Genomic DNA, 288,358 nt, shown 5'->3' on the forward strand with positions numbered 1-288,358 from the left:
GAGATAATGCAATTTAGTAAACGACAACATAATTAGCATGCCGAATATTACTTGGAATGTGACTTGAAACGAAATCCGTAATACAAAAGAAGGTTTTACAATTTCGGTCTAAGATAAAAACAGAGCCTAGGGTGTAAAATTTCGACAGCCTATATCGCGGATACTATAAGAGGTATTGCAATTTGGCAAACGGCAACATAATTAGCATGCCGAATATTAATTGGAATGTGACTTGGGACGAAATCCCTAATTCAAAAGACCATTTTACATATCCGATCTAAGTTAAAAACAGAGCCTAAAGTGTAATATTTCGATAGTCCATATCACGTAAACTATAAGAGATAATGCAATATCGTAAATGACAATGTAATTAGCATGCCGAATAATACTTGGAATGTGAATTAAAGCAAAATCCGTAATTCACAAAGCCAATCTAAAATTTTGGCCTAATTTAAAAACAGAACATGGAGTGTAAAATTTCGACAGCTTATATCTCGGTGACTATAAGAGATAATGCAATTTAGTAAACGACAACGTAATTAGCATGCCGAATATTACTTGGAATGCGACTTGGAACGAATTCCGTAATTCAATAGACCATTTTACAATTTCGGTCTAAGATAAAAACAGAGCCTAGAGTGTAAAATTTCGTTAGCCCATATCTCGGAAACTATAAGAGGTATTGCAATTTGGCAAACGGCAACGTAACTAGCATGCCGAATATTACTTGGAATGTTACGTGGAACGGAATCCGCAATTCAAAAGACCATTTTACAATTTCGGTCTAAGTTAAAACCAGAGCCTAAAGTGTAAAATTTCCACAGCATATATATCGGAAAACTATAAGAGGTATCGCAATTTGGCAAACGGCAACTTAATTAGCATGCCGAATATTATATGGAATGTGACTTGGAACGAAATCCCTAATTCAAAAGACCATTTTACATATCCGATCTAAGTTAAAAACAGAGCCTAAAGTGTAATATTTCGATAGTCCATATCACGTAAACTATAAGAGATAATGCAATTTCGTAAATGACAATGTAATTAGCATGCCGAATATTACTTGGAATGTGAATTAAAGCAAAATCCGTAATTCACAAGACCAGTCTACAATTTTGGTCTAATTTAAAAACAGAGCATAGAGTGTAAAATTTCGACAGCTTATATCTCGGAGACTATAAGAGATAATGCAATTTAGTAAACGACAACGTAATTAGCATGCCGAATACTACTTGGAATGTGAATTGAAACAAAATCCTTAATTCACAAGACCGGACAACACTTTTGACCTAAATTAAAAGCAGAGCCTAAAGTGTAAAATTTCGACAGCCTATATCGCGGAAACTATAAGAGGTATTGCAATTTGGCAAACGGCAACTTAATTAGCATGCCAAATATTACTTGGAATGTGACTTTTAACGAAATCCGTAATTCAAAAAACCATTTTCAATTTCGGTCTAAGTTAAAGCCAGAGCCTAAAGTGTTAAATTTTCGACAAAATATATCTCGGAAACTATAAGATGTATTGCAATTTGGCAAACGGGAACGTAATTATCTTGCCGATTGTTACTTGGAAAGTGATTTGGAACGAAATCAGTAATTCACTTGACAATTTTACAATTTCGGTCTAAGTTAAAAACTGAGCCTAAATTGTATTACTTCCATAGCCCATATATCAGAAATTATAAAAGATAATGAAATTTCGTAAATGACATTGTAACTAGCATGCCGAATACTACTTGGAATGTGAATTGAAACAAAATCCTTAATTCACAAGACCGGTCTACAATTTTGGCCTAAGAAAAAACAGAGCCTAGGGTGTAAAATTTCGTTAGCCCATATCTCTGAAACTATAAGATATAATGCAATTTAGTAAACGACAACATAATTAGCACGCCGAATATTACTTGGAATGTGACATGGGACGAAATCCGTAATTCACAAGACCAGTCCACAATTTTGGCCTAAGTTAAAAACAGATCCTAAAGTGTAATATTTCGACAGACTATATCTCGGAGACTATAAGAAATAATGCAATTTAGTACACGACAACATAATTAACATGCCGAATATTACTTGGAATGTGACTTGGAACGAAATCCGTAATACAAAAGAAAATTTTACAATTTCGGTCTAAGTTAAAGCCAGAGCCTAAAGTGTAAAATTTCGACAGCCTATATAACGGAAAACTATAAGAGGTATCGCAATTTGGCAAACGGCAACTTAATTAGCATGCCGAATATTATTTGGAATGTGACTTGGAACGAAGTCCCTAATTCAAAAGACCATTTTACATATCCGATCTAAGTTAAAAACAGAGCCTAAAGTGTAATATTTCGATAGTCCATATCACGTAAACTATAAGAGATAATGCAATTTCGTAAATGACAATGTAACTAGCATGCCGAATATTACTTGGAATGTGAATTGAAGCAAAATCCGTAATTCACAAGACCAGTCTACAATTTTGGTCTAATTTAAAAACAGAGCATAGAGTGTAAAATTTCGACAGCTTATATCTCGGAGACTATAAGAGATAATGCAATTTAGTAAACGACAGCGTAATTAGCATGCCGAATATTACTTGGAATGTCACTTGGAACGAAATCCGTAATTCACAAGACCAGTCCACAATTTTGGCCTAAGTTAGAAACAGATCCTATGGTGTAACATTTCGACAGCCTATATCTCGGAGACTATAAGAGATAATGCAATTTAGTAGACGACAACGTAAGTAGGATGCCGAATATTACATGGATTGTGACTTGGAACAAAATTCGTAATTCAAAAGAAAATTTTACAATTTCGGTCTTAGATAAAAACAGAGCCTAGAGTGTAAAATTTTGTTAGCCCATATCTCGGAAACTATAAGATGTATTGCAATTTGGCAAACTGCAACGTAATTAGCATGCTCAATATTACTTGGAATGCCACTTGGAACCAAATCCGTAATTCAAAAGGAAATTTTACAATTTCGGTCTATGATAAAACAGAGCCTAGAGTGTAAAATTTCGACAGCTTATATCTCGGAGACTATAAGAGATAATGCAATTTAGTAACCGACAACGTAATTAGCATGCCGAATATTGCTTGGAATGCGTCTTGGAACGAAATCCGTATTTCACAAGACCAGTCCACAATTTTGGCCTAAGTTAAATACAGATCCTAGAGTGTAAAATTTCGACAGCCTATATCTCGGAGACTATAAGAGATAATACAATTTAGTAAACGACAACGTAATTAGCATGCCCAATATTACTTGGTATGTGACTTGGAACGAAATCCGTAATTCAAAAGCCCATTTTACAATTTCGGTCTAAGATAAAAACAGAACCTAGAGTGTAAATTTTCGACAGCTTATATCTCGGAGACTCTAAGAGATAATGCAATTTAGTAAACGCCAACGTAATTAGCATGCCGAATATTACTTGGAATGCGTCTTGGAACTAAATCCCTGATTCAAAAGACCATTTTACATTTCCGGTCTAAGTTAAAAACAAAGCTTAATGTGAAAAATTTCGATATCCCATATCTTGAAAACTATAAGAGATAATGCAATTTCGTAAATGAAAATATAATTAGCATGCCGAATATTACTTGGAATGTGACGTGGAACGAAATCCGTAATTCACTAGACCAGTCTACACTTTTTAGCTAAATTGAAAACAGAGCCTAAAGTGTAAAAGGTTGACAGCCTATATCGCGAAAACTATAATAGGTATTGTAATTTAGCAAACGGCAACTTAATTAGCACGCCGAATATTACTTGGAATGTGACTTTTAACGAAATCCGTAATTCAAAAAACCATTTTCAATTTCGGTCTAAGTTAAAGCCAGAGCTTAAAGTGTTAAATTTTCGACAACCTATTTCTCGGAAACTATAAGATATATTGTAATTTGTAAACGGGAACGTAATTAGCTTGCCGATTATTACTTGGAAAGTGATTTGGAACGAAATCAGTAACTCACTTGACAATTTTACAATTTCGGTCTAAGTTAAAAACTGAGCCTAAAATGTATTACTTCCATAGCCCATATATAAGAAATTATAAAAGATAATGAAATTTCGTAAATGACATTGTAACTAGCATGCCGAATACTACTTGGAATGTGAATTGAAACAAAATCCTTAATTCACAAGACCGGTCTACAATTTTGGCTTAAGATAAGACAGAGCCTAGTGTGTAAAATTTCGTTAGCCCATATCTCTGAAACTATAAGATATAATGCAATTTAGTAAACGACAGCGTAATTAGCATGCCGAATATTACTTGGAATGTCACTTGGAACGAAATCCATAATTCACAAGACCAGTACACAATTTTGCCCTAAGTTAAAAACAGACCCTAGAGTGTAAAATTTCGACAGCCTATATCTCGGAGACTATAAGAGATAATGCAATTTAGTAAACGACAACATAATTAGCATGCCGAATATTACTTGGAATGTGACTTGAAACGAAATCCGTAATACAAAAGAAGGTTTTACAATTTCGGTCTAAGATAAAAACAGAGCCTAGGGTGTAAAATTTCGACAGCCTATATCGCGGATACTATAAGAGGTATTGCAATTTGGCAAACGGCAACATAATTAGCATGCCGAATATTAATTGGAATGTGACTTGGGACGAAATCCCTAATTCAAAAGACCATTTTACATATCCGATCTAAGTTAAAAACAGAGCCTAAAGTGTAATATTTCGATAGTCCATATCACGTAAACTATAAGAGATAATGCAATATCGTAAATGACAATGTAATTAGCATGCCGAATAATACTTGGAATGTGAATTAAAGCAAAATCCGTAATTCACAAAGCCAATCTAAAATTTTGGCCTAATTTAAAAACAGAACATGGAGTGTAAAATTTCGACAGCTTATATCTCGGTGACTATAAGAGATAATGCAATTTAGTAAACGACAACGTAATTAGCATGCCGAATATTACTTGGAATGCGACTTGGAACGAATTCCGTAATTCAATAGACCATTTTACAATTTCGGTCTAAGATAAAAACAGAGCCTAGAGTGTAAAATTTCGTTAGCCCATATCTCGGAAACTATAAGAGGTATTGCAATTTGGCAAACGGCAACGTAACTAGCATGCCGAATATTACTTGGAATGTTACGTGGAACGGAATCCGCAATTCAAAAGACCATTTTACAATTTCGGTCTAAGTTAAAACCAGAGCCTAAAGTGTAAAATTTCCACAGCATATATATCGGAAAACTATAAGAGGTATCGCAATTTGGCAAACGGCAACTTAATTAGCATGCCGAATATTATATGGAATGTGACTTGGAACGAAATCCCTAATTCAAAAGACCATTTTACATATCCGATCTAAGTTAAAAACAGAGCCTAAAGTGTAATATTTCGATAGTCCATATCACGTAAACTATAAGAGATAATGCAATTTCGTAAATGACAATGTAATTAGCATGCCGAATATTACTTGGAATGTGAATTAAAGCAAAATCCGTAATTCACAAGACCAGTCTACAATTTTGGTCTAATTTAAAAACAGAGCATAGAGTGTAAAATTTCGACAGCTTATATCTCGGAGACTATAAGAGATAATGCAATTTAGTAAACGACAACGTAATTAGCATGCCGAATACTACTTGGAATGTGAATTGAAACAAAATCCTTAATTCACAAGACCGGACAACACTTTTGACCTAAATTAAAAGCAGAGCCTAAAGTGTAAAATTTCGACAGCCTATATCGCGGAAACTATAAGAGGTATTGCAATTTGGCAAACGGCAACTTAATTAGCATGCCAAATATTACTTGGAATGTGACTTTTAACGAAATCCGTAATTCAAAAAACCATTTTCAATTTCGGTCTAAGTTAAAGCCAGAGCCTAAAGTGTTAAATTTTCGACAAAATATATCTCGGAAACTATAAGATGTATTGCAATTTGGCAAACGGGAACGTAATTATCTTGCCGATTGTTACTTGGAAAGTGATTTGGAACGAAATCAGTAATTCACTTGACAATTTTACAATTTCGGTCTAAGTTAAAAACTGAGCCTAAATTGTATTACTTCCATAGCCCATATATCAGAAATTATAAAAGATAATGAAATTTCGTAAATGACATTGTAACTAGCATGCCGAATACTACTTGGAATGTGAATTGAAACAAAATCCTTAATTCACAAGACCGGTCTACAATTTTGGCCTAAGAAAAAACAGAGCCTAGGGTGTAAAATTTCGTTAGCCCATATCTCTGAAACTATAAGATATAATGCAATTTAGTAAACGACAACATAATTAGCACGCCGAATATTACTTGGAATGTGACATGGGACGAAATCCGTAATTCACAAGACCAGTCCACAATTTTGGCCTAAGTTAAAAACAGATCCTAAAGTGTAATATTTCGACAGACTATATCTCGGAGACTATAAGAAATAATGCAATTTAGTACACGACAACATAATTAACATGCCGAATATTACTTGGAATGTGACTTGGAACGAAATCCGTAATACAAAAGAAAATTTTACAATTTCGGTCTAAGTTAAAGCCAGAGCCTAAAGTGTAAAATTTCGACAGCCTATATAACGGAAAACTATAAGAGGTATCGCAATTTGGCAAACGGCAACTTAATTAGCATGCCGAATATTATTTGGAATGTGACTTGGAACGAAGTCCCTAATTCAAAAGACCATTTTACATATCCGATCTAAGTTAAAAACAGAGCCTAAAGTGTAATATTTCGATAGTCCATATCACGTAAACTATAAGAGATAATGCAATTTCGTAAATGACAATGTAACTAGCATGCCGAATATTACTTGGAATGTGAATTGAAGCAAAATCCGTAATTCACAAGACCAGTCTACAATTTTGGTCTAATTTAAAAACAGAGCATAGAGTGTAAAATTTCGACAGCTTATATCTCGGAGACTATAAGAGATAATGCAATTTAGTAAACGACAGCGTAATTAGCATGCCGAATATTACTTGGAATGTCACTTGGAACGAAATCCGTAATTCACAAGACCAGTCCACAATTTTGGCCTAAGTTAGAAACAGATCCTATGGTGTAAAATTTCGACAGCCTATATCTCGGAGACTATAAGAGATAATGCAATTTAGTAGACGACAACGTAAGTAGGATGCCGAATATTACATGGATTGTGACTTGGAACAAAATTCGTAATTCAAAAGAAAATTTTACAATTTCGGTCTTAGATAAAAACAGAGCCTAGAGTGTAAAATTTTGTTAGCCCATATCTCGGAAACTATAAGATGTATTGCAATTTGGCAAACTGCAACGTAATTAGCATGCTCAATATTACTTGGAATGCCACTTGGAACCAAATCCGTAATTCAAAAGGAAATTTTACAATTTCGGTCTATGATAAAACAGAGCCTAGAGTGTAAAATTTCGACAGCTTATATCTCCGAGACTATAAGAGATAATGCAATTTAGTAACCGACAACGTAATTAGCATGCCGAATATTGCTTGGAATGCGTCTTGGAACGAAATCCGTATTTCACAAGACCAGTCCACAATTTTGGCCTAAGTTAAATACAGATCCTAGAGTGTAAAATTTCGACAGCCTATATCTCGGAGACTATAAGAGATAATACAATTTAGTAAACGACAACGTAATTAGCATGCCCAATATTACTTGGTATGTGACTTGGAACGAAATCCGTAATTCAAAAGCCCATTTTACAATTTCGGTCTAAGATAAAAACAGAACCTAGAGTGTAAATTTTCGACAGCTTATATCTCGGAGACTCTAAGAGATAATGCAATTTAGTAAACGCCAACGTAATTAGCATGCCGAATATTACTTGGAATGCGTCTTGGAACTAAATCCCTGATTCAAAAGACCATTTTACATTTCCGGTCTAAGTTAAAAACAAAGCTTAATGTGAAAAATTTCGATATCCCATATCTTGAAAACTATAAGAGATAATGCAATTTCGTAAATGAAAATATAATTAGCATGCCGAATATTACTTGGAATGTGACGTGGAACGAAATCCGTAATTCACTAGACCAGTCTACACTTTTTAGCTAAATTGAAAACAGAGCCTAAAGTGTAAAAGGTTGACAGCCTATATCGCGAAAACTATAATAGGTATTGTAATTTAGCAAACGGCAACTTAATTAGCACGCCGAATATTACTTGGAATGTGACTTTTAACGAAATCCGTAATTCAAAAAACCATTTTCAATTTCGGTCTAAGTTAAAGCCAGAGCTTAAAGTGTTAAATTTTCGACAACCTATTTCTCGGAAACTATAAGATATATTGTAATTTGTAAACGGGAACGTAATTAGCTTGCCGATTATTACTTGGAAAGTGATTTGGAACGAAATCAGTAACTCACTTGACAATTTTACAGTTTCGGTCTAAGTTAAAAACTGAGCCTAAAATGTATTACTTCCATAGCCCATATATAAGAAATTATAAAAGATAATGAAATTTCGTAAATGACATTGTAACTAGCATGCCGAATACTACTTGGAATGTGAATTGAAACAAAATCCTTAATTCACAAGACCGGTCTACAATTTTGGCTTAAGATAAGACAGAGCCTAGTGTGTAAAATTTCGTTAGCCCATATCTCTGAAACTATAAGATATAATGCAATTTAGTAAACGACAGCGTAATTAGCATGCCGAATATTGCTTGGAATGTCACTTGGAACGAAATCCATAATTCACAAGACCAGTACACAATTTTGCCCTAAGTTAAAAACAGACCCTAGAGTGTAAAATTTCGACAGCCTATATCTCGGAGACTATAAGAGATAATGCAATTTAGTAAACGACAACATAATTAGCATGCCGAATATTACTTGGAATGTGACTTGGAACGAAATCCGTAATACAAAAGAAGGTTTTACAATTTCGGTCTAAGATAAAAACAGAGCCTAGGGTGTAAAATTTCGACAGCCTATATCGCGGATACTATAAGAGGTATTGCAATTTGGCAAACGGCAACATAATTAGCATGCCGAATATTAATTGGAATGTGACTTGGGACGAAATCCCTAATTCAAAAGACCATTTTACATATCCGATCTAAGTTAAAAACAGAGCCTAAAGTGTAATATTTCGATAGTCCATATCACGTAAACTATAAGAGATAATGCAATATCGTAAATGACAATGTAATTAGCATGCCGAATAATACTTGGAATGTGAATTAAAGCAAAATCCGTAATTCACAAAGCCAATCTAAAATTTTGGCCTAATTTAAAAACAGAACATGGAGTGTAAAATTTCGACAGCTTATATCTCGGTGACTATAAGAGATAATGCAATTTAGTAAACGACAACGTAATTAGCATGCCGAATATTACTTGGAATGCGACTTGGAACGAATTCCGTTATTCAATAGACCATTTTACAATTTCGGTCTAAGATAAAAACAGAGCCTAGAGTGTAAAATTTCGTTAGCCCATATCTCGGAAACTATAAGAGGTATTGCAATTTGGCAAACGGCAACGTAACTAGCATGCCGAATATTACTTGGAATGTTACGTGGAACGGAATCCGCAATTCAAAAGACCATTTTACAATTTCGGTCTAAGTTAAAACCAGAGCCTAAAGTGTAAAATTTCCACAGCATATATATCGGAAAACTATAAGAGGTATCGCAATTTGGCAAACGGCAACTTAATTAGCATGCCGAATATTATATGGAATGTGACTTGGAACGAAATCCCTAATTCAAAAGACCATTTTACATATCCGATCTAAGTTAAAAACAGAGCCTAAAGTGTAATATTTCGATAGTCCATATCACGTAAACTATAAGAGATAATGCAATTTCGTAAATGACAATGTAATTAGCATGCCGAATATTACTTGGAATGTGAATTAAAGCAAAATCCGTAATTCACAAGACCAGTCTACAATTTTGGTCTAATTTAAAAACAGAGCATAGAGTGTAAAATTTCGACAGCTTATATCTCGGAGACTATAAGAGATAATGCAATTTAGTAAACGACAACGTAATTAGCATGCCGAATACTACTTGGAATGTGAATTGAAACAAAATCCTTAATTCACAAGACCGGACAACAATTTTGGCCTAAGATAAAAACAGAGCCTAGTGTGTAAAATTTCGTTAGCTGAAACTAATCTCTGAAACTATAAGAGAGAATGCAATTTAGTAAACGACAACGTAATTAGCACGCCGATTATTACTTGGAATGTGACGTGGGACGAAATCCGTAATTCACAAGACCAGTCCACAATTTTGGCCTAAGTTAAAAACAGATCCTAGAGTGTAAAATTTCGACAGCCTATATCTCGGAGACTATAAGAGATAATGCAATTTAGTAAACGACAACGTAATTAGCATGCCGAATATTACTTGGAATGTGACTTGGAACGAAATCCATAATTCAAAAGAAGACTTTACAATTTCGGTCTAAGATAAAAACAGGGCCTAGAGTGTAAAATTTCGTTAGCCCATATCTCGGAAACTATAAGAGATAATGCAATTTCGTAAATGACAATGTAATTAGCATGCCGAATATTACTTGGAATGTGAATTAAAGCAAAATTCGTAATTCACAAGACCAGTCTACAATTTTGGTCTAATTTAAAAACAGAGCATAGAGTGTAAAATATCGACAGCTTATATCTCGGAGACTATAAGAGATAATGCAATTTAGTAAACGACAACGTAATTAGCATGCTGAATATTACTTGGAATGCGACTTGGAACCAAATCCGTAATTCAAAAGGCCATTTCACAATTTCGGTCTAAGATAAAACAGAGCCTAGAGTGTAAAATTTCGACAGCTTATATCTCGGAGACTATAAGAGATAATGCAATTTAGTAAACGACAACGTAATTAGCATGCCGAATATTACCTGGAATGTGACTTGGAACGAAATCCGTAAATCAAAAGGTCATTTTACAATTTCGATCTAAGATAAAAACAGAGCCTAGAGTGTAAAATTTTGACAGCTTATATCTCAGAGACTCTGAGAGATAATGCAATTTAGTAAACGACAACGTAATTAGCATGCCGAATATTACTTGGTATGTGACATAAATCGAAATCCGTAATTCACAGACCTGTCTACTCTTTTGACCTAAATTAAAAGCAGAGCCTAAAGTGTAAAATTTCGACAGCCTATATCGCGGAAACTATAAGAGGTATTGCAATTTGGCAAACCGCAACTTAATTAGCATGCCGAATATTACTTGGAATGTGACTTGGAACGAAATCCGTAAATCAAAAGGTCATTTTACAATTTCGATTTAAGATAAAAGCAGAGCCTACAGTGTAAAATTTTGACAGCTTATATCTCAGAGACTCTGAGAGATAATGCAATTTAGTAAACGACAACGTAATTAGCATGCCGAATATTACTTGGAATGCGACTTGGAACGAATTCCGTAATTCAAAAGACCATATTACAATTTTGGTCTAATTTAAAAACAGAGCCTAGAGTGTAAAATTTCGACAGCTTATATCTCGGAGACTATAAGAGATAATGCAATTTAGTAAACGACAATGTAATTAGCATGCCGAATATTACTTGGAATGTGACTTGGAACTAAATCCCTGATTCAAAAGACCATTTTACATTTTCGGTCTAAGTTAAAGCCAGAGCCTAAAGTGTTAAATTTTCGACAACCTATATCTCGGAAACTATAAGATGTATTGCATTTTGGCAAACGGGAACGTAATTAGCTTGCCGATTGTTACTTGGAAAGTGATTTGGAACGAAATCAGTAATTCACTTGACAATTTTACAATTTCGGTCTAAGTTAAAAACTGAGCCTAAATTGTATTACTTCCATAGCCCATATATCAGAAATTATAAAAGATAATGAAATTTCGTAAATGACATTGTAACTAGCATGCCGAATACTACTTGGAATGTGAATTGAAACAAAATCCTTAATTCACAAGACCAGTCTACAATTTTGGCCTAAGAAAAAACAGAACCTAGTGTGTAAAATTTCGTTAGCCCATATCTCTGAAACTATAAGAGATAATGCAATTTAGTAAACGACAACGTAATTAGCACGCCGAATATTACTTGGAATGTGACGTGGGACGAAATCCGTAATTCAAAAGCCTATTTTACAACTTCGGTCTAAGATAAAAACTGAGCCTAGAGTGTAAAATTTCGACAGCTTATATCTCGGAGACTCTAAAAGATAATGCAATTTAGTAAGCGACAACGTAATTAGCATGCCGAATATTTCTTGGAATGTGACTTGGAACGAAATCCGTAATTAAAAAGAAGATTTTACAATTTTGGTCTAAGATAAAAACAGAGCCCAGAGTGTAAAATTTCGTTGGCCCATATCTCGGAAACTATAAGAGGTACTGCAAATTGGCAAACGGCAACGTAATTAGCATGCCGAATATTATTTGGAATATGACTTGGAACGAAATCCCTAATTCAAAAGACCTTTTAACAATTTCGGTTTAAGTTAAAAACAGAGCTTAAAGTGTAAAATTTCGGTTGACCATATATCGCAAAATTTAAGGGATAATGCAATTTAGCAAATGACAATGTAAATAGCATGCCGAATATTACTTGGAATGTGACTTGGAACGAAATCCGTAACTCAAAAGAAGATTTTACAATTTTGGTCTAAGATGAAAACAGAGCCTAGAGTGTAAAATTTCGTTAGCCCATATCTCGGAAGCTATAAGAGGTACTGCAATTTGGCAAACGCCAACGTAATTAGCATACCGAATATTACTTGGAATGTGACTTGGAACGAAATCCGTAATCCAAAAAGCCATTTTACAATTGCGGTCTAAGATAAATACAGAGCCTAGAGTGTAAAATTTCATTAGCCCATATCTCGGAAACTATAAGAGGTATTGCAATTTGGCAAACGGCAACGTAATTAGCATGCTGAATATTACTTGGAATGCGACTTGAAACCAAATCCGTAATTCAAAAGGCCATTTCACAATTTCGGTCTAAGATAAAACAGAGCCTAGAGTGTAAAATTTCGACAGCTTATATCTCGGAGACTATAAGAGATAATGCAATTTAGTAAACGACAACGTAATTAGCATGCCGAATATTACTTGGAATGTGACTTGGAACGAAATCCGTAAATCAAAAGGTCATTTTACAATTTCGATCTAAGATAAAAACAGAGCCTACAGTGTAAAATTTTGACAGCTTATATCTCAGAGACTCTGAGAGATAATGCAATTTAGTAAACGACAACGTAATTAGCATGCCGAATATTACTTGGTATGTGACATGAATCGAAATCCGTAATTCACAGACCAGTCTACACTTTTGACCTAAATTAAAAGCAGAGCCTAAAGTGTAAAATTTCGACAGCCTATATCGCGGAAACTATAAGAGGTATTGCAATTTGGCAAACGGTAACTTAATTAGCATGCCGAATATTACTTGGAATGTGACTTGGAACGAAATCCCTAATTCAAAAGACCATTTTACATTTTCGGTCTAAGTCAAAAACAGAGCTTAAAGTGAAAAACTTCGATATCCCATACATTGAAAACTATAAGAGATAATGCAATTTAGTAAACGAAAACGTAATTAGCATGCCGAATATTACTTGGAATGTGACTTGGAACTAAATCCCTAATTCAGAAGACCATTTTACCTTTTCGGTCTAAGTTAAAAACAGAGCTTAAAGTGAAATATTTAGATATCCCATATCTTGAAAACAATAAGAGATAATGCAATTTAGTATACGACTACGTTATTGGCATGCCGAATATTACTTGGAGTGCGACTTGGAACGAAATCCGTAAATCAAAAGAAGATTTTACAATTTTGGTCTAAGATAAAAACAGAGCCTAGAGTGTAAAATTTCGTTAGCCCATTCTCGGAAGCTATAAGGGGTACTGCAATTTGATAAATGGCAACGTAATTAGCATGCCGAATACTACTTGGAATGTGACTTGGAACGAAATCCCTAATTCAAAAGACCTTTTAACAATTTCGGTTTAAGTTAAAAACAGAGCTTAACGTGAAAAATTTCGATAGCCCATATCTTGGAAACTATAAGAGGTACTGCAATTTGGCAAACGGCAACGTAATTAGCATGCCGAATATTATTTGGAATGTGAATTGGAACGAATTCCCTAATTCAAAAGACCTTTTAACAATTTCGGTTTAAGTTAAAAACAGAGCTTAAAGTGTAAAATTTCGGTTGACCATATATCGGAAAATTTAAGGGATAATGCAGTTTAGCAAACGACAATGTAAATAGCATGCCGAATATTACTTGGAATGTCACTTGGAACGAAATCCGTAATTCAAAAGAAGATTTTACAATTTTGGTCTAAGATAAAAACAGAGCCTAGAGTGTAAAATTTCGACAGCTTATATCTCAGAGACTCTGAGAGATAATGCAATTTAGTAAACGACAACGTAATTAGCATGCCGAATATTACTTGGAATGTGACTTGGAACGAAATCCGTAATTCAAAAGGTCATTTTACAATTTCGGTCTAAGATAAAAACAGAGCCTAGAGTGTAAAACTTCGACAGCTTATATCTCAGAGACTCTGAGAGATAATGCAATTTAGTAAACGACAACGTAATTAGCATGCCGAATATTACTTGGTATGCAACTTGGAACGAATTCCGAAATTCAAAAGACCATATTACAATTTTGGTCTAATTTAAAAACAGAGCCTAGAGTGTAAAATTTCGACAGTTTATATCTCGGAGACTATAAGAGATAATGCAATTTAGTAAACGACAACGTAATTAGCATGCCGAATATTACTTGGTATGTGACGTGAAACGAAATCCGTAATTCACAGACCAGTCTACACTTTTGACCTAAATTAAAAACAGAGCCTAGAGTGTAAAATTTCTACAGCTTATATCTCAGAGACTCTGAGAGATAATGCAATTTAGTAAACGACAACGTAATTAGCATGCCGAATATTACTTGGAATGCGACTTGGAACGAATTCCGTAATTCAAAAGGCCATTTTACAATTTCGGTCTAAGATAAAACAGAGCCTAGAGTGTAAAATTTCGACAGCTTATATCTCGGAGACTATAAGAGATAATGCAATTTAGTAAACGACAACGTAATTAGCATGCCGAATATTACTTGGTATGTGACGTGAAACGAAATCCGTAATTCACAGACCAGTCTACACTTTTGACCTAAATTAAAAACAGAGCCTAGGGTGTAAAATTTCTACAGCTTATATCTCAGAGACTCTGAGAGATAATGCAAGTTAGTAAACGACAACGTAATTAGCATGCCGAATATTATTTGGAATGCGACTTGGAACGAATTCCGTAATTCAAAAGGCCATATTACAATTTTGGTCTAATTTAGAAACAGAGCCTAGAGTGTAAAATTTCATTAGCTCATATCTCGGAAACTATAAGAGGTATTGCAATTTGGCAAACGGCAACGTAATTAGCATGCTGAATATTTCTTGGAATGCGACTTGGAACCAAATCCGTAATTCAAAAGCCCATTTTACAATTTCGGTCTAAGATAAAACAGAGCCTAGAGTGTAAAATTTCGACAGCTTATATCTCGGAGACTATAAGAGATAATGCAATTTAGTAAACGACAACGTAATTAGCATGCCGAATATTACTTGGTATGTGACGTGAAACGAAATCCGTAATTCACAGACCAGTCTACACTTTTGACCTAAATTAAAAACAGAGCCTAGAGTGTAAAATTTCTACAGCTTATATCTCAGAGACTCTGAGAGATAATGCAATTTAGTAAACGACAGCGTAATTAGCATGCCAAATATTACTTGGAATGCGACTTGGAACGAATTCCGTAATTCAAAAGACCATATTACAATTTTGGTCTAATTTAAAAACAGAGCCTAGGGTGTAAAATTTCGACAGCCTATATCGCGGATACTATAAGAGGTAATGCAATTGGGCAAACGGCAACTTAATTAGCATGCCCAATATTACTTGGAATGTGACTTTTAACGAAATCCGTAATTCAATAAACCATTTTCAATTTCGGTCTAATTTAAAGCCAGAGCTTAAAGTGTTAAATTTTCGACAGCCCATATCTTGGAAACTATAAGAGGTACTGCAATTTGGCAAACGGCAACGTAATTAGCATGCCGAATATTATTTGGAATGTGACTTGGAACGAAATCCGTAATTCAAAAGAAGATTTTACAATTTCGGTCTTAGATAAAAACAGAGCCTAGAGTGTAAAATTTCGACAGCTTATATCTCGGAGACTATAAGAGATAATGCAATTTAGTAAACGACAACGTAATTAGCATGCCGAATATTACTTGGAATGTGACTTAAAACGAAATTCGTAATTCAAAAGAAGATTTTACAATTTTCGTCTAAGATAAAAACAGAGCCTAGAGTGTAAAATTTCGTTAGCCCATATCTCGGGAGCTATAAGGGGTACTGCAATTTGGCAAACGGCAACGTAATTAGCATGCTGAATATTACTTGGAATGCGACTTGGAACCAAATCCGTAATTCAAAAGGCCATTTTACAATTCCAGTCTAAGATAAAACAGAGCCTAGAGTGTAAAATTTCGACAGCTTATATCTCGGAGACTATAAGAGATAATGCAATTTAGTAAACGACAACGTAATTAGCATGCCGAATATTACTTGGAATGTGACTTGGAACGAAATTCGTAATTCAAAAGAAGATTTTACAATTTTGGTCTAAGATAAAAACAGAGCCTAGAGTGTAAAATTTCGTTAGCCCATATCTCGGGAGCTATAAGGGGTACTGCAATTTGGCAAACGGCAACGTAATTAGCATGCCGAATATTACTTGGAATGTGACTTGGAACTAAATCCCTAATTCAAAAGACTATTTTACCTTTTCGGTCTAAGTTAAAAACAGAGCTTAAAGTGAAATATTTTGATATCCCATATCTTGAAAACTATAAGAGATAATGCAATTTATTGAACGACAACGTAATTAGCATGCCGAATATTACTTGGTATGTGACGTGAAACGAAATCCGTAATTCACAGACCAGTCTACACGTTTGACCTAAATTAAAAACAGAGCCTAGAATGTAAAATTTCGACAGCTTATATCTCAGAGACTCTGAGAGATAATGCAATTTAGTAAACGACAACGTAATTAGCATGCCGAATACTACATGTAATGTGACTTGGAACGAAATCCGTAATTCAAAAGGTCATTTTACAATTTCGATCTAAGATAAAACAGAGCCTAGAGTGTAAAATTTCGTTAGCCCATATCTCGGAAGCTATAAGGGGTACTGCAATTTGACAAACGGCAACGTAATTAGCATGCAGAATATTACTTGGAATGTGACTTGGAGCGAAATCCCTAATTCAAAAGACCTTTTAACAATTTCGGTTTAAGTTAAAAACAGAGCTTAACGTGAAAAATTTCGATAGCCCATATCTTGGAAACTATAAGAGGTACTGCAATTTGGCAAACGGCAACGAAATTAGCATGCCGAATATTATTTGGAATGTGACTTGGAACGAAATCCCTAATTCAAAAGACCTTTTAACAATTTCGGTTTAAGTTAAAAACAGAGCTTAAAGTGTAAAATTTCGGTTGACCATATATCGGAAAATTTAAGGGATAATGCAGTTTAGCAAACGACAATGTAAATAGCATGCCGAATATTACTTGGAATGTGACTTGGAACGAAATCCGTAATTCAAAAGAAGATTTTACAATTTTGGTCTAAGATAAAAACAGAGCCTAGAATGTAAAATTTCATTAGCCCATATCTCGGAAACTATAAGAGGTATTGCAATTTGGCAAACGGCAACGTAATTAGCATGCTGAATATTATTTGGAATGCGACTTGGAACCAAATCCGTAATTCAAAAGGCCATTTTACAATTTCGGTCTAAGATAAAACAGAGCCTAGAGTGTAAAATTTCGACAGCTTATATCTCGGAGACTATAAGAGATAATGCAATTTAGTAAACGACAACGTAATTAGCATACCGAATATTACTTGGAATGTGACTTGGAACGAATTCTGTAATTCAAAAGACCATATTACAATTTTGGTCTAATTTAAAAACAGAGCCTAGAGTGTAAAATTTCGACAGCTTATATCTCGGAGACTATAAAAGATAATGCAATTTAGTAAACGACAACGTAATTAGCATGCCGGATATTACTTTGAATGTGACTTGGAACTAAATCCCTGATTCAAAAGACCATTTTACATTTTCGGTCTAAGTTAAAAACAGAGCTTAATGTGAAAAATTTCGATATCTCATATCTTGAAAACTATAAGAGATAATGCAATTTAGTAAACGACAACGTAATTAGCATGCCGAATATTACTTGGTATGTGACGTGAAACGAAATCCGTAATTCACAGACCAGTCTACACTTTTGACCTAAATTAAAAACAGAGCCTAGAGTGTAAAATTTCGACAGCTTATATCTCAGAGACTCTGAGAGATAATGCAATTTAGTAAACGACAACGTAATTAGCATGCCGAATATTACTTGGAATGCGACTTGGAACGAATTCCGTAATTCAAAAGACCATATTACAATTTTGGTCTAATTTAAAAACAGAGCCTAGAGTGTAAAATTTCGACAGCCTATATCGCGGATACTATAAGAGGTATTGCAATTTGACAAACGGCAACTTAATTAGCATGCCGAATATTACTTGGAATGTGACTTGGAACGAAATCCCTAATTCAAAAGACCATTTTACACTTTCGGTCTAAGTTAAAAACAGAGCTTAAGGTGAAAAACTTCGATATCCCATACATTGAAAACTATAAGAGATAATGCAATTTAGTAAACGAAAACGTAATTATCATGCCGAATATTACTTGGAATACGACTTGGATCGAATTCCGTAATTCAAGAGACCATTTTACAATTTCGGTCTAAGATAAAAACAGAGCCTAGAGTGTAAAATTTCGTTAGCCCATATCTCGGAAGCTATAAGGGGTACTGCAATTTGGCAAACGGCAAGTTAATTAGCATGCCGAATATTACTTGGAATGTGACTTGGAACTAAATCTCTAATTCAAAAGACCATTTAACAATTTCGGTCTAAGTTAAAAACAGAGCTTAAAGTGTAAAATTTCGGTTGACCATATATCGGAAACTTTAAGGGATAATGCAATTTAGCAAACGACAATGTAAATAACATGCCGAATATTACATGGAATGTGACTTGGAACGGAATCCCTAAATCAAAGGATCATTTTCATTTTTGGTCTAAGTTAAAAACAGAGCATAAAGTGAAAAATTTCAATATCCCATATCTTGAAAACTATAAGAAATAAAGCAATTTAGTAAACGACAACGTTATTAGAATGCCGAATATTACTTGGAATGTGACTTGGAACGGAATCCCTAATTCAAAAGACCATTTTCATTTTTGGTCCAAGTTAAAAACAGAGCTTAAAGTGAAAAATTTCGATAGCTCATATCTTGGATAATATAATAGATAATGCAATTTAGAAAACGACAACGTAATTACCATGCCGAATATTACTTGGATTGTGACGTGGAACGAAATCCGTTGTTCACCGACCAGTCTACACTTTTGACCTAAATTAAAAACAGAGCCTAAAGTGTAAAATTTCGATAGCCCATATCGCGGAAACTATAAGAGTTATTGCAATTTGGCAAACGGCAACTTAATTAGCATGCCTAATATTACTTGGAATGTGACTTTTAACGAAATCCGTAATTCAAAAAAGCATTTTCAATTTCGATCTAAGTTAAAGCCAGAGCTTAAAGTGTCAAATTTTCGACAGCCTATATCTCGGAGACTATAAGAGATAATGCAATTTAGTAAACGCCTACGTAATTAGCATGCCGAATATTACTTGGAATGTGACTTTTAACGATATCCGTAATTCAAAAAACCATTTTAAATTTCGGTCTAAGTTAAAACCAGAGCCTAAAGTGTAAAATTTCCACAGCCTATATCTCGGAAAACTATAAGAGATATCGCAATTTGGCAAACGGCAACTTAATTCGCATGCCGAATATTAATTGGAATGTGACTTGGAACGAAATCCCTAATTCAAAAGACCACTTTACATATACAGTCTAAGTTAAAAACAGAGCCTAAAGTGTAAAATTTCGATAGTCCATATCACATAAACTATAAGAGGTATTGCAATTTGGCAAACGGCAATGTATTCGCATGCCGAATATTGCCTGGAATGTGACTTGGAACGAAATCCCTAATTCAAAAGACCATTTTACATATCCGATCTAAGTTAAAACCAGAGCCTAAAGTGTAATATTTCGACAGTCTATATCTCACAAAACTATAAGAGGTATCGCAATTTGGCAAACGGCAACATGATTAGCATGCCGAATATTACTTGGAATGTGACTTGGAACGAAATCCGTAATTCACTAGACCTGTCTACACTTTTGACCTAAATTAAAAACAGAGCCTAAAGTGTAAAATTTCGACAGCCTATATCGCGGAAACTATAAGAGGTATTGTAATTTAGCAAACGGCATCTTAATTAGCATGCCGAATATTACTTGGAAAGTGATTTGGAACGAAATCAGTAATTCACTTGACAATTTTACAATTTCGGTCTAAGTTAAAAACTGAGCCTAAATTGTAATATTTCCATAGCCCATATATCAGAAATTATAAAAGATAATGAAATTTCGTAAATGACATTGTAATTAGCATGCCGAATACTATTTGGAATGTGAATTGAAACAAAATCCTTAATTCACAAGACCGGTCTACAATTTTGGCCCAAGATAAAAACAGAGCCTAGTGTGTAAAATTTCGTTAGCCTGTATCTCTGAAACTATAAGAGATAATGCAATTTAGTAAACGACAACGTAATTAGCACGCCGATTATTACTTGGAATGTGACGTGGGACGAAATCCGTAATTCACAAGACCAGTTCACAATTTTGGCCTAAGTTAAAAACAGATCCTAGAATGTAAAATTTCGACAGCCTATATCTCGGAGACTATAAGAGATAATGCAATTTAGTAAACGACAACGTAATTAGCATGCCGAATATTACTTGGAATGTGACTTGGAACGAAATCCGTAATTCAAAAGAAGATTTTACAATTTCGGTCTAAGATAGAAACAGAGCCTAGAGTGTAAAATTTCGTTAGCCCATATATCGGAAACTATAAGAGGTATTGCAATTTGGCAAACGGCAATATATTAGCATGCTCAATATCACTTGGAATGCCACTTGGAACCAAATCCGTAATTCAAAAGGAAATTTTACAATTTCGGTCTATGATAAAACAGAGCCTAGAGTGTAAAATTTTGACAGCTTATATCTCGGAGACTATAAGAGATAATGCAATTCAGTAACCGACAACGTAATTAGCATTCCGAATATTACTTGGAATGCGTCTTGGAACGAAATCCGTATTTCACAAGACCAGTCCACAATTTTGGCCTAAGTTAAAAACAGATCCTAGAGTGTAAAATTTCGACAGCCTATATCTCGGAGACTATAAGAGATAATGCAATTTAGTAAACGACAGCGTAAGTAGCATGCCAAATATTACCTGGATTGTGACTTGGAACAAAATCCGTAATTCAAAAGACCATTTTACATATCCGATCTAAGTTAAAACCAGAGCCTAAAGTGTAAAATTTCGACAGTCTATATCTCAGAAAACTATAAGAGGTATCGCAATTTGGCAAACGGCAACATAATTAGCATGCCGAATATTAATTGGAATGTGACTTGGAACGAAATCCGTAATTCAAAAGAAGATTTTACAATTTCGGTCTTAGATAAAAACAGAGCCTAGAGTGTAATATTTCGTTAGCCGATATCTCGGAAACTATAAGAGGTATTGCAATTTGGCAAAAGGCGATGTAATTAGCATGCCGAATATTACCTGGAATGTGACTTGGAACGAAATCCCTAATTCAAAAGACCATTTTACATTTTCGGTCTAAGTTAAAAACAGCGCTTAAAGTGAAAAATTTCGATATCCCATATCCTGAAAACTATAAGAGATAATGCAAATTAGTAAACGACAACGTAATTAGCATGCTGAATATTTCTTGGATTGCGACTTCGAACGAAATCCGTAATTAAAAAGGCCATTTTACAATTTTGGTTTAAGATAAAAACAGAGCCTAGAGTGTAAAATTTCGACAGCCTATATCTCGGAGACTATAAGAGATAATGCAATTTAGTAAACGACAACGTAATTAGCATGCCGAATATTACTTGGAATATCACTTGGAACGAAATCCGTAATTCACAAGACCAGTCCACAATTTTGGCCTAAGTTAAAAACAGATCCTAGAGTGTAAAATTTCGACAGCCTATATCTCGGAGACTATAAGAGATAATGCAATTTAGTAAACGACAACGTAGTTAGCATGCCGAATATTACTTGGAACGAAATCCGTAATTCAAAAGAAGATTTTACAATATCGGTCTAAGGTAAAAACAGAGCCTAGTGTGTAAAATTTCGTTAGCCCATATCTCGGAAGCTATAAGAGGTATTACAATTTGGCAAACGGCAACGTAATTAGCATGCCGAATATTACTTGGAATGTGACTTGGAACTAAATCCCTAATTCAAAAGACCATTTTACATATTCGGTCTAAGTTAAAAACAGAGCTTAAAGTGAAAAATTTCGACATCCCATATCTTGAAAACTATAAGAGATAATGCAATTTAGTAAACGAAAACGTAATTAGCATGCCGAATTTTACTTGGAATACGACTTGGAACAAAATCCGTAATTCAAAAGACCATTTTACAATTTCGGTCTAAGATAAAAACAGAGATAAGAGTGTAAAATTTCGACAGCTTATATCTCGGAGACTATAAGAGATATTGCAATTTGGCAAACGGCAACGTAATTAGCATGCTGAATGTTACTTGGAATGTGACTTAGAACTAAATCTATAATTCAAAAGACCATTTAACAATTTCGGTCTAAGTTAAAAACAGAGTTTAAGTGTAAAATTTCGGTTGACCATATATCGGAAACTTTAAGGGATAATGCAATTTAGCAAACGACAATGTAAATAACATGCCGAATATTACATGGAATGTGTCTTGGAACGGAATCCCTAAATCAAAGGATCATTTTCATTTTTGGTCTAAGTTAAAAACAGAGCATAAAGCGAAAAATTTCAATATCCCATATCTTGAAAACTATAAGAAATAATGCAATTTAGTAAACGACAACGTTATTAGAATGCCGAATATTACTTGGAATGCGACTTGGAACGAAATCCGTAATTCAAAAGGCAATTTTACAATTGCGGTATCAGATATAAACAGAGCCTAGAGTGTAAAATTTCGACAGCTTATATCTCGTAGACTATAAGAGATAATGCAATTTAATAAACAACTACGTAATGAGCATGCCGAATATTACTTGGAATGTGACTTGGAACGAAATCCGTAATTCAAAGAAGATTTTACAATTTCGGTCTAAGATAAAAACAGAGATTAGAGTGTAAAATTTCGACAGCCTATATCTCGGAGACTCTGAGAGATAATGCAATTTAGTAAACGACAACGTAATTAGCATGCCGAATATTACTTGGAATGTGACTTGGAACTAAATCCCTGATTCAAAAGACCATTTTACATTTTCGGTCTAAGTTAAAAATAGAGTTAAAGTGAAAAATTTCGATATCCCATATCTTGAAAACTATAAGATATAATGCAATTTAGTAAATGACAACGTAATTAGCATGCCGAATATTACTTGGAATGTGACGTGGGACGAAATCCGTAATTCACAAGACTAGTCCACAATTTTGGCCTAAGTTAAAAACAGACCCTAGAATGTAAAATTTCGACAGCCTATATCTCGGAGACTATAAGAGATTATGCAATTTAGTAAACGACAACCTAATTAGCATGCCGAATATTACTTGGAATGTGACTTGGAACTAAATCCCTGATTCAAAAGACCATTTTACATTTTCGGTCTAAGTTAAAAATAGAGTTAAAGTGAAAAATTTCGATATCCCATATCTTGAAAACTATAAGATATAATGCAATTTAGTAAATGACAACGTAATTAGCATGCCGAATATTACTTGGTATGTGACGTGGAACGAAATCCATAATTCACAGACCAGTCTACACTTTTGACCTAAATTAAAAACAGAGCCTAAAGTGTAAAATTTCGACAGCCTATATCGCGGAAACTATAAGAGGTATTGCAATTTGGCAAACGGCAACGTAATTAGCATGCTGAATATTACTTGGAATGCGACTTGGAACCAAATCCGTAATTCAAAAGGCCATTTCACAATTTCGGTCTAAGATAAAACAGAGCCTAGAGTGTAAAATTTCGACAGCTTATATCTCGGAGACTATAAGAGATAATGCAATTTAGTAAACGACAACGTAATTAGCATGCCGAATATTACTTGGAATGTGACTTGGAACGAAATCCGTAAATCAAAAGGTCATTTTACAATTTCGATCTAAGATAAAAACAGAGCCTACAGTGTAAAATTTTGACAGCTTATATCTCAGAGACTCTGAGAGATAATGCAATTTAGTAAACGACAACGTAATTAGCATGCCGAATATTACTTGGTATGTGACATGAATCGAAATCCGTAATTCACAGACCAGTCTACACTTTTGACCTAAATTAAAAGCAGAGCCTAAAGTGTAAAATTTCGACAGCCTATATCGCGGAAACTATAAGAGGTATTGCAATTTGGCAAACGGTAACTTAATTAGCATGCCGAATATTACTTGGAATGTGACTTGGAACGAAATCCCTAATTCAAAAGACCATTTTACATTTTCGGTCTAAGTTAAAAACAGAGCTTAAAGTGAAAAACTTCGATATCCCATACATTGAAAACTATAAGAGATAATGCAATTTAGTAAACGAAAACGTAATTAGCATGCCGAATATTACTTGGAATGTGACTTGGAACTAAATCCCTAATTCAAAAGACCATTTTACCTTTTCGGTCTAAGTTAAAAACAGAGCTTAAAGTGAAATATTTAGATATCCCATATCTTGAAAACAATAAGAGATAATGCAATTTAGTAAACGACTACGTTATTGGCATGCCGAATATTACTTGGACTGCGACTTGGAACGAAATCCGTAAATCAAAAGAAGATTTTACAATTTTGGTCTAAGATAAAAACAGAGCCTAGAGTGTAAAATTTCGTTAGCCCATTCTCGGAAGCTATAAGGGGTACTGCAATTTGATAAATGGCAACGTAATTAGCATGCCGAATACTACTTGGAATGTGACTTGGAACGAAATCCCTAATTCAAAAGACCTTTTAACAATTTCGGTTTAAGTTAAAAACAGAGCTTAACGTGAAAAATTTCGATAGCCCATATCTTGGAAACTATAAGAGGTACTGCAATTTGGCAAACGGCAACGTAATTAGCATGCCGAATATTATTTGGAATGTGAATTGGAACGAATTCCCTAATTCAAAAGACCTTTTAACAATTTCGGTTTAAGTTAAAAACAGAGCTTAAAGTGTAAAATTTCGGTTGACCATATATCGGAAAATTTAAGGGATAATGCAGTTTAGCAAACGACAATGTAAATAGCATGCCGAATATTACTTGGAATGTCACTTGGAACGAAATCCGTAATTCAAAAGAAGATTTTACAATTTTGGTCTAAGATAAAAACAGAGCCTAGAGTGTAAAATTTCGACAGCTTATATCTCAGAGACTCTGAGAGATAATGCAATTTAGTAAACGACAACGTAATTAGCATGCCGAATATTACTTGGAATGTGACTTGGAACGAAATCCGTAATTCAAAAGGTCATTTTACAATTTCGGTCTAAGATAAAAACAGAGCCTAGAGTGTAAAACTTCGACAGCTTATATCTCAGAGACTCTGAGAGATAATGCAATTTAGTAAACGACAACGTAATTAGCATGCCGAATATTACTTGGTATGCGACTTGGAACGAATTCCAAAATTCAAAAGACCATATTACAATTTTGGTCTAATTTAAAAACAGAGCCTAGAGTGTAAAATTTCGACAGTTTATATCTCGGAGACTATAAGAGATAATGCAATTTAGTAAACGACAACGTAATTAGCATGCCGAATATTACTTGGTATGTGACGTGAAACGAAATCCGTAATTCACAGACCAGTCTACACTTTTGACCTAAATTAAAAACAGAGCCTAGAGTGTAAAATTTCTACAGCTTATATCTCAGAGACTCTGAGAGATAATGCAATTTAGTAAACGACAACGTAATTAGCATGCCGAATATTACTTGGAATGCGACTTGGAACGAATTCCGTAATTCAAAAGGCCATTTTACAATTTCGGTCTAAGATAAAACAGAGCCTAGAGTGTAAAATTTCGACAGCTTATATCTCGGAGACTATAAGAGATAATGCAATTTAGTAAACGACAACGTAATTAGCATGCCGAATATTACTTGGTATGTGACGTGAAACGAAATCCGTAATTCACAGACCAGTCTACACTTTTGACCTAAATTAAAAACAGAGCCTAGAGTGTAAAATTTCTACAGCTTATATCTCAGAGACTCTGAGAGATAATGCAAGTTAGTAAACGACAACGTAATTAGCATGCCGAATATTATTTGGAATGCGACTTGGAACGAATTCCGTAATTCAAAAGGCCATATTACAATTTTGGTCTAATTTAGAAACAGAGCCTAGAGTGTAAAATTTCATTAGCTCATATCTCGGAAACTATAAGAGGTATTGCAATTTGGCAAACGGCAACGTAATTAGCATGCTGAATATTTCTTGGAATGCGACTTGGAACCAAATCCGTAATTCAAAAGCCCATTTTACAATTTCGGTCTAAGATAAAACAGAGCCTAGAGTGTAAAATTTCGACAGCTTATATCTCGGAGACTATAAGAGATAATGCAATTTAGTAAACGACAACGTAATTAGCATGCCGAATATTACTTGGTATGTGACGTGAAACGAAATCCGTAATTCACAGACCAGTCTACACTTTTGACCTAAATTAAAAACAGAGCCTAGTGTGTAAAATTTCCACAGCTTATATCTCAGAGACTCTGAGAGATAATGCAATTTAGTAAACGACAGCGTAATTAGCATGCCAAATATTACTTGGAATGCGACTTGGAACGAATTCCGTAATTCAAAAGACCATATTACAATTTTGGTCTAATTTAAAAACAGAGCCTAGGGTGTAAAATTTCGACAGCCTATATCGCGGATACTATAAGAGGTATTGCAATTGGGCAAACGGCAACTTAATTAGCATGCCCAATATTACTTGGAATGTGACTTTTAACGAAATCCGTAATTCAATAAACCATTTTCAATTTCGGTCTAATTTAAAGCCAGAGCTTAAAGTGTTAAATTTTCGACAGCCCATATCTTGGAAACTATAAGAGGTACTGCAATTTGGCAAACGGCAACGTAATTAGCATGCCGAATATTACTTGGAATGTGACTTGGAACGAAATTCGTAATTCAAAAGAAGATTTTACAATTTTCGTCTAAGATAAAAACAGAGCCTAGAGTGTAAAATTTCGTTAGCCCATATCTCGGGAGCTATAAGGGGTACTGCAATTTGGCAAACGGCAACGTAATTAGCATGCTGAATATTACTTGGAATGCGACTTGGAACCAAATCCGTAATTCAAAAGGCCATTTTACAATTCCAGTCTAAGATAAAACAGAGCCTAGAGTGTAAAATTTCGACAGCTTATATCTCGGAGACTATAAGAGATAATGCAATTTAGTAAACGACAACGTAATTAGCATGCCGAATATTACTTGGAATGTGACTTGGAACGAAATTCGTAATTCAAAAGAAGATTTTACAATTTTGGTCTAAGATAAAAACAGAGCCTAGAGTGTAAAATTTCATTAGCCCATATCTCGGGAGCTATAAGGGGTACTGCAATTTGGCAAACGGCAACGTAATTAGCATGCCGAATATTACTTGGAATGTGACTTGGAACTAAATCCCTAATTCAAAAGACTATTTTACCTTTTCGGTCTAAGTTAAAAACAGAGCTTAAAGTGAAATATTTTGATATCCCATATCTTGAAAACTATAAGAGATAATGCAATTTATTGAACGACAACGTAATTAGCATGCCGAATATTACTTGGTATGTGACGTGAAACGAAATCCGTAATTCACAGACCAGTCTACACGTTTGACCTAAATTAAAAACACAGCCTAGAATGTAAAATTTCGACAGCTTATATCTCAGAGACTCTGAGAGATAATGCAATTTAGTAAACGACAACGTAATTAGCATGCCGAATATTACATGGAATGTGACTTGGAACGAAATCCGTAATTCAAAAGGTCATTTTACAATTTCGATCTAAGATAAAACAGAGCCTAGAGTGTAAAATTTCGTTAGCCCATATCTCGGAAGCTATAAGGGGTACTGCAATTTGACAAACGGCAACGTAATTAGCATGCAGAATATTACTTGGAATGTGACTTGGAGCGAAATCCCTAATTCAAAAGACCTTTTAACAATTTCGGTTTAAGTTAAAAACAGAGCTTAACGTGAAAAATTTCGATAGCCCATATCTTGGAAACTATAAGAGGTACTGCAATTTGGCAAACGGCAACGAAATTAGCATGCCGAATATTATTTGGAATGTGACTTGGAACGAAATCCCTAATTCAAAAGACCTTTTAACAATTTCGGTTTAAGTTAAAAACAGAGCTTAAAGTGTAAAATTTCGGTTGACCATATATCGGAAAATTTAAGGGATAATGCAGTTTAGCAAACGACAATGTAAATAGCATGCCGAATATTACTTGGAATGTGACTTGGAACGAAATCCGTAATTCAAAAGAAGATTTTACAATTTTGGTCTAAGATAAAAACAGAGCCTAGAGTGTAAAATTTCATTAGCCCATATCTCGGAAACTATAAGAGGTATTGCAATTTGGCAAACGGCAACGTAATTAGCATGCTGAATATTATTTGGAATGCGACTTGGAACCAAATCCGTAATTCAAAAGGCCATTTTACAATTTCGGTCTAAGATAAAACAGAGCCTAGAGTGTAAAATTTCGACAGCTTATATCTCGGAGACTATAAGAGATAATGCAATTTAGTAAACGACAACGTAATTAGCATACCGAATATTACTTGGAATGTGACTTGGAACGAATTCTGTAATTCAAAAGACCATATTACAATTTCGGTCTAATTTAAAAACAGAGCCTAGAGTGTAAAATTTCGACAGCTTATATCTCGGAGACTATAAAAGATAATGCAATTTAGTAAACGACAACGTAATTAGCATGCCGGATATTACTTTGAATGTGACTTGGAACTAAATCCCTGATTCAAAAGACCATTTTACATTTTCGGTCTAAGTTAAAAACAGAGCTTAATGTGAAAAATTTCGATATCTCATATCTTGAAAACTATAAGAGATAATGCAATTTAGTAAACGACAACGTAATTAGCATGCCGAATATTACTTGGTATGTGACGTGAAACGAAATCCGTAATTCACAGACCAGTCTACACTTTTGACCTAAATTAAAAACAGAGCCTAGAGTGTAAAATTTCGACAGCTTATATCTCAGAGACTCTGAGAGATAATGCAATTTAGTAAACGACAACGTAATTAGCATGCCGAATATTACTTGGAATGCGACTTGGAACGAATACCGTAATTCAAAAGACCATATTACAATTTTGGTCTAATTTAAAAACAGAGCCTAGAGTGTAAAATTTCGACAGCCTATATCGCGGATACTATAAGAGGTATTGCAATTTGGCAAACGGCAACTTAATTAGCATGCCGAATATTACTTGGAATGTGACTTGGAACGAAATCCCTAATTCAAAAGACCATTTTACACTTTCGGTCTAAGTTAAAAACAGAGCTTAAGGTGAAAAACTTCGATATCCCATACATTGAAAACTATAAGAGATAATGCAATTTAGTAAACGAAAACGTAATTATCATGCCGAATATTACTTGGAATGCGACTTGGATCGAATTCCGTAATTCAAGAGACCATTTTACAATTTCGGTCTAAGATAAAAACAGAGCCTAGAGTGTAAAATTTCGTTAGCCCATATCTCGGAAGCTATAAGGGGTACTGCAATTTGGCAAACGGCAAGTTAATTAGCATGCCGAATATTACTTGGAATGTGACTTGGAACTAAATCTCTAATTCAAAAGACCATTTAACAATTTCGGTCTAAGTTAAAAACAGAGCTTAAAGTGTAAAATTTCGGTTGACCATATATCGGAAACTTTAAGGGATAATGCAATTTAGCAAACGACAATGTAAATAACATGCCGAATATTACATGGAATGTGACTTGGAACGGAATCCCTAAATCAAAGGATCATTTTCATTTTTGGTCTAAGTTAAAAACAGAGCATAAAGTGAAAAATTTCAATATCCCATATCTTGAAAACTATAAGAAATAAAGCAATTTAGTAAACGACAACGTTATTAGAATGCCGAATATTACTTGGAATGTGACTTGGAACGGAATCCCTAATTCAAAAGACCATTTTCATTTTTGGTCCAAGTTAAAAACAGAGCTTAAAGTGAAAAATTTCGATAGCTCATATCTTGGATAATATAATAGATAATGCAATTTAGAAAACGACAACGTAATTACCATGCCGAATATTACTTGGATTGTGACGTGGAACGAAATCCGTTGTTCACCGACCAGTCTACACTTTTGACCTAAATTAAAAACAGAGCCTAAAGTGTAAAATTTCGATAGCCCATATCGCGGAAACTATAAGAGTTATTGCAATTTGGCAAACGGCAACTTAATTAGCATGCCTAATATTACTTGGAATGTGACTTTTAACGAAATCCGTAATTCAAAAAAGCATTTTCAATTTCGATCTAAGTTAAAGCCAGAGCTTAAAGTGTCAAATTTTCGACAGCCTATATCTCGGAGACTATAAGAGATAATGCAATTTAGTAAACCCCTACGTAATTAGCATGCCGAATATTACTTGGAATGTGACTTTTAACGATATCCGTAATTCAAAAAACCATTTTAAATTTCGGTCTAAGTTAAAACCAGAGCCTAAAGTGTAAAATTTCCACAGCCTATATCTCGGAAAACTATAAGAGATATCGCAATTTGGCAAACGGCAACTTAATTCGCATGCCGAATATTAATTGGAATGTGACTTGGAACGAAATCCCTAATTCAAAAGACCACTTTACATATACAGTCTAAGTTAAAAACAGAGCCTAAAGTGTAAAATTTCGATAGTCCATATCACGTAAACTATAAGAGGTATTGCAATTTGGCAAACGGCAATGTATTCGCATGCCGAATATTGCCTGGAATGTGACTTGGAACGAAATCCCTAATTCAAAAGACCATTTTACATATCCGATCTAAGTTAAAACCAGAGCCTAAAGTGTAATATTTCGACAGTCTATATCTCAGAAAACTATAAGAGGTATCGCAATTTGGCAAACGGCAACATGATTAGCATGCCGAATATTACTTGGAATGTGACTTGGAACGAAATCCGTAATTCACTAGACCTGTCTACACTTTTGACCTAAATTAAAAACAGAGCCTAAAGTGTAAAATTTCGACAGCCTATATCGCGGAAACTATAAGAGGTATTGTAATTTAGCAAACGGCATCTTAATTAGCATGCCGAATATTACTTGGAAAGTGATTTGGAACGAAATCAGTAATTCACTTGACAATTTTACAATTTCGGTCTAAGTTAAAAACTGAGCCTAAATTGTAATATTTCCATAGCCCATATATCAGAAATTATAAAAGATAATGAAATTTCGTAAATGACATTGTAATTAGCATGCCGAATACTATTTGGAATGTGAATTGAAACAAAATCCTTAATTCACAAGACCGGTCTACAATTTTGGCCCAAGATAAAAACAGAGCCTAGTGTGTAAAATTTCGTTAGCCTGTATCTCTGAAACTATAAGAGATAATGCAATTTAGTAAACGACAACGTAATTAGCACGCCGTTTATTACTTGGAATGTGACGTGGGACGAAATCCGTAATTCACAAGACCAGTTCACAATTTTGGCCTAAGTTAAAAACAGATCCTAGAATGTAAAATTTCGACAGCCTATATCTCGGAGACTATAAGAGATAATGCAATTTAGTAAACGACAACGTAATTAGCATGCCGAATATTACTTGGAATGTGACTTGGAACGAAATCCGTAATTCAAAAGGAGATTTTACAATTTCGGTCTAAGATAGAAACAGAGCCTAGAGTGTAAAATTTCGTTAGCCCATATATCGGAAACTATAAGAGGTATTGCAATTTGGCAAACGGCAATATATTAGCATGCTCAATATCACTTGGAATGCCACTTGGAACCAAATCCGTAATTCAAAAGGAAATTTTACAATTTCGGTCTATGATAAAACAGAGCCTAGAGTGTAAAATTTTGACAGCTTATATCTCGGAGACTATAAGAGATAATGCAATTCAGTAACCGACAACGTAATTAGCATTCCGAATATTACTTGGAATGCGTCTTGGAACGAAATCCGTATTTCACAAGACCAGTCCACAATTTTGGCCTAAGTTAAAAACAGATCCTAGAGTGTAAAATTTCGACAGCCTATATCTCGGAGACTATAAGAGATAATGCAATTTAGTAAACGACAGCGTAAGTAGCATGCCAAATATTACCTGGATTGTGACTTGGAACAAAATCCGTAATTCAAAAGACCATTTTACATATCCGATCTAAGTTAAAACCAGAGCCTAAAGTGTAAAATTTCGACAGTCTATATCTCAGAAAACTATAAGAGGTATCGCAATTTGGCAAACGGCAACATAATTAGCATGCCGAATATTAATTGGAATGTGACTTGGAACGAAATCCGTAATTCAAAAGAAGATTTTACAATTTCGGTCTTAGATAAAAACAGAGCCTAGAGTGTAAAATTTCGTTAGCCGATGTCTCGGAAACTATAAGAGGTATTGCAATTTGGCAAAAGGCGATGTAATTAGCATGCCGAATATTACCTGGAATGTGACTTGGAACGAAATCCCTAATTCAAAAGACCATTTTACATTTTCGGTCTAAGTTAAAAACAGCGCTTAAAGTGAAAAATTTCGATATCCCATATCCTGAAAACTATAAGAGATAATGCAAATTAGTAAACGACAACGTAATTAGCATGCTGAATATTTCTTGGATTGCGACTTCGAACGAAATCCGTAATTAAAAAGGCCATTTTACAATTTTGGTTTAAGATAAAAACAGAGCCTAGAGTGTAAAATTTCGACAGCCTATATCTCGGAGACTATAAGAGATAATGCAATTTAGTAAATAACAACGTAATTGGCATGCCGAATATTACTTGGAATTCGACTTGGAACGAATTCCGTAATTCAAAAGACCATATTACAATTTTGGTCTAATTTAAAAACAGAGCCTGAGTGTAAAATTTCTACAGCTTATATCTCGGAGACTATAAGAGATAATGCAATTTAGTAAACGACAACGTAATTAGCATGCCGAATATTACTTGGAATATCACTTGGAACGAAATCCGTAATTCACAAGACCAGTCCACAATTTTGGCCTAAGTTAAAAACAGATCCTAGAGTGCAAAATTTCGACAGCCTATATCTCGGAGACTATAAGAGATAATGCAATTTAGTAAACGACAACGTAGTTAGCATGCCGAATATTACTTGGAACGAAATCCGTAATTCAAAAGAAGATTTTACAATATCGGTCTAAGGTAAAAACAGAGCCTAGTGTGTAAAATTTCGTTAGCCCATATCTCGGAAGCTATAAGAGGTATTACAATTTGGCAAACGGCAACGTAATTAGCATGCCGAATATTACTTGGAATGTGACTTGGAACTAAATCCCTAATTCAAAAGACCATTTTACATATTCGGTCTAAGTTAAAAACAGAGCTTAAAGTGAAAAATTTCGACATCCCATATCTTGAAAACTATAAGAGATAATGCAATTTAGTAAACGAAAACGTAATTAGCATGCCGAATTTTACTTGGAATACGACTTGGAACAAAATCCGTAATTCAAAAGGCCATTTTACAATTTCGGTCTAAGATAAAAACAGAGATAAGAGTGTAAAATTTCGACAGCTTATATCTCGGAGACTATAAGAGATATTGCAATTTGGTAAACGGCAACGTAATTAGCATGCTGAATGTTACTTGGAATGTGACTTAGAACTAAATCTATAATTCAAAAGACCATTTAACAATTTCGGTCTAAGTTAAAAACAGAGTTTAAGTGTAAAATTTCGGTTGACCATATATCGGAAACTTTAAGGGATAATGCAATTTAGCAAACGACAATGTAAATAACATGCCGAATATTACATGGAATGTGTCTTGGAACGGAATCCCTAAATCAAAGGATCATTTTCATTTTTGGTCTAAGTTAAAAACAGAGCATAAAGCGAAAAATTTCAATATCCCATATCTTGAAAACTATAAGAAATAATGCAATTTAGTAAACGACAACGTTATTAGAATGCCGAATATTACTTGGAATGCGACTTGGAACGAAATCCGTAATTCAAAAGGCAATTTTACAATTGCGGTATCAGATATAAACAGAGCCTAGAGTGTAAAATTTCGACAGCTTATATCTCGTAGACTATAAGAGATAATGCAATTTAATAAACAACTACGTAATGAGCATGCCGAATATTACTTGGAATGTGACTTGGAACGAAATCCGTAATTCAAAGAAGATTTTACAATTTCGGTCTAAGATAAAAACAGACCCTAGAATGTAAAATTTCGACAGCCTATATCTCGGAGACTATAAGAGATTATGCAATTTAGTAAACGACAACCTAATTAGCATGCCGAATATTACTTGGAATGTGACTTGGAACTAAATCCCTGATTCAAAAGACCATTTTACATTTTCGGTCTAAGTTAAAAATAGAGTTAAAGTGAAAAATTTCGATATCCCATATCTTGAAAACTATAAGATATAATGCAATTTAGTAAATGACAACGTAATTAGCATGCCGAATATTACTTGGTATGTGACGTGGAACGAAATCCGTAATTCACAGACCAGTCTACACTTTTGACCTAAATTAAAAACAGAGCCTAAAGTGTAAAATTTCGACAGCCTATATCGCGGAAACTATAAGAGGTATTGCAATTTGGCAAACGGCAACTTAATTAGCATGCCCAATATTACTTGGAATCTGACTTTTAGCGAAATCCGTAATTCAAAAAACCATTTTCAATTTCGGTCTAAGTTAAAGCCAGAGCTTAAAGTGTTAAATTTTCGACAGCCTGTATGGCGGAAACTATAAGAGGTATTGCAATTTGGCAAACGGCAACTTAATTAGCATGCCGAATATTACTTGGAATGTGACTTGGAACGAAATCCCTAATTCAAAAGACCATTTTACCTTTTCGGTCTAAGTTAAAAACAGAGCTTAAAGTGAAATATTTCGACATCCCATATCTTGAAAACTATAAGAGATAATGCAATTTAGTAAACGAAAACGTAATTAGCATGCTGAATATTACTTGGAATGTGACTTAGAATTAAATCCCTAATTCAAAAGACCATTTAACAATTTCGGTCTAAGTTGAAAACAGAGCTTAGAGTGTAAATTTTCGACAGCTTATATCTCGGAGACTATAAGAGATAATGCAATTTGGCAAACGACTACGTAATTAGCATGCCGAATATTACTTGGAATGTGACTTGGAACGAAATCCGTAATTCAAAGAAGATTTTACAATTTCGGTCTAAGATAAAAACAGAGATTAGAGTGTAAAATTTCGACAGCTTATATCTCGGAGACTATAAGAAATAATGCAATTTGGCAAACGGCAACGTAATTAGCATGCTGAATATTACTTGGAATGTGACTTGGAACTAAATCCCTAATTCAAAAGACCATTTAACAATTTCGGTCTAAGTTAAAAACAGAGCTTAAAGTGTAAAATTTCGGTTGACCATCGGAAACCTTAAAGGATAATGCAATTTAGCAAACGACAATGTAAATAACATGCCGAATATTACTTGGAATGTTACGTGGAACGGAATCCTCAATTCAAAAGACCATTTTACAATTTCGGTCTAAGTTAAAACCAGAGCCTAATGTGTAAAATTTCGATAGCCTGTATCTCGGAAAACTATAAGAGGTATCGCAATTTGGCAAACGGCAACTTAATTAGCATGCCGAATATTATTAGAAATGTGACTTGGAACGAAATCCCTAATTCAAAAGACCATTTTACATATTCGATCTAAGATAAAAACAGAGCCTAGAGTGTAAAATTTCGAGAGCCTATATCTCAGAGTCTCTGAGAGATAATGCAATTTAGTAAACGACAATGTAATTAGCATGCCGAATATTACTTGGAATGCGACTTGGAACGAATTCCGTAATTCAAAAGACCATATTACAATTTTGGTCTAATTTAAAAACAAAGCCTAGAGTGTAAAATTTCGACAGCTTATATCTCGGAGACTATAAGAGATAATGCAATTTAGTAAACTACAACGTAACTGGCATGCCGAATATTACTTGGAATGTGACTTGAAACTAAATCCCTGATTTAAAAGACCATTTTACATTTTCGGTCTAAGTTAAAAACAGAGCTTAATGTGAAAAATTTCGATATCCCATATCTTGAAAACTATAAGAGATAATGCAATTTAGTAAATGACAACGTAATTAGCATGCCGAATATTACTTGGTATGTGACGTGGAACGAAATCCGTAATTCACAGACCAGTCTACACTTTTGACCTAAATTAAAAACAGAGCCTAAAGTGTAGATTTTCGACAGCCTATATCGCGGAAACTATAAGAGGTATTGCAATTTGGCAAGCGGCAACTTAATTAGCATGCCCAATATTACTTGGAATGTGACTTTTAACGAAATCCGTAATTCAAAAAACCATTTTCAATTTCGGTCTAAGTTAAAGCCAGAGCTTAAAGTATTAAATTTTCGACAGCCTATATCGCGGAAACTATAAGAGGTATTGCAATTTGGCAAACGGCAACTTAATTAGCATGCCGAATATTACTTGGAATGTGACTTGGAACGAAATTCCTAATTCAAAAGACCACTTTACATTTTCGGTCTAAAATAAAAACAGAGACTAGTGTGCAAAATTTCGTTAGCCCATATCTCGGAATCTATAAGAGGTATTGCAATTTGGCAAACGGCAACGTAATTAGCATGCCGAATATTACTTGGAATGTGACTTGGAACTAAATCCCTAATTCAAAAAACCATTTTACCTTTTCGGTCTAAGTTAAAAACAGAGCTTAAAGTGAAATATTCCGATATCCCATATCTTGAAAACAATAAGAGATAACGCAATTTAGTAAACGACAACGTAATTAGCATGCCGAATATTACTTGGTATGTGACTTGGAACGAAATCGGTAATTCAAAAGCCCATTTTACAATTTCGGTCTAAGATAAAAACAGAACCTAGAGTGTAAAATTTCGACAGCTTATGTGTCGGAGACTCTAAGAGATAATGCAATTTAGTAAACCCAACGTAATTAGCATGCCGAATATTACTTGGATTGTGACTTGGAACAAAATCCGTAATTCAAAAGAAAATTTTACAATTTCGGTCTTAGATAAAAACAGAGCCTAGAGTGTAAAATTTCATTAGCCCATATCTCGGAGACTATAAGAGATAATGCAACTTAGTAAACGCCAACGTAATTAGCATGCCGAATATTACTTGGAATGTGACTTGGAACGAAATCCGTAATTCAAAAGGTCATTTTACAATTTCGGTCTAAGATAAAAACAGAACCTAGAGTGTAAAATTTCGACAGCTTATATGTCGGAGACTCTAAGAGATAATGCAATTTAGTAAACGCCAACGTAATTAGCATGCCGAATATTACTTGGATTGTGACTTGGAACAAAATTCGTAATTCAAAAAACCATTTTCAATTTCGGTCTAAAGTAAAGCTAGAGCTTAAAGTGTTAAATTTTCGACAGCCTATATCGCGGAAACTATAAGAGGTATTGCAATTTGGCAAACGGCAACTTAATTAGCATGCCGAATATTACTTGGAATGTGACTTGGAACGAAATCCCTAATTCAAAAGACCATTTTACATTTTCGGTCTAAGTTAAAAAGAGAGCTTAAATTGAAAAACTTCGATATCCCATACATTGAAAACTATAAGGGATAAAGCAAATTAGTAAACGAAAACGTAATTAGCATGCCGAATATTACTTGGAATGCGACTTGGATCGAATTCCGTAATTCAAAAGACCATTTTACAATTTCGGTCTAAGATAAAAACAGAGCCTAGAGTGTAAAATTTCGTTAGCCCATATCTCGGAATCTATAAGAGGTATTGCAATTTGGCAAACGGCAACGTAATTAGCATGCCGAATATTTCTTGGAATGTGACTTGGAACGAAATCCGTAATTCAAAAGCCTATTTTACAACTTCGGTCTAAGATAAAAACTGAGCCTAGAGTGTAAAATTTCGACAGCTTATATCTCGGAAACTATAAGAGGTACTGCAAATTGGCAAACGGCAACGTAATTAGCATGCCGAATATTATTTGGAATATGACTTGAAACGAAATCCCTAATTCAAAAGACCTTTTAACAATTTCGGTTTAAGTTAAAAACAGAGCTTAAAGTGTATAATTTCGGATGACCATATATCGGAAAATTTAAGGGATAATGCAATTTAGCAAATGACAATGTAAATCGCATGCCGAATATTACTTGGAATGTGACTTGGAACGAAATCCGTAATTCAAAAGAAGATATTACAATTTTGGTCTAAGATAAAAACAGAGCCTAGAGTGTAAAATTTCGTTAGCCCATATCTCGGAAGCTATAAGAGGTACTGCAATTTGGCAAACGCCAACGTAATTAGCATACCGAATATTACTTGGAGTGTGACTTGGAACGAAATCCGTAATTCAAAAGGCCATTTTACAATTGCGGTCTAAGATAAAAACAGAGCCTAGAGTGTAAAATTTCATTAGCCCATATCTCGGAAACTATAAGAGGTATTGCAATTTGGCAAACGGCAACGTAATTAGCATGCTGAATATTACTTGGAATGTGACTTGGAAAGAAATCCGTAAATCAAAAGGTCATTTTAAAATTTTGGTCTAATTTAAAAACAGAGCCTAGAGTGTAAAATTTCGACAGCTTATATCTCGGAGACTATAAGAGATAATGCTATTTAGTAAACGGCAACGTAATTAGCATGCTGAATATTACTTGGAATGCGACTTGGAACCAAATCCGTAATTCAAAAGGCCATTTTACATTTTCGGTCTAAGTTAAAAACAGAGCTTAAAGTGAAAAATGTCGATATCCCATACATTGAAAACTATAAGTGATAATGCAATTTAGTAAACGAAAACGTAATTAGCATGCCGAATATTACTTGGCATGTGACGTGAAACGAAATCCGTAATTCACAGACCAGTCTACACTTTTAACCTAAATTAAAAGCAGAGCCTAAAGTGTTAAATTTTCGACAGCCTATATCGCGAAAACTATAAGAGGTATTGCAATTTGGCAAACGGCAACTTAATTAGCATGCCGAATATTACTTGGAATGTGACTTGGAACGAAATCCCTAATTCAAAAGACCATTTTACATTTTCGGTCTAAGTTAAAAACAGAGCTTAAAGTGAAAAACTTCGATATCCCATACATTGAAAACTATAAGAGATAATGCAATTTAGTAATCGAAAACCTAATTAGCATGCCGAATATTACTTGGAATGCGACTTGGATCGAATTCCGTAATTCAAAAGACCATTTTACAATTTCGGTCTAAGATAAAAACAGAGCCTAGAGTGTAAAATTTCGTTAGCCCATATCTCTGAATCTATAAGAGGTATTGCAATTTAGTAAACGCCAACGTAATTAGCATGCCGAATATTACTTGGATTGTGACTTGGAACAAAATCCGTAATTCAAGAAACCATTTTCAATTTCGGTCTAAAGTAAAGCTAGAGCTTAAAGTGTTAAATTTTCGACAGCCTATATCGCGGAAACTATAAGAGGTATTGCAATTTGGCAAACGGCAACTTAATTAGCATGCCGAATATTACTTGGAATGTGACTTGGAACGAAATCCCTAATTCAAAAGACCATTTTACATTTTCGGTCTAAGTTAAAAACAGAGCTTAAATTGAAAAACTTCGATATCCCATACATTGAAAACTATAAGAGATAAAGCAAATTAGTAAACGAAAACGTAATTAGCATGCCGAATATTACTTGGAATGCGACTTGGATCGAATTCCGTAATTCAAAAGACCATTTTACAATTTCGGTCTAAGATAAAAACAGAGCCTAGAGTGTAAAATTTCGTTAGCCCATATCTCGGAATCTATAAGAGGTATTGCAATTTGGCAAACGGCAACGTAATTAGCATGCCGAATATTTCTTGGAATGTGACTTGGAACGAAATCCGTAATTCAAAAGCCTATTTTACAACTTCGGTCTAAGATAAAAACTGAGCCTAGAGTGTAAAATTTCGACAGCTTATATCTCGGAAACTATAAGAGGTACTGCAAATTGGCAAACGGCAACGTAATTAGCATGCCGAATATTATTTGGAATATGACTTGGAACGAAATCCCTAATTCAAAAGACCTTTTAACAATTTCGGTTTAAGTTAAAAACAGAGCTTAAAGTGTAAAATTTCGGTTGACCATATATCGGAAAATTTAAGGGATAATGCAATTTAGCAAATGACAATGTAAATCGCATGCCGAATATTACTTGGAATGTGACTTGGAACGAAATCCGTAATTCAAAAGAAGATTTTACAATTTTGGTCTAAGATAAAAACAGAGCCTAGAGTGTAAAATTTCGTTAGCCGATATCTCGGAAGCTATAAGAGGTACTGCAATTTGGCAAACGGAAACGTAATTAGCATACCGAATATTACTTGGAGTGTGACTTGGAACGAAATCCGTAATTCAAAAGGCCATTTTACAATTGCGGTCTAAGATAAAAACAGAGCCTAGAGTGTAAAATTTCATTAGCCCATATCTCGGAAACTATAAGAGGTATTGCAATTTGGCAAACGGCAACGTAATTAGCATGCTGAATATTACTTGGAATGTGACTTGGAAAGAAATCCGTAAATCAAAAGGTCATTTTAAAATTTTGGTCTAATTTAAAAACAGAGCCTAGAGTGTAAAATTTCGACAGCTTATATCTCGGAGACTATAAGAGATAATGCTATTTAGTAAACGACAACGTAATTAGCATGCCGAATATTACTTGGAATGTGACTTGGAACTAAATCCCTGATTCAAAAGACCATTTTACATTTTCGGTCTAAGTTAAAAACAGAGCTTAAAGTGAAAAATTTCGATATCCCATACATTGAAAACTATAAGTGATAATGCAATTTAGTAAACGAAAACGTAATTAGCATGCCGAATATTACTTGGCATGTGACGTGAAACGAAATCCGTAATTCACAGACCAGTCTACACTTTTAAACTAAATTAAAAGCAGAGCCTAATGTGTTAAATTTTCGACAGCCTATATCGCGAAAACTATAAGAGGTATTGCAATTTGGCAAACGGCAACTTAATTAGCATGCCGAATATTACTTGGAATGTGACTTGGAACGAAATCCCTAATTCAAAAGACCATTTTACATTTTCGGTCTAAGTTAAAAACAGAGCTTAAAGTGAAAAACTTCGATATCCCATACATTGAAAACTATAAGAGATAATGCAATTTAGTAATCGAAAACCTAATTAGCATGCTGAATATTACTTGGAATGCGACTTGGATCGAATTCCGTAATTCAAAAGACCATTTTACAATTTCGGTCTAAGATAAAAACAGAGCCTAGAGTGTAAAATTTCGTTAGCCCATATCTCGGAATCTATAAGAGGTATTGCAATTTGGCAAACGGCAACGTAATTAGCATGCCGAATATTTCTTGGAATGTGACTTGGAACGAAATCCGTAATTCAAAAGCCTATTTTACAACTTCGGTCTAAGATAAAAACTGAGCCTAGAGTGTAAAATTTCGACAGCTTATATCTCGGAGACTCTAAAAGATAATGCAATTTAGTAAGCGACAACGTAATTAGCATGCCGAATATTTCTTGGAATGTGACTTGGAACGAAATCCGTAATTAAAAAGAAGATTTTACAATTTTGGTCTAAGATAAAAACAGAGCCCAGAGTGTAAAATTTCGTTGGCCCATATCTCGGAAACTATAAGAGGTACTGCAAATTGGCAAACGGCAACGTAATTAGCATGCCGAATATTATTTGGAATATGACTTGGAACGAAATCCCTAATTCAAAAGACCTTTTAACAATTTCGGTTTAAGTTAAAAACAGAGCTTAAAGTGTAAAATTTCGGTTGACCATATATCGCAAAATTTAAGGGATAATGCAATTTAGCAAATGACAATGTAAATAGCATGCCGAATATTACTTGGAATGTGACTTGGAACGAAATCCGTAAATCAAAAGAAGATTTTACAATTTTGGTCTAAGATGAAAACAGAGCCTAGAGTGTAAAATTTCGTTAGCCCATATCTCGGAAGCTATAAGAGGTACTGCAATTTGGCAAACGCCAACATAATTAGCATACCGAATATTACTTGGAATGTGACTTGGAACGAAATCCGTAATCCAAAAAGCCATTTTACAATTGCGGTCTAAGATAAATACAGAGCCTAGAGTGTAAAATTTCATTAGCCCATATCTCGGAAACTATAAGAGGTATTGCAATTTGGCAAACGGCAACGTAATTAGCATGCTGAATATTACTTGGAATGCGACTTGGAACCAAATCCGTAATTCAAAAGGCCATTTCACAATTTCGGTCTAAGATAAAACAGAGCCTAGAGTGTAAAATTTCGACAGCTTATATCTCGGAGACTATAAGAGATAATGCAATTTAGTAAACGACAACGTAATTAGCATGACGAATATTACTAGGAATGTGACTTGGAACGAAATCCGTAAATCAAAAGGTCATTTTACAATTTCGATCTAAGATAAAAACAGAGCCTACAGTGTAAAATTTTGACAGCTTATATCTCAGAGACTCTGAGAGATAATGCAATTTAGTAAACGACAACGTAATTAGCATGCCGAATATTACTTGGTATGTGACATGAATCGAAATCCGTAATTCACAGACCAGTCTACACTTTTGACCTAAATTAAAAGCAGAGCCTAAAGTGTAAAATTTCGACAGCCTATATCGCGGAAACTATAAGAGGTATTGCAATTTGGCAAACGGCAACTTAATTAGCATGCCAAATATTACTTGGAATGTGACTTTTAACGAAATCCGTAATTCAAAAAACCATTTTCAATTTCGGTCTAAGTTAAAGCCAGAGCCTAAAGTGTTAAATTTTCGACAACCTATATCTCGGAAACTATAAGATGTATTGCAATTTGGCAAACGGGAACGTAATTATCTTGCCGATTGTTACTTGGAAAGTGATTTGGAACGAAATCAGTAATTCACTTGACAATTTTACAATTTCGGTCTAAGTTAAAAACTCAGCCTAAATTGTATTACTTCCATAGCCCATATATCAGAAATTATAAAAGATAATGAAATTTCGTAAATGACATTGTAACTAGCATGCCGAATACTACTTGGAATGTGAATTGAAACAAAATCCTTAATTCACAAGACCGGTCTACAATTTTGGCCTAAGAAAAAACAGAGCCTAGTGTGTAAAATTTCGTTAGCCCATATCTCTGAAACTATAAGATATAATGCAATTTAGTAAACGACAACATAATTAGCACGCCGAATATTACTTGGAATGTGACGTGGGACGAAATCCGTAATTCACAAGACCAGTCCACAATTTTGGCCTAAGTTAAAAACAGATCCTAGAGTGTAATATTTCGACAGACTATATCTCGGAGACTATAAGAAATAATGCAATTTAGTACACGACAACATAATTAACATGCCGAATATTACTTGGAATGTGACTTGGAACGAAATCCGTAATACAAAAGAAAATTTTACAATTTCGGTCTAAGTTAAAGCCAGAGCCTAAAGTGTAAAATTTCGACAGCCTATATAACGGAAAACTATAAGAGGTATCGCAATTTGGCAAACGGCAACTTAATTAGCATGCCGAATATTATTTGGAATGTGACTTGGAACGAAGTCCCTAATTCAAAAGACCATTTTACATATCCGATCTAAGTTAAAAACAGAGCCTAAAGTGTAATATTTCGATAGTCCATATCACGTAAACTATAAGAGATAATGCAATTTCGTAAATGACAATGTAACTAGCATGCCGAATATTACTTGGAATGTGAATTGAAGCAAAATCCGTAATTCACAAGACCAGTCTACAATTTTGGTCTAATTTAAAAACAGAGCATAGAGTGTAAAATTTCGACAGCTTATATCTCGGAGACTATAAGAGATAATGCAATTTAGTAAACGACAGCGTAATTAGCATGCCGAATATTACTTGGAATGTCACTTGGAACGAAATCCGTAATTCACAAGACCAGTCCACAATTTTGGCCTAAGTTAGAAACAGATCCTATGGTGTAAAATTTCGACAGCCTATATCTCGGAGACTATAAGAGATAATGCAATTTAGTAAACGACAACGTAAGTAGGATGCCGAATATTACATGGATTGTGACTTGGAACAAAATTCGTAATTCAAAAGAAAATTTTACAATTTCGGTCTTAGATAAAAACAGAGCCTAGAGTGTAAAATTTTGTTAGCCCATATCTCGGAAACTATAAGATGTATTGCAATTTGGCAAACTGCAACGTAATTAGCATGCTCAATATTACTTGGAATGCCACTTGGAACCAAATCCGTAATTCAAAAGGAAATTTTACAATTTCGGTCTATGATAAAACAGAGCCTAGAGTGTAAAATTTCGACAGCTTATATCTCGGAGACTATAAGAGATAATGCAATTTAGTAACCGACAACGTAATTAGCATGCCGAATATTGCTTGGAATGCGTCTTGGAACGAAATCCGTATTTCACAAGACCAGTCCACAATTTTGGCCTAAGTTAAATACAGATCCTAGAGTGCAAAATTTCGACAGCCTATATCTCGGAGACTATAAGAGATAATACAATTTAGTAAACGACAACGTAATTAGCATGCCCAATATTACTTGGTATGTGACTTGGAACGAAATCCGTAATTCAAAAGCCCATTTTACAATTTCGGTCTAAGATAAAAACAGAACCTAGAGTGTAAAATTTCGACAGCTTATATCTCGGAGACTCTAAGAGATAATGCAATTTAGTAAACGCCAACGTAATTAGCATGCCGAATATTACTTGGAATGCGTCTTGGAACTAAATCCCTGATTCAAAAGACCATTTTACATTTCCGGTCTAAGTTAAAAACAGAGCTTAATGTGAAAAATTTCGATATCCCATATCTTGAAAACTATAAGAGATAATGCAATTTCGTAAATGACAATATAATTAGCATGCCGAATATTACTTGGAATGTGACGTGGAACGAAATCCGTAATTCACTAGACCAGTCTACACTTTTTAGCTAAATTGAAAACAGAGCCTAAAGTGTAAAAGGTTGACAGCCTATATCGCGAAAACTATAATAGGTATTGTAATTTAGCAAACGGCAACTTAATTAGCACGCCGAATATTACTTGGAATGTGACTTTTAACGAAATCCGTAATTCAAAAAACCATTTTCAATTTCGGTCTAAGTTAAAGCCAGAGCTTAAAGTGTTAAATTTTCGACAACCTATTTCTCGGAAACTATAAGATATATTGCAATTTGTAAACGGGAACGTAATTAGCTTGCCGATTATTACTTGGAAAGTGATTTGGAACGAAATCAGTAACTCACTTGACAATTTTACAATTTCGGTCTAAGTTAAAAACTGAGCCTAAAATGTATTACTTCCATAGCCCATATATAAGAAATTATAAAAGATAATGAAATTTCGTAAATGACATTGTAACTAGCATGCCGAGTACTACTTGGAATGTGAATTGAAACAAAATCCTTAATTCACAAGACCGGTCTACAATTTTGGCTTAAGATAAGACAGAGCCTAGTGTGTAAAATTTCGTTAGCCCATATCTCTGAAACTATAAGATATAATGCAATTTAGTAAACGACAGCGTAATTAGCATGCCGAATATTACTTGGAATGTCACTTGGAACGAAATCCATAATTCACAAGACCAGTACACAATTTTGCCCTAAGTTAAAAACAGACCCTAGAGTGTAAAATTTCGACAGCCTATATCTCGGAGACTATAAGAGATAATGCAATTTAGTAAACGACAACATAATTAGCATGCCGAATATTACTTGGAATGTGACTTGGAACGAAATCCGTAATACAAAAGAAGGTTTTACAATTTCGGTCTAAGATAAAAACAGAGCCTAGGGTGTAAAATTTCGACAGCCTATATCGCGGATACTATAAGAGGTATTGCAATTTGGCAAACGGCAACATAATTAGCATGCCGAATATTAATTGGAATGTGACTTGGGACGAAATCCCTAATTCAAAAGACCATTTTACATATCCGATCTAAGTTAAAAACAGAGCCTAAAGTGTAATATTTCGATAGTCCATATCACGTAAACTATAAGAGATAATGCAATATCGTAAATGACAATGTAATTAGCATGCCGAATAATACTTGTAATGTGAATTAAAGCAAAATCCGTAATTCACAAAGCCAATCTAAAATTTTGGCCTAATTTAAAAACAGAACATGGAGTGTAAAATTTCGACAGCTTATATCTCGGTGACTATAAGAGATAATGCAATTTAGTAAACGACAACGTAATTAGCATGCCGAATATTACTTGGAATGCGACTTGGAACGAATTCCGTAATTCAATAGACCATTTTACAATTTCGGTCTAAGATAAAAACAGAGCCTAGAGTGTAAAATTTCGTTAGCCCATATCTCGGAAACTATAAGAGGTATTGCAATTTGGCAAACGGCAACGTAACTAGCATGCCGAATATTACTTGGAATGTTACGTGGAACGGAATCCGCAATTAAAAAGACCATTTTACAATTTCGGTCTAAGTTAAAACCAGAGCCTAAAGTGTAAAATTTCCACAGCATATATATCGGAAAACTATAAGAGGTATCGCAATTTGGCAAACGGCAACTTAATTAGCATGCCGAATATTATATGGAATGTGACTTGGAACGAAATCCCTAATTCAAAAGACCATTTTACATATCCGATCTAAGTTAAAAACAGAGCCTAAAGTGTAATATTTCGATAGTCCATATCACGTAAACTATAAGAGATAATGCAATTTCGTAAATGACAATGTAATTAGCATGCCGAATATTACTTGGAATGTGAATTAAAGCAAAATCCGTAATTCACAAGACCAGTCTACAATTTTGGTCTAATTTAAAAACAGAGCATAGAGTGTAAAATTTCGACAGCTTATATCTCGGAGACTATAAGAGATAATGCAATTTAGTAAACGACAACGTAATTAGCATGCCGAATACTACTTGGAATGTGAATTGAAACAAAATCCTTAATTCACAAGACCGGACAACAATTTTGGCCTAAGATAAAAACAGAGCCTAGTGTGTAAAATTTCGTTAGCTGAAACTAATCTCTGAAACTATAAGAGAGAATGCAATTTAGTAAACGACAACGTAATTAGCACGCCGATTATTACTTGGAATGTGACGTGGGACGAAATCCGTAATTCACAAGACCAGTCCACAATTTTGGCCTAAGTTAAAAACAGATCCTATAGTGTAAAATTTCGACAGCCTATATCTCGGAGACTATAAGAGATAATGCAATTTAGTAAACGACAACGTAATTAGCATGCCGAATATTACTTGGAATGTGACTTGGAACGAAATCCATAATTCAAAAGAAGACTTTACAATTTCGGTCTAAGATAAAAACAGGGCCTAGAGTGTAAAATTTCGTTAGCCCATATCTCGGAAACTATAAGAGATAATGCAATTTCGTAAATGACAATGTAATTAGCATGCCGAATATTACTTGGAATGTGAATTAAAGCAAAATTCGTAATTCACAAGACCAGTCTACAATTTTGGTCTAATTTAAAAACAGAGCATAGAGTGTAAAATATCGACAGCTTATATCTCGGAGACTATAAGAGATAATGCAATTTAGTAAACGACAACGTAATTAGCATGCTGAATATTACTTGGAATGCGACTTGGAACCAAATCCGTAATTCAAAAGGCCATTTCACAATTTCGGTCTAAGATAAAACAGAGCCTAGAGTGTAAAATTTCGACAGCTTATATCTCGGAGACTATAAGAGATAATGCAATTTAGTAAACGACAACGTAATTAGCATGCCGAATATTACCTGGAATGTGACTTGGAACGAAATCCGTAAATCAAAAGGTCATTTTACAATTTCGATCTAAGATAAAAACAGAGCCTAGAGTGTAAAATTTTGACAGCTTATATCTCAGAGACTCTGAGAGATAATGCAATTTAGTAAACGACAACGTAATTAGCATGCCGAATATTACTTGGTATGTGACATAAATCGAAATCCGTAATTCACAGACCTGTCTACTCTTTTGACCTAAATTAAAAGCAGAGCCTAAAGTGTAAAATTTCGACAGCCTATATCGCGGAAACTATAAGAGGTATTGCAATTTGGCAAACCGCAACTTAATTAGCATGCCGAATATTACTTGGAATGTGACTTGGAACGAAATCCGTAAATCAAAAGGTCATTTTACAATTTCGATTTAAGATAAAAGCAGAGCCTACAGTGTAAAATTTTGACAGCTTATATCTCAGAGACTCTGAGAGATAATGCAATTTAGTAAACGACAACGTAATTAGCATGCCGAATATTACTTGGAATGCGACTTGGAACGAATTCCGTAATTCAAAAGACCATATTACAATTTTGGTCTAATTTAAAAACAGAGCCTAGAGTGTAAAATTTCGACAGCTTATATCTCGGAGACTATAAGAGATAATGCAATTTAGTAAACGACAATGTAATTAGCATGCCGAATATTACTTGGAATGTGACTTGGAACTAAATCCCTGATTCAAAAGACCATTTTACATTTTCGGTCTAAGTTAAAGCCAGAGCCTAAAGTGTTAAATTTTCGACAACCTATATCTCGGAAACTATAAGATGTATTGCATTTTGGCAAACGGGAACGTAATTAGCTTGCCGATTGTTACTTGGAAAGTGATTTGGAACGAAATCAGTAATTCACTTGACAATTTTACAATTTCGGTCTAAGTTAAAAACTGAGCCTAAATTGTATTACTTCCATAGCCCATATATCAGAAATTATAAAAGATAATGAAATTTCGTAAATGACATTGTAACTAGCATGCCGAATACTACTTGGAATGTGAATTGAAACAAAATCCTTAATTCACAAGACCGGTCTACAATTTTGGCCTAAGAAAAAACAGAGCCTAGTGTGTAAAATTTCGTTAGCCCATATCTCTGAAACTATAAGAGATAATGCAATTTAGTAAACGACAACGTAATTAGCACGCCGAATATTACTTGGAATGTGACGTGGGACGAAATCCGTAATTCAAAAGCCTATTTTACAACTTCGGTCTAAGATAAAAACTGAGCCTAGAGTGTAAAATTTCGACAGCTTATATCTCGGAGACTCTAAAAGATAATGCAATTTAGTAAGCGACAACGTAATTAGCATGCCGAATATTTCTTGGAATGTGACTTGGAACGAAATCCGTAATTAAAAAGAAGATTTTACAATTTTGGTCTAAGATAAAAACAGAGCCCAGAGTGTAAAATTTCGTTGGCCCATATCTCGGATACTATAAGAGGTACTGCAAATTGGCAAACGGCAACGTAATTAGCATGCCGAATATTATTTGGAATATGACTTGGAACGAAATCCCTAATTCAAAAGACCTTTTAACAATTTCGGTTTAAGTTAAAAACAGAGCTTAAAGTGTAAAATTTCGGTTGACCATATACCGCAAAATTTAAGGGATAATGCAATTTAGCAAATGACAATGTAAATAGCATGCCGAATATTACTTGGAATCTGACTTGGAACGAAATCCGTAACTCAAAAGAAGATTTTACAATTTTGGTCTAAGATGAAAACAGAGCCTAGAGTGTAAAATTTCGTTAGCCCATATCTCGGAAGCTATAAGAGGTACTGCAATTTGGCAAACGCCAACGTAATTAGCATACCGAATATTACTTGGAATGTGACTTGGAACGAAATCCGTAATTAAAAAGAAGATTTTACAATTTTGGTCTAAGATAAAAACAGAGCCCAGAGTGTAAAATTTCGTTGGCCCATATCTCGGAAACTATAAGAGGTACTGCAATTTGGCAAACGGAAACGTAATTAGCATACCGAATATTACTTGGAGTGTGACTTGGAACGAAATCCGTAATTCAAAAGGCCATTTTACAATTGCGGTCTAAGATAAAAACAGAGCCTAGAGTGTAAAATTTCGACAGCTTATATCTCGGAGACTATAAGAGATAATGCTATTTAGTAAACGACAACGTAATTAGCATGCCGAATATTACTTGGAATGTGACTTGGAACTAAATCCCTGATTCAAAAGACCATTTTACATTTTCGGTCTAAGTTAAAAACAGAGCTTAAAGTGAAAAATTTCGATATCCCATACATTGAAAACTATAAGTGATAATGCAATTTAGTAAACGAAAACGTAATTAGCATGCCGAATATTACTTGGCATGTGACGTGAAACGAAATCCGTAATTCACAGACCAGTCTACACTTTTAACCTAAATTAAAAGCAGAGCCTAAAGTGTTAAATTTTCGACAGCCTATATCGCGAAAACTATAAGAGGTATTGCAATTTGGCAAACGGCAACTTAATTAGCATGCCGAATATTACTTGGAATGTGACTTGGAACGAAATCCCTAATTCAAAAGACCATTTTACATTTTCGGTCTAAGTTAAAAACAGAGCTTAAAGTGAAAAACTTCGATATCCCATACATTGAAAACTATAAGAGATAATGCAATTTAGTAATCGAAAACCTAATTAGCATGCCGAATATTACTTGGAATGCGACTTGGATCGAATTCCGTAATTCAAAAGACCATTTTACAATTTCGGTCTAAGATAAAAACAGAGCCTAGAGTGTAAAATTTCGTTAGCCCATATCTCGGAATCTATAAGAGGTATTGCAATTTGGCAAACGGCAACGTAATTAGCATGCCGAATATTTCTTGGAATGTGACTTGGAACGAAATCCGTAATTCAAAAGCCTATTTTACAACTTCGGTCTAAGATAAAAACTGAGCCTAGAGTGTAAAATTTCGACAGCTTATATCTCGGAGACTCTAAAAGATAATGCAATTTAGTAAGCGACAACGTAATTAGCATGCCGAATATTTCTTGGAATGTGACTTGGAACGAAATCCGTAATTAAAAAGAAGATTTTATAATTTTGGTCTAAGATAAAAACAGAGCCCAGAGTGTAAAATTTCGTTGGCCCATATCTCGGAAACTATAAGAGATACTGCAAATTGGCAAACGGCAACGTAATTAGCATGCCGAATATTATTTGGAATATGACTTGGAACGAAATCCCTAATTCAAAAGACCTTTTAACAATTTCTGTTTAAGTTAAAAACAGAGCTTAAAGTGTAAAATTTCGGTTGACCATATATCGCAAAATTTAAGGGATAATGCAATTTAGCAAATGACAATGTAAATAGCATGCCGAATATTACTTGGAATGTGACTTGGAACGAAATCCGTAACTCAAAAGAAGATTTTACAATTTTGGTCTAAGATGAAAACAGAGCCTAGAGTGTAAAATTTCGTTAGCCCATATCTCGGAAGCTATAAGAGGTACTGCAATTTGGCAAACGCCAACGTAATTAGCATACCGAATATTACTTGGAATGTGACTTGGAACGAAATCCGTAATCCAAAAAGCCATTTTACAATTGCGGTCTAAGATAAATACAGAGCCTAGAGTGTAAAATTTCATTAGCCCATATCTCGGAAACTATAAGAGGTATTGCAATTTGGCAAACGGCAACGTAATTAGCATGCTGAATATTAATTGGAATGCGACTTGGAACCAAATCCGTAATTCAAAAGGCCATTTCACAATTTCGGTCTAAGATAAAACAGAGCCTAGAGTGTAAAATTTCGACAGCTTATATCTCGGAGACTATAAGAGATAATGCAATTTAGTAAACGACAACGTAATTAGCATGCCGAATATTACTAGGAATGTGACTTGGAACGAAATCCGTAAATCAAAAGGTCATTTTACAATTTCGATCTAAGATAAAAACAGAGCCTACAGTGTAAAATTTTGACAGCTTATATCTCAGAGACTCTGAGAGATAATGCAATTTAGTAAACGACAACGTAATTAGCATGCCGAATATTACTTGGTATGTGACATGAATCGAAATCCGTAATTCACAGACCAGTCTACACTTTTGACTTAAATTAAAAGCAGAGCCTAAAGTGTAAAATTTCGACAGCCTATATCGCGGAAACTATAAGAGGTATTGCAATTTGGCAAACGGCAACTTAATTAGCATGCCAAATATTACTTGGAATGTGACTTTTAACGAAATCCGTAATTCAAAAAAACCATTTTCAATTTCGGTCTAAGTTAAAGCCAGAGCCTAAAGTGTTAAATTTTCGACAACCTATATCTCGGAAACTATAAGATGTATTGCAATTTGGCAAACGGGAACGTAATTATCTTGCCGATTGTTACTTGGAAAGTGATTTGGAACGAAATCAGTAATTCACTTGAAAATTTTACAATTTCGGTCTAAGTTAAAAACTGAGCCTAAATTGTATTACTTCCATAGCCCATATATCAGAAATTATAAAAGATAATGAAATTTCGTAAATGACATTGTAACTAGCATGCCGAATACTACTTGGAATGTGAATTGAAACAAAATCCTTAATTCACAAGACCGGTCTACAATTTTGGCCTAAGAAAAAACAGAGCCTAGTGTGTAAAATTTCGTTAGCCCATATCTCTGAAACTATAAGATATAATGCAATTTAGTAAACGACAACATAATTAGCACGCCGAATATTACTTGGAATGTGACGTGGGACGAAATCCGTAATTCACAAGACCAGTCCACAATTTTGGCCTAAGTTAAAAACAGATCCTAGAGTGTAATATTTCGACAGACTATATCTCGGAGACTATAAGAAATAATGCAATTTAGTACACGACAACATAATTAACATGCCGAATATTACTTGGAATGTGACTTGGAACGAAATCCGTAATACAAAAGAAAATTTTACAATTTCGGTCTAGGTTAAAGCCAGAGCCTAAAGTGTAAAATTTCGACAGCCTATATAACGGAAAACTATAAGAGGTATCGCGATTTGGCAAACGGCAACTTAATTAGCATGCCGAATATTATTTGGAATGTGACTTGGAACGAAGTTCCTAATTCAAAAGACCATTTTACATATCCGATCTAAGTTAAAAACAGAGCCTAAAGTGTAATATTTCGATAGTCCATATCTCTGAAACTATAAGAGATAATGCAATTTAGTAAACGACAACGTAATTAGCACGCCGAATATTACTTGGAATGTGACGTGGGACGAAATCCGTAATTCAAAAGCATATTTTACAACTTCGGTCTAAGATAAAAACTGAGCCTAGAGTGTAAAATTTCGACAGCTTATATCTCGGAGACTCTAAAAGATAATGCAATTTAGTAAGCGACAACGTAATTAGCATGCCGAATATTTCTTGGAATGTGACTTGGAACGAAATCCGTAATTAAAAAGAAGATTTTACAATTTTGGTCTAAGATAAAAACAGAGCCCAGAGTGTAAAATTTCGTTGGCCCATATCTCGGAAACTATAAGAGGTACTGCAAATTGGCAAACGGCAACGTAATTAGCATGCCGAATATTATTTGGAATATGACTTGGAACGAAATCCCTAATTCAAAAGACCTTTTAACAATTTCGGTTTAAGTTAAAAACAGAGCTTAAAGTGTAAAATTTCGGTTGACCATATACCGCAAAATTTAAGGGATAATGCAATTTAGCAAATGACAATGTAAATAGCATGCCGAATATTACTTGGAATCTGACTTGGAACGAAATCCGTAACTCAAAAGAAGATTTTACAATTTTGGTCTAAGATGAAAACAGAGCCTAGAGTGTAAAATTTCGTTAGCCCATATCTCGGAAGCTATAAGAGGTACTGCAATTTGGCAAACGCCAACGTAATTAGCATACCGAATATTACTTGGAATGTGACTTGGAACGAAATCCGTAATTAAAAAGAAGATTTTACAATTTTGGTCTAAGATAAAAACAGAGCCCAGAGTGTAAAATTTCGTTGGCCCATATCTCGGAAACTATAAGAGGTACTGCAATTTGGCAAACGGAAACGTAATTAGCATACCGAATATTACTTGGAGTGTGACTTGGAACGAAATCCGTAATTCAAAAGGCCATTTTACAATTGCGGTCTAAGATAAAAACAGAGCCTAGAGTGTAAAATTTCATTAGCCCATATCTCGGAAACTATAAGAGGTATTGCAATTTGGCAAACGGCAACGTAATTAGCATGCTGAATATTACTTGGAATGTGACTTGGAAAGAAATCCGTAAATCAAAAGGTCATTTTAAAATTTTGGTCTAATTTAAAAACAGAGCCTAGAGTGTAAAATTTCGACAGCTTATATCTCGGAGACTATAAGAGATAATGCTATTTAGTAAACGACAACGTAATTAGCATGCCGAATATTACTTGGAATGTGACTTGGAACTAAATCCCTGATTCAAAAGACCATTTTACATTTTCGGTCTAAGTTAAAAACAGAGCTTAAAGTGAAAAATTTCGATATCCCATACATTGAAAACTATAAGTGATAATGCAATTTAGTAAACGAAAACGTAATTAGCATGCCGAATATTACTTGGCATGTGACGTGAAACGAAATCCGTAATTCACAGACCAGTCTACACTTTTAACCTAAATTAAAAGCAGAGCCTAAAGTGTTAAATTTTCGACAGCCTATATCGCGAAAACTATAAGAGGTATTGCAATTTGGCAAACGGCAACTTAATTAGCATGCCGAATATTACTTGGAATGTGACTTGGAACGAAATCCCTAATTCAAAAGACCATTTTACATTTTCGGTCTAAGTTAAAAACAGAGCTTAAAGTGAAAAACTTCGATATCCCATACATTGAAAACTATAAGAGATAATGCAATTTAGTAATCGAAAACCTAATTAGCATGCCGAATATTACTTGGAATGCGACTTGGATCGAATTCCGTAATTCAAAAGACCATTTTACAATTTCGGTCTAAGATAAAAACAGAGCCTAGAGTGTAAAATTTCGTTAGCCCATATCTCGGAATCTATAAGAGGTATTGCAATTTGGCAAACGGCAACGTAATTAGCATGCCGAATATTTCTTGGAATGTGACATGGAACGAAATCCGTAATTCAAAAGCCTATTTTACAACTTCGGTCTAAGATAAAAACTGAGCCTAGAGTGTAAAATTTCGACAGCTTATATCTCGGAGACTCTAAAAGATAATGCAATTTAGTAAGCGACAACGTAATTAGCATGCCGAATATTTCTTGGAATGTGACTTGGAACGAAATCCGTAATTAAAAAGAAGATTTTATAATTTTGGTCTAAGATAAAAACAGAGCCCAGAGTGTAAAATTTCGTTGGCCCATATCTCGGAAACTATAAGAGGTACTGCAAATTGGCAAACGGCAACGTAATTAGCATGCCGAATATTATTTGGAATATGACTTGGAACGAAATCCCTAATTCAAAAGACCTTTTAACAATTTCTGTTTAAGTTAAAAACAGAGCTTAAAGTGTAAAATTTCGGTTGACCATATATCGCAAAATTTAAGGGATAATGCAATTTAGCAAATGACAATGTAAATAGCATGCCGAATATTACTTGGAATGTGACTTGGAACGAAATCCGTAACTCAAAAGAAGATTTTACAATTTTGGTCTAAGATGAAAACAGAGCCTAGAGTGTAAAATTTCGTTAGCCCATATCTCGGAAGCTATAAGAGGTACTGCAATTTGGCAAACGCCAACGTAATTAGCATACCGAATATTACTTGGAATGTGACTTGGAACGAAATCCGTAATCCAAAAAGCCATTTTACAATTGCGGTCTAAGATAAATACAGAGCCTAGAGTGTAAAATTTCATTAGCCCATATCTCGGAAACTATAAGAGGTATTGCAATTTGGCAAACGGCAACGTAATTAGCATGCTGAATATTACTTGGAATGCGACTTGGAACCAAATCCGTAATTCAAAAGGCCATTTCACAATTTCGGTCTAAGATAAAACAGAGCCTAGAGTGTAAAATTTCGACAGCTTATATCTCGGAGACTATAAGAGATAATGCAATTTAGTAAACGACAACGTAATTAGCATGCCGAATATTACTAGGAATGTGACTTGGAACGAAATCCGTAAATCAAAAGGTCATTTTACAATTTCGATCTAAGATAAAAACAGAGCCTACAGTGTAAAATTTTGACAGCTTATATCTCAGAGGCTCTGAGAGATAATGCAATTTAGTAAACGACAACGTAATTAGCATGCCGAATATTACTTGGTATGTGACATGAATCGAAATCCGTAATTCACAGACCAGTCTACACTTTTGACCTAAATTAAAAGCAGAGCCTAAAGTGTAAAATTTCGACAGCCTATATCGCGGAAACTATAAGAGGTATTGCAATTTGGCAAACGGCAACTTAATTAGCATGCCAAATATTACTTGGAATGTGACTTTTAACGAAATCCGTAATTCAAAAAACCATTTTCAATTTCGGTCTAAGTTAAAGCCAGAGCCTAAAGTGTTAAATTTTCGACAACCTATATCTCGGAAACTATAAGATGTATTGCAATTTGGCAAACGGGAACGTAATTATCTTGCCGATTGTTACTTGGAAAGTGATTTGGAACGAAATCAGTAATTCACTTGACAATTTTACAATTTCGGTCTAAGTTAAAAACTGAGCCTAAATTGTATTACTTCCATAGCCCATATATCAGAAATTATAAAAGATAATGAAATTTCGTAAATGACATTGTAACTAGCATGCCGAATACTACTTGGAATGTGAATTGAAACAAAATCCTTAATTCACAAGACCGGTCTACAATTTTGGCCTAAGAAAAAACAGAGCCTAGTGTGTAAAATTTCGTTAGCCCATATCTCTGAAACTATAAGATATAATGCAATTTAGTAAACGACAACATAATTAGCACGCCGAATATTACTTGGAATGTGACGTGGGACGAAATCCGTAATTCACAAGACCAGTCCACAATTTTGGCCTAAGTTAAAAACAGATCCTAGAGTGTAATATTTCGACATACTATATCTCGGAGACTATAAGAAATAATGCAATTTAGTACACGACAACATAATTAACATGCCGAATATTACTTGGAATGTGACTTGGAACGAAATCCGTAATACAAAAGAAAATTTTACAATTTCGGTCTAAGTTAAAGCCAGAGCCTAAAGTGTAAAATTTCGACAGCCTATATAACGGAAAACTATAAGAGGTATCGCGATTTGGCAAACGGCAACTTAATTAGCATGCCGAATATTATTTGGAATGTGACTTGGGACGAAGTCCCTAATTCAAAAGACCATTTTACATATCCGATCTAAGTTAAAAACAGAGCCTAAAGTGTAATATTTCGATAGTCCATATCACGTAAACTATAAGAGATAATGCAATTTCGTAAATGACAATGTAACTAGCATGCCGAATATTACTTGGAATGTGAATTGAAGCAAAATCCGTAATTCACAAGACCAGTCTACAATTTTGGTCTAATTTAAAAACAGAGCATAGAGTGTAAAATTTCGACAGCTTATATCTCGGAGACTATAAGAGATAATGCAATTTAGTAAACGACAGCGTAATTAGCATGCCGAATATTACTTGGAATGTCACTTGGAACGAAATCCGTAATTCACAAGACCAGTCCACAATTTTGGCCTAAGTTAGAAACAGATCCTATGGTGTAAAATTTCGACAGCCTATATCTCGGAGACTATAAGAGATAATGCAATTTAGTAAACGACAACGTAAGTAGGATGCCGAATATTACATGGATTGTGACTTGGAACAAAATTCGTAATTCAAAAGAAAATTTTACAATTTCGGTCTTAGATAAAAACAGAGCCTAGAGTGTAAAATTTTGTTAGCCCATATCTCGGAAACTATAAGATGTATTGCAATTTGGCAAACTGCAACGTAATTAGCATGCTCAATATTACTTGGAATGCCACTTGGAACCAAATCCGTAATTCAAAAGGAAATTTTACAATTTCGGTCTATGATAAAACAGAGCCTAGAGTGTAAAATTTCGACAGCTTATATCTCGGAGACTATAAGAGATAATGCAATTTAGTAACCGACAACGTAATTAGCATGCCGAATATTGCTTGGAATGCGTCTTGGAACGAAATCCGTATTTCACAAGACCAGTCCACAATTTTGGCCTAAGTTAAATACAGATCCTAGAGTGTAAAATTTCGACAGCCTATATCTCGGAGACTATAAGAGATAATACAATTTAGTAAACGACAACGTAATTAGCATGCCCAATATTACTTGGTATGTGACTTGGAACGAAATCCGTAATTCAAAAGCCCATTTTACAATTTCGGTCTAAGATAAAAACAGAACCTAGAGTGTAAAATTTCGACAGCTTATATCTCGGAGACTCTAAGAGATAATGCAATTTAGTAAACGCCAACGTAATTAGCATGCCGAATATTACTTGGAATGCGTCTTGGAACTAAATCCCTGATTCAAAAGACCATTTTACATTTCCGGTCTAAGTTAAAAACAGAGCTTAATGTGAAAAATTTCGATATCCCATATCTTGAAAACTATAAGAGATAATGCAATTTCGTAAATGACAATATAATTAGCATGCCGAATATTACTTGGAATGTGACGTGGAACGAAATCCGTAATTCACTAGACCAGTCTACACTTTTTAGCTAAATTGAAAACAGAGCCTAAAGTGTAAAAGGTTGACAGCCTATATCGCGAAAACTATAATAGGTATTGTAATTTAGCAAACGGCAACTTAATTAGCACGCCGAATATTACTTGGAATGTGACTTTTAACGAAATCCGTAATTCAAAAAACCATTTTCAATTTCGGTCTAAGTTGAAGCCAGAGCTTAAAGTGTTAAATTTTCGACAACCTATTTCTCGGAAACTATAAGATATATTGCAATTTGTAAACGGGAACGTAATTAGCTTGCCGATTATTACTTGGAAAGTGATTTGGAACGAAATCAGTAACTCACTTGACAATTTTACAATTTCGGTCTAAGTTAAAAACTGAGCCTAAAATGTATTACTTCCATAGCCCATATATAAGAAATTATAAAAGATAATGAAATTTCGTAAATGACATTGTAACTAGCATGCCGAATACTACTTGGAATGTGAATTGAAACAAAATCCTTAATTCACAAGACCGGTCTACAATTTTGGCTTAAGATAAGACAGAGCCTAGTGTGTAAAATTTCGTTAGCCCATATCTCTGAAACTATAAGATATAATGCAATTTAGTAAACGACAGCGTAATTAGCATGCCGAATATTACTTGGAATGTCACTTGGAACGAAATCCATAATTCACAAGACCAGTACACAATTTTGCCCTAAGTTAAAAACAGACCCTAGAGTGTAAAATTTCGACAGCCTATATCTCGGAGACTATAAGAGATAATGCAATTTAGTAAACGACAACATAATTAGCATGCCGAATATTACTTGGAATGTGACTTGGAACGAAATCCGTAATACAAAAGAAGGTTTTACAATTTCAGTCTAAGATAAAAACAGAGCCTAGGGTGTAAAATTTCGACAGCCTATATCGCGGATACTATAAGAGGTATTGCAATTTGGCAAACGGCAGCATAATTAGCATGCCGAATATTAATTGGAATGTGACTTGGGACGAAATCCCTAATTCAAAAGACCATTTTACATATCCGATCTAAGTTAAAAACAGAGCCTAAAGTGTAATATTTCGATAGTCCATATCACGTAAACTATAAGAGATAATGCAATATCGTAAATGACAATGTAATTAGCATGCCGAATAATACTTGGAATGTGAATTATAGCAAAATCCGTAATTCACAAAGCCAATCTAAAATTTTGGCCTAATTTAAAAACAGAACATGGAGTGTAAAATTTCGACAGCTTATATCTCGGTGACTATAAGAGATAATGCAATTTAGTAAACGACAACGTAATTAGCATGCCGAATATTACTTGGAATGCGACTTGGAACGAATTCCGTAATTCAATAGACCATTTTACAATTTCGGTCTAAGATAAAAACAGAGCCTAGAGTGTAAAATTTCGTTAGCCCATATCTCGGAAACTATAAGAGGTATTGCAATTTGGCAAACGGCAACGTAATTAGCATGCTGAATATTACTTGGAATGCGACTTGGAACCAAATCCGTAATTCAAAAGGCCATTTCACAATTTCGGTCTAAGATAAAACAGAGCCTAGAGTGTAAAATTTCGACAGCTTATATCTCGGAGACTATAAGAGATAATGCAATTTAGTAAACGACAACGTAATTAGCATGCCGAATATTACTAGGAATGTGACTTGGAACGAAATCCGTAAATCAAAAGGTCATTTTACAATTTCGATCTAAGATAAAACAGAGCCTAGAGTGTAAAATTTCGACAGCTTATATCTCGGAGACTATAAGAGATAATGCAATTTAGTAAACGACAACGTAATTAGCATGCCGAATATTACTAGGAATGTGACTTGGAACGAAATCCGTAAATCAAAAGGTCATTTTACAATTTCGATCTAAGATAAAAACAGAGCCTACAGTGTAAAATTTTGACAGCTTATATCTCAGAGACTCTGAGAGATAATGCAATTTAGTAAACGACAACGTAATTAGCATGCCGAATATTACTTGGTATGTGACATGAATCGAAATCCGTAATTCACAGACCAGTCTACACTTTTGACCTAAATTAAAAGCAGAGCCTAAAGTGTAAAATTTCGACAGCCTATATCGCGGAAACTATAAGAGGTATTGCAATTTGGCAAACGGCAACTTAATTAGCATGCCAAATATTACTTGGAATGTGACTTTTAACGAAATCCGTAATTCAAAAAACCATTTTCAATTTCGGTCTAAGTTAAAGCCAGAGCCTAAAGTGTTAAATTTTCGACAACCTATATCTCGGAAACTATAAGATGTATTGCAATTTGGCAAACGGGAACGTAATTATCTTGCCGATTGTTACTTGGAAAGTGATTTGGAACGAAATCAGTAATTCACTTGACAATTTTACAATTTCAGTCTAAGTTAAAAACTGAGCCTAAATTGTATTACTTCCATAGCCCATATATCAGAAATTATAAAAGATAATGAAATTTCGTAAATGACATTGTAACTAGCATGCCGAATACTACTTGGAATGTGAATTGAAACAAAATCCTTAATTCACAAGACCGGTCTACAATTTTGGCCTAAGAAAAAACAGAGCCTAGTGTGTAAAATTTCGTTAGCCCATATCTCTGAAACTATAAGATATAATGCAATTTAGTAAACGACAACATAATTAGCACGCCGAATATTACTTGGAATGTGACGTGGGACGAAATCCGTAATTCACAAGACCAGTCCACAATTTTGGCCTAAGTTAAAAACAGATCCTAGAGTGTAATATTTCGACATACTATATCTCGGAGACTATAAGAAATAATGCAATTTAGTACACGACAACATAATTAACATGCCGAATATTACTTGGAATGTGACTTGGAACGAAATCCGTAATACAAAAGAAAATTTTACAATTTCGGTCTAAGTTAAAGCCAGAGCCTAAAGTGTAAAATTTCGACAGCCTATATAACGGAAAACTATAAGAGGTATCGCGATTTGGCAAACGGCAACTTAATTAGCATGCCGAATATTATTTGGAATGTGACTTGGGACGAAGTCCCTAATTCAAAAGACCATTTTACATATCCGATCTAAGTTAAAAACAGAGCCTAAAGTGTAATATTTCGATAGTCCATATCACGTAAACTATAAGAGATAATGCAATTTCGTAAATGACAATGTAACTAGCATGCCGAATATTACTTGGAATGTGAATTGAAGCAAAATCCGTAATTCACAAGACCAGTCTACAATTTTGGTCTAATTTAAAAACAGAGCATAGAGTGTAAAATTTCGACAGCTTATATCTCGGAGACTATAAGAGATAATGCAATTTAGTAAACGACAGCGTAATTAGCATGCCGAATATTACTTGGAATGTCACTTGGAACGAAATCCGTAATTCACAAGACCAGTCCACAATTTTGGCCTAAGTTAGAAACAGATCCTATGGTGTAAAATTTCGACAGCCTATATCTCGGAGACTATAAGAGATAATGCAATTTAGTAAACGACAACGTAAGTAGGATGCCGAATATTACATGGATTGTGACTTGGAACAAAATTCGTAATTCAAAAGAAAATTTTACAATTTCGGTCTTAGATAAAAACAGAGCCTAGAGTGTAAAATTTTGTTAGCCCATATCTCGGAAACTATAAGATGTATTGCAATTTGGCAAACTGCAACGTAATTAGCATGCTCAATATTACTTGGAATGCCACTTGGAACCAAATCCGTAATTCAAAAGGAAATTTTACAATTTCGGTCTATGATAAAACAGAGCCTAGAGTGTAAAATTTCGACAGCTTATATCTCGGAGACTATAAGAGATAATGCAATTTAGTAACCGACAACGTAATTAGCATGCCGAATATTGCTTGGAATGCGTCTTGGAACGAAATCCGTATTTCACAAGACCAGTCCACAATTTTGGCCTAAGTTAAATACAGATCCTAGAGTGTAAAATTTCGACAGCCTATATCTCGGAGACTATAAGAGATAATACAATTTAGTAAACGACAACGTAATTAGCATGCCCAATATTACTTGGTATGTGACTTGGAACGAAATCCGTAATTCAAAAGCCCATTTTACAATTTCGGTCTAAGATAAAAACAGAACCTAGAGTGTAAAATTTCGACAGCTTATATCTCGGAGACTCTAAGAGATAATGCAATTTAGTAAACGCCAACGTAATTAGCATGCCGAATATTACTTGGAATGCGTCTTGGAACTAAATCCCTGATTCAAAAGACCATTTTACATTTCCGGTCTAAGTTAAAAACAGAGCTTAATGTGAAAAATTTCGATATCCCATATCTTGAAAACTATAAGAGATAATGCAATTTCGTAAATGACAATATAATTAGCATGCCGAATATTACTTGGAATGTGACGTGGAACGAAATCCGTAATTCACTAGACCAGTCTACACTTTTTAGCTAAATTGAAAACAGAGCCTAAAGTGTAAAAGGTTGACAGCCTATATCGCGAAAACTATAATAGGTATTGTAATTTAGCAAACGGCAACTTAATTAGCACGCCGAATATTACTTGGAATGTGACTTTTAACGAAATCCGTAATTCAAAAAACCATTTTCAATTTCGGTCTAAGTTGAAGCCAGAGCTTAAAGTGTTAAATTTTCGACAACCTATTTCTCGGAAACTATAAGATATATTGCAATTTGTAAACGGGAACGTAATTAGCTTGCCGATTATTACTTGGAAAGTGATTTGGAACGAAATCAGTAACTCACTTGACAATTTTACAATTTCGGTCTAAGTTAAAAACTGAGCCTAAAATGTATTACTTCCATAGCCCATATATAAGAAATTATAAAAGATAATGAAATTTCGTAAATGACATTGTAACTAGCATGCCGAATACTACTTGGAATGTGAATTGAAACAAAATCCTTAATTCACAAGACCGGTCTACAATTTTGGCTTAAGATAAGACAGAGCCTAGTGTGTAAAATTTCGTTAGCCCATATCTCTGAAACTATAAGATATAATGCAATTTAGTAAACGACAGCGTAATTAGCATGCCGAATATTACTTGGAATGTCACTTGGAACGAAATCCATAATTCACAAGACCAGTACACAATTTTGCCCTAAGTTAAAAACAGACCCTAGAGTGTAAAATTTCGACAGCCTATATCTCGGAGACTATAAGAGATAATGCAATTTAGTAAACGACAACATAATTAGCATGCCGAATATTACTTGGAATGTGACTTGGAACGAAATCCGTAATACAAAAGAAGGTTTTACAATTTCGGTCTAAGATAAAAACAGAGCCTAGGGTGTAAAATTTCGACAGCCTATATCGCGGATACTATAAGAGGTATTGCAATTTGGCAAACGGCAGCATAATTAGCATGCCGAATATTAATTGGAATGTGACTTGGGACGAAATCCCTAATTCAAAAGACCATTTTACATATCCGATCTAAGTTAAAAACAGAGCCTAAAGTGTAATATTTCGATAGTCCATATCACGTAAACTATAAGAGATAATGCAATATCGTAAATGACAATGTAATTAGCATGCCGAATAATACTTGGAATGTGAATTATAGCAAAATCCGTAATTCACAAAGCCAATCTAAAATTTTGGCCTAATTTAAAAACAGAACATGGAGTGTAAAATTTCGACAGCTTATATCTCGGTGACTATAAGAGATAATGCAATTTAGTAAACGACAACGTAATTAGCATGCCGAATATTACTTGGAATGCGACTTGGAACGAATTCCGTAATTCAATAGACCATTTTACAATTTCGGTCTAAGATAAAAACAGAGCCTAGAGTGTAAAATTTCGTTAGCCCATATCTCGGAAACTATAAGAGGTATTGCAATTTGGCAAACGGCAACGTAACTAGCATGCCGAATATTACTTGGAATGTTACGTGGAACGGAATCCGCAATTCAAAAGACCATTTTACAATTTCGGTCTAAGTTAAAACCAGAGCCTAAAGTGTAAAATTTCCACAGCATATATATCGGAAAACTATAAGAGGTATCGCAATTTGGCAAACGGCAACTTAATTAGCATGCCGAATATTATATGGAATGTGACTTGGAACGAAATCCCTAATTCAAAAGACCATTTTACATATCCGATCTAAGTTAAAAACAGAGCCTAAAGTGTAATATTTCGATAGTCCATATCACGTAAACTATAAGAGATAATGCAATTTCGTAAATGACAATGTAATTAGCATGCCGAATATTACTTGGAATGTGAATTAAAGCAAAATCCGTAATTCACAAGACCAGTCTACAATTTTGGTCTAATTTAAAAACAGAGCATAGAGTGTAAAATTTCGACAGCTTATATCTCGGAGACTATAAGAGATAATGCAATTTAGTAAACGACAACGTAATTAGTATGCCGAATACTACTTGGAATGTGAATTGAAACAAAATCCTTAATTCACAAGACCGGACAACAATTTTGGCCTAAGATAAAAACAGAGCCTAGTGTGTAAAATTTCGTTAGCTGAAACTAATCTCTGAAACTATAAGAGAGAATGCAATTTAGTAAACGACAACGTAATTAGCACGCCGATTATTACTTGGAATGTGACGTGGAACGAAATCCGTAATTCACAAGACCAGTCCACAATTTTGGCCTAAGTTAAAAACAGATCCTAGAGTGTAAAATTTCGACAGCCTATATCTCGGAGACTATAAGAGATAATGCAATTTAGTAAACGACAACGTAATTAGCATGCCGAATATTACTTGGAATGTGACTTGGAACGAAATCCATAATTCAAAAGAAGACTTTACAATTTCGGTCTAAGATAAAAACAGGGCCTAGAGTGTAAAATTTCGTTAGCCCATATCTGGGAAACTATAAGAGATAATGCAATTTCGTAAATGACAATGTAATTAGCATGCCGAATATTACTTGGAATGTGAATTAAAGCAAAATTCGTAATTCACAAGACCAGTCTACAATTTTGGTCTAATTTAAAAACAGAGCATAGAGTGTAAAATATCGACAGCTTATATCTCGGAGACTATAAGAGATAATGCAATTTAGTAAACGACAACGTAATTAGCATGCTGAATATTACTTGGAATGCGACTTGGAACCAAATCCGTAATTCAAAAGGCCATTTCACAATTTCGGTCTAAGATAAAACAGAGCCTAGAGTGTAAAATTTCGACAGCTTATATCTCGGAGACTATAAGAGATAATGCAATTTAGTAAACGACAACGTAATTAGCATGCCGAATATTACCTGGAATGTGACTTGGAACGAAATCCGTAAATCAAAAGGTCATTTTACAATTTCGATCTAAGATAAAAACAGAGCCTAGAGTGTAAAATTTTGACAGCTTATATCTCAGAGACTCTGAGAGATAATGCAATTTAGTAAACGACAACGTAATTAGCATGCCGAATATTACTTGGTATGTGACATAAATCGAAATCCGTAATTCACAGACCTGTCTACTCTTTTGACCTAAATTAAAAGCAGAGCCTAAAGTGTAAAATTTCGACAGCCTATATCGCGGAAACTATAAGAGGTATTGCAATTTGGCAAACCGCAACTTAATTAGCATGCCGAATATTACTTGGAATGTGACTTGGAACGAAATCCGTAAATCAAAAGGTCATTTTACAATTTCGATTTAAGATAAAAGCAGAGCCTACAGTGTAAAATTTTGACAGCTTATATCTCAGAGACTCTGAGAGATAATGCAATTTAGTAAACGGCAACGTAATTAGCATGCCGAATATTACTTGGAATGCGACTTGGAACGAATTCCGTAATTCAAAAGACCATATTACAATTTTGGTCTAATTTAAAAACAGAGCCTAGAGTGTAAAATTTCGACAGCTTATATCTCGGAGACTATAAGAGATAATGCAATTTAGTAAACGACAATGTAATTAGCATGCCGAATATTACTTGGAATGTGACTTGGAACTAAATCCCTGATTCAAAAGACCATTTTACATTTTCGGTCTAAGTTAAAGCCAGAGCCTAAAGTGTTAAATTTTCGACAACCTATATCTCGGAAACTATAAGATGTATTGCATTTTGGCAAACGGGAACGTAATTAGCTTGCCGATTGTTACTTGGAAAGTGATTTGGAACGAAATCAGTAATTCACTTGACAATTTTACAATTTCGGTCTAAGTTAAAAACTGAGCCTAAATTGTATTACTTCCATAGCCCATATATCAGAAATTATAAAAGATAATGAAATTTCGTAAATGACATTGTAACTAGCATGCCGAATACTACTTGGAATGTGAATTGAAACAAAATCCTTAATTCACAAGACCGGTCTACAATTTTGGCCTAAGAAAAAACAGAGCCTAGTGTGTAAAATTTCGTTAGCCCATATCTCTGAAACTATAAGAGATAATGCAATTTAGTAAACGACAACGTAATTAGCACGCCGAATATTACTTGGAATGTGACGTGGGACGAAATCCGTAATTCAAAAGCCTATTTTACAACTTCGGTCTAAGATAAAAACTGAGCCTAGAGTGTAAAATTTCGACAGCTTATATCTCGGAGACTCTAAAAGATAATGCAATTTAGTAAGCGACAACGTAATTAGCATGCCGAATATTTCTTGGAATGTGACTTGGAACGAAATCCGTAATTAAAAAGAAGATTTTACAATTTTGGTCTAAGATAAAAACAGAGCCCAGAGTGTAAAATTTCGTTGGCCCATATCTCGGAAACTATAAGAGGTACTGCAAATTGGCAAACGGCAACGTAATTAGCATGCCGAATATTATTTGGAATATGACTTGGAACGAAATCCCTAATTCAAAAGACCTTTTAACAATTTCGGTTTAAGTTAAAAACAGAGCTTAAAGTGTAAAATTTCGGTTGACCATATATCGCAAAATTTAAGGGATAATGCAATTTAGCAAATGACAATGTAAATAGCATGCCGAATATTACTTGGAATCTGACTTGGAACGAAATCCGTAACTCAAAAGAAGATTTTACAATTTTGGTCTAAGATGAAAACAGAGCCTAGAGTGTAAAATTTCGTTAGCCCATATCTCGGAAGCTATAAGAGGTACTGCAATTTGGCAAACGCCAACGTAATTAGCATACCGAATATTACTTGGAATGTGACTTGGAACGAAATCCGTAATCCAAAAAGCCATTTTACAATTGCGGTCTAAGATAAATACAGAGCCTAGAGTGTAAAATTTCATTAGCCCATATCTCGGAAACTATAAGAGGTATTGCAATTTGGCAAACGGCAACGTAATTAGCATGCTGAATATTACTTGGAATGCGACTTGGAACCAAATCCGTAATTCAAAAGGCCATTTCACAATTTCGGTCTAAGATAAAATAGAGCCTAGAGTGTAAAATTTCGACAGCTTATATCTCGGAGACTATAAGAGATAATGCAATTTAGTAAACGACAACGTAATTAGCATGCCGAATATTACTTGGAATGTGACTTGGAACGAAATCCGTAAATCAAAAGGTCATTTTACAATTTCGATCTAAGATAAAAACAGAGCCTACAGTGTAAAATTTTGACAGCTTATATCTCAGAGACTCTGAGAGATAATGCAATTTAGTAAACGACAACGTAATTAGCATGCCGAATATTACTTGGTATGTGACATGAATCGAAATCCGTAATTCACAGACCAGTCTACACTTTTGACCTAAATTAAAAGCAGAGCCTAAAGTGTAAAATTTCGACAGCCTATATCGCGGAAACTATAAGAGGTATTGCAATTTGGCAAACGGCAACTTAATTAGCATGCCAAATATTACTTGGAATGTGACTTTTAACGAAATCCGTAATTCAAAAAACCATTTTCAATTTCGGTCTAAGTTAAAGCCAGAGCCTAAAGTGTTAAATTTTCGACAACCTATATCTCGGAAACTATAAGATGTATTGCAATTTGGCAAACGGGAACGTAATTATCTTGCCGATTGTTACTTGGAAAGTGATTTGGAACGAAATCAGTAATTCACTTGACAATTTTACAATTTCGGTCTAAGTTAAAAACTGAGCCTAAATTGTATTACTTCCATAGCCCATATATCAGAAATTATAAAAGATAATGAAATTTCGTAAATGACATTGTAACTAGCATGCCGAATACTACTTGGAATGTGAATTGAAACAAAATCCTTAATTCACAAGACCGGTCTACAATTTTGGCCTAAGAAAAAACAGAGCCTAGTGTGTAAAATTTCGTTAGCCCATATCTCTGAAACTATAAGATATAATGCAATTTAGTAAACGACAACATAATTAGCACGCCGAATATTACTTGGAATGTGACGTGGGACGAAATCCGTAATTCACAAGACCAGTCCACAATTTTGGCCTAAACTAAGTTAAAAACAGATCCTAGAGTGTAATATTTCGACAGACTATATCTCGGAGACTATAAGAAATAATGCAATTTAGTACACGACAACATAATTAACATGCCGAATATTACTTGGAATGTGACTTGGAACGAAATCCGTAATAAAAAAGAAAATTTTACAATTTCGGTCTAAGTTAAAGCCAGAGCCTAAAGTGTAAAATTTCGACAGCCTATATAACGGAAAACTATAAGAGGTATCGCAATTTGGCAAACGGCAACTTAATTAGCATGCCGAATATTATTTGGAATGTGACTTGGAACGAAGTCCCTAATTCAAAAGACCATTTTACATATCCGATCTAAGTTAAAAACAGAGCCTAAAGTGTAATATTTCGATAGTCCATATCACGTAAACTATAAGAGATAATGCAATTTCGTAAATGACAATGTAACTAGCATGCCGAATATTACTTGGAATGTGAATTGAAGCAAAATCCGTAATTCACAAGACCAGTCTACAATTTTGGTCTAATTTAAAAACAGAGCATAGAGTGTAAAATTTCGACAGCTTATATCTCGGAGTCTATAAGAGATAATGCAATTTAGTAAACGACAGCGTAATTAGCATGCCGAATATTACTTGGAATGTCACTTGGAACGAAATCCGTAATTCACAAGACCAGTCCACAATTTTGGCCTAAGTTAGAAACAGATCCTATGGTGTAAAATTTCGACAGCCTATATCTCGGAGACTATAAGAGATAATGCAATTTAGTAAACGACAACGTAAGTAGCATGCCGAATATTACATGGATTGTGACTTGGAACAAAATTCGTAATTCAAAAGAAAATTTTACAATTTCGGTCTTAGATAAAAACAGAGCCTAGAGTGTAAAATTTTGTTAGCCCATATCTCGGAAACTATAAGATGTATTGCAATTTGGCAAACTGCAACGTAATTAGCATGCTCAATATTACTTGGAATGCCACTTGGAACCAAATCCGTAATTCAAAAGGAAATTTTACAATTTCGGTCTATGATAAAACAGAGCCTAGAGTGTAAAATTTCGACAGCTTATATCTCGGAGACTATAAGAGATAATGCAATTTAGTAACCGACAACGTAATTAGCATGCCGAATATTGCTTGGAATGCGTCTTGGAACGAAATCCGTATTTCACAAGACCAGTCCACAATTTTGGCCTAAGTTAAATACAGATCCTAGAGTGTAAAATTTCGACAGCCTATATCTCGGAGACTATAAGAGATAATACTATTTAGTAAACGACAACGTAATTAGCATGCCCAATATTACTTGGTATGTGACTTGGAACGAAATCCGTAATTCAAAAGCCCATTTTACAATTTCGGTCTAAGATAAAAACAGAACCTAGAGTGTAAAATTTCGACAGCCTATATCTCGGAGACTCTAAGAGATAATGCAATTTAGTAAACGCCAACGTAATTAGCATGCCGAATATTACTTGGAATGCGTCTTGGAACTAAATCCCTGATTCAAAAGACCATTTTACATTTCCGGTCTAAGTTAAAAACAGAGCTTAATGTGAAAAATTTCGATATCCCATATCTTGAAAACTATAAGAGATAATGCAATTTCGTAAATGACAATATAATTAGCATGCCGAATATTACTTGGAATGTGACGTGGAACGAAATCCGTAATTCACTAGACCAGTCTACACTTTTTAGCTAAATTGAAAACAGAGCCTAAAGTGTAAAAGGTTGACAGCCTATATCGCGAAAACTATAATAGGTATTGTAATTTAGCAAACGGCAACTTAATTAGCACGCCGAATATTACTTGGAATGTGACTTTTAACGAAATCCGTAATTCAAAAAACCATTTTCAATTTCGGTCTAAGTTAAAGCCAGAGCTTAAAGTGTTAAATTTTCGACAACCTATTTCTCGGAAACTATAAGATATATTGCAATTTGTAAACGGGAACGTAATTAGCTTGCCGATTATTACTTGGAAAGTGATTTGGAACGAAATCAGTAACTCACTTGACAATTTTACAATTTCGGTCTAAGTTAAAAACTGAGCCTAAAATGTATTACTTCCATAGCCCATATATAAGAAATTATAAAAGATAATGAAATTTCGTAAATGACATTGTAACTAGCATGCCGAATACTACTTGGAATGTGAATTGAAACAAAATCCTTAATTCACAAGACCGGTCTACAATTTTGGCTTAAGATAAGACAGAGCCTAGTGTGTAAAATTTCGTTAGCCCATATCTCTGAAACTATAAGATATAATGCAATTTAGTAAACGACAGCGTAATTAGCATGCCGAATATTACTTGGAATGTCACTTGGAACGAAATCCATAATTCACAAGACCAGTACACAATTTTGCCCTAAGTTAAAAACAGACCCTAGAGTGTAAAATTTCGACAGCCTATATCTCGGAGACTATAAGAGATAATGCAATTTAGTAAACGACAACATAATTAGCATGCCGAATATTACTTGGAATGTGACTTGGAACGAAATCCGTAATACAAAAGAAGGTTTTACAATTTCGGTCTAAGATAAAAACAGAGCCTAGGGTGTAAAATTTCGACAGCCTATATCGCGGATACTATAAGAGGTATTGCAATTTGGCAAACGGCAACATAATTAGCATGCCGAATATTAATTGGAATGTGACTTGGGACGAAATCCCTAATTCAAAAGACCATTTTACATATCCGATCTAAGTTAAAAACAGAGCCTAAAGTGTAATATTTCGATAGTCCATATCACGTAAACTATAAGAGATAATGCAATATCGTAAATGACAGTGTAATTAGCATGCCGAATAATACTTGGAATGTGAATTAAAGCAAAATCCGTAATTCACAAAGCCAATCTAAAATTTTGGCCTAATTTAAAAACAGAACATGGAGTGTAAAATTTCGACAGCTTATATCTCGGTGACTATAAGAGATAATGCAATTTAGTAAACGACAACGTAATTAGCATGCCGAATATTACTTGGAATGCGACTTGGAACGAATTCCGTAATTCAATAGACCATTTTACAATTTCGGTCTAAGATAAAAACAGAGCCTAGAGTGTAAAATTTCGTTAGCCCATATCTCGGAAACTATAAGAGGTATTGCAATGTGGCAAACGGCAACGTAACTAGCATGCCGAATATTACTTGGAATGTTACGTGGAACGGAATCCGCAATTCAAAAGACCATTTTACAATTTCGGTCTAAGTTAAAACCAGAGCCTAAAGTGTAAAATTTCCACAGCATATATATCGGAAAACTATAAGAGGTATCGCAATTTGGCAAACGGCAACTTAATTAGCATGCCGAATATTATATGGAATGTGACTTGGAACGAAATCCCTAATTCAAAAGACCATTTTACATATCCGATCTAAGTTAAAAACAGAGCCTAAAGTGTAATATTTCGATAGTCCATATCACGTAAACTATAAGAGATAATGCAATTTCGTAAATGACAATGTAATTAGCATGACGAATATTACTTGGAATGTGAATTAAAGCAAAATCCGTAATTCACAAGACCAGTCTACAATTTTGGTCTAATTTAAAAACAGAGCATAGAGTGTAAAATTTCGACAGCTTATATCTCGGAGACTATAAGAGATAATGCAATTTAGTAAACGACAACGTAATTAGCATGCCGAATACTACTTGGAATGTGAATTGAAACAAAATCCTTAATTCACAAGACCGGACAACCATTTTGGCCTAAGATAAAAACAGAGCCTAGTGTGTAAAATTTCGTTAGCTGAAACTAATCTCTGAAACTATAAGAGAGAATGCAATTTAGTAAACGACAACGTAATTAGCACGCCGATTATTACTTGGAATGTGACGTGGGACGAAATCCGTAATTCACAAGACCAGTCCACAATTTTGGCCTAAGTTAAAAACAGATCCTAGAGTGTAAAATTTCGACAGCCTATATCTCGGAGACTATAAGAGATAATGCAATTTAGTAAACGACAACGTAATTAGCATGCCGAATATTACTTGGAATGTGACTTGGAACGAAATCCATAATTCAAAAGAAGACTTTACAATTTCGGTCTAAGATAAAAACAGGGCCTAGAGTGTAAAATTTCGTTAGCCCATATCTCGGAAACTATAAGAGATAATGCAATTTCGTAAATGACAATGTAATTAGAATGCCGAATATTACTTGGAATGTGAATTAAAGCAAAATTCGTAATTCACAAGACCAGTCTACAATTTTGGTCTAATTTAAAAACAGAGCATAGAGTGTATAATATCGACAGCTTATATCTCGGAGACTATAAGAGATAATGCAATTTAGTAAACGACAACGTAATTAGCATGCTGAATATTACTTGGAATGCGACTTGGAACCAAATCCGTAATTCAAAAGGCCATTTCACAATTTCGGTCTAAGATAAAACAGAGCCTAGAGTGTAAAATTTCGACAGCTTATATCTCGGAGACTATAAGAGATAATGCAATTTAGTAAACGACAACGTAATTAGCATGCCGAATATTACCTGGAATGTGACTTGGAACGAAATCCGTAAATCAAAAGGTCATTTTACAATTTCGATCTAAGATAAAAACAGAGCCTAGAGTGTAAAATTTTGACAGCTTATATCTCAGAGACTCTGAGAGATAATGCAATTTAGTAAACGACAACGTAATTAGCATGCCGAATATTACTTGGTATGTGACATAAATCGAAATCCGTAATTCACAGACCAGTCTACACTTTTGACCTAAATTAAAAGCAGAGCCTAAAGTGTAAAATTTCGACAGCCTATATCGCGGAAACTATAAGAGGTATTGCAATTTGGCAAACCGCAACTTAATTAGCATGCCGAATATTACTTGGAATGTGACTTGGAACGAAATCCGTAAATCAAAAGGTCATTTTACAATTTCGATTTAAGATAAAAGCAGAGCCTACAGTGTAAAATTTTGACAGCTTATATCTCAGAGACTCTGAGAGATAATGCAATTTAGTAAACGACAACGTAATTAGCATGCCGAATATTACTTGGAATGCGACTTGGAACGAATTCCGTAATTCAAAAGACCATATTACAATTTTGGTCTAATTTAAAAACAGAGCCTAGAGTGTAAAATTTCGACAGCTTATATCTCGGAGACTATAAGAGATAATGCAATTTAGTAAACGACAATGTAATTAGCATGCCGAATATTACTTGGAATGTGACTTGGAACTAAATCCCTGATTCAAAAGACCATTTTACATTTTCGGTCTAAGTTAAAGCCAGAGCCTAAAGTGTTAAATTTTCGACAACCTATATCTCGGAAACTATAAGATGTATTGCATTTTGGCAAACGGGAACGTAATTAGCTTGCCGATTGTTACTTGGAAAGTGATTTGGAACGAAATCAGTAATTCACTTGACAATTTTACAATTTCGGTCTAAGTTAAAAACTGAGCCTAAATTGTATTACTTCCATAGCCCATATATCAGAAATTATAAAAGATAATGAAATTTCGTAAATGACATTGTAACTAGCATGCCGAATACTACTTGGAATGTGAATTGAAACAAAATCCTTAATTCACAAGACCGGTCTACAAGTTTGGCCTAAGAAAAAACAGAGCCTAGTATGTAAAATTTCGTTAGCCCATATCTCTGAAACTATAAGAGATAATGCAATTTAGTAAACGACAACGTAATTAGCACGCCGAATATTACTTGGAATGTGACGTGGGACGAAATCCGTAATTCACAAGACCAGTCCACAATTTTGGCCTAAGTTAAAAACAGATCCTAGAGTGTAAAATTTCGACAGCCTATATCTCGGAGACTATAAGAGATAATACAATTTAGTAAACGACAACATAATTAGCATGCCGAATATTACTTGGAATGTGACTTGGAACGAAATCCGTAATACAAAAGAAGATTTTACAATTTCGGTCTAGGATAAAAACAGAGCCTATAGTGTAAAATTTCGTTAGCCCATATCTCGGAAACTATAAGAGGTATTGCAATTTGGCAAACGGCAACGAAACTAGCATGCCGAATATTACTTGGAATGTTACGTGGAACGGAATCCGCAATTCAAAAGACCATTTTACAATTTCGGTCTAAGTTAAAACCAGAGCTTAAAGTGTAAAATTTCGGTTGACCATATATCGGAAACTTTAAGGGATAATGCAATTTAGCAAACGACAATGTAAATAATATGCCGAATATTACTTGGAATGTGACTTGGAACGGAAACCCTAATTCAAAAGGACATTTTCATTTTTGGTCTAAGTTAAAAACAGAGCTTAAAGTGAAAAATTTCGATAGCCCATATCTTGGAAAATATAAGAGATAATGCAATTGAGAAAACGACAACATAATTACCATGCCGAATAATACTTGGAGTGTGACGTGGAACGAAATCCGTAATTCACAGACCAGTCTACATTATTGACCTAAATTAAAAACAGAGCCTAAAGTGTAAAATTTCGACAGTCCATATCACGTAAACTATAATAGATAATGCAATTTCGTAAATGACAATGTAATTAGCATGCCGAATATTACTTGGAGTGTGACGTGGAACGAAATCCGTAATTCACTAGACCAGTCTACAATTTTGAGCTAAATTAAAAACAGAGCCTAAAGTGTAAAATTTCGTTAGCCCATATCTCTGAAACTATAAGAGATAATGCAATTTAGTAAACGACAACGTAATTAGCACGCCGAATATTACTTGGAATGTGACGTGGGACGAAATCCGTAATTCACAAGACCAGTCCACAATTTTGGCCTAAGTTAAAAACAGATCCTAGAGTGCAAAATTTCGACAGACTATATCTCGGAGACTATAAGAAATAATGCAATTTAGTACACGACAACATAATTAACATGCCGAATATTACTTGGAATGTGACTTGGAACGAAATCCGTAATACAAAAGAAAATTTTACAATTTCGGTCTAAGTTAAAGCCAGAGCCTAAAGTGTAAAATTTCGACAGCCTATATAACGGAAAACTATAAGAGGTATCGCAATTTGGCAAACGGCAACTTAATTAGCATGCCGAATATTATTTGGAATGTGACTTGGAACGAAATCCCTAATTCAAAAGACCATTTTACATATCCGATCTAAGTTAAAAACAGAGCCTAAAGTGTAATATTTCGATAGTCCATATCACGTAAACTATAAGAGATAATGCAATTTCGTAAATGACAATGTAACTAGCACGCCGAGTATTACTTGGAATGTGACTTTTAACGAAATCCGTAATTCAAAAAACCATTTTCAATTTCGGTCTAAGTTAAAGCCAGAGCCTAAAGTGTTAAATTTTCGACAACCTATTTCTCGGAAACTATAAGATATATTGCAATTTGGCAAACGGGAACGTAATTAGCTCGCCGATTATTACTTGGAAAGTGATTTGGAACGAAATCAGTAACTCACTTGACAATTTTACAATTTCGGTCTAAGATAAAACAGAGCCTAGGGTGTAAAATTTCGACAGCTTATATCTCGGAGACTATAAGAGATAATGCAATTTAGTAAACGACAACGTAATTAGCATGCCGAATATTACCTGGAAAGTGACTTGGAACGAAATCCGTAAATCAAAAGGTCATTTTACAATTTCGATCTAAGATAAAAACAGAGCCTAGAGTGTAAAATTTTGACAGCTTATATCTCAGAGACTCTGAGAGATAATGCAATTTAGTAAACGACAACGTAATTAGCATGCCGAATATTACTTGGAATGCGACTTGGAACGAATTCCGTAATTCAAAAGACCATATTACAATTTTGGTCTAATTTAAAAACAGAGCCTAGAGTGTAAAATTTCGACAGCTTATATCTCGGAGACTATAAGAGATAATGCAATTTAGTAAACGACAACGTAATTAGCATGCCGAATATTACTTGGAATGTGACTTGGAACTAAATCCCTGATTCAAAAGACCATTTTACATTTTCGGTCTAAGTTAAAAACAGAGCTTACAGTGAAAAATTTCGATATCCCATATCTTGAAAACTATAAGAGATAATGCAATCAAGTAAACGACAACGTAATTAGCATGCCGAATATTACTTGGTATGTGACATAAATCGAAATCCGTAATTCACAGACAAGTCTACACTTTTGACCTAAATTAAAAGCAGAGCCTAAAGTGTAAAATTTCGACAGCCTATATCGCGGAAACTATAAGAGGTATTGCAATTTGGCAAACGGCAACTTAATTAGCATGCCGAATATTACTTGGAATGTGACTTGGAACGAAATCCGTAAATCAAAAGGTCATTTTACAATTTCGATTTAAGATAAAAGCAGAGCCTACAGTGTAAAATTTTGACAGCTTATATCTCAGAGACTGTGAGAGATAATGCAATTTAGTAAACGACAACGTAATTAGCATGCGGAATATTACTTGGAATGCGACTTGGAACGAATTCCGTAATTCAAAAGACCATATTACAATTTTGGTCTAATTTAAAAACAGAGCCTAGAGTGTAAAATTTCGACAGCTTATATCTCGGAGACTATAAGAGATAATGCAATTTAGTAAACGACAATGTAATTAGCATGCCGAATATTACTTGGAATGTGACTTGGAACTAAATCCCTGATTCAAAAGACCATTTTACATTTTCGGTCTAAGTTAAAAACAGAGCTTAAAGTGAAAAATTTCGATATCCCATATCTTGAAAACTATAAGAGATAATGCAATTTAGTAAACGACAACGTAATTAGCATGCCGAATATTACTTGGTATGTGACATGAATCGAAATCCGTAATTCACAGACCAGTCTACACTTTTGACCTAAATTAAAAGCAGAGCCTAAAGTGTAAAATTTCGACAGCCTATATCGCGGAAACTATAAGAGGTATTGCAATTTGGCAAACGGCAACTTAATTAGCATGCCAAATATTACTTGGAATGTGACTTTTAACGAAATCCGTAATTCAAAAAACCATTTTCAATTTCAGTCTAAGTTAAAGCCAGAGCCTAAAGTGTTAAATTTTCGACAACCTATATCTCGGAAACTATAAGATGTATTGCAATTTGGCAAACGGGAACGTAATTAGCTTGCCGATTGTTACTTGGAAAGTGATTTGGAACGAAATCTGTAATTCACTTGACAATTTTACAATTTCGGTCTAAGTTAAAAACTGAGCCAAAATTGTATTACTTCCATAGCCCATATAACAGAAATTATAAAAGATAATGAAATTTCGTAAATGACATTGTAACTAGCATGCCGAATACTATTTGGAATGTGAATTGAAACAAAATCCTTAATTCACAAGACCGGTCTACAATTTTGGCCTAAGAAAAAACAGAGCGTAGTGTGTAAAATTTCGTTAGCCCATATCTCTGAAACTATAAGAGATAATGCAATTTAGTAAACGACAACGTAATTAGCACGCCGAATATTACTTGGAATGTGACGTGGGACGAAATCCGTAATTCACAAGACCAGTCCACAATTTTGGCCTAAGTTAAAAACAGATCCTAGAGTGTAAAATTTCGACAGCCTATATCTCGGAGACTATAAGAGATAATACAATTTAGTAAACAACAACATAATTAGCATGCCGAATATTACTTGGAATGTGATTTGGAACGAAATCCGTAATACAAAAGAAGATTTTACAATTTCGGTCTAGGATAAAAACAGAGCCTAGAGTGTAAAATTTCGTTAGCCCATATCTCGGAAACTATAAGAGGTATTGCAATTTGGCAAACGGCAACGAAACTAGCATGCCGAATATTACTTGGAATGTTACGTGGAACGGAATCCGCAATTCAAAAGACCATTTTACAATTTCGGTCTAAGTTAAAACCAGAGCTTAAAGTGTAAAATTTCGGTTGACCATATATCGGAAACTTTAAGGGATAATGCAATTTAGCAAACGACAATGTAAATAATATGCCGAATATTACTTGGAATGTGACTTGGAACGGAAACCCTAATTCAAAAGGACATTTTCATTTTTGGTCTAAGTTAAAAACAGAGCTTAAAGTGAAAAATTTCGATAGCCCATATCTTGGAAAATATAAGAGATAATGCTATTTAGAAAACGACAACATAATTACCATGCCGAATAATACTTGGAGTGTGACGTGGAACGAAATCCGTAATTCACAGACCAGTCTACATTATTGACCTAAATTAAAAACAGAGCCTAAAGTGTAAAATTTCGACAGTCCATATCACGTAAACTATAATAGATAATGCAATTTCGTAAATGACAATGTAATTAGCATGCCGAATATTACTTGGAGTGTGACGTGGAACGAAATCCGTAATTCACTAGACCAGTCTACAATTTTGAGCTAAATTAAAAACAGAGCCTAAAGTGTAAAATTTCGTTAGCCCATATCTCTGAAACTATAAGAGATAATGCAATTTAGTAAACGACAACGTAATTAGCACGCCGAATATTACTTGGAATGTGACGTGGGACGAAATCCGTAATTCACAAGACCAGTCCACAATTTTGGCCTAAGTTAAAAACAGATCCTAGAGTGTAAAATTTCGACAGACTATATCTCGGAGACTATAAGAAATAATGCAATTTAGTACACGACAACATAATTAACATGCCAAATATTACTTGGAATGTGACTTGGAACGAAATCCGTAATACAAAAGAAAATTTTACAATTTCGGTCTTAGATAAAAACAGAGCCTAGTGTGTAAAATTTCGTTAGCCCATATCTCGGAAACTATAAGAGGTATTGCAATTTGGCAAACTGCAACGTAATTAGCATGCTCAATATTACTTGGAATGCCATTTGGAACCAAATCCGTAATTCAAAAGGAAATTTTACAATTTCGGTCTATGATAAAACAGAGCCTAAAGTGTAAAATTTCGACAGCCTATATAACGGAAAACTATAAGAGGTATCGCAATTTGGCAAACGGCAACTTAATTAGCATGCCGAATATTATTTGGAATGTGACTTGGAACGAAATCCCTAATTCAAAAGACCATTTTACATATCCGATCTAAGTTAAAAACAGAGCCTAAAGTGTAATATTTCGATAGTCCATATCACGTAAACTATAAGAGATAATGCAATTTCGTAAATGACAATGTAACTAGCATGCCGAATATTACTTGGAATGTGATTTGAAGCAAAATCCGTAATTCACAAGACCAGTCTACAATTTTGGTCTAATTTAAAAACAGAGCATAGAGTGTAAAATTTCGACAGCTTATATCTCGGAGACTATAAGAGATAATGCAATTTAGTAAACGACAGCGTAATTAGCATGCCGAATATTACTTGGAATGTCACTTGGAACGAAATCCGTAATTCACAAGACCAGTCCACAATTTTGGCCTAAGTTAGAAACAGATCCTATGGTGTAAAATTTCGTCAGCCTATATCTCGGAGACTATAAGAGATAATGCAATTTAGTAAACGACAACGTAAGTAGCATGCCGAATATTACATGGATTGTGACTTGGAACAAAATCCGTAATTCAAAAGAAAATTTTACAATTTCGGTCTTAGATAAAAACAGAGCCTAGTGTGTAAAATTTCGTTAGCCCATATCTCGGAAACTATAAGAGGTATTGCAATTTGGCAAACTGCAACGTAATTAGCATGCTCAATATTACTTGGAATGCCATTTGGAACCAAATCCGTAATTCAAAAGGAAATTTTACAATTTCGGTCTATGATAAAACAGAGCCTAGAGTGTAAAATTTCGACAGCTTATATCTCGGAGACTATAAGAGATAATGCAATTTAGTAACCGACAACGTAATTAGCATGCCGAATATTGCTTGGAATGCGTCTTGGAACGAAATCCGTATTTCACAAGACCAGTCCACAATTCTGGCCTAACTTAAATACAGATCCTAGGGTGTAAAATTTCGACAGCCTATATCTCGGAGACTATAAGAGATAATGCAATTTAGTAAACGACAGCGTAATTAGCATGCCGAATATTACTTGGAATGTCACTTGGAACGAAATCCGTAATTCACAAGACCAGTCCACAATTTTGGCCTAAGTTAGAAACAGATCCTATGGTGTAAAATTTCGTCAGCCTATATCTCGGAGACTATAAGAGATAATGCAATTTAGTAAACGACAACGTAAGTAGCATGCCGAATATTACATGGATTGTGACTTGGAACAAAATCCGTAATTCAAAAGAAAATTTTACAATTTCGGTCTTAGATAAAAACAGAGCCTAGTGTGTAAAATTTCGTTAGCCCATATCTCGGAAACTATAAGAGTTATTGCAATTTGGCAAACTGCAACGTAATTAGCATGCTCAATATTACTTGGAATGCCACTTGGAACCAAATCCGTAATTCAAAAGGAAATTTTACAATTTCGGTCTATGATAAAACAGAGCCTAGAGTGTAAAATTTCGACAGCTTATATCTCGGAGACTATAAGAGATAATGCAATTTAGTAAACGACAACGTAAGTAGCATGCCGAATATTACATGGATTGTGACTTGGAACAAAATCCGTAATTCAAAAGAAAATTTTACAATTTCGGTCTTAGATAAAAACAGAGCCTAGTGTGTAAAATTTCGTTAGCCCATATCTCGGAAACTATAAGAGGTATTGCAATTTGGCAAACTGCAACGTAATTAGCATGCTCAATATTACTTGGAATGCCACTTGGAACCAAATCCGTAATTCAAAAGGAAATTTTACAATTTCGGTCTATGATAAAACAGAGCCTAGAGTGTAAAATTTCGACAGCTTATATCTCGGAGACTATAAGAGATAATGCAATTTAGTAACCGACAACGTAATTAGCATGCCGAATATTGCTTGGAATGCGTCTTGGAACGAAATCCGTATTTAACAAGACCAGTCCACAATTCTGGCCTAAGTTAAATACAGATCCTAGAGTGTAAAATTTCGACAGCCTATATCTCGGAGACTATAAGAGATAATGCAATTTAATAAACGACAGCGTAATTAGCATGCCGAATATTACTTGGAATGTCACTTGGAACGAAATCCGTAATTCACAAGACCAGTCCACAATTTTGGCCTAAGTTAGAAACAGATCCTATGGTGTAAAATTTCGTCAGCCTATATCTCGGAGACTATAAGAGATAATGCAATTTAGTAAACGACAACGTAAGTAGCATGCCGAATATTACATGGATTGTGACTTGGAACAAAATCCGTAATTCAAAAGAAAATTTTACAATTTCGGTCTGAGATAAAAACAGAGCCTAGTGTGTAAAATTTCGTTAGTCCATATCTCGGAAACTATAGGAGTTATTGCAATTTGGCAAACTGCAACGTAATTAGCATGCTCAATATTACTTGGAATGCCACTTGGAACCAAATCCGTAATTCAAAAGGAAATTTTACAATTTCGGTCTATGATAAAACAGAGCCTAGAGTGTAAAATTTCGACAGCTTATATCTCGGAGACTATAAGAGATAATGCAATTTAGTAACCGACAACGTAATTAGTATGCCGAATATTGCTTGGAATGCGTCTTGGAACGAAATCCGTATTTCACAAGACCAGTCCACAATTTTGGCTTAAATTAAATACAGATCCTAGAGTGTAAAATTTCGACAGCCTATATCTCGGAGACTATAAGAGATAATACAATTTAGTAAACGACAACGTAATTAGCATGCCGAATATTACTTGGTATGTGACTTGGAACGAAATCCGTAATTCAAAAGCCCATTTTACAATTTCGGTCTAAGATAAAAACAGAACCTAGAGTGTAAAATTTCGACAGCCTATATCTCGGAGACTATAAGAGATAATACAATTTAGTAAACGACAACGTAATTAGCATGCCGAATATTACTTGGAATGCGTCTTGGAACTAAATCCCTGATTCAAAAGACCATTTTACATTTCCGGTCTAAGTTAAAAACAGAGCTTAATGTGAAAAATTTCGATATCCCATATCTTGAAAACTATAAGAGATAATGCAATTTCGTAAATGACAATATAATTAGCATGCCGAATATTACTTGGAATGTGACGTGGAACGAAATCCGTAATTCACTAGACCAGTCTACACTTTTTAGCTAAATTGAAAACAGAGCCTAAAGTGTAAAATGTTGACAGCCTATATCGCGAAAACTATAATAGGTATTGTAATTTAGCAAACGGCAACTTAATTAGCACGCCGAATATTAATTGGAATGTGACTTTTAACGAAATCCGTAATTCAAAAAACCATTTTCAATTTCGGTCTAAGTTAAAGCCAGAGCCTAAAGTGTTAAATTTTCGACAACCTATTTCTCGGAAACTATAAGATATATTGCAATTTGGCAAACGGGAACGTAATTAGCTTGCCGATTATTTCTTGGAAAGTGATTTGGAACGAAATCAGTAACTCACCTGACAATTTTACAATTTCGGTCTAAGTTAAAAACTGAGCCTAAAATGTATTACTTCCATAGCCCATATATAAGAAATTAAAAAAGATAATGAAATTTCGTAAATGACATTGTAACTAGCATGCCGAATACTACTTGGAATGTGAATTGAAACAAAATCCTTAATTCACAAGACCGGTCTACAATTTTGGCTTAAGATAAGATAGAGCCTAGTGTGTAAAATTTCGTTAGCCCATATCTCTGAAACTACAAGAGATAATGCAATTTAGTAAACGACAGCGTAATTAGCATGCCGAATATTACTTGGAATGTCACTTGGAACGAAATCCATAATTCACAAGACCAGTACACAATTTTGCCCTAAGTTAAAAACAGACCCTAGAGTGTAAAATTTCGACAGCCTATATCTCGGAGACTATAAGAGATAATACAATTTAGTAAACGACAACATAATTAGCATGCCGAATATTACTTGGAATGTGACTTGGAACGAAATCCGAAATACAAAAGAAGATTTTACAATTTCGGTCTAAGATAAAAACAGGGCCTAGAGTGTAAAATTTCGTTAGCCCATATCTCGCAAACTATAAGAGATAATGCAATTTCGTAAATGACAATGTAATTAGCATGCCGAATATTACTTGGAATGTGAATTAAAGCAAAATCCGTAATTCACAAGACAAGTCTACAATTTTGGTCTAATTTAAAAACAGAGCATAGAGTGTAAAATTTCGACAGCTTATATCTCGGAGACTATAAGAGATAATGCAATTTAGTAAACGACAACGTAATTAGCATGCCGAATATTACCTGGAATGTGACTTGGAACGAAATCCGTAAATCAAAAGGTCATTTTACAATTTCGATCTAAGATAAAAACAGAGCCTAGAGTGTAAAATTTTGACAGCTTATATCTCAGAGACTCTGAGAGATAATGCAATTTAGTAAACGACAACGTAATTAGCATGCCGAATATTACTTGGAATGCGACTTGGAACGAATTCCGTAATTCAAAAGACCATATTACAATTTTGGTCTAATTTAAAAACTGAGCCTAGAGTGTAAAATTTCGATAGCTTATATCTCGGAGACTATAAGAGATAATGCAATTTAGTAAACGACAACGTAATTAGCATGCCGAATATTACTTGGAATGTGACTTGGAACTAAATCCCTGATTCAAAAGACCATTTTACATTTTCGGTCTAAGTTAAAAACAGAGCTTAAAGTGAAAAATTTCGATATCCCATATCTTGAAAACTATAAGAGATAATGCAATTAAGTAAACGACAACGTAATTAGCATGCCGAATATTACTTGGTATGTGACATAAATCGAAATCCGTAATTCACAGACCAGTCTACACTTTTGACCTAAATTAAAAGCAGAGCCTAAAGTTTAAATTTCGACAGCCTATATCGCGGAAACTATAAGAGGTATTGCAATTTGGCAAACGGCAACTTAATTAGCATGCCAAATATTACTTGAATGTGACTTTTAACGAATTCCGTAATTCAAAAAACCATTTTCAATTTCGGTCTAAGTTAAAGCCAGAGCCTAAAGTGTTAAATTTTCGACAACCTATACCTCGGAAACTATAAGATGTATTGCAATTTGGCAAACGGGAACGCAATTAGCTTGCCGATTATTACTTGGAAAGTGATTTGGAACGAAATCAGTAATTCACTTGACAATTTTACAATTTCGGTTTAAGTTAAAAACTGAGCCTAAATTGTATTACTTCCATAGCCCATATATCAGAAATTATAAAAGATAATGAAATTTCGTAAATGACATTGTAACTAGCATGCCGAATACTACTTGGAATGTGAATTGAAACAAAATCCTTAATTTACAAGACCGGTCTACAATTTTGGCCTAAGATGTTTTATCTTTGTGTAGCCTAGTGTGTAAAATTTCGTTAGCCCATATCTCTGAAACTATAAGAGATAATGCAATTTAGTAAACGACAACGTAATTAGCACGCCGAATATTACTTGGAATGTGACGTGGGACGAAATCCGTAATTCACAAGACCAGTCCACAATTTTGGCCTAAGTTAAAAACAGATCCTAGAGTGTAAAATTTCGACAGCCTATATCTCGAAGACTATAAGAGATAATACAATTTAGTAAACGACAACATAATTAGCATGCCGAATATTACTTGGAATGTGACTTGGAACGAAATCCATAATTCAAAAGAAGATTTTACAATTTCGGTCTAAGTTAAAAACAGAGCTTAAAGTGTAAAATTTCGGTTGACCATATATTGGAAACTTTAAGGGATAATGCAATTTAGCAAACGACAATGTAAATAATATGCCGAATATTACTTGGAATGTGACTTGGAACGAAATCCATAATTCAAAAGAAGATTTTACAATTTCGGTCTAAGTTAAAAACAGAGCTTAAAGTGTAAAATTTCGGTTGACCATATATTGGAAACTTTAAGGGATAATGCAATTTAGCAAACGACAATGTAAATAATATGCCGAATATTACTTGGAATGTGACTTGGAACGAAATCCATAATTCAAAAGAAGATTTTACAATTTCGGTCTAAGATAAAAACAGAGCCTAGAGTGTAAAATTTCGTTAGCCCATATCTCGGAAACTGTAAGAGGTATTGCAATTTGGCAAACGGCAACGTAATTAGCACGCCGAATATTACTTGGAATGTGACGTGGGACGAAATCCGTAATTCACAAGACCAGTCCACAATTTTGACCTAAGTTAAAAACAGATCCTAGAGTGTAAAATTTCGACAGCCTATATCTCGAAGACTATAAGAGATAATACAATTTAGTAAACGACAACATAATTAGCATGCCGAATATTACTTGGAATGTGACTTGGAACGAAATCCTTAATACAAAAGAAGATTTTACAATTTCGGTCTAGGATAAAAACAGAGCCTAGAGTGTAAAATTTCGTTAGCCTATATCTCGGAAACTATAAGAGGTATTGCAATTTGGCAAACGGCGACGAAACTAGCATGCCGAATATTACTTGGAATGTTACGTGGAACGGAATCCGCAATTCAAAAGACCATTTTACAATTTCGGTCTAAGTTAAAACCAGAGCTTAAAGTGTAAAATTTCGGTTGACCATATATCGGAAACTTTATGGGATAATGCAATTTAGCAAACGACAATGTAAATAATATGCCGAATATTACTTGGAATGTGACTTGGAACGGGATCCCTAATTCAAAAGGACATTTTAATTTTTGGTCTAAGTTAAAAACAGAGCTTAATGTGAAAAATTTCGATAGCCCATATCTTGGAAAATATAAGAGATAATGCAATTTAGAAAACGACAACGTAATTACCATGCCGAATAATACTTGGAGTGTGACGTGGAACGAAATCCGTAATTCACAGACCAGTCTACATTTTTGACCTAAATTAAAAACAGAGCCTAAAGTGTAAAATTTCGACAGTCCATATCACGTAAACTATAAGAGATAATGCAATTTCGTAAATGACAACGTAATTAGCACGCCGAATATTACTTGGAATGTGACTTGGAATGAAATCCATAATTCAAAAGAAGATTTTACAATTTCGGTCTAAGTTAAAAACAGAGCTTAAAGTGTAAAATTTCGGTTGACCATATATTGGAAACTTTAAGGGATAATGCAATTTAGCAAACGACAATGTAAATAATATGCCGAATATTACTTGGAATGTGACTTGGAACGAAATCCATAATTCAAAAGAAGATTTTACAATTTCGGTCTAAGTTAAAAACAGAGCTTAAAGTGTAAAATTTCGGTTGACCATATATTGGAAACTTTAAGGGATAATGCAATTTAGCAAACGACAATGTAAATAATATGCCGAATATTACTTGGAATGTGACTTGGAACGAAATCCATAATTCAAAAGAAGATTTTACAATTTCGGTCTAAGATAAAAACAGAGCCTAGAGTGTAAAATTTCGTTAGCCCATATCTCGGAAACTGTAAGAGGTATTGCAATTTGGCAAACGGCAACGTAATTAGCATGCCGAATATTACTTAGAATGTGACTTGGAACGAAATCCCTAATTCAAAAGACCATTTTACATATCCGATCTAAGTTAAAAACAGAGCCTAAAGTGTAATATTTCGATAGTCCATATCACGTAAACTATAAGAGATAATGCAATTTCGTAAATGAAAATGTAATTAGCATGCCGAATAATACTTGGAATGTGAATTAAAGCAAAATCCGTAATTCACAAAGCCAATCTACAATTTTGGTCTAATTTAAAAACAGAACCTAGAGTGTAAAATTTCGACAGCTTATATCTCGGTGACTATTAGAGATAATGCAATTTAGTAAACGACAACGTAATTAGCATGCCGAATATTATTTGGATTGTGACTTGGAACAAAATGCATAATTCAAAAGAAGATTTTATAATTTCGGTCTTAGATAAAAACAGAGCCTAGAGTGTAAAACTTCGTTAGCCCATATCTCGGAATCTATAAGAGGTATTGCAATTTGGCAAATGGCAACGTAATTAGCATGCCGAATATTAGTTGGAATGCGTCTTGGGACGAAATCCGTATTTCACAAGACCAGTCCACAATTTTGGCCTAAGTTAAAAACAGATCCTAGAGTGTAAAATTTCGACAGCCTATATCTCGGAAACTATAAGAGATAATGCAATTTAGTAAACGACAACGTAAGTAGCATGCCGAATATTACTTGGAATGTGACTTGGAACGAAATCTCTAATTCAAAAGACCATTTTACATATCCGATCTAAGTTAAAAACAGAGCCTAAAGTGTAATATTTCGATAGTCCATATCACGTAAACTATAAGAGATAATGCAATTTCGTAAATGACAATGTAATTAGCATGCCGAATAATACTTGGAATGTGAATTAAAGCAAAATCTGTTATTCACAAAGCCAATCTACAATTTTGGCCTAATTTAAAAACAGATCCTAGAGTGTAAAATTTCGACAGCTTATATCTCGGTGACTTTAAGAGATAATGCAATTTAGTAAACAACAACGTAATTAGCATGCCGAATATTACTTGGAATGCGACTTGGAACGAATTCCGTAATTCAATAGACCATTTTACAATTTCGGTCTAAGATAAAAACAGAGCCTAGAGTGTAAAATTTCGTTAGCCCATATCTCGGAAACTATAAGAGGTATTGCAATTTGGCAAACGGCAACGTAACTAGCATGCCGAATATTACTTGGAATGTTACGCGGAACGGAATCCGCAATTCAAAAGACCATTTTACAATTTCGGTATAAGTTAAAACCAGAGCCTAAAGTGTAAAATTTCGACAGCATATATATCGGAAAACTATAAGAGGTATCGCAATTTGGCAAACGGCAACTTAATTAGCATGCCGAATATTATATGGAACGTGACTTATAACGAAATCCCTAATTCAAAAGACCATTTTACATATCCGATCTAAGTTAAAAACAGAGCCTAAAGTGTAATATTTCGATAGTCCATATCACGTAATCTATAAGAGATAATGCAATTTCGTAAATGACAATGAAATTAGCATGCCGAATATTACTTGGAATGTGAATTAAAGCAAAATCCGAAATTCACAAGACCAGTCTACAATTTTGGTCTAATTTAAAAACAGAGCATAGAGTGTAAAATTTCGACAGCTTATATCTCGGAGACTATAAGAGATAATGCAATTTAGTAAACGACAACGTAATTAGCATGCCGAATACTACTTGGAATGTGAATTGAAACAAAATCCTTAATTCACAAGACCGGACTACAATTTTGGCCTAAGATAAAAACAGAGCCTAGTGTGTAAAATTTCGTTAGCCCATATCTCTGAAACTATAAGAGATAATGCAATTTAGTAAACGACAACGTAATTAGCATGCCGAATATTACTTGGAATGTGACTTGGAACGAAATCCATAATTCAAAAGAAGACTTTACAATTTCGGTCTAAGATAAAAACAGGGCCTAGAGTGTAAAATTTCGTTAGCCCATATCTCGGAAACTATAAGAGATAATGCAATTTAGTAAACGACAACGTAATTAGCACGCCGATTATTACTTGGAATGTGACGTGGGACGAAATCCGTAATTCACAAGACCAGTCCACAATTTTGGCCTAAGTTAAAAACAGATCCTAGAGTGTAAAATTTCGACAGCCTATATCTCGGAGACTATAAGAGATAATGCAATTTAGTAAACGACAACGTAATTAGCATGCTGAATATTACTTGGAATGCGACTTGGAACCAAATCCGTAATTCAAAAGGCCATTTCACAATTTCGGTCTAAGATAAAACAGAGCCTACAGTGTAAAATTTCGACAGCTTATATCTTGGAGACTATAAGAGATAATGCAATTTAGTAAACGACAATATAATTAGCATGCCGAATATTACTTGGAATGTGACGTGGAACGAAATCCGTAATTCACTAGACCAGTCTACACTTTTTAGCTAAATTGAAAACAGAGCCTAAAGTATAAAATGTTGACAGCCTATATCGCGAAAACTATAATAGGTATTGTAATTTAGCAAACGGCAACTTAATTAGCACGCCGAATATTAATTGGAATGTGACTTTTAACGAAATCCGTAATTCAAAAAACCATTTTCAATTTCGGTCTAAGTTAAAGCCAGAGCCTAAAGTGTTAAATTTTCGACAACCTATTTCTCGGAAACTATAAGATATATTGCAATTTGGCAAACGGGAACGTAATTAGCTTGCCGATTATTTCTTGGAAAGTGATTTGGAACGAAATCAGTAATTCACTTGACAATTTTACAATTTCGGTCTAAGTTAAAAACTGAGCCTAAATTGTATTACTTCCATAGTCCATATATCAGAAATTATAAAAGATAATGAAATTTCGTAAATGACATTGTAACTAGCATGCCGAATACTACTTGGAATGTGAATTGAAACAAAATCCTTAATTTACAAGACCGGTCTACAATTTTGGCCTAAGATAAAACAGAGCCTAGTGTGTAAAATTTCGTTAGCCCATATCTCTGAAACTATAAGAGATAATGCAATTTAGTAAACGACAACGTAATTAGCACGCCGAATATTACTTGGAATGTGACGTGGGACGAAATCCGTAATTCACAAGACCAGTCCACAATTTTGGCCTAAGTTAAAAACAGATCCTAGAGTGTAAAATTTCGACAGCCTATATCTCGAAGACTATAAGAGATAATACAATTTAGTAAACGACAACGTAATTAGCATGCCGAATATTACTTGGAATGCGTCTTGGAACTAAATCCCTGATTCAAAAGACCATTTTACATTTCCGGTCTAAGTTAAAAACAGAGCTTAATGTGAAAAATTTCGATATCCCATATCTTGAAAACTATAAGAGATAATGCAATTTCGTAAATGACAATATAATTAGCATGCCGAATATTACTTGGAATGTGACGTGGAACGAAATCCGTAATTCACTAGACCAGTCTACACTTTTTAGCTAAATTGAAAACAGAGCCTAAAGTGTAAAATGTTGACAGCCTATATCGCGAAAACTATAATAGGTATTGTAATTTAGCAAACGGCAACTTAATTAGCACGCCGAATATTAATTGGAATGTGACTTTTAACGAAATCCGTAATTCAAAAAACCATTTTCAATTTCGGTCTAAGTTAAAGCCAGAGCCTAAAGTGTTAAATTTTCGACAACCTATTTCTCGGAAACTATAAGATATATTGCAATTTGGCAAACGGGAACGTAATTAGCTTGCCGATTATTTCTTGGAAAGTGATTTGGAACGAAATCAGTAACTCACCTGACAATTTTACAATTTCGGTCTAAGTTAAAAACTGAGCCTAAAATGTATTACTTCCATAGCCCATATATAAGAAATTAAAAAAGATAATGAAATTTCGTAAATGACATTGTAACTAGCATGCCGAATACTACTTGGAATGTGAATTGAAACAAAATCCTTAATTCACAAGACCGGTCTACAATTTTGGCTTAAGATAAGATAGAGCCTAGTGTGTAAAATTTCGTTAGCCCATATCTCTGAAACTACAAGAGATAATGCAATTTAGTAAACGACAGCGTAATTAGCATGCCGAATATTACTTGGAATGTCACTTGGAACGAAATCCATAATTCACAAGACCAGTACACAATTTTGCCCTAAGTTAAAAACAGACCCTAGAGTGTAAAATTTCGACAGCCTATATCTCGGAGACTATAAGAGATAATACAATTTAGTAAACGACAACATAATTAGCATGCCGAATATTACTTGGAATGTGACTTGGAACGAAATCCGTAATACAAAAGAAGATTTTACAATTTCGGTCTAAGATAAAAACAGGGCCTAGAGTGTAAAATTTCGTTAGCCCATATCTCGGAAACTATAAGAGATAATGCAATTTCGTAAATGACAATGTAATTAGCATGCCGAATATTACTTGGAATGTGAATTAAAGCAAAATCCGTAATTCACAAGACCAGTCTACAATTTTGGTCTAATTTAAAAACAGAGCATAGAGTGTAAAATTTCGACAGCTTATATCTCGGAGACTATAAGAGATAATGCAATTTAGTAAACGACAACGTAATTAGCATGCCAAATATTACCTGGAATGTGACTTGGAACGAAATCCGTAAATCAAAAGGTCATTTTACAATTTCGATCTAAGATAAAAACAGAGCCTAGAGTGTAAAATTTTGACAGCTTATATCTCAGAGACTCTGAGAGATAATGCAATTTAGTAAACGACAACGTAATTAGCATGCCGAATATTACTTGGAATGCGACTTGGAACGAATTCCGTAATTCAAAAGACCATATTACAATTTTGGTCTAATTTAAAAACTGAGCCTAGAGTGTAAAATTTCGACAGCTTATATCTCGGAGACTATAAGAGATAATGCAATTTAGTAAACGACAACGTAATTAGCATGCCGAATATTACTTGGAATGTGACTTGGAACTAAATCCCTGATTCAAAAGACCATTTTACATTTTCGGTCTAAGTTAAAAACAGAGCTTAAAGTGAAAAATTTCGATATCCCATATCTTGAAAACTATAAGAGATAATGCAATTAAGTAAACGACAACGTAATTAGCATGCCGAATATTACTTGGTATGTGACATAAATCGAAATCCGTAATTCACAGACCAGTCTACACTTTTGACCTAAATTAAAAGCAGAGCCTAAAGTTTAAATTTCGACAGCCTATATCGCGGAAACTATAAGAGGTATTGCAATTTGGCAAACGGCAACTTAATTAGCATGCCAAATATTACTTGAATGTGACTTTTAACGAATTCCGTAATTCAAAAAACCATTTTCAATTTCGGTCTAAGTTAAAGCCAGAGCCTAAAGTGTTAAATTTTCGACAACCTATACCTCGGAAACTATAAGATGTATTGCAATTTGGCAAACGGGAACGCAATTAGCTTGCCGATTATTACTTGGAAAGTGATTTGGAACGAAATCAGTAATTCACTTGACAATTTTACAATTTCGGTTTAAGTTAAAAACTGAGCCTAAATTGTATTACTTCCATAGCCCATATATCAGAAATTATAAAAGATAATGAAATTTCGTAAATGACATTGTAACTAGCATGCCGAATACTACTTGGAATGTGAATTGAAACAAAATCCTTAATTTACAAGACCGGTCTACAATTTTGGCCTAAGATAAAACAGAGCCTAGTGTGTAAAATTTCGTTAGCCCATATCTCTGAAACTATAAGAGATAATGCAATTTAGTAAACGACAACGTAATTAGCACGCCGAATATTACTTGGAATGTGACGTGGGACGAAATCCGTAATTCACAAGACCAGTCCACAATTTTGGCCTAAGTTAAAAACAGATCCTAGAGTGTAAAATTTCGACAGCCTATATCTCGAAGACTATAAGAGATAATACAATTTAGTAAACGACAACATAATTAGCATGCCGAATATTACTTGGAATGTGACTTGGAACGAAATCCATAATTCAAAAGAAGATTTTACAATTTCGGTCTAAGTTAAAAACAGAGCTTAAAGTGTAAAATTTCGGTTGACCATATATTGGAAACTTTAAGGGATAATGCAATTTAGCAAACGACAATGTAAATAATATGCCGAATATTACTTGGAATGTGACTTGGAACGAAATCCATAATTCAAAAGAAGATTTTACAATTTCGGTCTAAGTTAAAAACAGAGCTTAAAGTGTAAAATTTCGGTTGACCATATATTGGAAACTTTAAGGGATAATGCAATTTAGCAAACGACAATGTAAATAATATGCCGAATATTACTTGGAATGTGACTTGGAACGAAATCCATAATTCAAAAGAAGATTTTACAATTTCGGTCTAAGATAAAAACAGAGCCTAGAGTGTAAAATTTCGTTAGCCCATATCTCGGAAACTGTAAGAGGTATTGCAATTTGGCAAACGGCAACGTAATTAGCACGCCGAATATTACTTGGAATGTGACGTGGGACGAAATCCGTAATTCACAAGACCAGTCCACAATTTTGACCTAAGTTAAAAACAGATCCTAGAGTGTAAAATTTCGACAGCCTATATCTCGAAGACTATAAGAGATAATACAATTTAGTAAACGACAACATAATTAGCATGCCGAATATTACTTGGAATATGACTTGGAACGAAATCCTTAATACAAAAGAAGATTTTACAATTTCGGTCTAGGATAAAAACAGAGCCTAGAGTGTAAAATTTCGTTAGCCTATATCTCGGAAACTATAAGAGGTATTGCAATTTGGCAAACGGCGACGAAACTAGCATGCCGAATATTACTTGGAATGTTACGTGGAACGGAATCCGCAATTCAAAAGACCATTTTACAATTTCGGTCTAAGTTAAAACCAGAGCTTAAAGTGTAAAATTTCGGTTGACCATATATCGGAAACTTTATGGGATAATGCAATTTAGCAAACGACAATGTAAATAATATGCCGAATATTACTTGGAATGTGACTTGGAACGGGATCCCTAATTCAAAAGGACATTTTAATTTTTGGTCTAAGTTAAAAACAGAGCTTAATGTGAAAAATTTCGATAGCCCATATCTTGGAAAATATAAGAGATAATGCAATTTAGAAAACGACAACGTAATTACCATGCCGAATAATACTTGGAGTGTGACGTGGAACGAAATCCGTAATTCACAGACCAGTCTACATTTTTGACCTAAATTAAAAACAGAGCCTAAAGTGTAAAATTTCGACAGTCCATATCACGTAAACTATAAGAGATAATGCAATTTCGTAAATGACAACGTAATTAGCACGCCGAATATTACTTGGAATGTGACTTGGAATGAAATCCATAATTCAAAAGAAGATTTTACAATTTCGGTCTAAGTTAAAAACAGAGCTTAAAGTGTAAAATTTCGGTTGACCATATATTGGAAACTTTAAGGGATAATGCAATTTAGCAAACGACAATGTAAATAATATGCCGAATATTACTTGGAATGTGACTTGGAACGAAATCCATAATTCAAAAGAAGATTTTACAATTTCGGTCTAAGTTAAAAACAGAGCTTAAAGTGTAAAATTTCGGTTGACCATATATTGGAAACTTTAAGGGATAATGCAATTTAGCAAACGACAATGTAAATAATATGCCGAATATTACTTGGAATGTGACTTGGAACGAAATCCATAATTCAAAAGAAGATTTTACAATTTCGGTCTAAGATAAAAACAGAGCCTAGAGTGTAAAATTTCGTTAGCCCATATCTCGGAAACTGTAAGAGGTATTGCAATTTGGCAAACGGCAACGTAATTAGCATGCCGAATATTACTTAGAATGTGACTTGGAACGAAATCCCTAATTCAAAAGACCATTTTACATATCCGATCTAAGTTAAAAACAGAGCCTAAAGTGTAATATTTCGATAGTCCATATCACGTAAACTATAAGAGATAATGCAATTTCGTAAATGAAAATGTAATTAGCATGCCGAATAATACTTGGAATGTGAATTAAAGCAAAATCCGTAATTCACAAAGCCAATCTACAATTTTGGTCTAATTTAAAAACAGAACCTAGAGTGTAAAATTTCGACAGCTTATATCTCGGTGACTATTAGAGATAATGCAATTTAGTAAACGACAACGTAATTAGCATGCCGAATATTATTTGGATTGTGACTTGGAACAAAATGCATAATTCAAAAGAAGATTTTATAATTTCGGTCTTAGATAAAAACAGAGCCTAGAGTGTAAAACTTCGTTAGCCCATATCTCGGAATCTATAAGAGGTATTGCAATTTGGCAAATGGCAACGTAATTAGCATGCCGAATATTAGTTGGAATGCGTCTTGGGACGAAATCCGTATTTCACAAGACCAGTCCACAATTTTGGCCTAAGTTAAAAACAGATCCTAGAGTGTAAAATTTCGACAGCCTATATCTCGGAAACTATAAGAGATAATGCAATTTAGTAAACGACAACGTAAGTAGCATGCCGAATATTACTTGGAATGTGACTTGGAACGAAATCTCTAATTCAAAAGACCATTTTACATATCCGATCTAAGTTAAAAACAGAGCCTAAAGTGTAATATTTCGATAGTCCATATCACGTAAACTATAAGAGATAATGCAATTTCGTAAATGACAATGTAATTAGCATGCCGAATAATACTTGGAATGTGAATTAAAGCAAAATCTGTAATTCACAAAGCCAATCTACAATTTTGGCCTAATTTAAAAACAGATCCTAGAGTGTAAAATTTCGACAGCTTATATCTCGGTGACTTTAAGAGATAATGCAATTTAGTAAACAACAACGTAATTAGCATGCCGAATATTACTTGGAATGCGACTTGGAACGAATTCCGTAATTCAATAGACCATTTTACAATTTCGGTCTAAGATAAAAACAGAGCCTAGAGTGTAAAATTTCGTTAGCCCATATCTCGGAAACTATAAGAGGTATTGCAATTTGGCAAACGGCAACGTAACTAGCATGCCGAATATTACTTGGAATGTTACGCGGAACGGAATCCGCAATTCAAAAGACCATTTTACAATTTCGGTATAAGTTAAAACCAGAGCCTAAAGTGTAAAATTTCGACAGCATATATATCGGAAAACTATAAGAGGTATCGCAATTTGGCAAACGGCAACTTAATTAGCATGCCGAATATTATATGGAACGTGACTTATAACGAAATCCCTAATTCAAAAGACCATTTTACATATCCGATCTAAGTTAAAAACAGAGCCTAAAGTGTAATATTTCGATAGTCCATATCACGTAATCTATAAGAGATAATGCAATTTCGTAAATGACAATGAAATTAGCATGCCGAATATTACTTGGAATGTGAATTAAAGCAAAATCCGAAATTCACAAGACCAGTCTACAATTTTGGTCTAATTTAAAAACAGAGCATAGAGTGTAAAATTTCGACAGCTTATATCTCGGAGACTATAAGAGATAATGCAATTTCGTAAATGACAATGAAATTAGCATGCCGAATATTACTTGGAATGTGAATTAAAGCAAAATCCGAAATTCACAAGACCAGTCTACAATTTTGGTCTAATTTAAAAACAGAGCCTAGTGTGTAAAATTTCGTTAGCCCATATCTCTGAAACTATAAGAGATAATGCAATTTAGTAAACGACAACGTAATTAGCATGCCGAATATTACTTGGAATGTGACTTGGAACGAAATCCATAATTCAAAAGAAGACTTTACAATTTCGGTCTAAGATAAAAACAGGGCCTAGAGTGTAAAATTTCGTTAGCCCATATCTCGGAAACTATAAGAGATAATGCAATTTAGTAAACGACAACGTAATTAGCACGCCGATTATTACTTGGAATGTGACGTGGGACGAAATCCGTAATTCACAAGACCAGTCCACAATTTTGGCCTAAGTTAAAAACAGATCCTAGAGTGTAAAATTTCGACAGCCTATATCTCGGAGACTATAAGAGATAATGCAATTTAGTAAACGACAACGTAATTAGCATGCTGAATATTACTTGGAATGCGACTTGGAACCAAATCCGTAATTCAAAAGGCCATTTCACAATTTCGGTCTAAGATAAAACAGAGCCTAGAGTGTAAAATTTCGACAGCTTATATCTTGGAGACTATAAGAGATAATGCAATTTAGTAAACGACAACGTAATTAGCATGCCGAATATTACCTGGAATGTGACTTGGAACGAAATCCGTAAATCAAAACGTCATTTTAAAATTTCGATCTAAGATAAAAACAGAGCCTAGAGTGTAAAATTTTGACAGCTTATATCTCAGAGACTCTGAGAGATAATGCAATTTAGTAAACGACAACGTAATTAGCATGCCGAATATTACTTGGAATGCGACTTGGAACGAATTCCGTAATTCAAAAGACCATATTACAATTTTGGTCTAATTTAAAAACAGAGCTTAGAGTGTAAAATTTCGACAGCTTATATCTCGGAGACTATAAGAGATAATGCAATTTAGTAAACGACAACGTAATTAGCATGCCGAATATTACTTGGAATGTGACTTGGAACTAAATCCCTGATTCAAAAGACCATTTTACATTTTCGGTCTAAGTTAAAAACAGAGCTTAAAGTGAAAAATTTCGATATCCCATATCTTGAAAACTATAAGAGATAATGCAATTAAGTAAACGACAACGTAATTAGCATGCCGAATATTACTTGGTATGTGACATAAATCGAAATCCGTAATTCACAGACCAGTCTACACTTTTGACCTAAATTAAAGCAGAGCCTAAAGTGTAAAATTTCGACAGCCTATATCGCGGAAACTATAAAAGCTTTGCAATTTGGCAAACGGCAACTTAATTAGCTTGCTAAATATTACTTGGAATGTGACTTTTAACGAATTCCGTAATTCAAAAAACCATTTTCAATTTCGGTCTAAGATAAAGCCAGAGCCTAAAGTGTTAAATTTTCGACAACCTATACCTCGGAAACTATAAGATGTATTGCAATTTGGCAAACGGGAGCGCAATTAGCTTGCCGATTATTACTTGGAAAGTGATTTGGAACGAAATCAGTAATTCACTTGACAATTTTACAATTTCGGTCTAAGTTAAAAACTGAGCCTAAATTGTATTACTTCCATAGCCCATATATCAGAAATTATAAAAGATAATGAAATTTCGTAAATGACATTGTAACTAGCATGCCGAATACTATTTGGAATGTGAATTGAGACAAAATCCTTAATTCACAAGACCGGTCTACAATTTTGGCTTAAGATAAAACAAAGCCCAGTGTGTAAAATTTCGTTAGCCCATATCTCTGAAACTATAAGAGATAATGCAACTTAGTAAACGACAACGTAATTAGCACGCCGAATATTACTTGGAATGTGACGTGGGACGAAATCCGTAATTCACAAGGCCAGTCCACAATTTTGGCCTAAGTTAAAAACAGATCCTAGAGTGTAAAATTTCGACAGCCTATATCTCGAAGACTATAAGACATAATACAATTTAGTAAACGACAACATAATTAGCATGCCGAATATTACTTGGAATGTGACTTGGAACGAAATCCGTAATACAAAAGAAGATTTTACAATTTCGGTCTAGGATAAAAACAGAGCCTACAGTGTAAAATTTCGTTAGCCCATATCTCGGAAACTATAAGAGGTATTGCAATTTGGCAAACGGCAACGAAACTAGCGTGCCGAATATTACTTGGAATGTTACGTGGAACGGAATCCGCAATTCAAAAGACCATTTTACGATTTCGGTCTAAGTTAAAACCAGAGCTTAAAGTGTAAAATTTCGGTTGACCATATATCGGAAACTTTATGGGATAATGCAATTTAGCAAACGACAATGTAAATAATATGCCGAATATTACTTGGAATGTGACTTGGAACGGAATCCCTAATTCAAAAGGACATTTTCATTTTTGGTCTAAGTTAAAAACAGAGCTTAAAGTGAAAAATTTCGATAGCCCATATCTTGGAAAATATAAGAGATAATGCAATTTAGAAAACGACAACGTAATTACCATGCCGAATAATACTTGGAGTGTGACGTGGAACGAAATCCGTAATTCACAGACCAGTCTACATTTTTGACCTAAATTAAAAACAGAGCCTAAAGTGTAAAATTTCGACAGTCCATATCACGTAAACTATAAGAGATAATGCAATTTCGTAAATGACAACGTAATTAGCACGCCGAATATTACTTTTAACGAAATCCATAATTCAAAAGAAGATTTTACAATTTCGGTCTAAGTTAAAAACGGAGCTTAAAGTGTAAAATTTCGGTTGACCATATATTGGAAACTTTAAGGGATAATGCAATTTAGCAAACGACAATGTAAATAATATGCCGAATATTACTTGGAATGTGACTTGGAACGAAATCCATAATTCAAAAGAAGATTTTACAATTTCGGTCTAAGTTAAAAACAGAGCTTAAAGTGTAAAATTTCGGTTGACCATATATTGGAAACTTTAAGGGATAATTCAATTTAGCAAACGACAATGTAAATAATATGCCGAATATTACTTGGAATGTGACTTGGAACGAAATCCATAATTCAAAAGAAGATTTTACAATTCCGGTCTAAGATAAAAACAGAGCCTAGAGTGTAAAATTTCGTTAGCCCATATCTCGGAAACTGTAAGAGGTATTGCAATTTGGCAAACGGCAACGTAATTAGCATGCCGAATATTACTTAGAATGTGACTTGGAACGAAATCCCTAATTCAAAAGACCATTTTACATATCCGATCTAAGTTAAAAACGGAGCCTAAAGTGAAATATTTCGATAGTCCATATCACGTAAGCTATAAGAGATAATGCAATTTCGTAAATGAAAATGTTATTAGCATGCCGAATAATACTTGGAATGTGAATTAAAGCAAAATCCGTAATTCACAAAGCCAATCTACAATTTTGGTCTAATTTAAAAACAGAACCTAGAGTGTAAAATTTCGACAGCTTATATCTCGGTGACTATTAGAGATAATGCAATTTAGTAAACGACAACGTAATTAGCATGCCGAATATTATTTGGATTGTGACTTGGAACAAAATCCGTAATTCAAAAGAAGATTTTATAATTTCGGTCTTAGATAAAAACAGAGCCTAGAGTGTAAAACTTCGTTAGCCCATATCTCGGAATCTATAAGAGGTATTGCAATTTGACAAACGGCAACGTAATTAGAATGCCGAATATTAGTTGGAATGCGTCTTGGGACGAAATCCGTATTTCACAAGACCAGTCCACAATTTTGGCCTAAGTTAAAAACAGATCCTAGAGTGTAAAATTTCGACAGCCTATATCTCGGAGACTATAAGAGATAATGCAATTTAGTAAACGACAGCGTAAGTAGCATGCAAAATATTACTTGGAATGTGACTTGGAACGAAATCCGTAATTCAAAAGAAGATTTTACAATTTCGGTCTAAGATAAAAACAGAGCCTAGAGTGTAAAATTTCGTTAGACCATATCTCGGAAACTATAAGAGGTATTGCAATTTGGCAAACGGCAAAGTAATTAGCATGCCGAATATTACTTGGAATGTGACTTGGAACTAAATCCCTAATTCAAAAGACCATTTTACATTTTCGGTCTAAATTAAAAATAGGGCTTAAAGTGAAAAATTTCGATATCCCATATCTTGAAAACTATAAGAGATAATGCAATTTAGTCAACGACAACGTAATTAGCATGCCGAATATTACTTGGACTGCGACTTGCAACGAAATCCGCAATTCAAAAGGCCATTTTACAATTTCGGTCTAAGATAAAAACAGAGCCTAGAGTGTAAAATTTCGATAGCTTATATCTCGGAGACTGTAAGAGATAATGCAATTTAGTAAATGACAACGTAATTAGCATGCCGAATATTACTTGGAATGTGACTTTTAACGAAATCCGTAATTCAAAAAGCCATTTTCAATTTCGGTCTAAGTTAAAGCCAGAGCTTAAAGTGTTATATTTTCGACAGCCTATATCTCGGAGACTATAAGAGATAATGCAATTTAGTAAACGGCAACGTAATTAGCATGCTGAATATTACTTGGAATGCGACTTGGAACGAAATCCGTAATTCAAAAGGCCATTTTACAATTTCGGTCTAAGATAAAAACAGAGCCTAGAGTGTAAAATTTCGACAGCTTATACCTCGGAAACTATAAGAGATAATGCAATTTAGTAAATGACAACGTAATTAGCATGCCGAATATTACTTGGAATGTGACTTGGAACGAAATCCCTAATTCAAAAGACCATTTGCATATCCGATCTAAGTTAAAAACAGAGCCTAAAGTGTAATATTTCGATAGTCCATATCACGTAAACTATAAGAGATAATGCAATTTCGTAAATGAAATTGTAATTAGCATGCCAAATAATACTTGGAATGTGAATTAAAGCAAAATCCGTAATTCGCAAAACCAATCTACAATTTTGATCTAATTTAAAAACAGAACCTAGAGTGTAAAAATTCGACAGCTTATATCTCGGTGACTATTAGAGATAATGCAATTTAGTAAACGACAACGTAATTAGCATGCCGAATATTACTTGGATTGTGACTTGGAACAAAATCCGTAATTCAAAAGAAGATTTTATAATTTCGGTCTTAGATGAAAACAGAGCCTAGAGTGTAGAACTTCGTTAGCCCATATCTCGGAAACTATAAGAGGTATTGCAATTTGGCAAACGGCAACGTAATTAGCGTGCCGAATATTACTTGGAATGCGTTTTGGAACGAAATCCGTATTTCACAAGACCAGTCCACAATTTTGGCCTAAGTTAAAAACAGATCCTAGAGTATAAAATTTCGACAGCTTATACCTCGGATACTATAAGAGATAATGCAATTTAGTAAATGACAACGTAATTAGCATGCCGAATATTACTTGGAATGCGACTTGGAACGAATTCCGTAATTCAAAAGACCATATTACAATTTTGGTCTAATTTAAAAACAGAGCCTAGAGGGTAAAATTTCTACAGCTTATATCTCGGAGACTATAAGAGATAATGCAATTCAGTAAACGACAACGTAATTAGCATGCCGAATATTACTTGGAATGTCACTTGGAACGAAATCCGTAATTCACAAGACCAGTCCACAATTTTGGCCTAAGTTAGAAACAGATCCTATGGTGTAAAATTTCGACAGCCTATATCTCGGAGACTATAAGAGATAATGCAATTTAGTAAACGACAACGTAAGTAGCATGCCGAATATTACATGGATTGTGACTTGGAACAAAATCCGTAATTCAAAAGAAGATTTTACAATTTCGGTCTTAGATAAAAACAGAGCCTAGAGTGTAAAATTTCGTTAGCCCATATTTCGGAAACTATAAGAGGTATTGCCATTTGGCAAACTGCAACTTAATTAGCATGCTCAATATTACTTGGAATGCCACTTGGAACCAAATCCGTAATTCAAAAGGAAATTTTACAATTTCGGTCTATGATAAAACAGAGCCTAGAGTGTAAAATTTCGACAGCTTATATCTCGGAGACTATAAGAGATAATGCAATTTAGTAACCGACAGCGTAATTAGCATGCCGAATATTACTTGGAATGCGTCTAGGAACGAAATCCGTATTTCACAAGACCAGTCCACAATTTTGGCCTAAGTTAAAAACAAATCCTAGAGTGTAAAATTTCGACAGCCTATATCTCGGAGACTATAAGAGATAATGCAATTTAGTAAACGACAACGTAAGTAGCATGCCGAATATTACATGGGTTGTGACTTGGAACAAAATCCGTAATTCAAAAGAAGATTTTACAATTTCGGTCTTAGATAAAAACAGAGCCTAGAGTGTAAAATTTCGTTAGCCCATATCTCGGAAACTATAAGAGGTATTGCCATTTGGCAAACTGCAACGTAATTAGCATGCTCAATATTACTTGGAATGCCACTTGGAACCAAATCCGTAATTCAAAGGAAATTTTACAATTTCGGTCTATGATAAAACAGAGCCTAGAGTGTAAAATTTCGACAGCTTATATCTCGGAGTCTATAAGAGATAATGCAATTTAGTAACCGACAACGTAATTAGCATGCCGAATATTACTTGGAATATCACTTGGAACGAAATCCGTAATTCACAAGACCAGTCCACAATTTTGGAATAAGTTAGAAACAGATCCTATGGTGTAAAATTTCGACAGCCTATATCTCGGAGACTATAAGAGATAATGCAATTTAGTAATCGACAACGTAAGTAGCATGCCGAATATTACATGGATTGTGACTTGGAACAAAATCCGTAATTCAAAAGAAGATTTTACAATTTCGGTCTTAGATAAAAACAGAGCCTAGAGTGTAAAATTTCGTTAGCCCATATCTCGGAAACTATAAGAGGTATTGCCATTTGGCAAAATGCAACATAATTAGCATGCTCAATATTACTTGGAATGCCACTTGGAACCAAATCCGTAATTCAAAAGGAAATTTTACAATTTCGGTTTATGATAAAACAGAGCCTAGAGTGTAAAATTTTGACAGCTTATATCTCGGAGACTATAAGAGATAATGCAATTCAGTAACCGACAACGTAATTAGCATTCCGAATATTACTTGGAATGCGTCTTGGAACGAAATCCGTATTTCACAAGACCAGTCCACAATTTTGGCCTAAGTTAAAAACAGATCCTAGAGTGTAAAATTTCGACAGCCTATATCTCGGAGACTATAAGAGATAATGCAATTTAGTAAACGACGACGTAAGTAGCATGCCGAATATTACTTTTTATGTGACTTGGAACGAAATCCGTAATTCAAAAGCCCATTTTACAATTTCGGTCTAAGATAAAAACAGAACCTAGAGTGTAAAATTTCGACAGCTTATATCTCGGAGACTCTAAGAGATAATGCAATTTAGTAAACGCCAACGTAATTAGCATGCCGAATATTACTTAGAATGTCACTTGGAACGAAATCCGTAATTCACAAGACCAGTCCACAATTTTGGCCTAAGTTAGAAACAGATCCTAGGGTGTAAAATTTCGACAGCCTATATCTCGGAGACTATAAGAGATAATGCAATTTAGTAAACGACAACGTAAGTAGCATGCCGAATATTACTTTTTATGTGACTTGGAACGAAATCCGTAATTCAAAAGCCCATTTTACAATTTCGGTCTAAGATAAAAACAGAACCTAGAGTGTAAAATTTCGACAGCTTATATCTCGGAGACTCTAAGAGATAATGCAATTTAGTAAACGCCAACGTAATTAGCATGCCGAATATTACTTGAAATGCGTCTTGGAACTAAATCCCTGATTCAAAAGACCTTTTTACATTTTCGGTCTAAGTTAAAAACAGAGCTTAATGTGAAAAATTTCGATATCCCATATCTTGAAAACTATAAGAGATAATGCAATTTCGTAAATGACAATGTAATTAGCATGCCAAATATTACTTGGAGTGTGACGTGGAACGAAATCCGTAATTCACAGACCAGTCTACATTTTTGACTTAAATTAAAAACAGAGCCTAAAGTGTAAAATTTCGACAGTACATATCACGTAAACTATAAGAGATAATGCAATTTCGTAAATGACAATGTAATTAGCATGCCGAATATTACTTGGAGTGTGACTTGGAACGAAATCCGTAAATCAAAAGGTCATTTTACAATTTCGATTTAAGATAAAGACAGAGCCTACAGTGTAAAATTTTGACAGCTTATATCTCAGAGACTCTGAGAGATAATGCAATTTAGTAAACGACAACGTAATTAGCATGCCGAATATTACTTGGAATGCGACTTGGAACGAATTCCGTAATTCAAAAGACCATATTACAATTTTGGTCTAATTTAAAAACAGAGCCTAGAGTGTAAAATTTCGACAGCTTATATCTCGGAGACTCTAAAAGATAACGCAATTTAGTAAGCGACAACGTAATTAGCATGCCGAATATTTCTTGGAATGTGACTTGGAACGAAATCCGTAATTAAAATGAAGATTTTACAATTTTGGTCTAAGATAAAAACAGAGCCCAGAGTGTAAAATTTCGTTGGCCCATATCTCGGAAACTATAAGAGGTCCTGCAATTTGGCAAACGGCAACGTAATTAGCTTGCCGAATATTATTTGGAATGTGACTTGGAACGAAATCCCTAATTCAAAAGACCTTTTAACAATTTCGGTTTAAGTTAAAAACAGAGCTTAAAGTGTAAAATTTCGGTTGACCATATATTGGAAACTTTAAGGGATAATGCAATTTAGCAAACGACAATGTAAATAATATGCCGAATATTACTTGGAATGTGACTTGGAACGAAATCTATAATTCAAAAGAAGACTTTACAATTTCGGTCTAAGATAAAAACGGAGCCTAGTGTGTAAAATTTCGTTAGCCCATATCTCTGAAACTATAAGAGATAATGCAATTTAGTAAACGACAGCGTAATTAGCATGCCGAATATTACTTGGAATGTCACGTGGAACGAAATCCATAATTCACAAAACCAGTACACAATTTTGCTCTAAGTTAAAAACAGATCCTAGAGTGTAAAATTTCGACAGCCTATATCTCGGAGACTATAAGAGATAATACAATTTAGTAAACGACAACATAATTAGCATGCCGAATATTACTTGGAATGTGACTTGGAACGAAATCGGTAATACAAAAGAAGATTTTACAATTTCGGTCTAAGATATAAACAGAGCCTAGAGTGTAAAATTTCGTTAGCCCATATCTCGGAAACTATAAGAGGTATTGCAATTTGGCAAACGGCAACGAAACTAGCATGCCGAATATTACTTTTAATGTTACGTGGAACGGAATCCGCAATTCAAAAGACCATTTTACAATTTCGGTCTAAGTTAAAACCAGAGCTTAAAGTGTAAAATTTCGGTTGACCATATATCGGAAACTTTAAGGGATAATGCAATTTAGCAAACGACAATGTAAATAATATGCCGAATATTACTTGGAATGTGGCTTGGAACGGAATCCCTAATTCAAAAGGACATTTTCATATTTGGTCTAAGTTAAAAACAGAGCTTAAAGTGAAAAATTTCGATAGCCCATATCTTGGAAAATATAAGGGATAATGCTATTTAGAAAACGACAACGTAATTACCATGCCGAATATTACTTGGAGTGTGACGTGGAACGAAATCCGTAATTCACAGACCAGTCTACATTTTTGACCTAAATTAAAAACAGAGCCTAAGGTGTAAAATTTCGACAGTCCATATCACGTAAACTATAAGAGATAATGCAATTTCGTAAATTACAATGTAATTAGCATGCCGAATATTACTTGGAGTGTGACGTGGAACGAAATCCGTAATTCACTAGACCAGTCTACACTTTTGAGCTAAATTGAAAACAGAGCCTAAAGTGTAAAATTTCGACAGCCTATATCTCGGAAACTATAAGATGTATTGCAATTTGGCAAACGGGAACGTAATTAGCTTGCCGATTATTACTTGGAAATTGATTTGGAACGAAATCAGTAATTCACTTGACAATTTTACAATTTCGGTCTAAGTTAAAAACTGAGCCTAAATTGTATTACTTCCATAGCCCATATATCAGTGAGTGTATCTAGAGTGTAAAATTTCGACAGCTTATATCTCGGAGACTCTAAAAGATAATGCAATTTAGTAAGCGACAACGTAATTAGCATGCCGAATATAAAATTTCGACAGTCCATATCACGTAAACTATAAGAGATAATGCAATTTCGTAAATGACAATGTAATTAGCATGCCGAATATTACTTGGAGTGTGACGTGGAACGAAATCCGTAATTCACTAGACCAGTCTACACTTTTGAGCTAAATTGAAAACAGAGCCTAAAGTGTAAAATTTCGACAGCCTATATCTCGGAAACTATAAGATGTATTGCAATTTGGCAAACGGGAACGTAATTAGCTTGCCGATTATTACTTGGAAATTGATTTGGAACGAAATCAGTAATTCACTTGACAATTTTACAATTTCGGTCTAAGTTAAAAACTGAGCCTAAATTGTATTACTTCCATAGCCCATATATCAGTAATTATAAAAGATAATGAAATTTCGTAAATGACATTGTAACTAGCATGCCGAATACTATTTGGAATGTGAATTGAGACAAAATCCTTAATTCACAAGACCGGTCTACAATTTTGGCTTAAGATAAAACAGAGCCCAGTGTGTAAAATTTCGTTAGCCCATATCTCTGAAACTATAAGAGATAATGCAACTTAGTAAACGACAACGTAATTAGCACGCCGAATATTACTTGGAATGTGACGTGGGACGAAATCCGTAATTCACAAGGCCAGTCCACAATTTTGGCCTAAGTTAAAAACAGATCCTAGAGTGTAAAATTTCGACAGCCTATATCTCGAAGACTATAAGACATAATACAATTTAGTAAACGACAACATAATTAGCATGCCGAATATTACTTGGAATGTGACTTGGAACGAAATCCGTAATACAAAAGAAGATTTTACAATTTCGGTCTAGGATAAAAACAGAGCCTACAGTGTAAAATTTCGTTAGCCCATATCTCGGAAACTATAAGAGGTATTGCAATTTGGCAAACGGCAACGAAACTAGCGTGCCGAATATTACTTGGAATGTTACGTGGAACGGAATCCGCAATTCAAAAGACCATTTTACAATTTCGGTCTAAGTTAAAACCAGAGCTTAAAGTGTAAAATTTCGGTTGACCATATATCGGAAACTTTATGGGATAATGCAATTTAGCAAACGACAATGTAAATAATATGCCGAATATTACTTGGAATGTGACTTGGAACGGAATCCCTAATTCAAAAGGACATTTTCATTTTTGGTCTAAGTTAAAAACAGAGCTTAAAGTGAAAAATTTCGATAGCCCATATCTTGGAAAATATAAGAGATAATGCAATTTAGAAAACGACAACGTAATTACCATGCCGAATAATACTTGGAGTGTGACGTTTAACGAAATCCGTAATTCACAGACCAGTCTACATTTTTGACCTAAATTAAAAACAGAGCCTAAAGTGTAAAATTTCGACAGTCCATATCACGTAAACTATAAGAGATAATGCAATTTCGTAAATGACAACGTAATTAGCACGCCGAATATTACTTTTAACGAAATCCATAATTCAAAAGAAGATTTTACAATTTCGGTCTAAGTTAAAAACGGAGCTTAAAGTGTAAAATTTCGGTTGACCATATATTGGAAACTTTAAGGGATAATGCAATTTAGCAAACGACAATGTAAATAATATGCCGAATATTACTTGGAATGTGACTTGGAACGAAATCCATAATTCAAAAGAAGATTTTACAATTTCGGTCTAAGTTAAAAACAGAGCTTAAAGTGTAAAATTTCGGTTGACCATATATTGGAAACTTTAAGGGATAATTCAATTTAGCAAACGACAATGTAAATAATATGCCGAATATTACTTGGAATGTGACTTGGAACGAAATCCATAATTCAAAAGAAGATTTTACAATTCCGGTCTAAGATAAAAACAGAGCCTAGAGTGTAAAATTTCGTTAGCCCATATCTCGGAAACTGTAAGAGGTATTGCAATTTGGCAAACGGCAACGTAATTAGCATGCCGAATATTACTTAGAATGTGACTTGGAACGAAATCCCTAATTCAAAAGACCATTTTACATATCCGATCTAAGTTAAAAACGGAGCCTAAAGTGTAATATTTCGATAGTCCATATCACGTAAACTATAAGAGATAATGCAATTTCGTAAATGAAAATGTTATTAGCATGCCGAATAATACTTGGAATGTGAATTAAAGCAAAATCCGTAATTCACAAAGCCAATCTACAATTTTGGTCTAATTTAAAAACAGAACCTAGAGTGTAAAATTTCGACAGCTTATATCTCGGTGACTATTAGAGATAATGCAATTTAGTAAACGACAACGTAATTAGCATGCCGAATATTATTTGGATTGTGACTTGGAACAAAATCCGTAATTCAAAAGAAGATTTTATAATTTCGGTCTTAGATAAAAACAGAGCCTAGAGTGTAAAACTTCGTTAGCCCATATCTCGGAATCTATAAGAGGTATTGCAATTTGACAAACGGCAACGTAATTAGCATGCCGAATATTAGTAGGAATGCGTCTTGGGACGAAATCCGTATTTCACAAGACCAGTCCACAATTTTGGCCTAAGTTAAAAACAGATCCTAGAGTGTAAAATTTCGACAGCCTATATCTCGGAGACTATAAGAGATAATGCAATTTAGTAAACGACAGCGTAAGTAGCATGCAAAATATTACTTGGAATGTGACTTGGAACGAAATCCGTAATTCAAAAGAAGATTTTACAATTTCGGTCTAAGATAAAAACAGAGCCTAGAGTGTAAAATTTCGTTAGACCATATCTCGGAAACTATAAGAGGTATTGCAATTTGGCAAACGGCAAAGTAATTAGCATGCCGAATATTACTTGGAATGTGACTTGGAACTAAATCCCTAATTCAAAAGACCATTTTACATTTTCGGTCTAAATTAAAAATAGGGCTTAAAGTGAAAAATTTCGATATCCCATATCTTGAAAACTATAAGAGATAATGCAATTTAGTCAACGACAACGTAATTAGCATGCCGAATATTACTTGGACTGCGACTTGCAACGAAATCCGCAATTCAAAAGGCCATTTTACAATTTCGGTCTAAGATAAAAACAGAGCCTAGAGTGTAAAATTTCGATAGCTTATATCTCGGAGACTGTAAGAGATAATGCAATTTAGTAAATGACAACGTAATTAGCATGCCGAATATTACTTGGAATGTGACTTTTAACGAAATCCGTAATTCAAAAAGCCATTTTCAATTTCGGTCTAAGTTAAAGCCAGAGCTTAAAGTGTTATATTTTCGACAGCCTATATCTCGGAGACTATAAGAGATAATGCAATTTAGTAAACGGCAACGTAATTAGCATGCTGAATATTACTTGGAATGCGACTTGGAACGAAATCCGTAATTCAAAAGGCCATTTTACAATTTCGGTCTAAGATAAAAACAGAGCCTAGAGTGTAAAATTTCGACAGCTTATACCTCGGAAACTATAAGAGATAATGCAATTTAGTAAATGACAACGTAATTAGCATGCCGAATATTACTTGGAATGTGACTTGGAACGAAATCCCTAATTCAAAAGACCATTTGCATATCCGATCTAAGTTAAAAACAGAGCCTAAAGTGTAATATTTCGATAGTCCATATCACGTAAACTATAAGAGATAATGCAATTTCGTAAATGAAATTGTAATTAGCATGCCAAATAATACTTGGAATGTGAATTAAAGCAAAATCCGTAATTCGCAAAACCAATCTACAATTTTGATCTAATTTAAAAACAGAACCTAGAGTGTAAAAATTCGACAGCTTATATCTCGGTGACTATTAGAGATAATGCAATTTAGTAAACGACAACGTAATTAGCATGCCGAATATTACTTGGATTGTGACTTGGAACAAAATCCGTAATTCAAAAGAAGATTTTATAATTTCGGTCTTAGATGAAAACAGAGCCTAGAGTGTAGAACTTCGTTAGCCCATATCTCGGAAACTATAAGAGGTATTGCAATTTGGCAAACGGCAACGTAATTAGCGTGCCGAATATTACTTGGAATGCGTTTTGGAACGAAATCCGTATTTCACAAGACCAGTCCACAATTTTGGCCTAAGTTAAAAACAGATCCTAGAGTATAAAATTTCGACAGCTTATACCTCGGATACTATAAGAGATAATGCAATTTAGTAAATGACAACGTAATTAGCATGCCGAATATTACTTGGAATGCGACTTGGAACGAATTCCGTAATTCAAAAGACCATATTACAATTTTGGTCTAATTTAAAAACAGAGCCTAGAGGGTAAAATTTCTACAGCTTATATCTCGGAGACTATAAGAGATAATGCAATTCAGTAAACGACAACGTAATTAGCATGCCGAATATTACTTGGAATGTCACTTGGAACGAAATCCGTAATTCACAAGACCAGTCCACAATTTTGGCCTAAGTTAGAAACAGATCCTATGGTGTAAAATTTCGACAGCCTATATCTCGGAGACTATAAGAGATAATGCAATTTAGTAAACGACAACGTAAGTAGCATGCCGAATATTACATGGATTGTGACTTGGAACAAAATCCGTAATTCAAAAGAAGATTTTACAATTTCGGTCTTAGATAAAAACAGAGCCTAGAGTGTAAAATTTCGTTAGCCCATATTTCGGAAACTATAAGAGGTATTGCCATTTGGCAAACTGCAACTTAATTAGCATGCTCAATATTACTTGGAATGCCACTTGGAACCAAATCCGTAATTCAAAAGGAAATTTTACAATTTCGGTCTATGATAAAACAGAGCCTAGTGTGTAAAATTTCGACAGCTTATATCTCGGAGACTATAAGAGATAATGCAATTTAGTAACCGACAGCGTAATTAGCATGCCGAATATTACTTGGAATGCGTCTAGGAACGAAATCCGTATTTCACAAGACCAGTCCACAATTTTGGCCTAAGTTAAAAACAAATCCTAGAGTGTAAAATTTCGACAGCCTATATCTCGGAGACTATAAGAGATAATGCAATTTAGTAAACGACAACGTAAGTAGCATGCCGAATATTACATGGGTTGTGACTTGGAACAAAATCCGTAATTCAAAAGAAGATTTTACAATTTCGGTCTTAGATAAAAACAGAGCCTAGAGTGTAAAATTTCGTTAGCCCATATCTCGGAAACTATAAGAGGTATTGCCATTTGGCAAACTGCAACGTAATTAGCATGCTCAATATTACTTGGAATGCCACTTGGAACCAAATCCGTAATTCAAAGGAAATTTTACAATTTCGGTCTATGATAAAACAGAGCCTAGAGTGTAAAATTTCGACAGCTTATATCTCGGAGTCTATAAGAGATAATGCAATTTAGTAACCGACAACGTAATTAGCATGCCGAATATTACTTGGAATATCACTTGGAACGAAATCCGTAATTCACAAGACCAGTCCACAATTTTGGAATAAGTTAGGAACAGATCCTATGGTGTAAAATTTCGACAGCCTATATCTCGGAGACTATAAGAGATAATGCAATTTAGTAATCGACAACGTAAGTAGCATGCCGAATATTACATGGATTGTGACTTGGAACAAAATCCGTAATTCAAAAGAAGATTTTACAATTTCGGTCTTAGATAAAAACAGAGCCTAGAGTGTAAAATTTCGTTAGCCCATATCTCGGAAACTATAAGAGGTATTGCCATTTGGCAAAATGCAACATAATTAGCATGCTCAATATTACTTGGAATGCCACTTGGAACCAAATCCGTAATTCAAAAGGAAATTTTACAATTTCGGTTTATGATAAAACAGAGCCTAGAGTGTAAAATTTTGACAGCTTATATCTCGGAGACTATAAGAGATAATGCAATTCAGTAACCGACAACGTAATTAGCATTCCGAATATTACTTGGAATGCGTCTTGGAACGAAATCCGTATTTCACAAGACCAGTCCACAATTTTGGCCTAAGTTAAAAACAGATCCTAGAGTGTAAAATTTCGACAGCCTATATCTCGGAGACTATAAGAGATAATGCAATTTAGTAAACGACGACGTAAGTAGCATGCCGAATATTACTTTTTATGTGACTTGGAACGAAATCCGTAATTCAAAAGCCCATTTTACAATTTCGGTCTAAGATAAAAACAGAACCTAGAGTGTAAAATTTCGACAGCTTATATCTCGGAGACTCTAAGAGATAATGCAATTTAGTAAACGCCAACGTAATTAGCATGCCGAATATTACTTAGAATGTCACTTGGAACGAAATCCGTAATTCACAAGACCAGTCCACAATTTTGGCCTAAGTTAGAAACAGATCCTAGGGTGTAAAATTTCGACAGCCTATATCTCGGAGACTATAAGAGATAATGCAATTTAGTAAACGACAACGTAAGTAGCATGCCGAATATTACTTTTTATGTGACTTGGAACGAAATCCGTAATTCAAAAGCCCATTTTACAATTTCGGTCTAAGATAAAAACAGAACCTAGAGTGTAAAATTTCGACAGCTTATATCTCGGAGACTCTAAGAGATAATGCAATTTAGTAAACGTCAACGTAATTAGCATGCCGAATATTACTTGAAATGCGTCTTGGAACTAAATCCCTGATTCAAAAGACCTTTTTACATTTTCGGTCTAAGTTAAAAACAGAGCTTAATGTGAAAAATTTCGATATCCCATATCTTGAAAACTATAAGAGATAATGCAATTTCGTAAATGACAATGTAATTAGCATGCCAAATATTACTTGGAGTGTGACGTGGAACGAAATCCGTAATTCACAGACCAGTCTACATTTTTGACTTAAATTAAAAACAGAGCCTAAAGTGTAAAATTTCGACAGTACATATCACGTAAACTATAAGAGATAATGCAATTTCGTAAATGACAATGTAATTAGCATGCCGAATATTACTTGGAGTGTGACTTGGAACGAAATCCGTAAATCAAAAGGTCATTTTACAATTTCGATTTAAGATAAAAACAGAGCCTACAGTGTAAAATTTTGACAGCTTATATCTCAGAGACTCTGAGAGATAATGCAATTTAGTAAACGACAACGTAATTAGCATGCCGAATATTACTTGGAATGCGACTTGGAACGAATTCCGTAATTCAAAAGACCATATTACAATTTTGGTCTAATTTAAAAACAGAGCCTAGAGTGTAAAATTTCGACAGCTTATATCTCGGAGACTCTAAAAGATAACGCAATTTAGTAAGCGACAACGTAATTAGCATGCCGAATATTTCTTGGAATGTGACTTGGAACGAAATCCGTAATTAAAATGAAGATTTTACAATTTTGGTCTAAGATAAAAACAGAGCCCAGAGTGTAAAATTTCGTTGGCCCATATCTCGGAAACTATAAGAGGTCCTGCAATTTGGCAAACGGCAACGTAATTAGCTTGCCGAATATTATTTGGAATGTGACTTGGAACGAAATCCCTAATTCAAAAGACCTTTTAACAATTTCGGTTTAAGTTAAAAACAGAGCTTAAAGTGTAAAATTTCGGTTGACCATATATTGGAAACTTTAAGGGATAATGCAATTTAGCAAACGACAATGTAAATAATATGCCGAATATTACTTGGAATGTGACTTGGAACGAAATCTATAATTCAAAAGAAGACTTTACAATTTCGGTCTAAGATAAAAACAGAGCCTAGTGTGTAAAATTTCGTTAGCCCATATCTCTGAAACTATAAGAGATAATGCAATTTAGTAAACGACAGCGTAATTAGCATGCCGAATATTACTTGGAATGTCACGTGGAACGAAATCCATAATTCACAAAACCAGTACACAATTTTGCTCTAAGTTAAAAACAGATCCTAGAGTGTAAAATTTCGACAGCCTATATCTCGGAGACTATAAGAGATAATACAATTTAGTAAACGACAACATAATTAGCATGCCGAATATTACTTGGAATGTGACTTGGAACGAAATCCGTAATACAAAAGAAGATTTTACAATTTCGGTCTAAGATATAAACAGAGCCTAGAGTGTAAAATTTCGTTAGCCCATATCTCGGAAACTATAAGAGGTATTGCAATTTGGCAAACGGCAACGGAACTAGCATGCCGAATATTACTTTTAATGTTACGTGGAACGGAATCCGCAATTCAAAAGACCATTTTACAATTTCGGTCTAAGTTAAAACCAGAGCTTAAAGTGTAAAATTTCGGTTGACCATATATCGGAAACTTTAAGGGATAATGCAATTTAGCAAACGACAATGTAAATAATATGCCGAATATTACTTGGAATGTGACTTGGAACGGAATCCCTAATTCAAAAGGACATTTTCATATTTGGTCTAAGTTAAAAACAGAGCTTAAAGTGAAAAATTTCGATAGCCCATATCTTGGAAAATATAAGGGATAATGCTATTTAGAAAACGACAACGTAATTACCATGCCGAATATTACTTGGAGTGTGACGTGGAACGAAATCCGTAATTCACAGACCAGTCTACATTTTTGACCTAAATTAAAAACAGAGCCTAAGGTGTAAAATTTCGACAGTCCATATCACGTAAACTATAAGAGATAATGCAATTTCGTAAATTACAATGTAATTAGCATGCCGAATATTACTTGGAGTGTGACGTGGAACGAAATCCGTAATTCACTAGACCAGTCTACACTTTTGAGCTAAATTGAAAACAGAGCCTAAAGTGTAAAATTTCGACAGCCTATATCTCGGAAACTATAAGATGTATTGCAATTTGGCAAACGGGAACGTAATTAGCTTGCCGATTATTACTTGGAAATTGATTTGGAACGAAATCAGTAATTCACTTGACAATTTTACAATTTCGGTCTAAGTTAAAAACTGAGCCTAAATTGTATTACTTCCATAGCCCATATATCAGTGAGTGTATCTAGAGTGTAAAATTTCGACAGCTTATATCTCGGAGACTCTAAAAGATAATGCAATTTAGTAAGCGACAACGTAATTAGCATGCCGAATATAAAATTTCGACAGTCCATATCACGTAAACTATAAGAGATAATGCAATTTCGTAAATGACAATGTAATTAGCATGCCGAATATTACTTGGAGTGTGGCGTGGAACGAAATCCGTAATTCACTAGACCAGTCTACACTTTTGAGCTAAATTGAAAACAGAGCCTAAAGTGTAAAATTTCGACAGCCTATATCTCGGAAACTATAAGATGTATTGCAATTTGGCAAACGGGAACGTAATTAGCTTGCCGATTATTACTTGGAAATTGATTTGGAACGAAATCAGTAATTCACTTGACAATTTTACAATTTCGGTCTAAGTTAAAAACTGAGCCTAAATTGTATTACTTCCATAGCCCATATATCAGTAATTATAAAAGATAATGAAATTTCGTAAATGACATTGTAACTAGCATGCCGAATACTACTTGGAATGTGAATTGAAACAAAATCCTTAATTCACAAGACCGGTCTACAATTTTGGCCTAAGATAAAACAGAGCCTAGTGTGTAAAATTTCGTTAGCCCATATCTCTGAAACTACAAGAGATAATGCAATTTAGTAAACGACAACGTAATTAGCACGCCGAATATTACTTGGAATGTGACGTGGGACGAAATCCGTAATTCACAAGACCAGTCCACAATTTTGGCCTAAGTTAAAAACAGATCCTAGAGTGTAAAATTTCGACAGCCTATATCTCGGAGACTATAAGAGATAATGCAATTTAGTAAACGACAACGTAAGTAGCATGCCGAATATTACTTGGAATGCGTCTTGGAACGATATACGTATTTCACAAGACCAGTCCACAATTTTGGCCTAAGTTAAAAACAGATCCTAGAGTGTAAAATTTCGACAGCCTATATCTCGGGGGCTATAAGAGATAATGCAATTTAGTAACCGACAACGTAATTAGCATGCCGAATATTACTTGGAATGCGTCTTGGAACGAAATACGTATTTCACAAGACCAGTCCACAATTTTGGCCTAAGTTAAAAACAGATCCTAGAGTGTAAAATTTCGACAGCCTATATCTCGGGGACTATAAGAGATAATGCAATTTAGTAAACGCCAACGTAATTAGCATGCCGAATATTACTTGGATTGTGACTAGGAACAAAATCCGTAATTCAAAAGAAGATTTTATAATTTCGGTCTTAGATAAAAACAGAGCCTAGAGTGTAAAATTTCGTTAGCCCATATCTCGGAAACTATAAGAGGTATTGCAATTTGGCAAACGGCAACGTAATTAGTATTCTGAATATTACTTGGAATGCGACTTGGAACCAAATCCGTAATTCAAAAGGCCATTTTACAATTTCGGTCTAAGATAAAACAGAGCCTAGAGTGTAAAATTTCCACAGCTTATATCTAGGAGACTATAAGAGATAATGCAATTTAGTAAACGACAAGGTAATTAGCATGCCGAATATTACTTGGAATACGTCTTGGAACGAAATCCGTATTTCACAAGACCAGTCCACAATTTTGGCCTAAATTAAAAACAGATCCTAGAGTGCAAAATTTCGACAGCCTATATCTCGGAGACTATAAGAGATAATGCTATTTAGTAAACGACAACGTAAGTAGCATGCCGAATATTACTTGGAATGTGACTTGGAACGAAATCCGTAATTCAAAAGAAGATTTACAATTTCGGTCTAAGATAAAAACAGAGACAAGAGTGTAAAATTTCGTTAGCCCATATCTCGGAAACTATAAGAGGTATTGCAATTTGGCAAACGGCAACGTAATTAGCATGCCGAATATTACTTGGAATGTGACTTGGAACTAAATCCCTAATTCAAAAACTATTTTACATTTTCGTTCTAAGTTAAAAACAGAGCTTAAAGTGAAAAATTTCGATATCCCATATCTTGAAAACTATAAGAGATAATGCAATTTAGTAAACGACAACGTAATTAGCATGCCGAATATTACTTGGAATGCGACTTGGAACGAATTCCGTAATTCAATAGACCATTTTACAATTTCGGCCTAAGATAAAAACAGAGCCTAGGGTGTAAAATTGCGTTACCCCATATCTCGGAAACTATAAGAGGTATCGCAATTTGGCAAACGACAACTTAATTAGCATGCCGAATACTATTTGGAATGTGACTTGGAACGAAATCCCTAATTCAAAAGACCATTTTACATATCCGATCTAAGTTAAAAACAGAGCCTAAAGTGTAATATTTCAATAGTCCATATCACGTAAACTATAAGGGATAATGCAATTTCGTAAATGACAATGTAATTAGCATGCCGAATATTACTTGGAATGTGAATTGAAGCAAAAAACGTAATTCACAAGACCAGTCTGCAATTTTGGTCTAATTTAAAAACAGAGCCTAGAGTGTAAAATTTCGACAGCCTATATCTCGGAGACTATAAGAGATAATGCAATTTAGTAAACGACAACGTAAGTAGCATGCCGAATATTACATGGATTGTGACTTGGAACAAAATCCGTAATTCAAAAGAAGATTTTACAATTTCGGTCTTAGATAAAAACAGAGCCTAGAGTGTAAAATTTCGTTAGCCCATATTTCGGAAACTATAAGAGGTATTGCCATTTGGCAAACTGCAACTTAATTAGCATGCTCAATATTACTTGGAATGCCACTTGGAACCAAATCCGTATTTCAAAAGGAAATTTTACAATTTCGGTCTAAGATAAAACAGAGCCTAGAGTGTAAAATTTCGACAGCTTATATCTCGGAAACTATAAGAGATAATGCAATTTAGTAAACGACAACGTAATTAGCATGCCGAATATTACTTGGAATGTGACTTTTAACGAAATCCGTAATTCAAAAAACAATTTTCAATTTCGGTCTAAGTTAAAGCCACAGCTAAAAGTGTTGAATTTTCGACAGCCTATATCTCGGAGACTATAAGAGATAATGCAATTTAGTAAACGCCTATGTAATTAGCTTGCCGAATATTACTTGGAATGTGACTTGGAACGAAATCTGTAATTCAAAAGAAGATTTTACAATTTCGGTCTTAGATAAAACAGAGCCTAGAGTGTAAGATCTCGTTAGCCCATATCTCGGAAACTATAAGAGGTATTGCAATTTGACAAACGGCAATGTAATTAGCATGCCGAATATTACATGGAATGTGACTTGGAACGAAATCCCTAATTCAAAAGACCATTTTACATTTTCGGTCTAAGTTAAAAACAGCGCTTAAAGTGAAAAATTTCGACATCCCATAGCCTGAAAACTATAAGAGATAATGCAATTTAGTAAACGAAAACGTAATTAGCATGCCGAATATTACTTGGAATGCGACTTGGAACGAAATCCGCAATTCAAAAGGCCATTTTACAATTTCGGTCTAAGATAAAAACAGAGCCTAGAGTGTAAAATTTCGACAGCTTATACCTCGGAAACTATAAGAGATAATGCAATTTAGTAAATGACAACGTAATTAGCATGCCGAATATTTCTTGGAATGTGACTTGGAACGAAATCCCTAATTCAAAAGACCATTTGCATATCCGATCTAAGTTAAAAACAGAGCCTAAAGTGTAATATTTCGAGAGACCATATCACGTAAACTATAAGAGATAATGCAATTTCATAAATGAAATTGTAATTAGCATGCCGAATATTACTTGGAATGTCACTTGGAACGAAATCCGTAATTCACAAGGCCAGTCCACAATTTTGGCCTAAGTTAGAAACAGATATTAGGGTGTAAAATTTCGACATCCTATATCTCGGAGACTATAAGAGATAATGCAATTTAGTAAACACCAACGTAATTAGCATGCCGAATATTACTTGGATTGTGACTAGGAACAAAATCCGTAATTCAAAAGAAGATTTTATAATTTCGGTCTTAGATAAAAACAGAGCCTAGAGTGTAAAATTTCGTTAGCCCATATCTCGGAAACTATAGGAGGTATTGCAATTTGGCAAACGGCAACGTAATTAGCATGCTGAATATTACTTGGAATGTGACTTGGAACTAAATCCCTAATTCAAAAGACTATTTTACATTTTCGGTCTAAGTTAAAAACAGAGCTTAAAGTGAAAAATTTCGATATCCCATATCTTGAAAACTATAAGAGATAATGCAATTTAGTAAACGCCTACGTAATTAGCATGCCGAATATTACTTGGAATGTGGCTTGGAATGAAATCCCTAATTCAAAAGATCGTTTTACATATCCGATCTAAGCTAAAAACAGAGCCTAAAGTGTAATATTTCGATAGTCCATATCACGTAAACTATAAGAGATAAATCAATTTCGTAAATGACAATGTAATTAGCTTGCCGAATATTACTTGGAATGCGACTTGGAACGAATTCCGTAATTCAATAAACCATTTTACAATTTCGGCCTAAGATAAAAACAGAGCCTAGAGTGTAAAATTGCGTTACCCCATATCTCGGAAACTATAAGAGGTATTGCAATTTGGCAAACGGCAACGTAACTAGCATACCGAATATTACTTGGAATGTTACGTGGAATGGAGTCCGCAATTCAAAAGACCATTTTACAATTTCGGTCTAAGTTAAAAACGGAGATTAAAGTGAAAAACTTCGATATCCTATACCTTGAAAACTATAAGAGATAATGCAATTTAGTAAACGAAAACGTAATTAGCATGCCGAATATTACTTGGAATGCGACTTGGATCGAATTCCGTAATTCAAAAGACCATTTTACAATTTCGGTCTAAGATAAAAACAGAGCCTAGAGTGTAAAATTTCGTTAGCCCATATCTCGGAATCTATAAGAGGTATTGCAATTTGACAAACGGCAATGTAATTAGCATGCTGAATATTACCTGGAATGTGACTTGGAATGAAATCCCTAATTCAAAAGACCATTTTACATTTTCGGTCTAAGTTAAAAACAGCGCTTAAAGTGAAAAACTTCTATATCCCATATCCTGAAAACTATAAGTGATAATGCAATTTAGTAAACGACAACGTAAGTAGCATGCCGAATATTACTTGGAATGTGACTTGGAACGAAATCCGTAATTCAAAAGAAGATTTTACAATTTCGGTCTAAGATAAAAACAGAGCCTAGAGTGTAAAATTTCGTTAGAACGTATCTCGGAAACTATAATAAGTATTGCAATTTGGCAAACGGCAACGTAATTAGCATGCCGAATATTACTTGGAATGTGACTTGGAACTAAATCCCTAATTCAAAAGACCATTTTACATTTTCGGTCTAAATTAAAAACAGAGCTTAAAGTGAAAAATTTCGATATCCCATATCTTGAAAACTATAAAAGATAATGCAATTTAGTAAACGACAACGTAATTGGCATGCCGAATATTACTTGGAATGCGACTTGGAACGAAATCCGCAATTCAAAAGGCCATTTTACAATTTCGGTCTAAGATAAAAACAGAGCCTAGAGTGTAAAATTTCGACAGCTTATATCTCGGAGACTGTAAGAGATAATGCAATTTAGTAAACGACAACGTAATTAGCATGCCGAATATTACTTGGAATGTGACTTATAACGAAATACGTAAATCAAAAAACCATTTTCAATTTCGATCTAAGTTAAAGCCAGAGTTTAAAGTGTTAAATTTTCGACAGCCTATATCTCGGAGACCATAAGAGATAATGCAATTTAGTAAACGCCTACGTAATTAGCATGCCGAATATTACTTGGAATGTGACTTGGAACGAAATCTGTAATTCAAAAGAAGATTTTACAATTTCGGTCTTAGATAAAAACAGAGCCTAGAGTGTAAGATTTCGTTAGCCCATATCTCGGATACTATAAGAGGTATTGCAATTTGGCAAACGGCAATGTAATTAGCATGCCGAATATTACCTGGAATGTGACTTGGATCGAATTCCCTAATTCAAAAGACCATTTTACAATTTCGGTCTAAGATAAAAACAGAGCCTAGAGTGTAAAATTTCGTTAGCCCATATCTCGGAATCTATAAGAGGTATTGCAATTTGGCAAACGGCAATGTAATTGGCATTCTGAATATTACCTGGAATGTGACTTGGAACGAAATCCCTAATTCAAAAGACCATTTTACATTTTCGGTCTAAGTTAAAAACAGAGCCTAAAGTGAAAAATTTCGATATCCCATATCTTGAAAACTATAAGAGATAATGCAATTTAGTAAACGCCTACGTAATTAGCATGCCGAATATTACTTGGAATGTGGCTTGGAACGAAATCCCTAATTCAAAAGACCATTTTACATATCCGATCTAAGCTAAAAACAGAGCCTAAAGTGTAATATTTCGATAGTCCATATCACGTAAACTATAAGAGATAAATCAAGTTCGTAAATGACAATGTAATTAGCTTGCCGAATATTACTTGGAATGCGACTTGGAACGAATTCCGTAATTCAATAAACCATTTTACAATTTCGGCCTAAGATAAAAACAGAGCCTAGAGTGTAAAATTGCGTTACCCCATATCTCGGAAACTATAAGAGGTATTGCAATTTGGCAAACGGCAACGTAACTAGCATGCCGAATATTACTTGGAATGTTACGTGGAATGGAGTGCGCAATTCAAAGGACCATTTTACAATTTCGGTCTAAGTTAAAAACAGAGCTTAAAGTGAAAAACTTCGATATCCCATACCTTGAAAACTATAAGAGATAATGCAATTTAGTAAACAAAAACGTAATTAGCATGCCGAATATTACTTGGAATGCGACTTGGATCGAATTCCCTAATTCAAAAGACCATTTTACAATTTCGGTCTAAGATAAAAACAGAGCTTAGAGTGTAAAATTTCGTTAGCCCATATCTCGGAATCTATAAGAGGTATTGCAATTTGGCAAACGGCAATGTAATTGGCATTCTGAATATTACCTGGAATGTGACTTGGAACGAAATCCCTAATTCAAAAGACTATTTTACATTTTCGGTCTAAGTTAAAAACAGCGCTTAAAGTGAAAAATTTCTATATCCCATATCCTGAAAACTATAAGTGATAATGCAATTTAGTAAACGACAACGTAATTAGCATGCCGAATATTACTTAGAATGCGACTTGGAACGAATTCCGTAATTCAATAAACCATTTTACAATTTCGGCCTAAGATAAAAACAGAGCCTAGAGTGTAAAATTGCGTTACCCCATATCTCGGAAACTATAAGAGGTATTGCAATTTGGCAAACGGCAACGTAACTAGCATGCCGAATATTACTTGGAGTGTTACGTGGAATGGAGTCCGCAATTCAAAAGACCATTTTACAATTTCGGTCTAAGTTAAAAACGGAGATTAAAGTGAAAAACTTCGATATCCCATACCTTGAAAACTATAAGAGATAATGCAATTTAGTAAACGAAAACGTAATTAGCATGCCGAATATTACTTGGAATGCGACTTGGATCGAATTCCGTAATTCAAAAGACCATTTTACAATTTCGGTTTAAGATAAAAACAGAGCCTAGAGTGTAAAATTTCGTTAGCCCATATCTCGGAATCTATAAGAGGTATTGCAATTTGACAAACGGCAATGTAATTAGCATGCTGAATATTACCTGGAATGTGACTTGGAACGAAATCCCTAATTCAAAAGACCATTTTACATTTTCGGTCTAAGTTAAAAACAGCGCTTAAAGTGAAAAACTTCTATATCCCATATCCTGAAAACTATAAGTGATAATGCAATTTAGTAAACGACAACGTAATTAGCATGCCGAATATTACTTGGAATGCGACTTGGAAAGAATTCCGTAATTCGAAAGACCATTTTACAATTTCGGTCTAAGATAAAAACAGAGCCTAGAGTGTAAAATTTCGTTAGCCCATATGTCGGAAACTATAAGAGGTATTGCAATTTGGCAAACGGCAACGTAATTAGCATGCCGAATATTTCTTGGAATGTGACTTGGAAAGAATTCCGTAATTCGAAAGACCATTTTATAGTTTCGGTCTAAGATAAAAACAGAGCCTAGAGTGTAAAATTTCGTTAGCTCATATGTCGGAAACTATAAGAGGTATTGCAATTTGGCAAACGGCAACGTAATTAGCATGCCGAATATTTCTTGGAATGCGTCTTGGAATGAAATCCGTATTTCACAAGACCTGTCCACAATTTTGGCCTAAGTTAAAAACAGATCCTAGAGTGTAAAATTTCGACAGCCTATATTTCGGAGACTATAAGAGATAATGCAATTTAGTAAACGACAACGTAAGTAGCATGCCGAATATTACTTGGAATGTGACTTGGAACGAAATCCGTAATTCAAAAGAAGATTTTACAATTTCGGTCTAAGATAAAAACAGAGCCTAGAGTGTAAAATTTCGTTAGAACGTATCTCGGAAACTATAATAAGTATTGCAATTTGGCAAACGGCAACGTAATTAGCATGCCGAATATTACTTGGAATGTGACTTGGAACTAAATCCCTAATTCAAAAGACCATTTTACATTTTCGGTCTAAATTAAAAACAGAGCTTAAAGTGAAAAATTTCGATATCCCATATCTTGAAAACTATAAAAGATAATGCAATTTAGTAAACGACAACGTAATTGGCATGCCGAATATTACTTGGAATGCGACTTGGAATGAAATCCGCAATTCAAAAGGCCATTTTACAATTTCGGTCTAAGATAAAAACAGAGCCTAGAGTGTAAAATTTCGACAGCTTATATCTCGGAGACTGTAAGAGATAATGCAATTTAGTAAACGACAACGTAATTAGCATGCCGAATATTACTTGGAATGTGACTTATAACGAAATACGTAAATCAAAAAACCATTTTCAATTTCGATCTAAGTTAAAGCCAGAGTTTAAAGTGTTAAATTTTCGACAGCCTATATCTCGGAGACCATAAGAGATAATGCAATTTAGTAAACGCCTACGTAATTAGCATGCCGAATATTACTTGGAATGTGACTTGGAACGAAATCTGTAATTCAAAAGAAGATTTTACAATTTCGGTCTTAGATAAAAACAGAGCCTAGAGTGTAAGATTTCGTTAGCCCATATCTCGGATACTATAAGAGGTATTGCAATTTGGCAAACGGCAATGTAATTAGCATGCCGAATATTACCTGGAATGTGACTTGGAACGAAATCCCTAATTCAAAAGACCATTTTACATTTTCGGTCTAAGTTAAAAACAGCGCTTAAAGTGAAAAATTACGACATCCCATAGCCTGAAAACTATAAGAGATAATGCAATTTAGTAAACGACAACGTAATTAGCATGCTGAATATTACTTGGAATGCGACTTGGAACGAAATCCGTAATTCAAAAGGCCGTTTTACAATTTCGGTCTAAGATAAAAACAGAGCCTAGAATGTAATATTTCGACAGCTTATACCTCGGGAACTATAAGAGATAATGCAATTTAGTAAATGACAACGTAATTAGCATGCCGAATATTACTTGGAATGCGACTTGGAACGAATTCCGTAATTCAAAAGACCATATTACAATTTTGGTCTAATTTAAAAACAGAGCCTAGAGGGTAAAATTTCTACAGCTTATATCTCGGAGACTATAAGAGATAATGCAATTTAGTAAACGACAACGTAATTAGCATGCCGAATATTACTTGGAATGTCACTTGGAACGAAATCCGTAATTCACAAGACCAGTCCACAATTTTGGCCTAAGTTAGAAATAGATATTAGGGTGCAAAATTTCGACAACCTATATCTCGGAGACTATAAGAGATAATGCAATTTAGTAAACGCCAACGTAATTAGCATGCTGAATATTACCTGGAATGTGACTTGGAACGAAATAACTAATTCAAAAGACCATTTTACACATCCGATCTAAGCTAAAAACAGAGCCTAAAGTGTAATATTTCGATAGTCCATATCACGTAAACTATAAGAGATAAATCAATTTCGTAAATGACAATGAAATTAGCATGCCGAATATTACTTGGAATGCGACTTGGAACGAATTCCGTAATTCAATAGACCATTTTACATTTTCGGCCTAAGATAAAAACAAAGCCTAGAATGTAAAATTGCGTTACCACATATCTCGGAAACTATAAGAGGTATTGCAATTTGGCAAACGGCAACGTAACTAGCATGCCGAATATTACTTGGAATGTTACGTGGAATGGAGTCCGCAATTCAAAAGACCATTTTACAATTTCGGTCTAAGTTAAAAACAGAGCTTAAAGTGAAAAACTTCGATATCCCATAACTTGAAAACTATAAGAGATAATGCAATTTAGTAAACGAAAACGTAATTAGCATGCCGAATATTACTTGGAATGCAACTTGTATCGAATTCCGTAATTCAAAAGACCATTTTACAATTTCGGTCTAAGATAAAAACAGAGCCTAGAGTGTAAAATTTCGTTAGCCCATATCTCGGAATCTATAAGAGGTATTGCAATTTGGCAAACGGCAATGTAATTAGCATGCTGAATAATACCTGGAATGTGACTTGGAACGAAATCCCTAATTCAAAAGACCATTTTACTTTTTCGGTCTAAGTTAAAAACAGCGCTTAAAGTGAAAAATTTCTATATCCCATATCCTGAAAACTATAAGTGATAATGCAATTTAGTAAACGACAACGTAATTAGCATGCCGAATATTACTTGGAATGCGACTTGGAAAGAATTCCGTAATTCGAAAGACCATTTTACAATTTCAGTCTAAGATAAAAACAGAGCCTAGAGTGTAAAATTTCGTTAGCCCATATGTCGGAAACTATAAGAGGTATTGCAATTTGGCAAACGGCAACGTAATTAGCATGCCGAATATTTCTTGGAATGTGACTTGGAAAGAATTCCGTAATTCGAAAGACCATTTTACAATTTCGGTCTAAGATAAAAACAGAGCCTAGAGTGTAAAATTTCGTTAGCTCATATGTCGGAAACTATAAGAGGTATTGCAATTTGGCAAACGGCAACGTAATTAGCATGCCGAATATTTCTTGGAATGCGTCTTGGAACGAAATCCGTATTTCACAAGACCAGTCCACAATTTTGGCCTAAGTTAAAAACAGATCCTAGAGTGTAAAATTTCGTTAGAACATATCTCGGAAACTATAAGAGGTATTGCAATTTGGCAAACGGCAACGTAACTAGCATGCCGAATATTACTTGGAATGTTACGTGGAATGGAGTCCGCAATTCAAAAGACCATTTTAGAATTTCGGTCTAAGTTAAAACCAGAGCCTAAAGTGTAAAATTTCGACAGCCTATATCTCGGAAAACTATAAGAGGTATCGCAATTTGGCAAACGGCAACTTAATTAGCATGCCGAATACTATTTGGAATGTGACTTGGAACGAAATCCCTAATTCAAAAGACCATTTTACATATCCGATCTAAGTTAAAAACAGAGCCTAAAGTGTAATATTTCAATAGTCCATATCACGTAAACTATAAGGGATAATGCAATTTCGTAAATGACAATGAAATTAGCATGCCGAATATTACTTGAAATGTGAATTGAAGCAAAAAACGTAATTCACAAGACCAGTCTGCAATTTTGGTCTAATTTAAAAACAGAGCTTAGAGTGTAAAATTTCGACAGCTTATATCTCGGAGACTATAAGAGATAATACAATTTAGTAAACGACAACGTAATTAGCATGCCGAATATTACTTGGAATGTCACTTGGAACGAAATCCGTAATTTACAAGACCAGTCCACAATTTTGGCCTAAGTTAGAAACAGATCCTAGGGTGTAAAATTTCGATAGCCTATATCTCGGAGACTATAAGAGATAATGCAATTTAGTAAACGCCAATGTAATTAGCATGCCGAATATTACTTGGGATGTGACTTGGAACTAAACCCTAATTTAAAAGACCATATTACATTTTGGGTCTAAGTTAAAAACAGAGTTTAAAGTGAAAAATTTCGATATCCCATATCTCGGAAAGTATAAGAGGTATTGCAATTTGGCAAACGGGAACTTAATTAACATGCTGAATATTACTAGGAATGTGACTTGGAACCCAATTGATAATTCAAAAGGCCATTTTACAATTTCGGTCTAAGATAAAACAGAGCCTAGAGTGTAAAATTTCGACAGCTTATATCTCGGAAACTATAAGAGATAATGCAATTTTGTAAACGACAACGTAATTAGCATGCCGAATATTACTTGGAACGAAATCCGTAATTCGAAAGGTCATTTTACAATTTCGATCTAAGATAAAAACAGAGCCTAGAGTGAAAAATTTCGACAGCTTATATCTCAGAGACTCTGAGAGATAATGCAATTTAGTATACGACAACGCAATTAGCATGCCGAATATTACTTGGAATGCCACTTGGAGCGAATTCCGTAATTAAAAAGACCATATTACAATTTTGGTCTAATTTATAACAGAGCCTAGAGTGTAAAATTTCGACAGCTTATATCTCGGAGGCTATAAGAGATAATGCAATTTAGTAAACGACAACTTAATTAGCCTGCCGAATATTACTTGGAATGTGACTTGGAACTAAATCCCTAATTCAAAAGTCCATTTTACATATTCGGTCTAAGTTAAAAAGAGAGCTTAATGTGAAAAATTTCGATATCCCATATCTTGAAAACTATAAGAGATAATGCAATTTAGTAAACGACAACGTAATTAGCATGCCGAATATTACTTGGAATGTGGCTTGGAACGAAACCCCTAATTCAAAAGACCATTTTACATATCCGATCTAAGCTAAAAACAGAGCCTAAAGTGTAATATTTCGATAGTCCATATCACGTAAACTATAAGAGATAAATCAATTTCGTAAATGACAATGTAATTAGCATGCCGAATATTACTTGGAATGCGAGTTGGAACGAATTCCGTAATTCAATAGACCATTTTACAATTTCGGTCTAAGATAAAAACAGAGCCTAGAGTGTAAAATTACGTTACCCCATATCTCGGAACCTATAAGAGGTATTGTAATTTGGCAAACGGCAACGTAACTAGCATGCCGAATATTACTTGGAATGTTACGTGGAATGGAGTCCGCAATTCAAAAGACCATTTTACAATTTCGGTCTAAGATAAAACAGAGCCTAGAGTGTAAAATTTCGACAGCTTATATCTCGGAAAACTATAAGAGGTATCGCAATTTGGCAAACGGCAACTTAATTAGCATGCCGAATACTATTTGGAATGTGACTTGGAACGAAATCCCTAATTCAAAAGATAATTTTACATATCCGATCTAAGTTAAAAACAGAGCCTAAAGTGTAATATTTCAATAGTCCATATCACGTAAACTATAAGAGAGTATGCAATTTCGTAAATGACAATGTAATTAGCATGCCGCATATTACTTGGAATGTGAATTGAAGCAAAATCCGTAATTCACAAGACCATTTTGGTCTAATTTAAAAACAAAGCCTAGAGTGTAAAATTTCGTTAGCCCATATCTCGGAATCTATAAGAGGTATTGCAATTTGGCAAAGGGCGACGTAATTAGCATGTCGAATATTACTTGGAATGTCACTTGGAACGAAATCCGTAATTCACAAGACCGGTCCACAATTTTGGCCTAAGTTAGAAACAGATCCTAGGGTGTAAAAATTTCGACGGCCTATATCTCGGAGACTATAAGAGGTAATGCAATTTAGTAAACGCCAATGTAATTAGCATGCCGAATATTACTTGGAATGTGACTTGGAACTAAATCCCTAATTCAAAAGAACGTTTATACATTTTCGGTCTAGGTTAAAAACAGAGTTTAAAGTGAAAAATTTCGATATCCCATATCTCGGAAAGAATAAGAGGTATTGCAATTTGGCAAACGGCAACGTAATTAGCATGCTGAATATTACTTGGAATGCGACTTGGAACCAAATCGGTAATTCAAAAGGCCATTTTACAATTTCGGTCTAAGATAAAACAGAGCCTAGAATGTAAAATTTCGACAGCTTATATCTCGGAGACTATAAGAGATAATGCAATTTTGTAAACGACAACGTAATTAGCATGCCGAATATTACTTGGAATGTGACTTGGAACGAAATCCGTAATTCAAAAGGTCATTTTACAATTTCGATCTAAGATAAAAACAGAGGCTAGAGTGAAAAATTTCGACAGCTTATATCTCAGATACTCTGAGAGATAATGCAATTTAGTAAACGACAACGTAATTAGCATGCCGAATATTACTTGGAATGCGACTTGGAGCGAATTCCGTAATTCAAAAGACTATATTACAATTTTGGTCTAATTTAAAAACAGAACCTAGAGTATAAAATTTCGACAGCTTATATCTCGGAGACTATAGGAGATAATGCAATTTAGTAAACGACAACGTAATTAGCATGCCAAATATTACTTGGAATGTGACTTGGAACTAAATCCCTGATTCAAAAGACAATTTTACCTTTTCGGTCTAAGTTAAAAACAGATCTTAAAGTGAAAAATTTCGATATCCCATATCTTGAAAACTATAAGAGGTAATGCAATTTAGTAAACGACAACGTAATTAGCATGCCGAATAATACTTGGTATGTGACGTGGAACGACATCCGTAATTCACAGACCAGTTTACACTTTTGACCTAAATTAAAATTAGAGCCTAAAGTGTAAAATTTCGACAGCCTATATCGCGGAAACTATAAGAGGTATTGCAATTTGGCAAACGGCAACTCAATTAGTATTCGTAATTCAAAAAACCATTTTCAATTTCGGTCTAAGTTAAAGCCAGAGCTTAAATAGTTAAATTTTCGACAGCCTATATCGCGAAAACTATAAGAGGTATTGCAATTTAGTAAACGACAACGTAATTAGCATGCCGAATATTACTTGGAATGTGACTTGGACCGAAATCCGTAATTCAAAAGCCCATTTAACAACTTCGGTCTAAGATAAAAACAGGGCCTAGAGTGTAAAATTTCGTTAGCCCATATCTCGGAATCTATAAGAGGTATTGCAATTTGGCAAACGGCAACGTAATTAGCATGCCGAATATTACTTGAAATGTGACTTGGATCGAATTCCGTAATTCAAAAGACCATTTTACAATTTCGGTCTAAGATAAAAACAGAGCTTAATGTGAAAAATTTCGATATCCCATACCTTGAAAACTATAAGAGATAATGCAATTTAGTAAACGAGAACGTAATTAGCATGCCGAATATTACTTGGAATGCGACTTGGGTCGAATTCCCTAATTCAAAAGACCATTTTACAATTACGGTCTAAGATAAAAACAGAGCTTAGGGTGTAAAATTTCGTTAGCAAATATCTCGGAATCTATAAGAGGTATTGCAATTTGGCAGACGACAACGTAATTAGAATGCCGAATATTACTTGGAATGCGACTTGGAACGAAATCCGTAAATCAAAAGGCCATTTTACAATTTCGGTCTAAGATAAAAACACAGCCTAGAGTGTAAAATTGCGACAGCTTATATCACGGAGACTATAAGAGATAATGCAATCTAGTAAACGACAACGTAATTAGCATGCCGAATATTACTTGGAATGTGACTTTTAACGAAATCCGTAATTCAAAAAACCATTTTCAATTTCGGTCTAAGTTAAAGCCAGAGCTTAAAGTGTTAAATTTTCGACAGCCTATATCGCGGGAACTAGAAGAGGTATTGCAATTTGGCAAACGGCAACTTAATTAGCATGCCGAATATTACTTGGAATGTGACTTGGAACGAAATCAATAATTCAAAAGACCATTTTACATTTTCGGTCTAAGTTAAAAACAGAGCTTAAAGTGAAAAATTTCGATATCCCATATCTCGGAAAGTATAAGAGGTATTGCAATTTGGCAAACGGCAACATAATTAGCATACTGAATATTACTAGGAATGTGACTTGGAACCCAATTGGTAATTCAAAAGGCCATTTTACAATTTCGGTCTAAGATATAACAGAGCCTAGAGTGTAAAATTTCGACAGCTTATATCTCGGAAAACTATAAGAGGTATCGCAATTTGGCAAACGGCAACTTAATTAGCATGCCGAATACTATTTGGAATGTGGCTTGGAAAGAAATCCCTAATTCAAAAGATAATTTTACATATCCGATCTAAGTTAAAAACAGAGCCTAAAGTGTAATATTTCGATAGTCCATATCACCTAAACTATAAGAGAGTATGCAATTTCGTAAATGACAATGTAATTAGCATGCCGCATATTACTTGGAATGTGAATTGAAGCAAAATCCGTAATTCACAAGACCATTTTGGTCTAATTTAAAAACAAAGCCTAGAGTGTAAAATTTCGTTAGCCCATATCTCTCAATCTATAAGAGGTATTGCAATTTGGCAAACGGCAACGTAATTAGCATGTCGAATATTACTTGGAATGTCACTTGGAACGAAATTCGTAATTCACAAGACCGGTCCACAATTTTGGCCTAAGTTAGAAACAGATCCTGGGGTGTAAAAATTTCGACGGCCTATATCTCGGGACTATAAGAGGTAATGCAATTTAGTAAACGCCAATGTAATTAGCATGCCGAATATTACTTGGAATGTGACTTGGAACTAAATCCCTAATTCAAAAGACCGTTTATACATTTTCGGTCTAGGTTAAAAACAGAGTTTAAAGTGAAAAATTTCGATATCCCATATCTCGGAAAGTATAAGAGGTATTGCAATTTGGCAAACGGCAATGTAATTAGCATGCTGAATATTACTTGGAATGTGACTTGGAACGAAATCCGTAATTCAAAAGGTCATTTTACAATTTCGATCTAAGATAAAAACAGAGGCTAGAGTGAAAAATTTCGACAGCTTATATCTCAGATACTCTGAGAGATAATGCAATTTAGTAAACGACAACGTAATTAGCATGCCGAATATTACTTGGAATGCGACTTGGAGCGAATTCCGTAATTCAAAAGACTATATTACAATTTTGGTCTAATTTAAAAACAGAACCTAGAGTATAAAATTTCGACAGCTTATATCTCGGCGACTATAGGAGATAATGCAATTTAGTAAACGACAACGTAATTAGCATGCCAAATATTACTTGGAATGTGACTTGGAACTAAATCCCTGATTCAAAAGACAATTTTACATTTTCGGTCTAAGTTAAAAACAGATCTTAAAGTGAAAAATTTCGATATCCCATATCTTGAAAACTATAAGAGATAATGCAATTTAGTAAACGACAACGTAATTAGCATGCCGAATAATACTTGGTATGTGACGTGGAACGAAATCCGTAATTCACAGACCAGTTTACACTTTTGACCTAAATTAAAATCAGAACCTAAAGTGTAAAATTTCGATAGCCTATATCGCGGAAACTATAAGAGGTATTGCAATTTGGCAAACGGCAACTCAATTAGTATTCGTAATTCAAAAAACCATTTTCAATTTCGGTCTAAGTTAAAGCCAGAGCTTAAATTGTTAAATTTTCAACAGCCTATATCGCGAAAACTATAAGAGGTATTGCAATTTAGTAAACGACAACGTAATTAGCATGCCGAATATTACTTGGAATGTGACTTGGACCGAAATCCGTAATTCAAAAGCCCATTTAACAACTTCTGTCTAAGATAAAAACAGGGCCTAGAGTGTAAAATTTCGTTAGCCCATATCTCGGAATCTATAAGAGGTATTGCAATTTGGCAAACGGCAACTTAATTAGTATGCCGAATATTACTTGGAATGTGACTTGGAACGAAATCACTAATTCAAAAGACCATTTTACATTTTCGGTCTAAGTTAAAAACAGAGTTTAAAGTGAAAAATTTCGATATCCCATATCTCGGAAAGTATAAGAGGTATTGCAATTTGGCAAATGGCAACTTAATTAGCATGCTGAATATTACTAGGAATGTGACTTGGAACCCAATTGGTAATTCAAAAGGCCATTTTACAATTTCGGTCTAAGATAAAACAGAGCCTAGAGTGTAAAATTTCGACAGCTTATATCTCGGAAACTATAAGAGATAATGCAATTTTGTAAACGACAACGTAATTAGCATGCCGAATATTACGTGGAACGAAATCCGTAATTCAAAAGGTCATTTTACAATTTCGATCTAAGATAAAAACAGAGCCTAGAGTGAAAAATTTCGACAGCTTATATCTCAGAGACTCTGAGAGATAATGCAATTTAGTATACGACAACGTAATTAGCATGCCGAATATTACTTGGAATGCGACTTGGAGCGAATTCCGTAATTCAAAAGACCATATTACAATTTTGGTCTAATTTATAACAGAGCCTAGAGTGTAAAATTTCGACAGCTTATATCTCGGAGACTATAAGAGATAATGCAATTTAGTAAACGACAACTTAATTAGCCTGCCGAATATTACTCGGAATGTGACTTGGAACTAAATCCCTAATTCAAAAGTCCATTTTACATATTCGGTCTAACTTAAAAACAGAGCTTAAAGTGAAAAATTTCGATATCCCATATCTTGAAAACTATAAGAGATAATGCAATTTAGTAAACGACAACTTAATTAGCCTGCCGAATATTACTTGGAATGTGGCTTGGAACGAAATCCCTAATTCAAAAGGCCATTTTACATATCCGATCTAAGCTAAAAACAGAGCCTAAAGTGTAATATTTCGATAGACCATATCACGTAAACTATAAGAGATAAATCAATTTCGTAAACGAAAACGTAATTAGCATGCCGAATATTACTTGGAATGCGACTTGGATCGAATTCCGTAATTCAAAAGACCATTTTACAATTTCGGTCTAAGATAAAAACAGAGCCTAGAGTGTAAAATTTCGTTAGCCCATATCTCGGAATCTATAAGAGGTATTGCAATTTGGCAAACGGCAATGTATTTAGCATGCTGAATATTACCTGGAATGTGACTTGGAACGAAATCCCTAATTTAAAAGACCATTTTACATTTTCTTTCTAAGTTAAAAACAACGCTTAAAGTGAAAAATTTCTATATCCCATATCCTGAAAACTATAAGTGATAATGTAATTTAGTAAACGACAACGTAATTAGCATGCCGAATATTACTTGGAATGCGACTTGGAAAGAATTCCGTAATTCGAAAGACCATTTTACAATTTCGGTCTAAGATAAAAACAGAGCCTAGAGTGTAAAATTTCGTTAGCCCATATGTCGGAAACTATAAGAGGTATTGCAATTTGGCAAACGGCAACGTAATTAGCATGCTGAATATTTCTTGGAATGTGACTTGGAAAGAACTCCGTAATTCGAAAGACCATTTTACAATTTCGGTCTAAGATAAAAACAGAGCCTAGAGTGTAAAATTTCGTTAGCCCATATGTCGGAAACTATAAGAGGTATTGCAATTTGGCAAACGGCAACGTAATTAGCATGCCGAATATTTCTTGGAATGTGACTTGGAACGAAATCCCTAATTCAAAAGACCATTTTACATTTTCGGTCTAAGTTAAAAACAGAGCTTAAAGTGAAAAACTTCGATATCCCTTATCTTGAAAACTATAAGTGATAATGCAATTTAGTAAACGACACGGTAATTAGCATGCCGAATAGTACTTGGAATGCGACTTGGAACGAATTCCGTAATTCAAAAGACCATTTTACAATTTCGGTCTAAGATAAAAACAGAGCCTAGTGTGTAAAATTTCGTTAGCCCATATGTCGGAAACTATAAGAGGTATTGCAATTTGGTAAACGGCAACGTAATTAGCATGCCGAATATTAATTGGAATGTTACGTGAAACGGAATCGGCAATTCAAGAGACCATTTTACAATTTCGGTTTAAGTTAAAAACAGAGCTTAAAGTGTAAAATTTCGATTGACCATATATCGGAAACTAAGAGATAATGCAATTTAGCAAACGACAACGTAATTAGCATGCCGAATATTACTTGGAATGCGACTTGGAACGAAATCCGTAAATCAAAAGGCCATTTTACAATTTCGGTCTAAGATAAAAACAGAGCCTAGTGTGTAAAATTTCGACAGCTTATATCACGGAGACTATAAGAGATAATGCAATTTAGTAAACGACAACGTAATTAGCATGCCGAATATTACTTGGAATGTGACTTTTAACGAAATCCGTAATTCAAAAAACCATTTTCAATTTCGGTCTAAGTTAAAGCCAGAGCTTAAAGTGTTAAATTTTCGACAGCCTATATCGCGGGAACTATAAGAGGTATTGCAATTTGGCAAACGGCAACTTAATTAGCATGCCGAATATTACTTGGAATGTGACTTGGAACGAAATCAATAATTCAAAAGACCAATTTACATGTTCGGTCTTAGTTAAAAACAGAGCTTAAAGTGAAAAACTTCGATATCCCATACCTTGAAAACTATAAGAGATAATGCAATTTAGTAAACAAAAACGTAATTAGCATGCCGAATATTACTTGGAATGCGACTTGGATCGAATTCCGTAATTCAAAAGACCATTTTACAATTTCGGTCTAAGATAAAAACAGAGCCTAGAGTGTAAAATTTCGTTAGCCCATATCTCAGAAACTATAAGAGGTATTGCAATTTGACAAACGGCAACGTAATTAGCATGCCGAATATTACTTGGAATGTGACTTGGAACGAAATCCCTAATTCAAAAGACCATTTTACATATCCGATCTAAGTTAAAAACAGAGCCTAAAGTGTAATATTTCGATAGTCCATATGACGTAAACTATAAAAGATAATGCAATTTCGTAAATGACATTGTAATTAGCATGCCGAATATTACTTGGAATGTAAATTGAAGCAAAATCCTTAATTCACAAGACCGGTCTACAATTTTGGCCTAAGATAAAAACAGAGCCTATAGTGTAAAATTTCGACAGCTTATATCTCGGAGACTATAAGAGATAATGCAATTTAGTAAACGACAAAGTAATTAGCATGCCGAATATTACTTGGAATGTCACTTAAAACGATATCCGTAATTCACAAGACCAGTCCACAATTTTGGCCTAAGCTAGAAACAGATCCTAGGGTGTAAAATTTCGACAGCCTATATCTCGGAGACTATAAGAGATAATGCAATTTAGTAATCGCCAATGTAATTAGCATGCCGAATATTACTTGGATTGTGACTTGGAACAAAATCCGTAATTCAAAAGAAGATTTTACAATTTCGGTCTAAGATAAAAACAGAGCCTAGAGTGTAAAATTTCGTTAGCCCATATCTCGGAATCTATAAGAGGTATTGCAATTTGGCAAACGGCAACTTAATTAGTATGCCGAATATTACTTGGAATGTGACTCGGAACGAAATCCCTAATTCAAAAGACCATTTTACATTTTCGGTCTAAGTTAAAAACAGAGCTTAAAGTGAAAAACTTCGATATCCCATACCTTGAAAACTATAAGAGATAATGCAATTTAGTAAACGACAACGTAATTAGCATGCCGAATATTACTTGGAATGTGACTTGGAACTAAATCCCTAATTCAAAAGACCATTTAACATTTTCGGTCTAAGTTAAAAACAGAGCTTAAAGTGAAAAATTTCGATATCCCATATCTTGAAAACTATAAGATATAATGCAATTTAGTAAACGACAACGTAATTAGCATGCCGAATTTTACTTGGAATGCGACTTGGAACGAAATCCGTAATTCAAAAGGCCATTTTACAATTTCGGTCTAAGATAAAGACAGAGATTGGTGTGTAAAATTTCGACAGCTTATATCTCGGAGACTATAAGAGATAATGCAATTTGGCAAACGGCAACGTAATTAGCATGCTGAATATTTCTTGGAATGTGACTTGGCACAAAAGGCCATTTTACAATTTCGGTCTAAGATAAAACAGAGCCTAGAGTGTGAAATTTCGACAGCTTATATCTCGGAGACTACAAGAGATAATACAATTTAGTAAACGACAACGTAATTAGCATGCCGAATATTACTTGGAATGTGACTTGGAACGAAATCCGGAATTCAAAAGGTCATTTTACAATTTCGATCTAAGATAAAAACAGAGCCTAGAGTGTAAAATTTCGACATCTTATATCTCAGAAACTCTCAGAGATAATGCAATTTAGTAAACGACAACGTAATTAGCATGCCGAATATTACTTGGAATGCGACTTGTAACGAATTCCGCAATTCAAAAGACCATATTAATATTTTGGTCTAATTTAAAAACAGAGCCTAGAGTGTAAAATTTCGACAGCTTATATCTCGGAGACTATAAGAGATAATGCAATTTAGTAAACGACAGCATAATTAGCATGCCGAATATTACTTGGAATGTGACTTGGAACTAAATCCCTGATTCAAAAGACCATTTTACATTTCCGGTCTAAGTTAAAAGCAGATCTTAAAGTGAAAAATTTCGATATCCCATATCTTGAAAACTATAAGAGATAATGCAATTTAGTAAACGACAACGTAATTAGCATGCCGAATATTACTTGGTATGTGACGTGGAACGAAATCCGTAATTCACAGACCAGTCTACACTTTTGACTTAATTAAAAACAGAGCCTAAAGCGTAAAATTTCGACAGCCTATATCGCGGAAACTATAAGAGGTATTGCAATTTGGCAAACGGCAACTTAATTAGCATGCCGAATATTGCTTGGAATGTGACTTGGAACGAAATCCCTAATTCAAAAGACCATTTTACATTTTCGGTCTAAGTTAAAAACAGATCCTAAAGTGAAAAACTTCGATATCCCATACCTTGCAAACTATAAGAGATAATGCAATTTAGTAAACGAAAACGTAATTAGCATGCCGAATATTACTTGGAGTGTGACGTGGAACGAAATTCCTAATTCACTAGACCAGTCTACACTTTGGACCTAAATTAAAAACAGAGCCTAAAGTGTAAAATTTCGACAGCCTATATCGCGGAAACTATAAGAGGTTTTGTAATTTAGCAAACGGCAACTTAATTAGCATGCCGAATATTACTTGGAATGTGACTTTTAACGAAATCCGTAATTCAAAAAACCATTTTAAATTTAGGTCTAAGTTAAAGACAGAGCCCAAAGTGTTAAATTTTCGACAACCTATATCTCGGAAACTATAAGATGTATTGCAATTTGGCAAACGGGAACGTAATTAGCTTGCCGATTATTACTTGGAAAGTGATTTGGAACGAAATCTGTAATTCACTTGACAATTTTAAAACTTCGTTCTATGTTAAAAACTGAGCCTAAATTGTAATACTTCCATAGCCCATATATCAGAAATTATAAAAGATAATGAAATTTCGTAAATGACATTGTAATTAGCATGCCGAATACTACTTGGAATGTGAATTGAAACAAAATCCTTAACTCACAAGACCGGTCTACAATTTTGGCCTAAGATAAAAACAGAGCCTAGTGTGTAAAATTTCGTTAGCCCATATCTCTGAAAATATAAGATATAATGCAATTTAGTAGACAACGTAATTAGCACGCCGCATATTACTTGGAATGTCACGTGGGACGAAATCCGTAATTCACAAGACCACTCCACAATTTTGGCCTAAGTTAAAAACAGATCCTAGAGTGTAAAATTTCGAGAGCCTATATCTCGGAGACTATAAGAGATAATGCAATATAGTAAACGACAACGTAATTAGCATGCCGAATATTACTTGGAATGTGACTTGGAACGAAATCCGTAATTCAAAAGCCCATTTTACAACTTCGGTCTAAGATAAAAACAGAGCCTAGAGTGTAAAATTTCGTTAGCCCATATCTCTGAAAATATAAGATATAATGCAATTTAGTAGACAACGTAATTAGCACGCCGCATATTACTTGGAATGTCACGTGGGACGAAATCCGTAATTCACAAGACCACTCCACAATTTTGGCCTAAGTTAAAAACAGATCCTAGAGTGTAAAATTTCGAGAGACTATATCTCGGAGACTATAAGAGATAATGCAATTTAGTAAACGACCACGTAATTAGCATGCCGAATATTACTTGGAATGTGAATTGAAGCAAAATCCGTAATTCACAAGGCCAGTCTACAATTTTAGTCTAATTTAAAAACAGAGCCTATAGTGTAAAATTTCGACAGCTTATATCTCGGAGACTATAAGAGATAATGCAATTTAGTAAACGACCACGTAATTAGCATGCCGAATATTACTTGGAATGTGACTTGGAACTAAATCCCTAATTCAAAAGACCGTTTATACATTTTCGGTCTAAGTTAAAAACAGAGTTTAAAGTGAAAAATTTCGATATCCCATATCTCGGAAAGAATAAGAGGTATTGCATTTTGGCAAACGGCAACGTAATTAGCATGCTGAATATTACTTGGAATGCGACTTGGAACCAAATCGGTAATTCGAAAGGCCATTTTACAATTTCGGTCTAAGATAAAACAGAGCCTAGAGTGTAAAATGTCGACAGCTTATATCTCGGAGACTATAAGAGATAATGCAATTTTGTAAACGACAACGTAATTAGCATGCCGAATATTACTTGGAATGTGACTTGGAACGAAATCCGTAATTCAAAAGGTCATTTTACAATTTCGATCTAAGATAAAAACAGAGCCTAGAGTGAAAAATTTCGACAGCTTATATCTCAGAGACTATAAGAGATAATGCACTTTAGTAAACGACAACGTAATTAGCATGCCGAATATTACTTGGAATGTGACGTGGAACAAAATCCGTAATTCACAGACCAGTCTACACTTTTGACTTAATTAAAAACAGAGCCTAAAGCGTAAAATTTCGACACCCTATATCGCGGAAACTATAAGAGGTATTGCAATTTAGCAAACGGCAAATTAATTGGCATGCCGAATATTGCTTGGAATGTAATTGGATCGAAATCCCTAAAGTGTAATATTTCGATAGTCCATATCACGTAAACTGTAAGAGATAATGCAATTTCGTAAATGACAATGTAATTAGCATGCCGAATATTACTTGGAATGCGACTTGGAACTAATTCCTTAATTCAATAGACTATTTCACAATTTCGGTCTAAGATAAAAACAGAGCCTAGAGTGTAATATTTCGTTAGCCCATATCTCGGAAACTATAAGAGGTATTGCAATTTGGCAAACGGCAACGTAACTAGCATGCCGAATATTACTTGGAATGTTACGTGGAACGGAGTCCGCAATTCAAAAGACCATTTTACAATTTCGGTCTAAGTTAAAAACAGATCTTAAAGTGAAAAATTTCGATATCCCATATCTTGAAAACTATAAGAGATAATGCAATTTAGTAAACGACAACGTAATTAGCATGCCGAATATTACTTGGTATGTGACGTAGAACGAAATCCGTAATTCACAGACAAGTCTACACTTTTGACTTAATTAAAAACAGAGCCTAAAGCGTAAAATTTCGACAGCCTATATCGCTCAAACTATAAGAGGTATTGCAATTTGGCAAACGGCAACTTAATTAGCATGCCGAATATTGCTTGGAATGTGACTTGGAACGAAATCCCTGATTCAAAAGACCATTTTACATTTTCGGTCTAAGTTAAAAACAGAGCTTAAAGTGAAAAACTTCGATATCCCATACCTTGCAAACTATAAGAGATAATGCAATTTAGTAAACGAAAACGTAATTAGCATGCCGAATATTACTTGGAGTGTGACGTGGAACGAAATCCGTAATTCACTAGACCAGTCTACACTTTGGACCTAAATTAAAAACAGAGCCTAAAGTGTAAAATTTCGACAGCCTATATCGTGGAAACTATAAGAGGTTTTGTAATTTAGCAAACGGCAACTTAATTAGCATGCCGAATATTACTTGGAAAGTGACTTTTAACGAAATCCGTAATTCAAAAAACCATTTTAAATTTCGGTCTAAGTTAAAGACAGAGCCTAAAGTGTTAAATGTTTGACAACCTATATCTCGGAAACTATAAGATATATTGCAATTTGGCAAACGGGAACGTAATTAGCTTGCCGATTATTACTTGGAAAGTGATTTGGAACGAAATCAGTAATTCACTTGACAATTTTACAATTTCGGTCTATGTTAAAAACTGAGCCTAAATTGTAATACTTCCATAGCCCATATATCAGAAATTATAAAAGATAATTAAATTTCGTAAATGACATTGTAATTAGCATGCCGAATACTACTTGGAATGTGAATTGAAACAAAATCCTTAACTCAAAAAACCGGCCTACAATTTTGGCCTAAGATAAAAACAGAGCCTAGTGTATAAAATTTCGTTAGCCCATATCTCTGAAAATATAAGATATAATGCAATTTAGTAGACAACGTAATTAGCACGCCGCATATTACTTGGAATGTCACGTGGGACGAAATCCGTAATTCACAAGACCACTCCAAAATTTTAGTCTAATTTAAAAACAGAGCCTATAGTGTAAAATTTCGACAGCTTATATCTCGGAGACTATAAGAGATAATGCAATTTAGTAAACGACCACGTAATTAGCATGCCGAATATTACTTGGAATGTGACTTGGAACTAAATCCCTAATTCAAAAGACCGTTTATACATTTTCGGTCTAAGTTAAAAACAGAGTTTAAAGTGAAATATTTCGATATCCCATATCTCGGAAAGTATAAGAGGTATTGCAATTTGGCAAACGGCAACGTAATTAGCATGCTGAATATTACTTGGAATGCGACTTGGAACCAAATCGGTAATTCAAAAGGCCATTTTACAATTTCGGTCTAAGATAAAACAGAGCCTAGAGTGTAAAATGTCGACAGCTCATATCTCGGAGACTATAAGAGATCATGCAATTTTGTAAACGACAACGTAATTAGCATGCCGAATATTACTTGGAATGTGACTTGGAACGAAATCCGTAATTCAAAAGGTCATTTTACAATTTCGATCTAAGATAAAAACAGAGCCTAGAGTGAAAAATTTCGACAGCTTATATCTTAGAGACTATAAGAGGTAATGCAATTTAGTAAACGACAACGTAATTAGCATGCCGAATATTACTTGGAATGTGACTTGGGGCGAATTCCGTAATTCAAAAGACCATATTACAATTTTGGTCTAATTTAAAAACAGAGCCTTGAGTGTAAAATTTCGACAGCTTATATCTCGGAGACTATAAGAGATAATGCAATTTAGTAAACGACAACGTAATTAGCATGCCGAATATTACTTGGAATGTGACTTGGAACTAAATTCCTGATTCAAAAGACAATTTTACATTTTCGGTCCAAGTTAAAAACAGATCTTAAAGTGGAAAATTTCGATATCCCATATCATGAAAACTATAAGAGATAATGCAATTTAGTAAACGGCAACGTAATTAGCATGCCGAATATTACTTGGTATGTGACGTGGAACGAAATCCGTAATTCACAGACCAGTTTACACTTTTGACCTAAATTAAAAACAGAGCCTAAAGTGTAAAATTTCGACAGCCTATATCGCGGAAACTATAAGAGGTATTGCAATTTGGCAAACGGCAATTCATTTAGCATGCCGAATATTACTTGGAATGTGCCTTTTAACGAAATCCGTAATTCAAAAAACCATTTTCAATTTCGGTCTAAGTTAAAGCCAGAGCTTAAATTGTTAAATTTTCGACAGCCTATATCGCGAAAACTATAAGAGGTATTGCAATTTGGCAAACGGCAACGTAATTAGCATGCCGAATATTACTTGGAATATGACTTGGAACTAAATCCCTAATTCAAAAGACCATTTTACATCTTCGGTCTAAGTTAAAAACAGAGCTTAAAGTGAAAAACTTCGATATCCCATACCTTGAAAACTATAAGAGGTATTGCAATTTGGCAAACGGCAATTCATTTAGCATGCCGAATATTACTTGGAATGTGCCTTTTAACGAAATCCGTAATTCAAAACACCATTTAACAATTTCGGTCTAAGATAAAAACAGAGCCTAGAGTGTAAAATTTCGTTAGCCCATATCTCGGAATCTATAAGAGGTATTGCAATTTGGCAAACGGCAACGTAATTAGCATGCCGAATATTACTTGGTATGTGACTTGGAACTAAATCCCTAATTCAAAAGACCATTTTACCTTTTCGGTCTAAGTTAAAAACAGAGCTTAAAGTGAGATATTTCGATATCCCATATCTTGAAAACAATAAGAGATAATGCAATTTAGTAAACGACCACGTAATTAGCATGCCGAATATTGCTTGGAATGTGACTTGGAACGAAATCCCTATTTCAAAAGACCATTTTACAATTTCGGTCTAAGATAAAAACAGAGCCTAGAGTGTAAAATTTCGTTAGCCCATATCTCGGAATCTGTAAGAGTTATTGCAATTTGGCAAACGACAACGTAATTAGCATGCCGAATATTACTTGGAATGCGGCTTGGAACGAAATCCGTAAATCAAAAGGCCATTTTACAATTTCGGTCTAAGATAAAACAGAGCCTAGAGTGTAAAATTTCGACAGCTTATATCACGGAGACTATAAGAGATAATGCAATTTAGTAAACGACCACGTAATTAGCATGCCGAATATTGCTTGGAATGTGACTTGGAACGAAATCCCTATTTCAAAAGACCATTTTACATTTTCGGTCTAAGTTAAAAACAGAGCTTAAAGTGAAAAACTTCGATATCCCATACCTTACAAACTATAAGAGATAATGCAATTTAGTAAACGAAAACGTAATTAGCATGCCGAATATTACTTGGAATGCGACTTGGAACTAATTCCGTAATTCAATAGACTATTTCACAATTTCGGTCTAAGATAAAAACAGAGCTTAGAGTGTAAAATTTCGACAGCCTATATCTCGGAAAACTATAAGAGGTATCGCAATTTGGCAAACTTCAACTTAATTAGCATGCCGAATACTATTTGGAATGTGACTTGGAACGAAATCCCTAATTCAAAAGACCATTTTACATTTTCGGTCTAAGTTAAAAACAGAGCTTAAAGTGAAAAACTTCGATATCCCATACCTTGCAAACTATAAGAGATAATGCAATTTAGTAAACGACAACGTAATTAGCATGCCGAATATTACTTGGTATGTGACGTGGAACGAAATCCGTAATTCACCGACCAGTTTACACTTTTGACCTAAATTAAAAACAGAGCCTAAAGTGTAAAATTTCGACAGCCTATATCGCGGAAACTATAAGAGGTATTGCAATTTGGCAAACGGCAACTCAATTAGCATGCCGAATATTACTTGGAATGTGCCTTTTAACGAAATCCGTAATTCAAAAAACCATTTTCAATTTCGGTCTAAGTTAAAGCCAGAGCTTAAATTGTTAAATTTTCGACAGCCTATATCGCGAAAACTATAAGAGGTATTGCAATTTGGCAAACGGCAACGTAATTAGCATGCCGAATATTACTTGGAATGTGACTTGGAACTAAATCCCTAATTCAAAAGACCGTTTATACATTTTCGGTCTAAGTTAAAAACAGAGTTTAAAGTGAAAAATTTCGATATCCCATATCTCGGAAAGTATAAGAGGTATTGCATTTTGGCAAACGGCAACGTAATTAGCATGCTGAATATTACTTGGAATGCGACTTGGAACCAAATCGGTAATTCGAAAGGCCATTTTACAATTTCGGTCTAAGATAAAACAGAGCCTAGAGTGTAAAATGTCGACAGCTTATATCTCGGAGACTATAAGAGATAATGCAATTTTGTAAACGACAACGTAATTAGCATGCCGAATATTACTTGGAATGTGACTTGGAACGAAATCCGTAATTCAAAAGGTCATTTTACAATTTCGATCTAAGATAAAAACAGAGCCTAGAGTGAAAAATTTCGACAGCTTATATCTCAGAGACTATAAGAGATAATGCACTTTAGTAAACGACAACGTAATTAGCATGCCGAATATTACTTGGAATGTGACGTGGAACGAAATCCGTAATTCACAGACCAGTCTACACTTTTGACTTAATTAAAAACAGAGCCTAAAGCGTAAAATTTCGACACCCTATATCGCGGAAACTATAAGAGGTATTGCAATTTAGCAAACGGCAAATTAATTGGCATGCCGAATATTGCTTGGAATGTAATTGGATCGAAATCCCTAAAGTGCAATATTTCGATAGTCCATATCACGTAAACTGTAAGAGATAATGCAATTTCGTAAATGACAATGTAATTAGCATGAAGAATATTACTTGGAATGCGACTTGGAACTAATTCCGTAATTCAATAGACTATTTCACAATTTCGGTCTAAGATAAAAACAGAGCCTAGAGTGTAAAATTCCGTTAGCCCATATCTCGGAAACTATAAGAGGTATTGCAATTTGGCAAACGGCAACGTAACTAGCATGCCGAATATTACTTGGAATGTTACGTGGAACGGAGTCCGCAATTCAAAAGACCATTTTACAATTTCGGTCTAAGTTAAAAACAGATATTAAAGTGAAAAATTTCGATATCTCATATCTTGAAAACTATAAGAGATAATGCAATTTAGTAAACGACAACGTAATTAGCATGCCGAATATTACTTGGAATATGACTTGGAACGAAATCCGTAATTCAAAAGAAAATTTTACTATTTCGGTCTAAGATAAAAACAGAGCCTAGAGTGTAAAATTTCGTTAGCCCATATCTCGGAAACTATAAGAGGTATTGCAATTTGGCAAACGGCAACGTAACTAGCATGCCGAATATTACTTGGAATGTTACGTGGAACGGAGTCCGCAATTCAAAAGACCATTTTACAATTTCGGTCTAAGTTAAAAACAGATCTTAAAGTGAAAAATTTCGATATCCCATATCTTGAAAACTATAAGAGATAATGCAATTTAGTAAACGACAACGTAATTAGCATGCCGAATATTACTTGGTATGTGACGTAGAACGAAATCCGTAATTCACAGACCAGTCTACACTTTTGACTTAATTAAAAACAGAGCCTAAAGCGTAAAATTTCGACAGCCTATATCGCTCAAACTATAAGAGGTATTGCAATTTGGCAAACGGTAACTTAATTAGCATGCCGAATATTGCTTGGAATGTGACTTGGAACGAAATCCCTAATTCAAAAGACCATTTTACATTTTCGGTCTAAGTTAAAAACAGAGCTTAAAGTGAAAAACTTCGATATCCCATACCTTGCAAACTATAAGAGATAATGCAATTTAGTAAACGAAAACGTAATTAGCATGCCGAATATTACTTGGAGTGTGACGTGGAACGAAATCCGAAATTCACTAGACCAGTCTACACTTTGGACCTAAATTAAAAACAGAGCCTAAAGTGTAAAATTTCGACAGCCTATATCGTGGAAACTATAAGGGGTTTTGTAATTTAGCAAACGGCAACTTAATTAGCATGCCGAATATTACTTGGAAAGTGACTTTTAACGAAATCCGTAATTCAAAAAACCATTTTAAATTTCGGTCTAAGTTAAAGACAGAGCCTAAAGTGTTAAATGTTCGACAACCTATATCTCATAAACTATAAGATGTATTGCAATTTGGCAAACGGGAACGTAATTAGCTTGCCGATTATTACTTGGAAAGTGATTTGGAACGAAATCAGTAATTCACTAGACAATTTTACAATTTCGGTCTATGTTAAAAACTGAGCCTAAATTGTAATACTTCCATAGCCCATATATCAGAAATTATAAAAGATAATTAAATTTCGTAAATGACATTGTAATTAGCATGCCGAATACTACTTGGAATGTGAATTGAAACAAAATCCTTAACTCACAAGACCGGCCTACAATTTTGGCCTAAGATAAAAACAGAGCCTAGTGTGTAAAATTTCGTTAGCCCATATCTCTGAAAATATAAGATATAATGCAATTTAGTAGACAACGTAATTAGCACGCCGCATATTACTTGGAATGTCACGTGGGACGAAATCCGTAATTCACAAGACCACTCCACAATTTTAGTCTAATTTAAAAACAGAGCCTATAGTGTAAAATTTCGACAGCTTATATCTCGGAGACTATAAGAGATAATGCAATTTAGTAAACGACCACGTAATTAGCATGCCGAATATTACTTGGAATGTGACTTGGAACTAAATCCCTAATTCAAAAGACCGTTTATACATTTTCGGTCTAAGTTAAAAACAGAGTTTAAAGTGAAAAATTTCGATATCCCATATCTCGGAAAGTATAAGTGGTATTGCAATTTGGCAAGCGGCAACGTAATTAGCATGCTGAATATTACTTGGAATGCGACTTGGAACCAAATCGGTAATTCAATAGGCCATTTTACAATTTCGGTCTAAGATAAAACAGAGCCTAGAGTGTAAAATGTCGACAGCTTATATCTCGGAGACTATAAGTGATCATGCAATTTTGTAAACGACAACGTAATTAGCATGCCGAATATTACTTGGAATGTGACTTGGAACGAAATCCGTAATTCAAAAGGTCATTTTACAATTTCGATCTAAGATGAAAACAGAGCCTAGAGTGAAAAATTTCGACAGCTTATATCTCAGAGACTATAAGAGGTAATGCAATTTAGTAAACGACAACGTAATTAGCATGCCGAATATTACTTGGAATGTGACTTGGAGCGAATTCCGTAATTCAAAAGACCATATTACAATTTTGGTCTAATTTAAAAACAGAGCCTGGAGTGTAAAATTTCGACAGCTTATATCTCGGAGACTATAAGAGATAATGCAATTTAGTAAACGACAACGTAATTAGCATGCCGAATATTACTTGGAATGTGACTTGGAACTAAATTCCTGATTCAAAAGACAATTTTACATTTTCGGTCCAAGTTAAAAACAGATCTTAAAGTGGAAAATTTCGATATCCCATATCATGAAAACTATAAGAGATAATGCAATTTAGTAAACGGCAACGTAATTAGCATGCCGAATATTACTTGGTATGTGACGTGGAACGAAATCCGTAATTCACAGACCAGTTTACACTTTTGACCTAAATTAAAAACAGAGCCTAAAGTGTAAAATTTCGACAGCCTATATCGCGGAAACTATAAGAGGTATTGCAATTTGGCAAACGGCAATTCATTTAGCATGCCGAATATTACTTGGAATGTGCCTTTTAACGAAATCCGTAATTCAAAAAACCATTTTCAATTTCGGTCTAAGTTAAAGCCAGAGCTTAAATTGTTAAATTTTCGACAGCCTATATCGGGAAAACTATAAGAGGTATTGCAATTTGGCAAACGGCAACGTAATTAGCATGCCGAATATTACTTGGAATGTGACTTGGAACTAAATCCCTAATTCCAAGGACCATTTTACATCTTCGGTCTAAGTTAAAAACAGAGCTTAAAGTGAAAAACTTCGATATCCCATACCTTGAAAACTATAAGAGGTATTGCAATTTGGCAAACGGCAATTCATTTAGCATGCCGAATATTACTTGGAATGTGCCTTTTAACGAAATCCGTAATTCAAAACACCATTTAACAATTTCGGTCTAAGATAAAAACAGAGCCTAGAGTGTAAAATTTCGTTAGCCCATATCTCGGAATCTATAAGAGGTATTGCAATTTGGCAAACGGCAACGTAATTAGCATGCCGAATATTACTTGGTATGTGACTTGGAACTAAATCCCTAATTCAAAAGACCATTTTACCTTTTCGGTCTAAGTTAAAAACAGAGCTTAAAGTGAGATATTTCGATATCCCATATCTTGAAAACAATAAGAGATAATGCAATTTAGTAAACGACAACGTAATTAGCATTCCGAATATTACTTGGAATGAGACTTGGAACGAAATCCGTAAATCAAAAGGCCATTTTACAATTTCGGTCTAAGATAAAAACAGAGCCTAGAGTGTAAAATTTCGACAGCTTATATCACGGAAACTATAAGAAATAATGCAATATAGTAAACGACAACGTAATTAGCATGCCGAATATTACTTGGAATGTGACTTGGAACGAAATCCGTAATTCAAAAGCCCATTTTACAACTTCGGTCTAAGATAAAAACAGAGCCTAGAGTGTAAAATTTCGTTAGCCCATATCTCGGAATCTATAAGAGGTATTGCAATTTGGCAAACGGCAACGTAATTAGCATGCCGAATATTACTTGGAATGCGACTTGGATCGAATTCCCTAATTCAAAAGACCATTTTACAATTTCGGTCTAAGATAAAAACAGAGCCTAGGGTGTAAAATTTCGTTAGCAAATATCTCGGAATCTATAAGAGGTATTGCAATTTGGCAAACGGAAATGTAATTAGCATGCCGAATATTACTTGGAATGTGACTTGGATCGAATTCCGTAATTCAAAAGACCATTTTACAATTTCGGTCTAAGATAAAAACAGAGCCTAGAGTGTAAAATTTCGTTAGCCCATATCTCGGAATCTATAAGAGTTATTGCAATTTGGCAAACGACAACGTAATTAGCATGCAGAATATTACTTGGAATGCGGCTTGGAACGAAATCCGTAAATCAAAAGGCCATTTTACAATTTCGGTCTAAGATAAAACAGAGCCTAGAGTGTAAAATTTCGACAGCTTATATCACGGAGACTATAAGAGACAATGCAATTTAGTAAACGACCACGTAATTAGCATGCCGAATATTGCTTGGAATGTGACTTGGAACGAAATCCCTATTTCAAAAGACCATTTTACATTTTCGGTCTAAGTTAAAAACAGAGCTTAAAGTGAAAAACTTCGATATCCCATACCTTGCAAACTATAAGAGATAATGCAATTTAGTAAACGAAAACGTAATTAGCATGCCGAATATTACTTGGAATATGACTTGGAACGGAATCCGTAATTCAAAAGAAAATTTTACTATTTCGGTCTAAGATAAAAACAGAGCCTAGAGTGTAAAATTTCGTTAACCCATATCTCGGAAACTATAAGAGGTATTGCAATTTGGCAAACCGCAACGTAATTATCATGCCAAATATTACTTGGAATGTGACTTGCAACGAAATCCCTAATTCAAAAGACCATTTTACATATCCGATCTAAGTTAAAAACATAGCCTAAGGTGTAATATTTCGATAGTCCATATCACGTAAACTATAAGAGATAATGCAATTTCGTAAATGACAATTTAATTAGCATGCCGAATATTACTTGGAATGCGACTTGGAAATAATTCCGTAATTCAATAGACTATTTCACAATTTCGGTCTAAGATAAAAACAGAGCTTAGAGTGTAAAATTTCGACAGCCTATATCTCGGAAAACTATAAGAGGTATCACAATTTGGCAAACTTCAACTTAATTAGCATGCCGAATACTATTTGGAATGTGACTTGGAACGAAATCCCTAATTCAAAAGACCATTTTACATATCCGATCTAAGTTAAAAAGAGAGCCTAAAGTGTAATATTTCGATAGTCCATATGACGTAACCTATAAGAGATAATACAATTTCGTAAAGGACAATGTAATTATCATGCCGAATATTACTTGAAATGTGAATTGAAGCAAAATCCGTAATTCACAAGACCAGTCTACAATTTTAGTCTAATTTAAAAACAGAGCCTATAGTGTAAAATTTCGACAGCTTATATCTCGGAGACTATAAGAGATAATGCAATTTAGTAAACGACCACGTAATTAGCATGCCGAATATTACTTGGAATGTGACTTGGAACTAAATCCCTAATTCAAAAGACCGTTTATACATTTTCGGTCTAAGTTAAAAACAGAGTTTAAAGTGAAAAATTTCGATATCCCATATCTCGGAAAGTATAAGAGGTATTGCAATTTGGCAAACGGCAACGTAATTAGCATGCTGAATATTACTTGGAATGCGACTTGTAACCAAATCGGTAATTCAAAAGGCCATTTTGCAATTTCGGTCTAAGATAAAACAGAGCCTAGAGGGTAAAATGTCGACAGCTTATATCTCGGAGACTATAAGAGATAATGAAATTTTGTAAACGACAACGTAATTAGCATGCCGAATATTACTTGGAATGTGACTTGGAACGAAATCCGTAATTCAAAAGGTCATTTTACAATTTCGATCTAAGATAAAAACAGAGTCTAGAGTGAAAAATTTCGACAGCTTATATCTCGGAGACTATAAGAGATAATGCAATTTAGTAAACGACAACGTAATTAGCATGCCGAATATTACTTGGAATGTGACTTGGAGCGAATTCCGTAATTCAAAAGACTATATTACAATTTTGGTCTAATTTAAAAACAGAGCCTGGAGTGTAAAATTTCGACAGCTTATATCTCGGAGACTATAAGAGATAATGCAATTTAGTAAACGACAACGTAATTAGCATGCCGAATATTACTTGGAATGTGACTTGGAACTAAATCCCTGATTCAAAAGACAATTTTACATTTTCGGTCCAAGTTAAAAACACATCTTAAAGTGGAAAATTTCGATATCCCATATCTTGAAAACTATAAGAGATAATGCAATTTAGTAAACGACAACGTAATTAGCATGCCGAATATTACTTGGTATGTGACGTGGAACGAAATCCGTAATTCACCGACCAGTTTACACATTTGACCTAAATTAAAAACAGAGCCTAAAGTGTAAAATTTCGACAGCCTATATCGCGGAAACTATAAGAGGTATTGCAATTTGGCAAACGGCAACTCAATTAGCATGCTGAATATTACTTGGAATGTGCCTTTTAACGAAATCCGTAATTCAAAAAACCATTTTCAATTTCGGTCTAAGTTAAAGCCAGAGCTTAAATTGTTAAATTTTCGACAGCCTATATCGCGAAAACTATAAGAGGTATTGCAATTTGGCAAACGGCAACGTAATTAGCATGCCGAATATTACTTGGAATGTGACTTGGAACTAAATCCCTAATTCAAAAGACCATTTTACATCTTCGGTCTAAGTTAAAAACAGAGCTTAAAGTGAAAAACTTCGATATCCCATACCTTGAAAACTATAAGAGATAATGCAATTTAGTAAACGAAAACGTCATTAGCATGCCGAATATTACTTGGAATGCGACTTGGATCGAATTCCGTAATTCGAAAGACCATTTAACAATTTCGGTCTAAGATAAAAACAGAGCCTAGAGTGTAAAATTTCGTTAGCCCATATCTCGGAATCTATAAGAGGTATTGCAATTTGGCAAACGGCAACGTAATTAGCATGCCGAATATTACTTGGAATGTGACTTGGAACTAAATCCCTAATTCAAAAGACCATTTTACCTTTTCGGTCTAAGTTAAAAACAGAGCTTAAAGTGAGATATTTCGATATCCCATATCTTGAAAATAATAAGAGATAATGCAATTTAGTAAATGACAACGTAATTAGCATGCCGAATATTACTTGGAATGCGACTTGGAACGAAATCCGTAAATCAAAAGGCCATTTTACAATTTCGGTCTAAGATAAAAACAGAGCCTAGAGTGTAAAATTTCGACAGCTTATATCACGGAGACTATAAGAGATAATGCAATTTAGTAAACGACAACGTAATTAGCATGCCGAATATTACTTGGAATGTGACTTGGAACGAAATCCGTAATTCAAAAGCTCATTTTACAACTTAGGTCTAAGATAAAAACAGAGCCTAGAGTGTAAAATTTCGTTAGCAAATATCTCGGAATCTATAAGAGGTATTGCAATTTGGCAAACGGCAACGTAATTAGCATGCCGAATATTACTTGGAATGTGACTTGGATCGAATTCCGTAATTCAAAAGACCATTTTATAATTTCGGTCTAAGATAAAAACAGAGCTTAATGTGAAAAACTTCGATATCCCATACCTTGAAAACTATAAGAGATAATGCAATTTAGTAAACGAAAACGTAATTAGCATGCCGAAAATTACTTGGAATGCGATTTGGATCGAATTCCCTAATTCAAAAGACCATTTTACAATTTCGGTCTATGATAAAAACAGAGCCTAGGGTGTAAAATTTCGTTAGCAAATATCTCGGAATCTATAAGAGGTATTGCAATTTGGCAAACGGAAACGTAATTAGCATGCCGAATATTACTTGGAATGTGACTTGGATCGAATTCCGTAATTCAAAAGACCATTTTACAATTACGGTCTAAGATAAAAACAGAGCCTAGAGTGTAAAATTTCGTTAGCCCATATCTCGGAATCTATAAGAGGTATTGCAATTTGGCAAACGGAAATGCAATTAGCATGCCGAATATTACTTGGAATGCGGCTTGGAACGAAATCCGTAAATCAAAAGGCCATTTTACAATTTCGGTCTAAGATAAAAACAGAGCCTAGAGTGTAAAATTTCGACAGCTTATATCACGGAGACTATAAGAGATAATGCAATTTAGTAAACGACCACGTAATTAGCATGGCGAATATTGCTTGGAATGTGACTTGGAACGAAATCCCTATTTCAAAAGACCATTTTACATTTTCGGTCTAAGTTAAAAACAGAGCTTAAAGTGAAAAACTTCGATATCCCATACCTTGCAAACTATAAGAGATAATGCAATTTAGTAAACGAAAACGTAATTAGCATGCCGAATATTACTTGGAATATGACTTAGAACGGAATCCGTAATTCAAAAGAAAATTTTACTATTTCGTTCTAAGATAAAAACAGAGCCTAGAGTGTAAAATTTCGTTAACCCATATCTCGGAAACTATAAGAGGTATTGCAATTTGGCAAACCGCAACGTAATTATCATGCCAAATATTACTTGGAATGTGACTTGCAACGAAATCCCTAATTCAAAAGACCATTTTACATATCCGATCTAAGTTAAAAACATAGCCTAAAGTGTAATATTTCGATAGTCCATATCACGTAAACTAAAAGAGATAATGCAATTTCGTAAATGACAATGTAATTAGCATGCCGAATATTACTTGGAATGCGACTTGGAACTAATTCCGTAATTCAATAGACTCTTTCACAATTTCGGTCTAAGATAAAAACAGAGCCTAGAGTGTAAAATTTCGTTAGCCCATATCTCGGAAACTATAAGAGGTATTGCAATTTGGCAAACGGCAACGTAACTAGCATGCCGAATATTACTTGGAATGTTACGTGGAACGGAGTCCGCAATTCAAAAGACCATTTTACAATTTCGGTCTAAGTTAAAACCAGAGCCTAAAGTGTAAAATTTCGACAGCCTATATCTCGGAAAACTATAAGAGATATCGCAATTTGGCAAACGGCAACTTAATTAGCATGCCGAATACTATTTGGAATGTGACTTGAAACGAAATCCCTAATTCAAAAGACCATTTTACATATCCGATCTAAGTTAAAAAGAGAGCCTAAAATGTAATATTTCGATAGTCCATATGACGTAAACTATAAGAGATAATGCAATTTCGTAAATGACAATGTAATTAGCATGCTGAATATTACTTGGAATGAAATCCGTAATTCAAAAGAAAATTTTACTATTTAGGTCTAAGATAAAAACAGAGCCTAGAGTGTAAAATTTCGTTAACCCATATCTCGGAAACTATAAGAGGTATTGCAATTTGGCAAACCGCAACGTAATTATCATGCCAAATATTACTTGGAATGTGACTTGCAACGAAATCCCTAATTCAAAAGACCATTTTACATATCCGATCTAAGTTAAAAACATAGCCTAAGGTGTAATATTTCGATAGTCCATATCACGTAAACTATAAGAGATAATGCAATTTCGTAAATGACAATGTAATTAGCATGCCGAATATTACTTGGAATGCGACTTGGAACTAATTCCGTAATTCAATAGACTATTTCACAATTTCGGTCTAAGATAAAACAGAGCCTAGAGTGTAAAATTTCGACAGCCTATTTCTTGGAAAACTATAAGAGGTATCGCAATTTGGCAAACGGCAACTTAATTAGCATGCCGAATACTATTTGGAATGTGACTTGGAACGAAATCCCTAATTCAAAAGACCATTTTACATATCCGATCTAAGTTAAAAAGAGAGCCTAAAGTGTAATATTTCGATAGTCCATATGACGTAAACTATAAGAGATAATACAATTTCGTAAATGACAATGTAATTATCATGCCGAATATTACTTGGAATGTGAATTGAAGCAAAATCCTTAATTCACAAGACCAGTCTACAATTTTAGTCTAATTTAAAAACAGAGCCTATAGTGTAAAATTTCGACAGCTTATATCTCGGAGACTATAAGAGATAATGCAATTTAGTAAACGACCACGTAATTAGCATGCCGAATATTACTTGGAATGTGACTTGGAACTAAATCCCTAATTCAAAAGACCGTTTATACATTTTCGGTCTAAGTTAAAAACAGAGTTTAAAGTGAAAAATTTCGATATCCCATATCTCGGAAAGTATAAGAGGTATTGCAATTTGGCAAACGGCAACGTAATTAGCATGCTGAATATTACTTGGAATGCGACTTGTAACCAAATCGGTAATTCAAAAGGCCATTTTACAATTTCGGTCTAAGATAAAACAGAGCCTAGAGTGTAAAATGTCGACAGCTTATATCTCGGAGACTATAAGAGATAATGCAATTTTGTAAACGACAACGTAATTAGCATGCCGAATATTACTTGGAATGTGACTTGGAACGAAATCCGTAATTCAAAAGGTCATTTTACAATTTCGATCTAAGATAAAAACAGAGCCTAGAGTGAAAAATTTCGACAGCTTATATCTCGGAGACTATAAGAGATAATGCAATTTAGTAAACGACAACGTAATTAGCATGCCGAATATTACTTGGAATGTGACTTGGAGCGAATTCCGTAATTCAAAAGACCATATTACAATTTTGGTCTAATTTAAAAACAGAGCCTGGAGTGTAAAATATCGACAGCTTATATCTCGGAGACTATAAGAGATAATGCAATTTAGTAAACGACAACGTAATTAGCATGCCGAATATTACTTGGAATGTGACTTGGAACTAAATCCCTGATTCAAAAGACAATTTTACATTTTCGGTCCAAGTTAAAAACAGATCTTAAAGTGGAAAATTTCGATATCCCATATCTTGAAAACTATAAGAGATAATGCAATTTAGTAAACGACAACGTAATTAGCATGCCGAATATTACTTGGTATGTGACGTGGAACGAAATCCGAAATTCACCGACCAGTTTACACTTTTGACCTAAATTAAAAACAGAGCCTAAAGTGTAAAATTTCGACAGCCTATATCGCGGAAACTATAAGAGGTATTGCAATTTGGCAAACGGCAACTCAATTAGCATGCCGAATATTACTTGGAATGTGCCTTTTAACGAAATCCGTAATTCAAAAAACCATTTTCAATTTCGGTCTAAGTTAAAGCCAGAGCTTAAATTGTTAAATTTTCGACAGCCTATATCGCGAAAACTATAAGAGGTATTGCAATTTGGCAAACGGCAACGTAATTAGCATGCCGAATATTACTTGGAATGTGACTTGGAACTAAATCCCTAATTCAAAAGACCATTTTACATCTTCGGTCTAAGTTAAAACAGAGCTTAAAGTGAAAAACTTCGATATCCCATACCTTGAAAACTATAAGAGATAATGCAATTTAGTAAACGAAAACGTAATTAGCATGCCGAATATTACTTGGAATGCGACTTGGATCGAATTCCGTAATTCAAAAGACCATTTAACAATTTCGGTCTAAGATAAAAACAGAGCCTAGAGTGTAAAATTTCGTTAGCCCATATCTCGGAATCTATAAGAGGTATTGCAATTTGGCAAACGGCAACGTAATTAGCATGCCGAATATTACTTGGAATGTGACTTGGAACTAAATCCCTAATTCAAAAGACCATTTTACCTTTTCGGTCTAAGTTAAAAACAGAGCTTAAAGTGAGATATTTCGATATCCCATATCTTGAAAACAATAAGAGATAATGCAATTTAGTAAATGACAACGTAATTAGCATGCCGAATATTACTTGGAATGCGACTTGGAACGAAATCCGTAAATCAAAAGGCCATTTTACAATTTCGGTCTAAGATAAAAACAGAGCCTAGAGTGTAAAATTTCGACAGCTTATATCACGGAGACTATAAGAGATAATGCAATTTAGTAAACGACAACGTAATTAGCATGCCGAATATTACTTGGAATGTGACTTGGAACGAAATCCGTAATTCAAAAGCTCATTTTACAACTTAGGTCTAAGATAAAAACAGAGACTAGAGTGTAAAATTCCGTTAGCATATATCTCGGAATCTATAAGAGGTATTGCAATTTGGCAAACGGCAACGTAATTAGCATGCCGAATATTACTTGGAATGTGACTTGGATCGAATTCCGTAATTCAAAAGACCATTTTATAATTTCGGTCTAAGATAAAAACAGAGCTTAATGTGAAAAACTTCGATATCCCATACCTTGAAAACTATAAGAGATAATGCAATTTAGTAAACGAAAACGTAATTAGCATGCCGAAAATTACTTGGAATGCGACTTGGATCGAATTCCCTAATTCAAAACACCATTTTACAATTTCGGTCTAAGATAAAAACAGAGCCTAGGGTGTAAAATTTCGTTAGCAAATATCTCGGAATCTATAAGAGGTATTGCAATTTGGCAAACGGAAACGTAATTAGCATGCCGAATATTACTTGGAATGTGACTTGGATCGAATTCCGTAATTCAAAAGACCATTTTACAATTTCGGTCTAAGATAAAAACAGAGCCTAGAGTGTAAAATTTCGTTAGCCCATATCTCGGAATCTATAAGAGGTATTGCAATTTGGCAAACGACAACGTAATTAGCATGCCGAATATTACTTGGAATGCGGCTTGGAACGAAATCCGTAAATCAAATGGCCATTTTACAATTTCGGTCTAAGATAAAAACAGAGCCTAGAGTGTAAAATTTCGACAGCTTATATCACGGAGACTATAAGAGATAATGCAATTTAGTAAACGACAACGTAATTAGCATGCCGAATATTACTTGGAATGTGACTTTTAACGAAATCCGTAATTCAAAAAACCATTTTCAATTTCGGTCTAAGTTAAAGCCAGAGCTTAAAGTGTTAAATTTTCGACAGCCTATATCGCGGGAACTATAAGAGGTATTGCAATTTGGCAAAGGGCAACTTAATTAGTATGCCGAATATTACTTGGAATGTGACTTGGAACGAAATCAATAATTCAAAAGGCCATTTTACATTTTCGGTCTAAGTTAAAAACAGAGCTTAAAGTGAAAAACTTCGATATCCCATACCTTGAAAACTATAAGAGATAAGGCAATTCAGTAAACGAAAACGTAATTAGCATGCCGAATATTACTTGGAATGCGACTTGGATAGAATTCCGTAATTCAAAAGACCATTTTACAATTTCGGTCTAAGATAAAAACAGAGCCTAGAGTGTAAAATTTCGACAGCTTATATCACGGAGACTATAAGAGATAATGCAATTTAGTAAACGACAACGTAATTAACATGCCGAATATTACTTGGAATGTGACTTGGAACGAAATCCGTAATTCAAAAGCTCATTTTACAACTTAGGTCTAAGATAAAAACAGAGCCTAGAGTGTAAAATTTCGTTAGCAAATATCTCGGAATCTATAAGAGGTATTGCAATTTGGCAAACGGCAACGTAATTAGCATGCCGAATATTACTTGGAATGTGACTTGGATCGAATTCCGTAATTCAAAAGACCATTTTACAATTTCGGTCTTAGATAAAAACAGAGCCTAGGGTGTAAAATTTCGTTAGCAAATATCTCGGAATCTATAAGAGGTATTGCAATTTGGCAAACGGAAACGTAATTAGCATGCCGAATATTACTTGGAATGTGACTTGGATCGAATTCCGTAATTCAAAAGACCATTTTACAATTTCGGTCTAAGATAAAAACAGAGCCTAGAGTGTAAAATTTCGACAGCTTATATCACGGAGACTACAAGAGATAATGCAATTTAGTAAACGACAACGTAATTAGCATGCCGAATATTACTTGGAATGTGACTTTTAACGAAATCCGTAATTCAAAAAACCATTTTCAATTTCGGTCTAAGTTAAAGCCAGAGCTTAAAGTGTTAAATTTTCGACAGCCTATATCGCGGGAACTATAAGAGGTATTGCAATTTGGCAAAGGGAAACTTAATTAGTATGCCGAATATTACTTGGAATGTGACTTGGAACGAAATCAATAATTCAAAAGACCATTTTACATTTTCGGTCTAAGTTAAAAACAGAGCTTAAAGTGAAAAACTTCGATATCCCATACCTTGAAAACTATAAGAGATAAGGCAATTTAGTAAACGAAAACGTAATTAGCATGCCGAATATTACTTGGAATGCGACTTGGATAGAATTCCGTAATTCAAAAGACCATTTTACAATTTCGGTCTAAGATAAAAACAGAGCCTAGAGTGTAAAATTTCGTTAGCCCATATCTCGGAATCTATAAGAGGTATTGCAATTTGGCAAACCGCAACGTAATTATCATGCCAAATATTACTTGGAATGTGACTTGCAACGAAATCCCTAATTCAAAAGACCATTTTACATATCCGATCTAAGTTAAAAACATAGCCTAAGGTGTAATATTTCGATAGTCCATATCACGTAAACTATAAGAGATAATGCAATTTCGTAAATGACAATGTAATTAGCATGCCGAATATTACTTGGAATGCGACTTGGAACTAATTCCGTAATTCAATAGACTATTTCACAATTTCGGTCTAAGATAAAAACAGAGCCTAGGGTGTAAAATTTCGACAGCCTATATCTCGGAAAACTATAAGAGGTATCGCAATTTGGCAAACGGCAACTTAATTAGCATGCCGAATACTATTTGGAATGTGACTTGGAACGAAATCCCTAATTCAAAAGACCATTTTACATATCCGATCTAAGTTAAAAAGAGAGCCTAAAGTGTAATATTTCGATAGTCCATATGACGTAAACTAAAAGAGATAATACAATTTCGTAAATGACAATGTAATTATCATGCCGAATATTACTTGGAATGTGAATTGAAGCAAAATCCTTAATTCACAAGACCAGTCTACAATTTTAGTCTAATTTAAAAACAGAGCCTATAGTGTAAAATTTCGACAGCTTATATCTCGGAGACTATAAGAGATAATGCAATTTAGTAAACGACCACGTAATTAGCATGCCGAATATTACTTGGAATGTGACTTGGAACTAAATCCCTAATTCAAAAGACCGTTTATACATTTTCGGTCTAAGTTAAAAACAGAGTTTAAAGTGAAAAATTTCGATATCCCATATCTCGGAAAGTATAAGAGGTATTGCAATTTGGCAAACGGCAACGTAATTAGCATGCTGAATATTACTGGGAATGCGACTTGTAACCAAATCGGTAATTCAAAAGGCCATTTTACAATTTCGGTCTAAGATAAAACAGAGCCTAGAGTGTAAAATGTCGACAGCTTATATCTCGGAGACTATAAGAGATAATGCAATTTTGTAAACGACAACGTAATTAGCATGCCGAATATTACTTGGAATGTGACTTGGAACGAAATCCGTAATTCAAAAGGTCATTTTACAATTTCGATCTAAGATAAAAACAGAGCCTAGAGTGAAAAATTTCGACAGCTTATATCTCGGAGACTATAAGAGATAATGCAATTTAGTAAACGACAACGTAATTAGCATGCCGAATATTACTTGGAATGTGACTTGGAGCGAATTCCGTAATTCAAAAGACCATATTACAATTTTGGTCTAATTTAAAAACAGAGCCTGGAGTGTAAAATATCGACAGCTTATATCTCGGAGACTATAAGAGATAATGCAATTTAGTAAACGACAACGTAATTAGCATGCCGAATATTACTTGGAATGTGACTTGGAACTAAATCCCTGATTCAAAAGACAATTTTACATTTTCGGTCCAAGTTAAAAACAGATCTTAAAGTGGAAAATTTCGATATCCCATATCTTGAAAACTATAAGAGATAATGCAATTTAGTAAACGACAACGTAATTAGCATGCCGAATATTACTTGGTATGTGACGTGGAACGAAATCCGTAATTCACCGACCAGTTTACACTTTTGACCTAAATTAAAAACAGAGCCTAAAGTGTAAAATTTCGACAGCCTATATCGCGGAAACTATAAGAGGTATTGCAATTTGGCAAACGGCAACTCAATTAGCATGCCGAATATTACTTGGAATGTGCCTTTTAACGAAATCCGTAATTCAAAAAACCATTTTCAATTTCGGTCTAAGTTAAAGCCAGAGCTTAAATTGTTAAATTTTCGACAGCCTATATCGCGAAAACTATAAGAGGTATTGCAATTTGGCAAACGGCAACGTAATTAGCATGCCGAATATTACTTGGAATGTGACTTGGAACTAAATCCCTAATTCAAAAGACCATTTTACATCTTCGGTCTAAGTTAAAACAGAGCTTAAAGTGAAAAACTTCGATATCCCATACCTTGAAAACTATAAGAGATAATGCAATTTAGTAAACGAAAACGTAATTAGCATGCCGAATATTACTTGGAATGCGACTTGGATCGAATTCCGTAATTCAAAAGACCATTTAACAATTTCGGTCTAAGATAAAAACAGAGCCTAGAGTGTAAAATTTCGTTAGCCCATATCTCGGAATCTATAAGAGGTATTGCAATTTGGCAAACGGCAACGTAATTAGCATGCCGAATATTACTTGGAATGTTACTTGGAACTAAATCCCTAATTCAAAAGACCATTTTACCTTTTCGGTCTAAGTTAAAAACAGAGCTTAAAGTGAGATATTTCGATATCCCATATCTTGAAAACAATAAGAGATAATGCAATTTAGTAAATGACAACGTAATTAGCATGCCGAATATTACTTGGAATGCGACTTGGAACGAAATCCGTAAATCAAAAGGCCATTTTACAATTTCGGTCTAAGATAAAAACAGAGCCTAGAGTGTAAAATTTCGACAGCTTATATCACGGAGACTATAAGAGATAATGCAATTTAGTAAACGACAACGTAATTAGCATGCCGAATATTACTTGGGATGTGACTTGGAACGAAATCCGTAATTCAAAAGCTCATTTTACAACTTAGGTCTAAGATAAAAACAGAGCCTAGAGTGTAAAATTTCGTTAGCATATATCTCGGAATCTATAAGAGGTATTGCAATTTGGCAAACGGCAACGTAATTAGCATGCCGAATATTACTTGGAATGTGAATTGGATCGAATTCCGTAATTCAAAAGACCATTTTATAATTTCGGTCTAAGATAAAAACAGAGCTTAATGTGAAAAACTTCGATATCCCATACCTTGAAAACTATAAGAGATAATGCAATTTAGTAAACGAAAACGTAATTAGCATGCCGAAAATTACTTGGAATGCGACTTGGATCGAATTCCCTAATTCAAAACACCATTTTACAATTTCGGTCTAAGATAAAAACAGAGCCTAGGGTGTAAAATTTCGTTAGCAAATATCTCGGAATCTATAAGAGGTATTGCAATTTGGCAAACGGAAACGTAATTAGCATGCCGAATATTACTTGGAATGTGACTTGGATCGAATTCCGTAATTCAAAAGACCATTTTACAATTTCGGTCTAAGATAAAAACAGAGCCTAGAGTGTAAAATTTCGTTAGCCCATATCTCGGAATCTATAAGAGGTATTGCAATTTGGCAAACGACAACGTAATTAGCATGCCGAATATTACTTGGAATGCGGCTTGGAACGAAATCCGTAAATCAAATGGCCATTTTACAATTTCGGTCTAAGATAAAAACAGAGCCTAGGGTGTAAAATTTCGACAGCTTATATCACGGAGACTATAAGAGATAATGCAATTTAGTAAACGACAACGTAATTAGCATGCCGAATATTACTTGGAATGTGACTTTTAACGAAATCCGTAATTCAAAAAACCATTTTCAATTTCGGTCTACGTTAAAGCCAGAGCTTAAAGTGTTAAATTTTCGACAGCCTATATCGCGGGAACTATAAGAGGTATTGCAATTTGGCAAAGGGCAACTTAATTAGTATGCCGAATATTACTTGGAATGTGACTTGGAACGAAATCAATAATTCAAAAGGCCATTTTACATTTTCGGTCTAAGTTAAAAACAGAGCTTAAAGTGAAAAACTTCGATATCCCATACCTTGAAAACTATAAGAGATAAGGCAATTCAGTAAACGGAAACGTAATTAGCATGCCGAATATTACTTGGAATGCGACTTGGATAGAATTCCGTAATTCAAAAGACCATTTTACAATTTCGGTCTAAGATAAAAACAGAGCCTAGAGTGTAAAATTTCGACAGCTTATATCACGGAGACTATAAGAGATAATGCAATTTAGTAAACGACAACGTAATTAACATGCCGAATATTACTTGGAATGTGACTTGGAACGAAATCCGTAATTCAAAGGCTCATTTTACAACTTAGGTCTAAGATAAAAACAGAGCCTAGAGTGTAAAATTTCGTTAGCAAATATCTCGGAATCTATAAGAGGTATTGCAATTTGGCAAACGGCAACGTAATTAGCATGCCGAATATTACTTGGAATGTGACTTGGATCGAATTCCGTAGTTCAAAAGACCATTTTACAATTTCGGTCTAAGATAAAAACAGAGCTCAATGTGAAAAACTTCGATATCCCATACCTTGAAAACTATAAGAGATAATGCAATTTAGTAAACGAAAACGTAATTAGCATGCCGAAAATTACTTGGAATGCGACTTGGATCGAATTTCCTAATTCAAAAGACCATTTTACAATTTCGGTCTAAGATAAAAACAGAGCCTAGGGTGTAAAATTTCGTTAGCAAATATCTCGGAATCTATAAGAGGTATTGCAATTTGGCAAACGGAAACGTAATTAGCATGCCGAATATTACTTGGAATGTGACTTGGATCGAATTCCGTAATTCAAAAGACCATTTTACAATTTCGGTCTAAGATAAAAACAGAGCCTAGAGTGTAAAATTTCGACAGCTTATATCACGGAGACTATAAGAGATAATGCAATTTAGTAAACGACAACGTAATTAGCATGCCGAATATTACTTGGAATGTGACTTTTAACGAAATCCGTAATTCAAAAAACCATTTTCAATTTCGGTCTAAGTTAAAGCCAGAGCTTAAAGTGTTAAATTTTCGACAGCCTATATCGCGGGAACTATAAGAGGTATTGCAATTTGGCAAAGGGAAACTTAATTAGTATGCCGAATATTACTTGGAATGTGACTTGGAACGAAATCAATAATTCAAAAGACCATTTTACATTTTCGGTCTAAGTTAAAAACAGAGCTTAAAGTGAAAAACTTCGATATCCCATACCTTGAAAACTATAAGAGATAAGGCAATTTACTAAACGAAAACGTAATTAGCATGCCGAATATTACTTGGAATGCGACTTGGATAGAATTCCGTAATTCAAAAGACCATTTTACAATTTCGGTCTAAGATAAAAACAGAGCCTAGAGTGTAAAATTTCGTTAGCCCATATCTCGGAATCTATAAGAGGTATTGCAATTTGGCAAACGGCATCTTAATTAGTATGCCGAATATTACTTGGAATGTGACTTGGAACGAAATCAATAATTCAAAAGACCATTTTACATTTTCGGTCTAAGTTAAAAACAGAGCTTAAAGTGAAAAACTTCGATATCCCATACCTTGAAAACTATAAGAGATAATGCAATTTAGTAAACGACAACGTAATTATCATGCCGAATACTACTTGGAATGTGACTTGGAACGAAATCCCTAATTCAAAAGACCATTTTACATTTTCGGTCTAATTTAAAAACAGAGCTTAAAGTGAAAAACTTCGATATCCCATACCTTGTAAACTATAAGAGATAATGCAATTTAGTAAACGACCACGTAATTAGCATGCCGAATATTGCTTGGAATGTGACTTGGAACGAAATCCCTATTTCAAAAGACCATTTTACATTTTCGGTCTAAGTTAAAAACAGAGCTTAAAGTGAAAAACTTCGATATCCCATACCTTGCAAACTATAAGAGATAATGCAATTTAGTAAACGAAAACGTAATTAGCATGCCGAATATTACTTGGAATATGACTTAGAACGGAATCCGTAATTCAAAAGAAAATTTTACTATTTCGTTCTAAGATAAAAACAGAGCCTAGAGTGTAAAATTTCGTTAACCCATATCTCGGAAACTATAAGAGGTATTGCAATTTGGCAAACCGCAACGTAATTATCATGCCAAATATTACTTGGAATGTGACTTGCAACGAAATCCCTAATTCAAAAGACCATTTTACATATCCGATCTAAGTTAAAAACATAGCCTAATGTGTAATATTTCGATAGTCCATATCACGTAAACTAAAAGAGATAATGCAATTTCGTAAATGACAATGTAATTAGCATGCCGAATATTACTTGGAAAGCGACTTGGAACTAATTCCGTAATTCAATAGACTCTTTCACAATTTCGGTCTAAGATAAAAACAGAGCCTAGAGTGTAAAATTTCGTTAGCCCATATCTCGGAAACTATAAGAGGTATTGCAATTTGGCAAACGGCAACGTAACTAGCATGCCGAATATTACTTGGAATGTTACGTGGAACGGAGTCCGCAATTCAAAAGACCATTTTACAATTTCGGTCTAAGTTAAAACCAGAGCCTAAAGTGTAAAATTTCGACAGCCTATATCTCGGAAAACTATAAGAGATATCGCAATTTGGCAAACGGCAACTTAATTAGCATGCCGAATACTATTTGGAATGTGACTTGGAACGAAATCCCTAATTCAAAAGACCATTTTACATATCCGATCTAAGTTAAAAAGAGAGCCTAAAATGTAATATTTCGATAGTCCATATGACGTAAACTATAAGAGATAATGCAATTTCGTAAATGACAATGTAATTAGCATGCTGAATATTACTTGGAATGAAATCCGTAATTCAAAAGAAAATTTTACTATTTAGGTCTAAGATAAAAACAGAGCCTAGAGTGTAAAATTTCGTTAACCCATATCTCGGAAACTATAAGAGGTATTGCAATTTGGCAAACCGCAACGTAATTATCATGCCAAATATTACTTGGAATGTGACTTGCAACGAAATCCCTAATTCAAAAGACCATTTTACATATCCGATCTAAGTTAAAAACATAGCCTAAGGTGTAATATTTCGATAGTCCATATCACGTAAACTATAAGAGATAATGCAATTTCGTAAATGACAATGTAATTAGCATGCCGAATATTACTTGGAATGCGACTTGGAACTAATTCCGTAATTCAATAGACTATTTCACAATTTCGGTCTAAGATAAAAACAGAGCCTAGAGTGTAAAATTTCGACAGCCTATATCTCGGAAAACTATAAGAGGTATCGCAATTTGGCAAACGGCAACTTAATTAGCATGCCGAATACTATTTGGAATGTGACTTGGAACGAAATCCCTAATTCAAAAGACCATTTTATATATCCGATCTAAGTTAAAAAGAGAGCCTAAAGTGTAATATTTCGATAGTCCATATGACGTAAACTATAAGAGATAATACAATTTCGTAAATGACAATGTAATTATCATGCCGAATATTACTTGGAATGTGAATTGAAGCAAAATCCTTAATTCACAAGACCAGTCTACAATTTTAGTCTAATTTAAAAACAGAGCCTATAGTGTAAAATTTCGACAGCTTATATCTCGGAGACTATAAGAGATAATGCAATTTAGTAAACGACAACGTAATTAGCATGCCGAATATTACTTGGAATGTGACTTGGAGCGAATTCCGTAATTCAAAAGACCATATTACAATTTTGGTCTAATTTAAAAACAGAGCCTGGAGTGTAAAATATCGACAGCTTATATCTCGGAGACTATAAGATATAATGCAATTTAGTAAACGACAACGTAATTAGCATGCCGAATATTACTTGGAATGTGACTTGGAACTAAATCCCTGATTCAAAAGACAATTTTACATTTTCGGTCCAAGTTAAAAACAGATCTTAAAGTGGAAAATTTCGATATCCCATATCTTGAAAACTATAAGAGATAATGCAATTTAGTAAACGACAACGTAATTAGCATGCCGAATATTACTTGGTATGTGACGTGGAACGAAATCCGTAATTCACCGACCAGTTTACACTTTTGACCTAAATTAAAAACAGAGCCTAAAGTGTAAAATTTCGACAGCCTATATCGCGGAAACTATAAGAGGTATTGCAATTTGGCAAACGGCAACTCAATTAGCATGCCGAATATTACTTGGAATGTGCCTTTTAACGAAATCCGTAATTCAAAAAACCATTTTCAATTTCGGTCTAAGTTAAAGCCAGAGCTTAAATTGTTAAATTTTCGACAGCCTATATCGCGAAAACTATAAGAGGTATTGCAATTTGGCAAACGGCAACGTAATTAGCATGCCGAATATTACTTGGAATGTGACTTGGAACTAAATCCCTAATTCAAAAGACCATTTTACATCTTCGGTCTAAGTTAAAACAGAGCTTAAAATGAAAAACTTCGATATCAAATACCTTGAAAACTATAAGAGATAATGCAATTTAGTAAACGAAAACGTAATTAGCATGCCGAATATTACTTGGAATGCGACTTGGATCGAATTCCGTAATTCAAAAGACCATTTAACAATTTCGGTCTAAGATAAAAACAGAGCCTAGAGTGTAAAATTTCGTTAGCCCATATCTCGGAATCTATAAGAGGTATTGCAATTTGGCAAACGGCAACGTAATTAGCATGCCGAATATTACTTGGAATGTGACTTGGAACTAAATCCCTAATTCAAAAGACCATTTTACCTTTTCGGTCTAAGTTAAAAACAGAGCTTAAAGTGAGATATTTCGATATCCCATATCTTGAAAACAATAAGAGATAATGCAATTTAGTAAATGACAACGTAATTAGCATGCCGAATATTACTTGGAATGCGACTTGGAACGAAATCCGTAAATCAAAAGGCCATTTTACAATTTCGGTCTAAGATAAAAACAGAGCCTAGAGTGTAAAATTTCGACAGCTTATATCACGGAGACTATAAGAGATAATGCAATTTAGTAAACGACAACGTAATTAGCATGCCGAATATTACTTGGAATGTGACTTGGAACGAAATCCGTAATTCAAAAGCTCATTTTACAACTTAGGTCTAAGATAAAAACAGAGCCTAGAGTGTAAAATTTCGTTAGCATATATCTCGGAATCTATAAGAGGTATTGCAATTTGGCAAACGGCAACGTAATTAGCATGCCGAATATTACTTGGAATGTGACTTGGATCGAATTCCATAATTCAAAAGACCATTTTACAATTTCGGTCTAAGATAAAAACAGAGCTTAATGTGAAAAATTTCGATATCCCATACCTTGAAAACTATAAGAGATAATGCAATTTAGTAAACGAAAACGTAATTAGCATGCCGAAAATTACTTGGAATGCGACTTGGATCGAATTCCCTAATTCAAAACACCATTTTACAATTTCGGTCTAAGATAAAAACAGAGCCTAGGGTGTAAAATTTCGTTAGCAAATATCTCGGAATCTATAAGAGGTATTGCAATTTGGCAAACGGAAACGTAATTAGCATGCCGAATATTACTTGGAATGTGACTTGGATCGAATTCCATAATTCAAAAGACCATTTTACAATTTCGGTCTAAGATAAAAACAGAGCTTAATGTGAAAAATTTCGATATCCCATACCTTGAAAACTATAAGAGATAATGCAATTTAGTAAACGAAAACGTAATTAGCATGCCGAAAATTACTTGGAATGCGACTTGGATCGAATTCCCTAATTCAAAACACCATTTTACAATTTCGGTCTAAGATAAAAACAGAGCCTAGGGTGTAAAATTTCGTTAGCAAATATCTCGGAATCTATAAGAGGTATTGCAATTTGGCAAACGGAAACGTAATTAGCATGCCGAATATTACTTGGAATGCGACTTGGATCGAATTCCCTAATTCAAAACACCATTTTACAATTTCGGTCTAAGATAAAAACAGAGCCTAGGGTGTAAAATTTCGTTAGCAAATATCTCGGAATCTATAAGAGGTATTGCAATTTGGCAAACGGCAACGTAATTAGCATGCCGAATATTACTTGGAATGTGACTTGGATCGAATTCCGTAGTTCAAAAGACCATTTTACAATTTCGGTCTAAGATAAAAACAGAGCTCAATGTGAAAAACTTCGATATCCCATACCTTGAAAACTATAAGAGATAATGCAATTTAGTAAACGACAACGTAATTATCATGCCGAATACTACTTGGAATGTGACTTGGAACGAAATCCCTAATTCAAAAGACCATTTTACATTTTCGGTCTAATTTAAAAACAGAGCTTAAAGTGAAAAACTTCGATATCCCATACCTTGTAAACTATAAGAGATAATGCAATTTAGTAAACGAAAACGTAATTAGCATGCCGAAAATTACTTGGAATGCGACTTGGATCGAATTCCCTAATTCAAAACACCATTTTACAATTTCGGTCTAAGATAAAAACAGAGCCTAGGGTGTAAAATTTCGTTAGCAAATATCTCGGAATCTATAAGAGGTATTGCAATTTGGCAAACGGCAACGTAATTAGCATGCCGAATATTACTTGGAATGTGACTTGGATCGAATTCCGTAATTCAAAAGACCATTTTACAATTTCGGTCTAAGATAAAAACAGAGCCTAGAGTGTAAAATTTCGTTAGCCCATATCTCGGAATCTATAAGAGGTATTGCAATTTGGCAAACGGCAACTTAATTAGTATGCCGAATATTACTTGGAATGTGACTTGGAACGAAATCAATAATTCAAAAGACCATTTTACATTTTCGGTCTAAGTTAAAAACAGAGCTTAAAGTGAAAAACTTCGATATCCCATACCTTGAAAACTATAAGAGATAATGCAATTTAGTAAACGACAACGTAATTATCATGCCGAATACTACTTGGAATGTGACTTGGAACGAAATCCCTAATTCAAAAGACCATTTTACATTTTCGGTCTAATTTAAAAACAGAGCTTAAAGTGAAAAACTTCGATATCCCATACCTTGTAAACTATAAGAGATAATGCAATTTAGTAAACGACAACGTAATTAGCATGCCGAATATTACTTGGAATGTGACTTGGAACGAAATCCGTAATTCAAAAGAAGATTTTACAATTTTGGTCTAAGATAAAAACCGAGCCTAGAGTGTAAAATTTCGTTAGCCCATATCTCGAAAACTATAAGAGGTACTGCAATTTGGCAAACGGCAACGTAATTAGCATGCCGAATATTACTTGGAATGTGACTTTTAACGAAATCCGTAATTCAAAAAACCATTTTCAATTTCGGTCTAAGTTAAAGCCAGAGCTTAAAGTGTAAAATTTCGACAGCTTATATCTCGGAGACTCTAAGAGATAATGCAATTTAGTAAACGACAACGTAATTAGCATGCCGAATATTACTTGGAATGAGACTTGGAACGAAATCCGTAATTCAAAAGAAGATTTTACAATGTTGGTCTGAGATAAAAACAGAGCCTAGGGTGTAAAATTTCGTTAGCCCATATCTCGAAAACTATAAGAGGAACTGCAATTTGGCAAACGGCAACATAATTAGCATGCCGAATATTACTTGGAATGTGACTTGGAACGAAATCCCTAATTCAAAAGACCTTTTAACAATTTCGGTTTAAGTTGAAAACAGAGTTTAAAGTGTAAAATTTCGATAGCCCATATCTTGGAAACTATAGAGATAATGCAATTTAGAAAACGACAACGTAATTAACATGCCGAATATTACTTGGAGTGTGACGTGGAACGAAATCCGTAATTCAATAGACCAGTCTACACTTTTGACCTAAATTAAAAACAGAGCTTAAAGTGTAAAATTTCGACCGCCTATATCGCGGAAACTATAAGAGGTATTGCAGTTTGGCAATCGGCAACTTAATTAGCATGCCGAATAATACTTGGAATGTGACTTTTAACGAAATCCGTAATTCAAAAAGCCATTTTCAATTTCGGTCTAAGTTAAAGCCAGAGCTTAAAGTGTTAAATTTTCGACAGCCTATATCTCGGAGACTATAAGAGATAATGCAATTTAGTAAACGACAACTTAATTAGCCTGCCGAATATTACTTGGAATGTGACTTGGAACTAAATCCCTAATTCAAAAGTCCATTTTACATATTCGGTCTAAGTTAAAAACAGAGCTTAAAGTGAAAATTTTCGATATCCCATATCTTGAAAACTATAAGAGATAATGCAATTTAGTAAACGCCTACGTAATTAGCATGCCGAATATTACTTGGAATGTGGCTTGGAACGAAATCCCTAATTCAAAAGACCATTTTACATATCCGATCTAAGCTAAAAACAGAGCCTAAAGTGTAATATTTCGATAGTCCATATCACGTAAACTATAAGAGATAAATCAATTTCGCAAATGACAATGTAATTAGCATGCCGAATATTACTTGGAATGCGACTTGGAACGAATTCCGTAATTCAATAGACCATTTTACAATTTCGGCCTAAGATAAAAACAGAGCCTAGAGTGTAAAATTGCGTTACCCCATATCTCGGAAACTATAAGAGGTATTGCAATTTGGCAAACGGCAACGTAACTAGCATGCCGAATATTACTTGGAATGTTACGTGGAATGGAGTCCGCAATTCAAAAGACCATTTTACAATTTCGGTCTAAGTTAAAAACAGAGCTTAAAGTGAAAAACTTCGATATCCCATACCTTGAAAACTATAAGTGATAATGCAATTTAGTAAACGACAACGTAATTAGCATGCCGAATATTACTTGGAATGTGACTTATAACGAAATACGTAAATCAAAAACCATTTTCAATTTCGGTCTAAGTTAAAGCCAGAGCTTAAAGTGTTAAATTTTCGACAGCCTATATCTCGGAGGCCATAAGAGATAATGCAATTTAGTAAACGCCTACGTAATTAGCATGCCGAATATTACTTGGAATGTGACTTGGAACGAAATCTGTAATTCATAGAAGATTTTACAATTTCGGTCTAAGATAAAAACAGAGCCTAGAGTGTAAAATTTCGTTAGAACATATCTCGGAAACTATAAGAGGTATTGCAATTTGGCAAACGGCAACGTAATTAGCATGCCGAATAATACTTGGAATGTGACTTGGAACTAAATCCCTAATTCAAAAGACCATTTTACATTTTCGGTCTAAGTTAAAAACAGAGCTTAAAGTGAAAAATTTCGATATCCCATATCTTGAAAACTATAAGTGATAATGCAATTTAGTAAACGACAACGAAATTAGCATGCCGAATATTACTTGGAATGCGACTTGGAACGAATTCCGTAATTCAAAAGACCATTTTACAATTTCGGTCTAAGATAAAAACAGAGCCTAGAGTGTAAAATTTCGTTAGCCCATATGTCGGAAACTATAAGAGGTATTGCAATTTGGCAAACGGCAACGTAATTAGCATGCCGAATATTAATTGGAATGTAACGTGAAACGCAATCGGAAATTCAAAAGACCATTTTACAATTTCGGTCTAAGTTAAAAACGGAACCTAAGTGTAAAATTTCGATGGTCCATATCACGTAAACTATAAGAGATAATGCAATTTCGTAAATGACAATGTAATTAGGATGCCGAATATTACTTGGACTGTGACGTGGAACGAAATCCGTAATTCACTAGACCAGTCTACAATTTTGACCTAAATTAAAAGCAGAGCCTAAAGTGTAAAATTTCGACAGCCTATATCGCGGAAACTGTAAGAGGTTTGGTAATTCAGTAAACGGCAACTTAATTAGCATGCCAAATATTACTTGGAATGTGACTTGGATCGAATTCCGTAATTCAAAAAACCATTTTCAATTTCGGTCTAAGTTAAAGCCAGAGCCTAAAGTGTTAAATTTTCGACAACCTATATCTCGGAAACTATAAGATGTATTGCAATTTGGCAAACGGGAACGTAATTAGCTTGCCGATTATTAATTGGAAAGTGATTTGGAACGAAATCAGTAATTCACTTGACAATTTTACAATTTCGGTCTAAGATAAAAACAGAGCCTAGAGTGTAAAATTTCGTTAGCCCATATCTCAGAAATTATAACAGGTCTTGCAATTTGACAAACGGCAACGTAATTAGCATGCCGAATATTACTTGGAATGTGACTTGGAACGAAATCCCTAATTCAAAAGACCATTTTACATATCCGATCTAAGTTAAAAACAGAGCCTAAAGTGTAATATTTCGATAGTCCATATCACGTAAACTATAAGATATAAAGCAATTTCGTAAATGACAATGTAATTGGCATGCCGAATATTACTTGGAATGCGACTTGGAACGAATTCCGTAATTCAATAGACCACTTTACAAATTCGGTCTAAGATAAAAAAGAGGCTAGAGTGTAAAATTTCGTTAGCCCATATCTCGGAAAACTATAAGGGGTATCGCAATTTGGCAAACGCCAACTTAATTAGCATGCCGAATACTATTTGGAATGTGACTTGGAGCGAAATCCCTAATTCAAAAGTCCATTTTACATATCCGATCTAAGTTAAAAAGAGTGCCTAAAGTGTAATATTTCGATAGTCCATATGACGTAAACTATAAGACATAATGCAATTTCGTAAATGACATTGTAATTAGCATGCCGAATATTACTTGGAATGTAAATTGAAGCAAAATCCGTAATTCACAAGACCAGTCTACAATTTTGGTCTAATTTAAAAACAGAGCCAAGAGTGTAAAATTTCCACAGCTTATATCTCGGAGACTATAAGAGATAATTCAATTTAGTAAACGACAACGTAATTAGCATGCCTAATATTACTTGGAATGTGACTTGGAACTAAATCCCTGATTCAAAAGACCATTTTACATTTTCGGGCTAAGTTAAAAACAGATCTTAAAGTGAAAAATTTCGATATCCCATATCTTGAAAACTATAAGAGATAATGCAATTTAGTAAACTACAACGTAATTAGCATGCCGAATATTACTTGGTATGTGACGTGGAACGAAATCCGTAATTCACAGACCAGTCTACACCAGCATGCCGAATACTACTTGGAATGTGAATTGAAACAAAATCCTTAACTCACAAGACCGGTCTACAATTTTGGCCTAAGATAAAAACAGAGCCTAGTGTGTAAAATTTCGTTAGCCCATATCTCTGAAAATATAAGATATAATGCAATTTAGTAAACGACAACGTAATTAGCACGCCGCATATTACTTGGAATGTCACGTGGGACGAAATCCGTAATTCACAAGACCCCTCCACAATTTTGGCCTAAGTTAAAAACAGATCCTAGAGTGTAAAATTTCGAGAGCCTATATCTCGGAGACTATAAGAGATAATGCAATTTAGTAAACGACAACGTAATTAGCATGCCGAATATTACTTGGAATGTAACTTGGAATGAAATCCGTAATTCAAAAGAAAATTTTACTATTTCGGTCTAAGATAAAAACAGAGCCTAGAGTGTAAAATTTCGTTAGCCCATATATCGGAAACTATAAGAGGTATTGCAATTTGGCAAACCGCAACGTAATTATCATGCCGAATATTACTTGGAATGTGACTTGCAACGAAATCCCTAATTCAAAAGACCATTTTACATATCTGATCTAAGTTAAAAACAGAGCCTAAAGTGTAATATTTCGATAGTCCATATCACGTAAACTATAAGAGATAATGCAATTTCGTAAATGACAATGTAATTAGCATGCCGAATATTACTTGGAATGCGACTTGAAACTAATTCCGTAATTCAATAGACTATTTCACAATTTCGGTCTAAGATAAGAACAGAGCCTAGAGTGTAAAATTTCGTTAGCCCATATCTCGGAAACTATAAGAGGTATTGCAATTTGGCAAACGGCAACGTAACTAGCATGCCTAATATTACTTGGAATGTTACGTGGAACGGAGTCCGCAATTCAAAAGACCATTTTACAATTTCGGTCTAAGTTAAAACCAGAGCCTAAACTGTAAAATTTCGACAGCCTATATCTCGGAAAGGTATAAGAGGTATCGCAATTTGGCAAACGGCAACTTAATTAGCACGCCGAATACTATTTGGAATGTGACTTTGAACGAAATCCCTAATTCAAAAGACCATTTTACATATCCGATCTAAGTTAAAAAGAGAGCCTAAAGTGTAATATTTCGATAGTCCATATGACGTAAACTATAAGGGATAATGCAATTTCGTAAATGACAATGTAATTAGCATTCCGAATATTACTTGGAATGTGAATTGAAGCAAAATCCGTAATTCACAAGACCAGTCTACAATTTTGGTCTAATTTAAAAACAGAGCCTATAGTGTAAAATTTCGACAGCTTATATCTCGGAGACTATAAGAGATAATGCAATTTAGTAAACGACCACGTAATTAGCATTCCGAATATTACATGGAATGTCACTTGGAACGAAATCACTAATTCAAAAGACCATTTTACATTTTCGGTCTCAGTTAAAAACAGAGATTAGAGTGTAAAATTTCGACAGCTTGTATCTCGGAGACTATAAGAGATAATTCAATTTGGCAAACGGCAACCTAATTAGCATGCTGAATATTACTTGGAATGCGACTTGGAACGAAATCCGTAATTCAAAAGGCCATTTTACAATTTCGGTCTTAGATAAAAACACAGCCTAGTGTGTAAAATTTCGTTAGCCCATATCTCGGAAACAATGAGAGGTATTGCAATTTGGCAAACGGCAACGTAATTAGCATGCTGAATATTACTTGAAATGCAACTTGGAAAAAAATCCCTAATTCAAAAGACCATTTTACATATTCGGTCTAAGTTAAAAACAGAGCTTAAAGTGAAAAATTTCGATATCCCATATCTTGAAAACTATAAGATATAATGCAATTTAGTAAACGACAACGTTGTTAGCATGCCGAATTTTACTTGGAATGCGACTTGGAACGAAATCCGTAATTCAAAAGACCATATTACAATTTTGGTCTAATTTAAAAACAGAGCCTAGAGTGTAAAATTTCGACAGCTTATTTCTCGGAGACTATAAGAGATAATGCAATTTAGTAAACGACAACGTAATTAGCATGCCGAATATTACTTGGAATGTGACTTGGAACTAAATCCCTAATTCAAAGGACCATTTTACATCCTCGGTCTAAGTTAAAAACAGAGCTTAAAGTGAAAAATTTCGATATCCCATATCTTGAAAACTATAAGAGATAATGCAATTTAGTAAACGACAACGTATTTAGCATGCCGAATATTACTTGGAATGTCACTTGGAACGAAATCCGTAATTCACAAGACCAGTCCACAATTTTGGCCTAAGTTAAAAACAGAGCATAAAGTGAAAATTTTCGATATCCCATATCTTGAAAACTATAAGAGATAATGCAATTTAGTAAACGACAACGTAATTAGCATGCCGAATGTTACTTGGAATGCGACTTGGAACGAAATCCGTAATTCAAAAGGCCCTTTTACAATTGCGGTCTAAGATAAAAACAGAGCCTAGAGTGTAAAATTTCGACAGCTTATATCTCGGAGAATATAAGAGATAATGCAATTTAGTAAACGACATCGAAATTAGCATGCCGAATATTACTTGGAATATGACTTGGAACGAAATCCGTAATTCAAAAGCCCATTTTACAATTTCGGTCTAAGATAAAAACAGAGCCTAGAGTGTAAAATTTCGACAACTTATATCTAGGAGACTCCAAGAGATAATGCAATTTAGTAAACGACAACGTAATTAGCATGCCCAATATTACTTGGAATGTGACATGGAACGAAATCCGTAATTCAAAAGAAGATTTTACAATTTCGGTCTAAGATAAAAACAGAGCCTAGAGTGTAAAATTTCGACAGCTTATATCTAGGAGACTCTAAGAGATAATGCAATTTAGTAAACGACAACGTAATTAGCATGCCCAATATTACTTGGAATGTGACATGGAACGAAATCCGTAATTCAAAAGAATATTTTGCAATTTCGGTCTAAGATAAAAACAGAGCCTAGAGTGTAAAATTTCGACAGCTTTTATCTAGGAGACTCTAAGAGATAATGCAATTTAGTAAACGACAACGTAATTAGCATGCCCAATATTACTTGGAATGTGACTTGGAACTAAATCCCTGATTCAAAAGACCATTTAACAATTTCGGTCTAAGATAAAAACAGAGCCTAGAGTGTAAAATTTCGACAGCTTTTATCTCGGAGACTCTAAGAGATAATGCAATTTAGTAAACGACAACGTAATTAGCATGCCCAATATTACTTGGAATGTGACTTGGAACTAAATCCCTGATTCAAAAGACCATTTAACAATTTCGGTCTAAGATAAAAACATAGCCTAGAGTGTAAAATTTCGACAGCTTATATCTCTTAGACTATAAGAGATAATGCAATTTTGTACACGACTACGTAATTAGCATGCCCAATATTACTTGGAATATGACTTGGAACGAAATCCGTAATTCAAAAGCCCATTTTACAATTTCGGTCTAAGATAAAAACAGAGCCTAGAGTGTAAAATTTCGACAGCTTATATCTAGGAGACTCTAAGAGATAATGCAATTTAGTAAACGACAACGTAATTAGCATGCCCAATATTACTTGGAATGTGACATGGAACGAAATCCGTAATTCAAATGAAGATTTTACAATTTCGGTCTAAGATAAAAACAGAGCCTAGAGTGTAAAATTTCGACAGCTTTTATCTAGGAGACTCTAAGAGATAGTGCAATTTAGTAAACGACAACGTAATTAGCATGCCCAATATTACTTGGAATGTGACTTGGAACTAAATCCCTGATTCAAAAGACCATTTAACAATTTCGGTCTAAGATAAAAACAGAGCCTAGAGTGTAAAATTTCGACAGCTTATATCTCGGAGACTATAAGAGATAATGCAATTTAGTAAACGACAACGTAAGTCGCATGCCGAATATTACTTGCAATGTGACTTGGAACGAAATCCGTAATTCAAAATAAGATTTTACAATTTTGGTCTAAGATAAAAACAGAGCCTAGAGTGTAAAGTTTCGACAGCCTATATCTCGGAGACTATAAGAGATAATGCAATTTAGTAAACGGCAACGTAATCCGTAATTCAAAATAAGATTTTACAATTTCGGTCTAAGATAAATACAGAGCCTAGAGTGTAAGATTTCGTTAGCCCATATCTTGGAAACTATAAGAGGTATTGCAATTTGGCAAACGGCAACGTAATTAGCATGCCGAATATTACCTGGAATGTGACTTGGGACTAAATCCCTAATTCAAAAGACCATTTTACATTTTCGGTCTAAGATAAAAACAGAACCTAGAACGTAAAATTTCGACAGCTTATATCTCGGAGACTCTAAGAGATAATGCAATTTAGCAAACGACAATCTAAATAATATGCCGAATATTACTTGGAATGTGACTTGGAACGGAATCTCTAATTCAAAAGACCATTTTCATTTTTGGTCTAAGTTAAAAACAGAGCTTATAGTGAAAAATTTCGATAGTCCATATCACGTAAACTATAAGAGATAATGGAATTTCGTAAATGACAATGTAATTAGCATGCCGAATATTACTTGGAGTGTGACGTGGAACGAAATCCGTAATTCACAGACCAGTCTACACTTTTGACCTAAATTAAATATAGAGCTTAAAGTGTAAAATTTCGATAGCCTATATCGCGGAAACTATAAGAGGTATTGCAATTTGGTAAACGGCAACTTAATTAGCATGCCGAATATTACTTGGAATGTGACTTTTAACGAAATCCGTAATTCAAAAACCATTTTCAATTTCGGTCTAAGTTAAAGCCAGTGCTTAAAGTTTTAAATTATCGACAGCCTATATCTCGGAGACTATAAGAGATAATGCAATTTAGTAAACGCCTACGTAATTAGCATGCCGAATATTACTTGGAATGTGACTTTTAACGATATCCGTAATTCAAAAAACCATTTTAAATTTCGGTCTAAGATAAAAACAGAGCCTAGAGTGTAGAATTTCGTAAGCCCATATCACGTAAACTAAAAGAAATAATGCAATTTCGTAAATGACAATGTAATTAGCATGCCTAATATTACTTGGAGTGTGACGTGGAACGAAATCCGCAATTCACTAGACCAGTCTACACTTTTGTCCTAAATTAAAAACAGAGCCTATAGTGTAAAATTTCGACAGCTTATATCTCGGAGACTATAAGAGATAATGCAATTTAGTAAACGACCACGTAATTAGCATGCCGAATATTACTTGGAATATCACTTGGAACGAAATCCGTAATTCACAAGACCAGTCCACAATTTTGGCCTAAGTTAGAAACAGATCCTACGGTGTAAAATTTCGACAGCCTATATCTCGGAGACTATAAGAGATAATGCAATTTAGTAAACGCCAATGTAATTAGCATGCCGAATATTACTTGGATTGTGACTTGGAACAAAATCCATAGTTCAAAAGAAGATTTTACAATTTCGGTCTAAGATAAAAACAGAGCCTAGAGTGTAAAATTTCGACAGCTTATATCTCGGAGACTATAAGGGATAATGCAATTTAGTAAACGACAACGTAATTAGCATGCCCAATATTACTTGGAATGTGACATGGAACGAAATCCGTAATTCAAAAGCCCATTTTACAATTTCGGTCTAAGATAAAAACAGAGCCTAGAGTGTAAAATTTCGACAGCTTATATCTAGGAGACTCTAAGATATAATGTAATTTAGTAAACGACAACGTAATTAGCATGCCGAATATTACTTGGAATATGACTTGGAACGAAATCCGTAATTCTAAAGCCCATTTTACAATTTCGGTCTAAGATAAAAACAGAGCCTAGAGTGTAAAATTTCGACAGCTTATATCTCGGAGACTATAAGGGATAATGCAATTTAGTAAACGACAACGTAATTAGCATGCCGAATATTACTTGGAATATGACTTGGAACGAAATCCGTAATTCAAAAGCCCATTTTACAATTTCGGTCTAAGATAAAAACAGAGCCTAGAGTGTAAAATTTCGACAGCTTATATCTAGGAGACTCTAAGAGATAATGCAATTTAGTAAACGACAACGTAATTAGCATGCCCAATATTACTTGGAATGTGACATGGAACGAAATCCGTAATTCAAAAGAAGATTTTACAATTTCGGTCTAAGATAAAAACAGAGCCTAGAGTGTAAAATTTCGACAGCTTATATCTAGGAGACTCTAAGAGATAATGCAATTTAGTAAACGACAACGTAATTAGCATGCCCAGTATTACTTGGAATGTGACTTGGAACTAAATCCCTGATTCAAAAGACCATTTAACAATTTCGGTCTAAGATAAATACAGAGCCTAGAGTGTAAGATTTCGTTAGCCCATATCTTGGAAACTATAAGAGGTATTGCAATTTGGCAAACGGCAACGTAATTAGCATGCCGAATATTACCTGGTATGTGACTTGGGACTAAATCCCTAATTCAAAAGACCATTTTACATTTTTGGTCTAAGATAAAAACAGAACCTAGAGCGTAAAATATCGACACCTTATATCTCGGAGACTCTAAGAGATAATGCAATTTAGCAAACGACAATCTAAATAATATGCCGAATATTGCTTGGAATGTGACTTGGAACGGAATCTCTAATTCAAAAGACCATTTTCATTTTTGGTCTAAGTTAAAAACAGAGCTTAAAGTGAAAAATTTCGATAGTCCATATCACGTAAACTATAAGAGATAATGCAATTTCGTAAATGACAATGTAATTAGCATGCCGAATATTACTTGGAGTGTGACGTGGAACGAAATCCGTAATTCACAGACCAGTCTACACATTTGACCTAAATTAAAAACAGAGCTTAAAGTGTAAAATTTCGATAGCCTATATCGCGGAAACTATAAGAGGTATTGCAATTTGGCAAACGGCAACTTAATTAGCATGCCGAATATTACTTGGAATGTGACTTTTAACGAAATCCGTAATTCAAAAACCATTTTCAATTTCGGTCTAAGTTAAAGCCAGAGCTTAAAGTTTTAAATTTTCGACAGCCTATATCTCGGAGACTATAAGAGATAATGCAATTTAGTAAACGCCTACGTAATTAGCATGCCGAATATTACTTGGAATGTGACTTTTAACGATATCCGTAATTCAAAAAACCATTTTAAATTTCGGTCTAAGATAAAAACAGAGCCTAGAGTGTAGAATTTCGTAAGCCCATATCACGTAAACTAAAAGAGATAATGCAATTTCGTAAATGACAATGTAATTAGCATGCCTAATATTACTTGGAGTGTGACGTGGAACGAAATCCGTAATTCACTAGACCAGTCTACACTTTTGTCCTAAATTAAAAACAGAGCCTATAGTGTAAAATTTCGTTAGCCCATATCTCGGAATCTATAAGAGGTATTGCAATTTGGCAAACGGCAGCGTAATTAGCATGCCGAATATTACTTGGAATGTGACTTGGAACTAAATCCCTAATTCAAAAGACCATTTTACCTTTTCGGACTAAGTTAAAAACAGAGCTTAAAGTGAGATATTTCGATATCCCATATCTTGAAAACAATAAGAGATAATGCAATTTAGTAAACGACAACGTAATTAGCATGCCGAATGTTACTTGGAATACGACTTGGAACGAAATCCGTAAATCAAAAGGCCATTTTACAATTTCGGTCTAAGATAAAAACAGGGCCTAGAGTGTAAAATTTCGTTAGCCCATATCTCGGAAACTATAAGAGGTACTGCAACTTGGCAAACGGCAACGTAATTAGCATGCCGAATATTACTTGGAATGTGACTTGGAACGGAATCTCTAATTTAAAAGACCATTTTCATTTTTGGTCTAAGTTAAAAACAGAGCATAAAGTGAAAATTTTCAATATCCCATATCTTGAAAACTATAAGAGATAATGCAATTTAGTAAACGACAACGTAATTAGCATGCCGAATGTTACTTGGAATGCCACTTGGAATGAAATCCGTAATTCAAAAGCCCATTTTACAATTTCGGTCTAAGATAAAAACAGAGCCTAGAGTGTAAAATTTCGACAGCTTATATCTCGGAGACTATAAGAGATAATTTAGTAAACGACTACGTAATTAGCATGCCGAATATTACTTGGAATACGACTTGGAACGAAATCCGTAATTCAAAAGCCCATTTTACAATTTCGGTCTAAGATAAAAACAGAGCCTAGAGTGTAAAATTTCGACAGATTATATCTAGGAGACTCTAAGAGGTAATGCAATTTAGTAAACGACAACGTAATTAGCATGCCCAATATTACTTGGAATGTGACATGGAACGAAATCCGTAATTCAAAAGAAGATTTTACAATTTCGGTCTAAGATAAAAACAGAGCCTAGAGTGTAAAATTTCGACAGCTTATATCTAGGAGACTCTAAGAGATAATGCAATTTAGTAAACGACAACGTAATTAGCATGCCCAATATTACTTGGAATGTGACTTGGAACGAAATCCGTAATTCAAAAGAAGATTTTACAATTTCGGTCTAAGATAAAAACAGAGCCTAGAGTGTAAAATTTCGACAGCTTATATCTCGGAGACTATAAGAGATAATGCAATTTAGTAAACGACTACGTAATTAGCATGCCGAATATTACTTGGAATATGGCTTGGAACGAAATCCGTAATTCAAAAGCCCATTTTACAATTTCGGTCTAAGATAAAAACAGAGCCTAGAGTGTAAAATTTCGACAGCTTATATCTAGGAGACTCTAAGAGATAATGCAATTTAGTAAACGACAACGTAATTAGCATGCCCAATATTACTTGGAATGTGACTTGGAACGAAATCCGTAATTCAAAGGAAGATTTTACAATTTCGGTCTAAGATAAAAACAGAGCCTAGAGTGTAAAATTTCGACAGCTTATATCTCGGAGACTATAAGAGATAATGCAATTTAGTAAACGACTACGTAATCAGCATGCCGAATATTACTTGGAATATGGCTGGGAACGAAATCTGTAATTCAAAAGCCCATTTTACAATTTCGGTCTAAGATAAAAACAGAGCCTAGAGTGTAATATTTCGACAGCTTATATCTAGGAGACTCTAAGAGATAATGCAATTTAGTAAACGACAACGTAATTAGCATGCCCAATATTAGTTGGATTGTGACATGGAACGAAATCCGTAATTCAAAAGGCCCTTTTACAATTGCGGTCTAAGATAAAAACAGAGCCTAGAGTGTAAAATTTCGAGAGCTTATATCTCGGAGACTATAAGGGATAATGCAATTTAGTAAACGACTACGTAATTAGCATGCCGAATATTACTTGGAATATGACTTGGAACGAAATCCGTAATTCAAAAGGCCATTTTACAATTTCGGTCTAAGATAAAAACAGAGCCTAGAGTGTAAAATTTCGACAGCTTATATCTAGGAGACTCTAAGAGATAATGCAATTTAGTAAACGACAACGTAATTAGCATGCCGAATGTTACTTGGAATGCGACTTGGAACGAAATCCGTAATTCAAAAGGCCCTTTTATAATTGCGGTCTAAGATAAAAACAGAGCTTAATGTGAAAAACTTCGATATCCCATACCTTGAAAACTATAAGAGATAATGCAATTTAGTAAACGAAAACGTAATTAGCATGCCGAAAATTACTTGGAATGCGATTTGGATCGAATTCCCTAATTCAAAAGACCATTTTACAATTTCGGTCTATGATAAAAACAGAGCCTAGGGTGTAAAATTTCGTTAGCAAATATCTCGGAATCTATAAGAGGTATTGCAATTTGGCAAACGGAAACGTAATTAGCATGCCGAATATTACTTGGAATGTGACTTGGATCGAATTCCGTAATTCAAAAGACCATTTTACAATTACGGTCTAAGATAAAAACAGAGCCTAGAGTGTAAAATTTCGTTAGCCCATATCTCGGAATCTATAAGAGGTATTGCAATTTGGCAAACGACAACGTAATTAGCATGCCGAATATTACTTGGAATGCGGCTTGGAACGAAATCCGTAAATCAAATGGCCATTTTACAATTTCGGTCTAAGATAAAAACAGAGCCTAGAGTGTAAAATTTCGACAGCTTATATCACGGAGACTATAAGAGATAATGCAATTTAGTAAACGACAACGTAATTAGCATGCCGAATATTACTTGGAATGTGACTTGGAACGAGATCCGTAATTCAAAAGCTCATTTTACAACTTAGGTCTAAGATAAAAACAGAGCCTAGAGTGTAAGATTTCGTTAGCAAATATCTCGGAATCTATAAGAGGTATTGCAATTTGGCAAACGGCAACGTAATTAGCATGCCGAATATTACTTGGAATGTGACTTGGATCGAATTCCGTAATTCAAAAGACCATTTTATAATTTCGGTCTAAGATAAAAACAGAGCTTAATGTGAAAAACTTCGATATCCCATACCTTGAAATCTATAAGAGATAATGCAATTTAGTAAACGAAAACGTAATTAGCATGCCGAATATTACTTGGAATGCGACTTGGATCGGATTCCCTAATTCAAAAGACCATTTTACAATTTCGGTCTAAGATAAAAACAGAGCCTAAGGTGTAAAATTTCGTTAGCAAATATCTCGGAATCTATAAGAGGTATTGCAATTTGGCAAACGGAAATGTAATTAGCATGCCGAATATTACTTGGAATGTGACTTGGATCGAATTCCGTAATTCAAAAGACCATTTTACAATTTCGGTCTAAGATAAAAACAGAGCCTAGAGTGTAAAATTTCGTTAGCCCATATCTCGGAATCTATAAGAGGTATTGCAATTTGGCAAACGGAAATGCAATTAGCATGCCGAATATTACTTGGAATGCGGCTTGGAACGAAATCCGTAAATCAAAAGGCCATTTTACAATTTCGGTCTAAGATAAAAACAGAGCCTAGAGTGTAAAATTTCGACAGCTTATATCACGGAGACTATAAGAGATAATGCAATTTAGTAAACGACCACGTAATTAGCATGCCGAATATTGCTTGGAATGTGACTTGGAACGAAATCCCTATTTCAAAAGACCATTTTACATTTTCGGTCTAAGTTAAAAACAGAGCTTAAAGTGAAAAACTTCGATATCCCATACCTTGCAAACTATAAGAGATAATGCAATTTAGTAAACGAAAACGTAATTAGCATGCCGAATATTACTTGGAATATGACTTAGAACGGAATCCGTAATTCAAAAGAAAATTTTACTATTTCGTTCTAAGATAAAAACAGAGCCTAGAGTGTAAAATTTCGTTAACCCATATCTCGGAAACTATAAGAGGTATTGCAATTTGGCAAACCGCAACGTAATTATCATGCCAAATATTACTTGGAATGTGACTTGCAACGAAATCCCTAATTCAAAAGACCATTTTACATATCCGATCTAAGTTAAAAACATAGCCTAAAGTGTAATATTTCGATAGTCCATATCACGTAAACTAAAAGAGATAATGCAATTTCGTAAATGACAATGTAATTAGCATGCCGAATATTACTTGGAATGCGACTTGGAACTAATTCCGTAATTCAATAGACTCTTTCACAATTTCGGTCTAAGATAAAAACAGAGCCTAGAGTGTAAAATTTTGTTAGCCCATATCTCGGAAACTATAAGAGGTATTGCAATTTGGCAAACGGCAACGTAACTAGCATGCCGAATATTACTTGGAATGTTACGTGGAACGGAGTCCGCAATTCAAAAGACCATTTTACAATTTCGGTCTAAGTTAAAACCAGAGCCTAAAGTGTAAAATTTCGACAGCCTATATCTCGGAAAACTATAAGAGATATCGCAATTTGGCAAACGGCAACTTAATTAGCATGCCGAATACTATTTGGAATGTGACTTGGAACGAAATCCCTAATTCAAAAGACCATTTTACATATCCGATCTAAGTTAAAAAGAGAGCCTAAAATGTAATATTTCGATAGTCCATATGACGTAAACTATAAGAGATAATGCAATTTCGTAAATGACAATGTAATTAGCATGCTGAATATTACTTGGAATGAAATCCGTAATTCAAAAGAAAATTTTACTATTTAGGTCTAAGATAAAAACAGAGCCTAGAGTGTAAAATTTCGTTAACCCATATCTCGGAAACTATAAGAGGTATTGCAATTTGGCAAACCGCAACGTAATTATCATGCCAAATATTACTTGGAATGTGACTTGCAACGAAATCCCTAATTCAAAAGACCATTTTACATATCCGATCTAAGTTAAAAACATAGCCTAAGGTGTAATATTTCGATAGTCCATATCACGTAAACTATAAGAGATAATGCAATTTCGTAAATGACAATGTAATTAGCATGCCGAATATTACTTGGAATGCGACTTGGAACTAATTCCGTAATTCAATAGACTATTTCACAATTTCGGTCTAAGATAAAAACAGAGCCTAGAGTGTAAAATTTCGACAGCCTATATCTTGGAAAACTATAAGAGGTATCGCAATTTGGCCAACGGCAACTTAATTAGCATGCCGAATACTATTTGGAATGTGACTTGGAACGAAATCCCTAATTCAAAAGACCATTTTACATATCCGATCTAAGCTAAAAAGAGAGCCTAAAGTGTAATATTTCGATAGTCCATATGACGTAAACTATAAGAGATAATACAATTTCGTAAATGACAATGTAATTATCATGCCGAATATTACTTGGAATGTGAATTGAAGCAATATCCTTAATTCACAAGATCAGTCTACAATTTTAGTCTAATTTAAAAACAGAGCCTATAGTGTAAAATTTCGACAGCTTATATCTCGGAGACTATAATAGATAATGCAATTTAGTAAACGACCACGTAATTAGCATGCCGAATATTACTTGGAATGTGACTTGGAACTAAATCCCTAATTCAAAAGACCGTTTATACATTTTCGGTCTAAGTTAAAAACAGAGTTTAAAGTGAAAAATTTCGATATCCCATATCTCGGAAAGTATAAGAGGTATAGCAATTTGGCAAACGGCAACGTAATTAGCATGCTGAATATTACTTGGAATGCGACTTGTAACCAAATCGGTAATTCAAAAGGCCATTTTACAATTTCGGTCTAAGATAAAACAGAGCCTAGAGTGTAAAATGTCGACAGCTTATATCTCGGAGACTATAAGAGATAATGCAATTTAGTAAACGACAACGTAATTAGCATGCCGAATATTACTTGGAATGTGACTTGGAGCGAATTCCGTAATTCAAAAGACCATATTACAATTTTGGTCTAATTTAAAAACAGAGCCTGGAGTGTAAAATATCGACAGCTTATATCTCGGAGACTATAAGAGATAATGCAATTTAGTAAACGACAACGTAATTAGCATGCCGAATATTACTTGGAATGTGACTTGGAACTAAATCCCTGATTCAAAAGACAATTTTACATTTTCGGTCCAAGTTAAAAACAGATCTTAAAGTGGAAAATTTCGATATCCCATATCTTGAAAACTATAAGAGATAATGCAATTTAGTAAACGACAACGTAATTAGCATGCCGAATATTACTTGGTATGTGACGTGGAACGAAATCCGTAATTCACCGACCAGTTTACACTTTTGACCTAAATTAAAAACAGAGCCTAAAGTGTAAAATTTCGACAGCCTATATCGCGGAAACTATAAGAGGTATTGCAATTTGGCAAACGGCAACTCAATTAGCATGCCGAATATTACTTGGAATGTGCCTTTTGACGAAATCCGTAATTCAAAAAACCATTTTCAATTTCGGTCTAAGTTAAAGCCAGAGCTTAAATTGTTAAATTTTCGACAGCCTATATCGCGAAAACTATAAGAGGTATTGCAATTTGGCAAACGGCAACGTAATTAGCATGCCGAATATTACTTGGAATGTGACTTGGAACTAAATCCCTAATTCAAAAGACCATTTTACATCTTCGGTCTAAGTTAAAACAGAGCTTAAAGTGAAAAACTTCAATATCCCATACCTTGAAAACTATAAGAGATAATGCAATTTAGTAAACGAAAACGTAATTAGCATGCCGAATATTACTTGGAATGCGACTTGGATCGAATTCCGTAATTCAAAAGACCATTTAACAATTTCGGTCTAAGATAAAAACAGAGCCTAGAGTGTAAAATTTCGTTAGCCCATATCTCGGAATCTATAAGAGGTATTGCAATTTGGCAAACGGCAACGTAATTAGCATGCCGAATATTACTTGGAATGTGACTTGGAACTAAATCCCTAATTCAAAAACCATTTTACCTTTTCGGTCTAAGTTAAAAACAGAGCTTAAAGTGAGATATTTCGATATCCCATATCTTGAAAACAATAAGAGATAATGCAATTTAGTAAATGACAACGTAATTAGCATGCCGAATATTACTTGGAATGCGACTTGGAACGAAATCCGTAAATCAAAAGGCCATTTTACAATTTCGGTCTAAGATAAAAACAGAGCCTAGAGTGTAAAATTTCGACAGCTTATATCACGGAGACTATAAGAGATAATGCAATTTAGTAAACGACAACATAATTAGCATGCCGAATATTACTTGGAATGTGACTTGGAACGAAATCCGTAATTCAAAAGCTCATTTTACAACTTAGGTCTAAGATAAAAACAGAGCCTAGAGTGTAAAATTTCGTTAGCATATATCTCGGAATCTATAAGAGGTATTGCAATTTGGCAAACGGCAACGTAATTAGCATGCCGAATATTACTTGGAATGTGACTTGGATCGAATTCCGTAATTCAAAAGACCATTTTATAATTTCGGTCTAAGATAAAAACAGAGCTTAATGTGAAAAACTTCGATATCCCATACCTTGAAAACTATAAGAGATAATGCAATTTAGTAAACGAAAACGTAATTAGCATGCCGAAAATTACTTGGAATGCGACTTGGATCGAATTCCCTAATTCAAAACACCATTTTACAATTTCGGTCTAAGATAAAAACAGAGCCTAGGGTGTAAAATTTCGTTAGCAAATATCTCGGAATCTATAAGAGGTATTGCAATTTGGCAAACGGAAACGTAATTAGCATGCCGAATATTACTTGGAATGTGACTTGGATCGAATTCCGTAATTCAAAAGACCATTTTACAATTTCGGTCTAAGATAAAAACAGAGCCTAGAGTGTAAAATTTCGTTAGCCCATATCTCGGAATCTATAAGAGGTATTGCAATTTGGCAAACGACAACGTAATTAGCATGCCGAATATTACTTGGAATGCGGCTTGGAACGAAATCCGTAAATCAAATGGCCATTTTACAATTTCGGTCTAAGATAAAAACAGAGCCTAGAGTGTAAAATTTCGACAGCTTATATCACGGAGACTATAAGAGATAATGCAATTTAGTAAACGACAACGTAATTAGCATGCCGAATATTACTTGGAATGTGACTTTTAACGAAATCCGTAATTCAAAAAACCATTTTCAATTTCGGTCTAAGTTAAAGCCAGAGCTTAAAGTGTTAAATTTTCGACAGCCTATATCGCGGGAACTATAAGAGGTATTGCAATTTGGCAAAGGGCAACTTAATTAGTATGCCGAATATTACTTGGAATGTGACTTGGAAGAAATCAATATTTCAAAAGGCCATTTTACATTTTCGGTCTAAGTTAAAAACAGAGCTTAAAGTGAAAAACTTCGATATCCCATACCTTGAAAACTATAAGAGATAAGGCAATTCAGTAAACGAAAACGTAATTAGCATGCCGAATATTACTTGGAATGCGACTTGGATAGAATTCCGTAATTCAAAAGACCATTTTACAATTTCGGTCTAAGATAAAAACAGAGCCTAGAGTGTAAAATTTCGACAGCTTATATCACGGAGACTATAAGAGATAATGCAATTTAGTAAACGACAACGTAATTAACATGCCGAATATTACTTGGAATGTGACTTGGAACGAAATCCGTAATTCAAAAGCTCATTTTACAACTTAGGTCTAAGATAAAAACAGAGCCTAGAGTGTAAAATTTCGTTAGCAAATATCTCGGAATCTATAAGAGGTATTGCAATTTGGCAAACGGCAACGTAATTAGCATGCCGAATATTACTTGGAATGTGACTTGGATCGAATTCCGTAATTCAAAAGACCATTTTACAATTTCGGTCTAAGATAAAAACAGAGCTCAATGTGAAAAACTTCGATATCCCATACCTTGAAAACTATAAGAGATAATGCAATTTAGTAAACGAAAACGTAATTAGCATGCCGAAAATTACTTGGAATGCGACTTGGATCGAATTCCCTAATTCAAAAGACCATTTTACAATTTCGGTCTTAGATAAAAACAGAGCCTAGGGTGTAAAATTTCGTTAGCAAATATCTCGGAATCTATAAGAGGTATTGCAATTTGGCAAACGGAAACGTAATTAGCATGCCGAATATTACTTGGAATGTGACTTGGATCGAATTCCGTAATTCAAAAGACCATTTTACAATTTCGGTCTAAGATAAAAACAGAGCCTAGAGTGTAAAATTTCGACAGCTTATATCACGGAGACTATAAGAGATAATGCAATTTAGTAAACGACAACGTAATTAGCATGCCGAATATTACTTGGAATATGACTTTTAACGAAATCCGTAATTCAAAAAACCATTTTCAATTTCGGTCTAAGTTAAAGCCAGAGCTTAAAGTGTTAAATTTTCGACAGCCTATATCGCGGGAACTATAAGAGTTATTGCAATTTGGCAAAGGGAAACTTAATTAGTATGCCGAATATTACTTGGAATGTGACTTGGAACGAAATCAATAATTCAAAAGACCATTTTACATTTTCGGTCTAAGTTAAAAACAGAGCTTAAAGTGAAAAACTTCGATATCCCATACCTTGAAAACTATAAGAGATAAGGCAATTTAGTAAACGAAAACGTAATTAGCATGCCGAATATTACTTGGAATGCGACTTGGATAGAATTCCGTAATTCAAAAGACCATTTTACAATTTCGGTCTAAGATAAAAACAGAGCCTAGAGTGTAAAATTTCGTTAGCCCATATCTCGGAATCTATAAGATGTATTGCAATTTGGCAAACGGCAACTTAATTAGTATGCCGAATATTACTTGGAATGTGACTTGGAACGAAATCAATAATTCAAAAGACCATTTTACATTTTCGGTCTAAGTTAAAAACAGAGCTTAAAGTGAAAAACTTCGATATCCCATACCTTGAAAACTATAAGAGATAATGCAATTTAGTAAACGACAACGTAATTATCATGCCGAATATTACTTGGAATGTGACTTGGAACGAAATCCCTAATTCAAAAGACCATTTTACATTTTCGGTCTAATTTAAAAACAGAGCTTAAAGTGAAAAACTTCGATATCCCATACCTTGTAAACTATAAGAGATAATGCAATTTAGTAAACGACAACGTAATTAGCATGCCGAATATTACTTGGAATGTGACTTGGAACGAAATCCGTAATTCAAAAGAAGATTTTACAATTTTGGTCTAAGATAAAAACCGAGCCTAGAGTGTAAAATTTCGTTAGCCCATATCTCGAAAACTATAAGAGGTACTGCAATTTGGCAAACGGCAACGTAATTAGCATGCCGAATATTACTTGGAAATAAATCCCTAATTCAAAAGACCTTTTAACAATTTCGGTTTAAGTTAAAAACAGAGCTTAAAGTGTAAAATTTCGGTTGACCATATATCGGAAAATTTAAGGGATAATGCAATTTAGCAAACGACAATGTAAATAACATGCCGAATATTACTTGGAATGTGACTTGAAATGAAATCCTTAATTCAAAAGAAGATTTTACAATTTTGGTCTAAGATAAAAACAGAGCCTATATTGTAAAATTTCGTTAGCCCATATCTCGGAAACTATAAGAGGTACTGCAATTTGGCAAACCGCAACGTAATTAGCATGCCGAATATTACTTGGAATGTGACTTTTAACGAAATCCGTAATTCAAAAAGCCATTTTCAATTTCGGTCTAAGTTAAAGCCAGAGCTTAAAGTGTAAAATTTCGACAGCTTATATCTCGGAGACTCTAAGAGATAATGCAATTTAGTAAACGACAACGTAATTAGCATGCCGAATATTAATTGGAATGAGACTTGGAACGAAATCCGTAATTCAAAAGAAGATTTTACAATGTTGGTCTGAGATAAAAACAGAGCCTAGGGTGTAAAATTTCGTTAGCCCATATCTCGAAAACTATAAGAGGTACTGCAATTTGGCAAACGGCAACGTAATTAGCTTGCCGAATATTACTTGGAATGTGACTTGGAACGAAATCCCTAATTCAAAAGACCTTTTAACAATTTCGGTTTAAGTTGAAAACAGAGTTTAAAGTGTAAAATTTCGATAGCCCATATCTTGGAAACTATAGAGATAATGCAATTTAGAAAACGACAACGTAATTAACATGCCGAATATTACTTGGAGTGTGACGTGGAACGAAATCCGTAATTCAATAGACCAGTCTACACTTTTGACCTAAATTAAAAACAGAGCTTAAAGTGTAAAATTTCGACCGCCTATATCGCGGAAACTATAAGAGGTATTGCAGTTTGGCAATCGGCAACTTAATTAGCATGCCGAATAATACTTGGAATGTGACTTTTAACGAAATCCGTAATTCAAAAAGCCATTTTCAATTTCGGTCTAAGTTAAAGCCAGAGCTTAAAGTGTTAAATTTTCGACAGCCTATATCTCGGAGACTATAAGAGATAATGCAATTTAGTAAACGACAACTTAATTAGCCTGCCGAATATTACTTGGAATGTGACTTGGAACTAAATCCCTAATTCAAAAGTCCATTTTACATATTCGGTCTAAGTTAAAAACAGAGCTTAAAGTGAAAATTTTCGATATCCCATATCTTGAAAACTATAAGAGATAATGCAATTTAGTAAACGCCTACGTAATTAGCATGCCGAATATTACTTGGAATGTGGCTTGGAACGAAATCCCTAATTCAAAAGACCATTTTACATATCCGATCTAAGCTAAAAACAGAGCCTAAAGTGTAATATTTCGATAATCCATATCACGTAAACTATAAGAGATAAATCAATTTCGTAAATGACAATATAATTAGCATGCCGAATATTACTTGGAATGCGACTTGGAACGAATTCCGTAATTCAATAGACCATTTTACAATTTCGGCCTAAGATAAAAACAAAGCCTAGAGTGTAAAATTGCGTTACCCCATATCTCGGAAACTATAAGAGGTATTGCAATTTGGCAAACGGCAACGTAACTAGCATGCCGAATATTACTTGGAATGTTACGTGGAATGGAGTCCGCAATTCAAAAGACCATTTTACAATTTCGGTCTAAGTTAAAAACAGAGCTTAATGTGAAAAACTTCGATATCCCATACCTTGAAAACTATAAGTGATAATGCAATTTAGTAAACGACAACGTAATTAGCATGCCGAATATTACTTGGAATGTGACTTATAACGAAATACGTAAATCAAAAACCATTTTCAATTTCGGTCTAAGTTAAAGCCAGAGCTTAAAGTGTTAAATTTTCGACAGCCTATATCTCGGAGACCATAAGAGATAATGCAATTTAGTAAACGCCTACGTAATTAGCATGCCGAATATTACTTGGAATGTGACTTGGAACGAAATCTGTAATTCATAGAAGATTTTACAATTTCGGTCTAAGATAAAAACAGAGCCTAGAGTGTAAAATTTCGTTAGAACATATCTCGGAAACTATAAGAGGTATTGCAATTTGGCAAACGGCAACGTAATTAGCATGCCGAATAATACTTGGAATGTGACTTGGAACTAAATCCCTAATTCAAAAGACCATTTTACATTTTCGGTCTAAGTTAAAAACAGAGCTTAAAGTGAAAAATTTCGATATCCCATATCTTGAAAACTATAAGTGATAATGCAATTTAGTAAACGACAACGAAATTAGCATGCCGAATATTACTTGGAATGCGACTTGGAACGAATTCCGTAATTCAAAAGACCATTTTACAATTTCGGTCTAAGATAAAAACAGAGCCTAGAGTGTAAAATTTCGTTAGCCCATATGTCGGAAACTATAAGAGGTATTGCAATTTGGCAAACGGCAACGTAATTAGCATGCCGAATATTAATTGGAATGTAACGTGAAACGCAATCGGAAATTCAAAAGACCATTTTACAATTTCGGTCTAAGTTAAAAACAGAACCTAAGTGTAAAATTTCGATGGTCCATATCACGTAAACTATAAGAGATAATGCAATTTCGTAAATGACAATGTAATTAGGATGCCGAATATTACTTGGACTGTGACGTGGAACGAAATCCGTAATTCACTAGACCAGTCTACAATTTTGACCTAAATTAAAAGCAGAGCCTAAAGTGCAAAATTTCGACAGCCTATATCGCGGAAACTGTAAGAGGTTTGGTAATTCAGTAAACGGCAACTTAATTAGCATGCCAAATATTACTTGGAATGTGACTTGGATCGAATTCCGTAATTCAAAAAACCATTTTCAATTTCGGTCTAAGTTAAAGCCAGAGCCTAAAGTGTTAAATTTTCGACAACCTATATCTCGGAAACTATAAGATGTATTGCAATTTGGCAAACGGGAACGTAATTAGCTTGCCGATTATTAATTGGAAAGTGATTTGGAACGAAATCAGTAATTCACTTGACAATTTTACAATTTCGGTCTAAGATAAAAACAGAGCCTAGAGTGTAAAATTTCGTTAGACCATATCTCAGAAATTATAACAGGTCTTGCAATTTGACAAACGGCAACGTAATTAGCATGCCGAATATTACTTGGAATGTGACTTGGAACGAAATCCCTAATTCAAAAGACCATTTTACATATCCGATCTTAGTTAAAAGCAGAGCCTAAAGTGTAATATTTCGATAGTCCATATCACGTAAACTATAAGATATAATGCAATTTCGTAAATGACAATGTAATTGGCATGCCGAATATTACTTGGAATGCGACTTGGAACGAATTCCGTAATTCAATAGACCATTTTACAATTTCGGCCTAAGATAAAAACAAAGCCTAGAGTGTAAAATTGCGTTACCCCATATCTCGGAAACTATAAGAGGTATTGCAATTTGGCAAACGGCAACGTAACTAGCATGCCGAATATTACTTGGAATGTTACGTGGAATGGAGTCCGCAATTCAAAAGACCATTTTACAATTTCGGTCTAAGTTAAAAACAGAGCTTAAAGTGAAAAACTTCGATATCCCATACCTTGAAAACTATAAGTGATAATGCAATTTAGTAAACGACAACGTAATTAGCATGCCGAATATTACTTGGAATGTGACTTATAACGAAATACGTAAATCAAAAACCATTTTCAATTTCGGTCTAAGTTAAAGCCAGAGCTTAAAGTGTTAAATTTTCGACAGCCTATATCTCGGAGACCATAAGAGATAATGCAATTTAGTAAACGCCTACGTAATTAGCATGCCGAATATTACTTGGAATGTGACTTGGAACGAAATCTGTAATTCATAGAAGATTTTACAATTTCGGTCTAAGATAAAAACAGAGCCTAGAGTGTAAAATTTCGTTAGAACATATCTCGGAAACTATAAGAGGTATTGCAATTTGGCAAACGGCAACGTAATTAGCATGCCGAATAATACTTGGAATGTGACTTGGAACTAAATCCCTAATTCAAAAGACCATTTTACATTTTCGGTCTAAGTTAAAAACAGAGCTTAAAGTGAAAAATTTCGATATCCCATATCTTGAAAACTATAAGTGATAATGCAATTTAGTAAACGACAACGAAATTAGCATGCCGAATATTACTTGGAATGCGACTTGGAACGAATTCCGTAATTCAAAAGACCATTTTACAATTTCGGTCTAAGATAAAAACAGAGCCTAGAGTGTAAAATTTCGTTAGCCCATATGTCGGAAACTATAAGAGGTATTGCAATTTGGCAAACGGCAACGTAATTAGCATGCCGAATATTAATTGGAATGTAACGTGAAACGCAATCGGAAATTCAAAAGACCATTTTACAATTTCGGTCTAAGTTAAAAACAGAACCTAAGTGTAAAATTTCGATGGTCCATATCACGTAAACTATAAGAGATAATGCAATTTCGTAAATGACAATGTAATTAGGATGCCGAATATTACTTGGACTGTGACGTGGAACGAAATCCGTAATTCACTAGACCAGTCTACAATTTTGACCTAAATTAAAAGCAGAGCCTAAAGTGCAAAATTTCGACAGCCTATATCGCGGAAACTGTAAGAGGTTTGGTAATTCAGTAAACGGCAACTTAATTAGCATGCCAAATATTACTTGGAATGTGACTTGGATCGAATTCCGTAATTCAAAAAACCATTTTCAATTTCGGTCTAAGTTAAAGCCAGAGCCTAAAGTGTTAAATTTTCGACAACCTATATCTCGGAAACTATAAGATGTATTGCAATTTGGCAAACGGGAACGTAATTAGCTTGCCGATTATTAATTGGAAAGTGATTTGGAACGAAATCAGTAATTCACTTGACAATTTTACAATTTCGGTCTAAGATAAAAACAGAGCCTAGAGTGTAAAATTTCGTTAGCCCATATCTCAGAAATTATAACAGGTCTTGCAATTTGACAAACGGCAACGTAATTAGCATGCCGAATATTACTTGGAATGTGACTTGGAACGAAATCCCTAATTCAAAAGACCATTTTACATATCCGATCTTAGTTAAAAACAGAGCCTAAAGTGTAATATTTCGATAGTCCATATCACGTAAACTATAAGATATAATGCAATTTCGTAAATGACAATGTAATTGGCATGCCGAATATTACTTGGAATGCGACTTGGAACGAATTCCGTAATTCAATAGACCACTTTACAAATTCGGTCTAAGATAAAAAAAGAGGCTAGAGTGTAAAATTTCGTTAGCCCATATCTCGGAAACTATAAGAGGTATTGCAATTTGGCAAACGGCAACGTAACTAGCATGCCAAATATTACTTGGAATGTTACGTGGAACGGAGTCCGCAATTCAAAAGACCATTTTACAATTTCGGTCTAAGTTAAAACCAGAGCCTAAAGTGTAAAATTTCGACAGCCTATATCTCGGAAAACTATAAGGGGTATCGCAATTTGGCAAATGCCAACTTAATTAGCATGCCGAATACTATTTGGAATGAGACTTGGAGCGAAATCCCTAATTCAAAAGTCCATTTTACATATCCGATCTAAGTTAAAAAGAGTGCCTAAAGTGTAATATTTCGATAGTCCATATGACGTAAACTATAAGACATAATGCAATTTCGTAAATGACATTGTAATTAGCATGCCGAATATTACTTGGAATGTAAATTAATGCAAAATCCGTAATTCACAAGACCAGTCTACAATTTTGGTCTAATTTAAAAACAGAGCCAAGAGTGTAAAATTTCGACAGCTTATATCTCGGAGACTATAAGAGATAATTCAATTTAGTAAACGACAACGTAATTAGCATGCCTAATATTACTTGGAATGTGACTTGGAACTAAATCCCTGATTCAAAAGACCATTTTACATTTTCGGGCTAAGTTAAAAACAGATCTTAAAGTGAAAAATTTCGATATCCCATATCTTGAAAACTATAAGAGATAATGCAATTTAGTAAACTACAACGTAATTAGCATGCCGAATATTACTTGGTATGTGACGTGGAACGAAATCCGTAATTCAAAAGGCCCTTTTACAATTGCGGTCTAAGATAAAAACAGAGCCTAGAGTGTAAAATTTCGACAGCTTATATCTCGGAGACTATAAGAGATAATGCAATTTAGTAAACGACAACGAAATTAGCATGCCGAATATTACTTGGAATATGACTTGGAACGAAATCCGTAATTCAAAAGCCCATTTTACAATTTCGGTCTAAGATAAAAACAGAGCCTAGAGTGTAAAATTTCGACAACTTATATCTAGGAGACTCCAAGAGATAATGCAATTTAGTAAACGACAACGTAATTAGCATGCCCAATATTACTTGGAATGTGACATGGAACGAAATCCGTAATTCAAAAGAAGATTTTACAATTTCGGTCTAAGATAAAAACAGAGGCTAGAGTGTAAAATTTCGACAGCTTATATCTAGGAGACTCTAAGAGATAATGCAATTTAGTAAACGACAACGTAATTAGCATGCCCAATATTACTTGGAATGTGACATGGAACGAAATCCGTAATTCAAAAGAATATTTTGCAATTTCGGTCTAAGATAAAAACAGAGCCTAGAGTGTAAAATTTCGACAGCTTTTATCTAGGAGACTCTAAGAGATAATGCAATTTAGTAAACGACAACGTAATTAGCATGCCCAATATTACTTGGAATGTGACTTGGAACTAAATCCCTGATTCAAAAGACCATTTAACAATTTCGGTCTAAGATAAAAACAGAGCCTAGAGTGTAAAATTTCGACAGCTTTTATCTCGGAGACTCTAAGAGATAATGCAATTTAGTAAACGACAACGTAATTAGCATGCCCAATATTACTTGGAATGTGACTTGGAACTAAATCCCTGATTTAAAAGACCATTTAACAATTTCGGTCTAAGATAAAAACAGAGCCTAGAGTGTAAAATTTCGACAGCTTATATCTCTTAGACTATAAGAGATAATGCAATTTTGTACACGACTACGTAATTAGCATGCCCAATATTACTTGGAATATGACTTGGAACGAAATCCGTAATTCAAAAGCCCATTTTACAATTTCGGTCTAAGATAAAAACAGAGCCTAGAGTGTAAAATTTCGACAGCTTATATCTAGGAGACTCTAAGAGATAATGCAATTTAGTAAACGACAACGTAATTAGCATGCCCAATATTACTTGGAATGTGACATGGAACGAAATCCGTAATTCAAAAGAAGATTTTACAATTTCGGTCTAAGATAAAAACAGAGCCTAGAGTGTAAAATTTCGACAGCTTTTATCTAGGAGACTCTAAGAGATAATGCAATTTAGTAAACGACAACGTAATTAGCATGCCCAATATTACTTGGAATGTGACTTGGAACTAAATCCCTGATTCAAAAGACCATTTAACAATTTCGGGCTAAGATAAAAACAGAGCCTAGAGTGTAAAATTTCGACAGCTTATATCTCGGAGACTATAAGAGATAATGCAATTTAGTAAACGACAACGTAAGTCGCATGCCGAATATTACTTGCAATGTGACTTGGAACGAAATCCGTAATTCAAAATAAGATTTTACAATTTTGGTCTAAGATAAAAACAGAGCCTAGAGTGTAAAGTTTCGACAGCCTATATCTCGGAGACTATAAGAGATAATGCAATTTAGTAAACGGCAACGTAATCCGTAATTCAAAATAAGATTTTACAATTTCGGTCTAAGATAAATACAGAGCCTAGAGTGTAAGATTTCGTTAGCCCATATCTTGGAAACTATAAGAGGTATTGCAATTTGGCAAACGGCAACGTAATTAGCATGCCGAATATTACCTGGAATGTGACTTGGGACTAAATCCCTAATTCAAAAGACCATTTTACATTTTCGGTCTAAGATAAAAACAGAACCTAGAACGTAAAATTTCGACAGCTTATATCTCGGAGACTCTAAGAGATAATGCAATTTAGCAAACGACAATCTAAATAATATGCCGAATATTACTTGGAATGTGACTTGGAACGGAATTTCTAATTCAAAAGACCATTTTCATTTTTGGTCTAAGTTAAAAACAGAGCTTAAAGTGAAAAATTTCGATAGTCCATATCACGTAAACTATAAGAGATAATGCAATTTCGTAAATGACAATGTAATTAGCATGCCGAATATTACTTGGAGTGTGACGTGGAACGAAATCCGTAATTCACAGACCAGTCTACACTTTTGTCCTAAATTAAAAACAGAGCCTATAGTGTAAAATTTCGACAGCTTATATCTCGGAGACTATAAGAGATAATGCAATTTAGTAAACGACCACGTAATTAGCATGCCGAATATTACTTGGAATATCACTTGGAACGAAATCCGTAATTCACAAGACCAGTCCACAATTTTGGCCTAAGTTAGAAACAGATCCTACGGTGTAAAATTTCGACAGCCTATATCTCGGAGACTATAAGAGATAATGCAATTTAGTAAACGCCAATGTAATTAGCATGCCGAATATTACTTGGATTGTGACTTGGAACAAAATCCATAGTTCAAAAAAGATTTTACAATTTCGGTCTAAGATAAAAACAGAGCCTAGAGTGTAAAATTTCGACAGCTTATATCTCGGAGACTATAAGGGATAATGCAATTTAGTAAACGACAACGTAATTAGCATGCCCAATATTACTTGGAATGTGACATGGAACGAAATCCGTAATTCAAAAGCCCATTTTACAATTTCGGTCTAAGATAAAAACAGAGCCTAGAGTGTAAAATTTCGACAGCTTATATCTAGGAGACTCTAAGAGATAATGCAATTTAGTAAACGACAACGTAATTAGCATGCCGAATATTACTTGGAATATGACTTGGAACGAAATCCGTAATTCTAAAGCCCATTTTACAATTTCGGTCTAAGATAAAAACAGAGCCTAGAGTGTAAAATTTCGACAGCTTATATCTCGGAGACTATAAGGGATAATGCAATTTAGTAAACGACAACGTAATTAGCATGCCGAATATTACTTGGAATATGACTTGGAACGAAATCCGTAATTCAAAAGCCCATTTTACAATTTCGGTCTAAGATAAAAACAGAGCCTAGAGTGTAAAATTTCGACAGCTTATATCTAGGAGACTCTAAGAGATAATGCAATTTAGTAAACGACAACGTAATTAGCATGCCCAATATTACTTGGAATGTGACATGGAACGAAATCCGTAATTCAAAAGAAGATTTTACAATTTCGGTCTAAGATAAAAACAGAGCCTAGAGTGTAAAATTTCGACAGCTTATATCTAGGAGACTCTAAGAGATAATGCAATTTAGTAAACGACAACGTAATTAGCATGCCCAGTATTACTTGGAATGTGACTTGGAACTAAATCCCTGATTCAAAAGACCATTTAACAATTTCGGTCTAAGATAAATACAGAGCCTAGAGTGTAAGATTTCGTTAGCCCATATCTTGGAAACTATAAGAGGTATTGCAATTTGGCAAACGGCAACGTAATTAGCATGCCGAATATTACCTGGTATGTGACTTGGGACTAAATCCCTAATTCAAAAGACCATTTTACATTTTCGGTCTAAGATAAAAACAGAACCTAGAGCGTAAAATATCGACACCTTATATCTCGGAGACTCTAAGAGATAATGCAATTTAGCAAACGACAATCTAAATAATATGCCGAATATTGCTTGGAATGTGACTTGGAACGGAATCTCTAATTCAAAAGACCATTTTCATTTTTGGTCTAAGTTAAAAACAGAGCTTAAAGTGAAAAATTTCGATAGTCCATATCACGTAAACTATAAGAGATAATGCAATTTCGTAAATGACAATGTAATTAGCATGCCGAATATTACTTGGAGTGTGACGTGGAACGAAATCCGTAATTCACAGACCAGTCTACACTTTTGTCCTAAATTAAAAACAGAGCCTATAGTGTAAAATTTCGACAGCTTATATCTCGGAGACTATAAGAGATAATGCAATTTAGTAAACGACCACGTAATTAGCATGCCGAATATTACTTGGAATATCACTTGGAACGAAATCCGTAATTCACAAGACCAGTCCACAATTTTGGCCTAAGTTAGAAACAGATCCTACGGTGTAAAATTTCGACAGCCTATATCTCGGAGACTATAAGAGATAATGCAATTTAGTAAACGCCAATGTAATTAGCATGCCGAATATTACTTGGATTGTGACTTGGAACAAAATCCATAGTTCAAAAGAAGATTTTACAATTTCGGTCTAAGATAAAAACAGAGCCTAGAGTGTAAAATTTCGACAGCTTATATCTCGGAGACTATAAGGGATAATGCAATTTAGTAAACGACAACGTAATTAGCATCCCCAATATTACTTGGAATGTGACATGGAACGAAATCCGTAATTCAAAAGCCCATTTTACAATTTCGGTCTAAGATAAAAACAGAGCCTAGAGTGTAAAATTTCGACAGCTTATATCTAGGAGACTCTAAGAGATAATGCAATTTAGTAAACGACAACGTAATTAGCATGCCGAATATTACTTGGAATATGACTTGGAACGAAATCCGTAATTCTAAAGCCCATTTTACAATTTCGGTCTAAGATAAAAACAGAGCCTAGAGTGTAAAATTTCGACAGCTTATATCTCGGAGACTATAAGGGATAATGCAATTTAGTAAACGACAACGTAATTAGCATGCCGAATATTACTTGGAATATGACTTGGAACGAAATCCGTAATTCAAAAGCCCATTTTACAATTTCGGTCTAAGATAAAAACAGAGCCTAGAGTGTAAAATTTCGACAGCTTATATCTAGGAGACTCTAAGAGATAATGCAATTTAGTAAACGACAACGTAATTAGCATGCCCAGTATTACTTGGAATGTGACTTGGAACTAAATCCCTGATTCAAAAGACCATTTAACAATTTCGGTCTAAGATAAATACAGAGCCTAGAGTGTAAGATTTCGTTAGCCCATATCTTGGAAACTATAAGAGGTATTGCAATTTGGCAAACGGCAACGTAATTAGCATGCCGAATATTACTTGGAATATGACTTGGAACGAAATCCGTAATTCTAAAGCCCATTTTACAATTTCGGTCTAAGATAAAAACAGAGCCTAGAGTGTAAAATTTCGACAGCTTATATCTCGGAGACTATAAGGGATAATGCAATTTAGTAAACGACAACGTAATTAGCATGCCGAATATTACTTGGAATATGACTTGGAACGAAATCCGTAATTCAAAAGCCCATTTTACAATTTCGGTCTAAGATAAAAACAGAGCCTAGAGTGTAAAATATCGACACCTTATATCTCGGAGACTCTAAGAGATAATGCAATTTAGCAAACGACAATCTAAATAATATGCCGAATATTGCTTGGAATGTGACTTGGAACGGAATCTCTAATTCAAAAGACCATTTTCATTTTTGGTCTAAGTTAAAAACAGAGCTTAAAGTGAAAAATTTCGATAGTCCATATCACGTAAACTATAAGAGATAATGCAATTTCGTAAATGACAATGTAATTAGCATGCCGAATATTACTTGGAGTGTGACGTGGAACGAAATCCCTAATTCACAGACCAGTCTACACATTTGACCTAAATTAAAAACAGAGCTTAAAGTGTAAAATTTCGATAGCCTATATCGCGGAAACTATAAGAGGTATTGCAATTTGGCAAACGGCAACTTAATTAGCATGCCGAATATTACTTGGAATGTGACTTTTAACGAAATCCGTAATTCAAAAACCATTTTCAATTTCGGTCTAAGTTAAAGCCAGAGCTTAAAGTTTTAAATTTTCGACAGCCTATATCTCGGAGACTATAAGAGATAATGCAATTTAGTAAACGCCTACGTAATTAGCATGCCGAATATTACTTGGAATGTTACTTTTAACGATATCCGTAATTCAAAAAACCATTTTAAATTTCGGTCTAAGATAAAAACAGAGCCTAGAGTGTAGAATTTCGTAAGCCCATATCACGTAAACTAAAAGAGATAATGCAATTTCGTAAATGACAATGTAATTAGCATGCCTAATATTACTTGGAGTGTGACGTGGAACGAAATCCGTAATTCACTAGACCAGTCTACACTTTTGTCCTAAATTAAAAACAGAGCCTATAGTGTAAAATTTCGTTAGCCCATATCTCGGAATCTATAAGAGGTATTGCAATTTGGCAAACGGCAGCGTAATTAGCATGCCGAATATTACTTTTAATGTGACTTGGAACTAAATCCCTAATTCAAAAGACCATTTTACCTTTTCGGACTAAGTTAAAAACAGAGCTTAAAGTGAGATATTTCGATATCCCATATCTTGAAAACAATAAGAGATAATGCAATTTAGTAAACGACAACGTAATTAGCATGCCGAATGTTACTTGGAATACGACTTGGAACGAAATCCGTAAATCAAAAGGCCATTTTACAATTTCGGTCTAAGATAAAAACAGAGCCTATAGTGTAAAATTTCGTTAGCCCATATCTCGAAAACTATAAGAGGTACTGCAATTTGGCAAACGGCAACGTAATTAGCATGCCGAATATTACTTGGAATGTGACTTGGAACGAAATCCCTAATTCAAAAGACCTTTTAACAATTTCGGTTTATGTTAAAAACAGAGCTTAAAGTATAAAATTTCGGTTGACCATAGATCGGAAAATTTAAGGGATAATGCAATTTAGCAAACGACAATGTAAATAACATGCCGAATATTACTTGGAATGTGACTTGGAACGAAATCCGTAATTCAAAAGAAGATTTTACAATTTTGGTCTAAGATAAAAACAGGGCCTAGAGTGTAAAATTTCGTTAGCCCATATCTCGGAAACTATAAGAGGTACTGCAACTTGGCAAACGGCAACGTAATTAGCATGCCGAATATTACTTGGAATGTGACTTGGAACGGAATCTCTAATTTAAAAGACCATTTTCATTTTTGGTCTAAGTTAAAAACAGAGCATAAAGTGAAAATTTTCGATATCCCATATCTTGAAAACTATAAGAGATAATGCAATTTAGTAAACGACAACGTAATTAGCATGCCGAATGTTACTTGGAATGCCACTTGGAATGAAATCCGTAATTCAAAAGCCCATTTTACAATTTCGGTCTAAGATAAAAACAGAGCCTAGAGTGTAAAATTTCGACAGCTTATATCTCGGAGACTATAAGAGATAATGTAATTTAGTAAACGACTACGTAATTAGCATGCCGAATATTACTTGGAATACGACTTGGAACGAAATCCGTAATTCAAAAGCCCATTTTACAATTTCGGTCTAAGATAAAAACAGAGCCTAGAGTGTAAAATTTCGACAGATTATATCTAGGAGACTCTAAGAGATAATGCAATTTAGTAAACGACAACGTAATTAGCATGCCCAATATTACTTGGAATGTGACATGGAACGAAATCCGTAATTCAAAAGAAGATTTTACAATTTCGGTCTAAGATAAAAACAGAGCCTAGAGTGTAAAATTTCGACAGCTTATATCTAGGAGACTCTAAGAGATAATGCAATTTAGTAAACGACAACGTAATTAGCATGCCCAATATTACTTGGAATGTGACTTGGAACGAAATCCGTAATTCAAAAGAAGATTTTACAATTTCGGTCTAAGATAAAAACAGAGCCTAGAGTGTAAAATTTCGACAGCTTATATCTCGGAGACTATAAGAGATAATGCAATTTAGTAAACGACTACGTAATTAGCATGCCGAATATTACTTGGAATATGGCTTGGAACGAAATCCGTAATTAAAAAGCCCATTTTACAATTTCGGTCTAAGATAAAAACAGAGCCTAGAGTGTAAAATTTCGACAGCTTATATCTAGGAGACTCTAAGAGATAATGCAATTTAGTAAACGACAACGTAATTAGCATGCCCAATATTACTTGGAATGTGACTTGGAACGAAATCCGTAATTCAAAGGAAGATTTTACAATTTCGGTCTAAGATAAAAACAGAGCCTAGAGTGTAAAATTTCGACAGCTTATATCTCGGAGACTATAAGAGATAATGCAATTTAGTAAACGACTACGTAATTAGCATGCCGAATATTACTTGGAATATGGCTGGGAACGAAATCCGTAATTCAAAAGCCCATTTTACAATTTCGGTCTAAGATAAAAACAGAGCCTAGAGTGTAAAATTTCGACAGCTTATATCTAGGAGACTCTAAGAGATAATGCAATTTAGTAAACGACAACGTAATTAGCATGCCCAATATTAGTTGGATTGTGACATGGAACGAAATCCGTAATTCAAAAGGCCCTTTTACAATTGCGGTCTAAGATAAAAACAGAGCCTAGAGTGTAAAATTTCGAGAGCTTATATCTCGGAGACTATAAGGGATAATGCAATTTAGTAAACGACTACGTAATTAGCATGCGGAATATTACTTGGAATATGACTTGGAACGAAATCCGTAATTCAAAAGCCCATTTTACAATTTCGGTCTAAGATAAAAACAGAGCCTAGAGTGTAAAATTTCGACAGCTTATATCTAGGAGACTCTAAGAGATAATGCAATTTAGTAAACGACAACGTAATTAGCATGCCCAATATTACTTGGAATGTGACATGGAACGAAATCCGTAATTCAAAAGAAGATTTTACAATTTCGGTCTAAGATAAAAACAGAGCCTAGAGTGTAAAATTTCGACAGCTTATATCTAGGAGACTCTAAGAGATAATGCAATTTAGTAAACGACAACGTAATTAGCATGCCCAATATTACTTGGAATGTGACTTGGAACTAAATCCCTGATTCAAAAGACCATTTAACAATTTCGGTCTAAGATAAAAACAGAGCCTAGAGTGTAAAATTTCGACAGCTTATATCTCGGAGACTATAAGAGATAATGCAATTTAGTAAACGACAACGTAAGTAGCATGCCGAATATTACTTGGAATGTGACTTGGAACGAAATCCGTAATTCAAAATAAGATTTTACAATTTTGGTCTAAGATAAAAACAGAGCCTAGAGTGTAAAGTTTCGACAGCCTATATCTCGGAGACTATAAGAGATAATGCAATTTAGTAAACGGCAACGTAATCCGTAATTCAAAATAAGGCTTTACAATATCAGTCTAAGATAAATACAGAGCCTAGAGTGTAAGATTTCGTTAGCCCATATCTTGGAAACTATAAGAGGTATTGCAATTTGGCAAACGGCAACGTAATTAGCATGCCGAATATTACCTGGAATGTGACTTGGGACTAAATCCCTAATTCAAAAGACCATTTTACATTTTCGGTCTAAGATAAAAACAGAACCTAGAGCGTAAAATTTCGACACCTTATATCTCGGAGACTCTAAGAGATAATGCAATTTAGCAAACGACAATCTAAATAATATGCCGAATATTACTTGGAATGTGACTTGGAACGGAATCTCTAATTCAAAAGACCATTTTCATTTTTGGTCTAAGTTAAAAACAGAGCTTAAAGTGAAAAATTTCGATAGTCCATATCACGTAAACTATAAGAGATAATGCAATTTCGTAAATGACAATGTAATTAGCATGCCGAATATTACTTGGAGTGTGACGTGGAACGAAATCTGTAATTCACAGACCAGTCTACACTTTTGACCTAAATTAAAAACAGAGCCTAAAGTGTAAAACTTCGATAGCCTATATCGCGAAAACTATAAGAGGTATTGCAATTTGGCAAACGGCAACTTAATTAGCATGCCGAATATTACTTGGAATGTGACTTTTAACGAAATCCGTAATTCAAAAACCATTTCCAATTTCGGTCTAAGTTAAAGCCAGAGCTTAAAGTTTTAAATTTTCGACAGCCTATATCTCGGAGACTATAAGAGATAATGCAATTTAGTAAACGCCTACGTAATTAGCATGCCGAATATTACTTGGAATGTGACTTTTAACGATATCCGTAATTCAAAAAACCATTTTAAATTTCGGTCTAAGATAAAAACAGAGCCTAGAGTGTAGAATTTCGTAAGCTCATATCACGTAAACTAAAAGAGATAATGCAATTTCGTAAATGACAATGTAATTAGCATGCCTAATATTACTTGGAGTGTGACGTGGAACGAAATCCGTAATTCACTAGACCAGTCTACACTTTTGTCCTAAATTAAAAACAGAGCCTATAGTGTAAAATTTCGACAGCTTATATCTCGGAGACTATAAGAGATAATGCAATTTAGTAAACGACCACGTAATTAGCATGCCGAATATTACTTGGAATATCACTTGGAACGAAATCCGTAATTCACAAGACCAGTCCACAATTTTGGCCTAAGTTAGAAACAGATCCTAGGGTGTAAAATTTCGACAGCCTATATCTCGGAGACTATAAGAGATAATGCAATTTAGTAAACGCCAATGTAATTAGCATGCCGAATATTACTTGGATTGTGACTTGGAACAAAATCCATAATTCAAAAGAAGATTTTACAATTTCGGTCTAAGATAAAAACAGAGCCTAGAGTGTAAAATTTCGACAGCTTATATCTCGGAGACTATAAGGGATAATGCAATTTAGTAAACGACTACGTAATTAGCATGCCGAATATTACTTGGAATATGACTTGGAACGAAATCCGTAATTCAAAAGCCCATTTTACAATTTCGGTCTAAGATAAAAACAGAGCCTAGAGTGTAAAATTTCGACAGCTTATATCTAGGAGACTCTAAGAGATAATGCAATTTAGTAAACGACAACGTAATTAGCATGCCCAATATTACTTGGAATGTGACATGGAACGAAATCCGTAATTCAAAAGAAGATTTTACAATTTCGGTCTAAGATAAAAACAGAGCCTAGAGTGTAAAATTTCGACAGCTTATATCTAGGAGACTCTAAGAGATAATGCAATTTAGTAAACGACAACGTAATTAGCATGCCCAGTATTACTTGGAATGTGACTTGGAACTAAATCCCTGATACAAAAGACCATTTAACAATTTCGGTCTAAGATAAAAACAGGGCCTAGAGTGTAAAATTTCGACAGCTTATATCTCGGAGACTATAAGAGATAATGCAATTTAGTAAACGACAACGTAATTAGCATGCCGAATATTACTTGGTATGTGACGTGGAACGAAATCCGTAATTCACAGACCAGTCTACACTTTTGACTTAATTAAAAACAGAGCCTAAAGCGTAAAATTTCGACAGCCTATATCGCGGAAACTATAAGAGCTATTGCAATTTGGCAAACGGCAACATAATTAGCATGCCGAATTTTACTTGGAATGTGACTTTTAACGAAATTCGTAATTCAAAAAACCATTTTCAATTTTGGTCTAAGTTAAAGCCAGAGCTTAAAGTGTTAAATTTTCGACAGCCTATATCGCGGAAACTATAAGAGGTATTGCAATTTGGCAAACGGCAACTTAATTAGCATGCCGAATATTACTTGGAATGTGACTTGGAACGAAATCCCTAATTCAAAAGACCATTTTACATTTTCGGTCTAAGTTAAAAACAGAGCTTAAAGTGAAAAACTTCGATATCCCATACCTTGCAAACTATAAGAGATAATGCAATTTAGTAAACGCCTACGTAATTAGCATGCCGAATATTACTTGGAATGTTACTTTTAACGATATCCGTAATTCAAAAAACCATTTTAAATTTCGGTCTAAGATAAAAACAGAGCCTAGAGTGTAGAATTTCGTAAGCCCATATCACGTAAACTAAAAGAGATAATGCAATTTCGTAAATGACAATGTAATTAGCATGCCTAATATTACTTGGAGTGTGACGTGGAACGAAATCCGTAATTCACTAGACCAGTCTACACTTTTGTCCTAAATTAAAAACAGAGCCTAAAGTGTAAAATTTCGATAGCCTATATCTCGGAAAACTATAAGAGGTATTGCAATTTGGCAAACGGCAACTTAATTAGCATGTCGAATATTATTGCAATGTGACTTTTAACGAAATCCGTAATTCAAAAAACCATTTTAAATTTCGGTCTAAGTTAAACCCAGAGCCTAAAGTGTAAAATTTCGATAGCCTATAGCTCGGAAACTATAAGGGATAATGCATTTTAGCAAACGAAAACGAAATTAGCATGCCGAATATTACTTGGAATGTGACTTGGAACGAAATTATTAACTCAAAAGAACATTTTACAATTTCGGTCAAAGATAAAACCAGAGAGTAAAGTGTAAAATTTGGTTAGCCCATACCTCAGAAATTATAAGAGATAAAGCAATTTCGCAGACGAAAATGAAATTAGCATGGCGAATATTACTTGGTATGTGACTTGGAACGAAATCCGTAATTCAAAAGACCATTTTACAATTTCGGTCTAAGTTAAATAAAGAGCTTAAAGTGTAAAATTTCGATTGACCAAATATCGGAAACTTTAACAGATAATGCAATTTAGCAAACGACAACGTAAATAGTATGCCGAATATTACTTTGAATGTGACGTGGGACGAAATCCGTAATTCACAAGACCAGTCTACAATTTGAGCCTAAATTAAAAACAGAGCCTAAAGTGTAAAATTTCGACAGCCTATATCTCGGAAAACTATAAAAGGTATTGCAATTAGACAAACGGCAATTTAATTAGCATGCCGAATATTACTTGGATTGTGACTTTTAACGAAATCCGTAATTCAAAAAACCACTTTAAATTTCGGTCTAATTATTATTATAATTATATTAAACTCAGAGTCTAAAGTGTAAAATTTCGATAACCCATATATCTTTAACTATAAGAGATTATGCAATTTCGTAAATGACAATATAATTAGCATGCCGAATATTACTTGGAATCTGAATTGAAGCAAAATCCGTAATTCACAAGACCAGTCTACAATTTTGGTCTAAGTTAAAAACAGAGCCTAGAGTGTAAAATTTCGATTGATCAAATATCGGAAACTATAAGAGGTATTGCAATTTGTCAAACGGCAACGAATATAGCATGCCGAATATTACTTGGAATGTGACTTGGAACGAAGTCCGTGATTCAAAAGAAAATATTACAATTTCGGTCTAAGTTAAAAACAGAGCCTAAAGTGTAATATTTCGATAGCCCATATCTCGGAAACTATAAGAGGTATTGCAATTTGTCAAACGGCAACGAATATAGCATGCCGAATATTACTTGGAATGTGACTTGGAACGAAATCCGTAATTCAAGAGACTATTTTACAATTTCGGTCTAAGAAAAAAACAGAGCCTAGGGTGTAAATTTTCGATAGCCCATATATCGGAAACTATAAGAGATAATGCAGTTTAGTAAACGACAACGAAATTAGCATGTCGAATATTACTTGGAATGTGACTTATAACGAAATCCGTAATTCACTAGACAATTTTACAATTTCGGTCTAAGTTAAAAACTGAGCTTAAAGTGAAAAATTTCGATTGATCAAATATCGGAAACTATAAGAGATAATGCAATTTCGCAAACGACAATGTAATTAGCATGCCGAATATTACTTGGAATGTGAACTGAAGCAAAACCCGTAATTCACAAGACCAGTCTACAATTTTGGTCTAAGTTAAAAACAGAGCCTAGAGTGTAAAATTTCGACAGCTTATATCTCGGAGACTATAAGAGATAATGCAATTTAGTAAACGACAACGTAATTAGCATGTCGAATATTACTTGGAATGTGACTTATAACGAAATCCGTAATTCAAAAGACCGTTTTACAATTTCGGTCTAAGATAAAAACAGAGCCTAGAGTGTAAAATTTCGTTAGCCTATATCTCGGAAAATATAAGAGGTATTGCAATTTGGCAAACGGCAACGAAATTAGCATGCCGAATATTACTTGGAATGTGACTTTGAACGAAATCCGTAATTCAAAAGAAAATTTTACAATTTAAGTCTAAGTTAAAAACAGAGCTTAAGGTCTAAAATTTCCATTGACCATATATCAGAAACTTTAATAGATAATGCAATTTAGCAAACGACAACTTAAATAGCATGCCAAATATTACTTGGAATATAACTTTGAACGGATTCCGTAATTCAAAAGACTAATTTACAATTTCGGTATAAGAAAAAACAGAGCCTAGAGTGTAAAATTTCGTTAGCCCATCTCGGAAACTATAAGAGGTATTGCAATTTGGCAAACGGCAATTTAATTAGCATGCCGAATATTATTTGGAATGTGACTTTTAACGAAATCCGTAATTCAAACAACCATTTTAAATTTCGGTCTAAGTTAAAACCAGAGCCTAAAGTGTAAAATTTCGACAGCCTATATCTCGGAAATTATAAGAGGTAACGCAATTTGGCAAGCGGCAACGTAATTAGCATGCCGAATATTACTTGGAATGTGACTTGGAACGAAAAACGTAATTCAAGAGAAAATTTTACAATTTCAGTCTATGTTAAAAATAGACCCTAAAGTGTAAAATTTCGATAGCCCATATATCGGAAACTATAAGAGATAATGCAATTTCGCAAACGACAATGTAATTAGCATGCCGAATATTACTTGGTATGTGACTTGGAACGAAATCCGTAATTCTAAAGACCATTTTACAATGTCGGTCTAAGTTAAAAACAGACCCTAAAGTGTAAAATTTCGATTGATCAAATATCGGAAATTATAAGAGATAATGCAATTTCGCAAACGACAATGTAATTAGCATGCCGAATATTACTTGGTATGTGACTTGAAACGAAACCCGTAATTCAAAAGAGCATTTTACAATTTCGGTCTAAGTTAAAAGCAGAGCCTAAAGTGTAAAATTTCGACAGCCTATATCTCGGAAACTATAAGAGATAATGCAATTTAGCAAACGAAAACGAAATTAGCATGCCGAATATTACTTGGAATGTGACTTGGAACGAAGTCATTAACTCGAAAGACCATTTTACAATTTCGGTCTAAGATAAAAACACAGAGTAAAGTGTAAAATTTCGTTAGCCCGTGTCTCAGAAATTATAAGAGGTATTGCAATTTGGCAAACGGCAACTTAATTAGCATGCCGAATATTATTTGCAATGTGACTTTTAACGAAATCCGTAATTCAAAAAACCATTTTAAATTTCGGTCTAAGTTAAACCCAGACCCTAAAGTGTAAAATTTTGACAGCCTATATATCGGAAACTATAAGGGGTAAAGCAATTTGGCAAGCGGCAACGTAATTAGTATGCCGAATATTACTTGGAATGTGACTTGGAACGAAATAAGTAATTCACTAGACAATTTTACAATTTCGGTCTAAGTTAAAAACTGAGCTTAAAGTGAAAAATTTCTATTGACCATATATCGGAAACTAAGAGATAATGCAATTCAGCGAAGGACAACGTAATTAACATGCCGAATATTACTTGGAATGTGACCTTTAACGATATCCGTTATTCAAAAAACATTTTAAATTTCGGTCTAAGTTAAAACCAGAGCTTAAAATGTAAAATTTCGACAGCCTATATCTCGGAAAACTATAAGAGGTATTGCAATTGGGCAAACGGCAACTTAATTAGCATGTCGAATATTATTTGGAATGTGCCTTTTAACGAAATCCGTGATTCAAAAGAAAATATTACAATTCCGGTCTAAGTTAAAAACACTTTCGTTAGCCCATATCTCAGAAAATATAAGAGATAAAGCAATTTCGCAAACGACATTGTAATTAGCATGCCGAATATTATTTGAAATGTGACTTGGAACGAAATCCCTAATTCAAAAGACCATTTTACATTTTCGGTCTAAGTTAAAAACAGAGCTTAAAGTGAAAAATTTTGATATCCCATATCTTGGAAACTATAAGAGATAATGCAATTTAGTAAACGACAACTTAATTAACATGCCGAATATTACTTGGAATGCGACTTGGAACGAATTTCGTAATTCAAAAGAACATTTTACAATTTCGGTCTAAGATAAAAACAGAGCCTAGAGTGTAAAATTTCGTTAGCCCATATCTCGGAAAATATAAGAGGTATTGGAATTTGGCAAACGGCATCATAATTAGCATGCCGAATATTACTTGGAATGTGACTTGGAACGAAATCCGTAATTCAAAAGACCATTTTACAATTTCGGTCTAAGTAAAAAACAGAGCTTAAAGTGTAAAATTTCGATTGACCATATATCGGAAACTTTAAGAGATAATGCAATTTAGCAATCGACAACTTAAATAGCATGCCGTATATTACTTGGAATGTGACTTGGAACGGAATCCCTAATTCAAAAGACCATTTTGCAATTTCGGTCTAAGTTAAAAACAGAGCTTATAGTGTAAAATTTTGATTGACCATATATCGAAAACTTTGACAGATAATGCAATTTAGCAAACGACAACGTAAATAGCATGCGGGATATTACTTTTAATGTTATGTGGAACGGAATCCGCAATTCAAAAGACCATTTTACAATTTCGGTCTAAGTTAAATAAAGAGCTTAAAGTGTAAAATTTCGATTGACCAAATATCGGAAACTTTAACAGATAATGCAATTTAGCAAACGACAACGTAAATAGTATGCCGAATATTACTTTGAATGTGACGTGGGACGAAATCCGTAATTCACAAGACCAGTCTACAATTTGAGCCTAAATTAAAAACAGAGCCTAAAGTGTAAAATTTCGACAGCCTATATCTAGGAAAACTATAAGAGGTATTGCAATTTGCAAACGACAACTTAATTAGCATGCCGAATATTACTTGGAATGTGACTTTTAACGATATCCGTAATTCTAAAAACCATTTTAAATTTCGGTTTAAGTTAAAAACAGAGCCTAAAGTGTAAAATTTCGACAGCCTATATCTTGGAAAACTATAAGAGGTATTGCAATTTGAAAACGACAACTTAATTAGCATGCCGAATATTACTTGGAATGTGACTTTTAACGAAACCCGTAATTCAAAAAACCATTTTAAATTTCGGTCTAATTTAAAATCAGAGCCTAAAGTGTAATATTTCTATAGCCAATATATCGGTAACTATAAGAGATAATGCAGTTTCGCAAACGACAATATAATTAGCATGCCGAATATTACTTGGAATGTGAATTGAAGCAAAATCCGTAATTCACAAGACCAGTCTACAATTTTGGTCTAAGTTAAAAACAGAGCCTAGAGTGTAAAATTTCGATTGATCAAATATCGGAAACTATAAGAGATAATGCAATTTCGCAAACGACAATGGAATTACCATGCCGAATATTACTTGCAATATGAATTGAAGCAAATTCTGTAATTCACAAGACCAGTCGACAAGTTTGGTCTAAGTTAAAAACAGAGCCTAGAGTGTAAAATTTCGACAGCTTATACCACGGAGACTAAAAGAGATAATGCAATTTAGTAAACGACAACGTAATTAGCATGTCGAATATTACTTGGAATGTGACTTATAACGAAATCCGTAATTCAAAAGACCGTTTTACAATTTCGGTCTAAGATAAAAACAGAGCCTAGAGTGTAAAATTTCGTTAGCAAATATCTCGGAAACTATAAGAAGTATTGCAATTTGGCAAACGGCAACGAAATTAGCATGCCGAACATTACATGGAATGTGACCTGGAACGAAATCCGTAATTCAAAAGAAAATTTTTCAATTTCGGTCTAAGTTAAAACGAGAGCCTAAAGTGTAAAATTTCGACAGCCTATGTCTCGGAAAACTATAAGAGGTATTGCAATTTGGCAAACGGCAACTTAATTAGCATGCCGAATATTATTTGGAATGTGACTTAACGAAATCCGTAATTCAAAAAACCATTTTAAGTTTCGCTCTAAGTTAAAACCAGAGCCAAAAGTGTAAAATTTCGACAGCCTATATCTCGGAAACTATAAGAGGTAATGCAATTTGGCAAGCGGCAACGTAATTAGCATGCCGAATATTACTTGGAATGCGACTTGGAACGAAATCCGTAATTAAAGAGAAAATTTAACAATTTCGGTCTAAGTTGAAAACAGAGCTTAAAGTGTAAAATTTCGATTGACCATATATCAGAAACTTTAAGAGATAATGCAATTTAGCAAACGACAACGTAAATAGCATGCCGAATATTATTTGGAATGTGACTTTTAACGAAATCCGTAATTCAAAAAACCATTTTAAATTTCGGTCTAAGTTAGACCCAGAGCCTAAAGTGTAAAATTTCGATAACCCATATATCTTTAACTATAAGAGATTATGCAATTTCGTAAATGACAATATAATTAGCATGCCGAATATTACTTGGAATCTGAATTGAAGCAAAATCCGTAATTCACAAGACCAGTCTACAATTTTGGTCTAAGTTAAAAACAGAGCCTAGAGTGTAAAATTTCGATTGATCAAATATCGGAAACTATAAGAGATAATGCAATTTCGCAAACGACAATAGAATTAGCATGCAGAACATTACTTGGAATGTGAACTGAAGCAAAATCCGTAATTCACAAGACCAGTCTATAATTTTGGTCTAAGTTAAAAACAGAGCCTAGAGTGTAAAATTTCGACAGCTTATATCTCGGAGACTATAAGAGATAATGCAATTTAGTAAACGACAAACTAATTAGCATGACGAATATTACTTGGAATGTGTCTTGGAACGAAATCCGTAATTCAAAAGAAAATTTTACAATTTCGGTCTAAGTTAAAAACAGAGCTTAAAGTCTAAAATTTCGATTGACCATATATCAGAAACTTTAAGAGATAATGCAATTTAGCAAACGACAACTTAAATAGCATGCCAAATATTACTTGGAATATGACTTGGAACGAATTCAGTTATTCAAAAGACTAATCTACAATTTCAGTCTAAGTTAAAAACAGAGCTTAAAGTCTAAAATTTCGATTGACCATATATCCGAAACTTTAAGAGATAATGCAATTTAGCAAACGACAATGTAATTAGCATGCCGAATATTACTTGGTATGTGACTTGGAACGAAACCCGTAATTCAAAAGAGCATTTTACAATTTCGGTCTAAGTTAAAAACAGACCCTAAAGTGTAAAATTTCGACAGCCTATATCTCGGAAAACTATAAGAGGTATTGCAATTTGGCAAACGGCAACGAAATTAGCATGACGAATATTACTAGGAATGTGACTTGGAACGAAATCCGTAATTCAAAAGAAAATTTTACAATTTCGGTCTAAGTTAAAAACAGAGTTTAAAGTCTAAAATTTCGATTGACCATATATCGGAAACTTTAACAGATAATGCAATTTAGCAAACGACAACGTAAATAGCATGCCGAATATTACTTGGAATGGTACGTGGAACGGAATCCGCAATTCAAAAGACCATTTTAAATTTCGGTCTAAGTTAAACCCAGAGCCTAAAGTGTAAAATTTCGATAGCCCATATTTTGGAAACTATAAGAGATAATGCAATTTATCAAACGAAAACGAATTTAGCATGCCGAATATTACTTGGAATGTGACTTGGAACGAAATCATTAACTCAAAAGACCATTTTACAATTTCGGTCTAAGATAAAAACAAAGAGTAAAGTGTAAAATTATGATATCCCATATCTTGTAAACTATAAGAGATAATGCAATTTAGTAAACGACAACTTAAATAGCATGCCGAATATTACTTGGAATGCGACTTGGAACGAATTTCGTAATTCAAAAGACCTTTTTACAATTTCGGTCTAAGATAAAAACAGAGCCTAGAGTGTAAAATTTCGTTAGCCCATATCTCGGAAACTATAAGAGGTATTGCAATTTGGCAAACGGCAACGAAATTAGCATGACGAATATTACTTGGAATGTGTCTTGGAACGAAATCCGTAATTCAAAGAAAATTTTACAATTTCGGTCTAAGTTAAAAACAGAGATTAAAGTGTAAAATTTCGATTGACCATATATCGGAAACTTTAAGAGATAATGCAATTTAGCAAATGACAACCTAAATAGCATGCCGAATATTACTTGGAATGTGACTTGGAACAGAATCCCTAATTCAAAAGACCATTTTACTATTTCGGTCTAAGTTAAAAACAGAGCTTATAGTGTAAAATTTTGATTGACCATATATCGGAAACTTTAACAGATAATGCAATTTAGCAAACGACAACGTAAATAGCATGCCGAATATTACTTGGAATGGTACGTGGAACGGAATCCGCAATTCAAAAGACCATTTTACAATTTCGGTCTAAGTTAAAAAAAAGAGCTTAAAGTGTAAAATTTCGACTGACCAAATATCGGAAACTTTAACAGATAATGCAATTTAGCAAACGACAACATAAATAGTATGCCGAATATTACTTTGAATGTGACGTGGGACGAAATCTGTAATTCACAAGACCAGCCTACAATTTGAGCCTAAATTAAAAACAGAGCCTAAAGTGTAAAATTTCGACAGCCTATGTCTCGGAAAACTATAAGAGGTATTGCAATTTGCAAACGGCAACTTAATTAGCATGCCGAATATTACTTGGAATGTGACTTTTAACGATATCCGTAATTAAAAAAACCATTTTAAATTTCGGTTTAAGTTAAAACCAGAGCCTAAAGTCTAAAATTTCGAGAGCCTATACCTCGGAAAACTATAAGAGGTATTGCAATTTGGCAAACGGCAACTTAATTAGCATGCCGAATATAATTTGGAATGTGACTTTTAACGAAATCCGTAATTCAAAAAACTATTTTAAATTTCGGTCTAAGTTAAAATCAGAGCCTAAAGTGTAATATTTCGATAGCCCATATATCGGTAACTATAAGAGCTAATGCAATTTCGTAATCGACAATATAATTAGCATGCCGAATATTACTTGGAATGTAACTTGGAACGGAATCCCTAATTCAAAAGACCATTATACAATTTTAATCTAAGTTAAAAACAGAGCTTATAGTGTAAAATTTTGATTGACCATATATCGGAAACTTTAACAGATTATGCAATTTAGGAAACGGCAACGTAAATAGCATGCCGAATATTACTTGGAATGTTACGTGGAACGGAATCCGCAATTCAAAAGACCATTTTACAATTTCGGTCTAAGTTAAAAAAAGAGCTAAAAGTGTAAAATTTCGATTGACCAAATATCGGAAACTTTAAGAGATAATGCAATTTAGCAAACGACAACTTAAATAGCATGCCGAATATTACTTGGAATGTGACTTGGAACGGGATCCCTAATTCAAAAGACCATTATACAATTTCGGTCTAAGATAAAAACAGAGCCTAGAGTGTAAAATTTCGTTAGCCCATATCTCGGAAACTATAAGAGGTATGGCAATTTGGCAAACGGCAACGAAATTAGCATGCCGAATGTTACATGGAATGTGACTTGGAACGAAATCCGTGATTCAAAAGAAAATTTTACAATTTCGGTCTAAGTTAAAAACAGAGCTTAAAGTGCAAAATTTCGATTGACCATATATCAGAAATTTTAAGAGATAATGCAATTTAGCAAACGACAACTTAAATAGCATGTCAAATATATCTTGGAATATGACTTGGAGCGAATTCCGTAATTCAAAAGACTATTTTACAATTTCGGTCTAAGAAAAAAACAGAGCATAGGGTGTAAAATTTCATTAGCCCATATCTCGGAAACTATAAGAGGTATTGCAATTTTGCAAACGGCAACTTAATTAGCATGCCGAATATTATTTGGATTGTGACTTTTAACGAAATCCGTAATTCAAAAAACCATTTTAAATTTCGCTCTAAGTTAAAACCAGAGCCTAAAGTGTAAAATTTCGACAGCCTATATCTCGGAAACTATAATAGGTAATGCAATTTGGCAAGCGGCAACGTAATTAGCATGCCGAATATTACTTGGAATATGACTTGGAACGAAATCCGTAATTCAAAAGACCATTTTACAATTTCGGTCTAAGTTAAAAACAGAGATTAAAGTCTAAAATTTCGATTGACCATATATCGGAAACTTTAACAGATAATGCAATTTAGCAAACGACAACATAAATAGCATGCCGAATATTACTTGGGATGATACGTGGAACGGAATCCGCAATTCAAAAGACCATTTTAAATTTCGGTCTAAGTTAAACCCAGAGCCTAAAGTGTAAAATTTCGATAGCCTATATTTCGGAAACTATAAGAGATAATGCAATTTATCAAACGAAAACGAAATTAGCATGCCGAATATTACTTAGAATGTGACTTGGAACGAAATCATTAACTCAAAAGACCATTTTACAATTTCGGTCTAAGATAAAAACAGAGAGTAAAGTGTAAAATTATGATATCCCATATATTGGAAACTATAAGAGATAATGCAATTTAGTAAACGACAACTTAAATAGCATGCCGAATAATACCTGGAATGCGACTTGGAACGAATTTCGTAATTCAAAAGACCATTTTACAATTTCGGTCTAAGATAAAAACAGAGCCTAGAGTGTAAAATTTCGTTAGCCCATATCTCGGAAACTATAAGAGGTATTGCAATTTGGCAAAGGGCAACGAAATTAGCATGACGAATATTACTTGGAATGTGTCTTGGAACGAAATCCGTAATTCAAAAGAAAATTTTCAATTTCGGTCTAAGTTAAAAACAGAGCTTATAGTGTAAAATTTTGATTGACCATATATCGGAAACTTTAACAGATAATGCAATTTAGCAAACGACAACGTAAAGAGCATGCCGAATATTACTTGGAATGTGACTTGGAACAGAATCCCTAATTCAAAAGACCATTTTACAATTTCGGTCTAAGTTAAAAACAGAGCTTATAGTGTAAAATTTTGATTGACCACATATCGGAAACTTTAACAGATAATGCAATTTAGCAAACGACAACGTAAATAGCATGCCGAATATTACTTGGAATGGTACGTGGAACGGAATCCGCAATTCAAAAGACCATTTTACAATTTCGGTCTAAGTTAAAAAAAAGAGCTTAAAGTGTAAAATTTCGATTGACCAAATATCGGAAACTTTAACAGATAATACAATTTAGCAAACGACAACATAAATAGTATGCCGAATATTACTTTGAATGTGACGTGGGACGAAATCCGTAATTCACAAGACCAGCCTACAATTTGAGCCTAAATTAAAAACAGAGCCTAAAGTATAAAATTTCGACAGCCTATGTCTCGGAAAACTATAAGAGGTATTGCAATTTGCAAACGGCAACTTAATTAGCATGCCGAATATTACTTGGAATGTGACTTTTAACGAAATCCGTAATTCAAAAAACCATTTTAAATTTCGGTCTAAGTTAAAATCAGAGCCTACAGTGTAATATTTCGATAGCCCATATATCGGTAACTATAAGAGCTAATGCAGTTTCGTAATCGACAATATAATTAGCATGCCGAATATTACTTGAAATGTGACTTGGAACGAAATCCCCAATTCAATAGACCATTTTACAATTTCGGTCTAAGTTAAAATAAAGAGCTTAAAGTGTAAAATTTCTATTGACCAAATATCGGAAACTTTAACAGATAATACAATTTAGCAAACGACAACATAAATAGTATGCCGAATATTACTTTAAATGTGACGTGGGACGAAATCCGTAATTCACAAGACCAGTATACAATTTGAGCCTAAATTAAAAACAGAGCCTAAAGTGTAAAATTTCGACAGCCTATGTCTCGGAAAACTATAAGAGGTATTGCAATTTGCAAACGGCAACTTAATTAGCATGCCGAATATAATTTGGAATGTGACTTTTAACGAAATCCGTAATTCAAAAAACCATTTTAAATTTCGGTCTAAGTTAAAATCAGAGCCTAAAGTGTAATATTTCGATAGCCCATATATCGGTAACTATAAGAGCTAATGCAGTTTCGTAATCGACAATATAATTAGCATGCCGAATATTACTTGAAATGTGACTTGGAACGAAATCCCTAATTCAAAAGACCATTTTACAATTTCGGTCTAAGTTAAAATCAGAGCCTAAAGTGTAATATTTCGATAGCCCATATATCGGTAACTATAAGAGCTAATGCAATATCGTAATCGACAATATAATTAGCATGCCGAATATTACTTGGAATGTAACTTGGAACGGAATCCCTAATTCAAAAGACCATTATACAATTTCGGTCTAAGATAAAAACAGAGCCTAGAGTGTAAAATTTCGTTAGCCCATATCTCGGAAACTATAAGAGGTATTGCAATTTGGCAAACGGCAACGAAATTAGCATGCCGAATGTTACATGGAATGCGACTTGGAACGAAATCCGTGATTCAAAAGAAAATTTTACAATTTCGGTCTATGTTAAAAACAGAGCTTAAAGTCTAAAATTTCGATTCACCATATATCAGAAACTTTAAGAGATAATGTAATTTAGCAAACGACAACTTAAATAGCATGTCAAATATTACTTGGAATATGACTTGGAACGAATTCCGTAATTCAAAAGACTAATCTACAATTTCGGTCTAAGTTAAAAACAGAGCTTAAAGTCCAAAATTTCGATTGACCATATATCAGAAACTTTAAGAGATAATGCAATTTAGCAAACGACAACGTAATTAGCATGCCGAATATTACTTGGTATGTGTCTTGGAACGAAACCCTTAATTCAAAAGAGCATTTTACAATTTCGGTCTAAGTTAAAAACAGACCCTAAAGTGTAAAATTTCGACAGCCTATATCTCGGAAACTATAAGAGATAATGCAATTTATCAAACGAAAACGAAATTAGCATGCCGAATATTTCTTGGAATGTGACTTGGAACGAAATCATTAACTCAAAAGACCATTTTACAATTTCGGTCTAAGTTAAAAACAGAGCTTAAAGTCTAAAATTTCGATTGACCATATATCAGAAACTTTAAGAGATAATGCAATTTAGCAAACGACAATGTAATTAGCATGCCGAATATTACTTGGTATGTGACTTGGAACGGAACCCTTAATTCAAAAGAGCATTTTACAATTTCGGTCTAAGTTAAAAACAGACCCTAAAGTGTAAAATTTCGACAGCCTATATCTCGGAAACTATAAGAGATAATGCAATTTATCAAACGAAAACGAAATTAGCATGCCGAATATTACTTGGAATGTGACTTGGAACGAAATCCGTAATTCAAAAGACCATTTTACAATTTCGGTCTAAGTTAAAAACAGAGATTAAAGTGTAAAATTTCGATTGACCATATATCGGAAACTTTAAGAGATAATGCAATTTAGCAAACGACAACCTAAATAGCATGCCGAATATTACTTGGAATGTGACTTGGAACAGAATCCCTAATTCAAAAGAACATTTTACAATTTCTGCCTAAGTTAAAAACAGAGCCTAGAGTGTAAAATTTCGATTGATCAAATTTCGGAAACTATAAGAGATAATGCAATTTCGCAAACGACAATGGAATTAGCATGCCGCACATTACTTGGAATGTGAACTGAAGCAACATCCGTAAATCACAAAACCAGTCTACAATTTTGGTCTAAGTTAAAAACAGAGCCTAGAGTGTCAAATTTCGACAGCTTATATCTCGGAGACTATAAGAGATAATGCAATTTAGTAAACGACAACGTAATTAGCATGTCGAATATTACTTGGAATGTGACTTATAACGAAATCCGTAATTCAAAAGACCGTTTTACAATTTCGGTCTAAGATAAAAACAGAGCCTAAAGTGTAAAATTTCGTTAGCCCATATCTCGGAAACTATAAGAGGTATTGCAATTTGGCGAACGGCAACGAAATTAGCATGACAAATATTACTTGTAATGTGACTTGGAACGGAATCCGTAATTCAAAAGAAAATTTTACAATTTCGGTCTAAGTTAAAAACAGAGCTTAAAGTCTAAAATTTCGATTCACCATATATCAGAAACTTTAAGAGATAATGCAATTTAGCAAACGACAACTTAAATAGCATGTCAAATATTACTTGGAATATGACTTGGAACGAATTCCGTAATTCAAAAGACTAATCTACAATTTCGGTCTAAGTTAAAAACAGAGCTTAAAGTCTAAAATTTCCATTGACCATATATCAGAAACTTTAAGAGATAATGCAATTTAGCAAACGACAATGTAATTAGCATGCCGAATATTACTTGGTATGTGACTTGGAACGAAACCCTTAATTCAAAAGAGCATTTTACAATTTCGGTCTAAGTTAAAAACAGACCCTAAAGTGTAAAATTTCGACAGCCTATATCTCGGAAACTATAAGAGATAATGCAATTTATCAAACGAAAACGAAATTAGCATGCCGAATGTTACTTGGAATGTGACTTGGAACGAAATCATTAACTCAAAAGACCATTTTACAATTTCGGTCTAAGTTAAAAACAGAGCTTAAAGTCTAAAATTTCGATTGACCATATATCAGAAACTTTAAGAGATAATGCAATTTAGCAAACGACAATGTAATTAGCATGCCGAATATTACTTGGTATGTGACTTGGAACGAAACCCTTAATTCAAAAGAGCATTTTACAATTTCGGTCTAAGTTAAAAACAGACCCTAAAGTGTAAAATTTCGACAGCCTATATCTCGGAAACTATAAGAGATAATGCAATTTATCAAACGAAAACGAAATTAGCATTCCGAATATTACTTGGAATGAGACTTGGAACGAAATCATTAACTCAAAAGACCATTTTACAATTTCAGCCTAAGATAAAAACAGAGAGTAAAGTGTAAAATTTCGTTAGCCCGTGTCTCAAAAATTATAAGAGGTATTGCAGTTTAGCAAACGGCAACTTAATTAGCGTGCCGAATATTATTTGCAATGTGACTTTTAACGAAATCCGTAATTCAAAAAACCATTTTAAATTTCGGTCTAAGTTAAACCCTGACACTAAGGTGTAAAATTTCGACAGCCTATATATCGGAAACTATAAGGGGTAATGCAATTTGGCAAGCGGCAACGTAATTAGCATGCCGAATATTACTTGGATTGTGAATTGAAGCAAAATCCGTAATTCACAAAACCAGTCTAAAATTTTGGTCTAAGTTAAAAACAGAGCCCAGAGTGTAAAAGTTCGACAGCCTATATCTCGGAAAACTATAAGAGGTATTGCAATTTGCAAACGGCAACTTAATTAGCATGCCGAATATTACTTGGATTGTGACTTTTAACGAAATCCGTAATTCAAAAAACCACTTTAAATTTCGGTCTAAGTTAAACCCAGAGTCTAAAGTGTAAAATTTCGATAGCCTATATCTCGGAAACTATAAGAGATAATGCAATTTATCAAACGAAAACGAAATTAGCATGCCGAATATTACTTGGAATGTGACTTGGAACGAAATCATTAACTCAAAAGACCATTTTACAATTTCGGTCTAAGTTAAAAACAGAGATTAAAGTGTAAAATTTCGATCGACCATATATCGGAAACTTTAAGAGGTAATACAATTTAGCAAACGACAACTTAAATAGCATGCCGAATATTATTTGGAATGTGACTTGGAACAGAATCCCTAATTCAAAAGACCATTTTACAATTTCGGTCTAAGTTAAAAAAAGAGCTTAAAGTGTAAAATTTCGATTGACCAAATATCGGAAACTTTAACAGATAATGCAATATAGCAAACGACAACATAAATAGTATGCCGAATATTACTTTGAATGTGACGTGGGATGAAATCCATAATTCACAAGACCAGTCTACAATTTGAGCCTAAATTAAAAACAGAGCCTAAAGTGTAAAATTTCGACAGCCTATATCTCGGAAAACTATAAGAAGTATTGCAATTTGCAAACGGCAACTTAATTAGCATGCCGAATATTACTTGGATTGTGACTTTTAACGATATCCGTAATTAAAAAAACCATTTTAAATTTTGGTTTAAGTTAAAACCAGAGCCTAAAGTGTAAAATTTCGACAGCCTATATCTCGGAAAACTATAAGAGGTATTGCAATTTGGCAAACGGCAACTTAATTAGCATGCCGAATATAATTTGGAATGTGACTTTTAACGAAATCCGTAATTCAAAAAACCATTTTAAATTTCGCTCTAAGTTAAAACCAGAGCCTAAAGTGTAAAATTTCGACAGCCTATATCTCGGAAACTATAATAGGTAATGCAATATGGCAAGCGGCAACGTAATTAGCATGCCGAATATTACTTGGAATATGACTTGGAACGAAATCCGTAATTCAAAAGACCATTTTACAATTTTAATCTAAGTTAAAAACAGAGCTTATAGTGTAAAATTTTGATTGACCATATATCGGAAACTTTAACAGATTATGCAATTTAGGAAACGGCAACGTAAATAGCATGCCGAATATTACTTGGAATGTTACGTGGAACGGAATCCGCAATTCAAAAGACCATTTTACAATTTCGGTCTAAGTTAAAAAAAGAGCTTAAAGTGTAAAATTTCGATTGACCAAATATCGGAAACTTTAAGAGATAATGCAATTTAGCAAACGACAACTTAAATAGCATGCCGAATATTACTTGGAATGTGACTTGGAACGGGATCCCTAATTCAAAAGACCATTATACAATTTCGGTCTAAGATAAAAACAGAGCCTAGAGTGTAAAATTTCGTTAGCCCATATCTCGGAAACTATAAGAGGTATGGCAATTTGGCAAACGGCAACGAAATTAGCATGCCGAATGTTACATGGAATGTGACTTGGAACGAAATCCGTGATTCAAAAGAAAATTTTACAATTTCGGTCTAAGTTAAAAACAGAGCTTAAAGTGCAAAATTTCGATTGACCATATATCAGAAATTTTAAGAGATAATGCAATTTAGCAAACGACAACTTAAATAGCGTGTCAAATATTACTTGGAATATGACTTGGAGCGAATTCCGTAATTCAAAAGACTATTTTACAATTTCGGTCTAAGAAAAAAACAGAGCATAGGGTGTAAAATTTCATTAGCCCATATCTCGGAAACTATAAGAGGTATTGCAATTTTGCAAACGGCAACTTAATTAGCATGCCGAATATTATTTGGATTGTGACTTTTAACGAAATCCGTAATTCAAAAAACCATTTTAAATTTCGCTCTAAGTTAAAACCAGAGCCTAAAGTGTAAAATTTCGACAGCCTATATCTCGGAAACTATAATAGGTAATGCAATTTGGCAAGCGGCAACGTAATTAGCATGCCGAATATTACTTGGAATATGACTTGGAACGAAATCCGTAATTCAAAAGACCATTTTACAATTTCGGTCTAAGTTAAAAACAGAGATTAAAGTCTAAAATTTCGATTGACCATATATCGGAAATTTTAAGAGATAATGCAATTTAGCAAACGACAACGTAAATAGCATGCCGAATATTACTTGGGATGATACGTGGAACGGAATCCGCAATTCAAAAGACCATTTTAAATTTCGGTCTAAGTTAAACCCAGAGCCTAAAGTGTAAAATTTCGATAGCCTATATTTCGGAAACTATAAGAGATAATGCAATTTATCAAACGAAAACGAAATTAGCATGCCGAATATTACTTAGAATGTGACTTGGAACGAAATCATTAACTCAAAAGACCATTTTACAATTTCGGTCTAAGATAAAAACAGAGAGTAAAGTGTAAAATTATGATATCCCATATATTGGAAACTATAAGAGATAATGCAATTTAGTAAACGACAACTTAAATAGCATGCCGAATATTACTTGGAATGCGACTTGGAACGAATTTCGTAATTCAAAAGACCTTTTTACAATTTCGGTCTAAGATAAAAACAGAGCCTAGAGTGTAAAATTTCGTTAGCCCATATCTCGGAAACTATAAGAGGTATTGCAATTTTGCAAACGGCAACTTAATTAGCATGCCGAATATTATTTGGATTGTGACTTTTAACGAAATCCGTAATTCAAAAAACCATTTTAAATTTCGGTCTAAGTTAAAATCAGAGCCTAAAGTGTAATATTTCGATAGCCCATATATCGGTAACTATAAGAGCTAATGCAGTTTCGTAATCGACAATATAATTAGCATGCCGAATATTACTTGAAATGTGACTTGGAACGAAATCCCCAATTCAATAGACCATTTTACAATTTCGGTCTAAGTTAAAATAAAGAGCTTAAAGTGTAAAATTTCTATTGACCAAATATCGGAAACTTTAACAGATAATACAATTTAGCAAACGACAGCATAAATAGTATGCCGAATATTACTTTGAATGTGACGTGGGACGAAATCCGTAATTCACAAGACCAGCCTACAATTTGAGCCTAAATTAAAAACAGAGCCTAAAGTATAAAATTTCGACAGCCTATGTCTCGGAAAACTATAAGAGGTATTGCAATTTGCAAACGGCAACTTAATTAGCATGCCGAATATTACTTGGAATGTGACTTTTAACGAAATCCGTAATTCAAAAAACCATTTTAAATTTCGGTCTAAGTTAAAATCAGAGCCTACAGTGTAATATTTCGATAGCCCATATATCGGTAACTATAAGAGCTAATGCAGTTTCGTAATCGACAATATAATTAGCATGCCGAATATTACTTGAAATGTGACTTGGAACGAAATCCCCAATTCAATAGACCATTTTACAATTTCGGTCTAAGTTAAAAAAAAGAGCTTAAAGTGTAAAATTTCTATTGACCAAATATCGGAAACTTTAACAGATAATACAATTTAGCAAACGACAGCATAAATAGTATGCCGAATATTACTTTGAATGTGACGTGGGACGAAATCCGTAATTCACAAGACCAGTATACAATTTGAGCCTAAATTAAAAACAGAGCCTAAAGTGTAAAATTTCGACAGCCTATGTCTCGGAAAACTATAAGAGGTATTGCAATTTGCAAACGGCAACTTAATTAGCATGCCGAATATAATTTGGAATGTGACTTTTAACGAAATCCGTAATTCAAAAAACCATTTTAAATTTCGGTCTAAGTTAAAATCAGAGCCTAAAGTGTAATATTTCGATAGCCCATATATCGGTAACTATAAGAGCTAATGCAGTTTCGTAATCGACAATATAATTAGCATGCCGAATATTACTTGAAATGTGACTTGGAACGAAATCCCTAATTCAAAAGACCATTTTACAATTTCGGTCTAAGTTAAAATCAGAGCCTAAAGTGTAATATTTCGATAGCCCATATATCGGTAACTATAAGAGCTAATGCAATATCGTAATCGACAATATAATTAGCATGCCGAATATTACTTGGAATGTAACTTGGAACGGAATCCCTAATTCAAAAGACCATTATACAATTTCGGTCTAAGATAAAAACAGAGCCTAGAGTGTAAAATTTCGTTAGCCCATACCTCGGAAACTATAAGAGGTATTGCAATTTGGCAAACGGCAACGAAATTAGCATGCCGAATGTTACATGGAATGCGACTTGGAACGAAATCCGTGATTCAAAAGAAAATTTTACAATTTCGGTCTATGTTAAAAACAGAGCTTAAAGTCTAAAATTTCGATTCACCATATATCAGAAACTTTAAGAGATAATGTAATTTAGCAAACGACAACTTAAATAGCATGTCAAATATTACTTGGAATATGACTTGGAACGAATTCCGTAATTCAAAAGACAAATCTACAATTTCGGTCTAAGTTAAAAACAGAGCTTAAAGTCTAAAATTTCGATTGACCATATATCAGAAACTTTAAGAGATAATGCAATTTAGCAAACGACAACGTAATTAGCATGCCGAATATTACTTGGTATGTGTCTTGGAACGAAACCCTTAATTCAAAAGAGCATTTTACAATTTCGGTCTAAGTTAAAAACAGACCCTAAAGTGTAAAATTTCGACAGCCTATATCTCGGAAACTATAAGAGATAATGCAATTTATCAAACGAAAACGAAATTAGCATGCCGAATATTACTTGGAATGTGACTTGGAACGAAATCATTAACTCAAAAGACCATTTTACAATTTCGGTCTAAGTTAAAAACAGAGCTTAAAGTCTAAAATTTCGATTGACCATATATCAGAAACTATTAGCATGCCGAATATTACTTGGAATGTGACTTGGAACGAAATCCGTAATTCAAAAGACCATTTTACAATTTCGGTCTAAGTTAAAAACAGAGATTAAAGTGTAAAATTTCGATTGACCATATATCGGAAACTTTAAGAGATAATGCAATTTAGCAAACGACAACCTAAATAGCATGCCGAATATTACTTGGAATGTGACTTGGAACAGAATCCCTAATTCAAAAGAACATTCTACAATTTCTGCCTAAGTTAAAAACAGAGCCTAGAGTGTAAAATTTCGATTGATCAAATTTCGGAAACTATAAGAGATAATGCAATTTCGCAAACGACAATGGAATTAGCATGCCGCACATTACTTGGAATGTGAACTGAAGCAACATCCGTAAATCACAAAACCAGTCTACAATTTTGGTCTAAGTTAAAAACAGAGCCTAGAGTGTAAAATTTCGACAGCTTATATCTCGGAGACTATAAGAGATAATGCAATTTAGTAAACGACAACGTAATTAGCATGTCGAATATTACTGGGAATGTGACTTATAACGAAATCCGTAATTCAAAAGACCGTTTTACAATTTCGGTCTAAGATAAAAACAGAGCCTAAAGTGTAAAATTTCGTTAGCCCATATCTCGGAAACTATAAGAGGTATTGCAATTTGGCGAACGGCAACGAAATTAGCATGACAAATATTACTTGTAATGTGACTTGGAACGGAATCCGTAATTCAAAAGAAAATTTTACAATTTCGGTCTAAGTTAAAAACAGAGCTTAAAGTCTAAAATTTCGATTCACCATATATCAGAAACTTTAAGAGATAATGCAATTTAGCAAACGACAACTTAAATAGCATGTCAAATATTACTCGGAATATGACTTGGAACGAATTCCGTAATTCAAAAGACTAATCTACAATTTCGGTCTAAGTTAAAAACAGAGCTTAAAGTCTAAAATTTCCATTGACCATATATCAGAAACTTTAAGAGATAATGCAATTTAGCAAACGACAATGTAATTAGCATGCCGAATATTACTTGGTATGTGACTTGGAACGAAACCCTTAATTCAAAAGAGCATTTTACAATTTCGGTCTAAGTTAAAAACAGACCCTAAAGTGTAAAATTTCGACAGCCTATATCTCGGAAACTATAAGAGATAATGCAATTTATCAAACGAAAACGAAATTAGCATGCCGAATGTTACTTGGAATGTGACTTGGAACGAAATCATTAACTCAAAAGACCATTTTACAATTTCGGTCTAAGTTAAAAACAGAGCTTAAAGTCTAAAATTTCGATTGACCATATATCAGAAACTTTAAGAGATAATGCAATTTAGCAAACGACAATGTAATTAGCATGCCGAATATTACTTGGTATGTGACTTGGAACGAAACCCTTAATTCAAAAGAGCATTTTACAATTTCGGTCTAAGTTAAAAACAGACCCTAAAGTGTAAAATTTCGACAGCCTATATCTCGGAAACTATAAGAGATAATGCAATTTATCAAACGAAAACGAAATTAGCATTCCGAATATTACTTGGAATGAGACTTGGAACGAAATCATTAACTCAAAAGACCATTTTACAATTTCAGCCTAAGATAAAAACAGAGAGTAAAGTGTAAAATTTCGTTAGCCCGTGTCTCAAAAATTATAAGAGGTATTGCAGTTTAGCAAACGGCAACTTAATTAGCGTGCCGAATATTATTTGCAATGTGACTTTTAACGAAATCCGTAATTCAAAAAACCATTTTAAATTTCGGTCTAAGTTAAACCCTGACACTAAGGTGTAAAATTTCGACAGCCTATATATCGGAAACTATAAGGGGTAATGCAATTTGGCAAGCGGCAACGTAATTAGCATGCCGAATATTACTTGGATTGTGAATTGAAGCAAAATCCGTAATTCACAAAACCAGTCTAATATTTTGGTCTAAGTTAAAAACAGAGCCCAGAGTGTAAAATTTCGACAGCCTATATCTCGGAAAACTATAAGAGGTATTGCAATTTGCAAACGGCAACTTAATTAGCATGCCGAATATTACTTGGATTGTGACTTTTAACGAAATCCGTAATTCAAAAAACTACTTTAAATTTCGGTCTAAGTTAAACCCAGAGTCTAAAGTGTAAAATTTCGATAGCCTATATCTCGGAAACTATAAGAGGTAATGCAATTTATCAAACGAAAACGAAATTAGCATGCCGAATATTACTTGAAATGTGACTTGGAACGAAATCCCTAATTCAAAAGACCATTTTACAATTTCGGTCTAAGTTAAAAACAGAGATTAAAGTGTAAAATTTCGATCGACCATATATCGGAAACTTTAAGAGGTAATACAATTTAGCAAACGACAACTTAAATAGCATGCCGAATATTACTTGGAATGTGACTTGGAACAGAATCCCTAATTCAAAAGACCATTTTACAATTTCGGTCTAAGTTAAAAAAGAGCTTAAAGTGTAAAATTTCGATTGACCAAATATCGGAAACTTTAACAGATAATGCAATATAGCAAACGACAACATAAATAGTATGCCGAATATTACTTTGAATGTGACGTGGGATGAAATCCGTAATTCACAAGACCAGTCTACAATTTGAGCCTAAATTAAAAACAGAGCCTAAAGTGTAAAATTTCGACAGCCTATATCTCGGAAAACTATAAGAAGTATTGCAATTTGCAAACGGCAACTTAATTAGCATGCCGAATATTACTTGGATTGTGACTTTTAACGATATCCGTAATTAAAAAAACCATTTTAAATTTTGGTTTAAGTTAAAACCAGAGCCTAAAGTGTAAAATTTCGACAGCCTATATCTCGGAAAACTATAAGAGGTATTGCAATTTGGCAAACGGCAACTTAATTAGCATGCCGAATATAATTTGGAATGTGACTTTTAACGAAATCCGTAATTCAAAAAACCACTTTAAATTTCGGTCTAAGTTAAACCCAGAGTCTAAAGTGTAAAATTTCGATAGCCTATATCTCGGAAACTATAAGAGATAATGCAATTTATCAAACGAAAACGAAATTAGCATGCCGAATATTACTTGGAATGTGACTTGGAACGAAATCATTAACTCAAAAGACCATTTTACAATTTCGGTCAAAGATAAAAACAGAGAGTAAAGTGTAAAATTTCGTTAGCCCGTGTCTCAGAAATTATAAGAGGTATAGCAATTTGGCAAACGGCAACTTAATTAGCATGCCGAATATTATTTGCAATGTGACTTTTAACGAAATCCGTAATTCAAAAAACTATTTTAAATTTCTGTCTAAGTTAAACCCTGACCCTAAAGTGTAAAATTTCGACAGCCCATATATCGGAAACCATAAGGGGTAATGCAATTTGGCAAGCGGCAACGTAATTAGCATGCCGAATATTACTTGGAATATGACTTGGAACGAAATCAGTAATTCACTAGACAATTTTACAATTTCGGTCTAAGTTAAAAACTGAGCTTAAAGTGTAAAATTTCTCTTGACCATATATCAGAAACTTTAAGAGATAATGTAATTTAGCAAACGACAACGTAAATAGCATGCCGAATATTACTTGGAATATGACTTGGAACGAAATCCGTAATTCACAAGACCATTTTACAATTTGTGTCTAAGTTAAAAACAGACCCTAAAGTGTAAAATTTCGATAGCTCATATATCGGAAACTACAAGAGATAATGCGATTTCGCAAACGACAATGTAATTAGCATGCCGAATATTATTTGGAATGTGACTTTTAACGAAATCCGTAATTCAAAAAACCATTTTAAATTTCGGTGTAAGTTAAACCCAGAGCATAATGTGTAAAATTTCGATAACCCATATATCTTTAACTATAAGAGATTATGCAATTTCGTAAATGACAATATAATTAGCATGCCGAATATTACTTGGGATCTGAATTGAAGCAAAATCCGTAATTCACAAGACCTGTCTATAATTTTGGTCTAAGTTAAAAACAGAGCCTAGAGTGTAAAATTTCGATTGATCAAATATCGGAAACTATAAGAGATAATGCAATTTCGCAAACGACAATGGAATTAGCATGCCGAACATTACTTGGAATGTGATCTGAAGCAAAATCCGTAATTCACAAGACCAATCTACAATTTTGGTCTAAGTTAAAAACAGAGCCTAGAGTGTAAAATTTCGACAGCTTATATCTCGGAGACTATAAGAGATAATGCAATTTAGTAAACGACAACGTAATTAGCATGTCGAATATTACTTGGAATGTGACTTATAACGAAATCCGTAATTCAAAAGACGGTTTTACAATTTCGGTCTAAGATAAAAACAGAGCCTAAAGTGTAAAATTTCGTTAGCCCATATGTCGGAAACTATAAGAGGTATTGCAATTTGGCAAACGGCAACGTAATTAGCATGCCGAATATTACTTGGAATCTGACATAGAACGAAATCAGTAATTCACTAGACAATTTTACAATTTCGGTCTAAGTTAAAAACTAAGCTTAAAGTGTAAAATTTCTCTTGACCATATATCGGAAACTAAGAGATAATGCAATTCAGCAAACGACAACGTAATTAGCATGCCGAATATTACTTGGAATGTGACTTTTAACGATATCCGTAATTAAAAAAACCATTTTAAATTTCGGTTTAAGTTAAAACCAGAGCCTAGAGTGTAAAATTTCGACAGCTTATATCTCGGAGACTGTAAGAGATAATGCAATTTAGCAAACGACAATGTAATTAGCATGCCGAATATTACTTGGAATCTGACTTGGAACGAAATCAGTAATTCACTAGACAATTTTACAATTTCGGTCTAAGTTAAAAACTAAGCTTAAAGTGTAAAATTTCTCTTAACCATATATCGGAAACTAAGAGATAATGCAATTCAGCAAACGACAACGTAATTAGCATGCCGAATATTACTTGGAATGTGACTTTTAACGATATCCGTAATTAAAAAAACCATTTTAAATTTCGGTTTAAGTTAAAACCAGAGCCTAGAGTGTAAAATTTCGACAGCTTATATCTCGGAGACTGTAAGAGATAATGCAATTTATCAAACGAAAACGAAATTAGCATGCCGAATATTACTTGGAATGTGACTTGGAACGAAATCCGTAATTCAAAAGACCATTTTACAATTTCGGTCTAAGTTAAAAACAGAGATTAAAGTGTAAAATTTCGATTGACCATATATCGGAAACTTTAAGAGATAATGCAATTTAGCAAACGACAACCTAAATAGCATGCCGAATATTACTTGGAATGTGACTTGGAACAGAATCCCTAATTCAAAAGACCATTTTACAATTTCGGTCTAAGTTAAAAACAGAGCCTAGAGTGTAAAATTTCGATTGATCAAATTTCGGAAACTATAAGAGATAATGCAATTTCGCAAAGGACAATGGAATTAGCATGCCGCACATTACTTGGAATGTCAACTGAAGCAAAATCCGTAAATCACAAAACCAGTCTACAATTTTGGTCTAAGTTAAAAACAGAGCCTAGAGTGTAAAATTTCGACAGCTTATATCTCGGAGACTATAAGAGATAATGCAATTTAGTAAACGACAACGTAATTAGCATGTCGAATATTATTTGGAATGTGACTTTTAACGAAATCCGTAATTCAAAAAACCATTTTAAATTTCGGTGTAAGTTAAACCCAGAGCATAAAGTGTAAAATTTCGATAACCCATATATCTTTAACTATAAGAGATTATGCAATTTCGTAAATGACAATATAATTAGCATGCCGAATATTACTTGGGATCTGAATTGAAGCAAAATCCGTAATTCACAAGACCTGTCTATAATTTTGGTCTAAGTTAAAAACAGAGCCTAGAGTGTAAAATTTCGATTGATCAAATATCGGAAACTATAAGAGATAATGCAATTTAGTAAACGACAACGTAATTAGCATGTCGAATATTACTTGGAATGTGACTTATAACGAAATCCGTAATTCAAAAGACCGTTTTACAATTTCGGTCTAAGATAAAAACAGGGCTTAAAGTGTAAAATTTCGTTAGCCCATATGTCGGAAACTATAAGAGGTATTGCAATTTGGCAAACGGCAACGTAATTAGCATGCCGAATATTACTTGGAATGTGACTTGGAACGAAATCAGTAATTCACTAGACAATTTTACAATTTCGGTCTAAGTTAAAAACTAAGCTTAAAGTGTAAAATTTCTCTTGACCATATATCGGAAACTAAGAGATAATGCAATTCAGCAAACGACAACGTAATTAGCATGCCGAATATAATTTGGAATGTGACTTTTAACGAAATCCGTAATTCAAAAAACCATTTTAAATTTCGATCTAAGTTAAAATCAGAGCCTAATGTGTAATATTTCGTTAGCCCATATATCGATAACTATAAGAGCTAATGCAATTTCGTAATCGACAATTTAATTAGCATGCCGAATATTACTTGGTATGTGACTTGGAACGAAATCCGTAATTCAAAAGACCATTTTACAATTTCGGTCTAAGTTAAAAACAGAGATTAAAGTGTAAAATTTCGATTGACCATATATCGGTAACTTTAAGAGATAATGCAATTTAGCAAACGACAACTTAAATAGCATGCCGAATATTACTTGGAATGTGACTTGGAACAGAATCCCTAATTCAAAAGACAATTTTACAATTTTGGTCTAAGTTAAAAACAGAGCTTATAGTGTAAAATTTTGATTGACCATATATCGGAAACTTTAACAGATAATGCAATTTAGCAAACGACAACGTAAATAGCATGCCGAATATTACTTGGAATGGTACGTGGAACGGAATCCGCAATTCAAAAGACCATTTTACAATTTCGGTCTAAGTTAAAAAAAGAGCTTAAAGTGTAAAATTTCGATTGACCAAATATCGGAAACTTTAACAGATAATGCAATTTAGCAAACGACAACATAAATAGTATGCCGAATATTACTTTGAATGTGACGTTGGACGAAATCCGTAATTCACAAGACCAGTCTACAATTTGAGCCTAAATTAAAAACAGAGCCTAAAGTGTAAAATTTCGACAGCCTATATCTCGGAAAACTATAAGAGGTATCGCAATTTGCAAACGGAAACTTAATTAGCATGCCGAATATTACTTGGAATGTGAGTTTTAACGATATCCGTAATTATAAAAACCATTTTAAATTTCGGTTTAAGTTAAAACCAGAGCCTAATGTGTAAAATTTCGACAGCCTATATCTCGGAAAACTATAAGAGGTATTGCAATTTGGCAAACGGCAACTTAATTAGCATGCCGAATATAATTTGGAATGTGACTTTTAACGAAACCCGTAATTCAAAAAACCATTTTAAATTTAGGTCTAAGTTAAAATCAGAGCCCAAAGTGTAATATTTCGACAGCCCATATATCGGTAACTATAACAGCTAATGCAATTTCGTAATCGACAATTTAATTAGCATGCCGAATATTACTTGGAATGTGAATTGAAGCAAAATCCGTAATTCACAAGACCAGTCTACAATTTTGGTCTAAGTTATAAATAGAGCCTAGAGTGTAAAATTTCGATTGATCAAATATCGGAAACTATAAGAGATAATGCAATTTCGCAAACGACTATATAATTAGCATGCCGAATATTACTTGGTATGTGACTTGGAACGAAATCCGTAATTCAAAAGATCATTTTACAATGTCGGTCTCAGTTAAAAACAGAGCCTAAAGTGTAAAATTTCAATTGATCAAATATCGGTAAATATAAGAGATAATGCTATTTAGCAAACGACAACGTAAATGGCATGCCAAATATTACTTGGAATATGACTTGGAACGAATTCCGTAATTCAAAAGACTAATCTACAATTTCGGTCTAAGTTAAAAACAGAGCTTAAAGTCTAAAATTTCGATTGACCATATATCAGAAACTTTAAGAGATAATGCAATTTAGCAAACGACAATGTAATTAGCATGCCGAATATTACTTGGTATGTGACTTGGAACGAAATCCGTAATTCAAAAGAAAATTTTACAATTTCAGTCTAAGTTAAAAACAGAGCTTAAAGTCTAAAATTTCGATTGACCATATATCAGAAATTTTAAGAGATAATGCAATTTAGCAAACGACAACTTAAATAGCATGCCAAATATTACTTGGAATATGACTTGGAACGAATTCCGTAATTCAAAAGACTATTTTACAATTTCGGTCTAAGAAAAAAACAGAGCCTAGGGTGTAAAATTTCGTTAGCCCATATCTCGGAAACTATAAGAGGTATTGCAATTTTGCAAACGGCAGCTTAATTAGCATGCCGAATGTTATTTGGATTGTGACTTTTAACGAAATCCCTAATTCAAAAAACCATTTTATATTTCGCTCTAAGTTAAAACCAGAGCCTAAAGTGTAAAATTTCGACAGCCTATATCTCGGAAACTATAAGAGGTAATGCAATTTGGCAAGCGGCAACGTAATTAGCATGCCGAATATTACTTGGAATGTGACTTGGTATGAAATCCGTAATTCAAGAGAAAATTTTACAATTCCGGTCTAAGTTGAAAACAGATCTTAAAGTGTAAAATTTCGATTGACCATATATCAGAAACTTTAAGAGATAATGTAATTTAGCAAACGACAACGTAAATAGCATGCCGAATATTACTTGGGATCTGAATTGAAGCAAAATCCGTAATTCACAAGACCTGTCTATAATTTTGGTCTAAGTTAAAAACAGAGCCTAGAGTGTAAAATTTCGATTGATCAAATATCGGAAACTATAAGAGATAATGCAATTTCGCAAATGACAATGGAATTAGCATGCCGAACATTACTTGGAATGTGATCTGAAGCAAAATCCGTAATTCACAAGACCAATCTACAATTTTGGTCTAAGTTAAAAACAGAGCCTAGAATGTAAAATTTCGACAGCTTATATCTCGGAGACTATAAGAGATAATGCAATTTAGTAAACAACAACGTAATTAGCATGTCGAATATTACTTGGAATGTGACTTATAACGAAATCCGTAATTCAAAAGACCGTTTTACAATTTCGGTCTAAGATAAAAACCGAGCCTAAAGTGTAAAATTTCGTTAGCCCATATGTCGGAAACTATAAGAGGTATTGCAATTTGGCAAACGGCAACGAAATTAGCATGACGAATATTACTTGTAATGTGACTTGGAACGAAATCCGTAATTCAAAAGAAAATTTTACAATTTCGGTCTAAGTTAATAACAGAGCTTAAAGTCTAAAATTTCGATTGACCATATATCAGAAACTTTAAGAGATAGTGCAGTTTAGCAAACGACAACTTAAATAGCATGTCAAATATTACTTGGAATATGACTTGGAACGAATTCCGTAATTCAAAACACTAATCTACAATTTCGGTCTAAGTTAAAAACAGAGCTTAAAGTCTAAAATTTCGATTGACCATATATCAGAAACTTTAAGAGGTAATGCAATTTAACAAACGACAATGTAATTAGCATGCCGAATATTACTTGGTATGTGACTTGGAACGAAACCCGTAATTCAAAAGAGCATTTTACAATTTCGGTCTAAGTTAAAAACAGACCCTAAAGTGTAAAATTTCGACAGCCTATATCTCGGAAACTATAAGAGATAATGCAATTTATCAAACGACAACATAAATAGTATGCCGAATATTACTTTGAATGTGACGTGGGACGAAATCCGTAATTCACAAGACCAGTCTACAATTTGAGCCTAAATTAAAAACAGAGCCTAAAGTGTAAAATTTCGACAGCCTATATCTAGGAAAACTATAAGAGGTATTGCAATTTGCAAACGACAACTTAATTAGCATGCCGAATATTACTTGGAATGTGACTTTTAACGATATCCGTAATTCTAAAAACCATTTTAAATTTCGGATTAAGTTAAAAACAGAGCCTAAAGTGTAAAATTTCGACAGCCTATATCTTGGAAAACTATAAGGGGTATTGCAATTTGAAAACGACAACTTAATTAGCATGCCGAATATTACTTGGAATGTGACTTTTAACGAAACCCGTAATTCAAAAAACCATTTTAAATTTCGGTCTAATTTAAAATCAGAGCCTAAAGTGTAATATTTCTATAGCCAATATATCGGTAACTATAAGAGATAATGCAGTTTCGCAAACGACAATATAATTAGCATGCCGAATATTACTTGGAATGTGAATTGAAGCAAAATCCGTAATTCACAAGACCAGTCTACAATTTTGGTCTAAGTTAAAAACAGAGCCTAGAGTGTAAAATTTCGATTGATCAAATATCGGAAACTATAAGAGATAATGCAATTTCGCAAACGAGAATGGAATTACCATGCCGAATATTACTTGCAATATGAATTGAAGCAAATTCTGTAATTCACAAGACCAGTCTACAATTTTGGTCTAAGTTAAAAACAGAGCCTAGAGTGTAAAATTTCGACAGCTTATACCTCGGAGACTAAAAGAGATAATGCAATTTAGTAAACGACAACGTAATTAGCATGTCGAATATTACTTGGAATGTGACTTATAACGAAATCCGTAATTCAAAAGACCGTTTTACAATTTCGGTCTAAGATAAAAACAGAGCCTAGAGTGTAAAATTTCGTTAGCAAATATCTCGGAAACTATAAGAAGTATTGCAATTTGGCAAACGGCAACGAAATTAGCATGCCGAACATTACATGGAATGTGACCTGGAACGAAATCCGTAATTCAAAAGAAAATTTTTCAATTTCGGTCTAAATTAAAACGAGAGCCTAAAGTGTAAAATTTCGACAGCCTATGTCTCGGAAAACTATAAGAGGTATTGCAATTTGGCAAACGGCAACTTAATTAGCATGCCGAATATTATTTGGAATGTGACTTAACGAAATCCGTAATTCAAAAAACCATTTTAAGTTTCGCTCTAAGTTAAAACCAGAGCCAAAAGTGTAAAATTTCGACAGCCTATATCTCGGAAACTATAAGAGGTAATGCAATTTGGCAAGCGGCAACGTAATTAGCATGCCGAATATTACTTGGAATGCGACTTGGAACGAAATCCGTAATTCAAGAGAAAATTTAACAATTTCGGTCTAAGTTGAAAACAGAGCTTAAAGTGTAAAATTTCGATTGACCATATATCAGAAACTTTAAGAGATAATGCAATTTAGCAAACGACAACGTAAATAGCATGCCGAATATTATTTGGAATGTGACTTTTAACGAAATCCGTAATTCAAAAAACCATTTTAAATTTCGGTCTAAGTTAGACCCAGAGCCTAAAGTGTAAAATTTCGATAACCCATATATCTTTAACTATAAGAGATTATGCAATTTCGTAAATGACAATATAATTAGCATGCCGAATATTACTTGGAATCTGAATTGAAGCAAAATCCGTAATTCACAAGACCAGTCTACAATTTTGGTCTAAGTTAAAAACAGAGCCTAGAGTGTAAAATTTCGATTGATCAAATATCGGAAACTATAAGAGATAATGCAATTTCGCAAACGACAATAGAATTAGCATGCCGAACATTACTTGGAATGTGAACTGAAGCAAAATCCGTAATTCACAAGACCAGTCTATAATTTTGGTCTAAGTTAAAAACAGAGCCTAGAGTGTAAAATTTCGACAGCTTATATCTCGGAGACTATAAGAGATAATGCAATTTAGTAAACGACAAACTAATTAGCATGACGAATATTACTTGGAATGTGTCTTGGAACGAAATCCGTAATTCAAAAGAAAATTTTACAATTTCGGTCTAAGTTAAAAACAGAGCTTAAAGTCTAAAATTTCGATTGACCATATATCAGAAACTTTAAGAGATAATGCAATTTAGCAAACGACAACTTAAATAGCATGCCAAATATTACTTGGAATATGACTTGGAACGAATTCAGTTATTCAAAAGACTAATCTACAATTTCAGTCTAAGTTAAAAACAGAGCTTAAAGTCTAAAATTTCGATTGACCATATATCCGAAACTTTAAGAGATAATGCAATTTAGCAAACGACAATGTAATTAGCTGGCCGAATATTACTTGGTATGTGACTTGGAACGAAACCCGTAATTCAAAAGAGCATTTTACAATTTCGGTCTAAGTTAAAAACAGACCCTAAAGTGTAAAATTTCGACAGCCTATATCTCGGAAAACTATAAGAGGTATTGCAATTTGGCAAACGGCAACGAAATTAGCATGACGAATATTACTAGGAATGTGACTTGGAACGAAATCCGTAATTCAAATGAAAATTTTACAATTTCGGTCTAAGTTAAAAACAGAGTTTAAAGTCTAAAATTTCGATTGACCATATATCGGAAACTTTAACAGATAATGCAATTTAGCAAACGACAACGTAAATAGCATGCCGAATATTACTTGGAATGGTACGTGGAACGGAATCCGCAATTCAAAAGACCATTTTAAATTTCGGTCTAAGTTAAACCCAGAGCCTAAAGTGTAAAATTTCGATAGCCTATATTTTGGAAACTATAAGAGATAATGCAATTTATCAAACGAAAACGAAATTAGCATGCCGAATATTACTTGGAATGTGACTTGGAACGAAATCATTAACTCAAAAGACCATTTTACAATTTCGGTCTAAGATAAAAACAAAGAGTAAAGTGTAAAATTATGATATCCCATATCTTGGAAACTATAAGAGATAATGCAATTTAGTAAACGACAACTTAAATAGCATGCCGAATATTACTTGGTATGTGACTTGGAACGAAACCCGTAATTCAAAAGAGCATTTTACAATTTCGGTCTAAGTTAAAAACAGACCCTAAAGTGTAAAATTTCGACAGCCTATATCTCGGAAAACTATAAGAGGTATTGCAATTTGGCAAACGGCAACGAAATTAGCATTACGAATATTACTTGGAATGTGTCTTGGAACGAAATCCGTAATTCAAAGAAAATTTTACAATTTCGGTCTAAGTTAAAAACAGAGATTAAAGTGTAAAATTTCGATTGACCATATATCGGAAACTTTAAGAGATAATGCAATTTAGCAAATGACAACCTAAATAGCATGCCGAATATTACTTGGAATGTGACTTGGAACAGAATCCCTAATTCAAAAGACCATTTTACTATTTCGGTCTAAGTTAAAAACAGAGCTTATAGTGTAAAATTTTGATTGACCATATATCGGAAACTTTAACAGATAATGCAATTTAGCAAACGACAACGTAAATAGCATGCCGAATATTACTTGGGATGGTACGTGGAACGGAATCGGCAATTCAAAAGACCATTTTAAATTTCGGTCTAAGTTAAACCCAGAGCCTAAAGTGTAAAATTTCGATAGCCTATATTTCGGAAACTATAAGAGATAATGCAATTTATCAAACGAAAACGAAATTAGCATGCCGAATATTACTTGGAATGTGACTTGGAACGAAATCATTAACTCAAAAGACCCTTTTACAATTTCGGTCTAAGATAAAAACAGAGAGTAAAGTGTAAAATTATGATATCCCATATCTTGGAAACTATAAGAGATAATGCAATTTAGTAAACGACAACTTAAATAGCAAGTTAAAAAAAAGAGCTTAAAGTGTAAAATTTCGACTGACCAAATATCGGAAACTTTAACAGATAATGCAATTTAGCAAACGACAACATAAATAGTATGCCGAATATTACTTTGAATGTGACGTGGGACGAAATCTGTAATTCACAAGACCAGCCTACAATTTGAGCCTAAATTAAAAACAGAGCCTAAAGTGTAAAATTTCGACAGCCTATGTCTCGGAAAACTATAAGAGGTATTGCAATTTGCAAACGGCAACTTAATTAGCATGCCGAATATTACTTGGAATGTGACTTTTAACGATATCCGTAATTAAAAAAACCATTTTAAATTTCGGTTTAAGTTAAAACCAGAGCCTAAAGTGTAAAATTTCGAGAGCCTATACCTCGGAAAACTATAAGAGGTATTGCAATTTGGCAAACGGCAACTTAATTAGCATGCCGAATATAATTTGGAATGTGACTTTTAACGAAATCCGTAATTCAAAAAACCATTTTAAATTTCGGTCTAAGTTAAAATCAGAGCCTAAAGTGTAATATTTCGATAGCCCATATATCGGTAACTATAAGAGCTAATGCAGTTTCGTAATCGACAATATAATTAGCATGCCGAATATTACTTTAAATGTGACTTGGAACGAAATCCCCAATTCAAAAGACCATTTTACAATTTCGGTCTAAGTTAAAAACAGAGCTTATAGTGTAAAATTTCGATTGACCATATATCGGAAACTTTAAGAGATAATGCAATTTGGCAAACGACAACTTAAATAGCATGCCGAATATTACTTGGAATGTAACTTGGAACGGAATCCCTAATTCAAAAGACCATTATACAATTTCGGTCTAAGTTAAAAACAGAGCTTATAGTGTAAAATTTTGATTGACCATATATCGGAAACTTTAACAGATAATGCAATTTAGCAAACGACAACGTAAATAGCATGCCGAATATTACTTGGAATGGTACGTGGAACGGAATCCGCAATTCAAAAGACCATTTTACAATTTCGGTCTAAGTTAAAAAAAAGAGCTTAAAGTGTAAAATTTCTATTGACCAAATATCGGAAACTTTAACAGATAATACAATTTAGCAAACGACAACATAAATAGTATGCCGAATATTACTTTGAATGTGACGTGGGACGAAATCCGTAATTCACAAGACCAGTATACAATTTGAGCCTAAATTAAAAACAGAGCCTAAAGTGTAAAATTTCGACAGCCTATGTCTCGGAAAACTATAAGAGGTATTGCAATTTGCAAACGGCAACTTAATTAGCATGCCGAATATAATTTGGAATGTGACTTTTAACGAAATCCGTAATTGAAAAAACCATTTTAAATTTCGGTCTAAGATAAAATCAGAGCCTAAAGTGTAATATTTCGATAGCCCATATATCGGTAACTATAAGAGCTAATGCAATTTCGTAATCGACAATATAATTAGCATGCCGAATATTACTTGGAATGTAACTTGGAACGGAATCCCTAATTCAAAAGACCATTATACAATTTCGGTCTAAGATAAAAACAGAGCCAAAACGAAATTAGCATGCCGAATATTACTTGGAATGTGACTTGGAACGAAATCCGTAATTCAAAAGACCATTTTACAATTTCGGTCTAAGTTAAAAACAGAGATTAAAGTGTAAAATTTCGATTGACCATATATCGGAAACTTTAAGAGATAATGCAATTTAGCAAACGACAACCTAAATAGCATGCCGAATATTACTTGGAATGTGACTTGGAACAGAATCCCTAATTCAAAAGACCATTTTACAATTTCGGTCTAAGTTAAAAACAGAGCCTAGAGTGTAAAATTTCGATTGATCAAATTTCGGAAACTATAAGAGATAATGCAATTTCGCAAACGACAATGGAATTAGCATGCCGCACATTACTTGGAATGTGAACTGAAGCAAAATCCGTAAATCACAAAACCAGTCTACAATTTTGGTCTAAGTTAAAAACAGAGCCTAGAGTGTCAAATTTCGACAGCTTATATCTCGGAGACTATAAGAGATAATGCAATTTAGTAAACGACAACGTAATTAGCATGTCGAATATTACTTGGAATGTGACTTATAACGAAATCCGTAATTCAAAAGACCGTTTTACAATTTCGGTCTAAGATAAAAACAGAGCCTAAAGTGTAAAATTTCGTTAGCCCATATCTCGGAAACTATAAGAGGTATTGCAATTTGGCAAACGGCAACGAAATTAGCATGACAAATATTACTTGTAATGTGACTTGGAACGGAATCCGTAATTCAAAAGAAACTTTTACAATTTCGGTCTAAGTTAAAAACAGAGCTTAAAGTCTAAAATTTCGATTCACCATATATCAGAAACTTTAAGAGATAATGCAATTTAGCAAACGACAACTTAAATAGCATGTCAAATATTACTTGGAATATGACTTGGAACGAATTCCGTAATTCAAAAGACTAATCTACAATTTCGGTCTAAGTTAAAAACAGAGCTTAAAGTCTAAAATTTCGATTGACCATATATCAGAAACTTTAAGAGATAATGCAATTTAGCAAACGACAATGTAATTAGCATGCCGAATATTACTTGGTATGTGACTTGGAACGAAACCCTTAATTCAAAAGAGCATTTTACAATTTCGGTCTAAGTTAAAAACAGACCCTAAAGTGTAAAATTTCGACAGCCTATATCTCGGAAACTATAAGAGATAATGCAATTTATCAAACGAAAACGAAATTAGCATTCCGAATATTACTTGGAATGAGACTTGGAACGAAATCATTAACTCAAAAGACCATTTTACAATTTCAGTCTAAGATAAAAACAGAGAGTAAAGTGTAAAATTTCGTTAGCCCGTGTCTCAAAAATTATAAGAGGTATTGCAGTTTAGCAAACGGCAACTTAATTAGCATGCCGAATATTATTTGCAATGTGACTTTTAACGAAATCCGTAATTCAAAAAACCATTTTAAATTTCGGTCTAAGTTAAACCCTGACATTAAGGTGTAAAATTTCGACAGCCTATATATCGGAAACTATAAGGGGTAATGCAGTTTGGCAAGCGGCAACGTAATTAGCATGCCGAATATTACTTGGATTGTGAATTGAAGCAAAATCCGTAATTCACAAAACCAGTCTAAAATTTTGGTCTAAGTTAAAAACAGAGCCCAGAGTGTAAAAGTTCGACAGCCTATATCTCGGAAAACTATAAGAGGTATTGCAATTTGCAAACGGCAACTTAATTAGCATGCCGAATATTACTTGGATTGTGACTTTTAACGAAATCCGTAATTCAAAAAACCACTTTAAATTTCGGTCTAAGTTAAACCCAGAGTCTAAAGTGTAAAATTTCGATAGCCTATATCTCGGAAACTATAAGAGATAATGCAATTTATCAAACGAAAACGAAATTAGCATGCCGAATATTACTTGGAATGTGACTTGGAACGAAATCATTAACTCAAAAGACCATTTTACAATTTCGGTCTAAGTTAAAAACAGAGATTAAAGTGTAAAATTTCGATCGACCATATATCGGAAACTTTAAGAGGTAATAAAATTTAGCAAACGACAACTTAAATAGCATGCCGAATATTACTTGGAATGTGACTTGGAACAGAATCCCTAATTCAAAAGACCATTTTACAATTTCGGTCTAAGTTAAAAAAAGAGCTTAAAGTGTAAAATTTCGATTGACCAAATATCGGAAACTTTAACAGATAATGCAATATAGCAAACGACAACATAAATAGTATGCCGAATATTACTTTGAATGTGACGTGGGATGAAATCCGTAATTCACAAGACCAGTCTACAATTTGAGCCTAAATTAAAAACAGAGCCTAAAGTGTAAAATTTCGACAGCCTATATCTCGGAAAACTATAAGAAGTATTGCAATTTGCAAAGGGCAACTTAATTAGCATGCCGAATATTACTTGGATTGTGACTTTTAACGATATCCGTAATTAAAAAAACCATTTTAAATTTTGGTTTAAGTTAAAACCAGAGCCTAAAGTGTAAAATTTCGACAGCCTATATCTCGGAAAACTATAAGAGGTATTGCAATTTGGCAAACGGCAACTTAATTAGCATGCCGAATATAATTTGGAATGTGACTTTTAACGAAATCCGTAATTCAAAAAACCACTTTAAATTTCGGTCTAAGTTAAACCCAGAGTCTAAAGTGTAAAATTTCGATAGCCTATATCTCGGAAACTATAAGAGATAATGCAATTTATCAAACGAAAACGAAATTAGCATGCCGAATATTACTTGGAATGTGACTTGGAACGAAATCATTAACTCAAAAGACCATTTTACAATTTCGGTCAAAGATAAAAACAGAGAGTAAAGTGTAAAATTTCGTTAGCCCGTGTCTCAGAAATTATAAGAGGTATAGCAATTTGGCAAACGGCAACTTAATTAGCATGCCGAATATTATTTGCAATGTGACTTTTAACGAAATCCGTAATTCAAGAAACTATTTTAAATTTCTGTCTAAGTTAAACCCTGACCCTAAAGTGTAAAATTTCGACAGCCCATATATCGGAAACCATAAGGGGTAATGCAATTTGGCAAGCGGCAACGTAATTAGCATGCCGAATATTACTTGGAATATGACTTGGATCGAAATCAGTAATTCACTAGACAATTTTACAATTTCGGTCTAAGTTAAAAACTGAGCTTAAAGTGTAAAATTTCGATAGCTCATATATCGGAAACTACAAGAGATAATGCGATTTCGCAAACGACAATGTAATTAGCATGCCGAATATTATTTGGAATATGACTTGGAACGAAATCCGTAATTCACAAGACCATTTTACAATTTGTGTCTAAGTTAAAAACAGACCCTAAAGTGTAAAATTTCGATAGCTCATATATCGGAAACTACAAGAGATAATGCGATTTCGCAAACGACAATGTAATTAGCATGCCGAATATTATTTGGAATGTGACTTTTAACGAAATCCGTAATTCAAAAAACTATTTTAAATTTCGGTGTAAGTTAAACCCAGAGCATAAAGTGTAAAATTTCGATAACCCATATATCTTTAACTATAAGAGATTATGCAATTTCGTAAATGACAATATAATTAGCATGCCGAATATTACTTGGGATCTGAATTGAAGCAAAATCCGTAATTCACAAGACCTGTCTATAATTTTGGTCTAAGTTAAAAACAGAGCCTAGAGTGTAAAATTTCGATTGATCAAATATCGGAAACTATAAGAGATAATGCAATTTCGCAAACGACAATGGAATTAGCATGCCGAACATTACTTGGAATGTGATCTGAAGCAAAATCCGTAATTCACAAGACCAATCTACAATTTTGGTCTAAGTTAAAAACAGAGCCTAGAGTGTAAAATTTCGACAGCTTATATCTCGGAGACTATAAGAGATAATGCAATTTAGTAAACGACAACGTAATTAGCATGTCGAATATTACTTGTAATGTGACTTATAACGAAATCCGTAATTCAAAAGACCGTTTTACAATTTCGGTCTAAGATAAAAACAGAGCCTAAAGTGTAAAATTTCGTTAGCCCATATGTCGGAAACTATAAGAGGTATTGCAATTTGGCAAACGGCAACGTAATTAGCATGCCGAATATTACTTGGAATCTGACTTGGAACGAAATCAGTAATTCACTAGACAATTTTACAATTTCGGTCTAAGTTAAAAACTAAGCTTAAAGTGTAAAATTTCTCTTGACCATATATCGGAAACTAAGAGATAATGCAATTCAGCAAACGACAACGTAATTAGCATGCAGAATATTACTTGGAATGTGACTTTTAACGATATCCGTAATTAAAAAAACCATTTTAAATTTCGGTTTAAGTTAAAACCAGAGCCTAGAGTGTAAAATTTCGACAGCTTATATCTCGGAGACTGTAAGAGATAATGCAATTTAGCAAACGACAATGTAATTAGCATGCCGAATATTACTTGGTATGTGACTTTTAACGAAACCCTTAATTCAATAGAGCATTTTACAATTTCGGTCTAAGTTAAAAACAGACCCTAAAGTGTAAAATTTCGACAGCCTATATCTCGGAAACTATAAGAGATAATGCAATTTATCAAACGAAAACGAAATTAGCATGCCGAATATTACTTGGAATGTGACTTGGAACGAAATCCGTAATTCAAAAGACCATTTTACAATTTCAATCTAAGTTAAAAACAGAGATTAAAGTGTAAAATTTCGATTGACCATATATCGGAAACTTTAAGAGATAATGCAATTTAGCAAACGACAACCTAAATAGCATGCCGAATATTACTTGGAATGTGACTTGGAACAGAATCCCTAATTCAAAAGACCATTTTACAATTTCGGTCTAAGTTAAAAACAGAGCCTAGAGTGTAAAATTTCGATTGATCAAATTTCGGAAACTATAAGAGATAATGCAATTTCGCAAAGGACAATGGAATTAGCATGCCGCACATTACTTGGAATGTGAACTGAAGCAAAATCCGTAAATCACAAAACCAGTCTACAATTTTGGTCTAAGTTAAAAACAGAGCCTAGAGTGTAAAATTTCGACAGCTTATATCTCGGAGACTATAAGAGATAATGCAATTTAGTAAACGACAACGTAATTAGCATGTCGAATATTATTTGGAATGTGACTTTTAACGAAATCCGTAATTCAAAAAACCATTTTAAATTTCGGTGTAAGTTAAACCCAGAGCATAAAGTGTAAAATTTCGATAACCCATATATCTTTAACTATAAGAGATTATGCAATTTCGTAAATGACAATATAATTAGCATGCCGAATATTACTTGGGATCTGAATTGAAGCAAAATCCGTAATTCACAAGACCTGTCTATAATTTTGGTCTAAGTTAAATACAGAGCCTAGAGTGTAAAATTTCGATTGATCAAATATCGGAAACTATAAGAGATAATGCAATTTAGTAAACGACAACGTAATTAGCATGTCGAATATTACTTGGAATGTGACTTATAACGAAATCCGTAATTCAAAAGACCGTTTTACAATTTCGGTCTAAGATAAAAACAGAGCCTAGAGTGTAAAATTTCGTTAGCCCATATCTCGGAAACTATAAGAGGTATTGCAATTTGGCAAACGGCAACGTAATTAGCATGCCGAATATTACTTGGAATGTGACTTGGAACGAAATCAGTAATTCACTAGACAATTTTACAATTTCGGTCTAAGTTAAAAACTAAGCTTAAAGTGTAAAATTTCTCTTGACCATATATCGGAAACTAAGAGATAATGCAATTCAGCAAACGACAACGTAATTAGCATGTCGAATATTACTTGGAATGTGACTTATAACGAAATCCGTAATTCAAAAGACCGTTTTACAATTTCGGTCTAAGATAAAAACAGAGCCTAGAGTGTAAAATTTCGTTAGCCCATATCTCGGAAACTATAAGAGGTATTGCAATTTTGCAAACGGCAACTTAATTAGCATGCCGAATATTATTTGGATTGTGACTTTTAACGAAATCCCTAATTCAAAATACCATTTTATATTTCGCTCTAAGTTAAAACCAGAGCCTAAAGTGTAAAATTTCGACAGCCTATATCTCGGAAACTATAAGAGGTAATGCAATTTGGCAAGCGGCAACGTAATTAGCATGCCGAATATTACTTGGAATGTGACTTGGTACGAAATCCGTAATTCAAGAGAAAATTTTACAATTCCGGTCTAAGTTGAAAACAGATCTTAAAGTGTAAAATTTCTATTGACCATATATCAGAAACTTTAAGAGATAATGTAATTTAGCAAACGACAACGTAAATAGCATGCCGAATATTACTTGGAATATGACTTGGAACGAAATCCGTAATTCACAAGACCATTTTACAATTTGAGTCTAAGTTAAAAACAGACCCTAAAGTGTAAAATTTCGATAGCCCATATATCGGAAACTACAAGAGATAATGCGATTTCGCAAACGACAATGTAATTAGCATGCCGAATATTATTTGGAATGTGACTTTTAACGAAATCCGTAATTCAAAAAACCATTTTAAATTTCGGTGTAAGTTAAACCCAGAGCATAAAGTGTAAAATTTCGATAACCCATATATCTTTAACTATAAGAGATTATGCAATTTCGTAAATGACAATATAATTAGCATGCCGAATATTACTTGGGATCTGAATTGAAGCAAAATCCGTAATTCACAAGACCTGTCTATAATTTTGGTCTAAGTTAAAAACAGAGCCTAGAGTGTAAAATTTCGATTGATCAAATATCGGAAACTATAAGAGATAATGCAATTTCGCAAATGACAATGGAATTAGCATGCCGAACATTACTTGGAATGTGATCTGAAGCAAAATCCGTAATTCACAAGACCAATCTACAATTTTGGTCTAAGTTAAAAACAGAGCCTAGAGTGTAAAATTTCGACAGCTTATATCTCGGAGACTATAAGAGATAATGCAATTTAGTAAACGACAACGTAATTAGCATATCGAATATTACTTGGAATGTGACTTATAACGAAATCCGTAATTCAAAAGACCGTTTTACAATTTCGGTCTAAGATAAAAACCGAGCCTAAAGTGTAAAATTTCGTTAGCCCATATGTCGGAAACTATAAGAGGTATTGCAATTTGGCAAACGGCAACGAAATTAGCATGACGAATATTACTTGTAATGTGACTTGGAACGGAATCCGTAATTCAAAAGAAAATTTTACAATTTCGGTCTAAGTTAATAACAGAGCTTAAAGTCTAAAATTTCGATTGACCATATATCAGAAACTTTAAGAGATAGTGCAGTTTAGCAAACGACAACTTAAATAGCATGTCAAATATTACTTGGAATATGACTTGGAACGAATTCCGTAATTCAAAACACTAATCTACAATTTCGGTCTAAGTTAAAAACAGAGCTTAAAGTCTAAAATTTCGATTGACCATATATCAGAAACTTTAAGAGATAATGCAATTTAGCAAACGACAATGTAATTAGCATGCCGAATATTACTTGGTATGTGACTTGGAACGAAACCCGTAATTCAAAAGAGCATTTTACAATTTCGGTCTAAGTTAAAAACAGACCCTAAAGTGTAAAATTTCGACAGCCTATATCTCGGAAACTATAAGAGATAATGCAATTTATCAAACGAAAACGAAATTAGCATGCCGAATATTACTTGGAATGTGACTTGGAACGAAATCATTAACTCAAAAGACTATTTTACAATTTCAGTCTAAGATAAAAACAGAGAGTAAAGTGTAAAATTTCGTTAGCCCGTGTCTCAGAAATTATAAGAGGTATTGCAGTTTAGCGAACGGCAACTTAATTAGCATGCCGAATATTATTTGCAATGTGACTTTTAACGAAATCCGTAATTCAAAAAACCATTTTAAATTTCGGTCTAAGTTAAACCCTGACACTAAGGTGTAAAATTTCGACAGCCTATATATCGGAAACTATAAGGGGTAATGCAATTTGGCAAGCGGCAACGTAATTCGCATGCCGAATATTACTTGGAATGTGACTTGGAACGAAATCAGTAATTCACTAGACAATTTTACAATTTCGGTCTAAGTTAAAAACTGAGCTTAAAGTGTAAAATTTCTCTTGACCATATATCGGAAACTAAGAGATAATGCAATTCAGCAAACGACAACGTAATTTGCATGCCGAATATTACTTGGAATGTGACTTTTAACGATATCAGTTATTCAAAAAACCATTTTAAATTTCGGTCTAAGTTAAACCCAGAGCCTAAAGTGTAAAATTTCTATAGCCCATATATCTTTAACTATAAGAGATAATGCAATTTCGTAAATGACAATGTAATTAGCATGCCGAATATTACTTGGAATGTGAATTGAAGCAAAATCCGTAATTCACAAGACCAGTCTACAATTTTGGTCTAAGTTAAAAACAGAGCCTAGAGTGTAAAATTTCGACAGCTTATATCTCGGAGACTATAAGAGATAATGCAATTTGGCAAACGACAACGTAATTAGCATGTCGAATATTACTTGGAATGTGACTTATAACGAATTCCGTAATTCAAAAGACTAATCTACAATTTCGGTCTAAGTTAAAAACAGAGCTTAAAGTCTAAAATTTCGATTGACAATATATCAGAAACTTTAAGAGATAATGCAATTTAGCAAACGACAATGTAAATAGTATGCCGAATATTACTTGGAATGTGACGTGGGACGAAACCCGTAATTTAAAAGAGCATTTTACAATTTCGGTCTAAGTTAAAAACAGACCCTAAAGTGTAAAATTTCGACAGCCTATATCTCGGAAAACTATAAGAGGTATTGCAATTTGGCAAACGACAACTTAAAAGGCATGCCAAATATTACTTCGAATATAACTTGGAACGAATTCCGTAATTCAAAAGACTAATCTACAATTTCGGTCTAAGTTAAAAACAGAGCTTAAATTCTAAAATTTCGATTGACCCTATATCAGAAACTTTAAGAGATAATGCAATTTAGCAAACGACAACGTAAATAGTATGCCGAATATTACTTGGAATGTGACGTGGGACGAAACCCGTAATTTAAAAGAGCATTTTACAATTTCGGTCTAAGTTAAAAACAGACCCAAAAGTGTAAAATTTCGACAGCCTATACCTCGGAAAACTATAAGAGGTATTGCAATTTGGCAAACGGCAACTTAAAAGGCATGCCAAATATTACTTGGAATATGACTTGGAACGAATTCCGTAATTCAAAAGACTAATCTACAATTTCGGTCTAAGTTAAAAACAGAGCTTAAATTCTAAAATTTCGATTGACCATATATCAGAAACTTTAAGAGATAATGCAATTTAGCAAACGACAATGTAATTAGCATGATGAATATTACTTGTTATGTGACTTGGAACTAAACCCGTAATTTAAAAGAGCATTTTACAATTTCGGTCTAAGTTAAAAACAGACCCTAAAGTGTAAAATTTCGACAGCCTATATCTCGGAAAACTATAAGAGGTATTGCAATTTGGCAAACGGCAACTTAAAAGGCATGCCAAATATTACTTGGAATATGACTTGGAACGAATTCCGTAATTCAAAAGACTAATCTACAATTTCGGTCTAAGTTAAAAACAGAGCTTAAATTCTAAAATTTCGATTGACCATATATCAGAAACTTTAAGAGATAATGCAATTTAGCAAACGACAACGTAAATAGCATGCCGAATATTACTTGGAATGTGACGTGGGACGAAATCCGTAATTCACAAGACCAGTCTACAATTTGAGCCTAAATTAAAAACAGAGCCTAAAGTGTAAAATTTCGAGAGCCTATATCTCGGAAAATTATAAGAGGTATTGCAATTTGCAAACGGCAACTTTATTAGCATGCCGAATATTACTTGGAATGTGACTTGGAACGAAATCCGTAATTCAAAAAACTATTTTAAATTTCTGTCTAAGTTAAACCCTGACCCTAAAGTGTAAAATTTCGACAGCCTATATCTCGGAAAACTATAAGAGGTATTGCAATTTGCAAACGGCAACTTTATTAGCATGCCGAATATTACTTGGAATATGACTTGGAACGAAATCCGTAATTCAAAAACCATTTTACAATTTCGGTCTAAGATAAAAACAGAGGGTAAAGTGTAAAATTTCGATAGCCCATATATCGGAAACTATAAGAGATAATGCAATTTCGCAAACGAAAATGTAATTAGCATGCCGAATATTACTTCGAATGTGACTTGGAACGAAATCCGTAATTCAAAAGACCGTTTTACAATGTCGGTCTCAGTTAAAGACAGAGCCTAAAGTGTAAAATTTCAATTGATCAAATATCGGAAACTTTAACAGATAATGCAATTTAGCAAACGACAACGTAAATAGTATGCCGAATATTACTTCGAACATGATGTGGGACGAAATCCGTAATTCACAAGACCAGTCTACAATTTGAGCCTAAATTAAAACAGAGCCTAAAGTGTAAAATTTCGACAGCCTATATCTCGGAAAACTTTAAGAGGTATTGCAATTTGCAAACAGCAACTTAATTAGCATGCCGAATATTACTTGGAATGTGACTTTTAACGAAATCCGTAATTCAAAAAACTATTTTAAATTTCGGTCTAAGTTAAACCCTGACCCTAAAGTGTAAAATTTCGACAGCCTATATATCGGAAACTATAAGAGATAATGCAATTTCGCAAACGACAATGTAATTAACATGCCGAATATTACTTTGTATGTGACTTGGAACGAAATCCGTAATTCAAAAGACCATTTTACAATGTCGGTCTAAGTTAAAAACAGAGCCTAATGTGTAAAATTTCGATTGATCAAATATCGGAAACTATAAGAGATAATGCAAATTCGCAAACGACAATGTAATTAGCATGCCGAATATTACTTGGTATGTGATTTGGAAAGAAATCCGTAATTAAAAAGACCATTTTACAATGTCGGTCTAAGATAAAAATAGAGAGTAAAGTGTAAAATTTCGATAGCCCATATATCGGAAACTATAAGAGATAATGCAATTTCGCAAACGAAAATGTAATTAGCATACCGAATATTAATTGGAATGTGACTTGGAACGAAATCCGTAATTCAAAAGACCATTTTACAATGTCGGTCTAAGTTAAAAACAGAGCCCAATGTGTAAAATTTCCATTGATCAAATATCGGAAACTATAAGAGATAATGCAATTTCGCAAACGACAATGTAATTAGCATGCCGAATATTACTTGGAATGTGACTTGGAACGAAATCATTTACTCAAAAGACCACTTTACAATTTCGGTCTAAGATAAAAACAGAGAGTAAAGTGTAAAATTTCGTTAGCCCATATCTCAGAAATTATAAGAGATAAAGCAATTTCGCAAACGACATTGTAATTAGCATGCCGAATATTACTTGAAATGTGACTTGGAACGAAATCCCTAATTCAAAAGACCATCTTACATTTTCGGTCTAAGTTAAAAACAGAGCTTAAAGTGAATAATTTTGATATCCCATATCTTGGAAACTATAAGAGATAATGCAATTTAGTAAACGACAACTTAATTAACATGCCGAATATTACTTGGAATGCGACTTGGAAAGAATTTCGTAATTCAAAAGACCATTTTACAATTTCGGTCTAAGATAAAAACAGAGCCTAGAGTGTAAAATTTCGTTAGCCCATATCTCGGAAACTATAAGAGGTATTGCAATTTGGCAAACGATAACGAAATTAGCATGCCGAATATTACTTGGAATGTGACTTGAAACGAAATCATTAACTCAAAGGACCATATTACAATTTCGGTCTAAGATAAAAACAGAGAGTAAAGTGTAAAATTTAGTTAGCCCATATCTCGGAAACTATAAGAGGTATTGCAATTTGGTAAACGGCAACGAAATTAGGATGCCGAATATTACTTGGAATGTGACTTGGAACGAAATCCGTAATTCAAGAGAAAATTTTACAATTTCGGTCTAAGTTAAAAGCAGAGCTTAAAGTGTAAAACTTCGATTGACCATATATCAGAAACTTTAAGGGATAATGCAATTTAGCAAACGACAACGTAAATAACATGCCGAATATTACTTGGAATGTGACTTGGAACGAAATCCGCAATTCAAGAGAAAATTTTACAATTTCGGTCTAAGTTAAAAGCAGAGCTTAAAGTGTAAAACTTCGATTGACTATATATCAGAAACTTTAAGAGATAATGCAATTTAGCAAACGACAACGTAAATAGCATGCCGAATATTACTTGGAATATGACTTGGTACGAAATCAGTAATTCAAAAGACCATTTTACAATTTCAGTCTAAGTTAAAAACAGAGCCTAATGTGTAAAATTTCGACAACGTAATTAGCATGCCGAATATTACTTGGAATGTGACTTGGAACGAAATCCGTAATTCAAAAGACCATTTTACAATGTCCGTCTAAGTTAAAAACAGAGCCTAATGTGTAAAATTTCGACAACGTAATTAGCATGCCGAATATTACTAGGAATGTGACTTGGAACGAAATCCTTAATTCAATTTCGGTCTAAGATAAAAACAGAGAGTAAAGTGTAAAATTTCGATAGCCCATATATCGGAAACTATAAGAGTTAATGCAATTTCGCAAACGGAAATGTAATTAGCATGCCGAATATTACTTGGTATGTGACTTGGAACGAAATCCGTAATTCAAAAGACCATTTTACAATGTCGGTCTCAGATAAAACAGAGAGTAAAGTGTACAATTTCGTTAGCCCATATCTCGGAAAACATAAGAGGTATTGCAAATTGGCAAACGGCAACGAAATTAGCATACCGAATATTACTTGGAATGTGACTTGGAACGAAATCCGTAATTCAAGAGAAAATTTTACAATTTCGGTATAGGTTAAAACTTGGTACGAAATCCGTAATTCAAAAGACCATTTTACAATTTCAGTCTAAGTTAAAAACGGACCCTAAAGTGTAAAATTTCGATAGCCCATATATCGGAAACTAGAAGAGATAATGCAATTTCGCAAACGACAATGTAATTAACATGCCGAATATTACTTTGTATGTGACTTGGAACGAAATCCGTAATTCAAAAGACCATTTTACAATGTCGGTCTAAGTTAAAAACAGAGCCTAATGTGTAAAATTTCGATTGATCAAATATCGGCAACTATAAGAGATAATGCAATTTCGCAAACGACAATGTAATTAGCATGCCGAATATTACTTGGAATGTGACTTGGAACGAAATCATTGACACAAAAAACCATTTTACAATTTCGGTCTAATATAATAACAGAGAGTAAAGTGTAAAATTTCGTTAGCCCATATCTCAGAAATTATAAGAGATAAAGCAATTTAGCAAACGACATTGTAATTAGCATGCCGAATATTACTTGAAATGTGACTTGGAGCGAAATCCCTAATTCAAAAGAGCATTTTACATTTTCGGTCTAAGTTAAAAACAGAGCTTAAAGTGAAAAATTTTGATATCCCATATCTTGGAAACTATAAGAGATAATACAATTTAGTAAACGACAACTTAATTAACATGCCGAATATTACTTGGAATGCGACTTGGAAAGGATTTCGTAATTCAAAAGACCATTTTACAATTTCGGTCTAAGATAAAAACAGAGCCTAGAGTGTAAAATTTCGTTAGCCCATATCTCGGAAACTATAAGAGGTATTGCAATTTGGCAAACGGCATCATAATTAGCATGCCGAATATTACTTGGAATGTGACTTGGAACGAAACTTTTACAATTTCAGTCTAAGTTAAAAACAGAGCTTAAAATGTAAAATTTCGATTGACCATATATCGGAAACTTTAAGGGATAATGCAATTTAGCAAACGACAGCGTAAATAGCATACCGAATATTACTTGGAATATGACTTGGAACGAAATCCGTAATTCAAAAACCATTTTACAATTTCGGTCTAAGATAAAAATAGAGAGTAAAGTGTAAAATTTCGATAGCCCATATATCGGAAACTATAAGAGATAAAGCAGTTTCGCAAACGAAAATGTAATTAGCATGCCGAATATTACTTGGAATGTGACTTGGAACGAGATCAGTAATTCAAAAGACCATTTTACAATGTCGGTCTCAGTTAAAAACAGAGCCTAAAGTGTAAAATTTCAATTGATCAAATATCGGTAAATATAAGAGATAATGCAATTTAGCAAACGACGACGTAAATAGCATGCCGAATATTACTTGGAATGTGACTTTTAACGAAATCCGTAATTCAAAAAACTATTTTAAATTTCGGTCTAAGTTAAACCCTGACCGTAAAGTGTAAAATTTCGACAGCCTATATATCGGAAACTATAAGGGGTAATGTAATTTGGCAATCGGCAACGTAATTAGCATGCCGAATATTACTTGATATGCGACTTGGAACGAAATCCTTAATTCAAAAGACCATTTTACAATGTCGGTCTAAGTTAAAAACAGAGCTTAAAGTGTAAAATTTCGATTGACCATATATAAGAAATTTTAAGAGATAATGCAATTCAGCAAACGACAACTTAAATAGCATGCCAAATATTACTTGGAATATGACTTGGAACAAATTCCGTAATTCAAAAGACTATTTTACAATTTCGGTCTAAGAAAAAAACAGAGCCTAGGGTGTAAAATTTCGTTAGCCCATATCTCAGAAACTATAAGAGGTATTGCAATTTTGCAAAGGGCAACTTAATTAGCATGCCCAATATTATTTGGATTGTGACTTTTAACGAAATCCGTAATTCAAAAAACCATTTTTTTAAATTCGGTCTAAGTTAAAACGAGAGCCTAAAGTGTAAAATTTCGACAGCCTATATCTCGGAAACTATAAGAGGTAATGCAATTTGACAAGCGGAAACGTAATTAGCATGTCGAATATTACTTGAAATGTGACTTGGAACGAAATCCTTAATTCAAAAGACCATTTTACAATGTCGGTCTAAGTTAAAAACAGAGCCTAATGTGTAAAATTTCGATTGATCAAATATCGGAAACTATAAGAGATAATGCAAATTCGCAAACGACAATGCAATTAGCATGCCGAATATTACTTGGTATGTGATTTGGAAAGAAATCCGTAATTCAAAAGACCATTTTACAATGTCGGTCTAAGATAAAAATAAAGAGTAAAGTGTAAAATTTCGATAGCCCATATATCGGAAACTATAAGAGATAATGCAATTTCGCAAACGAAAATGTAATTAGCATGCCGAATATTAATTGGAATGTGACTTGGAACGGAATCCCTAATTCAAAAGACCATTTTACAATTTCGGTCTAAGTTAAAAGCAGAGCTTAAAGTGTAAAACTTCGATTGACCATATATCAGAAACTTTAAGAGATAATGCAATTTAGCAAACGACAACGTAAATAACATGCCGAATATTACTAGGAATGTGACTTGGAACGAAATCCGTAATTCAAAAGACCATTTTACAATTTCGGTCTAAGTTAAAAGCAGAGCTTAAAGTGTAAAACTTCGATTGACTATATATCAGAAACTTTAAGAGATAATGCAATTTAGCAAACGACAACGTAAATAGCATGCCGAATATTACTTGGAATATGACTTGGTACGAAATCAGTAATTCAAAAGACCATTTTACAATTTCAGTCTAAGTTAAAAACGGACCCTAAAGTGTAATATTTTAATAGCCCATATATCGGAAACTATAAGAGATAATGCAATTTCGCAAACGAAAATGTAATTAGCATGCCGAATATTACTTGGAATGTGACTTGGAACGAAATCCGTAATTCAAAAGACCATTTTACAATGTCGGTCTAAGTTAAAAACAGAGCCTAATGTGTAAAATTTCGACAACGTAATTAGCATGCCGAATATTACTTGGAATGTGACTTGGAACGAAATCCTTAATTCAATTTCGGTCTAAGATAAAAACAGAGAGTAAAGTGTAAAATTTCGATAGCCCATATATCGGAAACTATAAGAGATAATGCAATTTCGCAAACGGAAATGTAATTAGCATGCCGAATATTACTTGGTATGTGACTTGGAACGATATCCGTAATTCAAAAGACCATTTTACAATGTCGGTCTCAGATAAAACAGAGAGTAAAGTGTACAATTTCGTTAGCCCATATCTCGGAAAACATAAGAGGTATTGCAAATTGGCAAACGGCAACGAAATTAGCATACCGAATATTACTTGGAATGTGACTTGGAACGAAATCCGTAATTCAAGAGAAAATTTTACAATTTCGGTATAGGTTAAAAACAGAGCTTAAAGTGTAAAACTGACCATATATCAGAAACTTTAAGAGATAATGAAATTTAGCAAACGACAACGTAAATAGCATGCCGAGTATTACTTGGTATATCACTTGGTACGAAATCCGTAATTCAAAAGACCATTTTACAATTTCAGTCTAAGTTAAAAACGGACCCTAAAGTGTAAAATTTCGATAGCCCATATATCGGAAACTATAAGAGATAATGCAATTTCGCAAACGACAATGTAATTAACATGCCGAATATTACTTTGTATGTGACTTGGAACGAAATCCGTAATTCAAAAGACCATTTTACAATGTCGGTCTAAGTTAAAAACAGAGCCTAATGTGTAAAATTTCGATTGATCAAATATCGGCAACTATAAGAGATAATGCAATTTCGCAAACGACAATGTAATTAGCATGCCGAATATTACTTGGAATGTGACTTGGAACGAAATCATTGACACAAAAAACCATTTTACAATTTCGGTCTAATATAATAACAGAGAGTAAAGTGTAAAATTTCGTTAGCCCATATCTCAGAAATTATAAGAGATAAAGCAATTTAGCAAACGACATTGTAATTAGCATGCCGAATATTACTTGAAATGTGACTTGGAGCGAAATCCCTAATTCAAAAGAGCATTTTACATTTTCGGTCTAAGTTAAAAACAGAGCTTAAAGTGAAAAATTTTGATATCCCATATCTTGGAAACTATAAGAGATAATACAATTTAGTAAACGACAACTTAATTAACATGCCGAATATTACTTGGAATGCGACTTGGAAAGGATTTCGTAATTCAAAAGACCATTTTACAATTTCGGTCTAAGATAAAAACAGAGCCTAGAGTGTAAAATTTCGTTAGCCCATATCTCGGAAACTATAAGAGGTATTGCAATTTGGCAAACGGCATCATAATTAGCATGCCGAATATTACTTGGAATGTGACTTGGAACGAAACTTTTACAATTTCAGTCTAAGTTAAAAACAGAGCTTAAAATGTAAAATTTCGATTGACTATATATCGGAAACTTTAAGGGATAATGCAATTTAGCAAACGACAGCGTAAATAGCATACCGAATATTACTTGGAATGCGACTTGGAAAGGATTTCGTAATTCAAAAGACCATTTTACAATTTCGGTCTAAGATAAAAACAGAGCCTAGAGTGTAAAATTTCGTTAGCCCATATCTCGGAAACTATAAGAGGTAATGCAATTTGACAAGCGGAAACGTAATTAGCATGTCGAATATTACTTGAAATGTGACTTGGAACGAAATCCTTAATTCAAAGACCATTTTACAATGTCGGTCTAAGTTAAAAACAGAGCGTAATGTGTAAAATTTCGATTGATCAAATATCGGAAACTATAAGAGATAATGCAATTTAGCAAACGACAACGTAAATAGCATGCCGAATATTACTTGGAATATGACTTGGTACGAAATCCGTAATTCAAAAGACCATTTTACAATTTCAGTCTAAGTTAAAAACGGACCCTAAAGTGTAAAATTTTGTTAGCCCATATATCGGAAACTATAAGAGATAATGCAATTTCGCAAACGACAGTGTAATTAACATGCCGAATATTACTTTGTATGTGACATGGAACGAAATCCGTGATTCAAAAGACCATTTTACAATGTCGGTCTAAGTTAAAAACAGAGCCTAATGTGTAAAATTTCGATTGCTCAAATATCGGAAACTATAAGAGATAATGCAATTTCGCAAACGACAATGTAATTAGCATGCCGAATATTACTTGGAATGTGACTTGGGACGAAACAATTTACTCAAAAGACCATTTTCAATTTCGGTCTAATATAATAACAGAGAGTAAAGTGTAAAATTTCGTTAGCCCATATCTCAGAAATTATAAGAGATAAAGCAATTTCGCAAACGACATTGTAATTAGCATGCCCAATATTACTTGAAATGTGACTTGGAACGAAATCCCTAATTCAAAAGACCATCTTACATTTTCGGTCTAAGTTAAAAACAGAGCTTAAAGTGAAAAATTTTGATATCCCATATCTTGGAAACTATAAGAGATAATGCAATTTAGTAAACGACAACTTAATTAACATGCCGAATATTACTTGTAATGTGACTTGGAACGAAATCCGTAATTCAAAAGACCATTTTACAATTTCGGTCTAAGATAAAAACAGAGAGTAAAGTGTAAAATTTCGATAGCCCATATATCGGAAACTATAAGAGATAATGCAGTTTCGCAAACGAAAATGTAATTAGCATGCCGAATATTACTTGGTATGTGATTTGGAAAGAAATCCGTAATTCAAAAGGCCATTTTACAAGGTCGGTCTCAGTTAAAAACAGAGCCTAAAGTGTAAAATTTCAATTGATCAAATATCGGTAAATATAAGAGATAATGCAATTTAGCAAACGACAACGTAAATAGCATGCCGAATATTACTTGGAATGTGACTTGAAACGAAATCATTAACTCAAAAGACCATTTTACAATGTCGGTCTAAGATAAAAACAGAGAGTAAAGTGTAAAATTTCGTTAACCCATATCTCGGAAACTATAAGAGGTATTGCAATTTGGCAAACGGCAACGAAATTAGCATGCCGAATATTACTTGGAATGTGACTTGAAACGAAATCATTAACTCAAAAGACCATTTTACAATTTCGGTCTAAGATAAAAACAGAGAGTAAAGTGTAAAATTTAGTTAGCCCATATCTCGGAAACTATAAGAGGTATTGCAATTTGGTAAACGGCAACGAAATTAGGATGCCGAATATTACTTGGAATGTGACTTGGAACGAAATCCGTAATTCAAGAGAAAATTTTACAATTTCGGTCTAAGTTAAAAGCAGAGCTTAAAGTGTAAAACTTCGATTGACCATATATCAGAAACTTTAAGAGATAATGCAATTTAGCAAACGACAACGTAAATATCATGCCGAATATTACTTGGAATATGACTTGGTACGATATCCGTAATTCAAAAGACCATTTTACAATTTCAGTCTAAGTTAAAAACGGACCCTAAAGTGTAAAATTTTGATAGCCCATATATCGGAAACTATAAGAGATAATGCAATTTCGCAAACGACAATGTAATTAACATGCCGAATATTACTTTGTATGTGACATGGAACGAAATCCGTAATTCAAAAGACCATTTTACAATGTCGGTCTAAGTTAAAAACAGAGCCTAAGGTGTAAAATTTCAATTGATCAAATATCGGTAAATATAAGAGATAATGCAATTTAGCAAACGACGACGTAAATAGCATGCCGAATATTACTTGGAACGAAATCCGTAATTCAAAAGACCATATTACAATGTCGGTCTCAGTTAAAAACAGAGCCTAAAGTATAAAATTTCAATTGATCAAATATCGGTAAATATAAGAGATAATGCAATTTAGCAAACGACGACGTAAATAGCATGCCGGATATTACTTGGAATGTTACGTGGAACGGAATCCGTAATTCAAAAGACCATTTTACAATGTCGGTGTCAGTTAAAAACAGAGCCTAAAGTGTAAAATTTCAATTGATCAAATATCGGTAAATATAAGAGATAATGCAATTTAGCAAACGACAACGTAAATAGCATGCCGAATATTACTTGGAATGTGACTTGAAACGATATCATTAACTCAAAAGACCATTTTACAATTTCGGTCTAAGATAAAAACAGAGAGTAAAGTGTAAAATTTCGTTAACCCATATCTCGGAAACTATAAGAGTTATTGCAATTTGGCAAACGGCAACGAAATTAGCATGCCGAATATTACTTGGAATGTGACTTGGAACGAAATCCGTAATTCAAGAGAAAATTTTACAATTTCGGTCTAAGTTAAAAGCAGAGCTTAATGTGTAAAACTTCGATTGACCATATATCAGAAACTTTAAGAGATAATGCAATTTAGCAAACGACAACGTAAATAGCATGCCGAATATTACTTGGAATGTGACTTGGAACGAAATCCGTAATTCAAGAGAAAATTTTACAATTTCGGTCTAAGTTAAAAGCAGAGCTTAAAGTGTAAAACTTCGATTGACTATATATCAGAAACTTTAAGAGATAATGCCATTTAGCAAACGACAACGTAAATAGCATGCCGAATATTACTTGGAATATGACTTGGTACGAAATCCGTAATTCAAAAGACCATTTTACAATTTCAGTCTAAGTTAAAAACGGACCCTAAAGTGTAATATTTTGATAGCCCATATATCGGAAACTATAAGAGATAATGCAATTTCGCAAACGAAAATGTAATTAGCATGCCGAATATTACTTGGAATGTGACTTGGAACGAAATCCGTAATTCAAAAGACCATTTTACAATGTCGGTCTAAGTTAAAAACAGAGCCTAATGTGTAAAATTTCGATTGACCATATATCGGAAACTATAAGAGATAATGCAATTTCGCAAACGACAATGTAACTAGCATGCCGAATATTACTTCGAATGTGACTTGGAACGAAATCATTTACTCAAAAGACCACTTTACAATTTCGGTCTAATATAATAACAGAGAGCAAAGTGTAAAATTTCGTTAGCCCATATCTCAGAAATTACAAGAGATAAAGCAATTTCGCAAACGACATTGTAATTAGCATGCCGAATATTACTTGAAATGTGACTTGGAACGAAATCCCTAATTCAAAAGACCATCTTACATTATCGGTCTAAGTTAAAAACAGAGCTTAAAGTGAAAAATGTTGATATCCCATATCTTGGAAACTATAAGAGATAATGCAATTTAGTAAACGACAACTTAATTAACATGCCGAATATTACTTGGAATGCGACTTGCAAAGGATTTCGTAATTCAAAAGACCATTTTACAATTTCAGTCTAAGATAAAAACAGAGCCTAGAGTGTAAAATTTCGTTAGAGCATATCTCGGAAACTATAAGAGGTATTGCAATTTGGCAAACGGCATCATAATTAGCATGCCGAATATTACTTGGAATGTGACTTGGAACTAAATCCGTAATTCAAAAGACCATTTTACAATTTCGGTCTAAGTTAAAAACAGAGCTTAAAGTGTAAAATTTCGATTGACCATATATCGGAAGCTTTAAGAGATAATGCAATTTGGCAAGCGGCAACGTAATTAGCATGCCGAATATTACTTGGAATGTGACTTGGAACGAAATCAGTAATTCACTAGACAATTTTACAATTTCGGTCTAAGTTAAAAACTGAGCTTAAAGTGTAAAATTTCTATTGGCCATATATCGGAAACTAAGAGATAATGCAATTTCGTAAATGACAATGCAATTAGCATGCCGAATATTACTTGGAATGTGAATTGAATCAAAATCCGTAATTCACAAGACCAGTCTACAATTTTGGTCTAAGTTAAAGACAGTGCCTAGAGTGTAAAATTTCGACAACTTATATCTCGGAGACTCTAAGAGATAATGCAATTTAGTAAACGACAACGTAATTAGCATGCCGAATATTACTTGGAATGTGACTTGGAACGAAATCCTTAATTCAATTTCGGTCTAAGATAAAAACACAGAGTAAAGTGTAAAATTTCGATAGCCCATATATCGGAAACTATAAGAGACAATACAATTTCGCAAACGGAAATGTAATTAGCATGCCGAATATTACTTGGTATGTGACTTGGAACGAAATCCGTAATTCAAAAGACCATTTTACAATGTCGGTCTCAGATAAAACAGAGAGTAAAGTGTACAATTTCGTTAGCCCATATCTCGGAAAACATAAGAGGTATTGCAAATTGGCAAACGGCAACGAAATTAGCATACCGAATATTACTTGGAATGTGACTTGGAACGAAATCCGTAATTCAAGAGAAAATTTTACAATTTCGGTCTAGGTTAAAAACAGAGCTTAAAGTGTAAAACTTCGATTGACCATATATCAGAAACTTTAAGAGATAATGAAATTTAGCAAACGACAACGTAAATAGCATGCCGAATATTACTTGGAATATCACTTGGTACGAAATCCGTAATTCAAAAGACCATTTTACAATTTCAGTCTAAGTTAAAAACGGACCCTAAAGTGTAAAATTTCGATAGCCCATATGTCGGAAACTATAAGAGATAATGCAATTTCGCAAACGACAATGTAATTAACATGCCGAATATTACTTTGTATGTGACTTGGAACGAAATCCGTAATTCAAAAGACCATTTTACAATGTCGGTCTAAGTTAAAAACAGAGCCTAATGTGTAAAATTTCGATTGATCAAATATCGGCAACTATAAGAGATAATGCAATTTCGCAAACGACAATGTAATTAGCATGCCGAATATTACTTGGAATGTGACTTGCAACGAAATCATTGACACAAAAAACCATTTTACAATTTCGGTCTAATATAATAACTGAGAGTAAAGAGTAAAATTTCGTTAGCCCATATCTCAGAAATTATAAGAGATAAAGCAATTTAGCAAACGACATTGTAATTAGCATGCCGAATATTACTTGAAATGTGACTTGGAACGAAATCACTAACTCAAAAGACCATTTTACATTTTCAGTCTAAGTTAAAAACAGAGCTTAAAGTGAAAAATTTTGATATCCCATATCTTGGAAACTATAAGAGATAATGCAATTTAGTAAACGACAACGAAATTAGCATGCCGAATATTACTTGTATTGTGACCTGGAACGAAATCCCTAATTCAAAAGACCATTTAACAATTTCGGTCTAAGATAAAAACAGAGAGTAAAGTGTAAAATTTCGATAGCCCATATATCGGAAACTATAAGAGATAATGCAGTTTCGCAAACGAAAATGTAATTAGCATGCCGAATATTACTTGGTATGTGATTTGGAAAGAAATCCGTAATTCAAAAGGCCATTTTACAAGGTCGGTCTCAGTTAAAAACAGAGCCTAAAGTGTAAAATTTCAATTGACCAAATATCGGTAAATATAAGAGATAATGCAATTTAGCAAACGACAACGTAAATAGCATGCCGAATATTACTTGGAATGTGACTTGAAACGAAATCATTAACTCAAAAGACCATTTTACAATGTCGGTCTAAGATAAAAACAGAGAGTAAAGTGTAAAATTTCGTTAACCCATATCTCGGAAACTATAAGAGGTATTGCAATTTGGCAAACGGCAACGAAATTAGCATGCCGAATATTACTTGGAATGTGACTTGAAACGAAATCATTAACTCAAAAGACCATTTTACAATTTCGGTCTAAGATAAAAACAGAGAGTAAAGTGTAAAATTTAGTTAGCCCATATCTCGGAAACTATAAGAGGTATTGCAATTTGGTAAACGGCAACGAAATTAGGATGCCGAATATTACTTGGAATGTGACTTGGAACGAAATCCGTAATTCAAGAGAAAATTTTACAATTTCGGTCTAAGTTAAAAGCAGAGCTTAAAGTGTAAAACTTCGATTGACCATATATCAGAAACTTTAAGAGATAATGCAATTTAGCAAACGACAACGTAAATATCATGCCGAATATTACTTGGAATATGACTTGGTACGATATCCGTAATTCAAAAGACCATTTTACAATTTCAGTCTAAGTTAAAAACGGACCCTAAAGTGTAAAATTTTGATAGCCCATATATCGGAAACTATAAGAGATAATGCAATTTCGCAAACGACAATGTAATTAACATGCCGAATATTACTTTGTATGTGACATGGAACGAAATCCGTAATTCAAAAGACCATTTTACAATGTCGGTCTAAGTTAAAAACAGAGCCTAAGGTGTAAAATTTCAATTGATCAAATATCGGTAAATATAAGAGATAATGCAATTTAGCAAACGACGACGTAAATAGCATGCCGAATATTACTTGGAACGAAATCCGTAATTCAAAAGACCATATTACAATGTCGGTCTCAGTTAAAAACAGAGCCTAAAGTATAAAATTTCAATTGATCAAATATCGGTAAATATAAGAGATAATGCAATTTAGCAAACGACGACGTAAATAGCATGCCGGATATTACTTGGAATGTTACGTGGAACGGAATCCGTAATTCAAAAGACCATTTTACAATGTCGGTGTCAGTTAAAAACAGAGCCTAAAGTGTAAAATTTCAATTGATCAAATATCGGTAAATATAAGAGATAATGCAATTTAGCAAACGACAACGTAAATAGCATGCCGAATATTACTTGGAATGTGACTTGAAACGATATCATTAACTCAAAAGACCATTTTACAATTTCGGTCTAAGATAAAAACAGAGAGTAAAGTGTAAAATTTCGTTAACCCATATCTCGGAAACTATAAGAGTTATTGCAATTTGGCAAACGGCAACGAAATTAGCATGCCGAATATTACTTGGAATGTGACTTGGAACGAAATCCGTAATTCAAGAGAAAATTTTACAATTTCGGTCTAAGTTAAAAGCAGAGCTTAAAGTGTAAAACTTCGATTGACCATATATCAGAAACTTTAAGAGATAATGCAATTTAGCAAACGACAACGTAAATAGCATGCCGAATATTACTTGGAATGTGACTTGGAACGAAATCCGTAATTCAAGAGAAAATTTTACAATTTCGGTCTAAGTTAAAAGCAGAGCTTAAAGTGTAAAACTTCGATTGACTATATATCAGAAACTTTAAGAGATAATGCCATTTAGCAAACGACAACGTAAATAGCATGCCGAATATTACTTGGAATATGACTTGGTACGAAATCCGTAATTCAAAAGACCATTTTACAATTTCAGTCTAAGTTAAAAACGGACCCTAAAGTGTAATATTTTGATAGCCCATATATCGGAAACTATAAGAGATAATGCAATTTCGCAAACGAAAATGTAATTAGCATGCCGAATATTACTTGGAATGTGACTTGGAACGAAATCCGTAATTCAAAAGACCATTTTACAATGTCGGTCTAAGTTAAAAACAGAGCCTAATGTGTAAAATTTCGATTGACCATATATCGGAAACTATAAGAGATAATGCAATTTCGCAAACGACAATGTAACTAGCATGCCGAATATTACTTCGAATGTGACTTGGAACGAAATCATTTACTCAAAAGACCACTTTACAATTTCGGTCTAATATAATAACAGAGAGCAAAGTGTAAAATTTCGTTAGCCCATATCTCAGAAATTACAAGAGATAAAGCAATTTCGCAAACGACATTGTAATTAGCATGCCGAATATTACTTGAAATGTGACTTGGAACGAAATCCCTAATTCAAAAGACCATCTTACATTATCGGTCTAAGTTAAAAACAGAGCTTAAAGTGAAAAATGTTGATATCCCATATCTTGGAAACTATAAGAGATAATGCAATTTAGTAAACGACAACTTAATTAACATGCCGAATATTACTTGGAATGCGACTTGCAAAGGATTTCGTAATTCAAAAGACCATTTTACAATTTCAGTCTAAGATAAAAACAGAGCCTAGAGTGTAAAATTTCGTTAGAGCATATCTCGGAAACTATAAGAGGTATTGCAATTTGGCAAACGGCATCATAATTAGCATGCCGAATATTACTTGGAATGTGACTTGGAACTAAATCCGTAATTCAAAAGACCATTTTACAATTTCGGTCTAAGTTAAAAACAGAGCTTAAAGTGTAAAATTTCGATTGACCATATATCGTAAGCTTTAAGAGATAATGCAATTTGGCAAGCGGCAACGTAATTAGCATGCCGAATATTACTTGGAATGTGACTTGGAACGAAATCAGTAATTCACTAGACAATTTTACAATTTCGGTCTAAGTTAAAAACTGAGCTTAAAGTGTAAAATTTCTATTGGCCATATATCGGAAACTAAGAGATAATGCAATTTCGTAAATGACAATGCAATTAGCATGCCGAATATTACTTGGAATGTGAATTGAATCAAAATCCGTAATTCACAAGACCAGTCTACAATTTTGGTCTAAGTTAAAGACAGTGCCTAGAGTGTAAAATTTCGACAACTTATATCTCGGAGACTCTAAGAGATAATGCAATTTAGTAAACGACAACGTAATTAGCATGCCGAATATTACTTGGAATGTGACTTGGAACGAAATCCTTAATTCAATTTCGGTCTAAGATAAAAACACAGAGTAAAGTGTAAAATTTCGATAGCCCATATATCGGAAACTATAAGAGACAATACAATTTCGCAAACGGAAATGTAATTAGCATGCCGAATATTACTTGGTATGTGACTTGGAACGAAATCCGTAATTCAAAAGACCATTTTACAATGTCGGTCTCAGATAAAACAGAGAGTAAAGTGTACAATTTCGTTAGCCCATATCTCGGAAAACATAAGAGGTATTGCAAATTGGCAAACGGCAACGAAATTAGCATACCGAATATTACTTGGAATGTGACTTGGAACGAAATCCGTAATTCAAGAGAAAATTTTACAATTTCGGTCTAGGTTAAAAACAGAGCTTAAAGTGTAAAACTTCGATTGACCATATATCAGAAACTTTAAGAGATAATGAAATTTAGCAAACGACAACGTAAATAGCATGCCGAATATTACTTGGAATATCACTTGGTACGAAATCCGTAATTCAAAAGACCATTTTACAATTTCAGTCTAAGTTAAAAACGGACCCTAAAGTGTAAAATTTCGATAGCCCATATGTCGGAAACTATAAGAGATAATGCAATTTCGCAAACGACAATGTAATTAACATGCCGAATATTACTTTGTATGTGACTTGGAACGAAATCCGTAATTCAAAAGACCATTTTACAATGTCGGTCTAAGTTAAAAACAGAGCCTAATGTGTAAAATTTCGATTGATCAAATATCGGCAACTATAAGAGATAATGCAATTTCGCAAACGACAATGTAATTAGCATGCCGAATATTACTTGGAATGTGACTTGCAACGAAATCATTGACACAAAAAACCATTTTACAATTTCGGTCTAATATAATAACTGAGAGTAAAGAGTAAAATTTCGTTAGCCCATATCTCAGAAATTATAAGAGATAAAGCAATTTAGCAAACGACATTGTAATTAGCATGCCGAATATTACTTGAAATGTGACTTGGAACGAAATCCCTAATTCAAAAGACCATTTTACATTTTCAGTCTAAGTTAAAAACAGAGCTTAAAGTGAAAAATTTTGATATCCCATATCTTGGAAACTATAAGAGATAATGCAATTTAGTAAACGACAACTTAATTAACACGCCGAATATTACTTGGAATGCGACTTGGAACGAATTTCGTAATTCAAAAGACCATTTTACAATTTCGGTCTAAGATAAAAACAGAGCCTAGTGTGTAAAATTTCGTTAGCCCATATCTCGGAAACTATAAGAGGTATTGCAATTTGGCAAACGGTATCATAATTAGCATGCCGAATATTACTTGGAATGTGACTTGGAACGAAATCCGTAATTCAAAAGGCCATTTTACAATTTCGGTCTAAGTTAAGAACTGAGCTTAAAGTGTAAAATTTCGATTGACCATATATCGGAAACTTTAAGAGATAATGCAATTTAGCAAACGACAACTTAAATAGCATGCCGAATATTACTTGGAATTTGACTTGGAACAGAATCCCTAATTCAAAAGACCATTTTACAATTTCCGTCTAAGTTAAAAACAGAGCTTATTGTGTAAAATTTTGATTGACCATATATCGGAAAGTTTAATAGATAATGCAATTTTGCAAACGACAACGTAAATAGCATGCCGAATATTACTTGGAATGTTACGTGGAACGGAATCCGCAATTCAAAAGACCATTTTACAATTTCGGTCTAAGTTAAAAAAAGAGCTTAAAGTGTAAAATTTCGATTGACCAAATATCGGAAACTTTAACGGATAATGCAATTTAGCAAACGAAAACGTAATTAGCATGCCGAATATTACTTGGAATGTGACTTGGAACGAAATCCTTAATTCAAAAGAGCATTTTACAATTTCGGTCCAAGATAAATACAGAGCCTAAAGTGTAAAATTTCGTTAGCCCATATCTCGAAAACTATAAGAGGTATTGCAATTTGGCAAACGGCAACGAAATTAGCATGCCGAATATTACTTGGAATGTGATTTGGAACGAAACCCGTGATTCAAAAGAAAATTTTACAATTTCGGTCTAAGTTAAAACAGAGCTAAAAGTGTAAAATTTCGATTGACCATATATCGGAAACTTTAAGGGATAATGCAATTTAGCAAACGACAACGTAAATAGCATGCCGAATATTACTTGGAATATGACTTGGAACGAAATCCGTAATACAAAAACCATTCTACAATTTCGGTCTAAGATAAAAACAGAGAGTAAAGTGTAAAATTTCGATAGCCCATATATCGGAAACTATAAGAGATAATGCAATTTCGCAAACGAAAATGTAATTAGCTTGCCGAATATTACTTGGTATGTGACTTGGAACGAAATCCGTAATTCAAAAGACCATTTTACAATGTCGGTCTCAGTTAAAAACAGAGCCTAAAGTGTAAAATTTCAATTGATCAAATATCGGTAAATATAAGAGATAATGCAATTTAGCAAACGACAACGTAAATAGCATGCCGAATATTACTGGAAGGTGACTTGAAACGAAATCATTAACTCCAAAGACCATTTTACAATTTCGGTCTAAGATAAAAACAGAGAGTAAAGTGTAAAATTTCGTTAGCCCATATCTCGGAAACTATAAGAGGTATTGCAATTTGGCAAACGGCAACGAAATTAGCATATCGAATATTACTTGGAATGTGACTTGGAACGAAATCCGTAATTCAAGAGAAAATTTTACAATTTCGGTCTAAGTTAAAAACAGAGCTTAGAGTGTAAAACTTCGATTGACCATATATCAGAAACTTTAAGAGATAATGCAATTTAGTAAACGACAACTTAATTAACATGTCGAATTTTACATGGAATGCGACTTGGAACGAATTTCGTAATTCAAAAGACCATTATACAATTTCGGTCTAAGATAAAAACAGAGCCTAGATTGTAAAATTTCGTTAGCCCATATCTCGGAAACTATAGGAGGTATTGCAGTTTGGCAAACGGCATCATAATTAGCATGCCGAATATTACTTGGAATGTGACTTGGAACGAAATCCGTAATTCAAAAGACCATTTTACAATTTCGGTCTAAGTTAAAAACAGAGCTTCAAGTGTAAAATTTCGATTGACCATATATCGGAAACTTTAAGAGATAATGCAATTTAGCAAACGACAACGTAAATAGCATGCCGAATATTACTTGGAATATTACGTGGAACGGAATCCGCAATTCAAAAGACCATTTTACAATTTCGGTCTAAGTTAAAAAAAGAGCTTAATGTGTAAAATTTCGATTGACCAAATATCGAAAACTTTAACAGATAATGAAATTTAGCAAACGACAACGTAAATAGTATGCCGAATATTACTTTGAATGTGACGTGGGACGAAATCCGTATTTCACAACACCAGTCTACAATTTGAGCCTAAATTAAAAACAGAGACCAAAATGTAAAATTTCGACAGCCTATATCTCGGAAAACTATAAGAGGCAAACGGCAACTTAATTAGCATGCTGAATATTACTTGGAATGTGACTTGTAACGAAATCATTTACTCAAAAGACCATTTTACAATTTCGGTCTAATATAATAACAGAGAGTAAAGTGTAAAATTTCGTTAGCCCATATCTCAGAAATTATAAGAGATAAAGCAATTCCGCAAACGACATTGTAATTAGCATGCCGAGTATTATTCGAAATTTGACTTGGAAAGAAATCCCTAATTCAAAAGACCATTTTACATTTTCGGTCTAAGTTAAAAACAGAGCTTAAAGTGAAAAATTTTGATATCTCATATCTTGGAAACTATAAGAGATAATGCAGTTTAGTAAACGACAACTTAAATAGGATGCCGAATATTACTTGGAATGCGACTTGGAACGAATTTCGTAATTCAAAAGACCATTTTACAATTTTGGTCTAAGATAAAAACAGAGCCTAGAGTGTAAAATTTCGTTAGCCCATATCTCGGAAACTATAAGAGGTATTGCAATTTGGCAAACGGCATCATAATTAGCATGCCGAATATTACTTGGAATGTGACTTGGAACGAAATCCGTAATTCAAAAGACCATTTTACAATTTCGGTCTAAGTTAAAAACAGAGCTTATAGTGTAAAATTTTGATTGACCATATATCGGAAACTTTAACAGATAATGCAGTTTAGCAAACGACAACGTAAATAGCATGCCGAATATTACTTGGTATGTGACTTGGAACGAAATCCGTAATTCAAAAGACCATTTTACAATTTCGGTCTAAGATAAAAATAGAGAGTAAAGTGTAAAATTTGGTTAGCCCGTGTTTCAGAAATTATAAGAGGTATTGGAATTTGGCAAACGGCAACTTAATTAGGATGCCGAATATTACTTGGAATGTGACTTTTAACGAAATCCTTAATTCAAAAAACTATTTTAAATTTCGGTCTAAGTTAAACCCTGACCCTAAAGTGTAAAATTTCGACAGCCTATATATCGGAAACTATAAGGGGTAATGTAATTTGGCAATCGGCAACGTAATTAGCATGCCGAATATTACTTGATATGCGACTTGGAACGAAATCCTTAATTCAAAAGACCATTTTACAATGTCGGTCTAAGTTAAAAACAGAGGTTAAAGTGTAAAATTTCGATTGACCATATATAAGAAATTTTAAGAGATAATGCAATTTAGCAAACGACAACTTAAATAGCATGCCAAATATTACTTGGAATATGACTTGGAACAAATTCCGTAATTCAAAAGACTATTTTACAATTTAGGTCTAAGAAAAAAACAGAGCCTAGGGTGTAAAATTTCGTTAGCCCATATCTCGGAAACTATAAGAGGTATTGCAATTTTGCAAACGGCAACTTAATTAGCATGCCGAATATTATTTGGATTGTGACTTTTAACGAAATCCGTAATTCAAAAAACCATTTTTTAAAATTCGGTCTAAGTTAAAACGAGAGCCTAAAGTGTAAAATTTCGACAGCCTATATCTCGGAAACTATAAGAGGTAATGCAATTTGACAAGCGGCAACGTAATTAGCATGCCGAATATTACTTGGAATGGGACTTGGAACGAAATCCGTAATTCAAAAGAAAATTTTACAATTTCGGTCTAAGTTAAAAACAGAGCTTAAAGTGCAAAATTTCGATTGACCAAATATCGGAAACTTTAACAGATAATGCAATTTAGCAAACGACAACGTAAATAGTATGCCGAATATTACTTAGAATGTGACGTGGGACGAAATCCGTAATTCACAAGGCCAGTCTACAATCTTGGTCTAAGTTAAAAACAGAGCCTAGACTGTAAAATTTCGTTAGCCCATATCTCGGAGACTGTAAGAGGTATTGCAATTTGCAAACAGCAACTTAATTAGCATGCCGAATATTACTTGGAATGTGACTTTTAACCATATCCGTAATTCAAAAAACCATTTTAAATTTCAATTTAAGTTAAAACCAGAGCCTAAAGTGTAATATTTCGACAGCCTATATCTCAGGAAACTATAAGAGGTACTGCAATTTTGCAAACAGCAACTTAATTAGCATGCCGAATATAATTTGGAATGTGACTTTTAACAAAATCCGTAATTCAAAAAACCATTTTAAATTTCGGTCTAATTTAAAATCAGAGCCTAAAGTGTAATATTTCGATAGCCCATATATCGGTAACTATAAGAGATAATGCAATTCCGTAATCGACAATATAATTAGCATGCCGAATATTACTTGGAATGTGAATTGAAGCAAAATCCGTAATTCACAAGACCAGTCTACAATTTTGGTCTAAGTTAAAAACAGAGCATAGAGTGTAAAATTTCGATTGATCAAATATCGGAAACTATAAGAGATAATGCAATTTCGCAAATGACAATGGAATTACCATGCCAAATATTACTTCGTATGTGTTTTGGAACGAAATCCGTAATTCAAAAGAAAATTTTACAATTTCGGTCTAAGTTAAAAACAGAGCTTATAGTGTAAAATTTCGATTGACCATATATCAGAAATTTTAAGAGATAATGCAATTTAGCAAACGACAACTTAAATGGCATGCCAAATATTACTTGGAATATGACTTGGAACGAATTCCGTAATTCAAAAGACCATTTTACAATTTCGGTCTAAGATAAAAACAGAGAGTAAAGTGTAAAATTTCGTTAACATATATCTCGGAAACTATAAGAGGTATTGCAATTTGGCAAACGGCAACGAAATTAGCGTGCCGTATATTACTTGGAATGTGACTTGGAACGAAATCCGTAATTCAAGAGAAAATTCGATAGCCCATATATCGGTAACTATAAGAGATAATGCAATTTAGCAAACGACAACTTAAATAGCATGCCAAATATTACTTGGAATATGACTTGGAACGAATTCCGTAATTCAAAAGACTAATCTACAATTTCGGTCTAAGTTAAAAACAGAGCTTAAAGTCTAAAATTTCGATTGACCATATATCATAAACTTTAAGAGATAATGCAGTTTATCAAACGACAATGCAATTAGCATGCCGAATATTACTTGGTATGTGAGTTGGAACGAAACCCGTAATTCAAAAGAGCATTTTACAATTTCGGTCTAAGTTGAAAACAGACCCTAAGGTGTAAAATTTCGACAGCCTATATCTCGGAAAACTATAAGAGGTATTGCAATTTTGCGAACGGCAACTTAATTAGCATGCCGAATATTACTTGGAATGTGACTTGGAACGGAATCCCTAATTCAAAAGACCATTTTACAATTTCAGTCTAAGTTAAAAAAGAGCTTAAAGTGTAAAATTTCGATTGACCAAATATCGGAAACTTTAACAGATAATGCAATTTAGCAAACGACGACGTAAATAGTATGCCGAATATTACTTTGAACATGATGTGGGACGAAATCCGTAATTCACAAGACCAGTCTACAATTTGAGCCTAAATTAAAAACAGAGCCTAAAGTGTAAAATTTCGACAGCCTATATCTCGGAAAACTATAAGAGGTATTGCAATTTGCAAACGGCAACTTAATTAGCATGCCGAATATTACTTGGAATGTGACTTTTAACGAAATCCGTAATTCAAAAAACTATTTTAAATTTTGGTCTAAGTTAAACCCGGAGCCTAAGGTGTAAAATTTCGATAGCCTATATCTCGGAAACTATAAGAGATAATGCAATTTAGCAAACGAAAACGAAATTAGCATGCCGAATATTACTTGGAATGTGACTTGGAACGAAATCATTAACTCAAAAGACCATTTTACAATTTCGGTCTAAGATAAAAACAGAGAGTAAAGTGTAAAATTTCGTTAGCCCGTGTCTCTGAAATTATAAGAGGTATTGCAATTTGGCAAACGGCAACTTAATTAGCATGCCGAATATTATTTGGAATGTGACTTGGAACGAAAATTTTACAATTTCAGTCTAAGTTAAAAACAGAGCTTAAAGTGTAAAATTTCGATTGACCATATATCGGAAACTTTAAGGGATAATGCAATTTAGCAAACGACAGCGTAAATAGCATACCGAATATTACTTGGAATATGACTTGGAACGAAATCCGTAATTCAAAAACCATTTTACAATTTCGGTCTAAGATAAAAATAGAGAGTAAAGTGTAAAATTTCGATAGCCCATATATCGGAAACTATAAGAGATAATGCAATTTAGTAAACGACAACTTAATTAGCATGCCGAATATTACTTGGAATGCGACTTGGAACGAATTTCGTAATTCAAAAGACCATTTTACAATTTCGGTCTAAGATAAAAACAGAGCCTAGAGTGTAAAATTTCGTTAGCCCATATCTCGGAAACTATAAGAGGTATTGCAATTTATCAAACGGCATCATAATTAGCATGCCGAATATTACCTGGAATGTGACTTGGAACGAAATCCCTAATTCAAAAGACCATTTTACAATTTCGGTCTAAGTTAAAAACAGAGCTTAAAGTGTAAAATTTCGATTGACCATATATCGCAATCTTTAAGAGATAATGCAAATTAGCAAACGAAAACTTAAATAGCATGCCGAATATTACTTGGGATATGACTTGGAACGGAATCCCTAATTCAAAAGACCATTTTACAATTTCGGTCTAAGTTAAAAACAGAGCTTAAAGTGTAAAATTTCGATTGAACATATATCGGAAACTTTAAGGGATAATGCAATTTAGCAAACGACAACGTAAATAACATGCCGAATATTACTTCGAATATGACTTGGAACGGAATCCGTAATTCAAAAACCATTTTACAATTTCGGTCTAAGATAAAAACAGAGGGTAAAGTGTAAAATTTCGATAGCCCATATATCGGAAACTATAAGAGATAATGCAATTTCGCAAACGAAAATGTAATTAGCATGCCGAATATTACTTCGAATGTGACTTGGAACGAAATCCGTAATTCAAAAGACCGTTTTACAATGTCGGTCTCAGTTAAAAACAGAGCCTAGAGTGTAAAATTTCAATTGATCAAATATCGGTAAATATAAGAGATAATGCAATTTAGCAGACGACGACGTAAATAGCATGCCGAATATTACTTGGAATGTTACGTGGAACGGAATCCGCAATTCTAAAGACCATTTTACAATTTCGGTCTAAGTTAAAAACAGAGCTTAAAGTGTAAAATTTCGATTGACCAAATATCGGACTCTTTAACAGATAATGCAATTTAGCAAACGACAACGTAAATAGTATGCCGAATATTACTTTGAACATGATGTGGGACGAAATCCGTAATTCACAAGACCAGTCTACAATTTGAGCCTAAATTAAAAACAGAACCTAAAGTGTAAAATTTCGAAAGCCTATATCTCGGAAAACTTTAAGAGGTATTGCAATTTGCAAACGGCAACTTAATTAGCATGCCGAATATTACTTGGAATGTGACTTGGAGCGAAATCCTTAATTCAAAAGACCATTTTACAATGTCGGTCTAAGTTAAAAACAGAGCCTAATGTGTAAAATTTCGATTGATCAAATATCGGAAACTATAAGAGATAATACAAATTCGCAAACGACAATGTAATTAGCATGCCGAATATTACTTGGTATGTGATTTGGAAAGAAATCCCTAATTCAAAAGACCATTTTACAATGTCGGTCTAAGATAAAAATAGAGAGTAAAGTGTAAAATTTCGATAGACCATATATCGGAAACTATAAGAGATAATGCAATTTCGCAAACGAAAACGTAATTAGCATGCCGAATATTAATTGGAATGTGACTTGGAACGAAATCCGTAATTCAAAAGACCATTTTACAATGTCGGTCTAAGTTAAAAACAGAGCCCAATGTGTAAAATTTCGATTGATCAAATATCGGAAACTATAAGAGATAATGCAATTTCGCAAACGACAATGTAATTAGCATGCCGAATATTACTTGGAATGTGACTTGGAACGAAATCATTTACTCAAAAGACCACTTTACAATTTCGGTCTAAGATAAAAACAGAGAGTAAAGTGTAAAATTTCGTTAGCCCATATCTCAGAAATTATAAGAGATAAAGCAATTTCGCAAACGACATTGTAATTAGCATGCCGAATATTACTTGAAATGTGACTTGGAACGAAATCCCTAATTCAAAAGACCATCTTACATTTTCGGTCTAAGTTAAAAACAGAGCTTAAAGTGAATAATTTTGATATCCCATATCTTGGAAACTATAAGAGATAATGCAATTTAGTAAACGACAACTTAATTAACATGCCGAATATTACTTGGAATGCGACTTGGAAAGAATTTCGTAATTCAAAAGACCATTTTACAATTTCGGTCTAAGATAAAAACAGAGCCTAGAGTGTAAAATTTCGTTAGCCCATATCTCGGAAACTATAAGAGGTATTGCAATTTGGCAAACGGCATCATAATTAGCATGCCGAATATTACTTGGAATGTGACTTGGAACGAAACCCGTAATTCAAAAGACCATTTTACAATTTCGGTCTAAGTTAAAAACTGAGCTTAATGTGTAAAATTTCGATTTACCATATATCGGAAACTTTAAGAGATAATGCAATATAGCAAACGACAACGTAAATAGCATGCCGAATATTACTTGGAATATTACTTGGAACGAAATCCGTAATTCAAAAGACCATTTTACAATTTCGGTCTAAGATAAAAACAGAGAGTAAAGTGTAAAATTTCGATAGCCCATATATCGGAAACTATAAGAGATAATGCAATTTCGCAAACGAAAATGTAATTAGCATGCCGAATATTACTTGGTATGTGATTTGGAAAGAAATCCGTAATTCAAAAGACCATTTTACAATGGCGGTCTCAGTTAAAAACAGAGCCTAAAGTGTAAAATTTCAGTTGATCAAATATCGGTAAATATAAGAGATAATGCAATTTAGCAAACGACAACGTAAATAGCATGCCGACTATTACTTGGAATGTGACTTGAAACGAAATCAATAACTCAAAAGACCATTTTACAATTTCGGTCTAAGATAAAAACAGAGAGTAAAGTGTAAAATTTCGTTAACATATATCTCGGAAGCCATAAGAGGTATTGCAATTTGGCAAACGGCAACGAAATTAGCATGCCGAATATTACTTGGAATGTGACTTGAAACGAAATCATTAACTGAAAAGACCATTTTACAATTTCGGTCTAAGATAAAAACAGAGAGTAAAGTGTAAAATTTCGTTAACATATATCTCGGAAACTATAAGAGGTATTGCAATTTGGCAAACGGCAACGAAATTAGCATGCCGTATATTACTTGGAATGTGATTTGGAACGAAATCCGTAATTCAAGAGAAAATTTTAGAATTTCGGTCTAAGTTAAAAACGGACCCTAAAGTGTAAAATTTCGATAGCCCATATTTCGGAAACTATAAGAGATAATGCAATTTCGCAAACGACAATGTAATTAACATGCCGAATATTAATTTGTATGTGACTTGGAACGAAATCCGTAATTCAAAAGACCATTTTACAATGTCGGTCTCAGTTAAAAACAGAGCCTAAAGTGTAAAATTTCAATTGATCAAATATCGGTAAATATAAGGGATAATGCAATTTAGCAAACGACGACGTAAATAGCATGCCGAATATTACTTGGAATGTGACTTTTAACGAAATCCGTAATTCAAAAAACTATTTTAAATTTCGGTCTAAGTTAAACCCTGACCCTAAAGTGTAAAATTTCGACAGCTTATATATCGGAAAGTATAAGGGGTAATGTAATTTGGCAATCGGCAACGTAATTAGCATGCCGAATATTACTTGATATGCGACTTGGAACGAAATCCTTAATTCAAAAGACCATTTTACAATGTCGGTCTAAGTTAAAAACAGAGCTTAAAATGTAAAATTTCGATTGACCATATATAAGAAATTTTAAGAGATAATGCAATTTAGCAAACGACAACTTAAATAGCATGCCAAATATTACTTGGAATATGACTTGGAACAAATTCCGTAATTCAAAAGACTATTTTACAATTTCGGTCTAAGAAAAAAACAGAGCCTAGGGTGTAAAATTTCGTTAGCCCATATCTCGGAAACTATAAGAGGTATTGCAATTTTGCAAAGGGCAACTTAATTAGCATGCCGAATATTATTTGGATTGTGACTTTTAACGAAATCCGTAATTCAAAAAACCATTTTTTTAATTCGGTCTAAGTTAAAACGAGAGCCTAAAGTGTAAAATTTCGACAGCCTATATCTCGGAAACTATAAGAGGTTATGCAATTTGACAAGCGGCAACGTAATTAGCATGTCGAATATTACTTGAAATGTGACTTGGAACGAAATCCTTGATTCAAAAGACCATTTTACAATGTCGGTCTAAGTTAAAAACAGAGCTTAAAGTGTAAAATTTCGATTGACCATATATCGGAAACTTTAAGAGATAATGCAATTTAGCAAATGACGACGTAATTAGCATGCCGAATATTACTTGGAATGTGACGTGGGACGAAATCCGTAATTCACAAGGCCAGTCTACAATCTTGGTCTAAGTTAAAAACAGAGCCTAGACTGTAAAATTTCGTTAGCCCATATCTCGGAGACTGTAAGAGGTATTGCAATTTGCAACCAGCAACTTAATTAGCATGCCGAATATTACTTGGAATGTGACTTTTAACCATATCCGTAATTCAAAAAACCATTTTAAATTTCAATTTAAGTTAAAACCAGAGCCTAAAGTGTAATATTTCGACAGCCTATATCTCAGGAAACTATAAGAGGTACTGCAATTTTGCAAACAGCAACTTAATTAGCATGCCGAATATAATTTGGAATGTGACTTTTAACAAAATCCGTAATTCAAAAAACCATTTTAAATTTCGGTCTAATTTAAAATCAGAGCCTAAAGTGTAATATTTCGATAGCCCATATATCGGTAACTATAAGAGATAATGCAATTCCGTAATCGACAATATAATTAGCATGCCGAATATTACTTGGAATGTGAATTGAAGCAAAATCCGTAATTCACAAGACCAGTCTACAATTTTGGTCTAAGTTAAAAACAGAGCCTAGAGTGTAAAATTTCGATTGATCAAATATCGGAAACTATAAGAGATAATGCAATTTCGCAAATGACAATGGAATTACCATGCCAAATATTACTTCGTATGTGTTTTGGAACGAAATCCGTAATTCAAAAGAAAATTTAACAATTTCGGTCTAAGTTAAAAACAGAGCTTATAGTGTAAAATTTCGATTGACCATATATCAGAAATGTTAAGAGATAATGCAATTTAGCAAACGACAACTTAAATGGCATGCCAAATATTACTTGGAATATGACTTGGAACGAATTCCGTAATTCAAAAGACCATTTTACAATTTCGGTCTAAGATAAAAACAGAGAGTAAAGTGTAAAATTTCGTTAACATATATCTCGGAAACTATAAGAGGTATTGCAATTTGGCAAACGGCAACGAAATTAGCGTGCCGTATATTACTTGGAATGTGACTTGGAACGAAATCCGTAATTCAAGAGAAAATTCGATAGCCCATATATCGGTAACTATAAGAGATAATGCAATTTAGCAAACGACAACTTAAATAGCATGCCAAATATTACTTGGAATATGACTTGGAACGAATTCCGTAATTCAAAAGACTAATCTACAATTTCGGTCTAAGTTAAAAACAGAGCTTAAAGTCTAAAATTTCGATTGACCATATATCATAAACTTTAAGAGATAATGCAGTTTATCAAACGACAATGCAATTAGCATGCCGAATATTACTTGGTATGTGAGTTGGAACGAAACCCGTAATTCAAAAGAGCATTTTACAATTTCGGTCTAAGTTGAAAACAGACCCTAAGGTGTAAAATTTCGACAGCCTATATCTCGGAAAACTATAAGAGGCGAACGGCAACTTAATTAGCATGCCGAATATTACTTGGAATGTGACTTGGAACGGAATCCCTAATTCAAAAGACCATTTTACAATTTCAGTCTAAGTTAAAAAAGAGCTTAAAGTGTAAAATTTCGATTGACCAAATATCGGAAACTTTAACAGATAATGCAATTTAGCAAACGACGACGTAAATAGTATGCCGAATATTACTTTGAATATGATGTGGGACGAAATCCGTAATTCACAAGACCAGTCTACAATTTGAGCCTAAATTAAAAACAGAGCCTAAAGTGTAAAATTTCGACAGCCTATATCTCGGAAAACTATAAGAGGTATTGCAATTTGCAAACGGCAACTTTATTAGCATGCCGAATATTACTTGGAATGTGACTTTTAACGAAATCCGTAATTCAAAAAACTATTTTAAATTTTGGTCTAAGTTAAACCCGGAGCCTAAGGTGTAAAATTTCGATAGCCTATATCTCGGAAACTATAAGAGATAATGCAATTTAGCAAACGAAAACGTAAATAGCATGCCGACTATTACTTGGAATGTGACTTGGAACGAAATCATTAACTCAAAAGACCATTTTACAATTTCGGTCTAAGATAAAAACAGAGAGTAAAGTGTAAAATTTCGTTAGCCCGTGTCTCTGAAATTATAAGAGGTATTGCAATTTGGCAAACGGCAACTTAATTAGCATGCCGAATATTATTTGGAATGTGACTTGGAACGAAAATTTTACAATTTCAGTCTAAGTTAAAAACAGAGCTTAAAGTGTAAAATTTCGATTGACCATATATCGGAAACTTTAAGGGATAATGCAATTTAGCAAACGACAGCGTAAATAGCATACCGAATATTACTTGGAATATGACTTGGAACGAAATCCGTAATTCAAAAACCATTTTACAATTTCGGTCTAAGATAAAAATAGAGAGTAAAGTGTAAAATTTCGATAGCCCATATATCGGAAACTATAAGAGATAATGCAATTTAGTAAACGACAACTTAATTAGCATGACGAATATTACTTGGAATGCGACTTGGAACGAATTTCGTAATTCAAAAGACCATTTTACAATTTCGGTCTAAGATAAAAACAGAGCCTAGAGTGTAAAATTTCGTTAGCCCATATCTCGGAAACTATAAGAGGTATTGCAATTTATCAAACGGCATCATAATTAGCATGCCGAATATTACCTGGAATGTGACTTGGAACGAAATCCCTAATTCAAAAGACCATTTTACAATTTCGGTCTAAGTTAAAAACAGAGCTTAAAGTGTAAAATTTCGATTGACCATATATCGCAATCTTTAAGAGATAATGCAAATTAGCAAACGAAAACTTAAATAGCATGCCGAATATTACTTGGGATATGACTTGGAACGGAATCCCTAATTCAAAAGACCATTTTACAATTTCGGTCTAAGTTAAAAACAGAGCTTAAAGTGTAAAATTTCGATTGAACATATATCGGAAACTTTAAGGGATAATGCAATTTAGCAAACGACAACGTAAATAACATGCCGAATATTACTTCGAATATGACTTGGAACGGAATCCGTAATTCAAAAACCATTTTACAATTTCGGTCTAAGATAAAAACAGAGGGTAAAGTGTAAAATTTCGATAGCCCATATATCGGAAACTATAAGAGATAATGCAATTTCGCAAACGAAAATGTAATTAGCATGCCGAATATTACTTCGAATGTGACTTGGAACGAAATCCGTAATTCAAAAGACCGTTTTACAATGTCGGTCTCAGTTAAAAACAGAGCCTAGAGTGTAAAATTTCAATTGATCAAATATCGGTAAATATAAGAGATAATGCAATTTAGCAGACGACGACGTAAATAGCATGCCGAATATTACTTGGAATGTTACGTGGAACGGAATCCGCAATTCTAAAGACCATTTTACAATTTCGGTCTAAGTTAAAAACAGAGCTTAAAGTGTAAAATTTCGATTGACCAAATATCGGACTCTTTAACAGATAATGCAATTTAGCAAACGACAACGTAAATAGTATGCCGAATATTACTTTGAACATGATGTGGGACGAAATCCGTAATTCACAAGACCAGTCTACAATTTGAGCCTAAATTAAAAACAGAACCTAAAGTGTAAAATTTCGAAAGCCTATATCTCGGAAAACTTTAAGAGGTATTGCAATTTGCAAACGGCAACGTAATTAGCATGCCGAATATTACTTGGAATGTGACTTGGAACGAAATCCTTAATTCAAAAGACCATTTTACAATGTCGGTCTAAGTTAAAAACAGAGCCTAATGTGTAAAATTTCGATTGATCAAATATCGGAAACTATAAGAGATAATACAAATTCGCAAACGACAATGTAATTAGCATGCCGAATATTACTTGGTATGTGATTTGGAAAGAAATCCCTAATTCAAAAGACCATTTTACAATGTCGGTCTAAGATAAAAATAGAGAGTAAAGTGTAAAATTTCGATAGACCATATATCGGAAACTATAAGAGATAATGCAATTTCGCAAACGAAAACGTAATTAGCATGCCGAATATTAATTGGAATGTGACTTGGAACGAAATCCGTAATTCAAAAGACCATTTTACAATGTCGGTCTAAGTTAAAAACAGAGCCCAATGTGTAAAATTTCGATTGATCAAATATCGGAAACTATAAGAGATAATGCAATTTCGCAAACGACAATGTAATTAGCATGCCAAATATTACTTGAAATGTGACTTGGAACGAAATCCCTAATTCAAAAGACCATCTTACATTTTCGGTCTAAGTTAAAAACAGAGCTTAAAGTGAATAATTTTGATATCCCATATCTTGGAAACTATAAGAGATAATGCAATTTAGTAAACGACAACTTAATTAACATGCCGAATATTACTTGGAATGCGACTTGGAAAGAATTTCGTAATTCAAAAGACCATTTTACAATTTCGGTCTAAGATAAAAACAGAGCCTAGAGTGTAAAATTTCGTTAGCCCATATCTCGGAAACTATAAGAGGTATTGCAATTTGGCAAACGGCATCATAATTAGCATGCCGAATATTACTTGGAATGTGACTTGGAACGAAACCCGTAATTCAAAAGACCATTTTACAATTTCGGTCTAAGTTAAAAACTGAGCTTAATGTGTAAAATTTCGATTTACCATATATCGGAAACTTTAAGAGATAATGCAATATAGCAAACGACAACGTAAATAGCATGCCGAATATTACTTGGAATATTACTTGGAACGAAATCCGTAATTCAAAAGACCATTTTACAATTTCGGTCTAAGATAAAAACAGAGAGTAAAGTGTAAAATTTCGATAGCCCATATATCGGAAACTAAAAGAGATAATGCAATTTCGCAAACGAAAATGTAATTAGCATGCCGAATATTACTTGGTATGTGATTTGGAAAGAAATCCGTAATTCAAAAGACCATTTTACAATGGCGGTCTCAGTTAAAAACAGAGCCTAAAGTGTAAAATTTCAGTTGATCAAATATCGGTAAATATAAGATATAATGCAATTTAGCAAACGACAACGTAAATAGCATGCCGACTATTACTTGGAATGTGACTTGAAACGAAATCAATAACTCAAAAGACCATTTTACAATTTCGGTCTAAGATAAAAACAGAGAGTAAAGTGTAAAATTTCGTTAACATA

This window comes from Rhynchophorus ferrugineus, unplaced genomic scaffold, assembly GCF_030347505.1.
Source record: "Rhynchophorus ferrugineus isolate W39M unplaced genomic scaffold, kcgeb_rfMv2 rfM5, whole genome shotgun sequence".
Classification (NCBI taxonomy): Eukaryota; Metazoa; Arthropoda; class Insecta; order Coleoptera; family Curculionidae; genus Rhynchophorus; species Rhynchophorus ferrugineus.